Source organism: Acomys russatus, chromosome 6 (assembly GCF_903995435.1).
Source record: "Acomys russatus chromosome 6, mAcoRus1.1, whole genome shotgun sequence".
In the NCBI taxonomy this organism is placed as follows: Eukaryota; Metazoa; Chordata; class Mammalia; order Rodentia; family Muridae; genus Acomys; species Acomys russatus.
The window spans coordinates 78,974,646-79,263,003 of NC_067142.1; the positions used below are offsets into that span (position 1 = coordinate 78,974,646).

Genomic DNA, 288,358 nt, shown 5'->3' on the forward strand with positions numbered 1-288,358 from the left:
GGAAAAAAAGATGAATAATCTGTATGAAGCACCTGTCTCGGGCACCAGAACACAGCGTTGCTGAATATGTTCATTTCTTGAGCTGGCAGCAGCTCTGCTAGACCACATGGGCTCACTCTGGTGATTACTGCTGAGTCATTTCCTTTATGTTGAAAGTAGCGTTGGTGCTTATTAGGTACACTTTTAAATTTTTTATTCTTTTAGAATTTCAAACATGTAATCAGTGAAATGCAACCATATCCACTACCCAGTTTCCTCTTTAGCTCCCCCAGACCCACATAAGCCACCCCTCTCTCAATTTTCTGCCTCCTGAATAGTCCAATGACTGTTGTCCACAATTGTATGGCTATAGGTTTACCCACAGAAGCATAGGCAACTTATTAATGGCCACACCCCGCAAAGAACATGGTTCTCCTTCCGCAGCAGCTATCAGCTATCAATAGCTCCCCACTTAAAGGTGGGGCCTCGTGAGATCTTCCTCCATCCATTAGGGAACTTTGGGTGGCTTGATTCTGTCCGGGACCTGCTTAGATAACCACAGTTACTGTAGGTTCATGGATGCGACAGCCAGGTCATGCCTAGAGGACAGAATTTCACAGCACGGCTCCCCATTCTCCAGCACAATTTACATCCTTCCTGCTTGCTCTTCTATGACATTCCCTGAATGTTGTCAGAGAGTGGGGGGTTCATAAAGATCTCCCATTTGGGGCCAATCACTCAGCGTTGCCAATTATCGGTATTTTGACCAGATCCGAGTCTCTGCGTTGACTGCTGCCCGCTAAAAAAAAGGGGGGGGGGCTTTCTCTGATCAAGATTAAGAGCAGCCCAGATCGATGGGTCTGTGGTGTTCATATGAGAACGCCCCCACGGGCTCGTGTACGTGAATGTGTGAATGCGTGGTCCCCAGTTGGCAGAACTGCTGTGGGCGGAAGTGCATCACTGGAGGGGGTGGGGTCTGAGGTTTCAAAAGCCCATGCCATTCACGGTTAGCTCTCTCTGTCTGTCTCATGCTTATGGATCAAGATGTAAGCTCTCCTGTCTTGGCAGAGTTTGGCCATCGACCTCTGCGTGCATCCAAGCTTGCTCTTTTTTAGGCAGAATTCTGTCTGTGATAGAAACTAGGACATTTTGCCCAATGGCTTGTTTGCCATATTTGAAGCCATATCCATAAGGAAGGTCTTCAATGCTCATCATCCTCTTGAAGTAGGTTGAGTATTGCCAGGAATTAACCTGTTTCATTGTTCTGCCTCACAAATACGTCTGTCAGATATATTGGGCCAGAAGGTTGGAGATGATGGTCCAACATTATAGAGGGTTTTGGGTGACAGCTCAGGTAGCAAACTGTCTCTGTCATCTTCTCATTTAGAAAGCTACTAACCTGCACTCCCAGTATACTCAGGTAATCAAATTTATTCCTTTTCAAGTCTCTGATGGGGTTGAAGACCAGTTGGTTTAGTTTTACAATTAAGCTTAGTTGTTTAGGGGTTAAGATGTTTTTAGGTCTAGATAGATGTTTTAAGTTGATAACGATGAGATATGATAGATATTGATTTACATTCAGAGTTTTAGACGCACCAAGATAGGAAAGATGTTTTCTTCAAAGCTGCCAAATAGCCAAACACTAAGAATGCAACATTTATATAATTCCTGATTGTGTCATGGTTCTTTTTGCTATAGGTAGTTTATTGTATATATGTGTAATAATATAAATATATATGTAAAAAATTTTTAAATTAAAAAATGGTGTAAGATCTCTCAACAGAGCCAACTAACCAGGGCCCAGAGGAGTTTGTGGAGACTGAAGCACCAACCAAGGACCATGCATGCACTGGACTTAGGCCCCCTACACAGATGTAGCCAATGGGCACCTCAGGCTTCGTATGGGTCCCCTCGTAATGGGAGCAGGGGCTGCCTCTGACATGGACTCGGCTGCCTGCTTTTTGATCACTTCCCTCTGGTGGGATTGTCTCACTGGGCCACAGGGGAAGAGGATGTGTTCAGTCTTGACATGACTTGATGAGCTGGGGAAGGTGGACTCCCCTTTTCTGAGGAATAGGGAAGGAGGACTGGGAAAAGAGGGAGGGAGGAGAGGAAAAGGGGGCTATGAGCCAGACAGAGGTGGCACACGCCTTTAAACCCAGCACTTGGGAGGCAAAGGCAGGTGGGTCTCTGTGAGTTCGAGGCTAGCCTGGTCTACAAAGTGAGTCCAGGACAGCCAAGGCTACACAGAAAAACAAAAACAAAAAACAAACAAAAACAAAAAACAAAAAACAAAAAACAAAAAACAAAAAAGGAAGAAAAAGAAAAAAAGAAGAGAGGGCTATGAAAAGTGAATTAATTAATTAAAATGAAAGATGTAAGCTCTCAGCTACTGTCTTAGTGTCATGCCTGCCTGCCCACTGCCATGCTCTTCACTGTGAGAGTCATGGACTTTAACCCTCTAGAACCCTAAACCACAAATTAAACACTTTTTTTTAAAAAAATAAGTTGCTTTGGTCATGATGTTTTATCATGGCAATAGAAAAGTAACAAAAACAGGGCCTAAGCACAAAACAACATGACCATTAGCAAAATAATAATGGTAGCTTCCGTGTAAGACCCTATGCTCTTTTGACAAGTACAGCAGGTCTGGTAAAAGCTAAATGAAAAACAAGGAACACGGAGCGAAGCACTGCTGTCTGCCTGGTGTGCTGTATATCAGCTTGGACTCTTACTATCCCTCCACTCCTAGTTCTCAAATGGACTCTTGACACTTTCCTCTCTTTCCTCTCTGTGTCTTATAGATTTGGACTGGATTCTCTGGTCTGCACTGCTCGTATCCTCAGATTCTGATGGCGCAAGGAGTCACACACAGTCCTGTCTCAGTCTGTGTCTTGCGTTCAGAGGGCAGGCGCCACGGCTGCTTAAGGTCTACCGTCTTCCCAGGGCCCCACCCAATTCCCTTCCACGTCGTGAATAGTCAAGAACTGAACTGCCTGAAGTCTGAATTGAGGAATCAGTAGCGCACACAACCCAAGAACTGGCAGTGACTCTGTGGGAGTGTTGGGTCCTTTCTCTTTGGCAGGTCAATTCAACCCACACCAGTGTGTGTCAGGCATGTTAGAAATACCACTACATTAGGTCCAACGATCAACTGGGCATTTATACTCTAGAAACACATACAGCTTTGGTGTTAAAACCAGGAGACAAAAGATAGATTCCTACCTTTAGGGAGTTTCACATCATGGGGGAACTCTCTTCCTGGTCGGGAAGTCCTTGTTGGTCTAGTGTCACCTCCCCCTGCCTCAGCTCTACTCACACCTTCTCTCCTGCCCTTGGGACATAGAAAACTCCCCAGGGACAGCTGCCTGCCATCCTCAGCCACACGACCCTCACATTTTGAAGGCCCATTAGTGTCACCCTCAGCCCTCGCCCTCACTTAAGCTCTGTCTCTAAAGCAGGGATATTGATGGTAATGGGACTTCTCGGGTGACTGTGAACAATAATTCATTGACATGGTGGCCCAGAGCAACGGGAGGGCTGGGAGACAGGGCCATGCAGCATTCCTGGCACTCCATTCATTTTCAAGGGAAAACAATTCCGATCAGAGCTATAAAAAGAACGTTGTAGGATAAAGCAGGCCTGTCTCCCAATTCAGGCTATTTGCTTTCAATGAAGGCCCGGGCACTTGCCTGACTCCTCCCAAGCTTTATCACAGCACATTTCTCATCTGTTCTTTTGTTCATGCTGGGTCATTTTCATTGTCTCCTGCTCAGAAATGTATGATAAAGATCTAGCTTCGTGGTATTAGGAAAATCCACTATTCAATCAAGGAACCTGCCATTGTGCCCAAGCACTTCAAAGCCCTCCCAGTATCTTATTTTTGTTGTTTCTTTTCTTTTTCTTTCCTTCCCCACCCTACCCCCAACAGGACGAACAATATGGTTTGCATCCCAGACTTTCTGTGGGAAAATATACTTCTTATTGCTTGGATCCTGAGCTGCTGACTACTGACAAAAAGATACAGTGATTCATGCTAAGCTTTGTAGAAATGCTTTAAATTCTTTTTACTTCTAGATGGAATACAGTAGCAGCTGACGGAGATCGCAAGGCAGGCATTAGTACTAAGAGTCAAGATGCTTCAACTGGATTATTATTCTTCATCTCAGCATATCTATTGATTATTATAAAGCTTATTTGCAGAAATATTATAAACTAGGCATGAAAAATGCTTACATCCTCATAAGAAAAGCTTGGTGGGTCCACCGGATAAAACAGGAAAGGACGATATGGATGAGGAATGTATTGAAATGAAGGTACATACAAGACTGAGGCTTTACGATCAGAACAAGTTTTACCTACAGAGAAAGAGAGAGAGAGAGAGAGAGAGAGAGAGAGAGAGAGAGAGAGAGAGAGAGAGAGAGAACACATATTGCAGTGATCAGGAATTAAAAGGAATCTTGCAAGGAATTATAACTTTAGGGGAAATGGTCCAGTGGTGTCCTGTGATCCACTCATATAAGAAAAATAGTGGTCCTGGCAAAAGCGGATCTCCTGAGCTTTCTCCAACCCCATCACAAGGCACAGATGTCTCCAGTAACGCATGTGTGCTCACTCACTCAGGTCAGCTTGCTAGACTACCGAGCAAGTACAGGAAATGTTTCCAGAGTACTCATCTTGCTTACCCGCCTTCCCCCTACCCCATCTAATAAGATGACCACTAGCATTTTATAAATAAATTGAGAAATAAAAAAATAATTATACCTACCCAGATCTAGCCAATGGACAGAACATTCTCCACAGTTGAGTGGAGAGTGGGATATGACTTTCACACGAACTCTGGTGCCTCATATTTGACCATGTTCCCTGGAGGGGGAGACCTGGTGGCACTCAGAGGAAGGACAGCAGGTTACCAAGAAGAGACTTGATACCCTATGAGCATATACAGGGGGAGGAAATCCCCCTCAGGAACAGTCATAGTGGAGGGGAATAAGTGGGCAATAGGAGGGAGGAAAGAATGGGAGGATACGAGGGATGGGATAACCATTGAGATGTAACAAGAATAAATTAATAAAAAATTTTTAAAAAATAATTATAGACTCCCTCCTTGGATACCAGTGGCAACTAGCTACATTAATCACACTGCCCTGTCCATATTACATAAGCCTCTATGTTTTTAAATGTTATTATAACTTCATTTTTAATTTCAATTCTATATTAACTGGTATGTAGAATATAAAATATAGCTCCAGTATTGAGGTACCAGGTGATATTTCCATATATGCCATATCTATTTTCTCCATTACTCTAGAACAGTTCCTCAGCCTTTCCTTCTATTTTCACACTTTTGAAGAATGTACACTAGTTGCTTGTAGATTGATCTTCAATATGGATTTAGCCAACTTTTTAATGGTCCCTGTTGTTTTTAATCATATGCTCATATGTGAGTCTGTACGTGGGTATATACACATGCCTGTGGAGGCCAGAGGGCCCAGCTCCCTGGGGGGCTGGAGTTATAGATGGTTATGAGCCACCCAGGACAGGTCCTCTGGAAAAGCAGCCAGTGCTCTTCACCACTGAGTCATTCTCCAGCCTCATTGTCACTTTATTATTATTATTACTAACGTGATTATAAAGTGAAAACTATATCGACGCTAAAGTGACTATCATTAACCTATGTAAAATGATAGCCATTTTAGCTTCAGCATAGTTTTCACCTATCTCCATTGCAGGTGGAACATTGCCTGAGCTCCTGTTGCACCAGGATGCTCTAGATTCACCTTGATTTCTTTCCCCATCCTGCAATCAGTCTTTGCTCTGGAGCTCTAATCCACCTAATGGAAGGTGACCCATTATATGCCATTTCTAGGTCTATCACACCAATGTTGTGTGTATACATATGTGTGTATATATTAATATATATTACTGGAAGGTGACCCATTATACATCACAATTTCTAGCTCCTCTGAGAACTCAGAATACATACACATATATGGGTGTGTCCATGATCACGCTGATGTTGCATATGTGTATAGCATTATGTATAATATATATTAATGCGTGTGTGTTTTTCAGGCTGTCATGATCACAGTATATGTACGAAATATTTTATATGTATATAGTTATAGCTATCATATTGATGTTCATAAAGATATCTCTAATATCAGTTTAATAACACAGGGTGCACCCTATATTTTCTTTTTGCTGCATTTGTAACTCCAACAATGGGAAATCTCTTATTACCCTCGATCAAGTCACTTATATGCTAGCCCATACCTCTTTAAGTAAGCAAATTTAATTCATGTTTGTTTCTAGTTCTTTTTCTATAAGCTTTCCAGAAGTAAATACATAAATCTTAAGTGTACAATCCCACCGACAGTGGCAAGCTCTTAGCACTCATCTCTCTCACACAACTCCCAGGATAGGCAACATTCCCACTGTCCCAAAATGGCCACTAGCCAACCACCTCCCTACTATGGCAGCCATTTTAAATCATTCACTGTTGATTCATGTCTCTTTGCCTGCCCTTGAGCGCGTATAAATGAATCATTCAGGGTCTTCTCCTTTCTGCTTGGTTTCTGTTCCTCAGCAAGATGGAGAGCTTGGCCCAGGCGCTTGTGTGTTGATACGTCTTCCCTTTTTTATTGTATCGCATGCTGTTGTAGGACACGCCACATGTGCCTTATCTGTAACATGTGGGTTGTTTTCAGCTGCTTTGTCTTATGAATAGCGTTCTCACAAACACACTTGCGAGACTCCTTGTGGGCATGCTTCCCCTCATTAATCTCTTAGAATCATTTCTTTTGTTTTCTTACTGGCCTCTAATGTTGTTTCCATGCCGGTGATTTCTTTTCCTATCTCCACAATTTCTTCCTAGTATTTACTATGGGCTTAATTTCTCTTCTCCTTCTAGTTTCATAAAGTGAAAACTTAGACTTCATAGGACCTTCCCCGATATGCACATTATAACTATAAATATCCATATAATTGTATGTACTCACATATATCTTTATAGTCTATTAATAATGGTTTCTAATCTAATTTTGTTACAGAAAAGAGGTTTCAATCTTTTGAAATGGATTCAGACTTTTCATGTAATCTCATATGTGAAAATCTCAGCAAATGTTCCAGATGTATCCTGGATTTGGCTTTTGTTTTGAGATCGGTTTCCTATAGCCCAGGCCTCAAATATGCTATGTAGCTGAGGATGCCCCTTTCTTCATGTTGTTATCATCATCGTCATCATCCTCGTTCTCCTCTTCCTCCTCCTCTATCATCTTCTTCTTCAGATAGAGGTTTTTATGCCAGGGGCACATGTATAAGGTTGGGGGAGGGAATGTGGGACCAACTCCAAAGCCTGGGGATGAAGAAGTTACTAGAGCACAGAGGGGCACAAGTGGGTTGAAGGCTCTCCCCTGCCTGGAATATCCCTCACCCACTGCCCCACTTGGGTCCCAGGTCTCCTGGAGAAGCTCGGAATGGACTTTCCCCACTTCCTCTGCTTTCTTCCGTTTTCAAGCCTGTGTAGTCATCTGCTTCTTAGCCCCACCCATAAGTGCCAGCAGTGGGTCTAGCACCCTGAGATTTGTCATGGGCCTCTCTCTAGTGGGGACCGACAAGGAGGAGAACACAGGCTACGTCTTAGCTCAGTTTCCACTCAGCCTAACCCCTTCTCCATGCCTCAGAAAGATGGATCCCAACCAAGGCCTCAACACCTTTCAGATGTGGTGGTTCCACGTCAGTAACTAACTCAGACTGCTCTTCATGATCTGGAGAGTGACAGAGAAACCAAACCCAACTCTGTCACCTTTACATCTTGGTTTATAAGGTCCCAAGCTGGAGGTGAGGTGCAAACTAAGGAATGCTGAGCCTAAAGGGTGGATGTCTTGTTTCTGCCTCCCAAAGTGCTGGGATTACAAGTGTGTGCCACCACACTGACATATGCAGTACTGTGAATCGAACCCAGGACATTCTGCATGCTAGGAAGGCAGTCTCCCAACTGAGCTATACCCCCAGTTCTACATATGTACTAGGAAAAGAGTGTGTAATCTCTAGGTGTTGGTTATAAGACTATAAATATCATTTAGATCAAGATAGGCTAATCTGTTGTCTAGATTTTCTGTAGTTTTACTGTTTTATTTTGAGTTTTGTCTAGTTGTTTTAATTTCTGAGAGAAAGGTAAAAAAGAAAATGTGTCCAATTCTAATTGTGGAGTTGGCTCTTTCTGTTCCCATTAATTCTGCCAACTTTGCTTTGTGTGCTTTGTAGTTATTATTACACACGCAGATGCTTAGTCGAGTTACTGTGTTTTCCTGACAAATTCACGCTTTATCATTGTGCAACTTCCTTTCTCTGGCACTATGTCTAACCCTGAGGTACCTTTTGTCTGATGTTAGTGTATTAATCACTTATGGTTAATAAAGCTTTCCTATGCCTCTGGCTTATCATTGTAGCTTGTTTCCTTTCGATTTGTGTCTTACTCTTTAAAGCTTCCATCTTGTAGGCAGTAGACAGTTTGCTCTGAACAGTCATATATTTTAAAGAAATTAAGAAAGGCATAAAAGACCTTTCCAACCCAGCTGGGGAGTTCTTTATTTCTTATATATTTTTCACATCCAGAATTTCCATTTGGCTCAAAGTCATAAGTTATTCCCTGTGTCATGTTTCCAATATCCTTTATTCGGGCTTTGAACCGATTTATTAAGTTTAATTTACATTCCTGCTCTTTTTGGACCATTAATTCTGCTTCCTCTGGTTTTTGGCCTTTCTCTCCTGATTCTTCTGTACTTTGTGTTCTTCGTTTTGTTTCTTCTGAGCTCATATCCCCTGGAGACTATTAGCTACCTTCACCGCACTGGTGGTGCATACCTTGGCAGAGGGTCAAGAACCTCTACTCTCCACTTTATGGCCTCTGAGAGAGTTGGGGAAGCGGGCGTGTCTCAAGGTGCTACAAGGTGATGTAATTCTGCTTTAAGCACACCTATGTGAGTGTGGTCCTCTGGGCACTGTCCAGAACCTCCACCTCAGCACAGCTCATTTCCAGAGGCGACCTTTCCCTGTGATGGCTGCCAAGACCTAAACACTGCAGGGTGGAGGAGACCGGCCAGCTAGCCTCTTGCTTTCCACCCCAGCCAGGGTCTAGCATTTTACTCTGATGACTCTGAGCGCACAACTAATTCCCTGCTCTCTAGACTAGGAGCAATGGAGAGATGTCTACCCACGTGAAAGAAATTTAATGAGGGAACGCCCCTGTAAGAGGTTTATTCATCTGAGGTAATTGTTGTCTGGGAGGCTTACTGCCTCGTCTGCTAACCTAGGCCTAGTCCTTCAAGCTAATAGCCTCTGTACAATCTAATCCAGGCCTAGAATGCTTTCAGTCTCTGAGACTCACTGCTGAACAAGCTCACCCTTTCTAGCTTTCTGAACTCTGGCTGACTGCTTCAACTCAGCTGTTCTGGCTCAAACGCCTCTCCAAGCTGACTGATTCAATCTGGCTTCTCTCAGTTTCTCACTGAATTGCTCCACTTGGCCTCAAACTAACTCTGGCCGCCTGTTGTAATCATCTGGCTCCTTTTCCTTCTCTGGCTCATTCTGTCTTCACCTGTGTCTAGCTTGTTCTCTCTTCAACTTGTCTCTGTAAAACTCTCCCTGTAAAAAGTACTTCAGAATTCCATGAACTGAACTACCACAACACACCTCCACTGCACTGCCTCTCAACTGACTGAACAGAACTCAGAGATCTGCATGCCTCTGTCTCCTGAGTGCTGGGATTGAAGGCCTGTGCCACCACACCTGGACCTCAGCTTTTCTTTACCTAAGACTTTGCTCTATGCTCTATACCAGCCTGGCCTTGAACTCAAAGATCTGTTTGCCTCTGTCTCCTGGATTAAAAGCATGTCTGTATCCCAGCTGGATCACATAGACCTAGAAGGTCTTAGGATGTGATCACTTGCCAGAGCAGCCATGTTCTGAATTAAAATTCCTTCCCACACCAAGCTTTGTTGGTTGGTTTTGGTTGGGGTGTGTTCCCTTTAAATAAATGAGTTGTAGCTGAAATTTGATATGCTATTTATAGGAGAAATATAACAAGCCATGAGAAGTCGACTGTAACAAGTCAAAATTTTAAATAAGTCGATTAATGAGACTCACTGAGTGATTAAAAAAAAAAAATAGTATATCAAGCAAGCATTTAATCCCAGAGGAAATTGATTTTATAGACTTAATGGTATCGATGGTGCCAGATTTCTGGTCCCTGAGGGAGTATTTCCCAGCCCTAGTCCAAGCCTCCCTCCTCAACCCTTCCAGTTGGAGAATGCCGCAGCGACTGAACTGGACCTAAAAGGACTGAACAGCAGATAGATAGTCAAAGTGTTGTGGAGAGCTGGCTGGCACTGGTGTGGTCTGTGTTCAGAAGGAAGGAGATGTCCAACTGTGAAGCTTTTTACTCACTCGCTTATACACTGGGCAGAGCTTGGGCTGCTCTTAAGAGAGGCACACTCAGGTTTGCTCATGTTTTTGACTGTGTGTTTTTTTTTACTTCCTGACCACTTTGTTGCTGGGAAGCAGGGCCTGTGAAAGCCAGAGGGAACTGTGGAGATAGTCTACCCGCCTCTCATTTTCCAGTAGGGGAAACTGAGGCCTGGGTGGAGTGGATGGTTAGCTCAAGATCTCACTGTCTGTGGCAACTGTGGGCCAGCGGCCAGTCAATCTGATTCTTAATCTGATGAATAGTCCAGGCATGGTGGCACATGCCTTTAACCCCAGCGCTAGGGAGACAAGGAAGGTCAATCCACGTGAGTTCAAGGTGAGCCTGCTTTACACAGTGAGTTTCAGACCAGCCTGCTCTACACAGTGAACTCTTGACCAGCCAGGGACGGACAGTGAGACCTTGTCCCAAAAAGTGTATAATAAATCATGACTACCTGTCCGGAGTGCGTGGTGGAGTTTTATCTGGGCTGTGGGTGAACAAAGGTCAGTGAGCAGTGACCACAGCACGCTGCTGGTCCTTCTATACAAGTGTCAGGTCCCAGTCACCTATTCTCCCTGGCACACCACGATGTGCCCTTGTGGATGGTGACAAATAAAATATTAATGAGTGGATGCAGAGCCAAGCATGATGGGTTTTGTAAATACAGCATAGAATAGTTAAAAGACTGGATTCTGTGTCCTCAGAGACAGGCTGACAGCAGCTACAGGATAAATCTAACCCATGTACTTCTGTTTTTGCCCTAGGTCATGCTTTTTCTTATTGGTTTGGAGATAAGTTCATTTTAAATGCATTTATTTGTTTATTTTATTTATGCATCATGTGTGTGTTTGCACATATGCCACGGTGCACATGTGGCAGTCAGAGGACAACTTTGGAGTAGGTTCTCCCCTTCCACCTTTTCATGGGCTCCAGGGGATTGAACTCGGGCCGCCAGGCTTGCACAGCAAACACATGCACCCACCAAGCCAACCCAGGAGCCCATGTTGTGTTTGTTTTGGTTTGGTTTTGGTTTTTTAAAAATATTTTTCAATTTAAATTATTCAGATTACAACTCAATTGTTTTCCCCTCACTTGTATCCTCCTGCTCCTCTCTCCTTCTTTCACCCTGCCCTAGGTCTGTGACTGAAGGGGACCTCCTCCCCCACCATATGGTCACAGCCTATCAAGTCTCATCTTGGTAGCCTGCTTACCCTTTCTCTGAGTGCCAACAGGCCTCCCCAGCAAGGGGAAGTGGTCAAATATGGGGCACCAGAGTTCATGTCAGAGTCAGTTCCCGCTCTCTACACAACTGTGGAGAACGTCCTGTCCATTGGCTAGATCTGAGTAGGAGTTTAATGTTTACTGCATGTACTGTCCTTGGTTGGTACAGTGGTTTGAGCTGACTCCCCTGGGTCCAGATCTGCCCATCACGATGCTCTTCTTGTAGGTTTCTAGGACCCTTTGCATCCTTCTATTTGCCTATTCTCCCACACTTCTCTCACCTAGAGTCCCAATAGTAGGTCCTCGAATCTATCCCAAACTCGTGGTAAGTGAAGGCTTTCATGGGATATCTCTTTTAGTTAACCCAGACACAGAAAGACTCACACAGTATATACTCACTTATAATTGTTTTTGTTTTTTTTAAGTTGAACTACATCTAACTTAATAATGTTGATGTTCAGCATCTCTTGTGGGGGAAGAGTAATTGGCAACACTGCCCCACCTATTCTAGAGTGACTCTGGCTGGGATTTAACAGACATCACACTCAGAGGTTAGTAACTATTTTTGTTGACTTGACTGGTCTCAGGGATGGCCAGACAACCTTGAGAACATTATTTCTAGGTGTTTCTATCTGTAAAGGAGTTTCTAGAAGAGTTGTCACATGAGTTAGTGGATGATAAAGATCCATCCTCACCCAGGAAGGCAACACTGTCCCATCTACCCAGAGCTTGCCTGGAATAGAAAGGAAGGGGAAATTCTGTAATTTGTGGGGTTGGTTGGTTTTTTTTTTTTTTTTTTTTTTTTTTTTTTTTTAAAGCTCAGCTATTCATCTTCCCATCTTCTCTATCTTCTGCCTCAGATGTCAACCTGTTTCTTAGGCCTTTAGACCCAGACTGTATTAAAACGTTCGCTGTCTCGGTTCTTGAGCTTGCAGTGAGCAGACAGTGGACCTTGCAGGTCTCCATATTTGCTTGAGTCAATTTCCATATCAGGTCTCCTAGATGCACCCTATCAGCTCTTTCTCTGGAGATCCTGACTCACACCAACTCCCTTAGGTCATACATGAACTTCAAGCTGGCCATGGTCCCCTGCGTCTCTTAGGGCTTTCCCAAGACCTCTTCTCTGGCTTATGTTATGGATCGTGGAGATTAAAATCTTGGTCAGGACATTCTTCACAATCCTTGTAGGGAACACAAGGTTCGTCTGGTAAACTACGGAGGACCCTTGGTTTTAAGGGCTTATGGAAAGAGACACAAGGTAGGTAAAGTTTGATGGAGCCTGCTGGGAATGGGGCGGGGCCAGACAGAAATAGATCCATTACCAGTGTCTGCTTTGGGTCAGCCTAAGTTATCCAGCCTCATCCTGTGATTTCAAACAACCGTGGCTTCTCAATAGGACTCAGAATCTTTGCCTCTTGGCTGAGTCTTGTCCATGAGAACCATGGGTGTTAAAGCTACAAGGAAGCTCACTCTGTGATCTAGTCTCTACTTCCATTTGAAGAGGCTGGGTCTAAAGAGGAGGAAGATGTTAATTACCAATATCTCTTCACCTGGAGCATCCAAACCAAGTGGTCAGCATATGTACCCAGGAGCAATACTAAATGGACTCATTGTAGACATAGGTGTGTGTACCTATATGTGCATATATGCAATAATAATTACATGAAAGAAGAGGCCATGAGTTTGAGAGGGAGTGGGGGGGGAGGTAAATGGAAATAACGTAAACACAGTTCTCATGTATGAAATTCTCCAAAAAAAATCATCTTAGTGAAAGGGCAAGATCAAGATGCCAAATGACAACCAGCTTCTTGTCTACTTGGCCACTGCTGCACCAGGGAAGGAAGTAATGAAAAGGGAGTGAAGCAGGAGGCAGGTGGGGTGACACAGTGAGGTGTGGGGACAGAATGAGGCATGGGGACAGGGTGACGTGTGGGGATAGGGTGAGGCATGGGGACAGGGTGACGTGTGGGGACAGGGTGAGGTGGGGGGACACAGTGAGGCATGGGGACAGGGTGAGGTGTGGGGACACAGTGAGGCATGGGGCAGCCTTTGCTACTGAAATCCCCAGAACCTGGGATTTAGAGATTTCTTCTGTCCAGAGGAAATGTGTTTTTATAATCCTCCTTCTGTGGCTGGTGGGAAAAGAATCCTTCAAATCCCCAAGGAATCTTACGAAAACTCCATCAAATTCTAGCCTTCAGCATGTCTGAGTCATAGTAACTATAATAAATTCAGAGTATGTGTTTTCTTAGCATTTCTCTCTTTGGGTGGGAAGGGGGCGGTGGTTTACAAGTGTACTAAGAAAGTGTGCACACTGGGATGGCCTCATCTTAGACATGATCCAGCCACATCTGGAGAGCCAGTCAAGGAAATGTTCACAGGAATCCAGAAGGTGTTGGAATGAGGGAGCAGGGCTAATTGAGTATAAGTGGACCCTAGATGGCCTCATGACCCTTTCTGTGGAGGGCACACATAGACTTGGTTTGCAACACTCTCCTCCGTTTCTGACTCCAACAACTACCACACCTTCACCAGGCTGAGGATGTTCTCTTCCAGGCCCAGCTGAAATGTCTTCCTGGCACCCCGTGCTTCAGGGAGCTAGCTGGTAGTTAACTATATATGCATTTCATCGCTTACACACTCGCTCTCTTGGTCTCTTATGTGTCTGCTTTGCCCATAACTAGCACAGAGCATAGTTGACGACCGATGAAAATTTAACAAAAGTCTCTAAGGTGTTATCCCTGCACAGTCCTTATGGAGACCAATAAGAAAGCAGATAAACAGGACCTGGAGAGAGAACAAAAATCGGTGGGGGAGCATCACTGGGACAGAGAGGGCCCCTGGGAGGCTATGGGGGTGACCCTAGCTGAGATTCCTAACAGCAGGAGACATGGAGCCTGAAGTCATCACCTCTTGTAGCCAGGTGGGACTTCCGGCGGAGGGAGGGGGACACCAACCCACCCACAAAACCTTCAACCTCAAATTCATCTTGCTTACAAGAAGAGTAGGGAGGGCTGGAGCAATGGCTCAGAGGTTGGGAACACTGGTTCTTCTTCCAAAGGTCCTGAGTTCAATTCCCAGCAACCACATGGTGGCTCACAACCATCTATAATGAGATCTGGTGTCCTCTTCTGGCCTACTAGCACACAACACATGCAGGCAGAATACTGCATAAATAATAAATAAAAAAAAATTTTTAAAGAGAGAGAAAGAATAGGGATAAAGATGGAGTAGAAATTGAGGGAACGGCCAACCAATGAGTGGCCCAACTTGAGACCCACCCCACGGGAGAAAGCCAACCCCTGACTATTAATGACACTGCTTCTGAGAGGTTTCATCCAGCAGTTGATGGAAACAGATGCAGAGACCCACAGACAAACTAGGCCAAGCTCAGGGAGTTTTGTAGAAGAGTGGAAAGATTGAAAGAGTCGAGGGTTCAAGGACACCACAAGAAGACCTACAGAGTAAACTCACCTGGGCCCAATGGGGGTTCACAGGAACTGAACCACCAGCCAAAGAGCTTACATGGGCTGGACCTAGACCCCCCCTACACATATGTAGCAGATATGTAGCTTGGTCATCATGTGGGTCCCCTAGCAATGGGAGTAGGGGCTGTCTCTGGCTCCGTGGCCTGCCTTTGAATTCTTTCCCCTAGCTGGGCTGCCTTGTCTGGCCTCCATAGAAGATATGTTTTGTCCTGCTGTGACTTAAGGTGCCAGGGTGAGTTGGTACCCTTTAGGGGCCTCCCCTTCTCTGTGAAGAAGGAGAGGGTAGGATAGTGGGGGGGCGGCTTAGCCTTTGAGAGGGCTGGCTGTTCTTCCAAAGGACCCAAGTTCAATTCCCAGCACCCACGTGACAGCTCACAACTGTCTTGTAATTCTACTGCCAGGGGATCTGACATCATCACACAGACACATATGAAGGCAGAACACCAGTGTACATAACATAAATAAGTTGTTAAAGACTTCCCTAGCATCTGACTGAAGAGGCGAGGCCAGGGTGCTGTCCCGTCATTCCTGGGGACACAAGGTTGAGAAACACCCATATGTCCCTGGATGCAATAGAGTTCTCAGACGGGAGCTGCAGAGTCATAATTCAGACACAGGAGCCCAGCCTTGGGTGGCTTGGCTTTCCAGACCTCCACCCCCCACCCCCGCCATTCCCTTCTTGGGTGAGCATGGGCGAGATGGTGGTGCGAGGGTTAATTGATTTCTTCCAAGTAACAATTTCCCATGGTTTTCAAAGTCAAAGTAAGCCATTCACAATCATGAGTTCTCTCAGTCTTGGGTGGGAACCCATCCCTCCACATCCTGTCATATGTAGGCTAGCGGCCCCTGACAAATCACTAGCGTTTAAGTGCTCTGCATACTCTAAATACAGTGCTTCGCGGATAGTGAGCTTCCTGCAGCACTGCGGGGAGGTTTGACCATCTCACTTGTTTACAGATGCCCAAAGGGACCCAGAAAGATTAGGACACAGTGAGGTAGTGGAGTTGGGGCATGGCCAGGCTGCCCTCCTTGCCACCTTCCAGCCCTCCACCCCACCCTGCCTCAGAGAGCCTCGGGTTTTCCAGCTGAATCTGATATGTTGCTATTGGAAAGTGGGGCTTTTTCTAGCAGGCAGTTGCTCTCTGCTCCACCCTCACCCCACCCCCCCCCCCCCCCCCCCCCACCAGTCCATCAGTGTTGGGCCACCCCATCCTTGCTCTCCACATGGCAACATTGCGTTTGGCTGTCCTTTGATTCTGTGGCTCCGGTGCTGGAGAGGGAACTTGGAGCCCTGGCCATGTCACATCCCTAGCCCCCAACACTATTATTAAGCTCTATTGACCCCCCCCCCCAATGGCAAGGACCCAACATTTGGTGCCCGGTGTGTGTGTGTGTGTGTGTGTGTGTGTGTGTGTGTGTGTGTGTCTGTCGTGCGTGAGGGCACTAGCCTCAGCTTGGAGAGACTGCCCACTGGCTGCTTAAGACTCACGGTCAGCCGCTTACTAGGCTTACTATGTACATGAAGTCTCTCACAGGCGGTGGCGGGTGGTCAGGTAGGCTGGGGACAGATCAGGGAAGCCTGCTTTTCAGTCAGGCCCCAGGCTATTGTCCCCAGAAGAGAACTCAGAAACAACAAAGAACTGCATACAAAACAAAAGCGCAACACGGGAAGAAGCTAAGGAAGCAGCTTATCTCATTTATTTATTCTTCCTCCCTCATTTCCTCTTATGCTCTGTCAGCCCACCCTCACCCCCACCCCCACCCTCCCGCGCATCTCCCCAGCCCCAGGCTCTGGTTTCCTGGCCCACCATCTAGCCAATAACCTCCCACACTTGCCTAAGCAGCTCCTAGCTGCTCCCATAATCTTTTCTCCAGGCTCTGCTGAGGGCCATATTTACCACCACACAGGATTTCCGTCGGTGATAACAGCAGGGCCTGGTCATTCCAGAACTGCCCCATCTCCTTCTGGGTGTCTATTTACAGCAAGGCAGGAATCTTAATTTCTCCTAAGAATGCGACATTCCTTAGGTGTCTAACCTATACCGGACCACCAAGTGAGCTTCTCAGTAAGCAATACTTCACAGCGCTCTGAATCAAAACTTAAAAGAAAAAGTCGGCTCTGTCTGGGTCTCTCTGTGTGCAGATGCCTCAAGTGGAGACATAAGTTACTCAGGAGGCTTGTCCAAGGAGGGTCACTTACCCACAAATCTCTGCTGAAGACTGGAGGTCCGCCTCTCCAAGAACCCTGAGGAGGGCACACAGGAAAGGTCTACAGCGCACCCTTGTGGTCATTCCTCTCGTCAACACCAGGGCTTTTCAACAAAACAAAACACACAGGCAAGGTGTTTAATTTCTTGTCGATGTATAGCATGCATCCAGAAAAGTGTATCCGCCTCACACGTTCAAAACAGTCCCTGAGGGGCTGGAGAGATGGTTCAGAGGTTAAGAGCACGGACTGCTCTTACAGAGGTCCTGAGTTCAATTCTCAGCAACCGCATAGTGGCCCACAGCCATCTATAATGAGATCTGGTGCCCTCTTCTGGCCTGCAGGCAGAGCGCTGTATACATAATAATAAATAAATCTTAAAAATAAAAATTTCCTGAAAATGGACACACTGAGGTAAGCCTGAAGAGTATTTCCTGCCCTGAAGCCCTTTCCCACTCTCTCTCAGCCACCCCACCCCAGGCTTCCACCCCAGGCCCCCACACACACCCCGGCCACCACCCAGGGTAACTGTCCTATCGACACATCAGTTTTGCCTTCTGGGGGTTACCTTAAGAAGCAGAATTCCACAAAAACCAACTTGCCTCACTCTTCAGTACCGGAAAGCCAAGTGCCTTAAGCCTGACTAGGGTATTTTACCTGGTTTTGACCGTCCGTCAAGATCACTGATGTCTTAATGCTATTAAAAAAAAAAAAAAAAAAAACAGCAAGGACTTTTAAGGAAAGGATCACCTGAGTGAGAAGCAGCTGTGGGCCGACTGCCTGCCAAGTGTGCAGGTGAACTGAGAGGAACAAATGAAGGCGCTGGGAGGAGCCTGGAGCCTGAGAGGCTGGGCCTCCAGCAAAGCACGCAGCCCTCGGGCAACTGAAACACGGGTTAGCATTTCTCACAAGGGAGGGGAAAGAGTTCAAACTGCCCTGTCATCATCAGCCCAATCTGTACCTTTCCACTCCCTCCCCCATCTCTAGAGCACTGTGTTCACACGAAGCCACACCCCCTACCTCTACACAAGGACTGCACATCAGAAGTACGTGTGACACATGTCTGTTGGTGTGATCTTTTAAGCCAAAAAATATGGCTCAGCAAGGAAGGATGCCTATTGCCACACCTGAAAACGTAGGTTTAACTGATCCCTGGATCCCAGGCGTAAGAAAGATCACACTCCCAAGATGGCCTCCAACTCCGCAGTCATGTCATGGCAAGCATGTGCTCACCAATAAATACACACTACACACATGATAAGTCAACAACTCTAAAGTTAAAAAAAAAAAAAAGTTACCATGAAGGGCACTTACTACAGTCAGAATACCATAGCAAACCAATATCATTGCTTAGCCCCAGAAGGTATTAGCATCCCAGAGAAACCCTGTGCTCACGGCCTGCATAATTCCACCCTCAAAGCCAAGGCCTTACCAAGAGCTGGGTTCCACACGCTCAAGGGCCTCTCTGTCCTTGACAAGGGGAGGGCTGCTAACACTCCTTTCATAGCACCGGCAAATGCGGCTGACATAGTAGCCACCACATCAAAAGGGGAAAATTAACTCTAATGACTAGATTGAATTAATTCTAATAAGTTATTCTAACTCCACACATTCTCGTTAATGGCATTTCACCGCACAATAGTAATAAAAATAATTACAGCGACGTTTTTACACTTCATTGGAATGAAGCCTTTGAAATCCGCCATATAATTATATCTACAGCACATCTCAATGTGAACGAGGCACATTTCAAGTGGTCAGTGACCACAGAGCTGGGCTTTCTGCCTCTGAACGATGTGTGGAATGCCATCGGCATTCTGAATCATCACTTCATGAAAGAGGTAATTAGAACCGGTGAGGTAGTTTCGCCAGTAAAATTACTTGCCGTGTAAGCCTAATGACATGTATTCAAACCCCAGAGCCACAGTAGAAGGAGAGAAGCAACTCCTAAAAAGTGGCCTCTGATCACTAACACACAAGGTACGCATGCGCACACGTGAGCAGGCGCGTGCACGAGCACACACTCACACCACACCGCACCGCACACTGAGTATGAACAAAGCCCTGGGTTTAAGCCTCAGCACCAAATAAGTGGAGTGATCTCAGCACGCAGGAGGTAGAGACAGGAAAATCCGGAGTTGAGAGTCAGCCTTAGCTACATAGTGAGTTCAAGACCAGGCTGGGCTACATGAGAGTCTGTTTGAAAAAGTAAGCATAGGTGGAAGCTATACACATAACAAACGATGAGTGAGCAGCAACGCAAAGAGAATTATGATCGTGTTCGGCTCTCGAGGTGTGAGCTGTGTCGCTCTTCTCACCCTTGTGTGCCTCCTCTTTGTGTTATAAAACTGAAGCACAGCAAGGCTACTCATCCACACATGGAAGGCACGGCACACCCCATATGGGGGATTCTTAGGACAGTTGTGGGTCCAACCTGTGCCTCAGAAGCTCTCCTGCTTGTCAGCATTTTTTTTTCCAAGCAAAGTGGAGTAGGGGTGAGGGGGTGGCTCAGCCAAACCCAAGAACACAAGCTCACAGACTGATGGTAGTTTGGGAGACCACAGTGGAGCCAGAGATTTCTGGAAGATAAATATAGAATGTTCTATATTCCTGGGCACTGTCCTGACTCTGGTTTGATGGGTGCACACCTGCTGCTCCTCTGGTATATACCAAACTCTTTCTCTTGAAGTCTTGAAAAGGAGAAAATATCACTTCCTTAGTGACTCATTTAGAGGGCTGGAGAGATGACGGCTCAGCAGTTGAGAGCACTCGCTGCTCTTCCAGAGGAACTGGGTTCAATTCCACTGCCCACATGGCAGCTCACACCCCTAACTCCAAGATCTGATACCCTCATACAGACAGCGGGCAGGCAAAATCACCAATGCACATAAAATAAAAATACATAAATTACATTTTAAAGGGCTCGTTTAGAAAGAAGGTGAAAGTGTCAGAGGGACTCACTGCCCCTTAAACATCTTTCTTACCATGAGATCTGCATGAGTTGGCTTTGTCCCTGGGACAAGGTACCTGAGCTAAATGAGCCTGAGAGAGAGAGAAAATGTTTATTTGGTCTCACGGTTTTAGAGGTTTCAACCCATGTGAGTGATCCCATTGTCTGGGCCCTGATGACCAAGGACAGAGCATGGTGGGGCCAGATAGTGAAGGAAGCCGCTCCCCTCCTCACAGCCAAGACACAGAGTGAAGAATGAGCAAGGGTCCCAGTGGGCCTTGCAAGGCCACCAACAACATCCAACATGCTCCCAAAGGCCCCACTCACTGCCTCCTAGCAGCACCAAGGCTGAGGGCCAAGCCTTCAGCAAGGCTCACTTTGGGGGACACTCAAGATGTAAATCATAGCCAGAGCCTCTCTCAGCGACATTAGAGCCTAGGTTTGAAATCAGAATGCAGAGCCAGGTGTGGGTGGGCTCGGGGTGGGGTGGGAGTGGGGTGGGGTAGGGTAAGGTATGGATGTGGGTGGAGGTGGGGTGTAGGTGTGGGTGGGGTGTGGGTGTGGCTCAGCAGATAAAGAGCTTGCCTACCTTTGCATTGGGACCCCAGTGCATTCACATAAAAAAGTAAGATGTGTTGGCTACACATTTGTATCCCCCGCAGCACTGGGGAGGTAAAGACAGGTAGATTCTGGGGGTCACTGGATAACCGTACTAGCAGAACTAATGAGGCCCCAGGTCAAGTGAGAGACCTTGTCTCAAAAACACAAGGAGAGGTAATTCAGTAATTAAGAGCACACAGAGTTCTTGCAGAGGTACTTGGGTCAATTCCCAGCTCCCACCTTATAGAGCAGTTCACAACCACCTGAAACTCCAGCTGCAGAGTGTGTGTGTGTGTGTGTGTGTGTGTGTGTGTGTGTGTGTGTGTGTGTGTGCGCTCGCGTGTGCACGCATGTGTGTATGTGTGTGCTCCTGTGGCATCTCTGGCCTCCAGAGGCACTCATATGCACAGACACATGGTTCTTTTAAAGTGTGGAGAGTACCTGAGGATGACACTGGAGGTTGGATGGCCACCACACTCACTAAGCACACATACATGTGTTCATTTGTGTACACACACACACACACATACACACACACACACACACAAGAGTACATAAAGGAATAAGGACTCCTCTGTTCAGCCTGGCTGGACAGAAGCAGGGTTATTCAGCACCCGTGTTCAGAAAGAAGAAAACCTAGGAGGAGTAAGTGTTGAGGATACAAAAAACAGTTTTCAGAAGCTCCATGCCACAGTGCCTGGAGTGGGAGGGAGAGGAGCTGCCTCGTGGTCACAGCAGCATCTGGCTAATTGTCATGCTGTCCTGCCATCTCAAACCAGGGCAGATACCTGCAGGTGTATTGCACCCTTTTATTGTTCAGACTTAAGTAGTCACAGGCCATAGTGATAGCTCAGCTGATGCACAGCATCAGGGGCAGGGGCGGGGGCGAGGGGCAGCTTTATTATTCTCTAGGACCTCAGATTCCTGAGAGACAGGTTATTTTCTAGAAGGATTTAAAGTTTCTGTGGAGCATGGTGGAGACAGGGGGAGGAAAACCAGGACTTGCTCTGCACTTCCTCTTCCCTCCCCCCTTGCTGGCAGGGACCCTGCCAGCCTTTAGCAGCATTCCCAACGCTGGCTTTGTCTTAAGGCAAGCAACAGAGAAAAAATAAAAATAAAAAAAGCAAGGCCTTGCTGCTGGCCCCAGTGCTGCTGAAATCGTCCGTGATGGATTCTGAACTCCCTTCTATTTACTGACTAATCAAAAATGGAATAGTTGACTTTTTTAAAGCAAGCATCCTCTTTTTCAATTTTTTTATTTTTTATCATACTTCTTTTTTAACATATGCATAAATAAAGTAAACTACATACAGCAAGAAGAACCATGAAACAATCAGGAATTATATAAATGTTACATTCATAGTGATTTGGCTATTTGTATTTGGCAGCCTTGAAGAAAACATCTTTCCTATCTTGGTGAGTCTAAATTTCTGAATGTAAATCAATATCTATCATGTCTCATTCTATCAACTTAAAACATCTACCTAGACCTAAAAACACCTTAACCCCTAAACAACTAAGCTTAATTGTAAGACTAAACTGTCTGTTCTTCAACCCCATCAGAGACTTGAGAAGGAATAAAATTAATTACCTGAGTAACATGGAAGTGCAGTTGAGCAGCTCCCAAAATGAAAAAAGACAGCAACAGTTTGCTGCCTCAACAGTCACCCAAAACTCTCTATAGCGCTGGAGCATTTTCTTCAGCCTTCTGGCCCAATATATCTGACATACATATTGATAAGGCAGGAACTACTAAGGACCTGCTTACCCTGTCTTGGCAGAGTTTTGCCGTCAACTCTGCCTGCATCCAAGCTTGCCCATTTTTAGGCAGAATTCTGTCTGTGTCAGAAAAGAGGATATTTTGCCCAGTGGCTAGTTTTCCCCATTTGAAGCCATCTCCATAAGGAGGTTGCGTTTTTTAAGAAACATTCTTATGAAAGTGTCTTTTCTTGTTTACTCTCCCACACAAAGGTGCACACATATGGGCACATGTTACACAGTTTGTGCATGCTAGTTAAGCCCAAACCTTCGTGATTAGGGTTAAGCCAGTACTTTGGGTGAAGACCCTGTGGGAGCCTTGTGCCTCTAGAGTGCTGCCAGGCACAGGAGGTGGGGGTGGGGGGGCTCCACGGGGTAGGGGTGGGGGGCTCCAGGGGGCAGGGGTGGGGGCTTCCAGGGCATCTCAAAGTGAGGGCTGTGGGAGGTGTTTGAATCCCTGTGACTGCATCACCCAAAGTGGGCACATCCCTTCCTAGCCATGATGCCTTCTAGATGGTTCCAGTTTTCACAGAACTAGAATTTATCAGCCCGGTTAACTTCTTCTTCTTTTTTTTTTTTTAATGGAGGATCTTGACATTAATGTCAGTTGAGTACAGGAGAGCAGGAGAGCTGGAGCTTGCCTACAGAGAAGGGGTGAGAATTTAACAAGTCTGGGGTCCGAGGATTCCTAAGACCCACGAGCTGCGACCGGCTTGGAGCTGTACACATGAATAACCGCTGTAAACAAGAGCTCCGGATGACCCAAACACACGAGACACTTCCTGCACCAAGCGCTGGCATCTACCACTAAACTGCAAGCAAATATTTAAAAGCAAGAATGTCAGTGGGGCTAAAGATGGGGCTTAGAAACTTTAAAACAAGGGGATTTCTGATACCAAATACAGTATGGGCTCTATCTTGCCAACCTCAGGCAACACTAGAGAACTGCAGTCTCCTTTCAGTGGGGATGCTGTCTTCTCAGGCAAGGTCACCAGAGTCCCCAGTTACCTAGGAGGTGGGCGGAGCCAGGAACAATGAGGAGGAGAAAGAGAAGACCCTGGTTTAGCCACTCCCAACTTTACCAATCACTTTTTATGAATTAGAATGAAAGGTCACACCGAGGGACCAAGACCCCAGTACCACAGGAACAAATATGATGATCCTGATGCCAGTTGGAGACTGGTACCACCCCCTGCTCCAAATCCCTCAGTTTTGGGGGCCAGAGAGATGTCTCAGTGGGCAAAGGTCCTTGCTGTGTGTGCTAGTTTTTTGTTTGTTTGGGTTATGTCAATTTGACACATTAGAGTTGTCTAGGAAGAGGGTGCCTCAACTGAAGGAGTGCCTCCTTGATATGGGTCTGCAGGCCATCTGTGGAGTATTGTCTTGATTGGTGATTGATGTGGGAGGGCCCGACCCACTGTGGGCAGTGCCATCCCTAGGCAGGGGTCCTGAGCTGTATGAAGAAAAGACTGAGCAAGCCGTGGGGTTGTTCCCCCGCCTGCTAGCCTTGCTGTTCCAAGGCTTCTGCTTCAAGTCCTGCCTCCAGGTCCCCACATTGGCTGCCCTTGACGACTTGAACTGTGACCAATAAGGCAAACAACCCTTTTCCTCCCCAGCTGCTGCTTTTCATCAGAGTGTTGTATCACAGCAACAGAGATGCAGACTAAGACACTGTGCGAGCCCGACCGAGCCGGAGCTCCATCCTCAGAGCCTGTGTCAAAGTGAAAAGAGAGAAACAACTCCACAAGACGGAGGAGGACAGTTCTCCAGGGCAAGAAGGCTTCCTCTGTCTCCCATCTCAGCTTATCTCCATCCGCGTCGACCAGCACAACCCACTAGGGTTCAATAAGGTAATCAAATGGTATCATAAATGTGGCCCAAGAATAAAATGCCAAAAAAAGAAAAAGGAATGGGCTCTCTAGACTGGAATATGAGCCCTACCACCATTAGTGCAGAGGAGTCTCATGTCCATCTGAACCATGGTTCTGAGGACAGAACTGAAGAGCTTTGGTTAATTACCTCAGTCTCAATGGAGGCGTCACTCAAGGACATTAACTCTCAGCTTTTTTTTTTTTTTTCTGCTTTAGTCTTAAATCTCTAAAATACTCCTCCATGGTCCTGGAGAGGGTAGGACTCTTCCAGTGGTTGGAGTGTGCAGTGTATCTCCAGGACAGCCTTGGAGTTTAAATTCACCTGCATGCAAGCTGCTTGGGTCTTGACTCTTCTCCTCCTCTTCTCCCTCCTCCTCTTCCTCTCCCTCCTCCTCCTCTTCCTCTCCCTCCTTCTCCTCTTTCTCTTCTCCCTCATCCCATTCCTCCTTCTCCCTCTCCTCGCCCTCCTCCTCCTCTTCCTTCCCCTCCTCTCCCTCCTCCCCCCCTCCTCCTCTTCCTCTTCTCCCCCTCCTCCTCTTGCATGTCTAAATCTCAGCAAAGTGCACAGAGCACCATGTTTGCCACAGGAACCACTCCTCATTCCTGCACCATGAGTCACTGAATCACCTTTCAACTTGTAAGGCTGGAGCCCCAAACCCATTTGATAGTATGGTGCCCTAGTCACCACACCCTGCTCTCTCCAGTTGCTCAAAGCTTCCCTTCTCTGTGTGTGTCTGAGTTTGACTACTCGGTACCCAGGCAGGTGGAACCGTGTGATATTTATTATGTGTGGCCAGGTTCTTTCTGGTTGTGTGATGTCCGTCAGGCTCATCTACATGAAGCACGTGCAGGGGTGTTGGCCAGGCTGGCCTCGAATTCACATCAATCCACCTGCCTCTGGGGGCTGCTAGGGGTGGCTAGATTTTAAGGCTGGATAACATCCTATTGAGTACCCATGCTGGCCTGTCCATCTGTCCCTGGATACTTGAGTTGTCTTTGCCTCTCGCATATTATGAAACACACTGCTAAGGAAAGACTGTGTAGGCCTCACTTTCTAAACCTTCAAAAGGTTGGAAGAGGTCATTACAGCACAAGGCTAGAAAATGTAGAGCCTGGTCCCAGAGAACTTATCTCAGGCAAGATCAAACCCTAAAGCCCAATGTGTGGTGCTGTTAGCAACAACAACATAGCAGATTCAGTCGAGGAAATTCATTCCAGAGGATTGCTCTAAGGGGAAAAAGAGCCAACATCTTTCACTGGGGCATCCATCCATCACTCAGTGTTAGGTGACCACAGAGAAGCTAATGATGGCACCAAGCTGATCATATCAGAGGGAGACAGGCTCATCCTATAAACAGTCTTGTGAGACATCCCTGCCCTCAGCATTTCTCACAGTTCAAACCGAAATACCATTAAAACGCTGTTTGTTTTCTACCTAAGAAGCTCAGAGTAGACACCGCTAATACAGTCCAGCACTTGTGAGTGTGATGTGACAAAGAGAAAAACAGAGCATCCCTCCCATCCTGCCCAGAACACTATCTGCCGACATGTGGCTTACCAACCAGTGTGAGGTAAGATGTCAGGCACACATCCACAGCAGAAGGTCCTCTCTCACAGGAAAGAAGACGCTGGAGGGCGGGTAGGATAATATCATTAAAAGGCTGGGATACAATATAACTCAGAGACATGTCAGTTGGGTAGCCCGCTGCCAGGACTTGAGACCTTTTCTTTTTCCTCTAAAAGCTCTGTGAGCAGAGCTTGGAGACAGCTTTAAGAACTAAGATTCACCCCACCAGGCATTAACGGTGTCCAGAAACTATGTGAGCAATCTCGCTTGACATCCTTAAGACATTTATATCTGTCTGGTGCAGAACCAGAGAGGGAAACATGTTAATTTTCTCAGCCTGCAGATAACACGTATACAGAACCTCGCAGCCCCACACACACACACAAAAAGAGCTCCACGTACTCTCCAGGGCTTCCACTGCCTTAAAATATAGGCTTGCATTTATCTTGGCCACATTAACGAGGTCTGTTTGACCAATACATTTATATTTATGATGACTGAGGGCAGATTATGGTTGTTAAAACTTGTCCTTGGGACATGAAAACACTCCTCTGTCATTAATACATTTGTTAATATAAACTATGATGTCAGGTCAACGTAAAGGGTAAAAATGTTTCTAAAGTACGCGCACATCATTTTTTAAAGCAATTGAGCCTAATGGAATAGCAAAGGTCATCATAACAAACCATTACAGTCTTCGTCTTGGCTACGCTGGCCACAGAAGAACCTCCAAGAAACTGCCATCATTCCTCCAGTGTTATGGCATCCAGACTACGGGGATGGCTCGCAAATGAGTCATCCGGGCTCAGATCCGCGGTAGCTATGTGAGTGCAGCACAATCAATTATTCATGTGTTTACAGAGAGCTTTCCTGGTTGATGTTAACCAGAGCTGCTTGCAAAGGACAGCTCTCCAGCTGCCCTCAGCCATTCCGGGCCTCCAGTTAACAAGTCACTTTAATTGCTGGAGAAGCCATCTGGAAGATGAGCCTCCCCAGCCCAGACCCTGGGACTTTATTAGGTGCAAAAATATTAATCAGGGATAATTATGACACTACCTTATATACAGGACTCTCAGAAAGACCCTAAAGAGGGTGAGAGAAGGTAGGCTTGACCTGGAACCCATTAGGCTCAGTGGGGATTGGACTATTGAGGACCCAGGTCAGGGACGCATGGAGAGCAGAAGAGAGTGAAGGGAAGGAATGGGACGCTGTGAGTCCCTGTTCAGACTGCTCCGAGAAGGGAAAAGCCCATGGCTGAGGACCACCAAGGGTGAATGCTTTAGATTGGTCAATAGCCACATTGACCCAGCCATCAAAATGGCCTCAGGAGAAGGTGGACAGGAAACAGAACCCACAGGCTATCCAAGAAGACTAATGCTGTGAGCAAGGGCAGCTCCTGTCTCTGAGCTGGGACACAGGGTGGAAGCTGATGGCTCCACTGGGCTGGCCAGAGGTGTGTTTGGGTTGTAGTCAAAGCTGTGGTCCCACTTCTTAGGAGTGTGTGGTCAGGGGCAATGGGGCAATGGGGCACGGGGGCACAGCAGGCACATTTTTATGAGATAGACTTCAAGAACTTGGTGGTACTGAGAAATTTCTTTTCTCCTTTTTGTTTGAAGTTAAGTAATTTCCAGTGTTGTAATAATGTGGGGCTGGGGAATACAGCATGGTTGGTAGAGTGCTTGCCTGGCACGCATGAAGCCCTGGGTTTGGTTCTCAACACTGCATACAGCTGGGTGTGGTGGTGCATGCCTGTAATTCCAGTCGTCCTTGGCTAGGTAGCAAGTTTGAAGTCAGTGTAGGCTACATGAGACCCTGCCTCAAAGATAGATAGATAGATAGATAGATAGATAGATAGATAGATAGATAGATCTGGCATAATTCAGTGGGCCATATTTTAAAAGCAGCAAAAGTAAACTGTATGTTCTTGCTAACATGAGCACAGCTCAAAATGCATATAGAGGTGGTATGGTCACACACATCTCTCAGACCAACACAAGTGCGCCTCAAGCAGAAGGATTATGATTTAAGGCCATCCTGGGATATGTATATATAAATGTACATATATGCATTTATATATACACATACACACATCAATATAACTAGATAGATGAGAGAGAGAAAGAGAGTTAAGAAAGCCTACAGTAGAAAGATGAAGCTAGCAGTGGAGAGAGGGCCACCCTCCTTGGTGCACAAAGCATCCTGGGGGCACTTCTACTATCGGGCATTGTCATGAGGCCAGGCCTGCAGAGGGTTTGTGGTGGGTTCACTTTATCTCCTCTAAGTTGCTTTTGATCATGGTACTTTTATCACAGCACCGTAAGCAAAACTAAGACAGGGATTGAACTCGCTATGTAGCCCCACGTGGTCTTGAACTTGCTATGTAGCCCAGTGTGGTCTTGAACTCGCTATGTAGCCCCACGTGGTCTTGAACTCGCTATGTAGCCCCATGTGGTCTTGAACTTGCTATGTAGCCCAGTGTGGTCTTGAACTCGCTATGTAGCCCCATGTGGTCTTGAACTCGCTATGTAGCCCCGTGTGGTCTTGAACTTGCTATGTAGCCCAGTGTGGTCTTGAACTTGTGATGAGTCCCCTGGCTCAGTCCTTCAAGAGCTGGGATTATAGGTCCATGCCACAACCTTCAGCTTCATCCTGTTTTCTTTCAGTTCTTGTGTGCTTAAGTTGCTATTTCACTGACTCATGGCAAGTTTCCAGCATTTTCTGTGGAACACCAAGACAGCCAGCCTTTACGGTCGCCCACAGGAGCCATTCCACATCCCTATTCCTGCCCCGCAGCCCTGGGTTTCTCCTCCCCAGCATGATTGCCCCATAAAGTCACCATGCATAAAACATCCACAAAATGCAGATATTTGGGGCTGGCCTCACGTGTTCACCACTGGGTGCCATGAGTTCTTTCTGAGAATTTGTGACGGTAATGGTCCTGATGCAATATTTCAAATGGACCCGTGTGCATGGGAGTAGTATCCAAAGCAAACAAGACATCATTTATCATTTTTTTTCCTTTAGTACTAACCCACCCACTAAATATAAAATAAAAACAAGTAAAGGGCCTTTAAGTCTTACTGACAGTGAGCTTGAGAGATGCTCGGAGCTTTTGGAGGTCGCTGTGTTCTCTGACATCCAATGGGCAGAAGAAGGCAAGCATTAAGTGAGAAAGGTGTCTGGGTACCGTCCTCCATTTGGGGGCAACTTCACAGGAGGCTCTGCCCAGAGATAGTGAGGGGTTCACCTGAAGTGATAAGCCATGGGAAGTGGATGTTGCCTTTACAAGGTGTTAGGAATGTGGATCTAGGGCCAGTGAGGGTAAAGGTGACCTGAATTGGATGCCAGGATAGGAGACAGTTGACTTGTGCAAATTGTCCTCTGACCTCTGCTAATATACCATGGCACTTGTGTGCATGTTCACGTGCTAGAGTGCACATGAGTACACACACACACACACACACACACACACACACACACAAAAGAAAGTCACTTTCCTGAATCAGAGAAACACAGGGCACTTAGGGGCTCCTCCACTTCTGTCAGATGGACTATTTCTAGTACAGAAAACTAGACCCAGGCACAAGATTGGGTTTTTGTTTTGTTTTGTTTTGTTTGCTTTTGTTGTTGTTGTTTGTTTATTTTGTTTTTCCCTCGTTTTAATTTTCTTTTTTCTCAAGGAGGGCTGAGCTGCCATTCACCGCCACTAGGTGGCGCCATATCTTCTCAAGGCCATTTCATTTAGTTCAGATTAAGAAGAGAGCCATCATTTCCTTGGGCAAGATCAAATCTCATCTCAGACACCCAGGGAAAGGTATCTCCCTCTCTGATGTCACTGTTCGCCCTACATGCTAGAGAGGATTTTGAATCCTTCGGGGTAGGGTGCACCAACGCTTTGCCTTGCTAGTCGCAGAGCTGAGACCCAGTCTGGATGCTGGCTTTGTACTCTGACATTTCAGAGGTGCTCCTTGGGTTATAGGACCCATCAGATCTTCACAGACGCTGTCTAGGAAGCAACAGCATCAGATGCAGGACGATCTGAGGGAAATAAATGTCTTCAATGCTTACGCTTTAAGCCCTTTCCAACGCTAGCTCTGGGCTTGAAACGTTATCATTCCAACTTTACATGGGAGCATATTTAATTTCCATTGTCTGCATCATTTCCAGGGGTAGCAAACATTCTGGAACATTCTTCTGTCATACACAGTCTTCCTCCTCCTTCTCCTCCTCTTCCTCCTCTTCCTCTTCCTCCTCCTCCTTCTTCTTTTTCTTTCTCTCTCTCTCCTCTCTCTCTCTCTCTCTCTCTCTCTCTCTCTCTCTCTCTCTCTCTCTCTCTCTCTCTCTCTCCCAAAAGGAGATGATGGACATCTGCTGTCTTGGCAAATGAATGCAGAAGTAGAAGAATTACTCCATAATTATAAACAGGGCATTTTGATAAGCCCTCCATTCTTCAAGAAACTTAATGGGGACCTGCTAAACTTGCAAGGCTGTATTTCTCTGCTTTGTGTGCTGGGTCCAGGAAATGTTGAAACAGAAGGAAATCTGATAGAAGAAGAACTTGGAAACTGCAGATCCAAAGAAAAGGCTGAAGAACCATTTCATGTGATGTCAGTATTAAAAATACATTTTTAAGAGACATCTGCTATTCTGGAACGTGCAGCTCCCATCACTGGCTCAGAAGGTACACAGGGTCTCCCACTTTGACTGTCCCTGGGTTTTCCAGAGAAAAATACTGTCCAAAGAGTGGTAACTTCCCATATAATGTTTGCTCCGAAGGGTCACACAGGCGGTAACTGCAACAGGAAAAGACCTTGATGAGTCACAAGGGGCAGGAAGAACTTGGACCCCATGTGGCTTTGTCGAGGCTGAAGCAGGTGTCACAGCCTGTGCCTAGACTCAGGGTCCAGTCAAATCTAACAGACCAGCAACCCCTGGGGAGAGGCAGAGAGTTTACAGGCCAGTTGGAAATACCAGGAATGGCCAAAAGCTACATCCTTGCGGCTTTTCCCATAGTGACATTTCCTTCTCCCAGCATTAAGAAATTAGATGCTTGAGGCTGGAGAGATGGCTCAGTGGTTAAGAGCACTGGATGCTCTTCCAGAGGATCAGGGTTGGGTCTCCAGCGCCCACACCAGGAGGCTCATAACTGCCTGTACAGTTGGATTATATCAGCTCTATATGATCCCATTCCTTCTTCTGGCTCTGCCAGCACTGCACACATGTGGCACACCAACATAGAAGCAGGCACAACACCCATGCACATTAAATAAATAAATAAATAAATAAATAGCTTAAATTTTTAAGGAAGATTTAAAATTTAAAAAAAAAGATACCCTATCTGCTTGGACATGCCTATAATTTTTCTTTTCTCTTACAACTCCTCCACATATGTCACCTGTTCCAAGGTCATGGCCAGACTGTCACCCCTGCTGCTACATCTTTCCTTCCTAGTGCATGGTTGCCCAGACCAGAGGTCCCTTGAGAACATCATTTGATTTTGCTCCCCTTTTCTCACCCCCACTGTCGGGATGCTGGCCGCCAGCGTGCCTGAGCGAGGTTGGCAGTTGAGTGTGATAACCTCCTGGCCGGCCCTCCTCACTCCCCCATCAGCTTAGTGTGGAGGCTGTTCTGTGACTTTTTACGAGAAGGATTTGTTGGCTTTCATCTAAGTGTGTGAGTGTTTCTCTGCATGGTATATACAGCATCACGTATGTGTAGTGCCAGAGGATGCCCAAAAAAAGGGCACTGTTTCTCCTGAAGCTGGAGTTACAGGCAGTTCTGTGTGCCCAAAATAGGTGTCGGCAACCAAACCCTGGCCCTATGGGAGAGCAGCTAGTGCTTTTATCCACCGAGCCGGCTCTCCAGCCCAATACTGTTTTAATTTCATTCTGATCTCATTACCCCTCAACTGGGAAACCCTCTCTGGCTCCCCAGTGCCTAAAGAATAATTGCAGAAATCCTGCCTGATGCACAGAGCCCTCTACCTGCCCCCTCCCCCCCACAGCTAAGCCTTTCTCTCCTGCTACTTACTACACCCGAGCAATCCCCAATCCCTCAGGACTCCCCGCTGTGCGTCACCTGGCTAGCTGACCCTTACAAACATCCATCCCTCCTCCCTTCCCCAAGCAGCAGAACTGCACCCTTCCCTTCGAGCCCTGCTCAAGTGTCCCCTGTCCTGGGGAAGAAGCTCAGAGTCCCATAAGCCAGCTGCAATTCCCCATTTCTTAATTTCTCTGCTCTTGCCATGTTTTGTTCTATGTTCAGGTCACACATATGTCTGTTGCATGGGACAGAATGAGCTGGGAAAGCCAAAGGGCATCCAGTTCCCTTTATGCACTTACACTCAGTTCTGGGCCTTGTCAGTCACCCCTGGCCCACGACGCTTGCTGAATGGATGAGAGTGTTGGTAAGTGACACTCTTAAAGACAGCGTGAGTTGGATGTGGCTATCCTAGCACTCAGGAGACCGAGGCAGGGGGAGGATAGCATGTTCAAGGTCAACCTGGCTACATAGTAAGACCCGGGGGGAGTGGGGAAAGGTTGGGGGGAACATATACACCTTTGTCATACAGAAAACTCAAGAAGCCATAGAGAATCCGCATGAGCAATGTGGGCATATCATGGTAAGGCCGCCCTCAGCACCTCTCCACCAAAAACCTGGTACTAACTACTCTTCAAAACAGAAATGGGCTGTGAGAACAGACTCCGACGAGATCCCAGACATTCAGGGTTATACGACCATAGACAAAAGGTCCAGCCTGGGCTAGCCTTGATCTCATGGCCTTCCTACCTCTTCCTCTTCAGCATCTCTTTCTGGTTGTGCTCCCACAACCAACAGAGCTCTAAAATCCCTGTTGAGGAAGTAGAGCTCATGTGGTCTAGGTGTGCCGGGGGCTGGCTGAGGCTGCAATGACTTGGGACTCCAAATCTCTGCTGCTAGGACAATGGGCCTGGGTAACACTGCCCTGGCTATGGAGGAGCTGGGGAAATCACACGTAGGTCTTTTTGGTGTGCTAGGCTAGCACTCAATCCCTCGAGCTATAGAACCAGAATGTATTACATAAATGTGTGAGGATTTCAAATAACCATTTAAAGATAATAATTAATAAAGAATGAAGAGCTGAGTCTGTCTCCTCCGGAGTCCCCAATCCTTCCCCAGTTTCTGGGATAACGATATGCCTGTCCACTTGCTACTATAGCCCTTAGACCTGCCATATAACCTGGTACATAAGCCATTTAACAAAGGAGTGGATGGATGGATGGAGAGTAACAGATGGGTGGGTGAATAAAGCTGCTTATCTGGGCTATCTCAGTTTGCCTAGAGTGCCCCCTAGTGGCATCACCTGCAGTAGTAGCCTTAGACCCATGAATTCACACATCTTTTATTACTTGTCTTTCCATTGGTCACCATGTGATGGAAGAGGCATTTGGATACACGGGAGTGGAAAGACAGCATTTATGTGGCTTGGCATATCTTATTCCCGTGTTCTGTACTGGGGGACTGTGGGATCTACCCATCTCCAGGAATTCCTACACCTCTTACATACCTGCACATGCATCAAGCACTTCCCACATTGCTGCAAATCTATAAAAAGCCTTAATAGGGATGTGTGACACCCTTGCTCTACAGTGAGTCTCAGAGGCAAAACCCACGTGCTGCAAATCCTGTATCTAAATGCTAGTCTGGTACCAAACCCCAGCAGGAGGATCAGGAGTTCAAAATTACTTCATCCTACAGCAAGGATGCTGCCATTCCTCCCCAGGCCTGGTAAGAATCTAGAGTCAACCAATCACACATCTGTCTTTAGCCTGGACAGTTCCTGAATCAGGTGAGAAACCAAGTGAGGTCAACAGTGGCCCCTGGTGGACATCATTAGGTATTGCAAGATGGTGAACCAAGCCTTTTTCATCACTCTTGTCTGATAAATGGATCTTCTCTGACTTTATCTATATATAACTACATCTGCTTCCCTATATATCTACATAGCTATATCTATATAAGTCTATTAATCAATATAGATGTAAAAAATACATACTAAATCTCTGTTGGGATTATCAAATTACATTTTTAGATAGGGCCTTACTTTGTATCTCAGAATGACCTGGGACTTACTATGTAGACCAGCTTAGCCCATGTCAAGCCTTCTGCCTCAACCTCCAAAGTACTGAGACTACTAATAGCCACAATACTGAGCAATAAATTATATTTCAAAGAAAATCCCCCATGAGTCAGGTGTGGTGATGCACACATTTAATCCCAGCACTTGGGGAGGCAGAGACAAAAGGATCACTGTGGGTTTAAGGCCAACCTGGTCTACAAAGTAAGTCCAGGACATCCAAGGCTATGCAGAGAAACCCAGTCTTGAAAAACCAAAAAAGAAAAAAAAAAGGGGGGGGGAAAGAAAAAAGAAAGAAAGAGGAAACTGGAGCCCGAGAGATGGCTCAGTGGTTAGGAAAACTGGCTCTTAATTTCCAGCACCCACATGGCAGCTCATAACTGTCTGTAACTCCAGTTACAGGAGACCCATGGCACCAGGCATGCATGTGGTGCTCATATATATGCATGCAAGAAATACCCATACACAGGTAAAATAAACAGGCAAATAAACCTTTAAAGAAAAAAGAAGCTCAGACTTCAAGATCCTAAGCATGCTGGGATGGAACTCGGTGACAGAGTGCTTGCCTGCTGTACAAAAGAACCTGGGTTCCACCCTTAGCACTGAGAAGGAAAGAAAGAAAGAAAGAAAGAAAGAAAGAAAGAAAGAAAGAAAGAAAGAAAGAAAGAAAGAAAGCTAGCAGAGTGGTAGCATCCTCCTACTCTCCCAGGGGCTGACAAGGAGCCTCCCCATGCTTAGCCTAAGCAGACTGTGCTAGACTGATTCTCTGCTGTCTTCCTTTGTCCTGCTGGCCTCTGGCCAAACAGTCAGCAGGCAAGCCCAGGCAGGTGGGTGAGAGGTCACCTCCTTGCCCTGCATGTTCAGTGCAACGCAGCGCTGACCCCCGGGCACCAGCGATACCCAGCGATGCTGTTGAAGGGGCCGTGTGCTCGCCTGTGATTTACAGACCGCAGCGAGGCCTCTCCCTGCCCGATTTATGACCACCTGTCCCAGCAAGAGCATAAATCACTAGATCGCTGGCACTTTAAATCTCAGGGAGAGATAGGAGAAGACACCTAGGCTGCCTGCACTGTCTCCCCGGGTATTAGAAGCAATTAGGGCTGGATGGCTGGGCTGTAAGAAGCCTGCAGGCAATCAGGAGGCGAGTACGAGCTCTGTGATTCCCTCCTTCCTGCCCTGACTCCATATTTTGGATCCATTATTCTTTCTACAAACACAGCCTCCCAAGCTATGGGCTCTGACAGTGCAAAAAACCAGCCCTAGTACCCGGAGATGGTTCTGCAAGCACGTTAGCTTTTCCAAGCCAGAGGGGAATGAAGTCTGAGACCAAGCAGTGTAAGAGGGAGGAGGTACAGAGATAAAATGGTGACAACCAGCTCCGGGGTCATTTATTTAATCTACACGTAGACTCATCCAGTCCGTCCTGTCCCCTCCACCCCCATCTCTTTTATTTTATGGAAATTGGAGCCATGCCTGGTAGGTCAATCCTGTAGTCCAAGCTACTCAGGAGACAGAAGAATCACAAGTTCAAGGCTTACCAAGGCTATACAGTGTGTTCAAAACCAACCTGGATGACTCAGGGAGACCCTGCCTCAAAATAAAAAGTAATGGCTGCTTAAGATCACTTGTTGCTCTTGCGCAGAGTCCAAGTTCAGTTCCCAGCACAAACATGGTGGCTCACAGATGTCTACAACCAGAGTTCCAGGGGAAATGACACCACCAGGGGACAGGTGGTCATACATCGGGCAGGGAGAGGCCCTACTGCGGTCTGTAAATCACAGGCGCGCACACGGCCTCTTCAACAGCATCTCTGGGTATCGCTGGTGCCCGGGGGTACACACACATGCTGTGCACAACAAATACATATAGGCAAACAACACCCATACGTCGTCGTCGTCGTCGTCATCGTAGCAATGTAGTAAGAAATTTAAAAGGTAGCTGGGGACAGAGCTCAGTGTAGAAGAGCTTGCCTACTATTCACAAGGGCCCGGATCCAATCCCTAGAGGCCTAAAACAGAAGGGCCTGGCCTAAGGAGACTGGCTGACAGTCACAGCACTGCAGTACTCAGGCCTCTTTCCAGGGCCTAGCCAGTCTTTCCCTGTGCTGTATCTCCTCTGTTAGTGGAAAATCAGACAAGATCCTCCATTGCTCTGATGGCAGATAGATACAAACAAGAGTGGCAGTGTATTGCTATCTCTCTAAGGCAGCTCCTCTGAGGACTCCTGTCTTACATAGTAACATTCTCTAGAGTGCCTTATGGGAGCCCCTCACTGCACCCCGTTACTCTCTGGAGATTCTCTCCAAATCCTCCAGTGGGACAGCCAACCACAGGGAGAATGGAAGGCCCGACATGCTGCCTTTCTGCTGTACATGCCAGCTACCTAGCAGCCAGGACTCCCTAAAGCATCCACTCTACTAGATGTGCTGTCTCCACAAATACTAGTAAACACAGCTCCTCAGACACCTAGACCCCGGGAGGAGACCCGGTGCACCTAGTCTTACCTCTTCAGTGTTTCCAGAGGTTCCTTCCTGTCCATGATGCCCGTGTCCGGATCCACCGTGGTTAAAAGGCACCTGGACACACATAGAGAGCATCACACAAGGACAAAGCAGAGAGGCCTTGCCCCTCCCCCTCACAGGGCTAGGAAAGGCTCTTACCGGGTGCAAGCCATCACTCTCTTCAGTTCCACATCCCCGATGAGAAGCTCATTCCAAGAATCCTAGAAAGGAAAGGACAAATCCCCATGAGCTCCTCTGGACCCCCACCTATGCAAGGGACTTGTGGGGCATCAGACTTGATGACGTCACTACGTCAGAAGGGGGCGGGCTTCTCCTCAGTCCAGAGCAGCCAACAGACACCACACACCTTTGAGTCTCCTTATTTCCTAAGGAATGTCAGCCCTCACTCCCCTTTGAAAGCTTGCCCACACATGATGCCCTAGGCTGGATCCCCAGCACTGAGCACAGGGTCGCACACCTTTAATCCTAGCACTTAGAAGGCAGAGACATGAGGATCAAAAGCTCTAGGCCAGCGTTGCTACATAGCAAGTCTGCTCCAGCACAGCCAGGGCTGTTACACAGAGAAACTCTGCCTCAAAAAGCAAACAAAGCCTTGCGGAGGACCAGCATTCAGTTCTCAGCACCCATGTCAGGCAGCTCACAAGCACCATGACGCCAGCCCTAGGCAACTGGACTCCCTATTGTGACCTCTAAAGGCAACTGCATTTGTATGCATATGCACTCCCCCCCCCACACACACACACATAACTAAAATTAAATCTTGTTATTTAACAGAAGATCACCCAGTATGGTGGTGCACTCCTTTTATTCCAGCATTCAGGAGGCAGCAACAGGTAGATCTCTCCGAGTTTGCGACTGTCATTCGTGGTCTACGTAGTGAGACTCTTATCTCAAAAAAGAGTTATAAGTGAGTTGGAGGCCAGCCTGGTGTACAATGCGAGTCTAGGACAGCCAGGGCTACACACAGAGAAACCCAGTCTTGAAAAAAAAAAAAAAGTTATATCAAGGTAAAAATTCTACCACCTAGAAAGCACCTGTGCAGCTAAAGGAAGGAAGAAGAGAAAATTATTATTATTATTATTATTATTATTATTATTATTATTATTATTATTATTATTATTATTATTATTATTATTGACTTCACACCAGGCCATGCTAGCTGGAGGTAAGTTGTCACGTTTGTGTGCAGTAAGTGTCTTTATGTGCTGAGCTCGTTTACAGGCTTAGTATGGACATTTGGCTATTGAGTAAGGCAGTCCCACTGAAAAGCGTAAGAGCTCTCACAGAGGCCCTGGGGGCTTGTCCTTGCCTCTCTAGGGTTCAAGAGACAACAACTCTGTGGTGCAGACATGATGATGTATCAAAGTCTGACCTATCATGTGGCCAAGAACTGAAAAATCACAAGGCAAGGGCACTTGACTGAACCTGGGAGAGGCAAGGCAGAGGGAAGAGCCAGAGACAAATTTCCAGAGCCAAATTCGGTTTTCACTGATGTTGGAAAGTGAAAAGGACTCTGGGTAGGAGAGTAGCCTGAGTACAGCCTGGGAGCATGGACTTTTTTTTAAAATCAATAGAACCAAGCCCTTAAGAGGGAGTCCAGGGCTGTTACCAAGGAGTAACCAGTGGTAAGTGACACTGTAGAACTGCAGAGAGAGAGAGAGAGAGAGAGAGAGAGAGAGAGAGAGAGAGAGAGAGAGAGAGAGAGAGAGAGTCAGTCAATGGCTCACTGAGCCACAGCAGGCATAGGAGGATTGTCACTGAGACAATCACAAATGCCAGTTGTTCCCTTTTGTTAAGCTGACTGATGACTGACATAGCCTGAACATATGGCTTGTTGTCACAAAGGAACCCAGACAATGGCAGGAGTACGGCATAAGGATGCACTCAGTAGCTGGGTGTGGTGGTGCACGCCTTTAATCCCAGCACTCGGGAGGCAGAGGCAGGCGGATCTCTGTGAGTTCGAGGCCAGCCTGTTCTACAAAGCAAGTCTAGGACAGCTAAGGCTACACAGAGAGACCCTGTCTTGAAAAAAAAAAATTAATTCAGTTCACTCACTGACATCTGGCCATCTCCAGAAGAATTTGCATGGTTGAATCTGATAATAGGCAAGGAATGTTTTATATAAAACATCAAAAGTGAGCTGGCAAGGTAGCTCACTGGTAAAGATACTTGCCACCAAGTCTAAAGGCCTGAATTCAAACCCTGGGATTCACATAGCTGAAGGAGAGAACCACTTTCTACAAGTTGTCTTGTAGAAATTCATGCATTCACTGTGGCATGTATACACACTAGTTACTTAGTTAGTCAGTCAGTCAGTCAGTCAGTCAGTTAGTTAAAGTACCATTTTAAAAATCATGGATGCATTTGTGAGGATGGAATTCCTAGATTGCTCTTTTCCCAGCATTCCTAGCTCACCTCCCACAGCAAAGCTGAGAGACAGAAGTAGCTCTCCCAGTGTCAGGGGTTAGAACTCAATCGCTTGGCCTGTATCACTCCCTGGAATCCAAGGGAGTTGTCAGAGGCAAGGGCCTCTCTCTAGTCTCTTTTGCTTCTCCATAAAAGGCATGACCAGAAGGAAATCCTACTTGAAGGCTGACATCCCCGCTGGGTACCCACAGCTGGCCTCCACCACCAGCTCCCTGCCAGGGCTTCCTGAATGTCCTCCCATTCTCAGCCACCTTTCACCTGAGAAATCCTCGTGTGATTCCCCAGATATACACACCAGGCACGGGAACCAAACATGTGCTGATAATAAGTCATAAAAACTACTTTAAAGCAATTCTTCAGAGTATCTACCACTTATCAAAGGCTAAAGTGAATCCGTATGGAAAGAAGATGAACGTGTTTGTCGGAAAAAATATAATCCAAGGAAATTCTAACTGGATATGTGCTAATGAACGAAGGTAGGAAAATATTGCCTTTGTTTTCTGTCATGAGACCATTATGCATCTACGAGAGCAAACCCTTGTGTGCACAATAAAACCACCTTCATAACAGATGGAAGTCTCGAATCTCAGCCACGCTATTACTTGTGTTGTGTGGTGTGGCAGTATGCACAGTGCAAAGTGCATGTCATCTGTCCAGAATCAAGGCTGCAGCGAAGTCACATGATAACGAGATGGGTAAAGCCTGCCAGGAACACATCAGACTCCTTCTGTGTTTTTGAGTTGTTGCACATTCATTACTGTATTTGTTACTTTTCTGTTGCTGTGATAAAATACTATGACTGAGTCAGCTTATAGAAGAAAGGGTTTGTTTGGGCTTTTTCCAGCTCGACTCTGGGCTGGCAGAGCAAAAGCATGGATGTCATCGGGAGCAGAAAGCTAAAGGCTCACATCTTGAACCACAAGTACAAGCAGAGAGCAAACTGCGAATGCTGTAAGGCCACACCTCCTAAACCTCCCCAAACTGCTCCACCAGCTGAGGACCAACTATTCAAATGCCCGAGTCTATGGAGGACATCTCATTCAAGCCATCACTGTTACTATTGCTTCAAATGCCTGAGTCTATGGAGGACATCTCATTCAAGCCATCACTGTTACTGTTGCTTCAAATGCCCAAGTCTATGGAGGACATCTCATTCAAGCCATCACTGTTACTGTTGCCATTCTTTGTGATTGCCACATTCAGTTCTATCATGGCCCAGCATCTGCCTTCATGACAGATCAGGCAGAGTCCAAGTCAGCATCCAAAGGCTATGACAAGGAGAAGTCATCTGCTAGGACCACGCAGGACACTAGAAACCAGCCTCATAGTTCTCCATGCTGAAGAACAATGTGGGACACCTAAGGGCCCAAAGAGCGGAGCCTTGGGAGTGGTTGGTGTCGGATAAGCACCCCTTCCAGCAGCCATGCTACAAATGCTGGTCTTCCTTGGGGGAGTCACCAGCCAGCTCAGAAGAAACCAGGTGGAGTGGCAAGACAAAACAAGTACCTCGTTGGTTGCCTGAGTGACACGGACCATGTAGTCCACGCTGAGTAAATGTAGCCCAATAGTTAATCTGCCTACACAGGATTCTCCCTATAACCCTTAGACCTCACACAGCAGTATCTCTGCCCTCACTTATGTGCATCTTCCATACATAAGCTTTCACTTCTTAGGGGCTCAACAAAGCAAAAAAATAGAATCATTGTGTGACATAGAGACAATTCCTTACAATTGTCTAATCCAAGGTTAACAGCTGTTACGCTTTGGTGTTGGTATTTTGAGACAGGGTCTTATGTAGCTCAAGCTGACCTTGAACTCATATAGCTGAGGTTGGCTCCAGATCTGTCCTGCCTCTACCTTCGTGGCTTTGATTACAGTTATGGGCTTCCTGGCAATACCTATTGCATCTTTCACAAAATAAAAAGAAAGAGGCTATGCCGGCCAAATACTACCTCTGCATAAACACCACACCCGGAAATGACTATGTTGGGCCTGAAGTTTGATGCTCTCACTCTCTTCTCCATCCTGGAGTTGAGATCTTCCAACGATGCCTCAGAAAGGACCAGGAACGGGCTTGCATCTGAGTAGGCCACCTGACAAGGAAACAGACATTGGGATACAATGTGGCCTAGAAATGCCTCATAGGGGACATCCTGGGTCTAGCCCATGACAATTCAGCCCCCACTCCCAACACACACATTTTTGTAACTAGTTTTCTAGTGTTCTTTTTTTTCTCATAGAAATGTCCCAGCAATGCAAATCCTTAACTGTCCTTGCAGAACTGCATGGCATAAAGGGGCTGGGGATAAGGCTCAGCAGGTAGGAGCACTGGCCAATCTTGCAGAGCCAGGGTTCAATTCCCAACACCTACACGGCTGCCCACATCCACCTGTAACTCCAGTTCTAGGGCATTTGATGTCCTTTTCTGGCCTTCATAGGCACTGCCCATATGTGGCACATAGACATTTATTCAGGCAAAACCCATACATATACAATTTTATTTTTATTTTCTTTTTTTTTTTTTTTATGAACGCAACATGACCTCAGAGTCCTACTGCTGTCACTAGACATGTTCCCTTAAAGACGTCACTTCGCCTTCCTAAGCATCCATATCTTTGGCATTTAATAAGGTGGTCAAGTTTGGTGGTTTCATTATTGTCAGAAAATGCTCATTAACATCCAAATCTATATGAAGTATGAACATTGGCTCTCTCTCTTTTTAAACATTAAAGTTGTCTGCAGTGCCACCACCCTACACCATGAGCCTCTGCAGCCTGCCATGTGAAGTCTCGGGCTCCCACACCTGAACTGACATGCACTTATAGCCTGACACACAGTTGTAAAAATCTAGAACATCTCAACCACACCCTTGCTGAATTGACTACAATCGTACCACTGAACAATACATACTATTGGACCTCTTCTGGCACCAGAATGCTTACACAAATAGGGGAGTGCAAGGCTCCCTCGAAATCAAGAAAGCAGGAACCCCACTTGCATACACATCCTGCCAGGAACCAGCATATTCTTGGAAGACACTTGTGGCCCTCCCTTTGGCTATGAGAACTATAGACACAACGGATCCCAAGAAACTGGAATTATAAGTCTTGGGTGAGGGCAAAAGAGGCCATGATGTCAGCCCTGGGGAGGGGCTTGTCTCTAAGGAAGAGATTTCACTCATTCTGACAACTTTCAGGGCAAACTAGAGCCTAGATAATGGTGAAAGGCTAGTTAAAAGCCTGGCTCATGAGGACTGTCAGGGCTCAGGCTGTGAGCGTAGCAAGTGCTTTATTGCTTGGAGTCCCTGAAGCCCGGAGGCTGCCACAAAAACCACAGCCTTTAGCATAACAGGGATGTGTCACATATGGGGAAACACAAGACAACTTTTCTCCACTTTTGGACCACACCAAACCTCTCAGCACAAGCCTCTTACCTGGTCTGTGGGCCGGAACACAGGCCTCATTTGCTGAGAACTTCTGGGGTGCATATGGGGCTCAAAGTGCACCAGGCGGCAGGGCTGCGTCTTCAGGAAACTGGTGATCCACTTGGCCGCTGCCTCTCCGCAGTCCCTGCCCTGCACCTCCATACCATGCACTCTGCAGTGGGGACAGGGCGACAGGGCAACAGGCAAGGACAATTTGGAGGCTCTGAGTACAGTAATACTGTATTCCTGGATGGATCAGGAAAGCTGCAACAGGGCCAACTGTGACGCGGCCGACTCTCATTCATCGCCAGAGGATTTCACTTTCAGTTCACTCCTGCCTCAGAGCCACTATGCAGACTCCAGTGAAAGCGAGAGTGCTGTTTGAAGCCTTGCTTTTCCCATTTGTAAAAGCAAGTGATGCCTACACCTGTGCCTCCCTGTCTGAAAGGCACGTGTGGAGGATGAAGGGAGGTAATAAGTTTGAGATGAGAGGGCTGGGAAACCGGCTCAGTTACAAGCATGAGGACCCCCAGAACACAACGGAGAATCACCTGAGTGCCTCGATTGGTGACTTGCCTAAATCAAGTTGTCTGTTGACTGTTAACTGACGTAGGAAGAGCCAGCCCACTGGAGTACGAGGGAGAGGCAGAGACAGAGACAGAGAGACACAGAGAAAGAGACAGAGAGAACAAAGCAGCATGCACGCTAAGCAAACACTGTACCACTAGGCCACATTTCCGTTCTTCTTTTTAACCTTTCTTCATTTTTTTTTTTTCCAGAAAGGATCCCACTGAGTTGCCCAGCCTGCCTTTGAACTTCTGCCTCAGCCTCCCTCCTGCTGGGATTACATACCTGACTGAAATGAACAGACTGTGGGCTTCTTTAAACATCCATGGGTTTTTGGTTGGTGGTTGGTTGGTTTGGTTTTGGTTTGGTTTGGTTTTTTGAGACAGGGTTGCTCTGTGTAGTCCTAGCTGTCCTGGAACTCAATCTATAGACCAGGCTGGCCTTGAATTCAAAGATGGGCCTGCCTCTGTCTCCTGAGTGCTGAGACTAAATATGTGTGCCACCAAGGCCGACTCATGTTGCATATTAATTAAAAATGCAAAAATTGAGCTGGGCGTAGTGGAATATGATATGAAATATTGAGATGATTCTTTGGGGGTGGGGGAAGGGACAGTGGAGGGGTAGCAGGACAAGAGAACATGGGGCTTAATGTAAACAAGGTACAGTATGTGTGTGTAAAGATGCCATAATGAAATCCATCTATTATTTTTTAAGCTAACTGAAAATTTAAACAAGTAAAGGATAAAGTAAAAAAAAAAAAAAAAAAAAAAAAACATGCATGCGTATTTGGTCCCACAGGCCAGAGACCTGCACAACTCACCTGCACTGGAGTACTGGGTTTGTGGTAGGTGGGGTGATGGGCAGCAGCAGGTCCTTTGTGTAGGCTGCACTGAGAGTCAGGGTGTCGTTATCACAGGTCAGGGAGATGAGGACCAAGCGAGGTTCCTGCCGGGCAGTGACCATGTTCCCCTCTTCATTGATTACAAGCCAAAACCTGAAGTTGTCAAAACACAAGCTACATGGGAACCAGCCAAGGCAGCCTCAGCCTTCACCAGTGTTGTAGTTTCTCAGCTCTGACTTCCTCCTTGTAAGCTTGGAGTGTGTGTGTGTGTGTGTGTGTGTGTGTGTGTGTGAGAGAGAGAGAGAGGGAGAGAGAGAGAGAGAGAGAGAGAAGAGCCAGAGGGTCACAAGGAGCCAGTGAGCTTTCAGGGATGGAAAAATGAGGCCGTTCCTCAAGGAGTTTGCCACCCTGGAATACAGTCGAGCAACAGATGGTGCCAATTCCATGCGCTACTTTTGTTTTTAAATCTTATGTGTATGGGTGTTTGCCTTCATTCGTGTATGTGCACCACATACATGCAGTGCCTGCAAAGGCCAGAAGAGGGTGTAAGATATCCTGGAAGTGGAGTTACAAGTGGTTGTCAGCCTCTGTCAATGCTCCCCTGCACCCCCCAACCCCTCACCCCCACCCCCATTCACCTGCAAGAGCAGCAAGTGCTCTTAACTGCTGAGCTATCGCTCCAGCCCTCCCCACCAAATGTTTAAATACTGACTGTGATGAAGTCTGCAATTTGCTAAAAGGGTCTAGACCCATCTCTACACTGCTTTTCTAGTCCACTATTCCCCAGGTTTAGAGATACTTATTTCCCTAGAAAATGATAACTAGAGACAGAAGAGCAACAGACAGAACTGGTTTTAGAGGAAGAACAGTGCAGTGCATCCCCTCCCCGCTGCCAGGGGAGTAAAGGCTCAGAGCAGAGGCCACAGAACAGTGCTGTTTACTGGCTCGCTCCTCATGGTTTGCTCCCCCTGCCTTCTTCAATAACCTGGGACCACCAGCCCTGGGTTGGTGCTCCACCCCCCACCCCCCCCCCCAGGCCTGGGCAGCTCCACAGCAGTCATTAATCAAGAAAATGCTCCCACAGACTTGTCTACAGGCAATCTCATGGAGGCATGTTCTCAACTGAGGTTCCTCTTCCCACTAAAGTCTAAACTGTATCAAGCTGAAAAATAAATAAATAAAAACCAACAACAAACAAACATCTAACCAGCATGCCCCTTTTTACCACTTGATGCCTGTGACTAATTGGGCATTCATATGACTGAAATTAAATGCATTATGGAAAGGAACGTGTGCAGTAAAAAAGCTAGTATATAATCTAATATATCAACCAAAGCCACCCTCATTATGCCCCACAGTAACTAGGTCCTCATCCTCCCCCCCCCTTTTTTTTTTCTCAAGGACAAATATCTCTGTGTAGCCTTGGCTGTGCTGGACTCACTTAGACCAGGCTGGCCTCAATCTCGTTGCCTGCCTTTGCCTCCCAAGTGCTGGGAGCCAACACGCCTGCCTGCCCGCCCCGTTGGTCCTCATCCTCTTAATCTCTGGCCTGGAATACTAGCCAGGGCCCTTGAGCACTCTCCCTCACGTGGCCTCTCTCAGCCTTGATTCTGGCTGGAGTCTAGAACTTGCACTGTTGCTTTGCTTCAGATAAAGTCACCAGCTTCTTAGGTGAGTCTGTGTGAGCCCTGATTTTCAGTTTTCTGGAGAAGAGGCCAAAAAGTGAGCAAAGACCCAGCCCAGACACCGAGCATAACCCACATGAAGTATCTGAGCCATGGCAGTGTGTGTACTCTGTTGTGCAACCTTCACTGCTGTTTCCAAGACTTTTCGTCTTTCCAAACAGAAACTGCACCCGTTAAGCAATACCTTGCCACTCGTGTCCCTCCAGCCCCAGAACCTCTTCTCCACTTCCTGTCTATGAATTTGGAGTCAGGCAGTTGGAACTGAAATCATGTACAACTCGTCCCTGCGCCCTGCTCATTCAAATTAGCCTAGTCTTTCTATTGCCCACCCGTGTCCCCACAGGCACTAGTAGGTCCTTTCCAAGGCTGGGTGGTGATCTGTCATCTGTATAAGCCATGTTTGACTTATTCATCTCATCCATTGATGCACATTGGGACCAATTTCCACTTTTCACCTGCCGTTGTGTACAGTCAAGTTTCAGTATGGCAAAGGCGTTCCTTAAACTCAAGGCCCTGCTCCATCTTCAGCTCCTTCTGGTAGGCACATCAGACCCTGCCAGCCGTTGATCCCAGTGTCTCTGCCTGGTTCTCTAAAATGTTCTCTCAGTTTACTCACCTGCAAAGTGCCTGGCCATTTTCAAGTCTTCAGTATACGCTGTTGACTTCCTTTTCTAAATCCTGCCTCCTCCCACCGCCCCCCCCCCTCCCCCACCCCCAGCCTCCAGGACCCTTCCTCTTTGCTCCCTGACACTTGTCACAGTCCCTACAGTGAAACGGGTGCTCATTTTTTGTTGTTGTTGTTTTGTTCTTGTTTGTCTGTTTGTATTTGTTGTTTATTTATTTGTTTACTATTTACATTTCCCAGGAGCTTGTGACACAAATGAAGAATTTGCCGCCACAGCTGTGGCGCGAGTTCAGAACACGTTTTCTGGAATGGATATATATGGCAGTAAAGTGCCAATGCCCTTTGCCTCGGAGGCTGATAGAAACAATCTAAATACAATGGGCTACTGTATGTGATACCCCACTGCACATAGCAGGCAACAGTTAGGCTTCTTTTTTTTTTTTTTTTAACAGTTAGGCTTCTTGGCTGCCTGAAGCAGAGGTGACCAGCTGACCTTTGAACTTTGTCCCCAACTGCTGTGTCTTGGTGAAAGGAGCATTGGTGTATTTTCAAGTGAGGGGGAGGAGTGCGAGGAGTCTGGCAATGAGCCAGACAGCCTTGGCCCAGCCTCCACCAGCTTCTAATGACCTTTGGTTCCGGAGACATGAAGAACTGCAAAGCAGAAGGTGACGAGGGTCACGCATGACAAGGTCCACACTGTGAGGAGGGACCCACTGGTCTGTAACAGCCCACCAACCTTGCAAAGCCCACCCCTAAATCAGCTATGGCACAAGAAGGGCTTCCTGACCAGCCAGCGTCAGCATGTCCCGGCAGAGGCTAGAGAGCCCTTCCTGGAAGCCCAAGAGTCCACACAGGTCACTCCTCAGCCGGACCCGGACCCGTAATCGCAGTTTACGATATAAATCCCAGGTTCAGCCTCACGCAGAGCCTTTCAGCCTTTCTTTATCTGACAAAAGCCTTGGGGGAAATAACACTCGCAGGTTATTTTTTAAGCTGCAGGTAAGCGATCAAACTGCCGCGGTAAGGAACAGCCATGCCCAGACACCTCTGCGCTCTGGAATCTACTGTCACTAGTTCCTCTAAGTTTACGACTATCTGAAAGTAAGATGATCACGGGCCAGTCCCTTCCGGGTCCCTAAGTGGATGGTTATTGAAGTTTCTGCTTGCGGATTGGTTGGGGAGAATATCTCATGGGCAACACAAGATCCGAAACAGCAAGGGGAGGATGGACTGAAAAAGGTCCATCTCCGGGGAGCAGGAAACCCCGAATTGGCTGGCAGAGGGGGAGGGTCAGTCACTTTTTCCCAGTCCTCCCCGCTCCCCTCCGTTTCCCAGCACCCCTTCCCAAGCTCCTGGTCCCTCGGCTGGGAAGAAAGGGACCTGAGAGTGGACCTCCTCACACCCACACAGCCTAGGTCAGCCTGGTGCTGGCCTGGGCTCTGCATACCTGTCGCGCAGGTGGCCGCAGCGCAGCCCCATGTCCGTGCACTCCGCCTCGCTCACTGACACACCCTTGCAGGACTTGATCGGGTAGATCCAGAGCTGTGCCACGGTCCCTACCTGCTGCAGCCGCCGGCGCCGTCGGAGATGAGAGTGACGCCAGGCCACAGTCCCCAGCGCCACCGCAACAAGTCCCAAGGCGGCGATGCCAACCCAGGTGGACCGCGGCTGCCGGGCGACCCCGGACGCGGAGAAACTGAGGAGGGCCAGAGCCCAGGAGCCTGAGGCATCCATGGCCGGAGCGCGCGGGGCGGGAGCTGATACTCCTCTGTAGCCGCAGAACCAAGCGCGACTGTCGCCAGCGCCCAAGGCCTGGGCCTGAGCCCAAAGGCCAGAAGCTCCTGACCCTTCCCCGCCAATCCCAGTTGAGCATCTTCACTAAGCCTGGGCGGGAGGCGGTGGCTCAGCTGTAGTGGTTCTCACTCGTTGTCCCCACTTCCTGCCCTCCCTCCTTCACTCATTCACGCACTCTCTGACCCCCCCCCCCCCACATCAGTCGATGCAGAACTAATTTACTGTTTATAGGGTTGTTTATTTGACCTAAAACACACGTTTGCAGAGCATGGTGTGATTTTGAAATTAGAAAGCAGGCTGCGGGCAGCTTCCTCTCTGGGGACTGTGTGGAGCAGTTTGACAGGGGTCAGGAGTTTCTAGCCAGCTGGGATCTGAAGTGAAAAGATCATATGGGCCCTGAGGATCTATGTGGCTGAGACAAGACCATTTCTCCTTTCCGATGCCTGGGAACTATCTCAGACAAGGCCCCAGGCTCTTTTCCCTGTGGACTGGCTCTGCCGAGGTGGATTCCTGTATCTTGTCACTTCCAAAGCCACCAAATTTTAAAGAGCAAAGCCAAGACTGCAAGGTGCCTTAGGCGCCTTAGGCACCTGTCTGATGTGTCAAGCTGTTAAAATGAAGTCTTTATTCAAGACTGTTCTAACAAGGAGAACTCTGTTTCTCTACTACAATAGGGCAGAGAGATAGGACTTTGCACTAAAAACAAAGGCTGGGGATTTTACAGGCAAGGGGCGGGGACTGGAGAGAGGTGGAGAGATGGCTCAGTGGTTAAGAGCACTGTCTGCTCTTTCAGAAGCCATGAGTTCAATTCCCAGTAACCACATAGTGGCTCACAACCGTCTATGATCTGATGCCCTCTTCTGGCCTGCAAGTGCATGCAGAGAGAGTACTTGTACATTAAATAAACAAATCTTTAAAACAGCCAAGGGGCAACCAGCAAGGCAGAAATAAAGATTTCTCTGAAGAGAAGCTTGTGTCTCTTCCTCTGGCCATCAGACTACTGAAACCAAGAACTCCAAGAAACTGGAAAGCCCCTTTCCCCATGCCACCCCAAGTCTCAGACTGGAGGGGGAGCTTGTCTCCCAGGAAGAGTCCACATAGTTCTGACTAGTCAAGACCCAGGAAGTTGCAGTTGACAAATTGGAGGGCATGTGCTGATGATGGGCAAGATCACACCTTGACCAGATGGCCCTGCTGATGGGCAGCATCCTGAAGCAGAGAAGGCACTGTCCCCAGAAATGGACAGCCATGTGACACTGGCATGAAAGATGTGAGAATGAGGGTGTCAGTGGAGGGCGGCTGAGGCTAGGCAATGCTGCAGAGTTGGAGTCCTTATGTAGATACCCCGAGAGGCCACTGTGTGAAGAGTGGAGAATGCAGGACGCTAGCATGCATGCGTTCACTGGTCACCTTGCTTCCCTGGGTTTGGGCTGCCTTCTGTGGTTGAACACTGAACTGTCACCCTCTAGCTCGCATGGCACTATTTGGAGACACAGTGGTGATAGGTACCTCAGGGGACCCCGAGGCTCCGCATGAATCCTCTACAGAAAGGCATCTTGGCTGTGTAAGTTAATGGTTGACTTTAACCTGAGAATGACTTAAAAAAAAATTATATATATAATTTCCAAAATGTACTCCGGATACAGCTTGCCTGTCACTTTTATCTCCTAGCCTGCTGGAGGTGAGGGGTAGAACTCAGGCCCAGAACCCAGCAAGGGAAAGGGAGGAAGGAAGCAACAGCTCTTCCCTATTGAGTATGAGTTGTCTCTTGACGTCATCGGCTATAATGCCTTTGACGAGAGAGGTTCTCAGCCTTCCTAATGCAATGACCCACCACCTCATGTTGTGGTGACCCCAAATATAAAATTGCTTTTGTTGCTACTTCGTAACTGTAATTTCGCTACCATTATGAATCTTAATGTAAACATCTGATATGCAGGAGATCTGTTATGCAAGCCCTATGAAAGGCGGTGACCCACAGGCTGAGAACCACTGGCTTAGATAGCTATGTGCGTGCAGGGCAGCATGCCTTGTACACACAAGAGGTAACGCCTGGAACCCAGGGAAGACACATGACTGATTTTGTGAAATGAGAAAGAAGCAAATATCCCAGATGAAATAGGAAAAGATTCACACTTATTAATGACGAAGAAACCACACACTGTAAGTGGGATAACTCCTTTATATGTTACATCAGTGGGTATTTTTACTGTTACAGCAAGCTGGCTCATCTTTCTTTGTTATGAAAAATAGACGTGAACCTTTAAAACGGTGTTCGTAACTTCTCCTGTTCATTCCTATTTCTAAGGATTCCATTCTTTTCAACTCCGTTCTCTTGTAGAATTGGAGGAACTGGTAATTACAGATACAATTTATGTCTTAATAGAATCAGAATGAAATATAGACACAGTCTATTAAACAAAATAAGCCCACGATTATGAAATCATTTCTATATTTAAGCATAACCCTGGCTCTATAATGGTAAGGCAAAGTCAGTAGTAAGCCTAACCTCAGCAGGGCTCAAGAGCCAGGCCAAGACCAACTAGCAGGATTTTATGAGCATGTTAGCACGTAAAAGATATTCAGGACATGACAGCAAAAAGTATAGTCATTTTTCCAAAAATTGGCAGCTTTTAAGTTGTCTCTTTAAACTTTCTTTACTTAGCAATATTAAAGGCAGGGACTAGAAAAATGACATCGCGGGAGTAACATTCAGAGCAATTGGACACACAGTTCCATTTTTTTTTTAAATTTCATTATCTAAAATTTATACACCCTCTTTCACATTCCCAAGACACCTCTGGTACTTGTCTTGAATTAACTCAGGGCATACCCAGCTGTGAGAGAAAAGCAGCGACCCGTTCCCAGGAAGATGGCTGTGGCTGGCAGTAAAGACTCGCAGATGTATCTCCCAGGACCTGTAAGCTGAACACACGATAACAGTCTCTATCACTTTGTTCCTCAGACTATTGGTTATAAATAATTCAGACTTAAACAAACAGCCACTCACTCACGGAAGGTGAAAAGCAGAGAATGCAAACTACGGACTGCAAAAAGCACCATCGTAGAAACCAGCTGCTCATGCAGATGGATTTCCCACCAGAGTCCTGAGAAGGGCTCTCTCTCGGTGCTGGCCGTGGTAGGGGCTGTGTCCACTACACTCATGGGTATGAGAAGGGGTGTGACCCCTAAGAGGACGCTTATGCATGCTTCCCCATACACCAAAGTCCAGCAGGACGCTGGGGAGGACTCTGCCCTGCCAACCAGGGTGCGGTGTGTCTGTGTTCTTTGTCCTTAAAAACTCCTTGTAATATGCATTCAGGACTGCTTGATGCCCCATCTCACTCAAACTTCGTTAGTGCTGAATGGACTTTGGGATTCTACCCCATAAAAGAAGCCAAAAGATGTTGATTTCCTTTTTCTCACTTTCCATCTCACATTTATAGCACAATAGCCCCTAAGGCTGTGCCACAGTTCAGAAGGGCAATAAAAAAAAATCATAACTAATATGTACTGAGTACCCTTATGCTTCTGAGATAAGGAATTAATACCAAAATAACTTTTTATTAACTGTTTTAATAAGGACAGCCTTATTTCTTATTTGTAATTCATAGAGACTTGTAGCTAAACATGAACCCCAATGTGTCTGTGGTCACCCCTCTGCCACAGGAACCTCTATGGCACTTTGTCCTTTGGATGGTCAGTCACATGGGCAGGTGGCAAAGCTACAGAGAGGTGACCATATGTGAGAATCCCAGGGAAGAATTACAGAGAGAAGTCTTGATAAAGGTTTGGGCCATGTGATGGCTTTATAAACCAGGAAACAGGAAATGAAGATGTGGCTCGGGGCGGGGGGGGGGTTAAGAGCACTGGCTGCTCTTACAGAGGGTGCAGGTTTGGCTCCCAGAGCCCACGTGGCAGCTCACAGTGGTCTGTAGCTTCAGTTCTGTGTGCTCCAGCGCCCTCTCCTGGTCTCTGTAAATACTACATGCAAGACACTCACATAAAATAGAAACTAAACCTTTAAAAGAAGAAAAGCACAGGGCAGTGGTGGCACACACCTTTAATCTCAGCACTCAGGAGGCAGAGGCAGGTGGATTTCTGAGTTTGATGCCAACCTGGTCTACAGAACAAGTTCCAGGACAGCCAGGGCATGGAGAACCCCTGTCTCAAAAAAAAAAAGAAAAGAAAATAAGAAAGACAGGAAAGAAGGAAGGGAGGGAAGGAGGAAGGGAGAGGGCAGAAGGAAGGGAGGGAGAGAAGGAGAATTTCTATTATTATTCTGGGGTGGATAGTACATTTTGCAGGAGGAGCTGTTTCGAATCTGCAAAGGAAGGTCTTCCGATGACTCTGCACCTTGAGGGTGCAGCTTGTGCCTGCAGGATTCAGGGTTCGAGCTGACCTGACGCAGTCAGCTAGTCAGCCTGATACACTGATACTGTTTAACTTTAATCTATATTTAAGAGGTGTCTGATAGGTAATTTGCTTTCAATATTTCCCACTTCTCTCAGGTAGAAAACAGATAAACGAAAAACCAAACTAGAAAACACACACCTAACTCTAGAGGACCATTTGCCTTCATTATTCCTCTTTTGTTGCTGATGATATTTTGGTTGCTCGAGACAAGGTTTCTCTGTGATGCCTTTCTTTGTGAGTCGTCCTGGACTCACTTTGTAAACCAGGCTGGCCTCAAACTCAGAGATCTGCCTGCCTCTGCCTCAGATACTGGGATCAAAGGCATGCGCCACTACACCTGGCTACTTATTTCCTTAGTGATGGTCCCCAGGGGACCAGGAGCATGGCCAGCTTGGCAGGGCATCCCCTGTCTGTATTTTATGACCAAATGGGAGGCCGGGATAGGGAAATACTGGGTAGAAGTATACAGATTATTGAGGGAATAGGGGTGGGGGGGGTGCGTTTCTCTGATTCCCAAACTGCTCATTCTCCCAAGAGTTAAAAACAGCTTAAGGTTTTAAAGACAGCATCTGCCTGAGCTGTCTCAGCGGTTAAGAGCACTGGCTGCTCTTCCAGAAGACACAGGTTTGATATTCCGGCAGCTCACGACATCTGTAACTCCACTTCCAGGAGACCTGGGGCCCTCTTCTGGTTTCCTCGGGCTCTGTGTACATGTGGGACACAGACATACATGCAAGCGAAACATCCATACATGGAAAATAATAAAATAGTTTTTTTTTTAATTTTTTTACAGCGTCTGAAAACAAGAAACTGTGGTCATGATGCCAAGTGAAGTTGTTACCGTGTCACCCCACTGGGTCTGCTAATCCAACATCCGGTACACAGGGTCACCGACTCTCAGACTTCCAATTTTTTCCACTGAGAAATACATCCCAAAAAGTGGGGACGACTGGTATAAACTCTTCACAGAAGGATCACACAGGCGGTAGCTGAAAGGAGTCAAAACTCATCATCAGCCCCCAAAAGGAAACGGGAATCCAGTGTTATCCACAGAACCCGGAAGGTTGCTCCTTACGGAAATGTGGGCTAACAACAAGCACTGTCTAAAGGTGGAGAGGAATGGCTGTGAAGTAGCCAATAACTATGGGTTTTCTAAAGCCAGGTATGGTAGCACACACCTTTAATCCCAGCACTAAGGAGGCAAAATCAGGTGGACCTCTGAGTTCAAGGCCTGCCTGGCCTACAGAGTGAGTTCCAGGGCAGCCAGGGCTACACACAGAAACCCTCTCTAAATAATAATAATAATAATAATAATAATAATAATAATAATAATAATAATAATAATAATAATAATAACAACAACAACAACAACAACAACAACAACAACAACAACAACAACAATAATAATAATAGGCTGGAGAGGTGGTTCAGCTGTTAAGAGCACTAACTACTCTTCCAGAAGTTCTGAGTTCAATTCCTAGCAACCACATGGTGGCTCACAACCATCTATCCTGAGATCTAATGCCCTCTTCTGGCACACAAGTGTAAATGCAGATAGAGCGCTCATATGTAAAATAAATAAATCTTAAAATAATAATGATAATAATGTAGGTTTGTGTTAGCGTTGTATTGTATTTATTACTCAGGTACCTTGGACTCACAACTCATGGGAAAAAGTGCTCATGAAATCTCAAAATGGAACCACCCCTCACCCACTGTGATGTCAGCTTTCTTTGTCACGACCTAGAACCACCCAGGGACCAAATCTCAATAAGAGATTGCCTGCACTGGGTTGGCCTGTGGGCGTTGTCTTAATTAAGTCGGCTGATGTGGGAAGATCCAGGCCAGTGACGGTCCTGAACTACCCAAGAGCAGAGAACTCAAGCTGAGCGCAGCGAGCAAGCATGTGCGCATGCGTTTCCCTGTTTGTGACTCTGGATGCGATGCAGTTAGCCTTAACTTCCCCACAGTGATACACTGCAGCCTGGACTTGTGAGCTGAAGTCAACCTCTTTCTCTCTTAAGTTGCTTTCATCGGGGTATCTGCCCACAGCAACGAGACTAGGACCCTTGCAGAGCTCTGGTTCTGTGCCCTGTGCTTTTAACCTCTCCAACATTAAGGCTCAAAACTGGAGTTCCTGGGCCAACAGAACTGAAGGCCAAGAGCCTCTGCTGATGAAGTCCAAGGCCTAGCTGAAGACAATGACCTTCAGGGTGTTTTAAAAAGCAGAGAACAAGAATGGAACTGTAAACCTCATGAAATAACCTCTAAACCTGTTAGAAACACACGATGAAACAGAGGAAAAGCAAACAAAACACAGCCTCCCCTACAAATGCTCACTTGTCCTTGAACATTTTTTGCCATGTTTGCGACGGAACCCCAGGGCCTTTTGAATGATTAGAAAATTGGTGAGAGGGGCTGGCGATGTGTCAGTGGGTAAAATGCCTGCTGTGCAGGAACAAGGACACCTGGGTTCAGCTCTCCAGCAGCCAGGAAAAGCAGAGTGGCACCCACCTATAATCCCAGCAGGCACTGGGGAGGCAGGGACAGATGACCCCTGGAGCTCACTGGCAAGTGCCAGGCCAATGAGAGACCTTCTTTCGAACATAACATGGTGCATTCTGGGTTGGAATAACCACAGCAGGTGTGTGTGTCTTCGCCTCCTTGCTGAGTCTGCTTCCAAGCTGGCCCTGGCCCAGCCACTCAGCATCACTTTGTGCCTCTGCAAGAAGAGGCTTGCACAGCCAGTCTCTGGCACTTGCGCAGGTGTCACCGAGGGTCACGCATTTTTTTACTGTCAGTATGACATGCCTCTTTGATATTAGAGGGAACGAAAGCCAAGTTCTGTATGTCTTGAAACTCTAAGACTGGCCCAGGAAGCTCCTAGTCAGCCTGCATTTTCTGAAGACTTGGGCTTAAGACACTTTGGACCAAGCAGAGACTATTATGGCTGTGGAATCTAGGTTAGACATTTCTGATATGGATGCAGAGAAGTTAGTGTGTCCATCAGAAATGGTGTGTGACACTTCAGATAAGGAGGCTGCACAGAAATGGAGCGTGGGAGACCTCTTCCTCTCTGAGGGGCCGAGAGAACACTGCTGAGTGTCTGGAAGGCAGAAGACAGTGGCATCGCCCATGACAGCAGCGCTCAACTGTCTAGGAGTTCCACCCTTTGAAAATAAACCCAAGAGCTGCAGAGATAGCTCGGCAGTTAAGAGCACTGGCTGTTCCCTCAGAAGACCCAGGTTCAATTCCTAGCACCTACATGGCAGCTCACAATGTCTGCGACTCCACCTCCAGGGGATCCAACACCCTCACACAGACACACATGCAGACAAAGCAGCAAAGCACATAAAATACAGAGATAGATGATAGATAGATAGATAGATAGATAGATAGATAGATAGACAGACAGACAGACAGACAGACAGACAAACAGACAGATCTACTACACAACAAACCCAAAAAGGGTGAGAAGTGTCTGATGTCATCCTCTGTCATCCAGTGTCATCTTCTGGCCTGTACACACACACACACACACACACACACACACACACGCACATGCACACGCACACACACACACACACACACACGCACACAAGTTGATGAGAGACTAGAGTTTCAAAATAGAAATCGTACAACTAAAAATGTACCAGAGCAGAGGATCCATCTAGAGAATTAAAGAAATAAAAAGAGGAAGAAACAAGAACTCACACGCCTTGAGGGACAGATGCAAACCAAAGGAAGAGGGTCCTGGGGGTTAGGACACAAGCGCCTAGTGCATGATAGGTAGTTATGGGCACGGCTAATATCCACAGCACACAGTATGCGCTGGAGTCCTACCTCTTCAGAGTTTCCAGCGGCTCCTTTCTGTCTATGACTCCAGTGTCTGGGTCCACTGTGGTCAAAATGCACCTGTCAAAGGCCCAAGAGAAGATGATGGATACAAACCAACGTGCTTGCACACCCCAGAGGCCATGTCTAAGCCCACTCTTTACCTGGGGCAGCTCAACACCTTTTTCATCTCCACATCACCAATTAGGAGCTCATCCCAGGTATCCTAGGAGAAAAGGTAGAGGTGTCTTTTAGAGTCAGGCTCCCTCCATGTTGGTCAGGAACCAAGTATGGCTTCAGCAGAAGGAGAGAGCACAAAAGGACACAAGGAACTCTGGAAGTGCCCGAGAAAGGCAGTATGCAGTCAAGCTCATGATGCATGATTTACCTTAAAAAAATATTTATAGCGTTGAGTATGGGACCCAGCTCCTGTGTACAGGGGGCCACACACTCACCTCCCAGCCCCAGGCATCTATCTCTTGATATAATCCCAATCACTGATTCCATCAAGGCAGCAAGAGCAGACCTTCACAAGTGCAGAGTCTGCAGTAGATTCATCAGACTGCTTTGCTGACACAGAGTGAGAAACCGGCAGCTTCTGAAACAAGTCTACCCTGCCTATGGTTTAGCTCAGCAGTTCTCAACCTGTGGGTTGCCACCCCTTTGGCAAAACCTCAACCTCCAAAAATATTTACATTACAATTAATAACAGTAGTAAGATTATAATTATAAAGTAGCAACAAAAATAATTTTGCGGTTGGGGAGTCACTGCAGTCAGGAACTGTACTAAAGGGTCACAGCACTAGGAAGGTCGCGAAGCACTGGTTTTAGCTGTAGCAGGGGCCAGTCTGAGGGCTGAGACATCACCTGAGTGTAGTCAGCCATGAGTCCCCCACTTGTCATTCCCACAGAACACAGTGTGAAAGTGGGACGGGCATTCCATGGCCACGGAACACTCTTGAACACTGATCTTCCATGAGTCCTCATGACTTGAAGGGAGGAGCTATTACGATTCCCGTCTCCCCCAAGAGACAGACGTGCAGAACACTGCAGAACACTCCTAAGTCACACCAGGAGGAAGCAGGGCAGCTAGGCAAAGCTTTCAATCCCCCTCATACGCTTTTAATCCACCCACATATATAAGATATACATATAAACATACAGCTCTGTGTACACACACACGTATACACTCATACACATTAACATATATACAAATAAACATATGTACACACAGGTACATACACACTTATACATACATACACACCAACACACATATACATATGGGCACTACACACAACTGTGCCAACACATAAATGCAAATACAGATACACGTACCTGTAAATGCCTGCACTTAAATACACACATGTACAAACATTATACACACATCTATACAGGAGAACACATGCACTGGGGCTTGAGAGATGGCTCAGTGGTTAGGAGCACTGGCTGCTTTTGCGGAGGACCTGGGTTCACTACCCAGCACCCACATGGCAGCTCACTACTCCAGTTCCATGGGATTTGATGCCCCCTTCTGGCCTCCACAGGCACTGCACACACACAGTGCACATACACTCACACAGGCTCACACATATACAAAGTAAAAATAGCTTTTTAAAAAAGAAACACACTTGGGGCTGGAGAGATGGCTTGGTGGTTAAGAGTACTGGCTGCTTTTCCAGAGGACCTGAGTTCAATTCCCAGCAACCACATGGCAGATCACAACTGTCTATAACTCCAGTTCCAGGGGATCTGACACCCTTACACAGACATACGCAGGCAAAATACCAATGCATATAAAATAAAAAAGAATAAATTATACATACATATGTATGTATATATATGTGTGTATATATATATGAGAGAGACACTCTCACAGACACATGCACAAAACATAAACACACGTATATGTATGCCCACATAAAACACACTGCATCATAACATTTAATATAGCTTACATACACACAGTTACTTGTATACATTTAAGTGTCCCCTGGTGTCCAACAAAGGGATCGCTTCCAGCACCCCTTCAGAATCCCAAATTCTCAAATACTTATCTCTTCTATGAAATGGCCTTGGTCTGGTACTGTTTCTTAATCTATGCATACATTCTCAGCAACTTTAAATCATTATTTGTGATAGATATAAAATGGAATATAAATGACAAGGCACATTGTTTCATTCAGGAAATAATGAGCAAAAGCTGTATTGTTCTGTACTGATGTCTCAGCCCAGTATTTTAAAGCGTTCTTTAAAAACAAAAAAAGACTTATTTTGTTTGTATGCGCATGTGTAAGTGTTATGAACACTCGGGGGGGGGGGGGCCAGTACCTGCACCTGTTTGCATGCAGAGGCCAAAAGGGGCTTCAGAGCCCTCAGAGTTGCATTTCCTGTGTGTGTGACATCCTGGCTTGTTACATGGATGCCAGCATCCAAACTCTGTTCCTTACAATTAGTCTCCCCTTCTGCAACTGGCTATGACATCATGGTCCACTCTGTATTCAAAGGCAAGCTAGCTCTTCCCTCGAGCCTTTAGCAATTATTTAGGAAAGCACAGTTGGTGTGCAGTACCAACTGGGTCTTCAAACTCAGACATCTCCCGCCAGTATGACCACAGTGACAATACAAGGGTCTCCATAGATACCCTGTGCCCCCCAGTCATCCTCCAGGAAACTGCTCGTGGTAGAAATAAACTCCAAGTTCCAAGCCACCAGTTGGCCCAGGAGCTGTGTAAAGCTTTGTAAAAGCCAAGGACACACCGTGCCACAAATGGAGCTGCGACTTACAACAAACCCTGCTCAAACAGTGGAACTGCAAGGGAAGCATATGGCAAACCACCCCTAGGTGACTGGTACAGTGCCTGCCTGGGCAGGGCAAAGGGCCCAGGGTTGTGTGGAACCAAGTTTTCTGGGCTCCTTTCACCACACGAGGGCGCTGCAGCCACGGGTACGTGAGCCGCCCGGCTGCTTGAGAGTCCGCGGCCTCTCCAACCTTCTTGTATCCAATTCCCCTTTTCCAAGTGACAATGAGTTTAACATTCCAAGCTATGTGTCTGTGGAATTCTGCACTGTGGCTGTAACAGAAAACCAGGGGCCTTGAAATGTTCAGTTAGGGTCTTAGCTCAACAAGACAGATTTAGGCCGCCTGTTCCATCACAGGGTCAACTGCAGGGCTCATTAGCAATTTGTCTGGTTTCCTAAGATCCTAAAGTTAACTGTCTTGACACTGTTAACTTTACCAGGCACTCATCCTCACCTGGTCATTGTCCACTTGGTTCAAAAACACTAACTGCTTTGAAAAAGACTACACTCAAGTTTAAATACAATGGTTAACTCAGTTCCTAAAAACAATATGTTATAAATAACTGAAAACTTAAATTTTCAATGGATGAATTTAATATTCACTAGACATATCCAACGCAAAGAAATGCTCCACCCAACAAGATTCCAGGGACTTCCTGAAACATGGAAAACATTAGAAGAGGTTAGTGCGCCCTCTACTGGTTGAAAAGCCTGTCTGCACTCTAATAAAATCAGGGCGAGAAGGAATTTGCGAGTTGAAAGAAATGAGAAGAAAAGGAAGAGAGATGGTCAAGGGGAAAATGGTCTAAAAACGGGTTCCATCCTATGGATTTAACACTGAGACTTATTATTATGGTTATGATTATGATTATTTTACTCTGTACAGGTGTTTTGCATCTGTGTCTGTGCACATGTGTGCAGTGCCTGAGAAAGCCCAAAGACAGCACTGGATCCCCAGGATCTGGAGTTGTAGATAGCTGTGAGCCATGATGTGCGGGCTGGGAACCAAACGTGGGTCCTCTGCAAAAGCAGCCAGCGCTCTTAACTGCTGAGCCACCTCTCCAGCCCATCCTGGACGTGTTCGTTCGATCAGGCTGTGCACGGTTTGCAAATAGGAAACTAAGACTACATGAGGCTTTCCATCAAAAGCAAGATCCTGAGAAAGAGGCAAAATAAGAGACTGACGCAAGAAGGGGAGCCACACACAAACAGCACAGGTAAGGGTTTTTTTGTTTGTTTGTTTGTTTGTTTTTTTGAGGTGTTTCTAGGTATTTGCTTTAAATGTATGAAACTTAGCTGGGTGTGGTGGCACACTTGGAAAGCAGAGGCAGGTAGATCTCTGAGTTCGAGGCCAGCCTGGCCTACAAAGCGAGTTCCAGGACAGCCAGGGCTGTCAAAAACAATGAAAACAAAAACAAAAAACGTATGAAGTTTAAAATAGAACCTAGACTCTTTCTCCTTTCTTATTTCTCTCTAAGAGTAGATGGTAATGTCTATATATACATCTCTCCATATAAACTAGATCATACATATGCATGGCCATAATATGCATATGCATAAGGCCAGAGAGAAAGTGTACATCATGTGACAACCGAAGCCAAAGTGGCATCTTGAATTCCAGTGGTTGGTATTTAAGAATACCACAGAGAACAGGGAAACACCTGCACAAGAGATGCGATGACAGTTGGGACAAGCTGAGTGCCTAGGTTGGCAATGAGCCATGGACCGTGGAACCAATTCAGGTTTCCCAGTATGCAACAGGGCAGGCACTCTACTAAGAAGTTACACCCCCAGCCAGGGTGTGGTACTTCCAAATTTCTTCTGGAACAGAAGTTTTTTAAGGGGGTGGGGGATGGAGAGATGGCACAGTGGTTAAGGGGAGTGCCTGCTCTTGCAGAGGACCCAGGTTCAGTTCCCAGCACCCACATGATGGTTTACATGCCTCTCTAACTCCAGTACCAAGGATCTGACACTGTTTCCTGGCTTCCTGCGTACTGCATGCATTTGATACACACACATGCATGTAGCCAAATCACTCATACACATAAGATAAAAATAAATACATATAGGTTTTTAAAAAGAAAAAAAAACTCCTTTTCCTAACTCAGGCCATCAGACAAAGGTCTAAACATGAGGATTTACCCAAAAGTTGCTTTTCACCTGCTAGAATGGGCAGGCCTGGAAAGGTCAAGGCCACGCCAGCAGTGAGTGGTGGGGCTGGACTCAACGTACAACTGGCTGGCTTCAGGACCCTCTCCCATGCAAGCTCTCGTCAGGGCTGACCCTGTTTAGCGTCTCTGATCAGATGAGACTGGGCACTGAGGCTGTACCCAGGTGGTAGAACACCTGCTCAGGATGCGCCCAGCCAGGGTTTGATTGCCAGCACCTCCCAAACAGCGTGCCTGGAGCTGGAACAAGACTAGTTCAAGGTTATCCTCACCTACATGGGGAGTTCGAGGCCCAACAAACAAACAAAAATACCTCCCTCTCTATCAACAGCCCTTCCCACGTGACAGAATACACTGTGGTTTTCTGCCATTTTTCTCCCCCAGCTCTTTCAAATTGTAGAGTAAGGACTTACACAAAGATGCCCCCAGTTCAGCTCGGGACGAGTCCAGGGAACACTGAGTCCCGCGGTTGCCAGTGACAGAGATAAAGCAGCAAAGGTCAGCCTCATTTTTAAACTGTCTCGCTCTGTCTTCCAGAAATCAAACACACCGCACTGGCCCAAGCCTTTCACAATCGGCTTCATCCTCTAACTCCTCAGGGGAAGAGCCCACAGCACTTTGCACCACAAGCTGCAAATGTCCCACAATGCATCCTCCTACTGCCCCGCATTTACAATAGACAGTGGGAATTTTGCATCATACTTACATTTGTTGTGGGGTTGTTTGTTTGTTTGCTAGCTAAAGATTAAGTGTATGGGGCTGGAGTGATAGCTCAGAGGTTAAGAGCACTGGCTGCTCTTCTAAAGATCCTGAGTTCAATTCCCACATGGTGGCCCACAGACATCTATAATGTGATCTGGTGCCCTCTTCTGGCCTTCAGGTGTACATGCAGGCAAAGCTCTGTATACATAACAGTAAATCTTTTAAGTGTATGTGCTCACTCATGCAGCATTAACATTTGAAAGGGTGATGGTAGCGTGAGGCAGACAGGTCAGTGCACAAGCATGAGAATGTGAACAGCGCCCCCTGGAGGCCAGGAGGCCATTAGCGGCCATAGAGACCATAGTCCAGGAAAAGTAGTTGGCCCACCACCAGCCTTGGGGGAGCTGGGTGGATGTAGCTCAGATTTACTGGCTCTGAGTGCAGCACATATAAGCCTGATACCCGCATCAGTGGCTCCTTACCTCCTCAAAAGCCTCGCAGCCTGACACCATGATGTTTGGCCTGAAATGTTCCATCTTCACTTTCTTCTTCAGCCTGGTGTTGAGATCGACTAAGGAGGCTTCAGAAATCATGTGGATGGGGCTGCAGTCTGGGTAGGCTACCTGTCACGGAGAATGGCACTGTCAGGCCTCCCACCCAGCGGTACTGCCCTTCCTCCGAAGCTCAGCAGATAGAAAACCTCTCAAGTGCGGAAGGGGAGAGCTGTGTGTGGGAGAGGGAGTCCGGGGGCATGCAGACCGGATGTGAGCACTGAAGACATGGCTTCCACGCACACTGTATTTATTTGAGAAAGGGACTCACTACGTAGGCCTGGATGTGCCTCAGTGTGCGCCACCACACCTGCTGCTATTCTCACACCTGCTTATTTCCTCGTCACACAGGGAGGCGTCTGCTGCCAATCAAGTACATTCTAGTAAGAATTTCACCAACCAACCCCATCCATTCACTCAAACATCTACTGATCACCAGTAGACACCTGACACTGTTCTAGATTGGGAACATTAGTAACAAAGAAAATAAATAATAATATCGTTAATAATATTATTAATAACAAATAAACCTGCCTTGGCTTTGCAGGGGAATCCTTGAGGTACTTGCAGCTTAAGTGTGGCACATTATTGTTTTCCCTAGCAGGAAGTGCCTTCCTAGACTGTGAAATAGCTCACACACACACACACACACACACACACACACACACACACACACACACACACGGGGAGTAAAGGTAAGCTGTGGAAAGGCTGCACCAGGAAAGGCACTTTTAGCCCTAGCATTCCACCCTCACTTAGCAGCCAGATTTCTTTTCTTTCATCTTCTCTTTCTTCTCTGGCACACGGTCAGTCTCACCTTTAGCCCAGACTGGCCTTGCGCTCACAACAATCCTCCTGTTTTAAGCATCCTGAGTGCTGGGATTACGGGCCTGAGCCACCACATTCTGCTTCCAGCCAGCTGACTCCCGAGTCCCCATCTCCCCAGAAGTCACCCAGCTCCTCCCTCCACACATCTTCCAGACCCAGCTCTCTACACATCTCCCTCGGAAGTCCCAGCATCGAGACATCCCTCATCCCTACTTCCCTCTCCATCCTTAAAGTGTGGGCTGTGCCCTGGACCACCCTCCTGGACCACTGCCAGGGTTTTCCAGCTGAAGTCTCCGGAGGGGCTCCCATGAACAGAGAAGGGAGCACCGCTGACTGCGGGAAGACTGTGTGGCTCACCTCATAATTCTGAAGGTAGCTTTCAGACGGGTAAAGCTTCTTTGTTGTCCTTCCTTTCATTTTGGTATCAAACTGAACGAGCCGGTAGGCTTGTGTCTTCAGGTAGTTGGTGAACCACTGGGCCACCTCGTCACCACAATCTCTGCCTTTAATGTCGAGACCAAATAGCCTGGAAGGGTTATAAGAGAAGCCCGGGTCACTTCTGTGGACACGTGGCGTGGTGGTAGCCTGAATGGACCAGAAGGCTGCTAAGCGGTCTTCAGAGAGAAACCAGAAATGAGCAAAAAAGGGTCCAGCACATGCTCTGGGGAACATCTCCCCGGCTCTTAGGCCTCCAAATCGCTTAGACGCTTGTTCAGATACGGACCCTGGCTCAGTGGGTTGGACTCTGGAACTCTGACACGTTTCTGACACACTTCCAGCCACCTAAATGCCTGGTCCCTGGACCGGTAGGAATATGGAAGATTCAGGTTTCTTCTGGAAAAGAGGGGCTGCCTGAAATGGGCAAACCTTTGCTGGGACTCCTCCAACAAGGTTCAGATTGGAATCAGTCATTCCCTTGGTCTGCTGATTCCAGACCAGAAATGAACTTCATATTTCTGCCCGTATTTCTGCTCGCGCTATAAATTGGAGATACAAACATTATACCTGCCTCCTGGGAAGGAGGTGAGCACAGGTTAGGCCACACTGATCTCTGCTGTGTTCATCGTTTGGTTTAACTTGACTTCCTTCACATTAGTTGCTAAAAGCCGTGGGTCCTTCACAGAGCTTATAAATTGATATGCAAATATTTCAATTTAACTTTAACTTCTGAAAGATGTAATTTCTCTAAATTACAAACACTGACCTTTAAGATGAGACTATTTTCATTTTATCAATGAGATCTAAATGCTATCAGTTTGATATCCACCACTATCCATTTTTACAATACACAAATGGGACTTTCTTTAAATAGACCAACTACTGTTCTTATTGTTTTTGAGATACAGTCTCTGCTAGCCCAGGCTGGCCTTGAACTTGCTTTGTAGTAGAGGTTATCCTTGACCCTCCTGCCTCCCACAGTGCTGGGAGAGAGGCGCGTCCCACCACGGCTGAAAGACTGTCCAAAGTTTTGTATAGTCCCCTTCTTTACTCTTGGACACTATGTACATCCAACTTTTCTCACCTAATTTTATACTGATCTGTGTTTATGGCTATTGATCTCTTAAAATAGTTCCTTTGAACCAACAAAATTTTGTTTAAGGATCCCTATGTGAAGAAATCTCAAAGAGATGAAACTATCTTTATAATTTTGATTTGTAATTGATCATAATAAGATAGGTATGTTGTAAATTTTGAGGACCTTTAAACATAAGAAGCTGATTTAGCTGAAATTCATTTTAGGTGAACCCTAAGAAGATCCATGAATCTTACTTAATTCTAGACAAGGTTTAGTATGGATTTTATTTCTTTTCCCCCCCTAAGCCAAGTGGTGAGGATTCCACGATGTAGCCCCACTGGGCCCCAAGTTCGCAACCCTCCTGCTTCCAGCTCCAGTGCTGGGGTCTCAGGTGTGAGCCACCAGGGTAGGTCCCTTCCTTTCCTTAATAAGCCCTGAGAAGCAGCAGCTGGGAACGAGGGCACACACCTCCAATTCCAGAGCTCCAGGGGCTGCAGCGGGAGCATACTGAGTTCAAGGACAGCCTGAACTATAAAGCAAAGCCCCATTTATTGATATTTTGAGGGAAGAGGATTGAGACAGGGTCTCATTATGTATCCTTGGCTGGCCAGGAACTCCCTATGTAGACCCAGGTGGTCTCCAACTCACAGAGATCCACTTGCTTTTCCCTCCCGAGGGCTGAGGTTAAAGGCATGTGCCACCATACCCAACTATATCTTTTACTTTAATGTTTACTTATTCTTACATTAATTTAATTGTTTTGAGAAAAATATGGAACACTTAGCAAATGTGTGTGTCATCCTGGCACAGGAACAGGCTAATTGACTCTATATCATTCCAATTTTAGTATATGCACAATAAAGTTCTATTTTTAAAAAACCAACAAGACAAACAAAGAAACAAGGCTTGGCTAGCACAGTGGTAGATTACTTAACATATGCAAGGCCCTGGGTTCCATCACCAGCACTACAGTGGGGCGGGGAGGGGTGGGGTAGGTACAAACTATGGATCTGAGAATCTGGAGATTGATTTCTTGAAAGTTTCCGGTACACCATAGAGAAGAAGTACACACACACACACACACACACACACACACACACACACACGCCATGAGAAGCACACACACACATACACCATGAAAAGTACACATGCACACACACATACCATGAGAAGTACACAACACACACTATGAGAAGTGCACACACAACAGGAAAAGCGTACACACATAGACACCATGAAAAGTGTACACACGCACATATACCATGAGAAGTGCACACATACCATGAAAAGTACACAAATACCATGAGACGTGCACACACACATACACATACACACACAGCCTGTGTGAATGCTGTGCCTGTGCCAGTGTGAAGATGCCTAGGGTGACATGAGCAAAGGAGTTCAACATAAGGTCCCAGAATACTTATTAATAGTTGAACTTCTGAGCTCTAGAAGTTCAAAATCCTCCACCCTCAGAGCTGGGATTACAAGCATGCACTACCACATCCCATTGCCAAATCTTTTTTGTTGTTGTTGTTGTTGTTTTTTGTTGTTGGTGGGTTTTTGTTTGTTTGTTTTTGTTTTTTTTGAGGCAAGGTTTCTCTGTGTATCCTTGGCTGTCCTAGACTTGCTTTGTAGACCAGGATGGCCTCAAACTCACAGCAATCCGTCTGCCTCTGCCTCCCAAGTGCTGGGATTAAAGGCGTGCGCCACCACACCTGGCCCCATTGTCAAATCTTAATACCTTTTGTTAAGGCTTTTAGGGCCCCCTCCTTCCATCTGAAACCCTTTGGTAGCACTGTTTGGCCTCAGTGATACCTGAAATGGCCTTCAGGCATCCTTCTAAAACCATGACCAACCTTTCAACTACTCAAAACAAAGTGTATCCATGGTTGAACAGCACCAAGGATGTCCTGTAGCTCCTTCAGAACACCGCCCACATGTAAATGCACACACTTCCACTCGAAAGTGTCCACCCACACACGGGAGTTTGGCACTGGCCCTTGGAAAAGCAGAAAGTACCCAACAGGGCAAGATGGTGCCAACCAACCAGTGCCATTCCAAATGATGACAGGCATGCCTCTACCAGACCTGTGCCAGCTGGAAAAAAAAATGGCACACTTGTTTTAGAAAACGGTTTGGCATTTTCTAGTGCTCATGTGTTTTGATACTACCTGTGGTCCTAGCACTGGGGGCTTAGAGGCAGGAAGTTTAAGAGTTTGGGCCGGTCTGGGCAACATAGAGAATTCTATGCCAGTTTGAACTATACCACGAGACTCTGTCTCTAAACAAACAAACAAGTAAATCAATAAATGCCATATGACTACTGATCCAGGAAGCCTACACTTAACATCCATTGCAGCTGGCAAAATGGCTCGGCAGGAAAAGGGATTTACTGCAAGTTTCACAGCCTGACTTCCATCCCTGGGATTGATCCCACATGATAGAGTAAGAACACTGACCTCGCCTGAGTTGTCTTCCGACCTCCACACTTTGCATGTGTGCTCTCAGAAGACACACATAAGAACGTTCATAACGGGGCTGGGGATGACTGAGTGGTTAAGAAGGCTTGCTGCTCTTCTGGGGGACCAGAGTTTGATTCCCAGAAACCTTGACAGTCGACTCACAATAGCCTAAGACTCCGGCTCCAGAGAATCTGATATCTATGTCTATATCCTCTGAAGGCACACGCATATATGCCTCCACACAGAAACACACAGGTACATGATCAAAACTAATAAACATAAACCTTAAAGAATTCCCATAGAACAGTGTTCATATTATAGAAAAACACTAAACAGTTTAAGAGCCTGAACAAAAAGATGAAGAAGCAGGGTTGCCACAGACTCACAGTGGAAGCCACACCGTGTTAGGAAAACAGTCCACACAGTGACATGTGACAAGTGGCAAAGGAGGAGTCTTCCAAAAGTGTTGAGAAAGTAGGGCACTGGAGGGCAGTTGTGTGCCACAGCGATCACTGACGCCTGTGGTCTCCTAAGCTGCCTGAAGATGGGAAACAGGTTGCCAGGGGAACCAACCCCAAGACCAGAGGGCTGGACTTTAGTGCCACAGCCCTGAACTCCAAGGAAGGGGCAGAGGCTAAAGGTTGAGTTGGTAGGTGGCTGATTATTTCATCAATCACACCGTGTAAGGAGGCTCCCTCAGAAGCCCAAATGTCAAGGTTCAGAGAGTTTCCCAACTGTTGAACACCTAGAGGTGTGTAGAGGGAGGCACACCCAGAAAGCACCCAGGGGCTCATCCCCTCTACCTGTCCCATCCACCCTTAACCTTCATAAGTATCCGGCATGCACGATTTCTGTGAGGAACTCTAGCAAATGAACAGAGACCAGGGAGGAGGTGGTAAGTCAGAGGCTCGGGCTGCCACCTTCATTGGCCTCTGAAGCCAGGAAGAGTCACATAGGACCAAGGCCTTAGCTTGTGAGATCTGATGCTATCTCCATGCAGATGGGGCCAGGGTGGACTGTTGGTGCTAGCTGTTGTGTGCTGGAGAAGGTTTGCTGGTAGAGGGAAACATACTCACTGAGGACCCAGAGGCAACATACTCTGGTAAGGAATGAAAAGCCTGCCTCTTGCCTTCTGCGGTGGTTTGAATAAGAACAGTCTCCATAGGCTCATATATCTGCTTACATGGTTCCCAGTTGGGGGAACAGTTTGGGAAGGATTAAGAGGTGTGGCCTTGCTGGAACAGGTATATCAATGGGGATGTGGGTTTTAAGGTTTCAAAAGCCCAGATAATTCTCATTTGGCATTCTCTGCTCCCTCCCTCCCTCCTTCCCTCCCTCCTTCCCTCCCCCCTCTCTCTGTCATGCCCTCACCATGATGGATTCACCCTCTGAAACTGTAAGCCCCCAATTAAATACTTTCTTTTATAAGTTGCTTTGGTCATGATGTCTCTTCATAGCAACAGAAAAATAACTAAGATGTCTTCCTATCTCACTGGTTTTCAAAATTACAAAGAAATAAAACTTCAGTTGGACTGTACAAATTTCTTCTTTCCTCCGTCTTTAAAATGTAAGCTCAGGACCAGCAACATGGCTCAAACAGTGAAGATGTTTGCTACCATGCCTGAAACCCTGAGTTCAGTTCCCAGCCCCCACATGGTAGATGAACCAACTCCCTGAGGAGCTGATTGCCAGGGAATCCCACTCCAAGATCAGAGGGTCTGGACTTTCCTACCACACACACACCCCAACCTCCAAGGAAGGGACAGGGGCTGCAGGCTGAGTCGATCAATAGCTAATTACTTTATTATGAATCACACTCATATGTAATAAAAGCCCAAAGATCAGTTCAAAGAGCATCCAGATTGCTTAGCACACAGTGTCTGAGGTCACGGACAAGCTGGCTCTGGAAGCTGGCTGGGCCTCCTCATCCATTTCAGACCAAAGCACGTGTGAGTTCAAGGCCTTGGGATGGCCTTCCCCTTTACTCTATGGCAGCAATGATAAAACAGCCCAAGAGTGCAAACCCTGTGTCCTCAAAACAGCTTAAGGTAAACCACCTCCAACAGTTTAACACAACAGATAAACATCTCCTACTGTTTCTCTCATAATATATAAGTGCAACCAATGGAAAAGAGAAGGCTGGAGGTCAGCCATGGAGAGCATGCTCAGCTGGGAACTCAGGCCGACAGACTTAGCTTCCCCAGAGTTCTCAAATGTCGTGAGACCCAATTTGATGACATCATCTGTATGCTGCCATTTGGTCTTTTGCTTAGAAACTTCACCTGGGGTGCACACTGTTCTGCCCGGGACTCTATTGGGAACTCCAGCTGGCTGTCTTGAAGGGCCTTCCAGTTGATTCCTTCTGGATGACCTCCTTCTGGATCTGATGATATCTTGCTATTGTCTATCTCTTGCTCCTTATTCATTTACTGCAACCTGGCATATACTTAGTAAAGTCCCCAATTCAAACCCCAAAGTATGGCTATCATAGCGCATTCTCTGGCTGGTACAGAATGCAGTATCTAGAGGGTGGCACATCAGAAAGCACAACAGGGGTTCACCTACCCACACCCTGTCTATTCTCCTCATCTGCCCCTCCTTGGCCCTGGAGTACCCTTTGTAAGTAACTGGCAGACATGTCCTGAAATCTGTGAGGATCTCTAAGGAAGGGAAGCCAAGAAGGAGGCCGTGGACATCAAGTCACAGTTGGTGGGTCAGAGGTTCAGGCTGCGGCCTTCACTAGTATCTGAAGGGGAGGCAGTCTCAAGAGACTAGTCCTCACCTCGTGGCATCTGAGGCTATCTCCAGGCAGATGGTGTTAGACTTGGATTGTGGGACCCCAGCTGGTGTGTGCTGGAGAGTTGACTGTTGGGGGAGAAAACACGCCAACAGTGTGGAAGTTCACGGCCTGTGATGCAAACGCCAACTTTCCCTTCTGTCTCGTGGGCCCAGGCTTTCCTTTTCCTTTTCAGTTATAAAGAAATAAAACTTGGATTGGACTGTCTGGGGTCAATGTCATTTTTCTTTCTTCTTTATTTTTAGAAAAAAAAATTAACTTTAAATATGCTTAAGAAGACAACCAATACTTGTATACCTGACTTAGTTCTATTTAAATTTCAAGTTAAAATAAAAGGTAGCTCAGCTAGTCTTTGAAGCTAGACCCTACAGGCTATTTGCTAAATCTGAAGTCTTTCCTTCTTCATATATGTGTGTGTGTGTGTATGTGTGTATGTGTGTATGTGTATATATATGTATGTGTGTATGTATGTATATATGTGTGTGTATGTATATGTGTGTGTGTGTGTGTGTGTGTGTATCACACACACACCAGTCTCATCATGTAGGCCAAGCTGGTCTTGAACTCATAGTCTCTCTGTCCTCATCTCCCAGTTGCTGGATAAGGTGCTGTGGATGACAAGTGAATCCCCAAGGGAGCAAACCCACCATCGCTCCCACAAAAAAAGCACACAAGCTTCCGGCTGCAATACAAGAAGCATGGGTTTTTCTCTTCAAACCTGTCATTTGTGGAAACTTTCCCCTCCTTGCACACAGGCAATAGAAGAAGCCTAGGAAGTGAATGGGCTCCAGTTCACCCTCCCTCCCTCCCTCCCTCCCTCCCTCCCTCCCTCCCTCCCTCCTTCTCCTACTCCATTTTCCTGTCTCCACTCCCCTCACCTCTCTGTGGAGCGGAGCAGGGGATCAAAGCCTGTTTTCCTTCTATGTAAAATGAAACTAGTGATGTTCACTCACAGGCTTACTAGGACAGCATTCGGCAAGGTACTGCTTTGGAATTTGGGGAATTAGGAAGCATGGCTGAAGGATTTCAGCTCAAATACATTGAGCAAACATAAGACTCTGCTATGAGCCCAGGCACCGTTGGATAGTACCTGTTTCTACAAAGCTGAATAGCTAGGCTGAGTCGTGGTATTGCACACCTTTAATCCTAGCACCCAGGAGGTGGAGGCAGGCGTGAGTCTGAAGCCAGCATGGTCTACAGAGTTCCAAGCCAGCCAGAGATACACAGTGAGACACGAAACATGACTCAGGGATGGGGTGAGCGGGGAGGTGAGACCTTGTTTGATGGCAGAGTGCACAGCTCAAGGGGAGAGTGCTTACTATGCCCAAGGTGCTGGTTCTAATTCCAGCACTTCAACACAAAAGCCTCCCTGGTTACCAAGGGATCCACAACACTGCACCATCCCACAACAAACACCTAGGTTTCTGTGACCTCCTAACATCAAAGAGCTAATCCTCAGCAGCAAAAAAGAAAAGAAAGAAATTCAGGCTATGGGTCATGGAAAGAGGACCTACATGCAAGCAGATGCCAAGACCTGGGGCCTCACCCCTACACAGACACACAGACACACACACACACACACTGCCTCACCCCTGCACACACACACACACACAGCCTCACCCCTACACACACACACACAGCCTCACCCCTACACACACACACACACACACACACACACTCCTGCTCTCACTGGCACACTTTAGGGACTGGAAAGTTCTGGGGTTCTCACTGTCCAGCTCTGAGATCAACTAGTAATTTCTCCCGTCTGGATGGCAGGCTAAGAACTCTAAACAATGTGTCTCCATGGGCCAGTGAGCTGGCTCAGTGGGCAGGGCAGCTGCTGTCAAACCTGAAGATCTCACTATGATCCCCAGAGCCACAACTGACTCTTGCAAGTTGTCCTCTGACCTCCACGCCCACACTGTTGCATGTGTGCACCTCACCCCTGCTGCACACCCACACACATAGCCACACTGTTGCATGTGTGCACCTCACCCCTGCTGCACACCCACACACCCACACACATAGCCACACTGTTGCATGTGTGCACCTCACCCCTGCTGCACACCCACACACCCACACACATAGCCACACTGTTGCATGTGTGCACCTCACCCCTGCTGCACACCCACACACCCACACACATAGCCACACTGTTGCATGTGTGCACCTCACCCCTGCTGCACACCCACACACCCACACACATAGCCACACTGTTGCATGTGTGCACCTCACCCCTGTTGCACACCCACACACCCACACACATACCCACACTGTTGCATGTGTGCACCTCACCCCTGCTGTACACCCACACACCCACACACATAGCCACACTGTTGCATGTGTGCACCTTACCCCACTGCACATGTACACACACAAACACTCACACTGTTGCATGTGTGCACCTTACTCCCACTGCACACTCACACACCCACACACCCACACACATACCCACACTGTTGCATGTATGCACCTTACCCCCACTGCACATGTACACACACAAACACTCACACTGTTGCATGTGTGCACCTTACTCCCACTGCATGCACACACACACACACACACACACACATTCTTAAGACCTTTCTAATTTGAATGGATGGTGACATTCCCTAAGCATAGGAACTTGCACCTGCTTTACACTTGTGCTAACTATGTTTTTGCTTCACTATCTTGGGACCTTGGAGAAGGGATAGCCCCTCCCTGTGGCCAGCTACTTCCTAGAGACAATAATAGTCTTTGTCACATACAAGCATGACTTGCAAACTCTCCTTTATTGAGTCGGTTTTTGAGTCTTTATTGAGGGAGCAGGTGTCAGGACTATAAGACACACAGCTCTTTGTCTTGGGGCCCATTGAAGTCTTTCTAACAGGCCAACCTAATCCTCCCTTTCTTTTCTCTTCACTGCAGAAACCCAAGGGAAGGCTTTGGGCATCGGTCTCTCCTTCCTCACATTGCCTCTGGCTAGCCGTGAGGCTTCCCTGTGTAGTTCCACCTACTTCTAAGAACCCATCAATGTAAGAGATAGTTTTTCCTTTATGACAGTCATTTTGTCATCTGCAATTCTTTTCATTTGTTTGTTTGCTCATTTTTAGAGACAGGGTTTCTCTGTGTAATAGCCCTGGCTGTCCTGGACTTATTTGTTGACCAGGCTGGTCTCGAACTCAGAGATCCACCTGCCTCTGCCTTCCGAGTGCTGGGATTAAAGCGGTGCCCCAACACGCCTGGCCTATCTGCAACTCTTAGTTATCCCTGTTTAAAACTAATCCTGAAGCTGAGGCTCGGTTAGAAAGTGAATGCCTAGACGCACAAAGCTTAGGGCTCGACCCCCCAGCATCATACACACTGAGCATGTCCCTACAGGCCTGTCGTCCCAGCACACAGGAGGTGAAGCCATGCTGGTGAGAAGTTCAAAGTCATCCTTGGTTCCATAACAAATTGGAGGTCAACCTGGGATGTCAGACTCCATCTCAGAAGTAAAATAAAATAAAAATAAGAACTAATGACCAGCCTGGTCAACAAAGTGAGTCCAGGACAGCCAAGGCTACACAGAGAAACCCTGTCTCATAAAACAAAAATTAAAGCTAGTCCTGAGTACCCTTAACAATCACCCATACTTGAGCCCCACCTTAGACTAACCCCTTTCCACTACTTTCTCCTGCACCAATTTCATCTATGGTGCTGATATAATCTGTAACAAATGCAAGGAAAAGCAGTTCTGTTGTGGTTTCCCCGCCCCCGCTGTTATGGCTCCCCCACCCCCCCCCTGCTGTTGCGGTCCGCACCCCTAGCCCCCCCCCCGCCCCACTGCTGCGGTTCCCCGCTGTTGTGGTCATTCCCCGCCCCCCCCCCCCCCCCCCCCGCTGTTATGGTTCCCCCCACCCCACCCCCCACTCCCGCCCCCGCTACTGCGGTTCCCCACTGTTGCGGTTCCACCCACCCACCCCCACTGCCCCCCCCCGCACCCCCCCACCCCCCACCCCCCCCCCCCGCTGCTGCCCCCAGCTGAGCACCTGCAATCGTAAATCTTATTTGAAGAAGGCAGCTTGATAGGCAAAACCACAGGGTCCATGCCTGGAGCCTCGAGGGTCAGGTAATTATTCTCTAGGGTGATGGAGACCAGCACAAGGCGAGGTTCCTGACGGGCGGTGATCATGTGTCCATCTTCCTTAATCACCATCCAAAACCTGCAGAGAGGCAGACAGGCGCACGCTCAGAGTCTTCCTCGATTAAAATCTTTTAGCTCTCCCTCACCTCAGAACCACCCACCCATCACCATCAGTGAAAGCTGATGGTGTATCATGCAGGTCCGGCCAGATCCTTTTGGTCCTAAAAGCTGTGCCCAAAAGGAACTCTCTCTTGCACTCGTGTGTTGCCCTGTGCCACCTTAAGACACGGCAAGAAGCCGTCATCAGACGCCAGCGCATGTTCCTAGACTTCCTGGCCTCATGTGCTACTGGATCTCAATACAGCCAAAATAAATAAATAAATAAATAAAAGACTAAGATACCTGTTCTGATTAAAACATCATCCAAGCCTAAACTCCCAGCATGCCCTATCTCCAGACAAGACTTGGTTTGTACCAACCAGACACATCATCTCTCTGGTTATCTGTCCTCTGAGCTGAATCTTTGTGAATACCAAAAAAAAAAAAAAAGAAGAAGAAGAAGAAGAAGAAGAAGAAGAAGAAGAAGAAGAAGAAGAAGAAGAAGAAGAAGAACAAAAAGAAAGGATATGACTGTTCCTATGTATGGTAGATAGGAAGGTTTATTGTAGATTTAAAAAAAAAAAAGGAGACATATTCTGAGCCAGGAACAGCTGAGAAAGTGTCCAGACTGGACATGACTGTGACTTGGCTGAACCACATGGGGAGATGGACAGGGGAAGACAGACAGAGGGCAAAGCAGAGAAGCAGGTGTCGCACCCAGGAGGCCCAAAGAAAGTAGAGCCAAAAATGGATAACTATATAGGGCAGGGCAGCTGGGGAAGGGTGGTCTATCTCCTGGGCAGGAAAAGTTTGGGGTGGGGGGTCACTGAGCAGGAGGACCCTGTAACAGGTAGGGACTGAGGGTCAGGGAGAACCTAGGCCCCAAGAGTCTGCACCAGCCGGGCACCTTAGCAAATTGTCCCAGGTTTGAAATCTAACACCCCCCAGCTCCTGTCCACCCAAACAGTCCCTCTGCACTAGCCTGGGCCACTGTGTACCGACCTGGGGACTAAGCGCTGAGGTGAAAAGCGAGAGGGGACGCTAAGCAGCTCCCTGATAGTTGTTGCAACTGACGAGGCAAAGGGCGACTGCAAGAGAATTCAACCTTGGGACTGCACAAAAACTGATAAGGGGCTCACCAGCTCCTGCAACGTTTGCCAGCCAACAGGGCCTTGACTAGGCTCCAAAAACTCACCCTAAATATGGGTGGCACCGTCCCATGGGCTGGGGATCCAAACTGAATACAAAGGACGCCACTCGCTGAGCACCAGCTCTGCTTCCTGACTATGTATGTCACGTGACCAGCTCCCTCACAATCCTGCCATGACCCTTCTCTCCTTACTTTGCTTCTTGCCAGGTATTCATCTCAACAATAAAAACAATTAACTAAGACAGCTACCATATATGTATATACACATATATACACACACACATATATATATATATATATATTATATTGTGCACATAAAAAAAAAATACCCCATGAAAAATGATCCACTGTGTTCTGCCAAGTCCGAGAGAAAGGATGATCCTAGACAGTGGGTTTTCACAATCAAGTTACTTCAATTTGAGCTGCAGTAAGAATCAGCACCCTCAGTTTAGATTAAAGTACAAGCAGGTGGCAGATGGGCCAGTGTCAGAATCCCCACAGTAAACAACAGGGCCCTGAAATGACCAATGTAACAGTGAGGCGGTGCCCAGGGCAAATGAAAAAAACCTTGTTCAAGTTAAAAACTAGCCAGAAGAGTTGGGGTGAGGGGAGGACGGAAACAGGAAGGACTAAGCCTGAAAGATGAGGTGGGAAAGGAAATGTGGGACATGGGAATAATCGTGAGGCGGGGTGGGTCCCCTTATCAAGAGATGATAAGTTTGTGCAGAAGAAATAGTTGGCTTCGGAGAAAGGTGTGGACAGACAAGGCGATCAGTTGGGGTTGGGTGCCTCTGGACATTTGCACAAGGTCAAGGAAGGGAGCCACCTCCAGTGTGACAGTCTATGTTACCGTCTTCTGGGAGGACCTTAAACACTTCACAGCTCAGGGAGCTGGGCCAAGGTCAAGCTCAAATGACCCTGAGAACACTGGCACAGCATCTCCAGCAGTTGGAGGACCGCGCCACACAGACAAAGGAGCTCTTTCCCTGACCCCCAGAAATACTGACTCAAAGACAGAAAACAACAGCCGTTAAGCAGTCCCCGTGACGAGCCTGCTTCTGAATATTAATTAAATTAATTAAAGCAACGAAACTGAGGCCAGGAGAGGTTGGCTGCCTCTGCTCAAGGTCTCCTGCTTCTGGGCGGTTCTTACATTCCTGTCTCACACACTGGTTTCACAAAAAGAGTGAGAGCTGTAGTCACCTAGATCTGAATTCAAACCCCTCAACAGGCCAGGTTTGTGACCCCAGGTGACATCTTCATCCTGTTCAATACATCTTCTTAGGTCCTTGGGATGGAGACATTCATAGCCCACAGAACCAACTTTAGATGGGCTAACTTACAGGACAGGATGGTAAGACAGCCCACTGTCTACCGTACATTGGTTTCACTGCTTTCCCTCCACCCCAGACCACATCATCTTACGAGTGTATTGCTCATGCTGACCAAGGTTGTGAAAGCCTGTAATCCCAGCACTTGGGGAGCAGAGGCAGGTGGATCTCTGTGAGTTCAAGGCCAACCTTGTCTACACAGTAAATTCAGGCCAGCAAGAGCTACATAGTGAGATCCTCTATTTAAAAAAAAAAAAAAAAAAAAGACAGACAGACAGACAGAAAGAAAGAAAGAAAGAAAGAAAGGCCAGGTGTGGTGGCACATACCTTTAATCCCAGCACTTGGGAGGCAGAAGCAGGCAGGTCACTGTGAGTTCGAGGCCAGCCTGGTCTACAAAGCGAGTCCAGGACAGCCAAGGCTAACACAGAGAGACCCTGTCTCGAAAAGAAGAAGAAGATACGGTCAAGTTCTTAGATGGGAGGGAAGGCAACGTGTGTCTGCCTCTTCGGGTCAGCTTTGGCGTCTCCCATGTGTTGATAATATCCAGTGCCCGGTACCCAAGGTCTTTCCAGCCTCACACAGGAGTTCTTATCCTTCATACATTAATAAGCTCTAAGCAACTTCCTTGCAATGGTCTCCTATAAAACCCTTTATTTCCAGCAGAACAGTCAGCCACCGGGGGAAGACTTCAACATGCTACAAAAGTCGCCTTCATCCTTGCTGATTTGAGTTCATTTGGACAGATATGGGACTCTCAAGAAATGGTAGTATTTTACTTTATTATTTCAGTATACAGGCAAGTTTTCATATAGCCCAGGCTGGCCTTGAACTCTGCATCTACAGCCCACCTGGGAATGACCTTGAATTTCGGATCCTCCTGTGTGGAGATTCCTGGCAAGTGCCTCACTAAAGTATTGGAAGGAACATGCCCCAGTAGCCAAGCGTTCTCTTGCCAACTGAGCTACATGCCCAGTCTCTCAGTAAAAGATAATTTAAAACAAGCAAACCTTCCCCACCATCAGAAGCCTGGGGTGAGAGCTGAGGAATTGAAAATACCATGAGCTGCAAAGCCACATGCAAAACCCTTAAAATTACATTTTCCAATGCATCAGGAGCCCACATTTCTTTAGGAGAGCAGTCTTCAAGGCTCAGCGCACACACACACACACACACACACACACACACACACGTGTGTGTGTCCAGATATAAACACTAGGCAGTAGATGCTCTCTACTGTAAGGTTCATTGGATGATCAATTTGCAAACTCCCTCCTCTGTCCAGACACGAGAGCACAATTACCGTGTCCTAAGAATGAAAATTGTGTGTTCGGCTAGGTAAGGGCCATCCACCTGTAAGAAGGGTACAGGCATTCCCCTTGATAACATAAAAATCAAACTAGCTGTGGGGTGACGCCAGGTACACTGCCACCAAGGCTCATGGGACGCTGGATCTTCCTCAGAGAACAACCTTCCTAATGCTGACAACACATTTCAAGGTTTGAGAACTACCCCTGTGCTCAGCTTTGCCTCTTGACCTAGGCCCACCCTTAGTCACAGTAACAGCTGGACTTGACGCAGGCCCAGGCTCGCTCTGTCTCACCCAGTCGGGCTGAGCCTGCTTCCTGATCTATAAATGTGTTCTGTACCGGAACACAGCCGTCTCCCCCCGCCCCCCCCCCGTTTTTTTTTCCTATTCTAACCTCCATTATTATCACTTTACACTCCAGTTTGTGACTAGCTCCCTGCTCCCCCCCTCCCATATACTACTGCCCCCTCCCCCCCTCCCGGCAAACCATGTGATTCTGCTCTTTACTCATTATAAAGTAGCCAGCCAGAACTAGAGGAAAAGGACCCCATGTTCTTGAAAACATTCAGCCAATTGCCTTTTGTTTTCCTAGCTAGGAGAGCTGCGCAGACAACAGAGTTGGTCCGTTGACGGGGAAGTCCAGGGGTCCAGGTTTACCCCAATCCACTTTTCCAAAACTACTTTAGCCAGAAGCATACGCTTCGCTTCACAGCTAAAGGATCAAAGGTTCAGAACCCAGGGAACTCAGGCAACAAACCTCAGTTCTCTGTTAGCTGAGCAATCACCTCCGTTGAAAGGAGTATGAGCCATTTTTTTTTTTTCAAACTACAATTTCAACTTGAGCATGCTTACAAATGTGCATGGTGTTACAATACGTGTGTGCGTGTTTCCCAGATGCAACAAACCCTTGCTTTCTTGGTTTGGGGAGAACACAGTTCGCAGGGCAGACAGAACTTCTCTCCAGGACTTCCACCAGGCACGGACTCATAAAGTTTGCACAGCGAGGGGTACCCGGTTCCAGGTCTTACACTTCCTACCTGGGATCGGCAAGGCCCCACCTCCCTCGCCCTTGCCCACCTGCACCTGGCTCAGCGTACCTGTCGCGCACTTTGCCACAGCGCAGCCCCATGTCAGTGCACTCGGTCTCGCACACCGACACCCCTTTGCAGGACTTGATGGGGTAGATCCAAACCTTTGACACCGTGCCCACCTGCTGCAACCGCCTGCGCCGCCGGGGACGCACGCGACGCCAGGCCACAGTCCCCAGCGCCACTGCCAGTCCTAGCGCGGCGATGCCGAGCCAGGTGGACCGCGGCTGGCCGGGGAGACCAAGGCGAGCCAGAGCCGTGGAGCTGGAGGCACCCATGTTAAACTACCTTGTGCAGGCCTGCACTTCCAGGCTGAGAGGGCGAGGCGGGGCTTTAGGCTCCGGGCGCGTGGGAGGAGCCAGAGTTGGCGCAGCCGCACCGCCTGTCAAACTTTTGCAGCTGAGACTGCTGTGAGTGGCTGCCTTGAAATGGTCACTTTCATTTTACTTTGCCTTTGTCCCCCTTTAACTCGACCCCTTCCCCGCGCCACGTGACCTTTAGCCAGCTACACCCGTTTACCCAATTGTTTCTAAAAGGAGCGCACTCAGTTGCGCGAGAAGTTGCACTGAAAATGCAGCTGGATGGTGGAAAGGAAGGTTTCCTGGGAACATCTTTGGGACAGGCCCAGAACTCTCTGGAACACTCGGCTTAAACCTCTGCAGGTAGAGACAAGATGACTGGAGAGGCTTATAGTAGCGTGACCTGGGATTTTAGGCACACAAGCCAATGAAGACAGCCTGAAAGAGAGAAAGACAGAATTTACAGCTTCCTGTGGCTGAGACCATAACAGAGGACCCTGGTCAACTTTTTTTTAGATATCTCTCTTCTCTCTTCTCTCTTCTCTCTCTCTTCTCTCTTCTCTCTTCTCTCTTCTCTCTTCTCTCCTCTCTCCTCTCTCCTCTCTCCTCTCCCCTCTCCCCTCTCCCCTCTCCCCTCTCCCCGCTCCCTCCCTCTCTCTCTCTCTCTCTCTCTCTCTCTCTCTCTCTCTCTCTCTCTCTCTCTCTCTCTCTCTCTCTCTCTCTCTCTCTCTCTCTCTCTCTCTCCTCTGTGTGTGTGTGTGTGTGTGTTGTTTGGGGTTTTTTGTTGTTCTTGTTTTTGAGACAAGGTTTCTCTGTGTAGCCTTGGCTGGCCTCGAACTCACAGAAACCTGCCTGCCTCTGCCTCCCAGAGTGCTGTGATTACAGGTGTTGGTATGACAACTTTCATTAACCTTTAATGCTTGTGATTGTTTTTGTTGTGTTTGGTTTTTTGAGACAGGGCTTCTCTGTGCAGCCCTGGCTGGAGCTGGCTCTGTAGACCAGGCTGACCTCGAAATCACAGAGATCCTCCTGCCTCTGCCTCTGTAGTGCTAGGATGAAAGGCATGTGCCACCACCACCAGGCTTTTTAGACAACTTTCTACACAGGATTTAAAAGTCAGGCTATGGCAAGGAGATCATAGTGAACTATGATTGCCAGGCCCTGTCTCGGAAACATCAACGATTAACTCATCAGGTGAAAAGGGCTCAACAGGTAAAGGTCCTGGCTGCCAACACTGAAGACTTAAGTTCAGTCCCTGGGACCCATTTTCCAGTTCCAGGTTATCCAACACCCTCTTCTGGCCCCTGCAGGCAAAACACTCATACAGTTAAAATAAAAATAAATAATTGTGAAATCTGAGGACTTAGGATTTTGAACTATTCTTCTGTGGCTTGGCCTGCCATCAGAGACTATAAGCCTATGCCCCGAGGTCAGGCAGGACAGAGCCCCAACCTCCGTAACTGGCAGCCAGCAGGATGAGTGTGTTTGAACTGAGCACTCCTCTGACATCTGTTGCTCGTGCTTTTGATAGGCGACACTAGGCATTTTGTATGTGTGACACTAAGAGCCTACACTACCTAGCACTCGCCCCCCTCCTCTGCCAAAGTCAGAAGGGAGCTCAGCTTGTTGCCCCTGCTAGCAGTTACTTGATGAATTAAAGCCATGCCTCATGGTTTAACTAATGTCTGCCTTTATTTATTATTTTTTTATTTAAATTTGTTCTTTAAGCCATGGTTTCTCTGTGTAGCCTTGGCTTACCTGGAACTCAGAGATCTGCCTGCCTCTGCCTCCCAAGTGCTGAGATTAAAGGTGTGTGCCGCCATCACCTCCACCACCACCACCACCACTGCCTGTCTTATCTGCTGTTGTTTTTAAAAAGCTTCATTCAAGTAAAGTACTGAGACAGTAATAGACTTTCCTAGATAAGATGGGAGTTTGTTTATTTTTCAAACAATGATCCCTTACATTGTGACACAGTCCGATCAAGGCCCCTTGGGGAGGCCTTCCTGTAGCCCCCCCCCCCCGCCCCCAAGTACAGCTATGCCATCTGCTGGACCAGGCTCACCCTATGGCTTGGGAGGAAACTGAGAGGGGAGCAAAGGCAGTAGATGGCTTCCTTGTGCTATTTTCTCTTCTTTTAAAAGATGTTGTTTAAATGTATGTGCATGTCTGAGTCTGTATGTGTCACATTTGTGCCTGTAGCCTTGAAGGCCGGAAGAGGGTGTCAGATCTCCTGGATGGGAGTGACAGGCCATTGTGAGGCACCCAACATGATTTCTAGGGAAACTGAGCTTCGGTCTTCTGAATGAGCAGTATTCATCCTTACTTGCTAAGCCATCTACACACACACATACACAAATACAGTCACACACATATACACACACATATACACATATACAGTCACACACATATATACAGTCACATAATATACATATATACACACATGTACACAAATACACACATACATGCACACATACAGATATACACATACATGCACACACATATGCACATACATGCACACATATATACATATAAACACAAGCACACGCATGCACACACACACCAACACACCACTTGTTTTTTTGAGACAGGGTCTCAGGATAACCTGAGATTTGTCCTCTCAAGTGCTGGGCTTACTGGTGTGTACCACCACATCCTGCTCCCCTTTGCTATTTCTTGAAAAGGAAACAAGCTGAACCTGGGTCCCCCCGAAACTGCCACCACCACCATCTACTGTGGAAACACCCAGTCTCAATTCTAAGCATCAGAATTGGCCTCCTCAGTCCTCACATCTCATCGTGCTCACTGGCAAACACTTCTGCGTTTCATTTTAAACAATGTGTGTGTGTGTGTGTGTGTGTGTGTGTGTGTGTGTGTGTGTGTGTGATGTTGGCTGATAGCTGGCTGTGTGTGCATCTCTCTCTCTCTCTCTCTCTCTCTCTCTGGGTTCAAAGAGTTGGACAGAGATACTTCTGTAACGGTTTTTTTTTTCACCATGACAGAATTTTTAATCACAATTTGGGTGATCTCAATGAAGAATTAGCTGGATTAGGTTCAATTGTGGGAATATATGTGAGGGATTTTCTTAGTTGTATTTGCTGAGGTAGGAAGACCAAATGTGTGTCATCATTTCATGGGACAGACCCCCAGTTACACAAGAGTAGAGGAAGTAAGTAAGCTGAACAGCAAGCACCATGCGTCCATTCTCCTGACTGTGGATGTGATGTGAGTCCCTGCTGCCCTGGTGTGTTTCCTCCAGTGTCCCATACCAGCATCACCCTTTAGAAGTATCTGTACCTAGAAACTAGTACACACTAGAACAAAGGGTGCTAATGCAGGGCATGATGCAAGTCATCTCAGCTAGGTATAAAAGTTTTATCTCTGTCCCCTCATCTCACTGTGTCATTTTAAGTATTTACAGCCCTCACACCTGGTTGGTTCTTAGCATATTTTATACTTGATTTGAAAGAAATTTCCTGGCATTACTAAGATACATGGGACCAGAGACCCAGAATACATTCTTCTAAAGTTGGGAGGTATCAGGGGCCTAGCTATACAGAAGGATATTTGTATTCTGTCATGGCCACTTAAAGCTGTGTGGATAAGAAAATCAATATATAAAACAATTTGTGGCCAAAATTGTCACAATTCTGTCAAATGGAAAAACTAAATATCTTATGGACTGTGAACTCAGGCTAAGGTAAGAATTGACTTGAGACCTGACACTAAGTGTAGATTTTAGATGTAAAGAGAGTGATTTATACCTCTGGATATATTCAAGTATTGCTTAATAACTAAAGAATGTTCAGAAAAGTCATGCTTGGATTTTTCATTTCCATGCTCAGTGTATTTTTAAATTGCACATTTGTTATGTGTTCTATTTAAATTTGTCTTGAGAATTTCATAAATAAATACTTTTGCTAAAATCACACACACACACACACACACACACACACAGATGTTGGAAGAGGGTCTTGTGCTGTGTGTGTTCTTTCATAGGCTGATTTCAGTGCCCTGGGATCTGGTTACAGCCCTGCCAGGGCATTTTACGTATGTTGAACTATCTCTTGTATCCATGTGATGTACGGAATGCTCCCCAATTATCTCCAATTGCTTAATAAAGTTGCTGACATCCTGGCAGAAGAGAGGTAGGTGGAGTGAAGGTTCCCAGGTTTGGTGTCTCAGGAGGTCCACAAGGAAAGGAGGATGGAAACATAGAGACAGGAGGTCGCCATGGGTAACCAGGAGCACGTGGCCAAGAGCAGCTTGGTCTGAGGACTGGCCTGATGGAGCAGAAGCAGCCCAAATGGAACATGGATTTTGAATGGGAACAAAGAAGATTTCTTAGAGGGTTGGTATCTGCCCAGCTCTAGTGCTTTAAGGCATTTTAAATCTAACAAGTTTCTGTGTCTTTTATTTGGAAAATATCTGGTTTATGAATATCTGCTGCCATAATGATGTCCTGTATTAATTGATATATACAGAATAAGTAATTTCTTTTACACCCAACCATAACATTATTTCATTGCAACTTCATAACCATAATTTTGCTACTGTTATGAACTGTAAATATATGATATGCAGGATATCTGACTTGCAACCCCTGTGAAAGGGTCTTTTGACCTCTAAAGGGGTATCATGCACAGGTTAAGAACCACTGCTTGTGAGAGTGGAATTAGTGGGTTTAGCTGGAGGGGGAAGGCCATTCCAGTTTCTTCCTTGCCAATTTGCTGTTTTCATTTGCTAAATCATGAGGTTTTCCACAGGGCCTTCCAGGCTCACCGCTCTACTCTCAAGCATCCTGTGTCCCAGTCCTGAAGAGGGTCAAACCCCTTCCTGCCCAAAAGCTTCTGTCAGAGCTCCATGTTTACAAAGTCATGGTCCACACTAGAGATGGGCCTCCTGACAGGGAAATGTTTCTTTACTTCAAACAAACAAACAAAATTGAGATAGGTCTCGCTGTATAGCTCTGGCTGACCTGGAATACACTAGGTAGACCAAACTGATCTCAAGTTTACAGAGACCCGCCTGCCTCTGCCTTCCAAATGCCAAAATTAAAGCTGTAAACTTATTTTATCTTATGTGTATGCGTGTTTGTATGTATGTATGTATGTGTACCACATGTATACTTGGTTCCTGAAGAGGCCAGAAGAGGCCACCAGTCCCCTGGAACTAAAGTTAAAACTGGTTGTAAGCCACCATGTGGATACTGGAGACTGAACCTTAGGTCCTCTGTAAGAAGAGCCAGTGCTCTTAATCACTGAGCCATCCAAGCCAGCCCTGTTTCTCTTTAACTTATCTGTTCAATATATGCCTTGACCACTCACCAGGCTTTCTTGTAATGCTTAAAGTTTAGATGAAGCTCCTGTCCATCTGAGTGACTGACAGCTCACCTGCAAGTCCATGGGAGAGTGACAGACAGAAAGCCTAGTCAAGACTTGGAGCAGGCTCCTGTTCTCTCTGTCTCTCTCTCTGTGTCTCTTTCTCTGCCCCACTGGGGTTCCCTTTTCCCATTTTCTCCTCTCATGTGTTTCTACAATAAATCTTACACCATGAAAAAAAAAAGCAAAAACAAAAACAAAACAGACTTGGAGCAGATAAATCCAAGCTGTCTACATTCTTATAAAATACTGGGTGTGTGTGTGTGTGTGTGTGTGTGTGTGTGTGTGTGTGTGTGTGTGTGTGTGTGCGCGCGCGCGCGCGCGCGCATGCGCATACACTACAGTATGAGTGATCCATGAAGGTCCAAGGACAACCTCAACTACCCATCCTTCCTTCCACCTTGAGACAGGGTCCTTGTTCATCACTATGTGGACCCGGCTAACTGGCCCTGGAGTCTCAGTGAGTCTCTTCCCTGCACCTTACAGTGAGATCACTGCAGCGGCCTGGTATTGCAGACGCATGCCACCACACCTGGCTTTATGTGGATTCCAAGTTTGAATTTGAAACTTTAGTAAATACAATCCTCATTTGGGAGACGAAAGTGAGGAGAGCCACCAAGCAGACAGAGAACTCACCTCGGTCCGGAGTCTGCGCCTGCCTTTGACCCTTCCAGGGTGGAAAGTCTACCTTTGCAATGCCAGCAGTGGACTGGCCCTCAAGACACTAACCTTTGCTGACTTGGCTCCCTCGCCCTGGCCGTTCTCAGAAAAACAGCTGTATGGCCCAGGGCCGAGCAGCTCTTTGGTCACGTGTGTGTGAGTCTTCCTTCTGCAAGGAGGAGAGCACATGGCTATTCTGTGAGACTTGGGTTTGGGGTGAGGACACAGCTGGGAGGTGGCAAAGAGCTCTCAGCTCCGGGAGCAGCTCTCCATGCAACTCTGCTGTGTGCAGAAGGACACGGCACTTTAGGCTGTTGCAGTGATGGTGTCTTAATTTAGCTTCTGTGACTGTGATAAAATTCCCTGAGCAAAGGTAACCCGGGGCAGAAACGTGTTATTTTAGATCACAATTCCGAGTCACAGTCTGTCTTAGTCAAGGTTGTTACTGCTGTGAGGAAATACCATGACCAAAAGCAAGTTGCGGAGGAGAGGGCTTATTGGGCTTACATTTCTATATCACTGCTTATCACTGAAGGGAGTCAGGACAGGAACTCAAACAGGGCAGGAACCTGGACGCAGGAACTGAAGCAGAGGCCACAGAGGAGTGCTGCTCCCTGGCTTGCTCCTCATGGCTTCCTCAGCCTGCTTACCACCAGGCCAGGGATGGCACCGCCCACTGTGGGATGGGCCCTCCCCCATTAGCACTAATTAAGAAAATGCCCTTCAAGCCTGCCTTATGCCCTAAAGCCCCATCCTATGGAAGCATTTCTCTAACAGAGGTTCCCTTTTCTCTGATGACTTACCCTGTGTCAATATGACATCTATCCAGCGCGCAGTCCATCACTTCAGAGAAGTTAAACAGGAACTTAAAACAGCTGATCACATCCACAGTCAAGACCACCAGAGAAACAAATGACCTCATGCATACCAAACCACTGATTTTCTCAACTCAGACAGTCCAGACCCAAACCTAGGGAATGACGTCATCATCCACGGAGGGCTGAGCCCTTTCACTCATTGGTACAACCCCCTCAGACATGCACACAGACTAGTCTAATCCAGGCAATCCTAGATGACCCTCTTCCCAGGTAGACTTTTTTTTTTTCTATTTTTCTTTTTCGAGAGGGTCTCTCTGTGTAGCCTTGGCTGTCCTGGACTCACTTTGTAGACCAGGCTGGCCTCAAACTCACAGTGATCCACCTGTCTCTGCCTCCCGAGTGCTGGGATTAAAGGCGCGTGCCACCATGCCCAGTTCCCAGCTCGACTTTTAGGTTGTGTCAAGTCTACAATTCAAACTAACCTCTGAGAACCGGAAGACAACACAGGGTCCTGCCTGCCAGTTTTGTCTCATTGATAAGAGAATTTTAAAGCAGAAGGAAAAACCAGAGACAATTTCACTAGAGTCTGCCAGAAAGAAAAGAAGAAACCAAAAAACCAGAGTGGATGTCAGTGGCATCCAGGAAGAGATGGAAAAGTGAAAAACAGAAAGTTAGAGGCCGGGGTGGGGGTGGAGGGTGGGGTGGGGTGGGGCACAAAGCAGACATGTGCGGGGAGGAGGGCGACCTTGGTGTGGGAGGGGGGCTTAGAGTTTGGGTTGGAGCTGTAAAGAGGGAGATACAAACGGTTCCATTTTCTGGGTTAGAATTTAGAAAGCAGACAGGCTTAGCAACGAAGGTCAGGGAGCAACTGCATGGAAGGCAGGGGGCAGGGCTCCTGGGGCCTCTGACTGCAGACCTCACCAGGGGACAGTTAGCCTGCCCTCCTGGCCTGCCTTAGCATGTGTCATGTTCCGTTGCACCATTGACTCAGTAGTCCTCTCGAGGTTGTAAAGATTTTTCTCCTTCCAGCAGGTCTTGTGCCTGGCCGCCTTCTTCAGAGGACGTCATCGACCGCTGATCAAGCTATTTGCAAGAAGGTCGCTATCCATTCACCGTGCTGTTTGTGTCAGAGGATGTCACGAGGATGGCATTCGCGTCTCAGGGGGTCTGCTGACGTGGAGGCACCCGCCATCTGCATCGGGAAGGTCTTATCGGCCAGCAGCCATGCCATTTCACCAGAGAGGAAAAGCAAAGCCCACATTGTGTTGCCGCGGGGCCTTGGAAGAAGCTGGTTGAAAATGGCCCTTCATGCTCTGGTTTCTCCTCCTCGGCTTCCACTTTGTGTCTCACCTCCATGTGCTAAAGACTGCAAGTCCACACACAGGCAACGAGCCTGGGGAAGAGGACAGAGCCGAACAGGCCTGCTTCCCGGCTCAGAAGGAGTGCTGAGCCCTCTGCTGGAGAGAGGAGGAAAGGCAGGAGAAAGGAAAGGACGGGTAAACAAGTGTGGGCAGAGCCACACCTGCAGGAGAATGTGGACTTTACCCAGCTGATAGGAAAACAGGAGTAACCTTAGTTGCTACAAGAGAAAGCCAAGCAGGTGACTGGAGGCTTGGGAGTGAGGAGAACTTCACTTCCACAGACAAATGCGATCTGAACTCTGAATCACGATATCATTGGCCCAAGCGGTCAGAAATAAAAGTTATTTTTAAATATTTCTCAAAACCTACCTACCTTAAGTTGGGCAGGCACTGGATCTGGAGAGCAGAACAGGGGGGTGGACCGCTCTATAGGCCCCCATCTAGAAGGTGTCCTAGAAGTTCTATAGCCGACAACTCAGGTAAATTCCCCATGTCCAAAAATATGGATTGTGCTAGAGAGCCTGCTTAGTGGTTAACAGCGCTTACCCTGCTCTTCCAGAGGTTGCGGGTTCAATTCCCAACATCACACGGTGGTCCACAACACCAGTAACTCCAGTTCCAGGGATCCACTCCATCTTACGGCTTCTGTGGACACCAGGCACACACGTGGTGCACATATAAACACACGCGTAAGCAAAAACGCTCATACACATTTAAGTAAATAAAATTTAAAACAAATAAATAACTACAATATGTGTGCTATAATAGCTGTTTTTCTAGAAATTGGGCATTAGGGTGTACAGGGAGGGTTGAGTAGCTTAGGCAGCCTGAAGACCTTAGGGAGGGAGCATGTAAATGGGGTTTTGAAGACTAAATAGAAGTTTCAAAAATAAAAAGCAGAGGCAGCACAGCCTATGAAAGTAAAGCAGCTTTCTGGAAAGATCGGAAGTGACTTTCTGGAGGAAAGCAGTTCTGTTGTGACCTGGAAAGTGTGGGGGAGGGGAGGGCGGCCTGGCAGGGCCCATTGTTCAGGTTTTACCTGATGCCTGGGGTGGGGGTGGGGGAATATAACTTTCTAGAATGTTCAGATATTGGTATGCTGGAAGTTAGTGTATATATATATTAAAAAGTTGTTTTTGCCCCAAATAGCAGGGAAAAAAAATAGCTTAACAAAAATAGTTTTATTTCCTTTATTATCTTTTCTTTGAGATGTGGGTCCCCTATATAGTCCAGGATGGTCTGAAACTCATGTTAATCCTCCTGCTTCAGCGTCCAGTGTGCTGGGATTACAGGCCCTGAGTAGAAATTATGTTTTCAATTGTGTGTACGCACATGTGAGCACAGGTGCCTACAGAACCCTTGGACACCCCTGGAGCTGGATTTACAGGCAGTCAGATGTGGTGCTGGGAATTGGCCCCGGGTTCTCTGGGAAAGCAAGGAATGCTTGCAACCACTGAGCCATTTTTTCCAGCCCCGTACATTTGTTTTCATTGGGAGTGTCTAGCTTGTCTTAAAAACTCACAGTATCTGGTTATACTGAGTTCTGGCTATCACCTGTCTGCCCCACCTCCCACAGTTAGGTTCTAGCTCCAGCTCTCTCCCAGTTTAACCTGACTTCCCTGGGCCTTTGGGAGTCGGGATTTTCGGCTGGGTTTTCCCAGGCTGTTGTACGTGCTTCCACCAGGGAGCACTGTGACCAGGCTTTGTAGGGAAGGGTGGGGAGGAAGCGCTGAGAGCTTGTTCCAGGGGGAAGTGAAGGAATGTTTCCTTCCTTCCTGGCTGGTGAGTCCTAAGGAGCAATTTCAGCTCAGTGAAGAGCCAGGCATAAGAGACTCTTGTAGGATAAGTGTTTTCAAAGAGTCCGAGGAGAAGTGAGGCTACAGGCCAAATTGCCAAAGCTCCTGACACATTAGTGACAGTCTGCAGTCTGTGATGCTCAGGCATGGGAGCCGGCTGGTAGCTCCTTTAGGTAGTTTTCAGGTCAAAAAGGGAACAGACACAGCAGACAGTGTTGCTGGCTCCCTCGGCAGCCCAGTCCCACAGCAGCTCAGACACTAAGAGTTCCAAGTGACAGGTGCCTTTTTTACTGACACTCTCCATCTAGGAGAAGGGGGGCTGGGGCTGGATAGAAGTCATGATCAGACTGTCCTGAATGTGTGGCCCAAGAAAGGGAGCGAGGAATGAGCCAGCCAGTGAGTTAGCAAGGGGCATACCTCCTGTCATCTGTCTGCCCACCTCGGCACAGTAAAATTTCAATTTGTTTGTTAAATAAATGACCCAGGAGTTTGCTGGGTCTCCTCTACCTGTGTACAGGAAGGCCTTTGCTTTTCACTTCATATCCAGCTGGGAGCTGTGGGACTTGGACTGATGGAGGCCAGGGACCTCTTGACCTCCAGCCAACCTGCTCTGGTGTCCCCTGACCTCCTTCACCATTGTGGTGGCCTCTGTGGCTCTGATTGGAAGAGTGTTATCTGTCAGGGTTCAGAAGCCTGCTTCCTCCCTGGTCTGTGGCTGCTTTTTCCTGGCTTTGTTTTCCTTGGCGGCGGCTGCGAGGTTTGCTGCGAAATGTTTTTTGTCTCAGAGAGAAGGAAGGAGGCAAGGGTAGGATGTCTGTGGAGGGGGGAAAATCCTTGTGTGTGTGTGTGTGTGTGTTGGGGGGTGCCCTTCCCAAAGCATGTCTATACATTGGTGCCTCCTGGTAATGTGTGTGTGTGTGTGTGTGTGTGTGTGTGTGCACGAAATGTTTTTTGTCTCAGAGAGAAGGAAGGAGGCAAGGGTAGGATGTCTGTGGAGGGGGGAAAATCCTTGTGTGTGTGTGTGTGTGTGTTGGGGGGTGCCCTTCCCAAAGCATAGTGTCTATACGCTGGTGCCTCCTGGTAATTCCCTCCAACTTCTGCCTTTCCATCTTTACTCACAAGGAGGGGAAACATGCAAAGTGTTAATATAACCTAAAATTTTAAATTATACAAAGAATTAGATGGTAAATCACAGCACAACTCCTGTTTCCCAGGCTCTCATTCATTCATTCGTTCATTCTTTCATTCATTCATTTGTCTTTCCCCTGTGAGCAGCTTCATTTAGCAAGACCAGAGAATAACACAGGTACAACCCACCCCACAGCACTCGGTAATAAGTGTTGGCATCATCTTAATAGTTCTAATATTGTTGGGTTTTTGTTTGTTTAGGGCTTTTTGAGACTTGTGTTTCTTTTAACTGTGTGGCTGTTGCCTGCCTACATGTGTGTACACCATAAGAATATCATGCCCTTGGAAGGTATTGAATCTCCTGGGACTAGAATTACAAATGGTTGTAAGCTGCCGTGGGGATGCTGGGAACTGAACCCAGTTCCTCTGGAAGAGCAGCCAGTGCTCTTAACCACTGAGCCATGCTTCTCCTGACATCATGAACTCCCCCTCTGAAACTATAAGCCGAAATGAACCTTCATCCTTCTGTAAGTCGCTCTGGGTCATAGCATTTTGTCATAGTAACAGAAAAGCAGCCAATACAGCGCCCTAAGTCCTAAGCCTGCAACGTCTCTGGTAAAACAGGCTTACCCAAGATGTTAAAGCTAAACAGCCAGATTCGGGGAGGATTCTGCTTTATTCAAGTGCCCCAGCATACTGGCAAGGGTTCCCATAAAGGAAAGAGGGGAGAAAAGAGTAAGAGCAGACACAATGACAGCAGGGCACACAGGACTAAACTCCAGGCTTTGAAAACATGGAGGGCTGTGAGTGCCTTTTTTTCAACTATTTTAGTGGAGGTTTCAAATGCCTCTACCTCCCTTCCACCAACCTCGCCCCCCAACACTAGGTAGGAGAGAAGGAAGGTTAGTGGGGAGAGTGGGTATAGTTCCCTTATGTGCTTCCTGGTGGTGAGGGCCCTTGGGTTCCTTGGGCCAAGTCCACTCTTCAGTTCAGAATATCTTCAACTTCTTCTTGTTGCCAAACTGCCACAACAGCAACTAGGAGCAGCACTGGGGAGCAGCAGCCATTTAGCAGGTCCCCACCAATATTTTTTAGTTTCCTCCGTTTTTTTTTTTTTTTTTTTCCTTTAATATCTGTGACCAAATGTTCAAAGAAAACCTTTATTGTTCATAAAACAAAACAACTCAAGGTGTGTGTGTGTGTGTGTGTGTGTGTGTGTGTGTGTGTGTGTGAAACGATATTGTATATATTTTGATGTTATTTACATATCATTGAAAAGGGGGATCTAAATTGAGAAAATGCCTCTATAAGATCTGGCTGAAGGAGCTGGGTGGTGGTGGTGCCCTCCTTTAATCCCAACACTCAGAGGCAGAGGCAGGTGGATCCCTGTGAGTTGAATGCACCTGCTGAGTAAGTGTACTGCTACTTAGCTGTATCCCAAGGTCCTTTCAGGATATTAAATCCAGGCTACTCAACCCCCACAGGAAAGTCTGAGAGTACCACTCAGTCTCCTGGGTTCAGGGATGGATGGAGACATTTGTAACTCAGTCCTGACCACTTGAACTCTTTATTTCTCTAGGTGTGGCTCTCTCTTTCCTTGCATCCCTTGTTGGGATGGTTGGCTTTTAACTGTCAAGTTGATATAACCTAGAATTTCTTGAGAAGACGGTCTTAGTAAGGGACCATCTAGCTCGAGGTTGACCAGTTGGACATGGACATGTCTCTTGGGAGAGTGTCCTCATAGCCTTAGTTGATGTGGCTTCAAAGATACAGCAGCCATTGATTAGAAGAGAAGGAGGTTTGGTTGCCTGTACTTCACACACTCCCCCAGGGAATGGCGGCCTCTGGGAAGCCTCCTTGCTGTGTAGACTATGAAAGCAACAAAAGAGTTGCCTTTTTTTTTTTCCTTCCCTCCTCCTCTCCTTCTTTGTCTCCTCTTTTCTTTCATTTTGGTTTGGTTTTTGAAGGAAGGTCTAACAACGCTCAGGCTGGCCTTGACAATGTGGCTAAGGATAGTCTTGAAACCCTATCTTTCTGCCTCTATCTCCCAAGTGCTGGGATTGCAGACATGCACCCCTAAATCCAGTTACACAATAACTTTCCCAGAAACTTTGGAGAAACCAGCGTGGTGGACCCCTGGTCTCTCATGGGAAGCACCAAGCTGCTTGGGAACACCAGTGCTAAGTCATTTGGACAACCCTCATAGTGCAGGGCAGGGGATGGAGGGGCAGATAGCAGAGGGTAGCCATGTTGACACTGAGGAGCCAGAGTGCCTGAGGACCAGAGCGGAGAAAGCCTTTCAGGTTCCACCTAGGAGGAAGGTGTGGCCCAGGAGGCAAGATGGAAACTACCTGAGCTTTACCTGGACAGAGTCTTATGCACCTTTGCCCACTCAGTCCCTCCTTTAAATACTAAGAGAGTCTTATTTGTGTCCATGAGCTGTCGTGAGAGTGAGGAGAAGTCACCGTGCACTAAAAGGACTCTGGGTTGTGCTGAAGGATGCCCATTCCACAACACACAAAACCCTCCCACCCCAGGCACTGGAGTCTCCATAGGAGGAGACTGAGCCCACTGCCAAGAAACATCAGAAGGGAGAGTGTGCACAATATGCCTCTGCCTCCTTTAGAGAGGCTAAGGTCAGGGTTTGGCCAGTCACTTGACCATCTCCAAGGTAAGGATGACAACAAGCAGCCGGAAACACTGCAGCTGTTGCAGAAAGCCCTGGGCCTCCCCCGCCCCCTTTGTGTTTCTGGCACAGCCCAGAGGCATTGTGCACATTAAACAAATAAACAGCAGGCATGGGCCTCAGCTCAAAGACTTTTCACCCCTGTTCCTCCCTGTTCCAGCCCTGTTCCTGCCTTCCCCACTATCCAGGATGTAGGCCAGCCATTCTTCAAACCCTCCCTCTCTGCCAACCCAATGCTCTCTCTACCCCTACCCTCTTCAAGGCTGGCCTGTACCCATGCCACCAGGTGGGTCTACTCAGACCATGTGCTGGATCCCAGGGCTACCCCTCCTCCAATTTAGACCCAATCAAGTGTTCCCCAGCCTGCTAACTGGCTTCCGAGCGGAATCTCAGTTTCCACCTGCATTGTGCCTCAGGCACTCTGGCTTCTCAATCTCAACATGGCTGCCCTCTGCCTTCTGTCCTCTGTCCTCTGCCCTCCTGAAGCTTGTCTTCTTCTTTCCTTGCCTGAGTACCTCCCCGTTGCTCTCCTATCCACTTTCAGACTTTCCTGCTCTGTGCCAGAGGCTGGAGTCATCTCTTTTGCTTTGTCCATGGTGGCTGTCAGCTCTTCTGTCATCTGTCTTTGACATGCCTGTACTAGGAAGCAAGGGAGTCCACACCCTGACCTAGGCTACTATGAGGTCATCCCTACATGTGGCTGGTTGTAGGGGTGTGTTGCCTATTTTCCAAGATACAGTGTCACTGGGGTTCAGCGGGGGCCCCTAGCAGACACTCATATATAGGACATTGGGTCAGCTTAGATTCCCGAAAATTCTCAGAGGACTTTGAGTATCTATGGTGGCAGCCCTTCCTCCCAGGACTGTCTCAATCTTTGTTGAAGGGGTAAGAACAAGCAAATGTGTTTCCTTTTCTCTTGCTCTTATCACTTGCCACTTTCGATAGCAGATGTGTGCAAACGTTCTCCAGGTGACACCAATAGGTAAAGTTGTGTGACTCAATTCCTTTTTGGAACAAGCTCCCTCAGGCTCACGTGTCTGGAGTCTGCCTCAGACCTCAGCCCCCACTGTAAGTAGTGTGTGGTCTGTCAGCTGTACTTGCGATTAACTGGATGTAATTCAGGGTTCTCATGACCCAGTGAGTCTGAGGCACTTGTCTGCAGACTTGGGAAACACTCTGAAACACTTTAGTGTGTGGATCATTATCTTAATAAGTGGTGTGAGTCACCAGCTCGATGCCCAGGATAAGGTTGAAGTATCAGCGTAGGAACTTCTGTCCCTGTGGAGTTAGAAGACACCACCCTTTCAACACATGGCTGTGCTCCTTCCCCAAGTCCCACTGTCCAGGGATTTTTCTAGATGGCTTGTTTGATGATTAACTCAATCTGCAATGACTCTTCCCTCCCCAGAGAACATGGGTTGACATTGACTGGTCCACATTCCTGTTCGAGGTTTGTCCTTTTTAGGACCAGCCCCCACCCAGGGGCCCACCCAGAATCACCTCAGTACAATGTCAGCCACTCCAGGAGGCAGAATGCAGTGTCAGACACTCAAGTCACCCTGGAGGTCACAAAGGTCTCAGGTGCCCGCACTGGGAATCAGGATCAAAAGTCAATTATGAGAACTGAAGATGTGCTTAGCTCTGTCTACAGCTCAGGAAATAGCCCAGAGTTTCAGGAGCCTGAGTCAGGAACTGAAAGCAGAGACCAAATTTATATTTTCACATCTGTCATTGCTATAGGGTAAATGTGTCCTCCCTACAATTCCGATGGATGGCGCCCTTAAGAGGTAGGTGGTTAAGCCGGGGCGTGGTGGCGCACGCCTTTAATCCCAGCACTCGGGAGGCAGAGGCAGGCGGATCTCTGTGAGTTCGAGGCCAGCCTGGTCTACAAAGTGAGTCCAGGATGGCCAAGGCTACACAGAGAAACCCTGTCTCAAAAAACCAAAAAAAAAAAAAAGTGTCCCCTTCCTCTCAAGGATGACAGCAGCAGGTGCCATTTGAGGTTTCCTCCCCTTGGGGCCCTGGATGAGGTGGACAAGCTTGGCCCTTGTTTATTTATCTGCAGGCAGGCCTCTTCCAATGCTGGGTCCACAGGGCCTGCCCAACTGCCCTTTCCTGATCCCATGACCCTCAGCCCCAGCTCCCTGGTTCTCAGTCCCTACACACCTGGGGGGCATCTTGCTGTTGCTGCCGGGGTCTGGCCAGCTATCACACAGGACGAATCTTCTAAGTTCTCACCATCAAGGCAAAGAATGCAAAACACAATTCCCACTTCAAAAGGAGTAGGAGGGTTTATTCACATCAAAGTGTCCATGGGGGTGGAGTGGGGACTCTGTGCTATGGGAGTCAGAGTGGGATCCCTGCTCTAGGCTTCAGATATTATCGGATGACGTTAAGTTTTCAGATAGGTGGAAGCTAGTGGTAAGCCTGGTTAAAATCCATTCCAGCGGTCCACCTGCTAGTCAAAGGGACCTTAGGTCTGATATAAACTTGAGTGATGAATCTGTATTGAAGGAACTGGATTGACCAAGAAAGTGTTGGCTTTGGAGCCACAACATTCCCATGCCCGACAATCAGTGTGCAGAGGCTTCTCCAGGGCCCTTCAGTCCATTTGGGCATACCTAGGACAGTCTACGAACAAGCCCTTGAGGGGTAACCGAGGGTCCTGCTCTCTATCCCCTATACACTGTCATACACCCCCCAGGAGCTCCTGGGGGCAGTGTCACAGTCACTCAGAATAACTTCTTCAGTGGTATTAGTGATGACACAGGGGACCGTGCTGGGAGCTAGCTGATGCTCCTGAGGAGGGCTGCCTAGTGGAAATGCCTAGGGCCCAACCTGCTCTCCACAGTGAACAAAAGTGAGGGCATGGCGGCTTCAAGGTACGGTTGAGGAGACAGTTTCTATTGTAGATACAAAGGACAGCTGCAGGCAGAGGCATCTGGAATTGTCCAGAGCAGAGAGAGAAAGCAGTAGACTGGACATGGCTAGGTGACTGAACCTGGTCGTGAGAACGGGGCGGGGGGTGGGGGGGGGCAAAAGAGGGAGCAGATGTGACTGAGAGAGGAGAGAGCAGAGAGAGAGGGGGGGGGACTCAAGAGAGTGTGTGTCAGATGGTAGGGGAGCAGGGCTCCCCCTTTCTCAGGACTAGGGGAGGGGGGTAGGAGAGAAGGGGGAAGGGTGGAACCCAGAGGAGATGAGCTGCATCTGGATGTAAAGTGAATATTTTTTTTTAAAGATAAATTAAGAGAGAGGGAGGGAGACAGAGACAGGGAGAGAGACAGAGACAGGCAAAAATGGTAGGGTTATATGGGAATAAAAAAACGGGGAAATGGAAGTGAAGAAATTTAGGGTGAGGGGTGGAGTAGCAAGAGCTAAGTGGAGCCACAGGTACTGAGTGAGCCAGGGAGCCAGAGTAAGCTCTGGTGTATGCTCATAAGCACCTCCATTAGCAATTTGTTTCAGTTTCCTTTGGACCTGACACACCGATTTGCATTTTATATTAGGTTTGACAGTGAAGGAAAGCCCAAACCAAACTTGGTGCTGGCTGTGCCACCAAGCTTCCTTTAAACTAAGCCTAATGCATGGAGCTTGGTGGCACACAACTGCAGCCCCAGCTCTGAAAAGCCAGAAGGATCAGGAGGCAAGATCATCGTTGGCTACACAGGGAGTTTGAGGCCAGCCTTGGCTATATAGGTCTATATATCAAAAGAAAAACCAAGCAAAAGAGAAGAGTTCCGTTGTTAATTTTCTTTCTTCCTTTCCTCTCCCCAGGCCCCCCAGCTACACAGGAAGACCTCACACTGAGACAGGATGGAGAGTAACACCCGTTAATGGAGAGGCTAGTATGAGGACCACACAAGAGCTGCTCTGGGGTTGTGGGAGAAGCCCTGCTGAGCAACAGAAGTGGATGAGGCTCAAGGGAGGCAGCCTTCCTGACTGGGAAGTGAGGATGCAGTGCGGGTTGGGGAAACAACAGGCCCAGAAACACAATGCAGACGCCACCGTCCTCCCCCCCCACCCCCCCATGACGGGCACAGGCTGCCAGGGCCCCACTGCTATTGTTCTGCTTCCTCCCTGGGGCCCAGTTGAGAGTAAGCCACAGGCTTGCTGATTGTCACTGTGGCCTTGAGAGCATCTTAAGAAGTCAAGGAGTGGGGGGGGGGGGGGCAGAATAGGAAGTGACCATATAGAAGAGACAGCAGAGAAGCGAGGGTCAAAGGAAACAAGGCGTGACTTTCTTTGTAGAGGAGACCTGCAGAGCAGCAGGGAGGACAGTGTGTTTCACTTCAGCCCTCGTTGTTGAACCAGACAGGGTACCAAGCCCAGAGACGAACATTGCAGTCAAAATCACATGGCCAGTCCTGTCCCCTGACTTCCTTCACAATGCTCAGGTTACTGATTCCTGGAGCTGAGACCAGGTGGAAGTGGGGCTTCTCTGTGAGGACAGTTTATTCAAAGTTCCCAGTCGCATAGGACAGCAAGTGCCCTCGACGACACCATTGGCCTACGTCATAGGCTTTTATTTCACCAGTCCCTGCCTTCTAAGGCCAGGGTTTTGGAACGACACTTTCCTATCCTCCAACTGCAAGGGTTCAAGGCTTGGAGACAGCTAGGAGAGCACACGCACCTGGTCGAAATTACCCCCCATTGCCAAGGTCAGTACAGGATCCTGAAAGGGCCTGTTGTCCTCTACCAGTCCCTGGACACCTAGTCCAGCCAAAAACATTTCTTCTGCATGTGACTCCATTGACTAGAATGTCCCTTCCCCCTCTACCTGATCAGCCCACAGAGGGATAGGGGCCTCTCCTGAGGACTCACGATCCTCAAAGGTGCACAGTCCTCACCCTGGACTGTAACTGCCTATAACTGTTATACCAAATGTGAGGGGCTTTGCTCCTGAGCTTCACTGATGATGCCAAGATGTGTCACAACCCCATTTGTCAAGTAGGCAAATTGATTCAGAGAAGCTGAGTCTCTTAACCAATCCCCCCACAGAGAGGAGATGGAGTTGCATGCCAGGGCCACTATGGAGTACAGGACAGAGCCACCCTCGTGTCCTCATGAGGAAGCAGGAGACACTATTCAGTGAGGACCTGTTTTAAGCATCATTTCAGAGCCTCCTCTGAAGGTGCACGTCCTTGCCAGGGCAGCTCAGGCATGAAGAGGCCAGAGTAGGCATGTCCAACACATCCCGAAGGCCAGGCAACTTCAGGGCTTCCTGTGTGGTGGGCTGAGATCTGGGCAGGTGGGCACAACAGTCCAGCTCCTTTCCTGGCCCAGTCCTGCTTGCTTCTCCTCAAGGCGGTTCCTTACATGCCTCTGTGCTGGATAACTTTATGTCAACTGGACACAAACTAAAGTCATTAGAGAGGAGTAAATCTCAGTTAAGAAAATGTCCCCATTGCTGAGCAGTGGTGGCATGTGTCGTTGGTCTCAGCACTTGGGAGGCAGAGGCAGACAGATCTCTAAGTTCAAGGCCAGCCTGTTCTACAGAGTGAATTCCAGGATAGCCAGGCAACACAAACTCTGTCGAGCCCCCCTGCTCCCCAAGTTTCCATAAGATAGGGTTACAGGCAAGCCTGTAGAGTGTTTTCTTAATTAGTGATTGACGGGGGGGGGGGGGGGCCCAGGCCATTACAGATGGTGCCACCCCTTGGTTGGTGGTCCTGGGTCCTATAAGGAAGCAGGCTGAGCAAAGCAAGCTATGAGGAGCAAGCCAGTAAGCATCACCCCTCCATGGCCTCCTGCATCAGCTCCTGCCTCCAGCTTCCTGCCCTGTTTGAGCTCCTGTTCTAGTTTCCTTCAATGATGGACTAAATAAACCCTTTCCTCCCCAGCTTGCTTTTTGGTCACAGTGTTTTCTTGTGGCAATAGAAACCCTAACTTAGTTCTCCAAGTGTCATCATCCAGTACATGAAACCCCGGAGGGTGACAGCAGTGGTCACGTCCGATGCCAGGACACACAACCACACACCTGCACAGCATCATCAGGTGCTCAGTACTGATCTGTTACATAATAAGCACACAACGGGTGGGAGATATGGCTTAGTAGCTAAAAGCACTTGTCACCAAGCTCTGCATCCTAAAGATGGTCTCTGAGACCCACATAGTAGAAGAAGAGAACTGGCTCCCACAAGCTGTCCTCTGACCTCTACAAGCACGTCATGGTGTACGTGCATGCATGTACACACATCAAATAAGCAAAAATGAACCCAAGAAATTTAAAATACACACACATTTCAAAGAGGCTGTAGGTTGTTGTTTTAAAACAAAATCCCAATTGTTCAATTTTACCAATGAAGACTCAGGAACCAGATGCTGGGGTGAAAACTTGATGGTTCAGAGAGGCAGAGAAAGCACCCAACTGACTTTCCTACTCCACCAATGTACCAGAAGGAAAAAGCACTTCCTTCTCCAATCTATCTTAAATACCCTTCAACTCAATGTCTCTCCTTCCTGCGCTTTTTATGTTCATTCCCTGTCAACTGGTTCCTGGCTCCACCTCTTGACCCATGATTGACTTTAGCTCTTGTTTACAGAAAGCCCTTGGGTTAAAGGTGTGTGCTAGAGCTGAGCCACACCACAACAAGAAACAGGGTTTTCCAGTTCACCCTGCAACAGGGGGTGGCTAAGGAAAGTGTGCTTTTACACTGTTTTATTCTATGGCTGAGTCCGTAGACTGTGGTCCTGCTTGTCATGAGCAGTGATCCCTGGACCCCTCCTGAGCTCCCAGAGCCTAAGAAACCATCCTTGGGTTCTCTCCAGCACAGCCTCTTCTTCTCTTGATGCAGTTAAGCCAGGTTTGAGTGTCCAGGAGAAATGCAGTCAGGGACAAATGGGAAGAAGTTTGGGGTGAGGTCCTTCTCTTTCTGGGTGCCCGGTTGAGACCCAAAGCTTCAAGCAAACCTTCTTGAGGAAATTTGAACCCATGTCCTATTGCTCCAAACGCCCCACTGACCGCAGCCCACCTCCTGCTGTTCTAGCCTCCTTGTTCTCAAGCCAAAAGTCATCTGGGTCTCTCCTGCACCAGGCAGGGAGTTTGGTCTACTCCTCCTTCCTCCTCCCCCCAACAGCACTCACCCCCCAGCTTGAGATCTCAGCTCATGCCTTCCTCCCACAGTACAGCGAGGGGGCAAGGGAAGAGAGAACTTGGCTTGGAGGGGCTGCTAAAGGAAAGCACACTACAGTGAATGTATGTTGTAGCCCACATACCAGCTGTTGTGTGTGCGTGGGAGTGGTGCCTGTGTCCCTGTGTGTGTGTTATGCGTATATGTGAGAACAGGTGTCTATGCCTGTGTATGCATGTGTGAGTGTGTTATGCACAGATGTAGGGGCAGGTGCTTGTGCCTGTGTGTGGGCACATGTGTATGTGTTATGCACATATGTGGGGTAGGTGCCTGTGCTGTGTGTGCACATGTGGATGTCAGAGGAAGATATCACATGTCTTTGTTCTGTCATGTTCCCTCTTAGTCATTTGTGATAGGATCTTTCACTGGGCTAGGCTGGTAGCCAACAAGCTGCAGTAATGAATCCTCCTGTCGCAGGCCACCACAGTGCTGGGTGACACACAGGCTCCCATGCAGCATCACTCAGCTTTTTACATAGGGCCTGAGCTCAGGTTTTCATTCACACACAGCAGGCTCTTACCCACTGAGCCTTCTCGCCAGCTCCTTGGTTTGTTGGTTTGGCTTGGTTTTCGGTAGTGAGGAGTGGATCCCGGGGTCCTGTGGGGCGACGCAGTTCTCCCTTCAGTGCCAGTAGAAGGTTCCTAATACACTTCATATTTACCTTCCCCAGTAAGCCTTGGAAGTAGATACTGTTTGCTCTCCTTTGCAAAGGAGACAAAACAAACCCTGAAAGTCAAGGAAGTTAAAAGAGTGTAGGTCACTGCTTAGATGATTGGAAGGCAAGTTTGTCGGATGCCAGCGCCTTCTGGTTACATAGGTGTCTACCTGCAGCCCATGTAGCCCCTGAGATGAAAAAAGGGAGCAAAATGACCAGCCACAGAGCATCAGTGAAGCCAGTTGAACAGTCGGTGTCACACATCCCTTCCTTGGCCTAGATTTGTGTCTCACTCTGTGCCCTGCAGTGGATCAGTGGGTGAACATGTGCAGGCTCTCAGATGACAGAGTATGACAGACTGGTTAGCACATCAAGTCTCTCCTGGAGTCATCCTAACTGCCTGAGCAACAGTAACATGACAAGCCATTTGTGGGCAGTGTGACAGTCTCCAAAGCTCCTCTCTATCTGGGTGTGCTGGCTCACGTCTGTTAATCCCAGCACCAGGAGGTGAAGGCAGGAGCATTACCACAAGTTTGAGGCCCGTGAGGCCTCCACAGTGAGTTTCAGACCAGCATGGCTAGTGTGAGACTCTGTCTCAGAACAAGAAATGAGGAAAATGAAGAGGCTTCTCTTCCTCACGGTCTCTGGGGGTGCCAGGAGCCTCAGAGGAAATGCAAACCAGAGGCAGCTGAGCCTTGCTCAGTCCTGGCTGCAGCCTCTGCTGGTGTTTGTTTGCACGTGTGTCCTCCCAAAGGGGACAGCTCCCAGTACAGGGGTGGACTCTGGGGACTATAATCAGGATGGACCAATGAGGACTGACATTATGGCTGGGTTGAACCACAGTGGATACAGTTGGACAATATTATTGGAGATGCTGGGGACCCATCAGTAGGTGCCTGGAAGGGTGTAACTTGACCCTGCCCGGCCTCTTCTCTCAGCATTTTGGCTACCACTGAGCTAAGTGGTTTTTCTCAGCCATGGGCTTCCATGTTTTTACCTTGCCACAGACCTAAAACTCAGAGCCATGGACAGAGAACTCCGAAACCAGGAGCCAAAGCCAACCTTGACTCCTGTGACTTGTTTTTTTAGACGTTTTGTTACAACACCAACATTGAGCAAGACCCCTGGATGCGGCGTCCAAGGGGTCCTCCATAACATCTCAGTTTCTCCTTTTCTCATCTATCAACCTCAGATAAGATTATTGAGAATGAAACTGGGAGCCGAGTGAATGATAAAACACCCAGCATGGTCTCGGCACCTCATTTCTGAACTAGAGGTTGTGCACAGCTTAGCTCTTTCCCTCTGATCCCTGTGTGCAGAACTGGAGATGGCAGAAGGGCTCCTGGTCTCCGTGAATGGTTCATAGACCCAGTTAAATAAAAACACTGGGAGACACATTCAAGCCTGATTTCTTTTAAAAGAGTAAGAGTTATGGAGAAAGTTTTCAATGAACTTATATGCCCCTTTCTCCTCACTAAGCCATTAAAGAAGATAAATTTGTAAGCATGTTTCTTTAATAGGTTATTTCCTTTTTAAAATAAAGAAATAAATAGTAAATGAGGTAATCTCACCACTGGATTATTTTTTAATTACGTTGGTAATTTCATACATGAACATAGTGGTTTCTTACTTCTTTTTTCAGACAGGGTTTCTCTATGCAGACCTGGCTGTCCTGGAACTCATTATTTCGACCAGGCTGGCCTCAAACTGACAGAGAGCCTCTTACCCCTGCCTCCCAAGTGTCGGGATGAAAACCTGGCTTGTGTTGCTTTCTGATCCCTTCCACTCTTGTCCTCTTATTTCCTCCCCCCCTGACCCCCCCTCCCCCGTTACCCTCCCACATTCTGCCTTTGCAACAACTCTGAACATCAAAACCAAAAACAAGTTGTTTATTTCAATTATGAGCGAAGATAGTTAAGTGCCAGGTGGAAAGTACCCTGGCTTTGAAGAGTTAGCCAGTGAAGGAAGCGTGGCCCTGCAACTCAATTTCTGTCCAGTCTTTTGGTTCTAACTAACAATCTATTTACCTGTTTATTTACTTATCGTAGTCCTGGGGACAGAACCCAAGGCCTTGCACATACCAGGCAAGCCCTCTAATGCTGATCAACTCCCCACCCAAGGCGTGGCTTTGACTTCTGTCTGCTTTGAACTGGGTGCATCTATTTTGAGCCTGGTTACCAGGGGCAGAAGAGGAAATCACCTGAAAACCCTGTTTTTAAAAGCAAAGTGAGTCCTCCAGGTGCCGAACAGGCTCCCTCTGGAGCTGGAGGTGAAGGTTGGAGCTTGAAGCCCCCCAGGGGCACGGGTTTGGCTCAGGCCCTGCCAACAAGCCTTTGTTCTCTTGCCCTGCCCCCCCCCCCCTCCCCTGCATGGCTGCTGTTCCTGCCAGGTTTTGGCCCTGGGCCCTGTGGGAGAGCTTCAGATCTGCTTTTCCTTTTGCTGAGATGTGCAACCAGTGATTTGGCTCAAAAACAATTTTTTGCCTCCAAATTTAAAAACAAAACCTGATATTTATTTCTCCACATTTTTCTTTAAAAAAAAAAAATTAAGGGAGCTAGAGACTTAAAAAAAAAAAAAAAGAAAGAAAGAAAGAAAGAAAGAAAAAGCTCAGGAACCATTTGGCTTTCGGGCAAACCATGGAGCCCCTGAAATACAGGAATATTGAGGTCCTTGGACCTGACCTGTACCTACATTTTATCATTTACCAGGAAGCTCTATTCGAGCTCCAGATACTGTGAAGCCCTCAGTTCCCTCCTCTCCCGCAGAGGCAGAAGCAGAAAAGTTAATCTAAATACTAACGCTGAACTGCGACTGCCTAATGCAGAGGTTCTCAACCTGTCCGTCAAGGCCCTTTTGGGGGTCAAGGGACCCTTTCATGGGGTGGCCTAAGACCATTGGCAAGCATAGATATTTACATTACATTAAGATTCATAGCAGTAACAAAATTGCAGTTATGAAGTAGCGACCAAAATAGTTTTATGAGCCGGGTGTGGTGGTGCACGCTTTTAATCGCAGCGCTTGGGAGGCAGAGGCAGGTGGATCTCTGTGAGTTCAAGGCCAGCCTGGTGTACAGAGTGAGTTCCAGGACAGCCAAGGCTACACAGAGACATCCTATCTTGAAAAATAATTTTATGCTTGGGGGTCACTACAAAATGAGGGACAGGAAGGATGAGAACCACTGGCCTAATGGAAGGTTCCATGGCCATAGTGATGCGTGAAAGCCAAGGCCTGAGTTCTAGTCCTGCTTCTTGGTCACAGATACCATCTGGTAGTTCCGACCAGACACAGGTGCTGGGCAGGGAGACCGGGTGCAGGGGTGGGGGTGGGGCATTCCAGGGCGGCAGAAGACTCATTGCATATCTCTGCAGTGCTCGGATAAGAGATGTCTGCTGCCACACCCAAGTCCAATGGTTGCACTTCACCTCCCCTGCTTGAGGTGTGAGTCATGATCTGAATTCTTTTTTTCCCCTGGAGATGGACCCTAGCGTTCCCATGATAAGAACTCTGTCACCGATCTACTCCATCCCCAACATGTAGGGACTTGTCCCCATGAACTTGCCTTGCTGGGTAATCTGATGGCTACCCAGGACCACTTGCTTATCATCTGCTTAACCTCTACCTGTGGAAGGAATGTGACTGGGCTCCAGGTGAAAGCAATCTTGGGTGGCTTGACCCCATGGAGACACCACTGATGCCCCACTGAGAGAAGCATCTGTGACAGACTGAGCAGAGACCCAGATAAATGGTTCCTGCCTGACAGCGGGCGGGGGGGGGGGGGCGAAGGAGAGGAAGGAAGAAGCAAGTGATGGGGAGAGGAGGTGGCTGGAGTTCGGACTACAGGACCACGAGCAGTGAGGCTTGTTTCTGTCAGGTAGATCTGCAAACGTTTCCGGAGAGTTACACCAAGGGATTCGCCCCATGGAACGGATACCCTGAAGGTTTCATTCTTGTTCTTCTTAATCTCCTTTCCCTCCTGTTTAGGACAGTGGGGTTGTAAGGAAGATACCTTCCTTTAAGAAATTCATAATGAAGTCTAATTTTTTTTTTTTTTTTTTTTTTTAGACAGGGTTTCTCTGTCCTGGACTCCCTTTGTAGACCAAGCTGGCCTCGAACTCACAGCGATCCGCCTGCCTCTGCCTCCTGAATGCTGGGATTAAAGGTGTGTGCCACCACGCCCGGCTATGAAGTCTAATTGTTAAGGAACTAGAGCCAACATCCACTCTCTGTGAGGATTCAGTGAGCAGGAGTGTGTGGCAACATGCCAGCGTGACTGACACCCAGGGCCCACTCTACTGGCCCGGCACTCTCCCTGGAGGCCTATTAGCAACGGCATTTCCCAAGCAAGGCAGAGACCAGAGGCTTCTTAGCTTGTGGGGAAATGCAGACTCCTGGCTCCAAGGTTTCTGGAAAACTTTCATTTGTAACAGATGGTAAGACTGTGGCTCCTCACCCTGGAGCCTGTTTTGAGAGATTCTGGGCAATGTAGCCTTTAACCCTGCAGGTGTGTGTGGGGTGTGTATGGTCCAGGATCCACCATGGCATTCCCAGGACCTGCTGGAGCCGCAGCAGTATCTCCCTCAGGACAGAGAACAAGGGAAGGCACAGCCCCTGATACATAGGAAAACTCGACATGCTGGGACTTTATTTACACAAGGCAAGAGAGGGATACAGAGGAAGGGTTTGGAAGCCAGTGATAGGAAAGCTAAGCTCTTAACCTCAGTTGCAATAGGGTGTGGGCCCCGTTGCCGGACACAGAGAACAACCAGAAAAGCAAAACAGCAGTCTGCACATGAACCAACTTTTCCAGCCGTAAAACTGAGCCCACAGAACCAAGAGTCCCACGCAGCCCACGGGACTGCACGGCATGCTCCAGAGGCTGAAGTCCACCTTGCAGCAAACCTGGCCGAGTCCTAGGACACCCCCTTTGAGCTTTTGACTTTGGCCATTTCTGAGTTAATTCTTAGCCAGACTTTGAGAGAGGCACAGGGCCAGAAGCGCATTGCTTTGTTGATTTTCCAATTTGGGAGGTGGGGAGGAAGAGACTCCCAAGGAGAGAACCCAACTTGGCTGATCATCCCTTGCCTGGCTCACACTCCTCCCTACCTGGCAGGATGTTGTGGGCTCCCTAGGGCTCAGCGGCATCAGGAGGGTGGCAGGGTGGGCATCCTGCAAGCCTCGCATTTCTTCCTATATCCAGCTAAACTGCATGTGTGGCTTTTCCTATTTCCCTTTCTATGTCCCATCCTAGGGCTACCCAGCAAGCATTGCTCTGTCACATAACCAGTTTGCACTACTGGGGCTAAAGCAAGACCATTTATTTCCCAGCTCCAGGGCTGGGAATCTTCCACAGGAGTCTCCAGAGGGGAAACTGAATCTAAGTGGCAACTGCCACCATCTCCTCCACTTGTTCCTGTTCTGTCCCTCTGTCTGTCTTCCCATCCTCTCCACCCACCAGTGCCAGATGGTTGGGCCCATTGGTAAGGTATGAATATCATGACTTTCTTTGTGTGCCCCAGGGAGCCTCGGACCAACAGGCTGACACTGATCTTGCAGAGTGGTCTCTGACCTGCTCTGGATCTTGAATAGTCTCGAAGCAAAGTTGGAATCCTGGCCTGCTGTTGGGGTTGGCTAAGGGTCATGGAGAGAGGAACTTGTAAGCTACATTTAAAACAGTTGTGACACACACTAGCACAATTCCCCAAACTTCTCAGCCTTTGAAGTTCCTTCCCCACTTCTCCCAGCATTCAGTGGTCGTCTATGAACTACGCTCGGCGAGTGTCAAACCTGAGACTCTTGCCTAGACTAATCTTTGAATTCAAGTGAGATGCAGGCTGAAGAGGTGTGAACTCAACCCACCACGGTGCCCATGGTCCCCCAGCTTCCTCTGGCCCCACATCCAACCAGTCTAGCCCATACCCCGTTCCCCCGCAAGAAAATCTACATCACACCCATGGGTCCCTAGCTCCCAACTTCCATTGCTTCTCCAATGTCATTCTAGGCTTTTTCTTCCTCATATCTCTTACGTACTCATTCCTCCTCTAAATATACATGTCAATTCCCTCTGTCTGTCTGTCTGTCTGTCTGTCTGTCTGTCTGTCTGTCTCTCTCTCTCTCTCTCTCCCTCCCTCCCTCCCTCAACCAAATGGGGGAGTTAGGCACCTGCCACTGTGAACTGCTGTGGCCAGCCACATCTGCAGGTGTCCTACCAGCTCCAAACACAGCAGCTGGCTCAGTCCATGCTGGCCCAGGTTCGGGTTTGGAAGAACCTGTTGCAGTCTTCCAGCTTCTGAACTTGCTCTCCTCCCTGCCCCCCCCCCCCCCCACCCCCCCCCACCCCCCCACCCCGGCCGCCTGCTGCATACTTAATGTGTGTGAAAACGACACACTTTGATCTACGTTCAACAGCTCCCACACAGCTGTGAACATGGGTTTCAAAGCACCGTGGTCTTTAAAGATGGTTTCCTTCCTTCTTTCTTTCTTCTCCAACCTGTAATTAAACTCCCAATGCCAGTCTTAGTGGGGAAAAGAGATGGGGCAGAGAGAAAGACTTCAGAAACAAACAGCTCCCTCGCTGTACTCAGTGAGAGCCCCATGGTAGGCCAAGGCTAGTGCCCGTCGCCACCAGCAACCATTTCATTAGAGACCTGCATCCTCAAAATCACCTACTCACTACTCATGTGGCTCAGACCCCAGACCTGCTGTGGGCCCACCTGCATGTACCCCAGGACGGCTCTAATCAGCACAGGCAGCAAACTAACCTAACCCCAACCTGACCTTGGCCTAATTCTCTGCAGGACTGACCACTCATGTCCAAGAACGGCAAGGATGGCTCCTGCCTAACACTCAACCAGTTCAGCAGTGTAGCACGAAGCAGCGTTCCTCTTCCGAGTTCCTGTGAGTCCCAGTCTGAAGTGCTGGATTCACACACTGTCCCCAGGGCAGAAGCATTCTGGTGCCGCCTGCCCTGTAGCTCTCTGATTAACGCACGAAGGATACCACGCTGGTGGCCACTCCAAATGGGGCGGAGTAAGCTGCAGCAAATCCTTGCAGGCCAATGACAATGTATCGGCATCCTTTGCTGATGGCCTTGCCGAAATTCTATTTTTAGGAAGAGAAAAAAACCGAAATTAGGTGAGGCAACCTGTTGATTCTTTCATGGGTCACTGTAACACACAGAGAATCGTTAGCCATCATGTAGCCAGCAAACTATCAAGGCCCCTAGCTGGGTTTGATGGCGCATGCCTTTAATCCTGGCACTTGGGAGGCAGAGGAAGGAGGATTGCTGTGAATTCAAGGCCAGCCCGGTCTACAAGTGAGTCCAGGACAGCCAGGGCTAATAGAGAAACCCTGTTTCGAAAAAAACAAAACCAAAAAACTACGGAGGCCCCATGCTGTCTTCACATCTGTAGTGCTCCAGGTCCCCACCCCTGCTCAAAACAGGCATTCCCCTTGCACAGTGTGTGCATGCACAGTACATTTCCAGATAATTCGCAAGCCTTATTAAAAACAGCATGAAAGCTGCCAGCTCTAAAACTAAATGCCTTTGTTGTCTTAAACTGAGACTCACCCCATTTCCCCAGCTGAAAGTGTCAGGGCCGCCACAGGCAGGGCCAAATTTTTCTTCAGGCATCTTGTCAGACAGCCCAGCAAGTCCTTGCTATGCTCCTACTCCCTCCTTTGGTCTGACCCACACTTGTGACCCGGAAGTTTTTGCCACTCTCCAAGTGCTAGCCTTAGAACAATCTGACATTTGTTGAGGGTCAGGAACAGGCAGTGCTTTTTGGATGCCGCCTTCTTGCTCCTCGTTGGTGACGGTGGTGCCAGAAGAGAGGGTATCCCAGGAACTCAAATGGAATTACGTCAAAACTTTAAGACTACTAATGGCTAACTTCTAACTGCACCGTGGTCCCTGGTAATCCTCTTGCCACCCCCAAATTCTGTGGTCATTCTTGGTGACTTTGGCCTTTGTGTAGCTGGCCTCTCACACCCCTAGGCTTTCAGCCCTGTGATTTCTCTCACTACAAAATACACAGCCTGGTTGCGCTGTGACAAGACTCACAACGATACCCACCACTGGCTGTAGAGCCAGCCCATCTGCCCAGGTGAGCTGACCTCTCACTTTCTGATAGAGCCCCAACCTTTCCTCTCCCAACCCCACACATCTCTATGCATTAGCGAAGACGATGTCTTTCACTGCTTGAGTCACGGGATTCGCTAGTCTCCCCTCACCGTCTCCAAGTTCAGCACTCTGGCTCCTGGCTTCTCCCACCCTGCCAGTGGAAGCATGGAGAACCCGCCCTGTTTCTCAAGTCCCCTCCACTCTTGTTCTTTCCCAGCATTCATTAGTTTCTCTTCTCCAGCATCTTTCTCTTCCTCTCTGTCAGCCCCTTCTCCTTAGCTTATACCATGCCAGGGGTCACACCTTGACACTTACTTCCTGCTCAGTCTCTCTGCTCTCCAAGTGAAAAAGCCTCTGACACTGACCGCACCCACACGTCTTCCTTCTCATACTGACTGCTGCCCACGCCCGTCCTGGGACTGCCTGGTCAAGGATGCCTACAACCTCCATGTTGCCTGCCCCGTGCAGGGTTCTGTCTTCTCTCTCCCTGAGCTCCCAGCAGACCCATCTCTCTGTGATCATGTAGGCCCCTCTTCTCCTGGCCCTCCCCTACTCCGCAGGGCACTCCTCCCCCCAAATGTTCTCTGTTCATTTTATCTTCTTACTGAGTTTGAACCACCGAGGCCTCTGTCCCTCCACCCTGGGCCCTCTTCCGCTCTCTGCCTAGAACCTCTCAGACTTTCAACATTCCTTAGATGTTGGCAACTCTGCAGATCAGATTCATGCATTCAGCTTTCTATTTGGGGTGTCCATGTACTGGTATCCAACAGTTCTTTCCTTGCACAGAGCAAAGCTGGGTCTGACTCAGGTGACTGGTACGTCCTTGATGGCCCTTGGCTTAAGGGATCAGCAAGAAGAAAACACAGGGAAGTTTCATGTCTTTGAGACCATACAGCCTTTGTGGGGCAGAGCTGAGTCCTCCCCAGAGAAAGATAACTTCAGGGTCCAAGGCCTTCAGCCCATGTTACACTTCTCTGTGTAAGGAAGGTAGTCTGTGAGTGACCTTGCACTCACAGCCAGCAGTGAATTCCAGCCCCAAATCTTCCTTAACGTTCCTTGGCCTCAGTTCCCTTGTCTGTATAATGGGGATGTGTAGTAGGCCTTCTGTGTGGTAACGAGGATTGAGGTTATTCAGGGAAGCACTAGAAACAGTACCTGGCAGTGCTGCAGGCAGGGTCAGTGCCCACACTGTCAGCCCCCCAAAGAACACAGACTTCTTTTTTTTGTTTGTTTGTTTTGTTTTTCAAGACAGGGTCTCTCTGTGTTAGCCTTGGCTGTCCTGGACTCACTTTGTAGACCAGGCTGTCCTCGAGCTCACAGTGATCCATCTGCCTCCACCTCTGCCTCCTGAGTGCTGGGATTAAAGGCATGTGCCACCACACACCACCCTGTTTACAGACTTCTTTCTGATACAGAGTAACTTAGCCTTGTGGTGGCAATACACCAGCCTGAGATGTTTCTTATTTCTCAGCGAAGCTTTATTTCTTATTTCGAGGAAGGATCTCACTCAGTAGCTGAGCTGGCATGCAATATACCGTGATGGTGTACACTACTGGCTTTGAAAGGGAGGAAGATGGCCTCTGGAGCTCCCAAGAGCCAGGAAAGAGCAGGCTGATGATGTTAGCTCAGGCAACCCCCGGTGGTGCTGGGGACTCCACGTCCCTCCGATTTAGAAGGCATCTCTCCACAGATATCATTGATCCCAAAGTCAAGTCTACTGTTGAGTTGCTCTCGGGCAGCCAACCTGAGGTGGGTGTTCAGCTGTAGATTTGAATGAATGAGAACTCACCCTTCAAAGGGCCACAGCCCACAGCTCCACAGCCCAAGCCACATGGATTAATTTATTGGCTACGAATATGACCTGCTTTGTGTGTCAGGAAGGCTATCAATGTCCATTGACTTCCTAAATTACTCTCGGCCTTAATTATTTAGAGACGCAATCTCCCACTCTGAATTCACAGGTTCTTCTATACTGGCTGCCGTCCTGTCTCTGCCTCCCAGCACTGGGGTTATAAGTATGTGCCACTGTGCCAAGCTTTTTACTGGTTCTGGGGCTGAAATCTGGATTCTCGTCCTTACTTGGTACATACTTTTCCCAGCCCAGTCCTCTTGTTTGTTTACTTTTGGAGACAGCGTCGCCCAGCGGTTCTGGGAACTCACCCTGTAGATCAGGTTGGCCTTGAACTCAGAGATCAGCCTGCTGCCGCCTCCTGGGTGCTGGAATTAAAGGCATGCACCACCGCCACTCAGCCCTCATTATTATCAGGTGGTACAGAGGTACAGTGGAGGCAGTGAGGAGAAGGCAAGCCCAAGGTCATAGGCCATTGGACAGCCATGTAGCTCTCAATCTGGTAGACTGCCTCTTGGCCCCTACTTCAAACATGAGGACAATTCTTCTACTTTTCTTTTTGTGTGTGTCGTTTTGTTGTTGTTGTTGTTGCTGCTGCTGTTGTTTTATGTTTGTTTGTGACAGGGTCTCACTCACTATGTAGCCCAGGTTGGCCAAGAATTCCTGACCTTCCTACCTCAGTTTCCAGAGTGCTGGGGTTACAAGCCTGCAATACCGCACCTGAGTTACCTGATACTTTCTTTTGTTTTTTTCCGAGACAGAGTTTCTCTGTGTAGCCTTGACTGTCCTGGACTCACTTTGTAGACCAGGATGTCCTCAAACTCATAGCAATCCTCCTGCCTCTGCCTCCTGAGTGCTGGGATTAAAGGTGTGCGCCACTGGCTTACCTGACACTTTCTGTTTTACCCTCCAACCCTTTCCCAGCTTCCTGATTAACACAAGTCTTTGTGGTTTTTTTTCCCCCCGAGGCAGGGTTTCTCTGTGTAGCCTTGGCCATCCTGGACTCACTTTGTAGACCAGGCTGGCCTCGAACTCACAGTGATCTACCTGCCTCTGCCTCCCGAGTGCTGGGATTAAAGGCATGTGCCACCACTCCCGGCTTTAACACAACTCTTTTTCTTACCACACTTCTCCACATGCCTCTCAAGAGCGCCTGCAAGGGCGGCCTGTTATTTTCAGCTGAGTTCTGAGGCATGCATGATCCGTACTTCTCGCCCACCACAGATATGTAGAGGAGGGGGCCAGGCCAGCCTCCCTCCCAGCTCTTCCGCTGTCTGACTCTTCACTTCCAACCCTAGCTTCCCAAGGTTGCCGAGGGGACTCAGCACCGGACATAACAAAGGGAACAGATATCCACCTCCTAGCGGAACACTGCCAGCCAATTCCTTCCCTGCCCCAGTGCCCTGCAGACGGTACTTTAATGGTAATAAGTGCACAGTAGGAATGCAATTATTCCTTTAAAGTCAACTGGGAACATTGGTCTCTACAAGAGGTCCAGGCACAAAGGCTTCCCGAAGGCTGGCCCAACACAGTGGAGGGTTGGCCCCTGGATGGGACCACACTGGTGGAGGTGGGTGGGCAGCAGGGGACTGAGCCTGCTCTTTCATGTCTCACAAAGGCCAACAGCTTTCCTTAAATAGAAGCAGGAAGGGGCTCATGTGAAGGATCTGAGAAGTTAACAGGAATGGGAACTAAAAGAAAACACATTTCGTAATAACCAATAATTGGAGCTATTCATTTTTAAAAGAAAGCTTCTGGCCTGGCACCTGAGGCTAGGACAGATCACCTCCCGTTCTCTGCAGGAGCCGTGGCTGTTCTTGTGGCTTTGCAGAAAAGGGGAGCGGCTCCTTGGTTTTCTTCCTTCTTGTTGGAGCCTGGAACTCTCTTAGCTGGCCTGAGAAAAGTGGAATCCAAGATGACTCTTTTGACCCCTCACTTGGGGCTATAATCTTATTTGGACTTTTTGCGTCCACTGAGCTAGTGTATTTCTTCTCTCTTTGTTCTGGTCGAAAAACCAAACCCCTTTCCATGTCACTGTCTGTCTGTCTGTCTGTCTGTCTCTCTGTCTCACACACACAGACACACACTTACAGATTCATGTAATATAAAACCAACCAGTTTAAAGTGAAAAAGTTGGGGCTGGAGAGATGGCTCAGCAGTTAAGAGCTTTGTCTACTCTTCTAGAGGGCCTGGTTTCAGTTCCCAGCACCCACAACATGGCTCACAACCATATGTATCTCCAGTTCCAGGGGAATCGATGCTCTCCTCTGGCCTCTGTGGGCATGAGGCAAGTGGCACAGACATACATGTAGGCAAAAACATATGTACATAATAAATGATTTTACAAAGTGAAAATGTTAGTGGCACTGAATGCCTTTATGACATGTAACATTATAAAGTCCTGTCCACTTCTAGAACATTCTCATCTCAGAAGGAAAGCTACACACACAGCAGGTATCTCTATGTCTCTGCCCAGTCCCTTAAAATCAACATCTATGTTCTGTCTGGACTTACCTATCTGGACATTTCATATGAAGAAAACCATGGAGATATGTACCTGTGGGTCTGGTTTTCTTAACATCATGTTGAGCCACGTGGCAGCTGATTTGTGCTTTGTTCCTTCTTATGGCTGTTGAATAATAGTCCAGTGTCTAGCGCACATTTTGTTCATCCACTCTTAAGTACTTGGATTGTTTTTACCTTTTGGCCATTGGTAAGTGATATTTCTGTGAACTTGTGTGTGAAATTATTTGCCCCATAAACATTTATGAAGGAAAAACAGTCATACACATGAAAATTTGAAATAAAACAATTGCTTGAGTAGCTGTTTCCAGTTTTCTGGGGTTTGTTTGTTTGTTTGTTTGTTTGTTTTGTTTTTAAAGCTAGGAACTCTCTAGGGTAACCAAAAATTATTTTGGACTATTTTTCCAAATTTTTGTTTGCTTTTAAGACAGGATTTTTCTGTATAGCTCTGGCTGTCCTGGAACTCTCTGTAGACCAGGCTGGCCTCAAGCTCAGAGATCAGCCTGCCTCTGCCTCCCCAGTGCTAGGATTAAAGGTGTGCACCACAACTACCTGGCTGACTTTGTCTTTTTTAAGAATAGCCATCCTAATAAGTGGGGCCTGGTGCCTCTTTGTTGATAAGATCTTGTCATATAGCGCAGCCTAGCCCTGTACTGTCAATCATCCTGTTCTGACCTCCAGAGTGCCTAGGATTACAGATGTGGGTTCCCTTGCGTTGGCTTCGTGTTAAAGCCTTATCTTTTCTCCTTCTGCCCAGTGTCCATGTCAGGGTGATTTGAAGGCATCCGAGATTTTACTAGCCTCACTGTGACTGCTAAATTCTCAGCTCTGCCACATCTCCCTGGTGAGCTGTGGGCTTTCCCCACCAGCTGTTAGGATTCATTTTTGCATTTATAGTGTATGCACAATGCCTGGCACAGAGTGGCCACCCTCAAAACCTCTCCAAATGCCAGCCTCCAACTGAGGAACCAGTGTCATCAATTCACTTTCAGATGACTTCTTTCTCTCAAAAGTCTCTCTTCAACAATGTATTTCACCACTGCCTGCTTGGGAGGGAGTGCGGCCATATTATTCAGTATGATAAACTAAATAGGCAAGGTACCGAATGCCTCCGTATCATACAGGTCACTTATCAAAGGCTACTGATAAACGGACAGTAAATTAGACGAGGCCCGGAGGACTTTGGCCAGGACACAATCAATGAGTTTTGTGATTCCCCGCCACTCTCCCTAGCCTTGTCCAGGCCAAGAGGGCAATCCTACTCTCCCCTCAGGCAGGGGCACTAGAAACCAGAACTATTTACCCTGAAAGTCCTCATCCATCTTTCCTCTTGCTCTCTCACGTCTCCTCCCATTAAAGCAAAAGGCAGGCAGAACATCTGAATTCCTGAGTGCAGAGATAGTTGATTAGAGGGGAAAGGGAGAATCCACAGGTGCTAGGTATGTGCTGGGTTAGGGAGCAGGAAAGCTAACGTTCTCACGTGGCGGGGCGGCCAGGAGAGGGTAGTAGACCTGTACTGCAACTTCCCACTGGTCATGCGGCTCCAAGCCACCCACCCTAACCTTACCATGGCTTCACCAATCCCACCAGCTACAACTGGGAACAGAGGCCTGCCTGCCTAAGCCTTGCGCGCTCAGCGCTACCCTCCAAAGTCACTGTCCCTGCTGCAGAGAACGCGGGCAAAACTCTCCACCCAGAGCAGCTCCGGGTTCTGTCTCGACCAGGGCGGCCAGGTCGTGAGAACCTACCTTGCCGTACTTCTTCAGTTTTCGCCGGTACTTCTTCTTGGGCTTGGCGCCTGGCCCGGGCTCCTCCAGGGGCTCGTAGCGCTCAGGCAGCACAGCAAGGTGCACCCTGCGCGCGCTCGGGATCCCCGCACGCCGCCCGTCCTCCTCGCGCTCACAGCCCTGGCTCGCCGGGTCTTCGTCCTCGCCCTCCAGGTGCTCTACGATGGCATCCGTCTCCTCGTCGCCGGCGCAGCGCGATCGCCCCAGGGGCCCTCGGCGCGCGAAGCTGCTGGCCGCCTTGCTTCGGAGACGGGCGCCAACCGTCATGATGCCGCCGAGTTGCAGAGAAGGCTCTGGGCTAAGAGGCAACCTTTGCTCCGTACCCCGCCCCACTACTGCCCCCGCGGACCGCCCGGGCCTGGTGCGCGCCTGGGACCTGAGGTCGCAGCGCACCCTCGCGGTGGGGCCCAGGATTTCGGCCGCTGAGCCCTGAGCGTGTTAGCTAGGCTTGCCAGAGAACCCCTGACCCAGAAGTCAGAGAGCCCAGGTCAGGCATGTTCGGCTGTACTGGAAACAGAAACAAGACTCCAAACAACAGGTAGAATTGGCCGAGTATGGTGGCACCCGCCTTTAATCCCAGCAGAAGCAGGTGGATCACTGAGTTCAAGGCTATCCTGATCTACGGAGCATGTTCTAGGACAGCCAGGGCTACAAAACAAACAAAAAATTGGCAGCGATTGGTATTAATCGTGTTGATGACTCAGTGCTGGCGAGCATGTGGTGAAATAGTACTGCAAATATGAAATTTGGGGCTTGGGATGTAGCTCAGTTGGGAGAACACTTGCTCAACATGCACGACGTCCTGGGCTCCGTCCACAGCGCCACACAACCCCCAGCAAGGTGGCACATGTTCATATTCTCAATTTAGGAAATGGAAGCAGGATTAGGACTTCAAAGTAATTCTTGGCTATAGTGAGTTTGAGGCCAGCCTGAGCTACACGATGGCCTGCCTCAAACACATGAAATGCAGTTTTAAAAGAATGCGAAAAGCTGGGCTGTGGTGCACACCTTTAATACTAGCACCTGAGAGGCAGAGGCAGGCGGATCTGAGGCCAGCCTGGTCTACAGAGCGAGCTGCAGGACAGGCGAGGCTACACAGAGAAACTGTCTTGAAAAACAAACACAAACAAACAAAAGGTAAAATACTACGTTTATTCCACACATGCATTTCCGTCTTCCCAACGTTTTCATGACTGACCATCAGGATTTCTAGGTCCTTTCATAACATTCCATACATTCTTTCAACGAAGCAAAGGGTGGAATCCAGCCTTGAAAGCTGAAGAGGCGTTTAGACAGCACATTCTTGGCAGGAGAACCTGCAAAACATCGATCAAACACAGTGGGGAAAGTTCACACTTTGCATTATGGGAAGGACAGCTGGGAATCAACTGCTACAGAAATGAACTGCTTTGTTTCTTACATTAAATAGCTTCTTTAACATTTTAGAGGCATGACAGTGCTTTGTTTTTAAAAGCTTATTATTAGAGCCGGGGGTGGTGACACACATCTTTAATCCCAACACTAGGGAGGCAAGGCTGGAGGATCACTGTGAGTTCAAGGCCAGCCTGGCCTACAAAGAGAGTCCAGGACAGCCAAGGCTGCACAGAGAAATCCTGTCTTGAAAAACAAAACAAAACAATCCCCCCCCCAAAAAAAGATAAAAACAAAAAACAAAAAACAAAAAAAAAAAAACCCAACCAAACAAAAAAAAACCTGACTTGTAAGTGTGCGCCGAGGCTCTGGCCTGGAGCAAGAGTTAGTTACAAACACCTGATTTGGTTGCTAGGCATCTGCCTTGGTCCTCTGGAGGAACAATATATGTTAACCCCTGAGCCATCTCTCCAGCCCCCAATTTTAGACTGTTCAAACCATTTTCTTAAACAGACTTCCTCCACAGCCAGAGATCTCCAATAGCCTCCTCCTGCTCTGTTACCTGGAAGCAATTCCTCACACAGTTAGTGAGTGTGGCTTCCACTTAGGGAAGAGAAACTCCCTTGTCTGTACGTGTTTGCATGTTTGCCTTAATGTCTTCTATAGAACTAGGTCCTTTTGGTGTCGTAGGAGTTTTTTTTTAAGCACCGTTGACCTTTTGATCGTGTGTTGATGGTTTTGAAGTCCTTTCCATTCTGTCTGGTTCCTGTATATCTTTTGCTGGAGTATCTCATACAGATTTCTTTCCTTTTTTGGCTGTCCTGGACTCACTTTATAGACCAGGCTGGCCTCAAACTCACAGCAATCCACCTGCTTCTGCCTCCCAAGTGCTGGGATTAAAGGTGTGCACCACCACGCCCGGCTCATACAGATTTCTTTACGAGCTTTCCCTTCAGCTTGCTTCCTCTTCATCAAAATCATCACCACCACCACCATCATCATCTTTATCAAAAATTACTTTTTTTCGGTGGAAACTTGTTACTGCCTCCAGTGGCGATGGCTTCCCAGAAATACTTAAGACTTTTATATTTTTGTTATTTCATCTTCTGTTTGTATGTCCTCCATAGCTACTGAGTGCTGTCCACTTATATGTCTAATAAAACAAAAATAATAAACAAACAAACAAATAAGTGCAGTGGGTTTATTGTTGTTGTTTAGTTTTGTTTTCCTTTTTGTCTTTAATGACAGTTTCTCTGTGTATACCCAGTATCCTGGAACCTACTCTGTAGATCAGGCTGGGGGTCAAACCCAGAGATCTGTCTGCCTCTGATATTAAAGGCTTGTGCCACCATGCCCAGCTTTGTTTATGTTTTGTTGTTGTTTGTTTGTTTGTTCGAGGCAAGGTTTCTCTGTGTACCTCTTAGTGCTGATTGTCCTGGAACTTACTTTGTAGACCAGGCTGGCTTTAAACTTACAGCGATCTACCTGCCTCTGTCTCTCGAGTGCTGGAATTAAAGACGTGTGCCACCAGCTCTAGCTGCTTTTGCTTTTTGTTTTTTTGTTTTGCTTTGTTTTTGAGACAGGGTCTCATTATGTAGCTCTGACTGTCCTAGAACTTACTATGTAGACCAGACTGGCCTGTAATACAGGGATAGATTCACAGAGATGGATCTACTCACCTCTGGCCTCCTAAGTGCTGGGATTAAAGACATAAAGCACCACACCTAGCTGGGTTAAGATTTTGGGGAAGAAAAAAAAAAATACTTTAATCATTATAGGTTTGGTGGCACACACCTTTAATTCACATCACTGGAGATGCAGAGGCAGGTGGATCTGTGAGTTGGAGGCCAGCCTGATCTACACTGGGAAGGGAAGCATCCCTATGGGGACAGGAAAGCTGGTCTCCGGATCATACATATGACATCATGTAGGACAATCCCAACAGCCAGGATTTGTACCCTAGATTCATTGACGAGACAGGTTAACTCCTGGCAACACCCAGCCTACCTCAAAAAGGATGATGAACATCAAAGAACCTCCTTATGGAGATGGCTTCAAATGTGGCAAACAAGCTGCTGGGAAAAAATGTCCTCATTTCTACCACAAACAGAACTCTGCCTAAAAAAGAACAAGCTTGGATGCAGGCAGAGTTGACAGCCAAATTCTGCCAAGAGAGGGTAAGCAAGTCCTCAATAATTCCTGCCTCACAAATATGTCTGTCAGATATATTAGGCCAGAAGGCTAAAGATGATGCTCCAATGTTATAGAGAGTTTTGGGTGACTGTTCAGGTAGCAAACTCTCTGTCATCTTCTCATTTGGGAAACTGCTTATCTGCACTTCCTGTCTATTCAGGTAATTAATTTTATTCCTTCTCAAGTCTCTGGTTGAAGACCAGATAGTTTAGTTTTACCATTAAGCTTAGGAGTTAAGATGTTTTTTGGTCTAGAGAGGTGTTTTAAGTTGATAATGATGAGATATGATAGATATTGATTTAGAGCCAGCATTTTAGATGCATCAAGATAGGAAAGATGTTTTCTTCAAGGCTGGCAAATACAAATAGCCAAAACACTAAGAATGTACCATTTATATAATTCCTGATTGTTTCATGGTTCTTCTTGCTATAGGTAGTTTATTGTATACACATGTAAGAAATATAAATGTATATGTAAAAAAAAAAAAACAGAAGTACCAGAGAAAGCATATTTAGGTTCTCACCAGCGCATGAAATAAAGATATAAAGAAGAAAAGAACACAGAAGGGCAGGGAGACCTCACAGAGCCACAGGGAAGTTCACAGAGACTTTTACAGAGGGTGAGGTTTAAGGGGAAGAAAGTGTATTGTCTGACTAAGGGAAAATTATTCTTCCCAGCTCGGTAGTAAGGTGACCTGGCCTGCTGGGGTTCGACTAATGCTCGGGAGGAGAATTCTCCTGTATAGGGACAGAACACAAGACACGAAGAAGAAGAGCAAGCCTTTGATCAAGCTCTCAAACTTTATTGTTCAGGTAGAAGGTTTTATAAGGCAAGGGGGGCAGGGAAGTGTATTGCTATGGCAACCCAGCTGCAGGCTATCTCAACATGCGAGGAATTCCAAACAGGTCACAACATTCTGCTACACCAAATATTTTGCTATCTTTATCTAATCTAACTGCTAACAACAGGGTGGCTCCGTCTAAATCTTATCTTTAGTCTAACTGCCAAACCACGACAGGGTCAGCTGGTGTTTGGCAAATGACAGACTACTGGAGAAATAGGAGCCTAGGCTCTGACAAGATGGCTAAACATTGGCCATATGGCCTACCGTCCCCAACAGTAAGGTGGCTATATTGAGGGATTGTCCCCTGGCCAGAGGATTAACTCTTACATTTTGGGTAGCCTGGAATGTTAGCTGTCCACCCAAGGCCAGAGGTAGGCTCCACTCTTTTGTCAGGAGGAGAGAGGAGATAGCTTTTCCTTCACGAGGCTCACTGGGCCTCAGCCACGGATACTGTAACCCTAACATTTAGGAAATGAGATGAAACTGAGGAATGAAAACTAACCCATGGCCACCAGGAAAATCCAGAGTCAACGTCCAATGCCATTTACCAGAACGAATTAGTGTCTGGACTGGAGTTCGGTCCCACCCTCCCTTCAGCTTTCAAGCAGGCCAATTGATTAGGAGATAAGAAACCAGGACTCACTGGACGGTGGTGGCGCACACCTTTAATCACAGCACTTGGAAGGCAGAGGCAGGCAGATCGCTGTGAGTTCAAAGCCAGCCTGGACTACAAAGCGAGTCCAGGACAGTCAAGGCTACACAGAGAAACCCTGTCTCAAAAAACCAAAAAAAGAAGCCAGGACTCCCTCTGGCATTCCTGCCCAGAGAAGGAACCGGACCGCCAGTCTCTGCCAGTGTCAGCAGGTTTGGGCTCCCCTCAATCTTCTTGCCCTTGGCTTGCAGATTGCTGGCGGCTTTCTGTGTCCACATGTGGCCTGTTCGTGGTGCCTCTTCCTCTTACAGGGGCCCTCACTTGGTTGCTTCTGTGCCCTGGCCTGGTGCTCTGTCTACTCTTAACTATCTCTCTGTAAAAGCAGTTCCTGCCTTTGAACATAATTACATTCTTAGGGACTGAGGGTTCTGGCTTTTGTACATGAACCTGGAGGGAGTGAGGTTGACTTCGTGATCACCTTGGGCCAACACTGGCAAAACCTAGGCAAAACTGTCTGCCCTGCCTTGATATCCTTGACACTGGAGACCAGAGGCCATTGACATTGCAGCATGGAAGAGCCTGGGAGACATACGTGCTAGCAGAAGTATGGCTGCTGTCTGCTCTGCCTTCCACATCTTAGGAAAACTCCAGGCCTACTGAAGTTAACCTGCTCAAGGGGCCTGGTACATGCTGCCCACCCCTCTTGGCCTCTCATGTTAGACAGGCAACAAGGACACTTAGGGCAACTCACAATGCCCACCATCCTGGCAATCTTTCTTCATTACAAATATGGAAACTGTCCTTCAAAGGAGCCAGGGCAGTGAGCAGGTAAGACTCATGGAATGTACCATTTATGTCTGAACCAGAAAGGATATGGGAGACCTCAGAGACTTAACAATAGCTGCTTACTTGGAATAGTTTGCAAAGAAATAGTTAGGAACAATTTTCTATTTATAGACATGTAAAGACTTACAAAGAAAGAGTTAGGAACAATTTTCTATTTATAGACATGTAAAGACTTTATGTTCTAATCTCTTTTGTAATAAAGGTGTAGATTTTGAAGGAGAAAGATAATAGAGGCTTGAAACTACTTTTTTTTTTATTTTTATAGGATAGAGTCAAGAAGAAATACATCTATGGAGCTGATAAAAGAAGGCTATAAACCATAGAAGGCACAAGATAATGAATTTAATTTAGCAAAGACTGCAACTGAAGGCACACACACACACACACACACACACACACACACACACACATACTCACACACACACTTTGGAGGCTGAGGTAGGTGGATCTCTGAGTTTGAGGCCAGTCTGGTCTACAGAGTTACACAGAGAAACCCTGTCTCAAAAAAACAAAACAACAACAAAAGAAACCAAAAACAAAAAACATTAATAATTTAAATTAGTTATAAAATTACTTTAACATTCATTATTAATTATTATTATGTGTATGCATGATGGGGGTGTTTTAATTGCCAATTAAAGTGTCTTTTAGATAAGTCATGATTAAAATATAACTACAAAGAGTGAAGCCAAATTCTGCTAATGAAAACTCACAGTTCATCACAGTATTCTGAAGAAAACGTGCCACAGGGGCCGGGAGAGCCTCAGTTGGTAGAGTGTTTGCCTGCCAGGCATTAGGACCTTGGTTCAGTCCCGATGAAAATAGTTGGGCTAAGCCAGGTATGGTGGCACATGCCCTTAATCCGAGCACTCAGGAGGCAGAGGCAGGTGGATCATTGTGAGTTCGAGGCCGGCCTAGTCTACAAAGCGAGTCGAGGACAGCCAAGGCTACACAGAGAAACCCTGTCTCAAAAAACAACCCCCCCCAAAAAAAAACCCAGAAAACGACGACAACAACAACAACAAAAACCAAAACCAAAAACAGAAAACAAAACAAAACAAAAACAGCTGGGCATGGTGGAATGCACTTATGCATTTATTTATTTATTTATTTATTTATTTATTTTATTTAATCCCATAGCTGGGCCAGTAGAGACAAGTAAACACCTGGGGCTGGCTGATCACCCAGCCTAGCTGAGTGGTAAGTCCCAGGTCCCATTGAGAGACCTTGTCTAGGGGCTAGAGCAATGGCTTAGAGGTTGTTCTTCCTGGTGTCCTGAGTTCAATTCCATCTATAATGAGATCTGGTGCCCTCTTCTGGCATGTAGGCATACATGCAGGCAAGATACTGTATAAATATTGAATAAATCCAGAGCGAGAGATTTCTGCCAAGGTTCCTAGAAAAGCAGGTTGACAGCTAAGGAAGGAGAAGGGGCCTAAACAGTCGTTCATTAGGCTTCTCCGATGGTGCCATGCTTTAAGCAGGCTCAAGGCTGAGGGACTCCTTCCCTTTCTCCTCATAATAGTCCTTGTCTTTCTTCCCACTTCAGGCTACAGACTCTCCTCGGCTGCTGTTCCAGCAGGGTCCTTCCCACAGAGCACGCTCTTTGATTGACAGATGAGTTGTTACCTGCACGTAGTTGGATGGAACAAGCCTTGTGGAGACTGGGGTCACAAGAGTGAAATCTGTTGGGTGGTGGTTGAAGATACCAGAAAGAGGCAGCAGCATTGTAAATTGGAATTCTGTAACCACAGTTAAGACTGTGGTGACCAAGACTTTGGTCCAATCTGTTTATATTATCCTTGAATCCACTTTCTCTGAGACAGGTTTTGAATGAAACGGTGGGTGTCTCAGGCCTCTGTCAAAATACCCTGAGAACAGAAAACCTTATCTTTTCTTTACATTTCTCTTTATATTTCTTCCCACAGTTTGATCCTTGGACAAACAGGACCACTTTTTGAAAGAATCGGCTAAAGAGACACAGCAGCTCAAGTTTTATGGCACATTTTTCATTTGCTTGTTTGAGACAGGGCTTCTCTGTGTGTAGCCCTGGCTGTCCTGAAATCACTCTGTAGACCAGATTGGCGAACTCACAGAGATCTGCCTGCCTCTGCCTCCCAAGAGCTGGGATTAAAGTCGTGCGCCGCCGCTGCCGCCACCACCACCCAGCTCCCATTTTGTTCTTTTTTTTTTTTTAATATTTTATTTAATTTTAATTTATGTGCATTGGTGTGAGGGTTTCAGATCTTGGAGTTACAGACAGTTGTGAGCTGCCATATGGATGCTGGGAATTGAACCTGGGTCCTTTGGAAGAGCAGGCAGTGCTCTTAACCACTGAGCCATCTCTCCAGCCCCTCCAATTTTGTTCTTAACAGCAGAAGCAAAAGTACACAGATTAGTTCTAGACTCTGCAAGCAGACAAGGAGGGAAAAAATGGGGCCAGAGAGATGGCTCAGTGATTAAGGGCACTGGCTGCTCTTTCAGGGGACCTGGGGTCTTTTCCTAGCACCTGTATAGCAACTCCCAACCAAATGTAACTCCAGGGCCAGGGGGTCTGACGCCCTCTTCTGGCACCAGGCACACACATGATGCTCAGACACACATACAGGTAAAACACATACATAAAGCATTTCTAGAAGATGTGTATACTGTTCCTACCTTGAAGCCATCTAAAATTCAAATAACAGCACTGACAGGGTCACAGTTAGCTGAGCTGCCTGGGCAGCCAGAGGACAGTCTCTGTTCCCAGTGACAATTTCTTCTTTGATTCTGGGGATACACATGCTAGCCTATACCCTACACTGGACTCTCTCCCCTCTCCCCACCCTTTTGAGGCATGGACTCCGGGTGCAGCTGAGGCTGTGTGGGACTCTGTAAACTCTCCTCAGCCTCTAGAGTAGCTGGGATTACAGACCGTTAGCACCAGGCACAGCCTTTTCTGATACCCTACCTCCCCCTCCCCCCTGTCCTGTTTATCCTGTCTGGTCTGGAGTGAAAGGATGGTTGGTCTTTCCTGAGGAAGGCTAGATCCATGACTCACCTTCTCAGGTGCTCTGGATGCTCCTGGTGTGTCCCCAGAGGGCCCAAGAGGCCAGTGCTTCTTGGCAGTGCACCAGGGCTCCTGAGTTCAAGGGTTCAAGGACCATCTGGAGTCCACAAAGCCAGAGGGAGGGGACTCCTGTTTCTGACGTTCCGATATAATGACTCTGGACCCCACTTCTGAAAGGGCAGGGAGGACTATGTGTTCTGTACAATGTGCCCTATGACCTGAGGGTTCCTTGTGAGTTTCACAAACGGCACAGCTGGCAAGTGAGCAGGCGTAGTTGCACTAGAGTGAGATGTGCCAAGTTGTCAGTTCTCTCTAGGTGCAGAAGTCTGCCCAGTTATCAGCAAACCCGTGCTCATGCACTGAGAATTTAGGGCAAAGAGAAGCAATCGGATTGATTTTTATAAGCAGCACAGTTCAGACAAAGCATACACACATGTCTGAGATACTGGCCATGTGGAAGAACATAGGAGAGGCCATTGCGTAGTGTGTGGAGGCCACCTGCCTCCTGCCCACAGTTTTACTCTTGCTTCCCTGGAGGAGGCTGACAGCAGAGAACCACTCTTATACCTAGGCACATTTATTTGTGTGGCCCTGCTTGCCTTTGGCCTGTGACACTCCTAGAAATCTGTGTCGCTTTCCTCACCGCAATGACGGTGGAACACAGCTGCAGTGGATGAGGAAAAAAGAGTGCATTTTATGATTTAAAACATCAATTTAGCCGGGCGTGGTGGCACATGCCTTTAATCCCAGCACTTGGGAGGCAGAAGCAGGTGGATTGCTGTGAGTTCAAGGCCAGCCTGGTCTACAAACTGAGTCCAGGATAGCCAAGGTTATACAGAGAATCCCTGTCTTGAAAAACCAACCAACAAACAAAAAATCCCATCAATTTAACTCCTCTGGAAATGGACAAACCTTGGTGGTGGTGGTGTTCCATCAGCCAGGGGCAGAGCAGATGACAGTCCTTTGTTCATTCTAGCTTAATGCCTGGCTTGGTGGCCAAAGTTGTTTTATGCCTAAACCGTTTTATGCCTAGGACAGATAAAGATCAAATCAAGTCAAATACAGGCAGCAGAGCGGGGAGCAGTGCTCTTAACCAGCCCTCAATCTAATTTCTTTCTTTCTCTTTTCCTCTCCTTCCTCCTCTCTCTTTTTCTTTCTTTTTTTTGGGGGGGGGCTGGGGACATGTGGGTGGGGTGGGGGGTGGGGCAGGGTCTCACTAGCTGCCCTAGTTTCTTCGAACTTACAGAGATCTGCCTGCCTCTGCTTTTGCAAATATTTTTTATTTAGTAGAAGGCTATCATTTAATAGAGAGAAATTTTGCAAGACTGTGCAGAGAGAGAGAGAGAGAGAGAGAGAGAGAGAGAGAGAGAGAGAGAGAGAGAGAGAGTGTGTGTGTGTGTGTGTGTGTACGGGGGCAACAGCCTCTTTAGGTAGAACAGATACCATATCGACACAGGTGACACACCACCCAGGAATGGCCGAGTTCGTCAAGCATTTCTCCGCAGGATAGTGAGATGTAAAATTACACAGATGCGCAGGTGAAGAACAGACAATCTGCGGGGGCTTGATTCTCCCAACATGCAGTTCCCTGGGATTGAACTCAAGCCATTGAGCTTGGCAGGAAGTACTTTCCTCCGCTGAGCCATCTTGCTGGCCCCATTTTCACGTTAGAAACTTACGGAAATCAAGGGTATCCCCTATGTTGTTTACTTCTGTGCCACAGCCTAGGACTCTAATTAAAGGGGGCAGGAGCCAAACTCAAAATCCTTAGGCACCCAACTGCTTTAGTGCACTTAGTCCAAACAAGCACACCCAAATGTACATAGTTCATACCTGTCTGCTTGCTCTGCATAATTTGTAGAATTACCCAACATCTTCTAGCACAACTAAGCCAACCTGACTTTGAAGGACCCCACACGGGTGCTGCCCTTTGGAGCTCTCATCCAGTCTGTCCACTGAGGCCCCTTCTCCCATTTTCTATAGGCAGAGCAATGTCCTGCTCTTTCTCCCTTCTGGTTGGGGGTTCTGAGCGGTCTCTGGAAGGCCTGCCACTGTGGGGGCTCTCTTCTGAAGCACCTCAAACTGCATCCAAATACTACTTTCTGCATGGTGTTCTACTGCCACCTCATGGTCGTGCCTTTTCTCTGATCAGTCCCCACCCCTCAGACTCAAAACTAACATACAAAACTTTCCACAGAAAAATGTCAAAACAGTGGCTTCTGGGTAGTGAGATGCTTGAGATATATATAATTTTTTTTAAATCATAGTTTTTATCTGTTTGTCCCTCTGTGTGTTTGTATCTGTCACAGCATTCATGTGGAGGCCAGAGGACAACTTGTAGGAGTCAGTTCTCTCTTCTATCCCGTGGGGTCTGAAGAGGGGACTTGGGCCCTCAGCTTTGGCAGCGAGTGCCCTCACTCACCGAGCCCTCCTGCCAGCCCTGTGGTACTTAGGTTTTAGTTTCTCATTTGGCTCCCCTCAGTTGATATGGGCAGGTTTTTCTTATTCCGTAGGGCAGAGTTCTACTCCATTCTATACATGAGCTGCCTTTCCTGCATCTCCTCATGCCGAGGGATGCTTAGGCCAATTGGCTATTGTGAATTATTACACTTCAGTTGGATTCAGAATGCAGGTTTCATCTCAATATACCGATTTCCTATCACTTGGCCAGATACCCACTAGTGGGCTCACTGGAGTGTATGCTAGTCTTTCCAACATCTAAAGAGGTTCATGCTGTTTTCCAAACCTCCTGCACTAATTTCCAGACCCCACTAACGGTGTGCAAGAGTTCTCTTTTCTACAATCTTGCCCACACTCACTCACTATCTTTCGTCTTTTGGGCGATGCACAGATAGGACCCCCTCTAGCTTTCACTTTCCTGGTTTTGGGATTGCAGGAATTCTCCATCACTCCCACTGGACAGTGTGGTTTTACAGTGCATTTCTGAAAAAAAAAAAATAAATAAATGAAGTGCATTTCTGACCTGTGATTTTTGAGCATTTCCCCCCACGCATTGGTCATTTGGGAATCTTTTGAGCAGCTGTTTACTTGGGTCCCTTGCACATCTGTAATCTCAGCTTTCTTGGTATTGAGTTGTCTGAGTTCTTGTATATTTTAGATATTAGCTATCAGATACATAATTCACGCTGTATGCCTTCATTCTGCCAATTGCTGCTTATCTGTCCACCAGCTTCTTACATTAATACTTGGAGCAGTCTTTTTTAAAACATTCCGTTCCACGCCTTGCTGGCTCACCAGCGGTAACTGGTGCATTTAGTGGTTGTGCTAAATGTATAGTCTACCTCTAACTTACCATAATCCATTTTAAAGTGACAGGAAAACCACACATGCAATGTAAGCACTCTGCCAAGAACCTCCAGGCTTGTGAGCTGTGTCACCATTATGTTTTGCTTTTGTGTGTCATAGGCTGTGATGATGATCTTATCAGCTTGACACACCTGGAAAAAGTGAACCTCAATGGAGGAGTTGCTTCTATCAGGTTAGCCTAGGGCCATGCCTATGGGGCTCCCCCTCCCCCCATTGCTCACTGATGTAGGAGAGGTCAGCCACCTGTGGGCGGTGTCATCCCTAGGCAGGAGGGTTTGGACTGTATGGGCAAGGTAACCGAATGTTGAGATCAGGCCAGTAAGCAGGTGCTCCTCTGTGGTCTCTGCTTCAGTTCTTGCCTCAGTTTCTCTTCCATGATGAACTTTAACCTGTAAGCCAAATAAACCCATTCCTTTCCCAGGCTGCTTTGCGTCAGTGTTTTGTCATAGCAACAGAGCGCAAGCTAGAGCAGTGGCCTTCACCCAGTTGTTACTGACTTTGAACATGGTTTTATTTTATGCTCTCTCGATTCCCTTAGGTAGTTGCAGAGGGCCATCTTGTACGTGTTCCCTTTTGTCCCAAAACTTCTCTTGCATGTTTCTTGTGAATCTGTAAGTGTTGCAAACCACTCTCGTCACCTGTGTCAGTCATCTTTACTTCACCTTTGTTTTGAAAAGCCAATTTATCTGGGTATAGAATCCTTGGTTGGGTTGATCATTTTATTATATTTTTCTCAGTATTTCTGACAAGAAACTTGTCAATACTTTTATTTTTATAACATCTTTTCCATCGTATGGCTGGTTTTAAGTGCTGTTTTGAGTAAGTTATGGTATGAAAATCAGACGCAGTTTTCTTTGGTATTTGTTAACCAACATTGGCTTCATGAGTTTATGATTTTGAGCAAAATTTTTGAAGACTTCTGGCCATTCTGTCTTCAAATGTCGTTTACTCCCTGCCCTCCTTCCCCGGGGGCTCCTCCCGACGAGCTAATTATCTTGTTTCAGCTGGATTTGTTGTTGTTGTTCATTTAAAATGGTTTCTACTGTCATCTTCAACTCCCCTGTCTTTTCTCTGGTGTCTAATCCGCCAAACGCACCCAGCACATTCTTCCCAGATACTGAAAAGCATGTAACCCTGGCGGGCACCTGCGCTGTCTGCACTTGCCGCCTCTCCAGTTCACACACTCTTTGCCCTTTTTGAACACAGTGTTTTGATGCCCTCATCTAATAATCTGAACAACAGACATTCGTGAGTTAGTCCTGCCCTGCTTTTGTTTGTTTTTCGAGACAGGGGTTCTTTGTGTAGCCCCGGGTGTCCTGGAACTCACTCAGTAGGCCAGGCTGGCCTCACACTCAGAGAAATGCCTGCCTACGCAGGCTGGAATTAAAGGTGTGTGTCACCCCTACTTTTGTTCTGAGGTATGTGTTTCTCTGCACGGCAGCACAGCCCCAATAAGTCCAGGGCTAAGGGGCAAACCCTTCTATGCCTGGCAGGAGGATAGAGCGCTCTTGCCAGGAGTTTGATGGTTCTTGAGCTATTTTGGGTGCTCCCTGAACTGCCTGTAGTTTTTTCCCACAGGTCTATGCTGATCAATCTCTGTCCCTGGAGCTCTTCTCTCCTCTCTAGTTTTTGCTTTGTAGACCCAGCCTTGTCTTGGCCTCCTAGTCTCCCACCTAGTGAGTGCACATATACATATGGAGGTCAGAGGTCAATCTCAGGTGTCATTCCTTAGCAGTCGCTCACCTTGTTTTCTCAGATGGGGTCTCTCATAGGGATCTGGGGGTCCCCAATCAGACTAGTTGGTAGTAAGCCCCAGGGCCCCACCTCTGTGTCTCTTCGGTACTGGGATTACAAGCATATGCTACCATAGCTGGTTTTGTTTTTCTATTTCTTTCCTTTTACAATTTTATTTATTTGCTTTACATCTTGGTCATAGCCCCCTTCCCTCTCTCCTCTCAGTCCCACCCTTCCTCTCCCACCCCTATTCCTCACCAAAGGGGAGTCCCCCTACCCACCTACCCCAGCTCATCAGGTCACATCAGGACTGAGCTCATCCTCTTCCTCTGTGGCCTGGCAAGGCCGCCCTGCCAGGGGGAAGTGATCAAAAAGCAGGCAACAGAGTCCATGTCAGAAACAGCCCCCCTTAGAGTACCCACATGAAGCCTGAGCTGCCCATTGGCTATGTCTATGTAGAGGGCCTAGGTCCAGTCCATGCATGGTCCTTGGTTGGTGCTTCATTCTCCACAAGCCCCTCTGGACCATGGTTAGCCGGCTCTGTTGGTCTTGCAGAGCCCTTGTCATCTCTAGGGCCTTTTATCTTTCCCCTCACTTTTCCACTAGACCCCCTCTGCTTCACCCAATGTTTGGTTGTGTTTTGAGTCTCATTACCTGTTTTGAAACTGCTGCTGGGTGGAGCCTCTCAGAGGACCAGTCTGCTGGGCTTTTGTCTGCAAGCGTAGCACAGTTTCATCAATAGTGTCAGGGGCTGGCTCTTTCCCATTGGGTGGGTCTTGTATTGGGGATCAAACTCAGGTCCTTATGCTTACATGGAAAGCACCTTGCCAATTGCGCTATCCATCACAGCGCTGATTTCTTTAAACATTATTTTTTGCATGTTTGTATGTGTACTATGTATGTGCTTGGTGGTCGGTCACACAGGCCAGAAGAGGCCATCAGGTGACCTGGAACTGGAGTTACAGATGAGTCCAGGACAGCTAGGGCTATCATACAGAAAAAAAAAAAAAATCCTATCTCTTAATAAAAAAAAAAAAAAAAAAAGAAAGAAAGAAAAGAAAAGAGGCCTCCTGGCTCCATTCTCTAAATCTTTCTATATATTTTTATTAGATATAGGCCCCCTTTTTTTTAAACTGTTGTTTCCCTAGAAGCCAGAGCATGATGCATCCTCACACTCAATGCATTTGCTGAATTAATGAGCAAACAGATTAAGTGCAAGTTGAGGTCACCAATACATTCTGTGTGTAGTTTTGTTTGTTTGCTGGGAGAAACCATATCATGTGGCACTGCTAGCCTGGAACTTGCAGCAATCTACCTGCCTGTTTCCTTTCAGCTCTGTCTACCTTCTCTTCTCGCATAGGCTCCTCCCCCAGAGACCCTCCCCATTCTGACTTTCTTGGCTATCCTTGTTAGTATCACCCAGAACTCACTCTATCCTGCGTTTCTGGGTCATTTATTATCTTCTTCCTTTCTACTTATTTATTATTATTATTTTTTGTTGTTGTTATTTTGTTTTTTTGAGACAGAGTTTCTCTGTGTAGTCTTGGCTGTCCTGGACTCAGTTTGTAGACCAGGTTGGCCGCAAGCTCACAGAGAGCTGCCTGCCTCTGCCTCCCCTAGTGCTGGGGTTAAAGGTGTGTGCCACCTGTGTCCAGACTTTTGTCACGTTCAATGCTACCTGTTTGTCTTTTTTGACGGTGTACATGTTTCCCATCAGCTTCCCAAATGAACTGTAGTCCTGGAGAGGTGGAAACTGTATAGTCACTTTATACATCTTAAGAGTCACTGTTCCCACCACAGGCATCGTAAAAACAAGGCAGAGAGCATCTTAACTCCAGCAGGCCAAGAGCATCATTTACTCACAAGAAGCTGGGCCTGGGCCAGGTGGTGGCAGCGGCACACACCTTTAATCCCAGCACTCTGGGAGGCAGAGACACATCTCTGTAAGTTCGAGGGAATCTGGTCTACAAAGCCAGTCCAGGACAGCCAAGGCTACATGGAGAATCTCGAAAAACAAAACAAAACAAACAAATAAAAAAAAAACAAACAAAAATAAGCTGGGCCTGGAACAACACTTTCAGTGGCAGTCACTCACCCACCCACAATAAGATCTTTGTGTTTAAAGTCACACTGCACTCCACAGAACATTATTGGGCCAAGGTTCTGAAGTGGATTTCATCTTTATTTTGCTATTAAATTTTTTTTTTTTTGCTGTTGTTAAATAAAATACTTTGTCCTATTTTCTAAGAAATGATACAAATTAGTACTTCCACGGAGCCAAAGAAATCCCACTATCATATACCCAGGTATTTATCTATGTAAATATATTAAAATCACTCCGAGTCTTCAAAATAATGTTATCATGAACATATAAAACAGAATATAAAGTAAACGCTAAGTCTCATTTTTAGTTCATAAAACATAAAGAAATAAAATATCCTTCCATAAAACACAGGGGTTCGATGGAGTGAGGAAACACAGGTGCCCCTTGCCTCTGCCTTGGAAGATGTCTGGGGCGTCTGTTCTGAAAAGTATTTCAGTGACTGGAATTCCTGTAAAAAGATGAACCTTTCTTGCCATATGACACCTTAAGAACTTGCAAAGCTCACCGCTTGCTTGCCGAGTGAACTCAGAGTTCAGGAAAGAACACAGAGGGCTTTCTGAGTAGAAAACAGGCAAGTCACAACCCGAGAAAGAGCAAAAGACAAATGCTTTATTATGAGATCTGTTCAAGTAAGATTTCAGTGTGCACCGTGAGAGTGAATGTGGAACTGCATCGAATGTTTTGAATGAACACCAGGTTAAAAAGGGGCTACACATTCTCATTTGTTGTTTCCCCCCCAACACCGCCCTTCTCTAAGGCTCAGGAACACACACCATTTGGAACAGACTTACAGAAGAAAGCTACATCACAGTACAGTACAGAAGATAAAACCATCTTCAACCGGAAGCCATTGTGGTGGAACAGCCCATCACCTGCACTGGTGGCTTTCCAGCAGCGTAGTTTCCAATGACAAGCATTGATCTGTAGGTCCCAATGACAGCATTGATCACAGCATTACTTTCCTCTCAACAGATAAGCTCTGAGTACATTTCCTACTTCTCAGGAGTGTGCAGATGGAGCCCGTATGCTGATCTTACAGTAATTACAACATTAAATAACATTGCACAGTCAACCTCCAAGGCTATTCAGTAGAAAATAATGAGTATTAAAAAATGTACCTTTACTAGTGGCTTTACGTCGTCGCCTATGTCACTAATTATGAAAGAAGGCAAATGACCACTTACAAAGCTGCACTTTACAGGCATAATGATGTGGAAGAAACGTGGGGACTTAGGCAAAATAGTGAAAACAAATGAGTTCTGAGGGAGTGGAGTGAACCATCAGGCTAGCAGACATCCTAATGAGCAGGTGTGGTGAGCGCGCCCTGCTCACAGGTCTCTGAGTACAAGATACTTCAGTGGAAAAGGGTGGATGGAGGCTGGGAAGACACTGGGGCAAATGCTCCCAATGCCAGTCAATTCCTGAGGCGGCATCATGTCTTAGTCAATGCATTCGTCAACACTATACAGAGGAGCTTGTGCTATGAGATGCCCCAACACGCTTGTGTTTCCACAGTCACCCTGCGTGTCCCGAAGGCAGCTAACCTAAGTAAGTGCTGGCTTATTTCGGAACAGGCAGGCGAACCACGGATTCCATCCCTCTCTGCTTCTAGTTAGCAGGTCAGAAAACAAAGGGCAAAATTAGCTTGGCAAAGATTTAATTTCTTCCCTCAGAACTTCTGAGTTAGCTCAAGGCAAAGCTATGGTTTATTTTCTTTTTGTTTAGAAGAGTCCGGTGCCGACACTGTAAACATCTTGTGTCTCCTAACTACACCTTGTCTGACACAAGCTGGAAGTGGGAAAAGCAGGAGAACTGAATGACACCGATCCACTGTCAACTGCTGGTTTAAATTAAATATGATTTTAAAATAATTTTTTATAAAGTTCATGCTACAATTTTAAAGACTATCTCTGTGCGCTTTTAATCCTGGACACAATTTTCAAAATAGCATGATGGAGGTAAGAATTTTAAAAACCCACCAAAATGTAAGTAACAGGGAGAACCATTTTCAACTCAAAGCATTAAACGTACACGTCCGTGTGGAGATCTAGACAATATACAGGTTTTAAAGCAATCGTATTTTATTATACATCTCTATGAACAGAAAAACACAATATACTTACCTGTACATGTGAACCTACTTTTTAAGCTACAGATTCTTATGATAGCTCAACTGACTTTAATTTTACAGTTCACAACTATGTATAACCTTATTGCAGTAAGGACAAACTCTACATGGGGGATTCACAGGTGGACCACAGTAGGCATCACCAGTACATTCAAGACTGTACCTGGATGTGGGTGCATCTACCCCGACCTTGAAGCTGACACTTCTTTACAGCTTAAGCTCATTTGCTATTTTGGATGCAATGTTCTTAAAGGCAATAGATGTCCCAGATATTCGCTTGAAGCGGACCCCATTCAGTGAGAGCCGAGGCAGCTTGCAGACTTCCATCTCCCACTGTACGAGGCTGTCCTGCCTGGCATCTCCATGGACACAGAAAAGCAGGAACCGCTCCTTCTGTTCATAGTCACAGTTGTTGGCATCTAATACCTTTCGGATTTCTCTCATCATGTCATTGGGGTCCATTGAGCTCGTGGTCTTCATGCTCCACGTGAACCGCAGAGAGCGCGGCTTGGCGTCTTTTCCCTCTTCCTTGTCTCGTTCTTTTGGCTCCCCTGATGCACTTCTAGAAGAAGAGGGCAAAGCGGAAAGAAATGAAAACAAAAGTCCTACTTAGCAAAGGCACCTCAACTATAAAATGTGAATGATAATTCCATGCCTAAGGAACTATCCAGTTTGCAGTCAGTCCTAGAGGGACCAGAGACGCATGCTATCGCCACGTTGTAGCAGACCCAGGCACCATCTACTGTGGGGATTAGCGTCTTCAGTCTAAAGCAGCAAACTTCCTTAAGTACGTTTGTTCCTGGGAAGAAATTTGCAGCCGAAAGCGAATATTTAACAGTTTCCCCTATATTTTTGGTGTCAACTCTACAAAACAGATTCTATACTTTCTACATATCCACACACAGATATGCACACTACAAAGACAGCCATACCACGCCCACATTCACACACACACAGACACACACAGACACACACCTATACACAGATACACACAGACACATGCCAGGCACCACTAGGATTCCCCTTATAAATCACAGTATTGAAGTGTAAACACATTTTTCTTTCCCTGTCCTTTGTGTAGGAGCACTGTAATAACGGCTACAGAAGGAGCGAGGTTTCAACTCAAGAGACAGGGGGCGTGCCGTCACTGTGTCAGGTTATCTCAGCATCCTTGCTCTGGTTTTTGTTATTTCTCTCTGCACGCTGGCTTAGAAGGCAGCCTGTGGCCTCCACCTTTGTCTATCACTTCCCTTTCTGCTCTTGACTGCTGGGGCGTGCTGGCTTCCATGCTCTTCCTCTCCAAGTTCCTGCACATGCCAGGATATTTCCCTTGGCTACATGGACAACCTCTTGTTTTTCCAGTCTTTGTTTATTTTCTCTACCATAGTCCCTAGTTACCCCGACTCCTGACCCAGCATGACCACTCTTCTTATTCTGCTCTCTCTTTCCTGCTCGTGCCAGTCAAATACACTAACGACCATTTACCCGGCTTCTTACTTATCCCGTGACTACTCTTGGACTGTAAGCTCCAGGACATCTGCCTGCTTCATTTCTGACATACTCCAGGCATCCAGAACTACACTGGGCACAAGAGATGACCGAGACATCAAGCTTTGCTGTGAAGGTATCTCACAAATAACACTGAGCCAGAAAACCATCTCAAGTAACCACAGGAAGATGAATGTAATGGATTTCCATGATACAGAGTTCACTGTATCAAAATTGTCCAAATATATTGTCCAAATATAGATAAGCTGCAATTTTTGCTTATATATATTTCTCACTCATTTGTGATTTAAGGAAGAAATTATATCTTTGAAAGACATTTATGTCTCACCTATAAATATGTACATATACATTTACATATAACATAAAAACATATATTATAAAATATAAAAAGGAACACAAAAAGACTGTTTCTTTCATTCCCAATACCTGAGTCCCCAAAGTGCTAAAAGCTGTAATCTTAAAAAAATAAGTCAAGAAAATATATGCTAAAGACTATTAAATTGACATAGTAAGTATTTCTTCTCATTTTTCTCTGGTGAAAACCCAGAAAGCATGTCAGCGTAAAGTTTTAGAGTGTGGTCCAAGATTGAATGCCCACCTGAGTACATTACTATAGTCAAGTCCTCTGCATATTTGGTTTCCTCGGGACTCTGCACTATTCCATGCAGGCTATTCTTAGCAACACCACGTTACAGACAGAGGGCAGGGCACTCTCAGCTGTTAATCCCTTGCTCTGACTTACTTTTCTGACAGAACAAAAAGTCCAATTCTTTACCAAGTATGCAATTCAAGTGTCTGAGTTACAAACGTAAGGCTGATAGACTTGAACTTCGTTACATGCTGGGGGCGACGTATAAAGATTCAAAGTGCAGATGCTATCAAATCATCCCCTTGCCCACCGTCACCAGGTGTGGGAGGACCAGGCACCCGTGGCTCACCTGGCTGTGTCGGTTCTGCCACTGGCTTCCCCTTCACTTGGATCCCTTAAAAATAAAGAGATGGTTGAGATTTAACAATTTTTAAGCCGAAAGAACATCAAGAAAATCTATAATGAAAATGACACTGAAGTTAGCTTGCTCCCTATGGCTGGGTCTGAATCCTCCTTCACACTTTCACCATAACACGTGCTACTGCCATTTCTTGAGCATCTACTAGATACTGTCGACAGGAGGTATCAGGTGAAAAATTAGCTGTTTTTATAAACACACTCCTCCAATTCCAAGCTACAACCATAATTTAATAATTTATCTTTAGGTTAGTTTAGTAAAATCTATGGTTGGATAGGGTTTAACGACTACCAGCATCAATTTTAAACTTCACATTATTACATGCACTTCTAGAGGGTATTGCTTAGTTGAGCAAATGTGCAGCTAATCACAGAGTTTGGGCTGAGCAGCTATGGCTGTGCTTAGGAGACAGTGGGCTGAGAAGACAGGTCAGGGCAAAGCCCTGTACAAGCATGAGGACCAGACTCATGGAAAGCAGGGCACATCTCCTGGGGGATATCCTGGGGGTAAGGGGGGCTAGAGAGGAGGGGGGGGGTGGAGGAAGGAAGGAAGGAGTGAGAACGATATAGTTTTCTAAAAGTAAATACTAATTCTTTTTTTTGGTAAATACTAATTCTTTTTTTTTTTTTTTTTGGTTTTTCGAGACAGGGTTTCTCTGTGTAGCCTTGGCCATCCTAGACTCGCTTTGTAGACCAGGCTGGCCTCGAACTCACAGCGATCCGCCTGCCTCTGCCTCCCGAGTGCTGGGATTAAAGGCGTGCGCCACCACGCCCGGCCCGGTAAATACTAATTCTTAAGCAGACAATTTTTTATAAGTTATGCTAAGAATCTATGCATTGTAAGTCATGAATGTTGATGCTTGTGTGAGAAGGTGAGTCTAAAAACACAGACTGAATTATAAACAGAACAATCATCTTACCTAGATATCTATCTGTGAAATGAAATTTTAAAAATTGCTAATTGTCTTTACATTGAAGGCAATTAATATTTTAAAGTCTTCTAAAATTCTAACTACATTGATATTTCAGAGGTAATTGAAACTGAATCAAGTTACAATTTAATATGCAAATCTTGTTTGTTTGTTTGGAGACAGGGTTTCTCTGTGTAGCACTGGCTGTCCTGTACTCCCTTTGTAGACCAGGCTGGCCTTGAATTCACAGAGAACTGCTTGCCTCTGCCTCCCTAACTGCTAGGATCAAAGGTGTGCACCACCCTGGCTGGCTTAATATGCAAATCTTAAGAGGTGGCTTATGATAGAACAAAAATACTTTGAGAAGCTAAGAAATCACCATCTCTAATGCTTAAGTGTTTTAAAAAATGTTTTAGCCTTTCTGCATTTACAGTTCTATGTAAAATACACACTGCAGATCTAAAACCAGCACCGCCCTCCTCTCATCTACCACATTAGCTCAGAGCGGCTGCACACCAAGCTCAGTCTGGGCACAAGCACTCCAAGCCTGCAGGCTCTAACTATATACCCTTTTCCATAGATACATTGTGCAAAAAACATATTTCAGAAGCAAAAAGAATAACAAAATGTATTTGCATTCTTTTTTTTTTTTTTTTTTTTTTTTTTTTTTTTTTTTTTCGAGACAGGGTTTCTCTGTGTAGCCTTGGCCATCCTGGACTCACTTTGTAGACCAGGCTGGCCTCGAACTCACAGTGATCCGCCTGCCTCTGCCTCCCTAGTGCTGGGATTAAAGGCGTGCGCCACCACGCCCGGCTTGTATTTGCATTCTTAAATAGGGCTTCTTAAATTTCTGTTTTTTAATAATTGCCATTTTCACTAGGCAGACATTAATACTCAGTGCCATCTGTAAAAAAATTTTTATTATAGCAATCTGATGTAAACATATTTCTAAGTGTGTTCACAATGCAGTGCTGTTTCAGCTGTGTGTAGATGCTGTGACACACTGCATGGAAGGGCAGCGCTATACCTCAACAACAAACATAGTCACATCGTTGACCCCTACAGCAAAGATGAAAGAGTTGTATTTGGAAGCAACACAAGTCTTCTAGGATTTTTCTGTCCTATGCGTGGAGACAGAGTACACTGCAGGTGAGTTCAAGTTCTAAGCATCAAGAGTGGAATCTCCCTTACACCTCACTTTCTCTGCTGTAAGAGTTGAAATCCACTCCCATGCTGGTCCAGCCTACGTGGGAGGGGCCGCAGTGTCAAACAACCAGCGAGACCGCCCAAAGTGAGGCAAACAGGGGAACAGAAGCACAGCTGGCTGCAACAGCTCATGCAGCTAAGCATAGCTCTGTGATACAAAATCAAATACTATATAGACAGCAATTTGTACTCAGCTGAACACACAAGCTATTCCTTTCACTTAGGAAGACATCAGGCCTGGTGTTAGAAGAAGCAGCAAGTACTTGGCAGGCATTTGAAGCACAAGATTTCAAGGAGGATGGACATGGGTACAAACTCCTACAGATGTGCAGAGGTGTGTATGCGGTAGGAAGAATGGGAAGAGTGGGACAGGAGGAGAAGGCATTCGATGTAAGCCTTGTATGCATCTAAATTCCCAGCAAGATGAGAGCTAATTAAGAGGCCACTTTTCCTGTTTGTTTTCCTTTTTATAGTGTCTGGGGATCAAACTGGAGGCTTTGTGATGTTAGGCGAGTACGCTCTCAGCCCTAATGGACAGCTTTAAATAAGGAGTGGCAGCAGAACTACACTGCCAAAAAATATGTATGTGGATGAAGTGACCTGGTAGGAGGTGAAAACTGACAGTGGTTTTGACTGTGAGGCAGTGGCAGCGAAGACAGAAGCAGCCACCCTGGCAGTTCTGAGAAGGGCGGAGGTGGGAAGGAGCTGATCCAGAGATGACTGGGGGGGACAGTGCTACTCCCTTGTGCTGATTGGCAGGTGTGCAGAGAAAGACACAAGTCCGCCCACAGTCAGCAAGGAGTCAGAGAGTGGTGTGGCAGCTGTTTGCACAGTGCCAGTGTGACTGTCGGTTACTGGTGCGGTAGCTAAAGCAGGGTTATTTGTTGTGTCTTTCAAGGTTGAGCCATGCCCCTCTCTTAGCTGGGTTTTCCTGTCTCACAAACCAGCTGCCCCTGCTCCTTGGCTGGTATGTCCCAGGTTCCTTGCCTTCCTGTGACTTCTAAATAACAGAGTGCACAGGGCAGAGTTCGGACTGTCTCTCTGCCAGTTGTCTGTCTTCTCTTGGTGATCTAGAGATGCGACAGAAGGTGCCTACTCAATTAAAGCGCCTCAGTCTTGAACCCAGATCTCCCAGGGCTCTAGCCTCATGGAGCCAGTGCCTGCAAGCTCCGCCTCTACATGCACAGACAGTTTCAGCTTTGGTCCTGGCTCACCCTCAGTCTTTTCTATCCTCCCAGTAGCCTTGGGATTGATTCCTTCCCACCTTTACAAATGGTCTTCTCAGAACAGTCAGGTGGTCTGCTTCCACTTTTGCCAAGTGTCTCAGCTAAGACCCTTGCATTTGAGATTTAGGGTTTGAACTCAGCTGTGTGGTCCTACACACAGAGAGGGAGGAGGCTGCTGCTCTTCTCTACCCACCCGTGCTTTGTTTGCTTGTGTGGGTTGCTATTTTGGAAGAGCAGTCCACCTTCCTTCTGAGTGCTGGCATTAAAGCCATGAGCCATCATGCCCAGCTTATTCATTCACTGAAAAACCAGGAACACCACAGACACTGCAAGTAAATACCAGTGTTTATACAAGTATAATTTCCTCTCCATTCATGATTCAAGGCTTAGCTCATACGAATACATGGTATAAATCCTTAGAAACAATCAAGCTTTGCCTTTGACTCATCCTAACATTTTCCTTGTTAGCTGCATTCTGCTTCAGCCCACTGCTTATTGCTTACAGATTTGCTTCTTCTATGACTCCAAGACTTTGGTGGGCACAAATAACACCCTCTTCATCTCTATGTGTTGTTGTTTTTTAATGTAGCAGGGCTCAAGTAGTGCTTATTTCTTTTTATTTTGTGTGCACTGGTGTTCTGTCTGCTTGTATGTCCACGTGAGGGTGGCAGATCCTCTAGAAGGAGAGTTACAGACAGTTGTTAGGTGCCATGTGGGGGCCGGGAACTGAACCCGTGTCCTCTGGAAGAACAGCCAGTGCTCTTAACCGCTAAGCCATCTCTCCAGCACATGCAGTGATATTAATGGGTCAAATTTACATCAGTCTGCATTTGCTCAGTAACCCATAAAATCTATGTGCACTGTGCCCTGCACAAGCACAACTTTGTATGAAGTACAGTTGTACTGTTTCACTAGATTATAAATTTATTAAACACATATCCATCTTGTCTTTATTTTGATGTTTAGGCTTTTTAAATTTTCTTATTTTTATGTGCATTAGTGTTTTGCCTGCATGTATGTCTGTATGATTATGTCAGATTCCCTGGAACTGGAGTTACAGACAATTGTGAGCTGTCATGTAGGTGCTGAGAACAGAGCCCAGGCCCTCTGAAAGAGCAGCCAGTGCTCCCAACTGCTGAGCCGTCTCTCCAGTTTCTGATGTTCAGTTTTTAAGTAATCTATGTGACCTTAAACCTTTATACAAAGACAAAATGTTAAGTGATAAATGCGATGTGAAAGAATTTTAAACACACACACACACACACACACACACACACACACACACACACTATAATACATATAGCCTAGTGGGTACTGGCCCTTGCCACCACACCTGATGCTCCGATGCTGCGAGCTCGATCGCTGGAGGCCACATGGTGGAAGGAGAGAACTGACTCTTACACAGGTGCTTTGATCCCTCTTTCCACATGCAGGTACTCCCCCTCCCACCTCAATAAACAAATTATGTAAAACAATGCAAACTAATTATTTTTGAAGGAATATAGTAAACTTATATTTAATTCTTTTTCCTAAATAAAAACATTAAAAATCTTAGCTAATCTCCCCCCCCCCCTTTTTGAGACAGGGTCTCTCTCTATAGTCTTGGCGGTCCTGAGACTTGCTATGTGGACCTGATTTTCCCTGAACTCACAGAGATATGTCTGCTTCTGTTTCCTGAGTGTTGGGAGCAAAGGTGTGCACCACCATGCCTGGCAAAACAGTTTTATGTGAAGGGTTTGCTTTGCTCTACCAAAGCTTCAGGTTTTCTTTTGAGACAGAGCCGTCTGCATCTCAGGTGGGCTCAGACCCACTGCACAGCTGAAGATGGTCCTGAACTTCTGCTCTTCTTGCCATCACTTCCTGAGGGATGGGCCTCACAGTGCTGGAACTGAACTCTGGGCTCCATGCATCCACAGCAATACTCCACCAGCTGAGCTACATCTCCAGCCCTTAAATTCTTATTTTTAATTTATTTCTCTTTAGGAAAAAGACTATTGTTTTATTCCTAGTGTTTAATTCTTAGTTCCTGTCAAAATTAGTGAGATGCCATGTAGTCCTTCTAGAAAAATCATAGTAGATGTGACAGGAAAGAAAAAGTACTGACCTGCGTACAAACTTGGAAGTGATTTTGCTTATGATCCCAGTTGACGCTCCCCTTCTGGAGTGTGCAAATGTGCCCGTTTCGTGGGATGGGGAGGCAGGTGGCCCATTATAAGCTGCACTGCGCCGCTCTCGGAGCTGTTCCCCATGGAAAGTGCTTCTGCTGGAGCTCCCTCGGGGAAAGCGGGTCCTGTCTGGAGTGCTGGCACTAATACTGTGAGCAGACGGGGAAGCTGCAGGCACTCTCTGAGTTGCACTGCTGGGAGAAATTAAGACGTATCATTCACAATAACAACGAGAGCAGCTTTCATTCAGCTAAAAACTGGGGGGGCAGGGGAGCGTGGCTATTTCTGTTGCCCCAATGACTTTTATTCACATCAGAAATGAGGTGCAAGGGACAATTAATTTACTTGTAATCAGTATACAAGGATGAGATGTCAGTTTAAAACTATACTTTTATTGTATCTTAATTTGGTAGTTAAAGATCAAGCAGTTACTGACGTAAAGACAAACACTGTCAGAATCTGGAATGCCCAGCCTGATGCTGCGTATGTAGTTTTTATTATGGAATCTGCATATCTGAAATTCCAAATGCTTCAAAATCTAAAAAAAAATTTAAGAACTGATATGACACTACACATGATAAATTCCATGTATGACATCATGTGAAGTTTACTGAAAACACACTATGAGATGGTATTTATGCTGTGCATGTGAGGTATGCCAGGATTCTAAGTGCAGTCCCTGTCTAAATCCATGTCCTATTCAATCTCTCTTATGTTTGTCAAAAAAAAAACCTTTTCACAACATTACCATGTTTCTACTTTAGACCTAAGGATACAATGCTACATGGTGCTATCAACATGACTAACGAAACCTAATTATTGAAGCAATAACATGTTAAGATGCCCCGAGTTTTAGAACTCCTCCAAGAGGTAAAACTTAAAACATGAATTGAGTTTTATATCTGAGCAGCTGAGCCTGCCCCACTAATAATGGAACTGCTGGAACCCAAGGCTGGGATCCCGAGCAGGGGTTGTTTTTGTTTGTCTCATTTTTTTCAGGGGTTGGGGGCAGTTTAAGACAGGGTCCCTCACTTTGCAGACCAGGCTGGCCTCGAATTCACAGCGATCCTTCTGCCTCTGTCTCCCGAATGCTAAAGGTGTGTGCTACCACGCCCAGTTTAGGCAGCAATGTTTTATGGGTGGGTTAAAAAGATCTAGCCAATGGTCAGAATATCCTCCACAGTTGAGTGAAGAGTGTGATATGACTTTCTCACGTACTCTGGTGCCTCACATTTGACCATGTCCCCTGGAGGGGGAGACCTGGTGGCACTCAGAGGAAGGACAGCAGGTTGCCAAGAAGTGACTTGATACCCTATGAGAATATACAGGGTGAGGTAATCCCACTCAGGAACAGTCATAGGGGAGGGGAATAATGGGAAAATGGGGGGGGGAGGAATGGGAGGATACAAGGGATGGGATAAACATTGAGATGTAACAAGAATAAATTAGTAAAAAAAATAATCCTTTAAGAAGGTTCTTGAAAATGATTTCAAGTAGTTTAGATAACTCTTAAAGCACATAAGTGCATATAACAATTAAAATGTTCCTGTTACCACATCTTTGCAGAGAGCTCTTGAGGAGACAGTGACTACAGAGATGCAATATAAGTGGGACTCACCCAGGCCGGTAAGCTTCAGAGCCATCTTTAATGGTTGGCAGTGTAACTTTAATAGGGTGGCCAGAGGTCGACATAGACTTCTGGTGGCGGGGACGTGCTGAGGGGCCAGCAGATGCCACAGTGGAACCTGCAGAGGACATGCTGCTGGCAGACATCTCTGTAAGACTTGACATAAAAGAAGAAAAAGTACCATTACTAAGCCAGAGAAAGATTCCCTGAATCCCAATCAACTGACATTTTGATGACTGCAATGCTTAAAAGAACCAAGCACATTCTCAGTGATTAACAGAACAGCCTCAGAGTTTTGTTCTGTGAGTCTGAGGAGGAGGAGGAGGAGGGCGAGGGCACAGTTGTGCATGTGACATCTACAAACCAAGTGACAACTGCTGGAGGCTCTCTTCACTTGTGCTGGACTAGTTCTGTGTGACGTGGTGCTGTCACTCTCCCTACACTGTTTAAGCATTAGGAACTCATATGAAAACACCATTTCTGCAGACAGCACCTCCCTCAGCTTACATCACCGTGTCAGTTCACCCATGAGCAACAGGCTAGCCACTATATCAGAGAAATAGTACATTAGAATCAATTTCCAACCATCAAGCCTGCAGGCTGTCACATCGCAGGGAGCCACACTTGTCGTTCCGTGTGTTCTCACAGCCTACAACTGAGAAGAGCTAACATGAGAACGGGCTGTCCTGCTGGACAGCTAGATCTGAGAACAGGGTGTCATCGCAACAGAGCCTTCATCCTTTTGAGGTACCCAACAGGTAGTTTTTCCAACTGCAATACAACTAAGAAGTCTGTGGTTCTACATTCAGTTGAGATGGCCAGACTTCAGAGGAAGGGGAGGCAGCCGTTAGGAGTGGGGGATGACGCAGTTGGTTGAAGGGTAAGGGGCGGAGGGGCGACAGGCAGGGCACACTTGGAGAGAAGACTCAGGCTCAAGGGTCAGACTGGGCTGTACACGTTGCTTTGGTACTGAGGAATGTTCTCGTTCATATCTTATTCAGAAACTTGAGTGTTACGAAGTTACTTCTTACCTTCCTAAATACGTTTCCACCCTCCCATTCTGGTGCCCAGGGCCACACTCCAGCGAGAACAGCCACGGCAGCTTTCTGCCCTAACATCCCTTCCTGTGACCCATACACCACAGACATTTCCACAAAGCTAGTCTGCAGCAATGGCAGACACTGCTGCTGGGTAGTGACCTTCACCTGCTGTCTCTTCCATTTTGCAGTGCTGTGTACCGGTCCGTGGTCCTTTCACACACGTACGTATTCCTCCTTGCCATGCTACCTCCAGAATATACGTTATTCTTTAAGAAGAAAAAAAAAGTCAATTTAAAAATCATAACCATATTAGTGTGAAATCAAAGAAATGTATTTAAAATTGTTAACATTAGAAAGCCTTTACAGCATACTTTTAATTGATTAGAATCTCACATAAGCAAGATCTATTTTTTCTTCTTTCTCATATTTAGATTTTAGGAATAAAAAGTAGAGCAAAAACAAACAAATGAACACAAGCCACACCCACTACTGTTTTAGTTTAAAATTCCAACCAGCACTGAGAAGCTACAGAAAAGCGGCTCTCATTTACTTTTCCCTAGGGAGTGGCTGGTTGAGTAAGCGCAGAGCACAGAGTGGCTCTGCCCTCAGTCTCAGCATGGACAGGGCACTACAGATGGTGTTCTTTCCAGAAGCCTCTACAGACCACGAACAGGGTGAGGCCTAAAGCACTTGGGTCAGCGCATGCCTACCTGGGGGTTGATGGAGGGCTGTGCACTGCAAGCTAAGGATATTGCCCGCAGTGCCACATGTGAGTCAGGAGACAGGCCACATGCCAACAAGGGAACAGAGCAGGGAAAAGGGTAGCTAGATGGTTAGTCTCCTTACCACACAGGAGACTCTGACCATGTCACCTATGCCAGCATGCATGCCAAACCTTGACTATTTGTTACCAGTAATAAAATGGAGAGGGGTGGTTTTCTGCTTTTGTGGTTTTCTTTCGTTGCTGTTTACAGTGCTGGGAATCCAACGCTGGGTCTTGCACATGCAAACCCAGCACTTTACTCCTGGGCTGCACCCCAAACTCTGCAGGAATGACTTTCACAAGGGCCAGAAACACTCTTTTGTTTCAGTCTCCAGTGGCAAATAGGTTCCTATGGGATCTAGCTTTTATAGGTTTTTAAAATACAGCTAATCTAACATTTTGCTTAGAACGAGCACTAGAAAGTTAATAGCGATTTCCTCAAATCAGACACAGAAGGGGAAAAAATCATAAACAAGTCTGTGCAAGGGCAGCTTTAAAAATTTTTAACTATGCTGAAGAGATATCTCAGCACCCTCTGCCAGAGGGCCTGAGTCTCATTCCTAGCGCACATGTCAGGGGTTCACAACTTCTTTTAATTCCAGCTCCTGGAAATCCAATGACCTCTTCTGGCCTGTGAGGGCACCTGCATGTGTGCACGTGTGCACGCATGCACACACACACAAATAAAAATAATGAATCTTAAAAAGTGGAGGAATAATAGAATTGTAGGAGGATGCACACCATCTCAAAAGAAAGGCTGAATAAATCACAACACACGTGTCATTGATACTGATGAAACCACGCAGCTATAACAAAGATCTCCATGCTCCTATCTAGAGGGACCCCTCACCACCCTAAAAACAAAATAGATACTGTATTGACCTACCATCAAAAGAATGACCTAGCTGTATTATGTTCATTTTTGTTTTCTCCACCTAAGAAATCTACAGAAGGATCCACACCAAGTAATTAGCATGAGTTATTTTACAAGTTCAGAATGGAAAGTAAGACACAGCAAAGAGAAAACTATATATTTTGGCAGAACTTTTGGGCTCATTGTTTTTAAAAATGTTATTAAATAAGGTAGCATAGTTAATTGGAATTTAAGCTGATATACTATTAAATGGTCTAAGCACTCTCTATTATAAACACAGTTTGAAGACTCATTGGTCACCTCAGCACTGTAGATTCCGAGGAAGTCTCTGTGTCAATACACAGGCAAGCATGGGGAGACAGTAAGCAAACAGAACCGCAACTGGCTAAGAACTGAGTGAGACACAGCTATGGGCAGGCTGGGGAGATGTGGACTAGTCATTACAGGAGGTTCCACCAGGGACACAGGACGTGCATGATTTGTGGCAGTGGGATTAGGATGCAGTAGTGCACAAGGACAGACACAGAGAGGGCAAAGCTGAGTTGACCATGCAAAGAAGGTCCAATCTGACGGGATGACAGGAGAGCAGCAGAAAACACAGGAAGTGTTTATTTTTACTGCTATGTGAGGTGTCGACCTTTGAAACAGTCCTTCAGGTGACAAGGAAATAACCAAAAAAATTAAGCCTTTGTACCCTTTCCAAGTAGATCAGGTAGAGGAGGTAAGCAGCTATACCACCATTATTTACTTTATGTGTATGAGTGTTTTGCCTGCACACATGTAAGCGTATCATGTGGAAGGCAGAGGAGGGCACTGAATCACCTGGAGCTGGAGGTACGGACAGTTGTGATTCACCACATGGGCCCTGAGAACCAAAGCTGGTTCTCTGTAAGAGCAAGTGCTCTTGATGGCTGAGCCATCCCTCCAGACTTAATGCCACCCATTCTTTTTTTTTTTTTTTTAAATAAAAAATATGGAACGCTTCACGAATTTGCGTGTCATCCTTGTGCAGGGGCCATGCTAATCTTCTCTGTATCATTCCAATTTTAGTATATGTGCTGCTGAAGCGAGCACTGTCACCCATTCTTAAAGTGGCATGTCCATCTACTTCTCAGACCAGGAAGTGCTAAGCTAATTGCACATCTGAAAACGTATGGTTTCAACCACCACACAGAATACTGACATCAGAAAGCTGAGCCTACTTGTGATGCAGCTGTGTTGGTTTTGCCTTTGGTGTATTACTGCCTATTTTCTATTTAAAGTACTCCCCCTCTCAGCATGCTAGATGAAGGCTTCCTCTTCCTTGCGTTGACTTAGAAGCTATTATTCTAGTCCATTTGTATACAGTCCACTCTTCCTTATGTTCCTGAGTTAATGTCTGCTCCACAATATTGGTTTCTTAGCCTCATTCCCAGTATCTGCCCCAAAAGACAAGCATTTATGTTTAGTCTCTGGGCATCGCTCAGAACTTTCAGTGTGTGCATGCCTGTGTCTATGTCCGCGCACGCGTGCACGTGCACTTGTGTGTGTTTTCCCTCTTCCCACTCTGGGGTTCTGGATGAAGTCGGAGTTACCAGGCATGGTCCAAGCACCTACTGAGCCATCTCACCGGCCCTTGCTGAGCTTTCTGATTACTTTGAGCTCATGTATTTTACAGCAACATGCTATGTTCTTTCTCTTCCTGTAAGAAAACCTTCTTAAGCAGTACAGTGTTTTAAAATAGTCACGGTGAAGCCAAACAGCTGACACAGTTTATGCCTGAGAATATGGTTATCATGTTTTATATTTAAGTGGCAGTTTGGATAGATAGAACACTCTAGGCCTAAAGTGTTTTTTTCTCCTTCCTCTCCAATAGTTGAAAAATGCCATTGCGCCTTTTAGTATCCACCCTATTGATGAAAAATCTGAAAGCAATTTAACTTTGCTCCTTTTATGGTCATCAGCTCTCCCACTGAAACCACTAAACATTTCTATTTCTCGCCTTGCTTTTTGTATGTCCACATAACCTGCTTCCACCAGTCCAGGAGCACACTTTCCTCTGGCTTCTCTTTGTCATTCTGGGTCTTCTGTTCTTACTGTTACCACTCTTTCAAACACCTGCTCCTCTCACGCGCCCCACACACCTGTTCTCTAGATGTTACCGACGCTATCCTCACCCTTCCGTCTTTATTTTCTTTCTGTCTCTATTCTTCCTGCTGTCTTACAGACAGTACTGTGGCCTCCTTTCTAGCTCCCGATTTAATTTCTCGAGTGTGGCATTTTAAGACTTCACAGGAGGTAAGCTGACAAATTATTAATGAGTCTGCTCTCAGAGAGCAGTATACCTGCAAACTTAAGATTAAATGCATCAATGTAACATCAAATAAATACCACAAAAGCGGGACTAACAGAGTAGGGGGCTTAAGATGCCACTCTGAAGCGAGGCTTTGCATTACTGTAAGAACTTCAACTGGCATAGAGCCTCTTGACTATAATCCCAACACTCAACATGGGAGGACTTGTGAGTTCTGGGTTAGCCTGGGCTACTGAGTGAAACTGTCTCAAAGCAACAATGACAACAACAAAGAATTCTCTGCACTGTTTCTTCTATTACACTCACAAGAAGCTTGGTTGCCTTTTTCATGGCATTTAAATTATGATTCTTGTTGAAACATTTAAAAAGATAAGATTTTACGAAAAAAACCTGTTACACATAAGTTCAAGTTGTGATACAGGAGAGCCCTGACTCACACTTGGGCCAGCCGAAGACTTCTTCCTGTCTGGACCCACCAGGGGGCTGGCTGTTACTTCACTCTTCGAACCCACCATGGTGCTGCCAAGCCTGCGAGCTGTGTCTTTGTCCCACTCCTCTTTCTGCTCACTTTCCACACTGTTGGCCTGAGGCCTTTTGGTGTATGATACAGCAGGGGGAATGGAGGGGCCGGCTGCAAGGTGTAGAAACAGCAAGGTTAGCTGGAAAACAACTGATATAATGCCTGCAAACAAACACTTCCTATCTTCAAAATATCCAAATTTGCCTGTTTTACACACTCAGCTAAGATTAAACTGATTACAAACTCAGTTCAGGTCCCCACAAAATAGATCCTATTGATCACCCAATGATGCGCAGTTAAGACGGTGCCAGGGATGAAAAGAAACGGAAGTGTGTGTTGCGCAACACACACTGGGGCATAGCCAGCCTTGCTCCCCACCATGGTCACTGAAGCGCCGCTGCTTCTGGTTGGCTGAGATGCTTCGCTGGACCTTCAGGTGCGCAGGGGACTGAATAGTGCTGTTGTTCAGGTCACTGCTTGGCCGTGATCGCTGACACAAGTTTCCACTTGACAGTGACTCACCACCACCTTCGAACTATGAGAAGAGAGGTCACCCAGACTTTAAAACTGGAAGGTTTATAAACAAAACGACTGGAAGCTATATGAGAAGCAATCAGAACTAAAAAAACAGGCTTCAAACTGGTAAGAAAGCAGGGAGGGAAATGGATTTTAGGGTGTTCCCACTAGCACTGCAATCTGCTACTGTGCACAATTCCTCAGTTAGTTAAGGCATGAAGTAAGCCTTCCATGGTGCCCGCACAGCAGACATGGTCCTATAACACATGTTATTTGTTTAATCATTGCTGCAAACCTGTGATGCATTAACCTGCACTTTCCATGTGAAAAAGCAAAACAAGTTCAAGGAATCCCTGGGATTAAAGCAGAATAAAATCTAAAACTTTACATAAACACATACGTATCTACATATACATGTATGTATGTACACACAGACACTAATAAAATTGGTATCACCTTACACTCTCAATTAAAATTAAACTGTTTTGTTGCTTTTCTACATTTATAAAACAAAATTTGTTTAGCTGGTTTTGGTCAGAAAATGGCTTCCCGTAGCCCTGACCATTGTAAACTGGGGGGGTTGGCACACAACCTCATTCTGTAATTTGAAAGCTGTGTGTTACCAGCAGAGCTCTGAGCCAAGCCCTGGCATTGTGGAAGCTAAGTAGCAGCACCAATGTTGCTGATCACAGCAGCAGGGCAGTGGAGCAGGGGTCCACTAGCGGCTACCCTAAGAGTGTGTCCAGGGAGGGCTAACTTACTCAGCCTTTCAATGACCCTAAGAGCTAATTATTGTTGCCCAACTTTCCAGGTAAGCAAACTGAAGCACAGGAAAGCAGGCACACTGGTGGCGGGCACCTTCCCTGGAGGGCAGGGAGCCCGGCTCTGTCCACCCATGGCAGCCTCGGCACTTCCTTTCAATACAACTTGATTTTAACATGGGCCTGACTTTGCATTTGAGCTAATAAGAAAGTTAAAGTGCCCAGAGGTCACTTCAAGTCCAAGTAGAGCCAATCAGAAAAGGCTACAAATACCTACTGTGCATTCCCACGGACCTCTCTTGACTAGGCCTCTGTGATTCCGCACACCACCCCAGCTGTTGGCGCCTCAAGACTCCCTGCTCCCGGCTGCCATTATGCCTGCTCAGTAGGTTTGTTGAGAGGGTCAGATGAGTTAACACTCGTGACATCCTTAGAATAGTTCTTACACAGTCCCCTGGCAACACCTCCCAAACCTTAATCAAATCCTCTTCCAAATCCAGATCTTTATATCTAATAACCAACAGGAATCTCCTTCTACTGACTTCTCATCTGCCCCTGAGACGCTCGCGCCCTGCTGACAGGTCACCAAGTGCCATCAGCTTTATGTGTTCCTGCCACAGGAACCACCATGGTGGACTTCACCCTAGCTTGTTGTAGGTGCCAGCTCTCTCATACAGTCCCAAAGGGTCTGCAGCACACCCCATAATGAACAGCGTTGCTTGCTGCTCATCTCTGCACCAGGAGCTGCTGGACAGGAAAGACTCCCGGCCGTTCCCTCATGGTGTTAGCACAGTTTCTGAAAGAAGGCAGGCTCAAGGCAGGCTGGGTGTATGATTTTGTTCTTAGTTACTATTTGTTTATGAATAATTATAGCCTTTTTTTCCTTTTACAGAAAAGTCTCTCACAGATGCCTAATTTTCAACTTTCAATACTCTGGCCTCTGCTCCTATTTTAACTTATCCCTCTATAGCTGCTTTCCCAAAGGATAATTTACTTGTACGGTTCACCACTTGCATACAGTTTTTCCTGCATCTGTCTTCTTACCATGGACCTCTGCTGGCCATGAGCATTCTCAACTGAATGCACAAAAGCCACTCAACTCAAGCTGATACTAGAAGCATCTTCCTCTTAGGTCTCATACCTGCTTCTTTTTGTTTCTGTACATTCATGATAATCACACTGCCCCTGGCTGCACAGTGTGCCCCATACAACTCATGGACACTGCCCTTAAAGTCCAGATGGTGGGTGGAGCTGCTGGGGACAAGCAGGGTAGTGGGCCTGCTGCCCCTAATGAGATCTATAAACAATGTAGCCCCTTGATTTCTGATCTCTAGCAAGACTGTTAGGACCACTGCCTTATTTTTAGTCACACAAAGAATCAAATACATTTAGTAACATATCTTTATCCATTTAATTAAAAATTAATTTTAAAAGACAAAAACCAACTTACTTCAGGTGGTTTTCTACCTAGAAGAATGTAAGTAGCCATCACTTCATCGTATTTCTGACTTACTAAGGCATCATTGATTTCATCTCGTGCAAACCCCATAGTGACCATAATGTCTAGAGAGAGAGAGACAGAGAGAGACAGACAGAGAGAGAGAGAGAGAGAGAGAGAGAGAGAGAGAGAGAGAGAGAGAGAGAGAATTTTTTCTTAAAATATAAAAAATATAGGTTTGTCAATATTGTTAAGGAAAACTAGTTTTTAAAATATTCAAAGTGAGTTTTAACTACGAAATCCTGTGTATTGTTAACCTCCAGGGAGAGCATATTCAGATACTATACACGTATCACTTTTTAAGATTTATTTACTTTAATTAAGTGTTTAATTAAGTGTATATGCACTACATGCCTGCTTGGTACCTGTGGATGTGAGAACAGGGCATCAGTTCCTTGGATGGGAGTTACAAATGGTTGTTAGCCACAATCTGAATACTGGGAATTGAACCTGGGTGTTCTACAAGAGCAACAAATGCTCTTAACTGCTGAGCTTTCTCTCCAGTACCCATTTCTAATTTGTTTTTGTGCAGAATTATTTGTTATGAATTTAATATATCCCCATAATTTCTCATATCCTGGGATATTTCTGAGCTGACTTCATTGGCCCAGGCCCGGGCGTCACTCAATGCCTCCTGCCTCTGTTGTCTCTTTCAGCACATCCTCAGCTACTCATGAAGAGGCCGACATCTCAATGCCAGAACCTCTGCTTCCTTTCACCTCATGTTCAGATTTTCTTTCAAGGCTTGACTCCCACAATGCTACCATCAAGTTCTTAGTGAGGAATGGGGAGGGAGAGTGGGCTCTGCTGAGGGGTGGAGAGCAGAAAGGGAGTGGCGACGCGCCCAAGCTTAGGACTCAGTGTCCGGAACTTTGCTCTATGGCTCAGTCTGCTCAGGGCCGACAGTTACACTGCCCATTCTTCCACGGGACAGTGAGAAAGGAAGAACTATGCTCACCTAATTTACTTTAATTTTTGTTACAGTTGCCAACAACTGAACAGGACCACAGATACACACATGAGAACAAACCAAGGAACTTGAGTATTTTAATGTCTAGTGTTGCCATTAGGGCGATAACACAGGTGTGTTAAAATACGGAAGTCCCAGATACACACTAAGGGCTAACGGACGCTCACTTGTAGTCTATGGCAGCGCTTCTCACAGAGTTTCAATACTTACCTATTCTTTTTGCATCACTGAGATCGAGCTCAGGCTCAGAATATGGCTTTAGCTCTTCTTCTTCGTGACCAACATTCATCCATCGGTCCTTCATGATTTGCTAGGAGATAAACTCTAAGTCATGTCTGGTAAATTACAACATTCAACCCACTCTTCAAACGTGAAGTTTATTGCTTCACTCAACAGGAATCATGTAATACTTTCAGATAACGTTACGCTATGTACTTTAATTATGGTCCAACAGGAGGTGTGGGTCTCTAGGAACCCAGCCTCTCATCACAACTATGTTACCCTCTCCTCACCAAAGGCACTGCACAAAAAATACTCCTTCCACACTCCTTTAAAAGGAGTATTTCCAAATTGTAGAGTTTTAACATGAGAACCCGACTTTAACTTTTGCTTCATGTTTTTATATATAAGATTAATAAAAAGATTTGTTTACCTTGTCTTTTACCAAATTCATGCATTTATTTTAAAAATCTCACTCCTCAGAAAGGAGCTGTTGGGAATGGAAATCTAGGCGAGTCAGTCCAGGTAATTGAAAGAATATGGGAACGAATGGTAGTAAACATTAAAGTCCAGAATCAAAACTTAGGTAACAATCAAGGTGAAACAAGTATTAATGTAAATTACCACAACCAAATAACTTGATACTGTGAACGTCAACCCTGGGCTGTTAAAGATAATCTGGAGGGGACTGTCCATAGAGTGGGGAAAAGTAGTTATGGCTAGGTAAAGAGCTAGTACTCAGAATATGTAAAGAAGACCTATAAAAAGTATGCAGCAAAACTTTTGTTTTGCTCTGTTTTGTTTTGTTTTCAAGACACAGTTTCTGTTACGCAGAGCCCTGGCTGAACTATACTCTCTTGGTAGACCAGGCTGGCTCACAGAGATCCGCCTGACTCTGCCTCCCAAGTGCTGAGGTTACAGGTGTGCGCTGCCATGCCCTGCTGCAGCAAAACTTCTACTACTGGATAAAAAGCTATGTCTATACAAAGAAAGCTGTTTTGAAATAGTGGTTTTAAAAAACAGTTTATAGATCCCCCCACAACATACACACAATTCAAAGCTTACTAACGGTAACTGGTACAAAGGGCTGGAGAGATGCCTCAGTGGTTAAGAGCCCTACCTGTTCTTCCAGAAGAATTAGTTTGATTCCCAGTACCCACAAGTGGCTTACAACCATCTGTAACTACTACAGCTCTCGGGGATCCAATGCTGGCGACCATAGACACCGGGCATGTACATGATGTACAGACACCCATGCAGGCAAAACAGTCACACACATAAAAAATTTTTTTACAAAGTTATAAAAAATTGAAGTTGCAGCCACATCTGCTGCCATCTGGGCTCAGCCACCAGGGTTCCCAGTCTCCCAGGGCACTTCAGAGGGAGGATGGGTGTGTGCACAGGCTGAGGTAGCCTGCTCTCAGTCACTACCTTGTCTTCTTGGGCTGGCGTGAATAGGAACGGCCTTCAGAGACTCATGTGTATGACTGCTTGGCCCACAGAGAGTGGCACGACAAGGTGTGGCCTTGTTGGAAGAAGTGAGTCACTGTGGAGGCGGGCTTTGAGGTCATATATGCTCAAGCTACACCTAGTGTGTTACAGTTCCCTTCTGCTGCCTGTGGGTCAAGATGTAGAACTCTCAGCTCCTTCTCGGCCTGCACCCTACATGCTCCCCGCCATGACGGTTATGGACTAAACCCCTGACACTGTACGCCAGCCCCAATTAAATGTTTTTCTTTATAAGAGTTGTCATGGTCATGGTGTCTCTTCACAGCAATGGAACCCAAATTAAGACACCTCCAAAACCCCATTGTCCATGTCTATGACCCTCTGCTACCCCTTGGCCGTGGGCCTCAACAAGGGCCACAAAGTGACAAAGAGAGAGAGGAGCTGAGCAATTTGCTAGTGGCCATGAGGAAGGCCGAGAAGAAAGGGGCCTCACCCCTCTTTCCCAATAAATGTTTATGCTGAATAATAACAACAGCAACAAATGAAGATCATGTAAGACAATTCCTGAGGTCACTGACACTTCAAGGGGACTCTTTAAAGGTTTGCTGTAACAAATCATTCCTCTCAAACATGGACAAGACACACTAGTGCAACAGTGGTACAGTGTTATAGGAGTAACCAACCATTTTTTTGACTGGATGTAAGGCCTACTCCATGAGATGATACCCACACTTGACACTTCTAAAGTAGCCAAGAACCTGAGACTAGATAAGTCATGGGCTTAGGGGAAAGCCTACTATTATTGTTCTGCCAAAGAAATATAGCAATAAAATGATTACTAATGACATATTACTATAAATCAGTGTATCCCTCAACCCTCACAGAGAAGTGTCTTCTTGCAGTAGGTAGTAACTAACACAGAGTAATTAGCACAACTGGGCAATGCGCAGAGTGTGAGCCTTTGGAATACTCAGTGCTAAAAGGGACATCTTTATCAGACTCCTGCTCTCAAGGCTCAGGGATCTGTGCAGAAGAAGAGGTGGAAAGACTGTAAGAGCCAGAGGTAATGAACGACTAAAAGGAAACTGTCCTCTAGATACAACATGGTTGATGCACATGAATTCACAAAGAACGACAGCATGTACAAGACCTGCACTGGTTCAAACTTAACAAAATCCAGCATGGAGAGGGGCAAGCCAAGAAGCTACCTGCAGGTGATGGCTGCTGGGAAGGGGAAAGGCAGTCATCTCCAATGGAGCATCATGGGCTTGTGCCCAGGGGTTGGCCAACACATAATGTACTCCACGTTTTTTTGTGTGTTGTTTATTTTGTTCTGGTCTTACTATTTTTGTTTGCTTTGACTTTTGTGCTTATTGTTATTTGTGTGTGTGTGTGTGTGTGTGTGTGTGTGTGTGTGTGTGTGAGACAGAAAGAGAAGGGGGAAGGAAAGAGTGAGGAAGGGGCAGGGAGGAAGGGGAGGAGGGAGAGGGGGGAGGGAAAGAGAGGAGGGGAAGGGAGAGAGAGGAGATTAGGAGAGGCAGAGACAAAGAATATAACATTGAGTGGGTAGGGAGGTGAGGCTCTGGGAGGAGTTTCAGGTAGAAGAGCGTATGATCAAACTATATTACATGAAAAACATTTAAATTAAAAAGTGGTATCCAGTTTCTCTGGTTGTCATTTTGGGGAACTGTGACTAACCTGTGTGCAGTATTATATTTCTAACATGAGCTCACCATGGCTTTGACACAGACCATGCTCAAGTATGTCATCTGAAACTTCTGAAGACCAAGCAGTTTACAAAAGCTGGAGAAATGGCTCAGCAGGCAGAAGCACTGGCTGTATCTCTAGAGGGCCCAGGTTCAATTCGCAACACCCACACGGCAGCACAGAACTGTCCATAACGCCAGTTCCAGGGGATCCATGGCACCAGGCATGCATATGGTGTGTGTGTATGTATGTATGTATGTATGTATGTATGTATGTATGTACGTACGTATGTATGTACGTACGTGTGTGTGTATGTGTGTGTGTGTACGTACCTACGTACGTACGTGTGCGCGCGCCCATCAGGCAAGATACTCATACACATAAAATAAAAAATTCTAATCATTAGCAGTAGCATAGATTAAATTATACAAAATAATGGGATTCTTTGTGGTAAGATCACATTTTTGAATAATAATTTAGTTTTAAAATTCAACTCCATGCACCCTAGCACTTTAATATTCAGTGCTTCACACTGCTGGGGCTTGTACCTATGGCTGTGCACGTGCCAGGCAAAGGCTCCACAACTCATCTGCAGGGACTCAGCTGCTCAGGCTGCCCTTGTTCTTCATCCTTTCCTTAGTAGCTGGGCTTATAAGCCTCCAGCGCGAGGTCTGGATAATTTTCAGCCTTTTAATGTTAACAACCGAAGAGTAAAACATTTGGCTATTCTGGCCAAAATTTAATGAGTAAATTAGTCACCTTTGAGGGAAGCACATTTATTTTTACGAGAAGGCCACAGAGATTTGTAAACACTGTTTCCCCAGGTGACTTTCTGTGCGCCTTCTCTTCTGCGTGTCTGTGAGCTGCTGCTTTACCTCTAGGAATGTTACTGACATGCAGGCCAGGAGGGGGTTCCTGAGTAAAAGTGGGTCCCCTGAGCCCTCTGGGCTCCTCCAGCACGGGCACTCATTCACACCCATGTGCATATACATGATTTAAGGCAATCTTTAAAAAAAAAAAAGTGGCCCCCAGAGCTGGAACAGGAGAGGCTGATGTTCTCAGAAGCTGCAGCGCTTAGAACTAGTAAGTCAGTGGTTTTCTGTTCTGAGCAATAACACACTTTTCTATGAGTGGCTGGAAGTAGGCTGAGAAAAGCAGAAATACAGAAATGAGCCTTTCACTGTAGACGGCAATACTAACTTGTGTTTTCAGCCTCCAAAGGAAAAACACAAAAACCTTGAGCTAGGTGCTAGCCACACTTAAACAAACAACACAGTAAAAAACCAGTTGATACAATACCAGTTGATGGACTCATATAAAGTACTGAGACAGTGCCGAGGTCTTTAGCTTCCACCAGACACACTATGCCTTTAAGAAAAAGTGTGTGTGGAAATAAAATTATGAAGTGAGTTGAGCTGTGTGCAGGGCTGCGTCTACCTCTTGGTGTGTGTGCCAGAAAGCCCACACTGAAACTGCACTGCACAGGAGCACCACAGAGTTCACTGTCCTTCCAGTGATGGTAAGAAGGCTTTAAATGACCAAGTGAGCAACGGGTACTAGTCTCAAAAATTTTCTTAGTTCAGGCCAAAATATTCCTGAAGATGTGAAGGGGCTAAAGGGATGGCCTGGAGACTTACAGGGATGGCCTGGAGACTTACAGGGATGGCCTGCAGACTTACAGGGATGGCCTGCAGACTTACAGGGATGGCCTGGAGACTTACAGGGATGGCCTGCAGACTTACAGGGATGGCCTGGAGACTTAAAGCATTCTTCCAAAGTTTGGTTCGCAGACCCACATGGCAGCTCACAACCTTTGTAACTCCAGTGCTAGCGCTTTACCGCCCTCTTCTGGGCTCTAAGGGCATTGCAGGTATGCAATTCACATACATACAGGTAAACACTCAAACATTTAAAACAACAACAAAAAACCCTAGGAAAACGCAGATGGGAGAAATGCTTAAAATCATGAGTTATTTTAATACAACGCAAGAAGGAAGAGGCTGGTCATCTGGGTTACAAGCCCCTCTGCTGGTCCTGACGCACAGTTATGACATGTCAAGTGGGGCTGCCCAGAATGCGCATGGGCAACAGCAGTGTTCTAAGTGAAAGGCGCCTGTCCCATGTGCTCTACTCATGTGTCTGCCCACTTTCTGAAGTTTCTGGTACAGATTTTGTTTCCCAAGATTTCTGATAGTGAAGAATCACCTGTGTTAGAATTTTGAGTCATTGTTCAACCTTCAAATACCTGGTCAATCTTACCTAACACAAAGGGTTTTGTTTTGGACCAGGTAGTTTCTGACAAAAGCTAGGTCTATCCTCTTCAAAAGTCAACTTTGTCTCCACTGTGTCAGCTTTAACAACTCACCAAAGAACCAAGAAGAAGTAAGCCCTTGGAGAGATCTACTGTGGTTTCTGAATAAAGAACCATCACTTTTCCTGATGCTGAAAAGGCCAATTAGATGAAGGGCAAACACAGGGGACAGTGCTCTGCAGAGACACAGGAACCGCGCACCCGCAGCGCTTAGGCTGCCTTTTGGAGACACAGCGAGCTCACCTCCAAGCTGCCCCTCTTTATGGGGTTCAGCACTAGGAGTTTCTTCAAGAGATTCTCACAGTCCGTGGACATGTAGAAGGGAATGCGATACTTCCCCCGAAGGACTCGCTCTCGCAGTTCCTTTGACAAAGAAGGAAATTGTTGTAAGTAGCGGCTGACATTACAGCTCCTGGGGATAAGGGCAGCAGCAAACAGGTAGATACCTTCAGATTCTGGCCGTCAAAAGGCAGGGAGCCACTGACCAGTGTGTAGAGAATGACGCCCAGACTCCACACATCCACTTCCGGCCCATCGTACTTCTTGCCTTGGAAAAGCTCGGGGGCAGCGTAAGGCGGGCTTCCACAGAATGTGTCCAATTTGTTCCCCACTGTGAATTCATTGCTAAAACCAAAGTCAGCAATTTTAATATTCATATCAGCATCAAGGAGAAGGTTTTCAGCCTAAGAGGAAAATAATAAAAAGGACAATGTAAAAAGCGCACATAAAGTAAAAGTGTCTGCTCCACTTGTTTCTGACCCTATGCTCCCTAGTGCACGCCTCTCATTTAGACATACAGCTTCAAATTCTGCAGTGCGTAACCACGTCTGTGGGAGACTGATTTTTAACACCTGAAAAGGAATCTCATAGAAACTATAAACCCATTTCCTCCAAAAGTTCATTTTAAACATTTTTAACTTCATGGTAAGCAGCATCTTAGACTTGCACCTTAACAGGACCTTATCTACAGAACACCTACTAAAATCACTGCTTCGCTTCAGACTGAAGCCAAGATAAGCCAGCGAGTGCCATTCAGCAGGTAGGTGATGCTAGGTTCGAGGACGTGTCTAAAGTGACTGCCCGCCAGGGCTCTGTGGCTCCCTCACTCAGCTCTCTGTCCTCCTTAGAGAATGCGTCCTCAACAAAGTACCGTTTAGCCAAGGAAGCAAACCAGAACAATTTGGCTCTCAGACTTTATTTTCAGTAATGCTTGCTGGCCTAAAAGCAGACACTTGACCAGAGTCACGTTCTATAGGGCACAAGGTCTCCCACATTTGAGAGGCTCTTCCTAAAATTCTGAACCAATCACCCACAGATAAAAACAGAAATGTCTTTTATAAACACAAGCAACTTAATTAAGGCTTGCTTTGTGCATACCTTGTTTCAAATTCTATTTTCAACTGATGAATAAATAGACCAATAAAGCTACAGGTTAGTTTATAGTTGTGCTTGGTTGGAGTCTAAAAAGGAGTAAAACTGACCAAGATGAAAATCAGAAGACCTTGGGCTTTGCTGAAGGGCCCATCACGTGTCTCTCCCTCCTCCAAGTTCCCCCTCTTTTCTTTGTCCCTTTATGGTGTTACAGCTTACCTCATATTTGTGAAAGTGTAACTACAATAGTGATGGCTAGTGTTAACGGTCCACTTGACCAGGTCTAGAGGCACCTAGACTGGGAAAGCCTGTGGGGACGCTGACCCAGGCCGTGCACATGCCTATAATCTCAGCCTGGGGAAGCTGAAGCAGGAGATCTGAAGTTCTAGGACAGCCTGGGCTAACTACACGGTGAAATCCTGTCTCAAAAAACTCAAACCCAAGCCAATGCCCCTCAGCTCCCCCCTCCAAACAACCCCAAAGAAACCAAAAGCCCAACCAACTAATAAACAAATAAAAGTGGACACAGATCTATGAATGAGCAAATCTGGGAAAGCCACATTAAATCAACATTTATGGGCTGAGCAGTAGCAGCAGCAGCAGCAGCAACAACAAAATGCCTTCCTGCTGGAAGGGCCTAACTCCCCTTGGCCATCTGTAGTCAGGTAGACTTTCCCAGTTTCTCCAGCACAGTCTATATCAGTGGTTTTCAACCTGAGACCCATTAATACAGTCCATGTTGTAGTGATCCCTAATCATCAAAACAACTTCATAACTTTAATTTTGCTACTGTTATTAATTGTAATATAAATATCTGATATGCAGGATATCTAACATATGACCCCTATGAAAGGGGTCATGCTGCCCAGGTTGAGACGTGTTCCTCTAGATGGAAATCTAAGTCAGCACATTGCCTCCAAAGAGACAAGCATGTAGTGCTGGGGCCTCTGTGCAGGCATATGTGGGAACCCTCTCTCCACTGGATTGAACTGAACACACAGTTGTTGAATATGATTTTTTAAATGCAAAACGAGGTGTTAAGCTATAAATCAAACAAAGAAATAGGGTAACCACCCAGCCTTTTTCTTTGTAGAAATGATTTCCTCTTAGCCTACCCTGCCCCAGAAGAGCTGATACAGGAACATCTGAAGCAGTGGGCAGGTCAGAAGAATGGAACCGAAACATAGGATTAGACTCCTGACAACTGCGTAAGGCAGTATATTTAAACAGAACCCAAAACTGATGCCAGGAATGGATAAAAGCAATGGCAAAGGTAAAAAATAAATGTAGAGTGTTAGAGAATGAAAGAAGAAGACAAAAAGAAAGAAAGAAAAAGAAAGAAAGAAAGAACAACTTAAGCCCAAGCTTTTGAGGCTTGTTCGACCATAACCATTTCTACCATACACATTATTCCAAAGTGTACTCGGCTATTCTCATCCCAAACATACATTTTCTATTGCTGTGATAAACACCATGAACAAAACAACCCTGGGAGGAAAGGTTTGTTTAGCTTCCCTATCCCCAGGCACAGTCCACTGAGTCAGGGCAGGAACTCAAATCAGGCACCTGGAGGCAGGAACTGAGGCGGAGGGCATGGAGGGTGCTGCTCCCTGTCTTGCTCCTCATAGCTCACCCAGTTTGCTTCTTTATACAACCTAGGACCACTTGGCCAGGAGTGGCCCTGCCCACAGCGGGCTAGGACCTCCCACATAATCATTCATCCAGAAAATGCCCCACAGGCTTGCCTGCAAGCCAGTCTGATGAAGGCATTTTCTCAGTTGACAGCCCCTCTTCCCCATAGACTCTAGCTGGTGTCATGTTGACAGAAAACTAACCAACACATAAACATACTGAGCCCTCTTCTCATGTTGAACTTTGGTGCTGAGAAAGAGCCCCGGTTCTTACATGTATTTGTTGGGCTCTGACATTATTTCTGTCTAGATGGGACCATGAGCGTTTTCAGGTGAGGAGAGCTCCATACTCATCTATCTGAAACATGCGAGTTAATAGGTAATCAAGACCTCTAACTCTGACGCTAGACAACGTCATGTCCACATTTTCACATACTAGACGAATACAGGGCCTTTCATAACCTATGGTGACAACTCTATAAATAACACCCCATCCTGTGCCTAAAATGCTGGGTAATTGGAGAGGCAATCCTAATTTTATTATGACAAAATTTAAGTGTGTGCATGACGATATGGGTGCAGATGTGTGCACCTGTGTGGAGCCCAGAGGAGGACACCCAGTGTCCTGCTGTATCACCCTCTGATTCATCATCCCCTTAAGACAGAATCACTCACTGATCCTGGCACTGGCTGTTGCAGCTAGGCTGGCTGGCCAGTGAGCTCCTAGGATCTACCAGTTTCTGCTCCCAAATGCTAGCATTATAGGCATGCATAGCCCTACCAGGTTTTCATTAGGTGTGTGCTGGGGATTTGAACTCTGGTCTGCATGCTTGCAAAGCAAGTGCTCTTATTCATAGAGCCTTTTTACCCACCCCCTTATTATTAAATATTTTCATAATTACAATTTAACTTTAAAAGCAGTAGCTTACCTTAAGATCACGGTGAACAATGCATTTTTGATGACAATATTGAACAGCAGACACTATCTGAAATAAATATTTGGATAAAAGGTAAAAATTATTTTATAGTTAGATACTTAATTTTCATAATTATCATTTTTCTTCTTTCTTTCTTTTTTTTGTTTTTTTGAGACAGGGTTTCTCTGTGTAACAGAGCCCTGGATATCTGGACTCTCTTTGTAGACTAGGCTGGCCTTGAACTCCCAGAAATCTGCTTGCCTCAGCCTCCCAAGTGTTTGGGATTAAAAGCATGCTCCACCACTGCCTGGCTCATAATTATCATTTTTAATTTAGATAAAGTACTAACTTGGATTTAAAAAATAATAGCAATTTCATGGTTTCTTTAGTTTAGAAAGCTATGCTTGTTAAAGAGATGAAACTTTTAAATGTGGGAAATATATTCTTTTGGGAAAATATACTATCTTGGTTTTGGTCAATATCGATGGAAATTCTCTAAACAAATTGAATTTCTGTTTTCATGAGTCAAAGTATAAAATCTGTGGTTTAGAACAAGGGTTTACTAGTGTCGAGTGAGTGCTGCACATATAAACTAGCATTCAAAATAGCTGACTGGAGCTAAAGCTACGTTATTTGGGATCACATCACATTTGCTCAAGGCATATTGCCTTAATTTATCAAGAGTTAATCAATAAAGTAGTCAACAACATCTTATTATTTTCTGCTCAAGTATAAGGAAATAGGAAAAAACCCTAACCCTCAGAAATAAAACAAACAATCAAGAAATGACCTACAAGTTAATCTCACACTTGCCCCTAATTCAGCGGGACAAAGTACTGTGCAGTGTGCACACATTCTGCAGCTGTAGCCTGTCGCCAGTGTGTAGGGCTCTGGGGACAAGGGCCAGACAGGGAAGTACCTAGCAGTGTAAAGGCCTCAAATACAACCAAGAAACAGGTCATACGCTTTTTTGGTGACAGTTCTTTAAAAGAGCCTGGTAGCAATCGATAGAGCTACCTTATATGCGTAATTCTATCTGGTGTCTAAAGGGAAGGTCGTTTACTGCAGAGCTGCGGGGCCAGTGACTGTAAACCCAGTGTGGGTGCTGCTCAACCATTCACAAACGGTGAGAGGAAAAAGCTTTCTGACCATCTAAAGGTGCATGAAGCACGCTGGTAGCAGGGATGGAGGGAGACTGTTCAGACTAGAGCGAAAATGGCATTTCAGGGGTAGAAGAGGATTCAAATGTATGTTAAAATAGTTCAAAGACAAGGCATGAACTTGAAAAAACAAAACCACAAACACATGCTGAATAAATAATTCAATTAAATTCATTTGATTCAAGTCAGCTTTTTGAGTACCTGCTATGTGCTTGTTCCTGGGGGGAGTACAAAACTGAACACTACATGAGCCCTGCCCTATGGAGCTTACAGTTTCACTAAGAAGGGAGGGTGAGTAACTGTAATACAAGGTAGACTCATAGAATAGAGGTATAAAGAAGGTGCCACTGGCTGAGGGTGTCCTTGAAGGTCAGGAACCATTGAGACTTTTGGCATGGGAGCATAAGGGTGAAGTGATGAGATGTGTTAATGACATTCATAAAGCTGATGGGATCAAGCTTTGAGAGGCAGAGTGGTAAAAGCCTCTGGATTGCACAGCAAGCAAGCACGGACCAGCCACTGAACGTTTGGGGCAAGATGGCAGCGCTATGAGCACCTTCAGGCATGAGTCCCCACACACAGCAGAACAGAAGAGCCATCTGTAAGGTTCTGCAGCATCCAGCTTCAAAGTTCTAACTCTTCACTAAATTATACATATTAGACACATGATATATTTGCAGGTATACTTTCTGGATGTACTATATATATACAGGTAACTGTTCAGAGGACAAGGCTACTTTCTTATGCTGGGTGGCTGAAACTTGCTGGTAATAGTGCTGTCTTGTACAGGTCACATGCTTGTACAATACAGTGACAATGTTCTACAGTGATCCGGCTACCAAGCATGACCAGAAGCTATGAGTTCACTGACAGGACGGTCTCTACACAGCCAGTTCATAGACATTTCTGGAATAAGACTCTTCCTAAGCTCCAAAGCCTTGACAATGGACACTAACATGAGAGAATGCTGCATGAAGCATGTATTCTTCCCACAGAAAATGACCTCTGAGCCAATGTTCAACCGGGACATTTACAGTGTCACCACACTCGCCATACAAGGGGCCATGCTGATATGAAGGACACTTTGGCTTCTGCCTCAGCACACGAACCACCACCCATAAACCCATGTGTCATCACATTGGCCTACAGCAGACTCTGCCACCTGAGAACATCCCACAAGCAGGATGCAGGGCCTTCTCTAAGACCCTTCCATTGTGGACCTTGAAAACAGGATTTACAAGCAAGCCTGTAGCTGACCTTCCGGCTCCACGTGTACTGGGGGAGGGGCGGGGGAAGGTAAGCTCTGCAATGACATATAAGTGGGTCAGGGATTCCTATTCTCTATGTGATAGCCTTAAACTTGGAACCAATACTATAATTTAAAACATAAGACTTACTTTCACTTACATAAATAAGTGTTCTGGCTCTCTGTGTGTCTGTGTGCCACATGTGTGCAATGCTCACAGAGGCCAGAAAAGGTATGGGATCCCCTAGAACTGGAGATTCAGATGGTTGTAAGCTACCATGTGGGCATTGGGAAGTGAATTGGGTCCACTGGAAGAGCTGGAAGCACACTTAACTGCTGAGCCACCTCTCCAGAGCAAAACTATTATTTATATATATATATATATATATATATATATATATATATATATATATATATAAATGTTTGCATACTTTCATAGCTTGCAGAAGCATTGTACTGGCAGTGGTTGCTAAGTTGATTTTAACTGTGTGCTGTCTTTAGCATACCAAATACTAGGGTCAAGGGCATGAATCTATATATCCTTGCTAATGGAGTACATTCTTTAACTGTTTATATAAAAATCATAAATACAAGTAAATATGCATTTGTGTTTATGGGGGGCTAGAGCTCCAGAAAACCTAAACCCTACTCTGCTTCCAGTCACCACCATGGCTGACTGCACACTTTTACAACACAAAGGCTTTTCACCCAGTACACCTTTCTATACAGGCTAAAAAGAAAAAGGGTCGGTGGAAACCATCTTTAAAATGTACATGAAGGTCCAAGAGGGGAATATGCATCAGTAACTGGAATTTTCCTGCTCATCTGCTACTAACAATGATTGACAAGAAGGAAGATAACTGGAGTGCTTGGCCAGAGAGCAAGAAATTCCACCCAGGCTCTTACTATTGCTTTTCTCATTACCAGCTGTTTCCACAGGCACTGTTTATTTTGTTTTTTAAAGGGCAAGTAACCAAAGCTTATTGAATAGAGTAACAGCTCCCTGCAGCAGGGAGGTTTTGAAAATTAAATACCCTAGACCTACAATTTTGTGTGTGTGCATTTAGCATACAAGCTCACAGCAAGCGCCTGACTGTGACATGTGTGTCGACGTCAAAGGACAACTTTCAGGAGTCACTTCTGTCCTTCCTCCATACAGGTCCCGGGATCTGAACTCAGGTTGTCCATCGTGGTAGCAAGTGCCTTTGCTCCCTGAGCCTCGGATCCCCCACCCACTATTATGAGTAACTATAGGAATCTACCTGAATAACAGAGACTTATAAAACAAATCACTACATAATCACTTTGGAAGGTCGGGTTGATGATGAGGACTGTTTAACGAGCTAGCCTCCATGGAAAGTTATTATGGAGAAAGACCTTATGGAAATATTCATTGCCCAAACAAACTGATTACGGAATGTTTTTAATTGCAGAATCCTTGTAATGTTCACAGATGAAGAGCTAAGTTACTTTAAAATAAAAATTCTTACTCTACTAAGGGCAAGTCCAGGAGATAGAACACACTGAAGCCTTGCTTCAGTACATTTTAGGATAATTCACTTGTCATTTCTGTAGTAATTTATAAAGTATACTTAATTTTTTCAACCTAGTTTTCCAAGAACAAATGAATGGTTAATGAAAACTTGGCATACATTAAAAGTTGGAATACTATTCAGCTCTAAAGAAAAATGTAAAAAACAACAAAATTTACAGGAAAATGAAGGTACTTAGAGTGTATGAAATTAACTGAGGTCACACACTCTAAGAAAACCCTGCATGTTCTCCCTGGTATCCGGAATCTAGCCAGTAGTCTATGTGTAGATGCAACAAATGTTCATGTGAGAACGCAAAGAAAGGAGAACAAGAAAGGCTAACTGTGAGGAAGGAGGAAGGACTGAGTGAGTGCAGCTGAAGGACACGGGTCATGAAAGGGGGTACAAAGATAATCGCTCTTCTAGGCCTAACTCTGCCGGGACTTTTCATTTTTGGTGGTCGATACATACATAAAATATACCCAACAGTGAAGGTGTGAACTCCAGTGTGAAATGCACAGCTTCAGTTCTGAAGGGCTCCTCTAACTGTACACAGGTTCAATGGGACGCATAAACTTTAGGGCTAGTTAATTTTGGTATGCTATTTTTTATATGCAAGTTTTTTGTAATAAAGTTTGTAAAAATTAAACTACACTTAAGGCAGTTGCAAAAATTAAAATTAAAAGTCTAAATGTGTTTTTAAAGCATCACCTTTCCCTCCTTTGTCCTTTCACGAGTAAGCCATGGTGATGTTGAAATGTGGCACCGTCTCCTGTCACACTTGCACTTATCTCACAACATGCATAAATAAAACTGTCCATATTCTTTGTCTGAAGGGAATTTTAAAACTAGTATATATTTAATTATAGAAGAAAATAATACAACAGCTTCTTTGACCAGCACACATATGCCACGCACACGCAAAGCTACTTGGACTTGTTCAGTTTCTGGCTGTATCAAAGGTCTGAGTCTCCTTCTCCACCTCAGTCTGGTCTGAGTTTGAGACTCAAAGGGAAACCCGGAGTCTAACTCATAAAATGTCACTGTTCATGACCATCTCAAAACAACCACATGTAACTACTGGTTTAAGGTGAATTCAGGAAAAATGGGTTTCTGTTCTAGAACTTTCCTTTAAAAAGACCCCACCCATGTCCAGTCACTTGTGACACTACCAGTTGCACACCACTGAAAATATCAGCAAAACAAAGTTGAAAACCACTTTCCATACCTGCCTAAATTTTGCACGGGCCTCTTTCTCTTTCATTCTTCCGTGGGCAACTAAGTAATCAAATACTTCACCTGAATCAGAAAGGCAAAACAGGCAGTAAACACACATTGATTTTGGTTAACAACACACCAATGCCAAGTTTTGGCCTTACTTTTCAAGAACCATTTTCTGCTGTTTATACATGTCAAGAACTGACACAGAAATAGGAAAAGAATTACATGTGAAATTGAGAAGATGTGGCAGTTTATGATTTATGAAAACTCTTAAATAACCAAAAAAATGTGTCTTCTACTTCCACAAGTTATGTGAAGTGCAGTCAAATCTTTTATTACCTATTCTAATGAAGGAAACCCACAGGGCAGTCCAAAGTCACACTGGGCTTGGGTGTTGCAGTCACAGTACTTTCTCTTAAATTCCATCACACAGTCTGGTCCAACTCCACCACTCTTCCATGTACTATTCGCTGGCTATGCTTACGCTCATATCCCCAATACATCTTGGCAGTTACCCACAAGTGACACAGAAGCCCGTGACCCTCATCTGCACTCATGCCCCAAATGACCTGATGGCTGCCCCAGTCTCTTCACAGCTGTACCATACATACACCTTGATTTCCGTGATAGAACAGAGAGTAGACAGACCACAAATACGTGCTGAACTCATTAAAAGTGAACAGATGGTGTTGAAATTTTCTAGTGAATCTATGTATCTATATCTCTATATAAGTTTAAAATTTTTGTCTAGTCCCTAATGGTTAAAAGATTAATCTGAAATAAAATCTTGATACTACCAGAGTAAGGGAGATGTATTTCCTGTGTCCCCGTCAGCTGCACAATACAGATGTACATGTAGATTAACAACTCCCAGCCTCGGCTTCAGGACCCGACCACTGCGTGTGCATCCTGGGGCCGCCCGTATTTAGTAGAGACTCAATGCCAGGGCACACTAGCTGGACTCCTTAACCCCACACGGAGTGTTTCTAACCAGAGTCTCCTCACTTGCTGTGAGGATTACAGGAAACAGTGCATGTGCTTGGCACAGTGGCACAGTGAGTACTCAGTAAATGACACTTGTGTGGTGGTAAGAATACCGAGTGAGTGGGCGCTGCAGCTGCCTCCTCAGGGTGGGCGCTTCGGGATGCCTGTCCCCAGCTGTTATTTCCAGCTAACCCATCACAGTACCAACTCTAGACCCACGAGCGTCCAAACAGCAAACATCTGGGTCTCCTCTTAGACTGCGCACAGGTACCTTTCAGCCTGATGCTGCATGACTCAGCCTTTCACTTAACACTGTTGCCAACACTTCACTTCACCAATGACAGTGTGATCTTGAGGGCTCTGTCTTTGCTCAGCTGCATACTGTCAACACTAGAAAACCACCCTGTAAACATTTATAAGTATTGTTTGCATGAACAAGAGGAAGACTACATACTGTGCTAGAGGAGCCTGACATATACTTTAACAGGCTTCTTTCAATTAACCATGATTCAAAAGGCCATAGAGGAGGCCCTAGCCTTCGGGTCACTGAAGATCATCACTCTACCATTACTCAACCAGGGCCCCTGACTGACTGGCAGCGTCTGACTCAGATGCTCACTAGTGTGCAGCCCACATTCAATCTCAGGGTGTACGGAGATTTCAGAGGGAAGACTCAGTGCTTTGCTTCCCCGGCTTGCCTCGCCAGCATCGATTTTAGAAGTTGAAGGAAAGAGTCTAGATGCGCGGCCAAAGAACCACGGCTATTCTTGTTAACAAAACCACTGCTTGGTGAAACTCAAAGAAAACCCACCATCTTCCATTTTCCTGGAGTCATAACAGAATCAAGGTCCAACAGGTTTGGGCTAGTTTTTATTCTCTGTCTCTCTCGGCTTCTCTCTCTCAAGACATAAACCTGGAACCTTTCTAGCCACACTGCTCCTCACTGCCCCTCCATATGCTGCAGCCTTCCTCAACACCAACAGACTGACTGCACAACAGTGGAATCAGCTCCACATGCACACTCTTGCGGAGGACCCTGTATAAAAGCAGAAAGGTACCCACTGGCTTTTGGAGACCTATCATTTCTTAGATCAAAGCACGTCTAACCTCCTTCTCTAAATTTTAGATCGCTGCAATGTAGAAAAAAAAATATGAGTTTACGGACCTGAAAGTAATATCCAAAGCTCAGATATTATGGAACTGTATGGAACTATAACTTAAAGACACAAAACCAAGTCTTATGTAGCATCCCAGTGCATCAACCCTATACCGATGGGCCAGGATGCAGCTCTGTGGCAGAGCACCTACCCAGCACAGGGCCCTGTGCTCAGTCCCTAGCACCACAAAAGACAAACAAAGGAACAAATCAAGAAACAAATTTTAAAAACCTACACTGAAATATTTTCAGGGCAAAAAAAAAAAAAAGTTTTGGAGAAAGCAAATTTACTAAAACATTTAATATGCAAAAACAACTTAAGAGCAATTACATATGTTCAGTATTGAAAATAAAAAGTTTAAAAATCAGAGAAGCCACACTATATAAATGAATAAAACAATTCTAGTCCTCTCAGTTTTCAAATGCTAGTTCTCTGTCTTTTTTAAATCATGCCTTTAACTATTTTGGTTTTACTTTCTCAATGATGTAACTCTATAAAATACAAACACCTTTTTAAGAAGTCCTAATGGAATCATACTTTGAGTCAAGTGTCTCTAATTTAAAGGAAAGTAAAGGAGATAAAAGCGACTTTCTATTATTTAATCAACACATCGCGCACGCGCGCGCGGACACACACACACACACACACACACACACACACACACACTCCTCCTGTGACCCTGTAATTGTCAAAGCATATGTTGTATTCTATATTGCACATGGACTCTGCTACTCTCCATTAACTCAACCCTAACTTACAGGACATATAGATCAACAGTTGCTGAAATACAACTCTCATAAATTGCCTTAGCAACGTATATATGCTGAAGATCTGTCATATATAAGCAGTCAGTTAAATAAATATCCGACCTAGAGGCATGCATTCACTATAGATTTTATTAAATACGTTATGCATTTGGGATTTCTGCTTATAGTCAAGGGCTATACATAAAATGTTACTTTAATATTTAAGTAAGCAAATTAAAACATTGAAAATTTGACAAACCAAAATTTAAAAGACCCTAAGTAATTTTTAAATAAGCCAAAAGTTCTGTTTATATTGTAGTCTTAGCAGGTCTTGAAAGCAAACACTGAATTTTCATCAAGAGGCAATTAAAGGGTATGTTAGCAAAACTACAGATTATGATGAAGGCATAGATGTTGCGATGAGCTGTTAAGTACCATTAATTCCACGCTCATCAAACATGACGTGTTTTCTGAGCCCACTCATTCTTACCCCCACTTGCGTATTCCATGACTAAGTAAAGTGTCTTCTCTGTTTCAATAACTTCAAACAGTTTCACTGAAAAAAGAAGAAGTATAGCTCTATAACTGACAGCATAACATGGGTACTTTTTCTGTAAACCTCAGGCAACAGTAAGTAGAATATTAGAATGCTTTCTAAACTGAATAATTCTAATTTTACAATAAAAAAGCAACTCAAGAGTCATTCCTCCGGGCTGGAGAGATGGCTCGGAGGCTAAGAGCACTGGCTGCCCTTCCAGGGGTCCTGATTCAAGTCCCAGCAACAATATGGTGGCTCCCGGCCATCTGTAATGAGATCTGGTGCCCTCTTCTGGAGTGCAGGCACATGTGTAGGCAGAACATTGTACACATAATAAATAAATAAATCTTAAAAAAATAAAAAAGTTATGACTCCTCTGCAACGAAACTACTTACACCTTGCCCCTGAACGACCTGAAGCCAACATATGAGTTACACAGGGTTTGGGGTGAAAAGCCATAAGCTTTTCTAGTTAGAATAAGATAATAAAAAGAGAAATATTTTTAACATATGCCCTTTAATCCCAGCACTTGGGAGGCAGAGGCAGGTGGATTTCTTTGAATTCCAGGCCGGCCAGGATTACAGAGAGACCTTGTTTCAAAAACAAAAACAAAAACAAAATGGCAACAAGAGAGATGGGGATAGGAGAGGAAAGACAGGAGGACAGGGGGGGAGGAGACCTTAAAAACAGGAAGACAGAATTTTAATGAAAGCTTAGAGATAGTGCAGCAATAAAATAATCATAAAGTGTTAGCGTTTGGTATAAAAACAAAACTTACATTTATGTGATACTAAAAAACTTATAGTAAAAATAGAAATAGACTTACACAAGAACTGCTCACTAAGAATAATCACATTAATGACTACATACAGAGAAAATCTTTAAAAATGCAAGATATAATGTAAAAATAAAAAAGTAGATTAAAAACAATCTTTTCTTTACTACTTAGAATCAAGTGATATTATATAACATATATCTGATCAGTAAATTTATTTGTAAAGGGGAGCAAAATCTAAACCTACTAAAACAATTCACTAAAATTGAAATTAACATCAAGCTTACCTCAAAATGCATTATTCTGCTTTTCAAAACTACATTAAGCTCAAATGTTTATTAGTAAGATATATGTAATTCTTCTCTATTACTAGCTGACGGCGCACAGTCTCTGATTTAACAAGGAGAGTCTGTGTGCATCAGTTACACTGAAGTGTGGTGAGTGTGTGGTCCAGCAGGAGACACAGGAGCAGCCGAGGAGAGCTGCCAGACCTCCAGGGCTGCGTCACCTCACCACGTCTCACCTGCCCCAAGCTTTCACTTCTCTTCTCTTTCTAGGGAGCAACAGTAAAATCCTACACATTCAAAGGCCTTTCAATGAAAAGAAACATTTGTCATAAATTGTATGTTTAGATTTCATACCTACCTATGTTAGGATGGTTCAGTATCTTCATTATTCGTACTTCTCTAAACAACTGTTAAAAAAGATAAGACATACTCCTGTTTAAAGAGCAGAAAAACTCAAGCAGAAGCCAACTTAACTTCCATTTGAAACCCTCACTCGCTCACAACTGTCCATTCTGGCAGAGAAGCTAAGCAGACAGACATCTGCTTCTTGGTCCCACCCTTGCATAATGAGCAAAGCAACTCAGCTCTCTGCATTGACTGGAGAGGTTCATCTCTGTTTGGTACGTGGGAATTATCCCCTAGTGGCAGGAACTCCAAGGCCTGGACATCCTGGTCACAGACATTGACATCCTCACCCATTCCCACCAGGTGGGATGCCCCATCCAGGTACGTCCCAGATGTAGCTGGCCCATTATAGCTTCCATGGCCTAGGACACACCCATGCTGGGTCCCCAGGCTCTGGGGGGGCAGCCACCACCTTGGCTACTTTCCAGCATGCCTTATCCTAGGACTCTTCCAATGGACACCTCCGACCCAGAGCCTCTTTTTGGCTCTCCCATGGGTCACCCAGGTCCCACACCTCCAAATGATGGCCTTCTCTTTTGATGCCTGCCCCCCATGGATATACTGGTCCTCCAAGATCCCCTTCCCTATGGCTACCAGCAGGGGCTCCTCCCTTCCCCCAGACCTACTCCACAGCCCTCAGTTCCACCTCATGGTCCACTTCGGGGCCCACTTCCTCAGTAAATTGACCTCCTTTGTCTCCATCTTATAGCTTTGCAGTATCTTCATTTCTTGGACCAATCAGAGTCGCTATAGTTCATCAGAGCTAACGTACTGACCCCTTTCAACAACTCTGTCCCATTTCAACGCCATTTTTCCACAGGGGATTTTTCTTCATTTTCGTTTTAAAGTGTTGGTCCTAATTATTTTACACATGTATAGAGAAAACAAAGCTATTCTTCTTGTTTTAAAAAGATATGCTTTCTCAGAATAAAATCTAAAATTGTGTAACCACAAGTTATGTTTCTCTAATGATTTACTAACAGACTAAGAGAGAATGAAAAAATACTCAACATAATTAGCCATTAGGGGAATAAAACTCAAACCTGAAGTCAGAGCACCTGACACTCATTAGCACGAGTGCTGTCTGTAAAACAGGACACAAGAGAGCAAACTGCAAGAATGAGAGAGAACGTGGAAGTCTCTGGAATAGCTGATGGGAATGCCAGGCTAGAGGATACCATGGGAAACAATATTTATAAAGGAATTTAAAAATCACCATATAATCTATAGACCACACACTTGAGAGAATTGAAAATGAGGGTTCAAACAGGTGAGGGAGCAGGGCGGAGAGCCAGGGAGCTGAGCATCTTTTAACAGAGAGCATCTCAGGAGCAAGATATTAATCTTCCCAGCACCTGCCTTCTTGTAGGGACGGGGAGAGGAGCAAAGGTTTTAGGTAGCAGTAAGACTTTACCCTGAGGGACAGCTATTGCCAACATTGCCCCTTGTGCACACATCATTTGTCTGGGGACAAGTAAGGAAAGTGTGTTCACAAGGATTTCAGCTCTATGCTGGTTTTTACTTCTTTCTTGTATTTAAGCCAGGACACTGATGTTTCCAGCACATGTGAATTAGTGAGAGAACGCAGAGCTAAGTCCATTCAGGCTTCATGTTTCAGGTCGGCTGTGAGCTGGATGGTAAAGTCAATATTTGTTACAACTGTGCTAAGTGAACTAGAGGAAGCCTTGGCTATAAACAGAGCCTTTATTTACTGTGTGGACTCAGACAGCTACTCTAATTGTTCAGGGCCTTTGTTACTTCCTTCTGAATTCCTGGCTTTGCTCCAGGTAGCTGAAGTCACCAAATGATCCCTTTGGATACTGTTCCATTCATTCCTTCCAGGTCAGGGCCAAGGTCAGGATTAGTGAAGCTTCACAGTGTCAGTCAATACTTTCCTCAGTTAGGAGAATTTTCTCCTCTTTCTTCTCAACTAATTTCTGTTCCTTCCAATCCCTTCTATTTCTTCTTGCTATTATTCTTTTGTGTGGCGGGGAAAATCTGCTGTACGGAAACTATGGACTGGACATGGCCTCATCACTTATCATCCTAATTCCACTGAAACGCCTGTAGTTGAGGGTCAGCCAGAATGTGTCTTATTCTGCAGTGCTGCCTGTGACCTCCTCGTGTCACCGCACTTCTCTGTGGCTCCCTTATCTTAAAGACAGAGGACGATTCTGTGGTCACAGGTAATTTGCTTTTTCTAGGCTGACTTGAGTTATAGTAAGCAAGGCTTGGCAAGGAGGGGCCGTGGGCTGGTGTCTTTCAGCACAGCCTTCTTAGCTTTTCAAGTACTTCATTTGGACATGAGTTTAGGAGGGACAAGAAGCTTTCTCTGCTACCACTGCAATTTGTGATAATCATGTCTGCATCCTTGGTAGAATTTTTGGCCCATTAATGAGTTGAGGTGTTGGCTCCTTTACTCTGCAGCAGACATTCAGTCCCTAGACTTACTCAGAAGCCTCATTCACTGAGAAATTATACATACGCTGTGCCTACATTAACAGAACGCTGTTGATTAAATGCTCGGCACCATAATTTATGGATTGATTATATCACTCCGTATTTTAGCATTCAGATATCTTACTGGGACTTCAATCAGATATTTTATGAAACTACTACTCTAAGATTTAAGTTACCTTCTTTCTGTTTGTTTATTTTCTGCTTTGCCTTGGTTTTTAGAGAAGGGTTACATGTAGTCCACGGTGGTGTACAACTCACTAGATAGCTCAGGCTAGTCTAGAACATCTATGCAGAGCAATGGCCTATCAGCAGCTCAGAGAAGCCAGCTACAAAGGAGAGCAACTGCCGAAAGGGTAGAAGAAGCAGAGCCCATATTATGAGCAGGAGAGAGGTCCTGGAGGATGGCGGAACTCTATCCAAGGCACTGGGCAGGCCTATGGCAAGGAAAGAGGGAGCTCGCTAGAGGCATGGGGGAGTTGAGTACAAACCTAGCAGGCCTCTGAGGTGGGAAGGAAGAAGCAGACTTAGCTGGTTGGATGTGGGAAGGCGAAAGACTCTTAAAGTAACTAAATGGGCTATAACTTTTAAAGCAGCCAAAGTAAAGTTTATAAGTAATGTCAAGATTCTTACCCTCTTCCACTTCCCTCAAGAGAAAACTCTTTATAGTAGAAACGAATACATATTTCTTAGTTAATAAAGGCCCAGAAACTAGAAGTTTTACAGTTCACAGAATATTGGCACACAAACAAAGAAACTACTGCCAAAGAACCAAGTGATTCCTTAGTTACCAATGCTCGATCCTCATACAGTGAGGGGATTGGAAACTGTCATGGTGGACCAGAAAGATTTCTCTAAGGAAGTGACTCAGACTGAACAAAGTGAAAAGGGGAGTTAGTGTCACACAATGGAAGCAAAGAAGAGCTGCAAATGCCAGGCAGCTAAAAGAAACAGCATGGACAGGATCGGATGGCAACTGAAGAGGAGGAATGGGGCATTAGCAAGAAAGGAAGATTTGTGGTCCCTGAGGTGGTACAGAGGAAGGTAGAGCCATGGGTAACATGCTAATGAGTCTGATTTTTAGGCTACCAAAAACGGAACTCCTCAAAGTGTAGGCAAAGCCAGCACGTTAAATATGTGTCTACAAGAAGACAAGCAGGACAGAACAGGTCACATGGAAGAGAGCGTCCTCAGGTGAGCATAAAGACCAAGGAGCAGTTGGTGCTGCAGAGGTTTGCTGCTTACATGATTTGCCCCATGCTCCTGTTCACAGAGAGGTCGCAGGATGATGGGGTGAGCGCGGCATGAGGTAGGTAGGGAGAGGTCATGAGTTCAACTCTGTATTTGGGTGTCTTGCAGAGAAGATTACAAGGAGATTTTAGGGTAGCCTGAGGTAAAGGGATAAACTCAGAGTTCACCAATAGGTAAAGACTGATACCCGGTTAACTTTGATTAGCCTAAGAAGAGAGTACAGAAGAAGTCCTATAGGTAAGCTCTGCAGAGCTTCACATGTAACAGCCAGCAACAGGACAATGACCTCATTAAGAAACAAAACAAAACAAACAAACAAAAACAGGAAGGGGGAAGTCTAAAAGAACAGAAGAAAACATATGGAGAAACAAAATCTTTGAATAAGTATTTGTTAAGTCAAGAAATAATTACTGAGCATGCGTTTCTGGCTCAGTGACATTTAGTTTGAACTATAGGACAGTTTCACTTCTAATTACTGCCTTTCTTCTTCATTTTATTCTACTATTTCTATCAAATGAGAAATTCATAATCATAGATCACCAGAGGACAGAGCAAGCATCAGGTGATGTGCCAGATAACCCTGGAGACAGGTAGGCTAAATCTTTTTTTTTTTTTTCCCTAGACAGGGTTTCTCAGTGTAGCTTTGGATGTCCTGGACTCACTTTGTAGACCAGGCTGGCCTTAAACTCATGGAGACCCACTTGCCTCTACTTCCCAGAGTGCTAGGATTACACGCATGTGCCACCACACCCAGCCGGCTAAGTGAAATCTTATAGAAACAACTTCTCCCTGAAGACTTCTGACAGCTGCCAGGCACACCCTAGCACACTGAGCTTATCACACTCAGACATTCAGATATAGAATGGCTGGAGTCCTTAAAAAACAGTTTTTGGTTTTTTGAGACAGGGTTTCTTTACATAGTTCTGTCTGTCCGGGAGCTCATTATGTATGTATACCAGGCTGACCTGAACTCACAGATATTTGCCGCTTCTGGATTCTGAGTGCTGTGACTAAAGGTGCTCACCACTATGCCTGTCTGAAAGACTGGAGTCTTTTTTTTTTTTTTTTTTTTTTTTACTTTTATCTGCATTTATTTTATGCAGAATTTATTCCCATGCCATCAGTTTTTGTTTCTTCAGTTTCTTCTGGGATATCTTCTTCCTCTGTGCCACCTCCTGCTCTGGCTTTGGAACAGTCTGCTCCTTTTCAGTGAGGATCATCTCGATGTGGCAGGGGAGCTCATGTGCGGGTTAATCCGGCCATGGGCTCTGTAAGTTCGTCGGCGCATCTTAGGTGCCTTGTTCACCTGGATATGTTCAATGACCAGGGAATCTACATCTAAACTCTTAAGTTCAGCATTACTCTCTGCATTTTTCAGCATGTGCAGCAAAAATTCAGCACTCTTTTTTGGCCACCGACCCTGAGTCCAGTCCCACTGCTTGGCCTGGGCGCACCTCCCAACCCCACCATTACACAGCCGGAATGGCACACACTGCTTCTTTAAAGTGACATCTTTCAGACACTTGGTGGCTTTTTGGATATGCACATCCTTGATGGCCTGGGCAGTTTCCCGGTGTTCTTAAAGTGAACACGAAGATTTGAACCTTTTGATTTGCATGATTTTGTAGCATTTTCTGGGTCAAGTGAGTAGTGAACCATCTTCGCAGGTCACCTCTGGCCGCTTACAGGAGCAAGACTGGAGTCTTAATCCAGAGACACAAACAGATTCGCAGTACACACTCATTAGACACATTTACTTTAGATGTATTTTTATAACCGCATGCAGCAGGCATATCATTAAATGTGTCAAAACTATGTCATTGCCCACTCTCCTTGACATTTAAGAGGATATCCTAAACTTGAAACACAGTTTGACTTCCGAGAGCCCATCCTTACCGCGAACACACAGTTCACACTAATGACAGATGTTGTAATTTTATTGGTATCACTTTTTAGAACACCGGAACACTTTCCCCTCAAAACACATTGCACTTTAGTTCAAGACACACTTCCTCCCAATCTTTATACTGTGTGTGAAAGACAAATAACTCCCAGTTAAAACCTCATGATCATCATTATTTTCAGTACTCTGTCCAGAACTAAATTCAGGTCAGAGCCGTGTTGCTGCTTCTAGCTTCATGGAGAATGGGGCATCAGGGATCATCTTGCTAACGCATGTGGCGGCAGCAGTATCTTGCAGAACGCCAAAAGAAAGAAGGCAGGGTGTGCGTGGAAGGATGAGGGAGAGATACGAAGGGAGGGCAAAGAGATCGCCCATCTTCTCTGATTTAAAAACAGCTTTTGCAGTCTACAACCCAGCTCACAAAAACCTAATACTTTATCACTTCAGTTTCATTGACCCAAATCAGACTTGGACAACAGGTTCCCTTCAGTCTACACACATGTAAAAGAGCTCTATGCATGAATACCCAGCACACACATGATTCACTCAGCTATAAAGTGAAGGATATGAGGAAGCATGAACACACCAGAGTAACTGACATTTATTTCCACACGTCTGACAGGCAGGCTTGCGAATAAACACTATGAAGAACTTGTGTTTTAACCCTGACTGAACTGTCTTCCCACAGCCCTGTGGTTTGTTCTATAGTCACAGTGATCACATACTTCAGCGTGGCAATGACTATTTCACAGAAGCTGTGGAGCAATTACTCAGCCTACCAGAGAGGGCTGTGCATTACTGGAGAAATCTCATTTATTTAAGTGACTCAGATCACCAGATACTGGCAGAAAATGGATGAGCCACTGGATAGATTATTATCAAGATTCCAGTTACTGAAATTTCTACACATCTGCTTATCCAAAATCTCTTATGTCCTAGCATAGAGATTCATATTCTACATAAATTTAATGCAACCTGTTATTTTAAAACATAATTCTGAGTTATGGTATTCTTGCTTTTACTCTAATTAATTAATTAATAGTTGTTAATTATGTGGACTTACTGTGTTGCCCAGGCTGGGCTCAAATTCATGATCTTCCTTCCTGCATTAGCCCCATTGGTAGCTGAAATTACAGGCAAGTGCTGCATGTCTGATTCTTGGTGTGTGTGTGTGTGTGTGTGTGTGTGTGTGTGTGTGTGTGTGTGTGTGTGTGTGTGTGTGTGTGTGTGTTGTTCTTCTTCTTGTTGTTTTTCTTCTTGTTGTTTTTCTTCTTCTTCTTCTTCTTCTTCTTCTTCTTCTTCTTCTTCTTCTTCTTCTTTCTTTCTTTTCTTCTTCTTCTTTCTCTTCTTCTTCTTCTTCTTCTTCTTCTTCTTCTTCTTCTTCTTCTTCTTCTTCTTCTTCTTCTTCTTCTTCTGCCTCCTCCTCCTCCTCCTCTTCCTCCTCTTCTTCAGATTTTGACAGTCAGGAAATCATTCTGACACAAAGAGCCATTTTTGTGATGCGTAATATAATTTTAAAAAATGAAAATAGGGGGCTAAAGAGGCAGCTCAGTGGTTAAAAGCACTAGTTGCTCTCCTAGATGATCTGGGTTTGACTCCTGGCATCCACATGGCAGGTCCCAACCATCTGTAACTCCTACTCCAGGGGATCCAGTGCCCTCTTCTGGACTCTGTGAACTGTATCCATGTGGCATACAGGCATATATGCAGGCAAACACACCCATACACATAAAATAATCAATTAAAAAATAAAAATTCACAAGCAATATGTAGAGATATAAGGATGTCAGCAGAGATGAACGTTTGCTGGTGACTAAAGGTGAAGAATCCTTCCTGTTCTGAAAACCTACTGTGCCCACTTCCAGAAAAGACGACATTCCCTGGAAATGACAATTCTGCAGTTAAAGCCTGTCAGTTATGAACAAAAACATCTCTTTGGTTTGCTCTTCACTCAGCACTACAGAATGCTTAAAAGAGCCGCAGAGAACACGAATGTGGTCACAGAACATACTCCAACCCCATGTGCATATGCAGCGATTCCTGGCCGCACAGAGGAAGGGAGTCACTTTTTAAACTATGAATTACATCAGACTGGACTCCAGAGGGTTAAAACAACTGACTAGGGCGGAGTAGAAACACTGAAAACACATTTCCAAAGACCCAACTATTTTTAAGAACTTTGTATTTGAGAGAATTTAAACAGTTGGTGCCTCAGATGCAGATTTGTTTATCTATGGGGATGCTGAAAAAGGAAGGAACTATTTCCTACAGACATAGGACAGGATGAACAGGGAGAAATCGGCTTACAGTTAGATGAAACCAGAGTAAGATTTGGTCAGATACTTCTAACAATGAGGCCGGGATGAGTCTGCATCCTGTCTCTACTTTCTGTTTAACAGATTGTCCATCTCATGGAGTCACATTGGGTATTCTTGCTGGCAGGACTGGGGACACGAAGGGGAAGCAGACAACTTGCTCTCTGCACTCTGATTCTGGGATATGACCGACTGAGAGACGCTGCTGATGTGATAGGCAAGGACAAGTCTAAGTGTTCTATAAACAGAGGCAGACAAACCGTGGACTTTTCACAGAGAGAGGCTTAGCAGATACAACCTGCATCATCTGTGTGTGTCTGGAAAAGCAACCACGCTCTTCACAGACATTTCCATCGGCAGCCAGATCAAATGAGCAATGATCACCTTCATGGTCACATGTTCTAATGCTCTAACCAGCAAAATTAATGTTTTTTGACCTCTTCTGGGAAAGACCAGGGAGGGAGCCACATTCTTGGGTATCTTGGCAGGAATTCCAAATGTCACTTGAAATCACTGCACCTACCAGAGTAATCCATAGGGTGACTCAGAAAAAGTATAAACCATGTAGTGGGAGGTGGGCAAGGCCCAGAGTGCAGTTTGACAATGGTGTTCTTAAGAGGCCCTGGCACAAAGGCATCTTCAGGTAATTCATCAGCCCCGAGAGGGAATCTTTTGTCCTTCACACAGTTGATCCAGGTTGGATGAAAGCTGGTGCTATGAGAAGACAGGTTCCTGAGAGACTACCACATGTCAGTTCTGTACTAGCTACATTCCCAGAAAAAGAGCCCAGCAAAGCCAAGTCCTCACAGAGACTATAACATGTCAGTACTGAGCCACCTCATATCTCAGCAAAGAGCCCAGCAAACCCAAGTGCTCACTAAGCAGACGCATCTGTGCTTTGCAGTTTCACTGGTTTCAAATGTAAAAGGAATCCATGAAACCCGGAGACAGATCTCTACAGAGAAATGCATAAGAGTTCAGAGCTACCTGGCACTGGCCAATGGAAAGAAGGTTCTGACTGACAAATGCAAAATTCCAGTCTTATCCGAGAATCATGGAAATTGCGGGTAAACATAGCATAAGAATTGCTTTTGGGATTCTCTCTTGCTACTGAAATCACAATGAATATAATTTCACCAAACAGCACACATAGCTCCTACACTACAACAGTTGCTTCGCTCTTAAAACACTAAGTGCGTATCTGAGAAGGTTTCCCGCTGAAGTACAAATGAAGTCGACAGCCCTGGCTACTGAAACAAGGCCCGTCCTAACTACTTTCTCGTCCTCCCTTCCCGCTTTGCTTTCTTCCTTTGCTGGAGCACTGTCTACTGTGATTTACCATCTAAGACGAATCTGCATAAAAGAAGAGCCAAATGCAGCGATGAAAGGAGATGTGCCTACAGGAAATATTACACCTAAGTAGGTTTTTACCTAAGAAGAATTCTACATACATCAAAACTTGGGGCTCAGAGGCTAGCGGCAGCTGCTGTTCACAGAGTGGTTATAGCTCAGGGTCTGGCGCCAGCACCCACATAGCATCCTGCAAACAGCTCTGACCCCAGCACGAGGGCTCTGGCATCTCAGAAGGGCTCCATGTCCACACTCAGGCATGTACAGCCCACATACACGGACACACACATATAAGAAAAACACTACACAGTGTTTGGTACAAAGTCGAGTCTTACATATCAACGGCGATTCATATGGCACACACATCTTGCTAAAGTCTATGCAAATATTCCCAAATCTGAAGCTCAGCGAATCCCAAACACTTCTCTCTAAGTATTTGGAGTACATGATTTTCAACCCGCATTAGACACATTTCAGACAACGTTATAACCAGCCATAATTATTACATCTTAGATCCTGTCTTTTCTTCATATACTGACAAAATATGCTGTACCTAACAAAAGATTTTATAGACTTTATAGACAATTATATATTAACAAACTTTCACATTAGTTATTAAATTAATTAAATACCTTTTGTAGACTGGTAGGGTTCAGCTGAGTTTTGTCTATTATTTTCACAGCTACCTAAAAGAGAGAATCATTAAACCACATTTGAAATATGTAATTCAGTGCATAAACTCTGCAAAGAAAATAGTTTTGTTTCACTCTTAACTACACACCATTTACTTCTATGTGGATGCTCACACAATTGGAAGGCGTGGTCCTAATAGCTTGGCAGCCTTACAGCATAATTTATCAACTTGTCATCCAACTCCCAATTCCACATCAATGGAATTAAGCTTTTGCTGTTTCTTCTATTTTTCTCCTTTTAAAATTGTAAAATTCATCTTCTATCTTAGTATTTTTCTTAAAATCTTGATAGGCAACATTATAGGAAGAGTGGCTTTTAAACTTATATTTTTGGCAAATGAAACTATTGTGCAGGCAAAGAAACTGGATACACAGACTTTCTTTCTTCTCTCTTTTCCTTTTTTGGTTTTTTGAGACTAGCTGTCCTGGACTTGCTTTGCAGACCAGGCTGGCTTTGAACCCTGCTTTCTGAGTGCTGCCAGACTTTCTAATAGCAAACTAAAACCACCAAGTACAGCCAGTGTCTGAAGAGCTCCTAGGGTAGAACGGACAAGAAGGAAGGTACTCAATGGGATCACCATGGCATTATGTGCACAGGAACTGAAAGCTTTCTAACACTTTGTGGAAGAAAGCAATCCAATCCTAATTCAAAACTTTGAGTATTTACTGAAATAGTCTGTACTAAATAGTGTAGTTTACTGTATACACTATAAATTTAGAGTACACATACATGTAAATATATACATTTTTACTGTTCCACAATAATGTCAAATGCATGAGATTAGTGGGACGGGTTTCTGCAAGCCAATATTCTTAGCACTTAGAAAGTGGAAGCAGAAAGATCCAGATTTCAAAGTCAGTTTCAGCTGGGTAGCAAGTTCAAAGCCAGCCTGGGCTACAAGAGACCCTGTCTAACCCCTCACCAATTAAACAAGCAAGCACATTTTAGAAGTGCGTTCTCTTGTCATCTGAAAAAATTATCTGTATAGTAGTAATATTAGCTCGATGTTATCTCCAAACAGATAAAAGTTAGTGTGTGATTTTTCTACACATTTACACCTATCTTAGCCTAAGTAGTAATTCATAAAAACTTATCCCAGCCTTATTTCAAAGGCAGAGTAGCAACAGTACCCAGGGGTGTTCACATGATAGGTAAGTTGAGGACAGCTAATCTGTAGCACACCTGTCCTATCAGCGATGCTACAAGGTAGGGGGAGCCTTTCCTTAGTGTTAAAAGGTCAGCAGTTCTGCCACAAAATGGACCTGTCTGCAAATGCTCTGTGCACATATATCCCAGTATGTATTAGGCCACAGGTGCCATTTATTCCCCAACACCAACCATGAGAAAGCTTCTTAACAAGACCCAGGCAAATATCAAAAGGCATTATGCAAACTTACCTCTCTACCTGTTAGAACATGTCTTGCCAATTTCACTTTGGCAAAATTTCCCTTCCCTATTGTCTTCTGTAAGCGGTAATTTCCAATATGAGGCTGTTCATCTGTTGCTGACGTAATGGAGTTTCTACACCGGGGAATGTTCTGTCTGCTACTTGATTTGGTCGGCGGGATGTGTGCTTCAGTATATCCATCCACAGATGTATGCTAGGAAAAAGCACGAGAGCTCATGGTCACTTAGACAATTATAAAAGGATAATCAAAAGACAACAAATAGCCAGGTGATGGTGCATGCCTTTAATCCCAGCACTTAGGAGTCAGAGGCAGGCAGATCTCTGTGAGTTTGAGGCCAGCCTGGTCTATAGTGAATCCAGGACAGCTAGGGATACACAGAGAAACCCTGTCTTGAAAACAAACAAAGATTACAAATAATTTTCATTAACAGTTCAACTTCAATGGAATTACACCATACTACACAATTTTAAAATGTGAACGCACTGTTCATTATATTTTCCTGACCAGTAGGTACCAACAAAAATTTCCACACATCTTTACGTCTGTATTTTGGTTTTCAAAATAGTTAGATGGATTGCTGGGTACCTCATAGACCACTGTTTCTGTAAAGGCGTTTCCATTTTAGGTTGAGTGACACTGCCCACGCTCATCTCATTTGAAGGGCACCATTTTTCCTACCATGACAAACACCCTCACAAATGTGGTTAGCTCTCTAATCCAGGCTTCTTAATCTTGTCTACTTGTTGACTTTAATCTTTTTTTTTTTTTTCTTCTTTTTCTTCTTTTTGAGACAAGGCCTCATGTATACTGGCCTGACATCAAACTATGTAGGATATTTTATGATTGTGAACTTCTGATCCTCTAGTCTCCACCCCCTAATGTTGAGGCTGCAGGAGTGTCCCCCCATACATGATGTACGCAGTGCTGGGAATCAATTTGACAGGATCTAGGAGACAAGTCTTCTGGCACACCTTTGAGGAGTTATCTAAATGAGATTAATAAAGGTGGGAAAATCCACCTTAACATGGGTGCCATCACTCTAAGGGCTGAGGTTCTGGCCTGAATAAAAAGGAGGAAGTGGGCTGAACTCTGACTTCCTTCTCTCTCTGCTTCCTGACCCTGGATACAGTGTGCCCAGCGGCTTCACGCTCCTACTAACACGCCTTCCTTGCCATGATGGGCGGTGTTCCTTGAACTGTGAGCCAAAATAAAACACATCATTCTTCTCCCGGGTGACTTCCTGCCAGGAGTCTTGTCATAGCAACAAGAAGAATAACTAGTTTACTCTCTAACCCAGGAAAGTCCAAATATTTATCTACGTGCAATCATGCTGAGACACGATGCCAGGCAAACTCTTAAAGTGCTTGTTTTTGAGACAGGGTTTCTCTGTGTAGCCTTGGCTGTCCTGGAACTCTCTCTGTAATCCAGGCTGGTTCCAAACTCACAGAGATCTGCCTGCCTCTGCCTCCTAAGTGCTTGGATTAGAGGCATGAACCAAGTCTTTATTTTCCATAATTAAAACCGTATTTCTATAAGAGAAGAAACCCTTGTGTGTACAATAAAACACTGTAGCTTGTAACATACAACAGTGAACTCTGAGCCAGTGTTTCAGGCGTATTTGTTGGCGCTGTGTGATGTGGCGGTGCACAGTGTAACCTGTGGGTGTTGTGTGTTCAAACCCCAAGGCTGCAGGAAGCCACACTTGTGAAGTATGGCAGTGCTGCCAGAGACCCCTTAGATTCACTGTGTGTTTGGTTTTAAACTAATACTTAGTCACTGAGCTACAATATAAATTCTATTGATAAATTATCATGTGCCGTTTGTACTTGATGATGGTGGACTCTGGGGACCCAGGTGGGCTCCTTTGTCTCAGATGCAAGCATATCTATCAAGAGTCCTCTGAGACTCCTTGTTCTGGGGCAGGCTGGCTCCCTGCCCCTCTAAATAGGGAAGGAGGAAAATAGTAAACAAATAACTTATTATAGTCACTGTGTGCAGGCTGGAGAGAATGGCTCAGTGCTTAAGAATGTGTACTGCTTTTGATGAAGACCCAAGTTTGGCTTCCAGGACCCTTATCCAGTGGCTTACAACTGCCTGTACCTCTAGCTCCAGGGGATCTGATGCTCTCTTCAGACTTCCACAGGCCCTGCACTAACATGTACATACCTACATACAGACACAGAACTAATAAGTAAGAATGAGCTCTTTAAAACAATGCTGTGGGTGTTCGCAGCCGTCGCCGTGCCGCCGCCGCTCTCTAACGCCAGCGCCGCCTCTCGCTTGCCGAGCTCCAGTCGAGGGAGAAGGGGGGTAAGTAAAGAGGTGCCCTTACCATGGCTCGTACAAAGCAGACTGCCCGCAAATCCACCGGTGGCAAAGCACCCAGGAAACAACTGGCTACAAAAGCCGCTCGCAAGAGTGCGCCCTCTACTGGAGGGGTGAAGAAACCTCATCGTTACAGGCCTGGTACTGTGGCACTCCGTGAAATCAGACGCTATCAGAAGTCCACTGAACTTCTCATTCGCAAGCTCCCCTTCCAGCGTCTGGTGCGAGAAATTGCTCAGGACTTCAAAACAGATCTGCGCTTCCAGAGTGCAGCTATTGGTGCTTTGCAGGAGGCAAGTGAGGCCTATCTGGTTGGCCTTTTTGAAGACACCAACCTGTGTGCTATCCATGCCAAACGTGTAACAATTATGCCAAAAGATATCCAGCTAGCACGCCGCATACGCGGAGAGCGTGCTTAAGAGTCCACTATGAGGGGAAACATTTCATTCTCAAAAAAATTTTTTTTTTCCTCTTCCTGTTATCAGTAGTTCTGAATGTGAGATATTTTTTCCATGGGGTCAAAAGGTACCTAAGTATATGATTGTGAGTGGAAAAATAGGGGACAGAAATCAGGTATTGGCAGTTTTCCATTTTCATTTGTGTGTGAATTTTTAATATAAATGCAAGATGTAAAGCATTAATGCAAGCAAAATGTTTCAGTGAACACATTTCAACAGTTCAACTTTATAACAATTATAAATAAACCTGTTAAAATTAAAAAAAAAAAAAAATAAAACAATGCTGTGTCCTTGAGAACCGCTAGAAGGCAAACCATTTCTAAAAGGAGTTAGTACTTTTTTGTTTGTTGTTTTGCTATCTGCTACTTGCTATTTGTTCTTCAGTTATTGTAGATCATTCCATGGTGCAGATAACATAAGAAGAAGGTAAATACAACCTTGCTGATGGACTCTCCAAGACACGGTCACACACGTGAGGCACACATATGCACGCAGGCAAAACATACATATAAAATAAAGTAAATTGAATCTAAAAACTTAAGGTGGGATTGATTACCCTGTGAATACAAGAAAAAGGAGAACTGTGTTGGATGTTTCACTGGGTAAGAGATGTTTCATTGCTTGAACTATTTCTGACTTGGTACTGAAATCAGAAGGCAGCCTGGCAAGTTCTGGACAACTATGTGCCGTTTGTAAATACCAGGGAAAAGTCAGAGACCTTCCAGGCAATAGAGGATTACGTTTTCACAATTTTTCTCAGTGTAGTTACACCATACATAAATATATCTCAAGATTAGACCCCAATTTCAATGGCTAAATTCAAATCCTCCCACAAGGGTGTGTCATGTTTGTTTTCTGTTCTAGGCAAGGAATATTTTCTTGTATGTGGCGCCTCCCTTCACTAGCTGGCCTACGGTTTCTTTTCATTATTCTTTTTCTTTGCCCAACTGTGTCAAGCCTGATATCAAAGGAGCAAGTGCCCCATCTTCCCACTTGCACAGAAGGAAACAGATGAGTGGGGAGAGCTCGTCCATTCGGTTCTCACAATGGAGGCAAAGACCCAAGTCAACAGCAAGTCATTTCCGAGTCGCTCCCACCCCACTAGTCAATGATTCATTTACTCCATCAGCAAGACTTTATTTTGACCTATTATGTACACAATACTGTCCTAAATGAGAGGTAAGAGGAAACGAAACAGACAAAATATCTGTCCTCAAGCAATTTCTGCTTCAGCAGAGGGAAACAGAGAGAAAGGGATAAGTATGTGAGCCAAGAAAGCACTGGTGTGAGACACAGTGAAGCAGAGCAGGGACTGCAAAGCAAGGGCTGCCACGCAAGGGCTGGCACCTGGGAAGGGGCTAGAGTGAAGTGGAGGGCTAGGGTTAGAGAGGAGAGATGGGGAGACATCACCTTGTAAAGAATTCCTTGATAAAACAAATACTTCATTATTTCCTCCTGAAACACTGAAGTAAAACTCCCCCTTCTCACACCCTCTGCTCATGTGTGTCACACATGCCCAAACCGGCATGCTTTGCTCCTTCTCATGACATGTCAAAGTTGATGGTGCTCCATGTCTAATCAAGAAGGAACCAAACACCTATCCGGGGACAAGGAGCCTGTTTACTCTTCCAGGAGACTTCTCCCTTGTGAGATCCTGGCAGTAGCTGAGGAAATGAGACTGCTATGAGATACTACAGTGAAAAAGAGCACACGCTCCAAATTACCCCAGAGTGAGCAGAAGGCCCAGGACTCTCTACAGAACTGCAGTGATACCAACGACCAAAGCTGTGTCAGTGGTTAAAACTCAGTCTCATATCTAGTGAGTACCGTGGTGTTTTCTCACAGATACAAGCCTTGCTTAGTGACTGGATATTCACCCATCCTGAGAAGTGAGGCCTACAGTATCAGAATGCAAGGTAGGGCTACCACAGCTCTGCCCCAGACTCCACAATATGCTACTTTCAAAGCAAATTACATCAACCCAAATATAGGTCCTGGCTACTTACAACTAATAACCACGCATGCATTTTACCAAGTCATGGTAGTAAAAGAGTCTGGAAAATATGCTTTCAACAGAGTTAAAGCTTCTATTGAGCAAGCCTGCCAGCAGATTAGAATATATAGGTTTCTGGACAAAACATTAAAGGCAATCCTTAGCTTAGAAAAGATAGATGCAGAAAGCATGCAAAATTGAGAAAGAAGCTCTTGATTAATTAAAATTGTCCCCCACCCCCACCCCAAAAGAGGGTCTCTCAGGACCAGCACTCAGAATACAGAGGTGGTTGGATTGCTGTGAGTTTGAAGCCAGCCGGGTCTATATAGTGAGTTTCAGGACAGCCAGAGCTATGATATAGAGACCATCATGATAAACCAAGAAGAAAAGGGAGAAGGTCTATACTGTATCTAACTGACACTAGCACTATTTCATGATCTTCTGCCTCGGCTTCCTGAGTGCTGGGATGACAGGTGTATTACCAGGCCAGGGGAAATGACCCCATCCCCCACACACCCACACGCAGTTTCCATCTGGAAACAAACCCTAGTTCATTAAGTTCCAGGCAAATGTAAATTCAAGTGGGAAACAAGTTCTACTAGCTATAAGACTGTGTGGATGCAGCTGGTGCTAACAAAAATGGCTATAAAGTAAGAGAAAAATCTTAAGAAAAACAAAGTCATGGAGGACTAAGGAAATTTTCTATCAATTACAAGAACTTTTCTAAATATGAGCAAGAGTATCTTCAAGAAGCATGTTAGAGGTTGTGGGCAGAAGCCAGGGGGAAGTAGTGAGGATCTGGTCTGTTGCATGCTGCCAGGAATTTGCACTTTGAGAAAAAAGTTTGAAAAAACAAATGTACTCCAAAGTCTTTATCCAATGAAACTGTTCTTTCCAGGCAAGACAGAGATGTTTCAGAGTGAGGAATAAGAGCTGAAAGAATGTGTTAACTCAGACACACTAATGCTTTGGTATGAGCTGTTAAAGTAGTGGTCGCGGAGACCAAGTGCATCTACACAGCGGAATAAAGAATATGTGTGTGTTGATATGGCTAAGTACACACTTGCTACTTCTCAATGTCTTTAAAGGACATAGGGCCACTTAAGGCAAACTATTATAATGTTATCATTAACCATAAGACATGGAAGTAAGCGTGTGTTAGTGGCCGAGCCTTTGCAGGCTGCAACAAACTATGATGCATAGTTTACCGTTCGGTTCAGAAGTGCATCTGAAATCACAACACAGCAGTAAGAAGCCAACAGAGAAATTAAAGTGGTATACTAGGAAAGATTTTATTAGCTTAGAAGTAGATGAGAAAGGGAAAATACAAGTAACACCAGAAAATGATATGCAAAGTAAGCCAAAAAAGCAACATCTCAACTTACAACCAAACCAATTATAAATCACAGTTAATGTGAACTGAAAGTTCAATACATACTGTTAAATGAATTCTTAACACAAAAACCTAGATGCTGTCTTCAAGAATGCACTTTCAATACCAAGACATAGACGGGGTGAAAATAAAATGATGGGAAAAATAGTAGCCAATACAGTATGTGAACACAAGACAGCTAGAGACACTATAAGCATAGCAGACAGAACAGGCTCCAACACAGCGTAACGAGAAAGGTAAGAGTTATTTTCAACAGACCAAGCTTACCAGGGAGTTATAAAGATCCTAAATATATATGTGCCTAATGACTAACAGAGCAAAAATTCAACAAAGGCAAACCCACAACAACCATGAATGAAGATTCCCATATCTCTTAGCAGCTGAGGAGGACACTGTGTGAGAACAGAAAAACAATTCGGTGCTGAGCACGTGGACAGGAATGAAGCCCACAGCTTACCAGAACCTGTGAATCTGAGTCTCTGTGCCGAGGGCCCTTCCCCAGCAGGCACCAGGCTCGTTCTTTTCGGCAAATCACTTCAGCTTGTTATCTTGGACACAGAGGCATGGCCGAGGACCTTGCCTGTGGTCCTCAGGACGGAGTGCATCAAGGTCAGTCCGCCCCATCAGAAGCTCCCCCTCATTGGGTGTGCTTCCTTTGTTACACACAGGATCGCCCACTATCCTCCACTGTACTGTTTCAGATGGAAACCGTACAACAGTGTGTGGTGCCTCTGAAAACAGCAGCTTCGTGAACATAAATGTATTTAAACCACTGAAGAGAGGCCTGTTCATTGAGAAGGGAAGACCTATGACTCCCCTCCGTGCTGCTCCAGCACTCAGGATGTCTTTTAAACGGCACCTAAAGCTTTCCAATGTGAGTGCCATCTACTAATGTATGTTCTTAAGGGGCTGAGAACGGTCTCTGTCATTCAATATAGCAATGTCACTGAATAGACCCAGTCAGCACGGTATGCTTTATTTTAAGTACCCCACGTAAGTCCTTTTGGAAGTAACCAATAATTATTTTATCTATCTTTAAAGTCAGCAAAATTGAGCGAGTCCTGTAGCACAGTGTCTGGTGCTTGCCTAGCATGAGAAGAGCTCAAGGGTCACTCCTCAGCACTACAGAACAAAACAACACAACCAGAAAAAAAAAAAAATCAACGAAACTAAAACTCTTCAACCTAATATAACAAACAGAAGAATGATTTTATTTTATACTTCATAGATGTGATGGTATTCAGATTCCCATTTCCAGAAGCATAAGACATAAAAACTTAAGTTTAGCTATTTAAAAAAGCTGGCTCTTAAACGGCTACAAAAGCCTGACAGCTCCAATGCTAAACACTGCAGACCCCAAGACGCCCTACAGGTGGCGATGTGCTGTCCTCCAGAGCAGACGCACGATTTTACAAGCCTTTCCTGTTAAAGGTAGTCTTTTCCAAGATGTAGTCTGAGGAACCAGAATGGCTTGTTAAAAACAACCTAAACAGTATATTGAGTTTTTAAAAAGTGGCTAATGTGGCTTATTAACAGACCCAATGCACCTAGGGAAAAATCTTAGCCGATATTAGTTAATAGCACATTAATGACTTGTCATTATAATTGGGTAAATGTTCAGGAGGTGAAGTTAACTCTACTTGAGAAAAACATCACAATTTACTACCTCTGTTTGGAGACCAGGAAGTAAAAATGAGTGACAACCCCTAAGCATGTCCCATCAACTGTCCCATACAACATAGCAGGAGCGCTGACGATCTGCAATACATTTGAATAAAGAAGGATATGTATGGGGAAAATTCTTTTTGTATCTAGGATAACTATAAAACCAGAAAATATAAGTAAATCAGTAAAATATTTTTATGGAAATGCTACTTGAGTTCAATAAAGTTGCTAGAGAGAGGAAACATTCTCAGTTACATTCTGAGAAAAATCACTAAGTCAACTCTTAAGAATACCTCATGTTCGGCTTACACATAAGTACCAGGGGGAGCCTGTCATCTGGCCAGAGCACCTGCCCTTCCTTTAACTACACCAGGCTCAGTGAACAGTTCTTATCATCCTATTGCTATTTTTAACAAAGCACTGCCCCAGTCCTTAAATTCAACATTGTGGCAACGGTGTATACATATAGTTAAAACTGTAAATTGACTTTTACAGACTTAACAAACAGAATCAGCCCTTCAAATTTCAATGCTAAGACAGGCGGTGGTGGTGCGCTTGGGAGGCAGAGGCAGGCGGATTACTGTGAGTTTGAGGCCAGCCTGGTCTACAATTCTAGTCCAGGAATAGTCAGGGCCACACAGAGAAACCCTGTCTTGAAAAACAAAACAACCCCCGCCCCCAAAAAACAAAAAAATCAATCCCAGACCCCAGAAACTTCCCCTTATGTTTTCCTTGCAACATTTGCTTAGCTGCCCAGCTGCCCAGCCTTACACTTTCTCTGAATGCTCTACTATGTCTGGAGACTTGGAGCAGCTACAGCAGATGAGCAGTTGGCTTTGAGGATGCAATGATAAGGTATCCAGGAAAAACAGGTCCACAGGTGAAGGAGGTGACTGCTCCTTTGCTTTTTTTTTTTTTTTTTTAAGGCGAGAACTGACTGTATTTAATGCCAATGAAAGGATAATGTAGGGAAAGAATTTGAAGAGAACAGAAACAAGAAGGAAGGTGAGTTCCTAGGAGGGTGGAAGGCAAGAGGAACCAGAGCCTTGATGGAGAGGTTGTCTGGCAGCTAGGAGAGAAAATCTCTTCTCCTGTAGCGAGCAGAAAGGAAGAGAGACCAGGTCTAGATGTAGAAGACGTGTCTGCTGGACAGTGGGAGGCTGGATGAGTCCTGGTCTGATGGTTCTTGGTTTCCCTGGATGTTGGCTAAAGTATCTTCCAAGAGTGAAGATGGGACAGAGAGGATTTCAGACAGCAGAAATTTCTTAAAATAACCTCTATTATTCACAGGAAAGACAAGTTCACCAAAGGCATCGAGGAAGGTGCTGGGTAGTGCTGCCAGTCCGGCTGAGTTTGGAGTTACAGATTTAGTGTGGCTGTGATAGGTCTGGCAGTGCTAATATCCTCAGCAATGCTCAGATGTTCAGAGGCAGGTTATTAAGAAAACAGAGACTGATTTTAACATGGAGCTTGTCAAACAGGTACCAACAAAATATCAAGGTAAAATTATTGGAATGGCTAGTAGTAGAGTCTACTGGTTAGGGGACTATCTGCCAACAAGCCTGACAACGTGACAGCCTGAGTTTGGTCCTCAGGACCCACATGGTGAAGGAGAGAACCAACTGCTAGACGCTGTTCTCTGGTCTCCACATGTGCAACATTGTGCAGGTATGTGCACACACAAACACATAAATCAAATCCAACTGGCCAGGAAAGGAAGATTTAAAAAGACAAAGACTAAGTATCTAGTAAGATCTGAGAATCCTTTTTAACAAGACTAGCTGAGAAAACAGCTCAAAGAGCAAGTGACTGGGGCTGAGGGGGGTCAGTGAGTGGATTTGGTGACAATGGAGGTACAGCAAGTAAGAGGTCTACCAGTACAGAAGAGAAAATGTTCTAGTAAAGTCACCAAGAATGGTTTGGGACTTCTGAAGACTTTTAAAACATATGTCCATTCATTTCACAAATATCTTAACTCACAGTAATTTTATGTGAACTGCTCCTAAGTGTGCCGGTTATCACTTGTTACATCATCACTGCAATCCTGCAAGCCTGCTTCCCTTCTTAGAGTCAAGTTTTCATTCATCCCCGGTAGCTCAGTGGGTAGATCATGTATTTCCTGAATCTTAGCAGCTACTTGTTTTCCTCACTTTAATGCCAGACACACACAACGCAACTGGATACAGACCACATGCAGTCTCCTGGATTCATTCTAGAGGGCTGAACTTTGATTTCCTAAATATATATGTATATTGTGTGTGGGTGTGGTTATGTGTACATGTATGTAAGTGCTTACAGAGGCCAGAACGGCATCAGATGCCCTGACGGCTGGAGTTACAGGTGGTTGCCAGCTGCCTGACACGGGTGCTGGGAATCGAAATCAGGTCCTCGGCAACAGTAGTAAATACTCATAAACACTGAGTTATCTCTCCAGCGCCAGTGACTTTTCTAAAAACCAGAAAACCACCACAGTTAAATGTGTCTAGACATGACAAAGCAATGAGAGAAGCAACTTCACAGAGTTTCAAAGAGTGAGAACTACAGAAGTATGGGTAGCAGACTCGAACATAAAGGAAAACGCCGGAAACAAAAGTAAAAATGTGTAATTCAAATTAATAGAAAAATAATATTATAACTAGAAAAGATAAATTTAGGTCTCTCAATGTAGAGTACCACTCTATACCCCAAGATAAATTTTCAGTAGGCTAGAGACGAATGGACAGATAGACAGGCAGGCAGGCAGACATGTGCACTAAGAAGCCTTAAAAGAACTTGAGGACACAAAAAGCAAGCATATAACTGGTTTTTCTGTTTCTGTGTTTGTGTGATTTTCCCTCATTTGAAATATCTAAGTATGACAGAAAGCAGAATCCATTTTTAAAAACATAAAATTTAATACCACTAACTTTAAAACACTGAGTGGATGGTGTTTTTGTATCTGAGACAAAGTCTTGCTGTATGCAGCTCTGTGTCCCTCTTACACCATGTTGGAAGTAAAGGCAGCACAGTGCCCAGCGCTGATTTATGAAACACAACAAAAACTCTATAGAAAAAGTACAACTTAATAAGACGAGAAAAGCAAATTTAAGATACTGGGCAGATGGTGGATTTTCTAATACTAAAGCCTCACTGAATCTATCAAAACACTCAGTGGCAGAGGACATGCATAGACAGATTTAAAAAGTATGTGCTCGACTTTTAGACTTACGAGGCCAGGTACAACAAGGATAACTATACACTACAAGTGGAGTGACTAATGTTCCATTGTTAGGTTAATGATGACTAAGTTTAGAGAGTGCTAGCTGGTAGAGGTACTCTACAATTAGGGACACTCTTATTTATTGGACAACAGGAAGACTGATATAAATTTTATATGAAAGAAGTAGTAAACCCTTATCAATCTATGAAAAAGCACACTCAGTAAGAACAAGCTGGGTTCAATCCCCAGCGCCTCCTCTTCCAACTAATCCCTTTGATCTTTAGATTACTAATCTTACTTCTAATTATTTAATCACAGGCACACCCAAAGAAGAACGCTACAAAGATGCATACTGCAGCACTGTCTCAGCAAAAGGCAGAAGCAGCATAAATGTCCATCAGCAGGAACTGGTTCTATGTGGGTGGTGTGTCCTTGTATGTGTGCGGGTGCGTGAGCGTCCATCAGCAGGAACTGGTTCTGTGTGGGTGGCGTGTCCTTGTATGTGTGCGGGTGCGTGAGCGTCCATCAGCAGGAACTGGTTCTGTGTGGGTGGCGTGTCCTTGCATGTGTGCGGGTGCGTGAGCGTCCATCAGCAGGAACTGGTTCTGTGTGGGTGGCGTGTCCTTGCATGTGTGCGGGTGTGTGAGCGTCCATCAGCAGGAACTGGTTCTGTGTGGGTGGCGTGCCCTTGTATGTGTGCAGGTGCATGAGCAAACATCAGTGCATATGCTTCAGTAAGCACAGGTCCCTCCAGACAGTTCCACAGAGACGAAATGTGAGTCATGACCTCTAGGGAGAGAAGCTAGGAGTCATAGAAACACTGGCGTGCACAAACACTTTATTTTCCTATTGTATATTTCAAATACATACAATGTTATTCTAACTGAACATATATTAACTAAAAGGTGATTATAAAACTGTGTGTAAGCTGGGGTGGCCAGAAGACAGCCGCCTAGATGCCCACACTGGCTTGCCACTGGCCCTACTACAATGACTGAATTTATGATGGAGAGACAGGAAAGATGGAGTACTCAGTGGGGAGATAGGAGAGAAAGTGAAGCCAAGGGGTTCAAACACTGTAAAGAAAGGTGGAAATGGAGACTGGACAGTGGTGAGGAAAAGGCAGGTCTGAGCAGCCTGTCTGAGGCTGTGGTGATGGCCTGGCCTGGGCTACTGCCAAGGGCCGTGTCTGCGTTCATGGTCCTGATGCAGCTGGACGTGTGTAGACATCTGTGTCCCAAGTTACCATTAAAGGCCATGCGGGTGTCCATGGGGCAGACTGCCACCTGAACCCATGTGAGTATCTGAGGGCAGTGCTACCACAGGGGAACATGCTGATTTGAGTGGCCTGGGTTGCCACCTGAGGCCATAGTGACATTCAGGCCCATGCTGTTGCTGGAGGCCATGTCTGGGTCCTTTGTGCTATTGCTTTAAGTTCCATCTCCAACTATCTCTCTTGAATTTTAGACTTATGTCCACCTGTCACCATGACCTGTCCACTTGTATGCTTGTCAGCAACTGATCTTCAACCACACTAACCTCAGCAACTCTCAACGTGATCTCTATTCCAAGCTCTTCCATTCTTTCACCTCTGTCAGGAAATCTAGTTTTTAACCTCGTAAATAAATAACAGCTCTAGTCTGAGTTGTTACCAGGCATAAACTTCTAGCCCTCAACTTCGCCACTTCCCTCTTCTCTGTTTAGTCTAAATACAGCGAATACAGTATTTCCTTTAAAACAAGTCATTAGCCTCCACCTGCACTCTAGCTTTATAACCTCATACACACAGGCTAGTGCAGCTTTCGGCCCTCATAAGAGAAGCTCCTTTACACAGTGGGCTGCAGCTTATGCTGAAACCCACAACTGCTCATAGTTCACAGAGTGCATGTGGAAGGCTCAGCCACAAAGGGGACATCTGCACTATACTCCTTATCCCCCAGTGATTAGGCGCACTGAGGAAGAGCGGACAGAGAGACGATCAGGGCCAACGGTCCGGGAGGACCTTCTTCTTGGTGGGACAGGACACTGCACTCAGGAACTCCCAAGCAGCCGTGGTTGCCTGGACAAGATCAAGCCAGGCAAGATTCCAGCATGGTGTGTGTGTGGGGGGGGGGGGTTCAGGAATGCCCCTCCTAACTGAGAATTTACTGACAATTGAGGGCTGCTTCAGGAGGAACTGTCAGTTTTCTTTAAGGGTGTGGACCCTGGTAGGTTAACCTCACGCTAGAAAAAAAAAAAAAAAAAGGAAGGAAGGAAGACACACACACACACACACACACACACACACACACACACACACACACAGAGAGAGAGAGAGAGAGAGAGAGAGAGGGGGTGGAAATAGTAACCAGCTGTAGTCCCAATATCAGAACCTGCGGTGACTGTCCTTGTTATATGTCAAAATGGATCAAGTGTCATTTACTATTTCTGATATCAGGAAGACAGTGTAATCACAGTTGTTTGAAAGTAAAGCAGAAGTTCTAGCTTTCAGAAGTTACCCAGACATCTTATCTTTTCTTTCTTTTTAAAAATTTACTTATCTATTTTATGTATACAGTGCTCTGCCTGCCACGGTTCCTGCTGGCAATAGTACTGAAAGCGCCTCCATCAGCAGCTTTTGATGCTCAGGCTCACCACGTAGCTGACAGGGGTCATACAGTTTTCCTTTCCTCGGAGGCAAAACAAAAACTATGTCCCATCAGAGCCTTCCTGGGTGTTTGCTCTATGAGCCTCATCTAAAAATGTTGTCTTTAACAAAACTCCCACACCTACAAGTGTGAAGTGACCTATATATAAGTCAAACTTGCTCACTTCAACACAATATTTAATATTACAGAGATGGGGCTGAGGAGATGGCTCAGCGGTTAAGAGTACTGGTTGTTCTTGTAGAGGATTCGAGTTCAATTTCCAGCACCCCGATGGTGGCTCACAACCATCTGTAACTTTGGTTCTTCTTCTGACTTTCATGGTCATGTGGCACACATGCATACACACAGGCAAGGCATTTATACACGTAAGATAAAATAAGTAAATCTTGCTGGGTGGTGGTGGTACACACCTTTAACCCCAGCACTAGGGAGGCAGAGGCAGAGGCAGGCAGATCTTTGAGTTTGGAGCCATCCTAGTCTACAGAATAAGTTGTAGGATAGCCAAGGTTACAAAGAGAAACCCTGTTTCAAAAAACCAAAATAAAATAAATATTTTTTAAAAAATCAATAAAATTATGAATGGTGAGAATGACCTCGAGTTCTGAGGAAGAAGCTTAGTTAAATACACCCAGAAATTAGAGTACTGAGCAATTTAAAAAATAAGATGTCCACATATGTAGTGATATGGCATAAACTCTAAGATATACTCAGAAAATGAAAATTAGAATATGAAGAATCATACGCTACCCTTTGTCTCAGGAGGCTCTGTATCAGTTTATACCATCACCCGTTGGTTTCTACAGGGAAAGATTCCAGGAACTATTTCACCCATCATCAAAGACACAAAAAACTCCAGATTCCCAAGTTCTTTACGTGGTGTCATGTTTGCACATAACTTACCCCCACATCCCTACATCCTTCCAATAACCTCTAGGTTGTTTACAGTACCTAACAATGTAAGTGCTCTGCAAACAGTTCCTACACTACCCTGGCCAGGGAGCAGTAAAAAGGGAAAGTTTGCAGGCATTCAGTACAGATGCAATTACTGCTTTGGGGTTTGTTTGTTTGTTTGTTTGTTTTTGAGACAGGGTTTCTCTGTGTGGTCTTGGCTATCCTAGAGCTCACTCTGTAGACCAGGTTGGCCTCGAACTCACAGAGATTTGCCTGCCTCTGCCTTCCTAAGAGCTGGGATTTAAGGCATGCACCACCATGCCTGGTGCAATTACTGTTTTTAAAGATTATTTTTAGAACATTCTTGGTTATATCCAAGAAGACATGACCACAGATGCAGATAGCCAACTGTTCATGTACAGAATCCTTCCTCACCCAGTCTAGATTGGAGAGAAGAGTTTATTGTTGGGAACCCTTGGACATTAAAACTTCTCCTCTGTTTGATTCTATCACCTGTCATCAAAAATACTTAAACTATCACAGGCTTCTTTCTATCTACTAAGAACTGAATTCTTGGCAAATGAGCAGATTGTGCCTGAATTCACTCACCAAATGCTAGCGGAATACTTCTATGTGCTCACACTAGTCATCTTTGGTTTCATGATTTGTTAAGGAACTTCAAACCCATTCAAATCACATTTACTGGGCCTGGTATCTTTCATGTTCCTTCCTTAAAAACAAACAAACAAACAAACAAACAACCCTTCCCTGGCAATGGTTTCTTTCACCTACTTGACCACTAATAGTGGCTTGGAACACAACTGTCTTCCAGTCTGTAGATGGAGAAAATCTGTGGTTGGAGGTACAGTGAAGCCGTATGACTCAGTACCAGCCACTGCTGGACCACTAGAGAGAGAGAGAACCAGGTTATCTCTTCAACAGTGATTCCTTCATCTGGCTGCTCCTCCAGTCTGTGTGAACTCGCACCAGGAAGAGAGCATGCTTGCAACTAGGCATAATCCCTCAGAACAGGAATGCTACTGCTAGTCCAAGAATAATAACAAGAATGATCGCTTGAGAAAACTGACAGTGTCTTCTGTGTTGAGTGCCTGTGTAAACATACTTTTATTTAATCCTCCTAAACTTGAGAAGCTGATAACATTATCCAATTCAAATAGGAGATAGCAAAAGCTTAGCAAGTAAAAACAAGCTAGCAGAGGGCAGATCTGCAGCGACACTCAGATGAGTCTTACCACAAAGACCTTCACTAACCGACTACGCTGCTCCTCAAACCTTGCTCCTGCCTCAGCATTAGCAGTCTCTACACATGCAAAAGGGAGTCTTAGGGCTCCTTCAGAGCTGAGCATCTACAGAGAGCCTGCCTTACCAGCCCTCAGTCATGTTTATCTTCACAGAGGCCTTGCCAAGAGACCAACGACCTGAGCAGAGTTCTTCAGAATGTATAGTCTGGTCTAGAATGTCCTCTACAGGCTGGGTGTTGAGGGGTCTGTCCCCAGAAGATGGCACTAATGGGAGGTGAGAGAAACCAGGAGGTAGAATCTAGTTGTAAGAGAAAGGCCAACAGGGCAAGCCTGTGGGCAAGACTGTGGCGCACACCTTTACTCCTAGCACTGGGCAGAGGCAGATGGATCTCTATGAGTTCAAGGTCATCCTGGTCTACAGAGTGAGTTCCACGACAGCCAGAGCTACACAGAGAAACCCTGTCTTGAAAAACAACAACAACAACAACAACAAAAGTGTATTGAGACGCTGGCCCCTTCCATTTTCCATTTTCTCTATCTTTTTTTTTTTTTTTAAACCAGCTATACTAGGTGAGGAACTCTGCTCCACCATATCCTCTCTACTGTGGTGTTCTGCCTCACCAAAAGTCTGCAGACCATGAAGCCAAATGACTACAGAGACTGAAACTGAGCCAAAGCATAACTTTTTTCTTTCAAGTTGACTTCCTTAGGTATTTTGTCACATCGATAAAGGGCTAACTAACAGAAGAATACAAGGAAAAAAAATAGCATATCACACATGGCCTCCATACATGGTCAGTTTCTTCTGGCTGCATCTACAGCGAGAACATTGGGCTGGAGGACTTTGTCTCTCTCCATCCCCTGTTACTGCATGTTGTCCTAAGCATCTCCCTTTGAGATGTACTAGATCTCAATATACTAAGCATCAAAATTCAGTGTGACAGGGCCACTCAGCCAGCTTGGTGGATGAAGGGGCTTACCAGCAAGCCTGATGACCTGAGTTCAAATCCCAGGAACCACATGGCAGAAAGAGAGAGCCAACTCCTACAGGTTGGCCTCTGATCTCCACACATGTGCCATGATGTGCGTACACATGTGTGTACACTCTAAATGTAATGTTAATATTTTAATAGTCATTAAGAGTTTATGCACTCAGCCATATTTAAGCATTTTGTTTGCTCCTTATAAACTTATAAACAAATGGAAGCTGTGACTCAGGCTGCCAAACAGCTAAAGGAGTTCTGTGAAAACGACCGTAGAGATGCCATGGACCTCATGAAGACTTGATACCATAGTTTGTTCTAAAGCAGGCTGTTGACTGACCAAGTGACAGTCGAGGCTGAGAAACCTGGAGCACCCGTGCTACAGCTTACATTTAAGCTGTGAGAAAGAAATGGACAAACATCAAGGTATCATTAAAATGGAATTACTTTCCTCTTAAGATCTACTCATTTTTCACATGTGACATTCTATTTTTAATGAAAAGGCTGTGGCCAACAGTGCTCACTGAAGCAAAGACTGGGAGTGCTGCACGGGTTTTAAACCCTTCCACATAAAAGACATAGCTTTGCGCTGTCTGCAGTGACAAGCAGGACATTGCTCTTCTCAGACAAACAGAATGGGGGGAAACTACAAAGACAATTTCTAAAGAAAAGAATGAGAATAAAAGAAATAAAGCTAGAGATATACTGGAGGTTTTCTTCTTTAGCATTTGAATACATGTTCTTAAGGACAAAAAGTAGTACTATAAGGAATTATTTCAAGAATAAGATAAAGCTTATAAACTTCAAAACCACACTAACTTAAGAAATACCAAAGCTGCTGAAGAGATGCACATGGTTATATGTAATGGTCTGAAACAATGGAGGACAACGGAAAAAAACTAGTATGTCTCTACATGACCTGGTAACAATCTGTGTGTGTATACACAGTACTGTGGTCTCTGCAGCCAGCATTGCTTCCTGATATTAAAGAGCCATGCTCAGGCCAACTGGACTGCAGGTCAAAAGGCCTTACCCCTACACAATGATGGGCTTGTCCAGATGGCATACTTAAAAAACAATGCAATTTCTCAACATTTAGAAACTGGACCACAAATGCTATTCCTAGCTTGTTTAACCATTTCCCCCCATTTTATTTGGGCCCCTACAAAGGTATTATTCATCCCAAATCAGCCAGAAGAAACCTTAAGAGAACAACACCCTATTTCCCTTAAGAGGGGTTCGGTAGGTTTTTGGTTGTTTTCTTGGGCTATAGATGTTTATTTTCATTGGAAGTTGGTTATAAGTTATTATTAGTCTGATTCAGACACAAAACAAGGTTAGACTCAGGGATGTCTCTCTTTTCTTTATCTTTGTTTCTTAGGTTTAGAGATAGGGGTTGAAAAGAAAGAAGGGGAGATATAGAAATATACAAGGATGATAGGAAAAAAAGTAGATCATGTCAATTACTAATCTATTTTTTATCACAAGAATATGCATCTTAGGTTTAACAGATATGATTCTATAGATAGATAAGGTAAAATAGCTAGATAAGGTCTTCAAAAACCTCAGAGACCTAAAGAATATGGCATTTAAAAATGTTTTTATTATTTTAAAGATTCACTGACAGTAAGACTGGTAACGCCAGCCTACCTCAAAGAAGATGATGAGCATCAAAGAACCTCCTTATGGAGACAGCTTCAAATGTGGCAAACCAGACACTGGGCAAAATAATCTCATTTGGGCCACAGACAGAATTCTACCTAAAAATGGACAAGCTTGGATGCAGGCAAAGTCGATGGCAAAACTCTGCCTCACAAACATGTCTGTCAGATATATACTGGACCAGAAGGCTGAAGATGATGCTCCAACATTATAGAGAGTTTTGAGTGACTGTTCAGGCAGCAAACTGTCTCTGTCATTTTTTTCACTTTAGAAGCTGCTAACCTGCACTTCCTGTTTACTCAGGTAATTAATTTTATTCCTTCTCAAGTCTCTGATGGGATTGAACACCAGATAGTTTAGTTTTATGGGCTAAGCTAAGTTGTTTTTAGGTCTTGATAGATGTTTTAAGTTGATAGAGATGAGATATGATAGATATTGATTTTCATTCAGAATTTAAGACTCACCAAGATAGTAAAAATGTTTTTGTCAAGGTTGTCAAATACAAACAGCCAAAACACTATTAACGTAACATTTATCTAATTCCTTATTGTTTCATGGTTCTTCTTGCTGTATGTAGTTTATTATATATGTGTGTGTGTGATAATATAAATGTATATGTAAAAAAAATAAAAAATAGAAATAATATAAATGTATATGTAAAAAATAAAAATAAAAAAATAGACAATGTGTATACACATCTGGATTGACAGCTGTTTTGAGTATCACTATAGCTAAAATATTAGTCATGTATGACTAGTGCTGACAAGCTTTTCCCACATCAAAAAGTGCTTTGACATAAAACTGTCAGCCACAGGGTGTCTTTATTTTCTGTAGATTTATTTTTATTCTCTTTAAAATTGTATACATGTATGTGTGTGTGCAGGCACAGATGCCCTGGAGCTGGAGTTACAGATGGTTGTAAGCTGCCTGTATGAGTTCTGGGAATTGAATTAAGATCCCTTGGAGGAGTAGCAGGCGCGCACATGCACGTGTGCACACACACACACACACACACACACACGCACGCACGCACGCACGCACGCACAAAGTCTTTTTTCCTCCGTCTTTACTATGTATCCCTTGTATCCCTGGCTATCTTGGAATTAAGTGCGTCAGGTTGGCCTTAAACTCACAGAGACTTGCCATCAACTGCTGGGATTGAAGACACGCCACCACAGCCAGCCAGGATGCACTTTTAATCACTGAGCCATCCTGTAACCGCTCCCACAGGTTCTTAGGGAATGAACAACAGAATACCCAAAACTCGGCTCTTGTCACCATTAACACCCACACAGCAAGCAAACATAAAACACTCTCAATTATTTGTATTAAACGAAAGTACAAAGAACAGAGAAAAATTAAATCTGTGGGCTATTTAAAAGCCATTTAATGCAATGGTTTTTTGTTCCAACTCTTACCAACTAAAGTTTCACTGAACAAGCATGCACACTTTAGCTTGGCAAGCACCTGCTTTTCTACTGCCCTCCTCTAATAGAAGTGCTGACTTACAATCAAATGCATCAAGTGAAGACGACGTATGGACAGGAGGCACACTCTGGGTATAAATAAGGTTATCAGGTTTTTGAGGAAAACATGGGGAGCAAAATGTTCCTATTAAAATATGTTTTGACTGTTCATTTCCATACACAACTATACTGTGGTTAAAGAACAGGATCTGGAATTTGGCTTCATGGCTTGGATTTTCTTGAACAGTCCAGCATATGTCCTTTAAGGTAGGTTCTCCTAGGTAACTACAGCGGGGAAACGAACACTAAGTAATACCAACTTCACTTGCAAGGAAGAAGCAGACGGACTGCAGTAATTCAAGGCCAATCTAATTCACACAGAAAGTGCCAAGAAAGCCAGGGTTAGCTATTGCCTGTGCATGTGTGCCTTCTTTCTCTCTCTCTCTCTCTCTCTCTCTCTCTCTCTCTCTCTCTCTCTCTCTCTCTCTCTCTCTCTCTCTCTCTCTCTCTCTCTCTCTCTCTCTCTCTCTCTCTCTCTCTCTCTCTCTCTCATATTCTCTCCCCCTGCCCCCAGATTTCAGAGTTTATGTTAAACTCTCACCCAGCTGCAAACGTCCTCTCTGACCATCTTTCTGAGCTTCCCCAGCAGCTTCTGTGCATCGTCTGACTGGTCTCATAACTTATCACACCCACCATGCCTACTTATCTATGTGTGCTGCTAGATATCCTTGCATTTATCAGACTTCTCCTATAAGAATAGGAAACTTGACTGATTTATTATGTATTCTTGATGCCTAGGAACAATGTCCAATATGCACAAGTAGGAACTCAAACATTTACTGAGAACACAGGCAATACAGTAATGGGTACTTTTAAACAGTTGGTAGTTGTTAGATGCCATTATTCAGGCATTCATTTCTAATAGTTTTCTTCATTATCTTTGTAGGTTTTTTTTTTCCCACATCATTCAAGGAATGCACGGACCTTTGTTTCACTGTTAGGCACTGCCACTGGTATAGATGAGTTCACTAAAAAGTTTATCACAGACATTTCATTTGTTGCATTTTGGTTTTCCTTTTTTGAGACCATGCTGACCTGACCTCCCCATGTAGACCAAGCTGGCCTCAAGCTCACAGAAATCTGCCTCAGCTTCCCAAGTGTTAGGATTCCAGGAGTGTGCCACCCGCACAGCTATTTATTGAAGATTATGTTAGGAACTGCAGTCTGCTGATACAGCAATGAGAGGCAGTCTTCACCAGGCAGGAACTATCTGATCAGTGTGTGTGTCTGGCCAAGTCACCTCTCCAATACAGTATGAGGAAGGTGGAATAGGTGCATAATGTTACAGGGTTGGGGAGAAAGGGGTCTGCAAAGGGTATTGGGTACTTACTGGAAACTTCAGTAATTATATATTTCGTTGTGGACCTTTAAATTTCTTAATTAATTATGGTTAAAGTTCTATAGTAACTATTTTTTTTTTTTTGCTGGTAATAATAATATCCACACAGACAAACTAGATTACTATGAAGCTTTCACAAAGGCAAGTCAGATGTTTCCAAAACAGTCCCAGGCAATGGAGGTTTACACAGATCCTCAGCAAAAAAAGGGGGAAACAGATACATGTGCATGTAAGCACACACATACACAATGCTAGTTAAAGATGGCAGCGTGTTCTCTTGTAAAAGGACTGTTCTTTATTTGTAGACCATGTCCTCCTATCAGATTGCTATCTGGTAAATACATCGATAGCTCATAGTGAGCTCCCCCTACCTGTCAACATTTGAGGAACCATTGGCAATGCTGTTCCATAGGCAAAAGGCTTTTGTTTTTATTTTTTGCAAGTCATATCTGTCCATGAGATTTTGAAATCCAGGACACTCAGACTAGAAAAATGCAGTGGCCACCTGGCCAGACTCCACATGCAAAGGAAGGAGTTACTCTTTCCTCATTAACAACTGTCTGTCTCTTCATTTAATGAAGCCAAATTTTCTTTAAACTACTGGACCAACAGTTGTAGTGCAAACAGCATTAATAAAAGTTTTCTGTGTGTTTGAAAATGGTATAGGCCTTAACTCAAGAAGTCCTTTAATCTTGTCACATCCACTATTATGAAACTGTACTTGAATGTGTTGGGATTTTTTTTTTTTTTTTTTGCTTCATTTGTCATAGATAAACTGAAAGCATTCAGATCACGTATTTGATGTGTTTAACTCTCACTGTACCTTACACTAGGACATTCAAAGCTGTCTTCAATTCCCAAATCTCTAATCCACTGAGTCTTCCCCATCTCACTAGCACTCACCCGCCATGGCTTGCCTACCTATCTCCTTACCAAAGTTAGATGGATACTAGGATCCTACACCATCAATCCATTCCTGCAGGAACACCTCTCCAGCTCTTGCCCCATACTTTCTCTCCAGTACTTATTTGGCCATCACCACCTCCCTGCTACTGTTCTACACAGATGCAAATAGACTATGTGCCTCTGCTTTTCATTTTTACTGTAAATTCCAAATGAGGCCTTACTATCACCTGATAATCCTCTGTATTTGAAATGTACTTGCTTCAACCATCTCTAAAACCTCCATCCCATGCTCTCTTGTACATCCCCACTTGACAGGTAATGTCTTTGCTCCACACAGTTCATTAATAATACAGAAAACACTAGAGGACCATTCAATCACTCATCTACATCACAGCATCAGCACCTCACTCCTAACGTCCAGAGTCTGCCACCATGAAATGACTCTGCTGGTATCAACATCCAGAGACTGTGATGGATGCTGCAGAAAACAAAAGAATAAAGAAAAGGTCACCCACGTTGCACAGAACTGCTGAACTTGTTGGCATTTTTAGCTGGTGACGTTGACAAGCCTAACAGCAGTGTAATAGTGCAGATGGCCTGGTTGGAATAGGTTGAATCAGAGTCTGGGGAGGAACGATAGGAACTTGCTAACAGCTACAGGAACTTCTTTTAAGACCGTTGTAGACACAGGCAAGCTGACAACTAGCACTGTGGCTGGAAGGGAACAGGTGGTCTAACACTAGATACAGTGGCAGGTTCTTGTGATTCTTGAATGAGAAATGTTCTCCACATGTTCATGTGTGTGAATTCTTGGTCCCCAGCTGCGGGCTGTTTGGAAAGGTTGTGGAATCTTGAGACGGTAAAATCCTGCCAGAGAAAGTGTGTCACCAAAAGTGAGCCTGGGGCTTCTTGTCCATTCTGCTTCCTGACTGTGGATGCAATGTGACAGCCGCCTCCCTTCCCTTGCCAGCACTCTTTCTCTACTTGTTGCCATGTTTCCCCTGCACTGGATCCCTCTGCAACCATATGGCAAAACGAACACTGAGACTGAGAGGACTCAGCAGACGGAATGTAACAACAAAGCAGACACTGAAAAAACATGCCCAGTGATCCTTAATATGTGTGGAATATTCTATATTCCATGGAATTAAGATCTATAGCGACAGTCTGAATTTCTTTAGTTTGCTTTTACATTCTTATGTGTCTGGGAATTTTTCCTGTATGCATGTCTGCTCATCACATGTGTGCCTCCCTGGTCCCTACAAAGGCCAGAAGAAGGTGTCAGAAGGACTGGAGGTGCAGATGGCTGTTATCAACCATGTAGATGCTGAGAACCTCAACTGAGTCCTCTGGAAAAGCAGCCAGTGTTGTTCACTGCTGAGCCACCTCTCCAGCCCCTGTATGACCTGTTTTTAAGAGGAAGGTAATGCATATCCAGATGCATTTCATTTGAGCAAATTATTTTAATAGTGTCTATTTACAGAGAATAAATCCTGATGTGTTTTCTTCCTTCATTCCTCCTTCCCCACCCCTTTGGTTTTTCAACATATGGTTTCTTTGTGTAAGAAAGCCCTGACTGTTCTGGAACTCACTTTGTAGACCAGGCTGGCCTCAAACTCACAGAGATCCACCTGTCCCTGCCTCCCAAGTGCTAGGATTAAAGAAAGGGATGCACCACCATGCCTAGCCCCTGTGTGCTTTCAATAACGCTTGTTTGGTATGATTTTCAGTGTGAGTAGTTAGATTAGAAACACAGCCTCGGCCAAACAACTCTAGGACTTGAATTACTTCAAAGATTGGGGTCCTTCAAATAAGGGGAGTCAAAGAAGGATTCTGATACACACCACAAAATATAAACTGTAAATCTTCTTCCTAGCTTTCCCCAGAGAGAAGTGTGACAACTTCCTGGGGAAATTATGCATGGGGATGTAGTGGGAAATCCTAATTGTATCTGAATTAACAATTCCCGAGATCCTAAACTCCACTGCATTCTCCCAGGTGGATCAGAAGCTTTTGGAAGTCAGGTGGCTCGAGGGTTTGTAGCCCAGGTCTAGGTCACAGTGAAATGAGCTGGTCCCCAAGCCCAGCCTGTGGTTACTTCTCCAGTTCCAAACTCCATAGACTCAGAGCCTGCCGGACTCAGTCATTCTCTGGACTATGTGCGAAGGGTTACTATGCTAGGAAAGAGCACGCAGAAGTGATCAGAACAAGTGTGGCTTACTCAAACAGGAAGCTATAAGCAATACTGCTCTCAGGACAGGGCTGCAGATTACTGTCACTGGAAGAATTTGGAGTTTAGCTCAGTGGAAAAATAATTCTCTCGCAAGCTCAAGATCCTGGATTTAGTCCCTAGGGCCAGAGAGGGGAAAGATATGGAAGGATGGCAAACCCATCCCATCTCCATGCAATCTCCTATTTGGCCTGTGAAGGACACAGATAAATCTGAGATAATATGTTTTCAAAGCGTAAGCTGTTTATAATTCCACTTGCAGCTGCTTTTCTGCATGTGGTTTTCTTCATGCATCAAATCACACACCACGGCACTCTGCGTGCAGCTGCTGCCCTGTGGGGGCTTTCCTTCTGTGCATGTTAGTAAGGACACGTGACCCTGTGGTTTTGTTCATCAGCTCCCTCAGGACCACTTCACACCTCCAGCCTATGTCACCACCATCTCCGCCGGGGTTATTCAACCTTGGCACTGCAGAGGTGTCAAAACAGATGATTCTTATAGGAAACTCCCCCCTGCCTTTAGAATAGCCTTTACAGGACATTTGGCTACTCCACTAGATGCCAGTAGTTTCCCACTCCTACTTGTAATAACCAAAAATGTCTCCAAATATTAGCAAACATCCTTTAGGAGGCAAAATTTCCCCCAACTGAGCACCACTAATCCCTTTTCATAAGATATCACGCTGGTCCATTTGGCCGTGCTGACTGGATCTGGTAAACAGGACATAACAACTCAAGACACATTGGTAAGAAACACACCAGAGGGTGGAAGCACACCCACAGAAACCCTGGGGCCTGCCTGTGTCTGCACGTGGGCTGCCTGCCCTAAGCGGGCGTCATCTGTGCTGTGCTAAGATGATGTGCACTTGCGGTGTAGGCAACCCTAAGCCTGCCTGCCAGTCTTAACAGGAGGCCGGAACAGCGGCGCTCTGTGACAGGCCTGGGCTGTCATGGAGAAGCTGCTGAACTTGAAGGCTGGGTGGGGCTTTCAGCAAAAAGTCAGGTTCCTTCAGTGAGTGAAAGCACAGCCTGCAGGCTTTTGGAGTAAGGGTCCACTACGTTTAGTTCTTGTTAGCAGATGGCACCGAGGTGTGTGTCTCCCAAACACAACCCTGCATGCCATAACACAGAATGCTGAAATCCTGAAAGATCAAAATTGCTAAAGTCTAAATTCTCAAAATATCAAAATGTAGTAATATGATTCTGGGGGAAAGTTTTTTTTTTTTCTTAAAAAAAAAAAAAAAGACCAAACACTTCTTTACAATGAAAGGTGATTAATGTGAGAAATATTTTTAAAAGACTACACTGGACTGAAGAGAGGACTTAGTGTGTAAAGTGTTAAGGGTTAAGTACAGAGGCCCTGAGGTCAGATCCCCACGTGCACCTGCAATGCCAGCACTGGGACCTGCAGACAGGCAGACCCTAGCAGCTCACTGGCCGGCCAGCCTAACCCATCAGCAAGTGCTGGTTTCAGTGAGAAGCTGTCTCAAAAGATACAGTAGGAAACAAGAGAGGAGGGTGCCGACTTCAAAGTCTGGCCTCTACATGCACACTCATACTAGGGCATGGAAGCACACACACCACACACACACACACACAGAGTTTCATAGACCACGCTGTACAAGCAAGAGGCAGTATCAGCACGCATAGTTTAGTGCATAAATACTCAAGTACACTGGTGAGTCGCATAAGCACACCACTACCACTGGTAATTGCGTACACCAGTTTTATAACTAGATCTACTTGACACATTGTGACTGATTTTTTATGACATCCAACAAAACCCACAATGGGCTCAAAACATCCAGATCTCAAGATGTTTCTTTCACAAAAGCAGTTGTACAAAAAAGACGCCTTTCATTTGCTGAGGTTTCTGTATTTTTAATACAAACAACACTTACCCATCGAGTCACATGAAAATGTACTTTCAAGACATCAAATTTGCAAAACAAAAGTATTAGGGAAAAATACAAATTAGAATTCTACAAATAACTTCACACAATTTGTATCACAAGCAGTAGAAATGATGTGAAGATGAAATACACAGTACTGCAAGTTTTAAAAACACCATGCCAACAGAGCAAAAACTACAGTGAGCAAGTCCAAGTTAAGGAAGCCCTGACACGCAAAGCGTGTGACAGCTGAGCACACACCACCACTGCATAGATGGCAGCAGTGGCTGAAGCTCACCGTCGGTCACTTCACCTAGAGGTGCCACTCCTGATGGACAGCAGCTCCTTCTAGGAGCATGGTGTCCCCTCAGAACCTATACTTTCATTCCTTTCCTACGTGTATCCCACATGGACTCGGTTAGGGACAGATCACACATTTGATGGACACAATGCTGGTAACACACAGGAATGCTGTGTGTCTTCCTTTCTCACCGGCCTGAAAGTGTTTTCTAACCAGTCAGTCTGTAACTATGCTAGCCTCGTCAAGCTGTATGCAGCTTTAATTCACTAAGATTTCCTGGAGACACGTCACCTAGGCCAGGCTCATCTTACCCACCACACTGCAGCTTTCCTACATATACCCAATCTCAAAACTCATGCCTAGATTTGTTATTTCTACTTCTTTTGTTGACAAGATTCCCCAATAGAAAAATGTAGTTTTGGGATTTCAAGCTTTTAGGATTTCAACACTCAGCATTCTAACCTTTGAGGAGTGTACTTTGGGGGGTTTAAACTTTAGGGATGTCATTATCTAGGATGATGGCATTCCTGGAGTGTCTTTCATGATTATGACTGGCAGTGTTCCTGGTTTGCTACTAGAGAGCAGTGGAGACTGACCTGCTGACCACAGGTCACCTCTGTATATTCACTGTAGGCTTCCCATTGAGCCCGGGGGCGCATCTGACGATCCAGACAAACAATGGGGCACCCCCAGCAATGTTTCATGTCAAATGGACAGGGAGTGTATTGGGGCTTCAGAAGGTTCTGAAGGCACAAGATGCCCAGACCTGCTGCTCTGTCTTGTTCCTTGTTGGGTCAAAATCCACATGTCCAGCTTCATGGAGAAGTTCTCTATGACCAAGTGATAACATAAGAAGAAAATTAAGCCTTGTTTATAGCTGGTTTCACACACTATACTGATACCTCCCCGACCCCAGATGTACACAATTGGGGCACTGCAGCCACATACTAAGGAGCCATTGTAGGAGAAACCATGGAGGCAAAATTGCCCAGTGAGCAGAACTTAGAACATCACACTTGCTTGGTTGTTTTTCCTATAAACAAATAGAATGCTTAGTTTAGTATGACTCTCTAGAGAGTCAGAGACCGGTACTAATGGCTTTGTTTAACAACCACAGGTTTTAAAGGTAAAAATTATTTTAAAATTAACAAAAAGTAATTATATGAATAAATGTCTATGAAGGAGCAGAGCATGTGGACATAACAGTGTCCCACTGGTCTTCAAAAACACTTCACACACATCAGTCCTCCTCTTTCTCTAGCCACCCATCCTGACCAGTAGCAGAGATGAAGACTGTGTGGGCCTAGCGATACAGGCTAATGGTCACCCAAGCCGAGCTGTCAACGGCACAGATCAACAGTGGGCTCCCCAGGCAGCACCATAGCCGTGGGGGTGGGAAACTGTATTCGTGTCTGACCTGCAGGCACACCATCATTATTGGGCCATGACAGACCTTCATCTATGCCCACCATTCTTACAGGAATAGATGAGGGCTTCCTTCCTTCCACAGCATTACTACAAATCCTCTGTCAGAAGACAGACAGAGTAACATTTCCTGTCGTGGTATGACTTCACTACCGCGGCGCTGCTTTTAAGAAGAAATGTGCTTTGCAGCGAGGAAGCATGGACATGAACTCATGCTTAGAAAATCACCAGTCTCATCACAGCCCCCAACCTGTAGCTCTGATGCTGCTGGCTTGATAGACACTGCGATGGCCTCCTGAAGACTGTTACAGCGCCAGCTCAGTGGCAAGCCTAGCGGAGCTGGAATAGCATCTCCAGGATGCAAAATGTACTCCAAGTCTGTAACCAACACATGGAGCCATGTGTCCTGTAGCAGCATCCACAGGCTCACAGTATTAGGAGTAACTCCTATATGCTTCCCTCACAGATCACTACCACTGTATAACGACAGCTGGAGCAGGGAGGATGCTTATATCAGATGCCAGGGCAAGTGTCCACGGAACTACAGTTGAGATTTCTCCATGATAGGGAGCCAACAGGCAAAGCAGGTTACTGCGCTAGCTCAAGGGGAAACTGAGCTGCTGTCACAGCACAGCTCACAGTGGAGCACATCTTACATGAAGGGCTCCACTGGCCCCTCTTCCTGCTCAGTCATGAACTGAGTGGATGGGCAATTATATCAAGCCAGAATAAGAAAGGCTTCTGATGGTGCAGACCCCTGAGGAATCAGTTTGCTTACTTCCGCAGACAAGAAACCATAACCAGTTGACTATCTGCTGAGTCAGCTGAAGGAAATCTGGTCTTAGTGACAGAAGGTTTCCGAATCTATCTATGACCTTATGACTGACATGGGACTCTAAGATTTAGAGTATTTCTTCCTTATTATGCTGTGAATATATCTGGATACATATTAGCAAATTGTTTTCTTTCTTTTTTAAAAATTCTCCTTCATGTTTCTCTATCATCCAAATTAAAGTGTTACCATTAGCACAAAAAGGACAAGGAGATTGAAGAGCAAACTGAACATCACCCAAAGATGGACGAAGGACTTCTCAGCTTCTTTTAGGGAAGAATTAGGATATCTTTTGTTATTGAGGACTGCTGCATTATGGCAGGCAAAAGAATAGTCTTGCTATGGTCTTTGTTTGCAAGTTAAATCTGATTTAGAGAAATACAGAGACATTCCGTACTTTCAAAAGATGGCCAAATTGACAAGGGATGGGCTGTTATGGTTTCTAGAGAGTTATTTCCTAGAATTCCCTCCTCCTTGTGGCTCTGGGTTAGAATTGGCCACAGGAGAAATCTGCACAAGATCTAGGAGAAAGAAATAAAAACAGTAGCATTCCTATGTGCTAATGGTCAGTGCAGAGCAGGCACAGCTGCAGTGGCCAGCACAGCTATGTGCAGGCTGGTCACACAGGCGCCACAGTGCCCAGCTCCCTCCATCACCTGCTCAGCGCATATCTTAGGATACAGAAAGCAATGGGCAGAGCTGTGTTCTGTGTGCCCCTGCACATCCCCAAGTGTACTTACTCCCTCACATCATTCATCTTTCCTTTCTGACTCCTGGTGCTGAGTTTTAGTCGTCTAATTCCTGAGTGTGAAGCAGCGATTATACACAGAATGCTTAACCACCTCCAACAACCATTTTTGTGAAATCCCACAGTGAAAACCTTATTTTTATCACTCATAGGATCCCACTTCCCTGAATTCTGAATTCCAATGTATTAATATATGATAAACTCCCACATGTCCACTTTGAGATGTTAGTTGAACGTGTGTGTGTGTGTGTGTGTGTGTGTGTGTGTGTGTGTGTGTGTGTGTGTGTCTCCCTGGCTGTCCTGGAACTCATTATGTCAACCAGGTGAGACTATATTTCTAATTTAAGTCACTATTATGCTATTATATAAGCTTGACTAAAATGAAATTAATCCTAATTAAAAAATTCATCAAACATTATTTTTAGAAAATAGAGGAGAAATATATTGCTTTAAGATGAAGCAATAAACATTTTCTCACAACAGGCCCAAAATCTTGCTCATCAAGATATTACCAATAATTCTTAAGGGGTAAAAATATAAACATGATGATTCAAAAAGCATAATAGGAGAAAAACATAGATTCCAGTACACATGTGACACTATCAAAACTAGCTACTAAGTTTCCTGTTTTTTACATCAGGGTCCAGTGAAATCAATGAAGTCTCAGGAGGGATCCTGCAAGCGTGTTTAATGCAGTAATCCAAATACATTTGTACTCAGCCCCAAAAACAGTATCTACATGAAGAACATGCAGAGAACGGAAGTGTGGAGAAAACAGGGGTTGGGGTATGCTCAGCAGCAAGTGTGTTTTCTTCACCTTGGCTCTGGCTCTGGTTCTGGTTTGTATTGAGTACTTACTTTGGAAAGTGTGTTAAACGGGCCTAACGACAGCCACCTAGTCAGATGTGCTTGCCCTCAGAGAAGGAAATATGCCCAAAGCTACACACCTTAGAGATGGATTTTAGATGGTGATAAACGCAGAGGTGTTGGTTCTACAGACTGTGGGCTCTCAAACATCACCACAGACGAACCCATTCCCACCAAGGGCGTCCTTGTCACTCGACAAGTCTCCTCCTCTGCAGAGTGCTTGAGGTCCCTGCCCAGCCACTTGCACATAACTGAACTCCAACTTTGGCTCTCTTATATTCAATGGAAGCATCAGCAAATCAGAAAGCTACCGTTCACATTATAAAGTTAATGCTTTTGGTATAAAAAGTAATATAAATTCAAGATGCAAAACAGTTTTTTAAAACTGAAGATCATGTATAATCTAGTAACCTAGAGATAGAGTGGAATGCTGACATATTTACATTTTCTAACCTTTATCTTGGTGTAGAAACTTAATGCAATCAGCAGCAGCCAGCAGCTTACACTGTCCAAAGAATAGCACATGTGATCAATCAGTCACAGCTCACAATACCTCAGGAGGTAGGCTCTGATTCCCCTTACACCTGTGGCCTAAAGAAGCGGCTTCACCAGGTTGCCGCTCACAAAAGGCAGAGCCGGGATCTGAACCAGTCTGGCTTTTACAGACCAAGCAATCACAAAAAGTCATTCACTCTCATCCTCCTAACACACCACCCTACAGGCGAACGGACCCAGGAGACACGGGGAGTAACTAAGGTGTGTTTTCATTTTAGAGGCTCTCCTCTCCCAGCTACTCCCCTACTTGCCAAGTCGTTCCTCGGGGAGGCCTCTGCTCACCACAGCCTGCCAGGAGACAGTGAAGTTTATACAACTGCGTCTCCAGAGATTAAATGAACACATCTGCCTAAATTAATTCTAAAAATATGGTGTTAAATTCCTTTGCAAACTTCCTCGTGGTTTTATTCCCACAGTACCAAAGTGTTACAGCAGACTCATGCCAGAAATTGTAAGGTGTTTTTTCTTTAAATCATTACATTTGGTTAACACTATAGCAGTCAAACCTTTATTCTAGGACCTTCAATACAGTTACATTAAGCAAATCTACAAAAGCCAGTAATTATTCAATGTGAACATGATTGTTGTTGTTATTGTTTTGGTTTTGGAGACCAGGTTTCTCTGTGTACCCTTGACTGTCCTGAACTCACTTTGTAGACCAGGTTGGCCTCGAACTCACAGAGAGAACGCCTGCCTCTGCCTCGAGTGCTGGGATTACAGGTGTGTGCCGCCGCACTCAGCATGAACATCATTTTTTAATGACCTGGAATTTTAGTTGGTGACTTTAACTATGTACATAAGCACAGTAAGAGAGGCCTTTATCCAGCATGCCTTTGAAGTTCACATACACACACGCGCGCGCGCACGCGCGTGTACATAGAACTTTAAAAGTAAGTACTGTGTCTCAGGCTATTGAGATGGCATAGCAGGCAAAAGCACCGCTGCCAAGCCTGATGACCTGAGTTTGGCCCCCAGGACCTAAATGGTGGAAGGAGAGAACCAACACCCCCAAGTTGAGTTCTCTGACCTCATTTGTGTGCTATAATACATGCAGTACGGCAGTAGTTGTCCTCCCCATATTAAAATTTTTAAAAATCTATGAGACACTACCTCAGATTTTAAAATCCTTCATTATTTCCAGAAAATGAGCAGATATTAACTGCATGCATTTCCTAAGCATTTCCAGCATAGCTATTCTGTACACAGCATACATGCATGTATGAAAAGGAGCAGGTATCTTCCTGATGGGCTCCGGTCATTTCTAGAGCAGCAGGGGCTGTGCTGTAAACTGCAGTCACCACTGCTTGGCTAACACGGCAATCTTAAGGTCTTGATCTCAAAGAGGACATCATGAGATGTAGAGCAGGCGCGCAAACATTGCAGCTGTGTTTGGAAGCCTCCCACAGATTACATCCACAGCGCAGAGGAGAACAGCCTCCGCGACATGTCCTCTCACCATCTGGAGTTTCCTCCTCTCCTAGAGAAGAGGGTACGTGGAAAAGTGAGCCAGTTTTCTGTATTCAGACATTCCTTCTTAGGATGTCTTTTGGGTACTGGTAATTCAGAATTTCTTAGAAGGCTATGGTGTAGCTAGCTCACTGACATAGCATGTCTGAGGCTCTGGGTTCATTGCCAACACTAATTCACCAGTTTAAATACGTAGCCACTGGAACATATATTTCTTTCTCATTTGTGATAGCCAAACAGTTATACACACAAATCTAGATGGACCAATGACATGAATCAGTACTGTTTTCAGTTATATATCATTTCTGTGAAGTGTGCAAGATAGTTTATAAGTACAAACCAAAATGAGAGGCACTAGTAAAAGCCTAAAGAGAAAAGCTTAAGAGACTTATTGGAGATAATTCATTTGCATCACAGCTTCCTGATTCTATTGCTAGGCTCCGTTACAAAAGACTAGGAAACTGTCCTTGAAAAGCAATGATGCCACTCTTACAAACACCAAAGGCAAGAGTTACAATTATAAACACAAATTCAACTCGGAAAAAAACATCAGGTAAATAATCTTCCTCCTTAGGTTGACTGTATGTAACACTGGCTGAAACCAGGGAGACCTACAATACACCACCGACGTCAGCACCTATTAACCCTTTGTTCAGCCCTGTGGTTCTCAGCCTTTGGGGGTCAAACGACCCTTTCACAGGGGTTGCCTAAGACCATTAGAAAACACAGACACTGCAATTCATAACAGTAGCAAAACTACATTTATAAGGTAGCAAAAGCAGAAGGCTGTTATTAGCTGGCAGTTCCATATCCCATGTCCCATGCTTGGAATTAAAACAAAAACAATTTTTACATAACTAAATTTTTTAAATTTTTTAAAATTTTTAAAAAAACCAAAACTTCCAGTGTTCCCCAAGGAAGAGCACAGCAATTGCTCATCCAATACCAAATGGCCATCCCTGAAAACATACACGGAGTGCCATTATGCAGGTTATAGTTAGGAATGTATATGCATACAACATTAATTAACAAAAAAGAGTCCACTGAAGTGAAAGAGAGCGGGGCTTGAAGGGAGGGCAGGGAAGGGAAATGTATTACAATCTTAAAAATAAGAGAAATAAAGTTTAAGAAAAAAAACACAGTGAGGAAGACTTTGTTCAAAGACAACAGTAATGCTACAATAGGGAAGAGAGGCCATGCTTAACAGGAGCATGATGGGCTGGGGGATGGAAGATCACTCAGAGGAGACAGCAAGGAGAGGACACACTTCTCCATCAGGTACCAAGGTCCTAGTGAGATCCTTTCCAAAGCTGACCAGCAAGTAGAGGGCAGGCACACAAGCCTAGCTCAAGTGGCTTCCAGAAGCCCAACTACAGTGGTCAAAGCTCTGCCACGGACACTGACTCTTCCCGGTGTGTCAAAAGGGTGTCTGTGAAAAAAGTTGATAGTAAAAGCTCTCCACGCATGGCAACAAAGCAGCATTCTTGATTTCAGATCTGGAGTTTTTATGAGGCACAGAGGCTCCAAGTCTGCAAGTCTAATCAAGCTGACCTTCGACTTAACCCCTCCCAGGGTTGGGGTTGCTCCTGGGGCCCAGCCTCTCCTCTCTCTAAATACACAAGGCTCTGCCTCTTGCCATCCGGCCTTCCCACCAGTGTGACTTCCACAGAACAGCTTAGCAAGGGAATACCCCTCCATCTTCTCCAGCAGCCTTTGTTTCCTGACCTCCTCTGTCAGATGACAGGGGGCTGTAACTTTCTACTGCACTTGTTTGTCAATGTGTCCCTCCTGCTCCCTTTGGGCCCTGAGTGCTCCAGAGCAGGGATCAGGTTTCATCACTTTTGTCTCCCCACCGGTTCCAATTATGATGAAGCAAATAGAAAAGGAAATAGAAGAAAACCTCTTGCAGGCAGTGAAAGCTGCACTTCTAACCCCAGGAGGAAGGCAGCCATGCTAACCCTGTCACCAGAGCCTTGACCAGCAGGTCATGAAGCTACTGGACAGTGGCCACGCCGATAAGACAGATGCCGGAAGTCTCACCGCGGCCACTGTGCGGCTCTCCTATTGTTGTCTTTCTCTGTCATCCTCGTGGCTAACCACTCAAAGCTGGAGAAGGGAGGGGAAACGTGGTTCTTTCTTCCTCAATCTCTTTGGTCTCAGAGCTCAGGTGCCTTATGTGTCTCTGGTGTCATCTCCAAACCAGACAGAACATCCCTGGTATTTCCTGTTGCTGCCACTGCTTAGGAAAGGACAGTCATCGACAGTACATGTGCAGTCTCCACTGGCACACACACTGGTGCTCTTCGAGTGGATGCCTGCAGCAGAGGTCTGAGGCAAATATCCCTGGGCCTTAGTCTAGAAAACCTCTAGAGACACACGACGGACGCTGAGAGATTAGGGATGAGAATTAGATATAATCTCCCCCTTATAAATTCATTATATTGATAATAATAAAAATGGGGCCAGGTGTGGCCTTTATTCCCAGCACTCGGGAGGCAGAGGCAGACAGATCACTGTGAGTTTGAGTCCAGGACAGCCAAGGCTACACAGAGAAACCCTGTCTCGAAAAACAAAACAAACAAACAAAAATGAGCTTTATTAAATCACTAATATAAAAATATAGAAAATACTAATGTAGGAAATACACAGCAGCAACACTGGTGTGCAGTGCTACTTTAATTAGGAAGAAAGAGTTTAACCACAGGCTAGTCTAGAGCGAGGACAAACTACGACAGTGGGTACAGCATAACCTCTAAACTTCAGCCCAAGGACATCTAAACTAAACGGATTGATTGATAATTTTATGAACCTAAAATGTGTCATTTCTGAGACTCTTCTACCTACATACTTAAAATGTATGCAGCTTTTGTTTCTAAGCCTTTTATTTCAGAATTTAAAATTACATTTGTTCTTTGGCAATCTCATACACGTATATAGTACATTCTGATTAGTCTCCCTTCCTGTCTTCTCTAATCCCCCTCCTACGCCCCCCCCGCCACCCCCCACATCAACTCTTCTCCCTACAAAACCCTTTCATAAAACACAGACTTACAAACTACATATGAAATACCTTACAGATCATGCACAATAAAAAACAGTACAGCAAAAGGAGGAGTAAAAACATCTGAATGTATTGACTTTTAATAGTGCAAGCTTTTCTGTGATTAGCAAACAACTGAGACCATACACAATGAAAATGACTCTTGATGTGGTCCAGGGTTAGCAACATGATACAGAAAGTGGAGGGCAGAAAGCTGTAAGCTCAGTTTACTGCAGTACCTCATTTCAGCGAGAAAGCACCTCACAAAAGTGGGTTTAGTAGGCCACCTTACTTAATTACAGTTGTTTCATTATTATTCAGATTTTAATCCATCTATCAATTGTAGTTGTCAGTGAAAATTCTGCTAGCAAACTTCTACCCTCCTGATGATGAGCAGCAGTTCTTGAAAGCCAATCATTTAGTAACTTCAACAAATGTTTTCCAAAAATCAATTTTGATTTTAGAAATGACATATCACCTGCACCTCTAAGGCACAGGAAAGACAGAGGAAGAAGATTCAGAAACCATTTAAGGACCAGAAGATAGAGGGAAGGGCTGTGAAAGGCCACGTTCTAGACACAGCCATTGCAATCACTGCAGCTGTGGGTAGCTGTGCAGAGCTGTACAAGGCTGGCCCTGCCATCACTCAGTTGTGGGTAGGGAATGTAAACCCACAGTCACAAGCACATCGGCCCTTGTTAAAAGTCAGTGAGTTGCCACACAAAATGACATGAATGAGGGAAAAGGTTTTGTAGGGAGAAGGGGAGTTGATGTGGGGGGTGGCGGGGGGGGGCGTAGGAGGGGGATTAGAGAAGACAGGAAGGGAGAGTAATCAGAATGTACTATATACGTGTATGAGATTGCCAAAGAACAAATGTAATTTTAAATTCTGAAATAAAAGGCTTAGAAACAAAAGCTGCATACATTTTAAATATGTAGGTAGAAGAGTCTCAGAAATGACACATTTTAGGTTCATAAAACTACATGAACCTTTTCCAAACCCCACTTCGGGCTTCTTCTCTGTAGAAGAGGGAAGATACAGTGAAGGCTCCTGAGGGAACAGGAAACACATACTTTTAAAGCATTGTGAAACTGGAAGAAAAACATCCAAAGGCAAAACAAAAACAAGCAAACATTTAAAAAAAGAAACCAAACCAAACCAAACTAAAAAAAAGACAGACTGGTAGAAAGTAACCAGAGAAGACAGAATTGCCTTAAGGTCAAATTCTAAGCCTTGTGCCCACCACAAGGTTAAGAGTTAAAGCCAGGATTCCCTGACTGAACAAGAGCGTCCCTGGCCAACAGGTTCCCACAGGAGCAGATACATCTAGGCCTCTCTGTAGGAAGTCATGCTCCAGCCCCCAAGTTTCACACAGATAATGTTAGGAAAACAGGAATTTGTCATTAAAAAAAAAAAAAGGAGATGGAAAACAACAACAACAACAGCAAAACACTAAGCAAAAAGAAAGCAGAAACAAAAATACCACAGTGACAGACATTCATGAGTACAAACAATAAATTAAATGTCCAGGAGCTTCAGGCAACAAGAATTTCCAGAAATAGAATGTAAAACCCTACATATTAAATGTTTAAGAAAATTAAATCATAAAAGTTAAGCAAGGACTAAGAGACTATTCTAAGACAGAGTACTTTAAGGAAAATACGAGATCTCTCAGAAATTACAAATAGAAGCGATGAGATTCAAACTAAGCAGATGAGGAAAGAGACGACTGGATGTGAGTCAATGCTCTGACGGGGACGCTGGAGCATGGGGCTCAGATGCTCACAGGATGTGCTATACTGTAGATGCCACTGTGACAGTTAGTGAAACATACAGGAGGAAAACAACAGGAAGAGGACAAACATCAGTCTTTATGACATCCTGTGAAGGATCAGATGCTTTAATAGAAGACAAAGATCCCACTAAGTGCTGTTGATGGGCCTGCTTTACATTGAAGGACACTTGTCGGATGAAAGTCGGAAGATAGAAGATGATATTCCATTTAAGCAGTAACTGAAAGAGAGCATGAATGGCCATATTTATATCAGATGAAAATAGATTTTAAATTAAAAAATACTGCCATAAAAGACAGAAAAGGACATCACACAATGACAAAACGATCAAATAAAGATGACATAACAACTGCAAATATATATGTATTCAACAGCAGAAGACCTAAATGTATAATGCAAACATTGACAGAGCCAGAGGCAAAAAGAGGCAGCAGCACAACAGTAACAGACTTCAGCGATCTACATGCAGGAATGGACACAACATCCAGACAGAAGATCAATAAGGAAAGGGGGACTTGGGCAGCATCACAGACCAAATGGACAAATCGAAAGCATTCCACACTGGTATGGTGGGACACACCCCTACCCCTAACTCTTGGGGGGCTAAGACTGGAGGCTGGCAAGTTTAAGACTAGCCTGGGTACATGGTGAGACACTCACTGCCTCAAAAGGCCAACAAGAAAAAAAAAAGGAAAGCACCCCACACACCCAACAGCAGCACACCATACATTCTCAGGCACACACAGAACATTTTCCATGAGAGGTAACATTTTAACACACACACACTAAAGCACACATTTAAGACTGATATCATACCATATATTTTTTCCAAATCTAACGGCATGAAATCAGAAATAAAGGACAGAAGGAGATTTGGAAAATACACGAATTTGTTGAAATTAAACACATTCCTCAGGAGAATTCTAATAAACCTACAAATACTCTATTATGAAGATATAGAAATCTAAACAGATCTACAACTCTGTTGTAAGAAGAGTGAATCAGCAATCAGAAACCTTCTAGCAGAGAAAGGCCAAGAGCAGACGGCTCCACTGCTGAAGGCGGCAAATGTTTAAACAAGAATTAGCACCTGCCTTTCCAAGCTCTCCCAAAACCGAAGGCGAGGAAGTACTTCCTAACTCATTCATGAATCTGACATTACACTGGTACAGACTGAAAAAGCCATTATCAGGCCAATGAGCCCAGTGAATATGAACAGAAGACACAAACATTTTCAAAACAAGAAAATCCAAATCAATAGCATGTGGAAAGGACCATCTACCATAGCTCACACATGAGATACATAATCAGTGTAATACACACCATTTCAACACAGGAGAAATGAAAATTCCACAGTAATTTCCATAGATATGGAGTTTATATGTAGGCATTGCACCAGGCAAGATGCAGTGCAACACTCAACACATGGGGACAAGGAATTACCTCAGTGTAATAAAGACTACTTAAGAAAAGCCCACAGCTCACATCATGGTTAGCAGAAAAACAGAACAAACGAAAATTTTCTTCCAGGATCACAAACAATGGCAAATAACCATCCTCATTATTTCTTGGCCAAAACAACCCAACAAGAAAAAATAAAAGGTGTCCAAATTAAGAAGGAAGAAGTAAAATATGTTTGTACATAAGACGATCTTACAGGCAACCCCACATATGTCCCAAAATAACCTGTTAGACTTAATATGCAAATCCAAAAGCCTTCCAGAATCCAAGATCAATACACACGCACATGCTCATGCACACAGATTCATGCACACACTAACAAGGAACTATCTGAAGGCAATTCAGAAAAGTAGACAATTTTTATAGTACCAAGAAGAATAAAATATTTTGGAATAAATTTAACCAAAGAAACAACATATTGCTGAAAGAAATTAAATACAAAAGAAAAGAAGACAAAAAGAAAGGAAGACAGAAAGGAAGGAAGAAAGGACAGACAGTCCATGTTCATAGATTAGAAAATTAATACTGTTGGCTGGGCATGGCGGTGCACACCTTTAATCCCAGCACTTGGGAGGCAGAGGCTGGTGGATCGCTGTGAGTTCAAGGTTAGCCTGGTCTACAAGGTGAGTCCAGGACACCCAAGGCTACACAGAGAGACCTTGTCTCAAAAAAAAAAAAAAAAAAAAACAGAAAAAAAATTAATAGTCAAAATGTCCATACTACCCAAATCAATCTATAAATCACCATAATACTTATCAAAATTCAACTGCATGTTTTTATAGAAACAGAAAAACATCCTAGGATTCATAAATAACTATGAAAGACTCTGAATATCTCAAACAATCAACAACAAAAGAAGGAGACTGGACTGTCATCCTACAAAACACATAAAAATAGGCTCAAAATAGATCAAGGTTTTAACTATAACATTCAAGTTACAGAACTCCTGAAAGAAAATGCCAGAAAAATGCTTGGGAATTATTTACTGGGTGTGACTCCAGCTCAGCCAAAGTAAAAGTAGATGAGGAAGACTAGAACAAAGACTGCAAGGAAAATAGAGGAAAGAAGACCTAGAGAATTGGGAAAATATCTGCAAGCCATGTATCTCATGTGGAGTTAATATCCAGACTATACTGGGAATTCCCTACATTTCAATAGCAAATATATAAATAACCTGATTTTCAAATATGCACAGGTCTTGAATAGACATTTTCCCAGAGACTACAAACAAAGGGCCAACAGGTGGAATATAAGAAGACAGGCACAACATTGCTAATCATGAAGAAAACACCAGAGCCACAACAAAGTACCACGTGTGAGGGAGGCTATTATTGAGCAGTGTTTTGTTTGTTTGTTTGTTTGTGGTTCTGAGAACTGAACCCAGGGACCCGCACATGCTAAGCAAGTGCCATTGAACCACACCCGTACTCAGGATTGTTACCGTCAAAACCAAAGTGACCAGAGTTGCCAGAGTTGAGTTGGAGTAGAGAAACCAGAGCCTGTGTGATCTTGTCGAAGACATAAAAGTTGGAGTGTCTATGAAAAACAATATGGAGGTTCCTGTGCAGATTAAGAACATAACAACATGTAGGCAATCAACTCCACTTCTGGTAATTAATTATGTAAGAGAACTGAAATTAGGATCTCCAAGAGATATTCTCAATCCAATGTTTCTTGAAACATTTACCTTAGAAGTAGAAACAAACTAAATAATCATCAACAGAGGACTGGGTAAATGGAATATGCTATATACTCACAACAGAATATTATTCATTTGTTTAAAAAAAACGAAAGACATTTTTCATATATTGAAACACAAATGAACCTTATGGACACTATGGAAAGTGAAATACAACAATCACAAAATGATAAATACTACTGACTCTTGACTCCATTTTTATGAGTAAAGTAGTTAAAAATCATCAAAGCAAGAATGGTATTTGCAGGGCCTAAAGGAAAGTGGGGAGAGCGTCACTGTTCAGTAGGTGCAGAGTTTCAGTCATGCAACACAAAAGTTCTAGGCATCTGCTCTCACACACTGTTTAGAGGTAGCAATGCTACACTACATACCTAAAGAGGCACAAAAGCAGATCACTCCCATGAAAGGTGTTTTTAAACACAATTTTTTAAAAAAATCAACAGATGGGTTGGGAGACATTTGAATATAATTGAAAGCAGACATAGCTAAACATTACACAGAGTAACTGCGTTGATTGTACTACAGACTGTACCACAAAGAAGCAGTGAGGTAGGAAAGAACACGAACCAGGGTTAAGGCACACGGAGGGCTGAATGAAAGCTTAGCATAGCCAACCTAGGATCAGAGACACCAGAGAGAAAAGAGCCAAGCCACGGTGCAAAGAAACCACGGTGAACACGTTTCTAAACTCATGAAAGTCGGGACTCTACAGAGGGCAGGGCTGGACAATTAATTACAGGGCTCATCACGAAGAACAATGAGCTAGTAAGAAAATGAAGATGTGAAAGCATCTAGGGGCGCCAAGGTCTAACACAAGCCAAGCTGAGTGTGAAAAGGAAGACATGGGGGTAGCAGAAGGAAGACAGTGACAAAAAATTTAACAGTTGAAAGGCACCCGGAAGTTATGAAAACATGAATTCATAGATACAAAGAACAAACACCTAAACACACTACAGTAAAACTCCAAAAAAGAGAGCCTTAAAGAGACAGGTACCAGGAGAAATGCTAATATGGAAGGGGGACTCTCACAAAGCTGTGACCCTAAGCAAAGAACTGCAGGCAACTAAGGAATGCCGAGAGAGGAAGAAACAGTCAGTCTGCCCCAGGGAAGAGCCTCCCCTACTCCTGGGTGGTATCCAATACCAAGGGGCCAGCCCTGAAGTCATATAGATACAAGTAACGCAAACAGACTGAGCATATTGTACTTCTATATTTGGGCACGCACATACATACACACACATGCACAGACAGAGAAAACACACAACACACACATACCTGTAACAATAGGCATGTGTCTATATGCACATAACAACAATCAAAAAGAGGCCATGACTTTGAGGAGGGTATGTGCACGGGAGGGGTTGAAGGGAGGAAAGGGAGCACAAGGGAAAAATTGTCTAATTATATTTTAATAAAAAATAGCTTGCCAGTTATCAGATGATTTCTACCAAAAACAGTGTGATTGGTATATAATGGGGTACTTTTTTATGATCCCTTTAAGAAATTAAACCAACCAATCTAGAGTTATAGACTGAGAAAAGCTGTCTTTCAATAATAAAGGCAAACTATTTTCAGATTAAAAAAAAATTACAAGCCAGGTGTGGTGGCACATGCCTTTAGTCCCAGCACTCATGAGACAGAGGCAGGTGGATCTCTGTGAGTTGGAGGCCAGCCTGGTCTACATAGTAATTTTCAGGACAGTGGGTCTACATAGTGAATCCCTGTCTTGATAAAACAAAACTACAAGTGGCTGTCGTAAACCAAAAGAATTTATTTTCTCCTTCTGAGACAGGGTTTTAATCTACAGCTAAGGCGAGGCTCAAATTTGGGATCTTCCTGCCTCAGCCTCCTGAGTGCTCAGATCACAAACACAGGCCACCATGCACAGTATCACCAAAAGAACTTCCACGGGTGCTCCTCAGGAAAAAAGGAAGTGAGCACCAAAGGAAAGCCTCAGATAGATGCATGTAACACAGATTGTTATTTGAAAAGTAGGGTGAATGAGTAATTCTGAACATTGTAGGCTTTCAAAAACCACAACAAGGCTAACGAGATGGCTCAGGGGCCTTAACAGACAGCATTTACCACCAAGACTGACAAGCTAATCTCTGGAACTCACACAGTGGAAGGACAGAATCAATTCCTGAAAGTTGTCCTCTGACCTCTACACACATGCATGGCACTCACCCACAAATACTCCAATAAATGCAAAAACAGAAACAAAAACTAACAAACAAAAAACCCAAAAACAAACAAAACTCAAGAAGACTGAATAATAGCATCAACATCGGAGAAATGATCATGTTAAAGGCATTTCCTTCCCCAGTGGACTGTCTGGACACCCACTCTGGACAGCAGGAGCCTGGACTTCATACATTCATCAGAGGTCAGCTACAAAGAGCAAGGATGGCTACAGGCAACTCGGGAGTCTTGTCAAGTGCTGCAAGCAAAGCCACAAAGGATTTGTAAGTGTTTGATAAGGGGGAAGGGCAGGGCAGTCCCCACAACTAAGCAGGAAAGGACCAGAAGTAGTTGAGAAAAGCATATCCTGTCCTTCCCTTGTTAAGATGCCTGTGTGTGTTCTCCTTAAATCTCTAAGGCCAAACCAAATAAGCCACGCCTAGAAGCCATAGCAGAGTAGAGCAACAGTCACAGAGGTCAGAAATCTAGTGTGACCTTGGGCAGGCCACTTGACTCTCTGAAGCCTTCAGCCTTGGGTGGTGTATGTAACGGTTAGCTGCACTTACATGGATAACACGTGTTCTGATGATAAGTGATCTGACTCAAAAGAAAATGTTAGAGCACTGATCTCTTACATACATTAGTCGCTGACAAAACCAGGCAGCAAGTGCACTGCTACAGGACAGGTCCTGGGACTCCAGCAGGGAGCAGAGCTGAGGGCAATGTGAACAGCGCAACCCACTTGTCTTTCCATCCGGCACCTAATGACAATGGTCACTGGCCTGGTCACTGGCCAACCTGCCTCGGCCACCTCAGTGACTGGAACAGCTTGTTAGAGTTGCCAGATGATTTTGAGTGTATCAAAAGACACACCAGTAAGAGGTCTGTTGAAAGCTCTGACTCTACCCACGTTTCTAACTCTAAGACATCCCAAGAAACAGTCACATTGACTTTCCTCATGCTCATCTCTAATAAGGAACGCAGTATTGCTCCCAGCACAGAAAATCAGCCAGGGCATTGCTGTCCCGCCAACAGGAGTGCCAGCAACGGTTTTCCAGAACACTTATACAATTGTTTCATTGAAGAAAGAAACACATTTAGCAGTATATTTTAGCATAGTTCCTATATCCATACTGGAATTATCCAAGAATGACCTGACAATAAAAAATAAGAAGAAAATAAAAACAAGTTTTTCAAATATGTTTTTATTTTCCTAGACCTACTCTTTACAACCTAAAGTCGAATACATGTTACGGAGATTCTGCGGTTTGCACTGTGAAGTGTTTACTGCCTTAAGAGCCAATCACCCCCTCCTGTCACATTCAGTCCAGTGAGGCCTGTCAACTAGTCAACTAGGCACACACGAACCTTCCCCCAAGAAGACTCCTGAAGATCACACCAAATGCTCTCAGAGAAAAATTCTTTCTCTACTGTGGTGGATGAGACAGCAGGGTCGCAGCATTCCTTCTTGGAATTTTAAATCTTGAACGTGCACCCATGACATTGGAAAAAATTAGATACTGTATGCTGACAGGGACACATAATCCAAATATGCCATAAGCATGATATATGTGTGTGTGTGTGTATGATTAAAAAATGTTTATATTATCTGCAAGTAACAATAGAATACTGATTTTTAAAAATATTATATTTATTTTAATTTCTAAGAGTAATAGTGGGTTTTGTCTTGTTTTTGTTTTTGCCACTGTCTTTACCAAAAAGACCTAGAAGTCATATGAAAGAGACATGTTTTCATAGATATTTTTTCAAATATGTCATGTGTGAATATACTTAAAATGTCATGTGTGAGTACAAGGGAATGCACGTTGTGGCCACCATGCTGGCATGGATACATGTACTGACAAGCAACTTTGTTACTCTACCTCTCTGACGGGAGCTAAGGAACCTGGACAACGCCATTCATGAGTCCAGTGGTCATTTAGCAGCCTCCAGAGTGGCCTCTTCCATAAACCCCTGGAGCACTTACAAGCCAGTTTAGCCCCAACTGCAGTCTTCTACTGTACACTATTTGGGACTGTATTTCTCTTTTCTGTCAGCTCTTAGTGGGGAGGGGCCTTGCCTTTCAGCCCTTCTGCCTTGCCTTTCAGTTCACGAACAGAGTTAAGAGCATATTCATTGATTAGTTAACAGCATCCTGGAGTAGATATTTTCCAAGCAATGAGGAGATAATTAGGGAGTAGATAAAGCAAGCCACACGGAGAGACGGTTGTATAGCAGGGTAGACACAAGCCGTGCAGGGGCCCTGAAAGAGCATGCTCAGAAACAAAGCAGCCGAGTTGCACAGCACAACCCTTCCCAGAAGGTACAACACAGTTCATAACGCTGCTATTGCTTTAAAACGCCCTTGCTGCTCTTTTGTTCTTACGTGTGAAGCCGCATGTGGTCCAATCCCTTGCTGCCTATTTCTTTAATGCCATCTCATGTTGTATAAAAGAGCCCTATCCACACAAGCCTGAAAAGAGGCGTAGTAGTCAAAACGCAAGACAAAACTAAACAACGTGCTCTTCCTAGGTTAACACACGCAGAATTCTGCTAATAAAAACAAAGGTCAATGTCTGTTTGACTTTTCATTCTCACTCTTGAGTGACATTTTTTTTTAATAATAATTTTTTGGCTTTAAAAATCTATTGCCACCAAATTCTTTATCTTTTCCTCCAACCTCCTTTAACCTCTCAATGAAAATTATGCAGCAATTCCATTTCTAAAACAGCAGTTATGATGCAAATTAAGCTATAAGGTATGGTGGTGACAGCCTTGGTGCCCTTATCATTTTAAATGTATGGCATAGAAGAAGACAAGGCACATCTTCCGAGTTCTTCTAACAATGGTCTTGGTGGAATTAATTTATTTTCCCTTCAAATACATATATTAAAATTCTGTAAGCTCCTACTCTCTAGATAAAACACCATGTTTGTGCCTCATTCGGTGCTTCAAAAAGTGAGCCTGCCTGTCTCCCCTCCCGTCTCTTTTGTCTCAGAACACCAAAGCACTTCAGTATTTTTACTTTACCACCCCTATGAAGTCACTGGTACATTAAGCACTGGAGGGCTGGTGAAATAAGAAGCCGAGCAGAGAGCGCTGGCCGGCCAACCAAAACCTAGTACCCGCTAGCTCCTCAAAACTTGTCAGCAATCAGACCAGACCCTCTGGAGCCTCCAGGCACCTTTACAGGTCGTGAGGATTTAAAAACTACAGTGACAGAAAGCCACCGTTGCTGAAAAGGAACAACTTGCACACACATGGACACAATTGTACTTTTCAGAAGGTGAATTACAACTGGCCTTGCTCTCTTAGTTTTTAAGAGTTCAAATACCCCGAGCATCTCAACAACAACAACAACAAAACTCCTGAGGGCAATTTGATCAGACACAGAAAGATCCTCCCTTCAAAGAAATGCACCTTGTGACACTCCAAGGAGGCGAGGTCCTTAAAACCTGTCCCTGAGTCACAAACACTGGATGGAGGTAGAGAAGCCAGTTGGCTTCCTGGGGCTTTAAAACATTTTCCTCTCTCACCCTGGGGCTACAGAAGCTGTAAATGAAATTCTTCCACTCTTCACTATTAAGAGTATTACAGTGACATAAAGTCAAACACACACACACACACACACACACACACACACACACACACACACACACACCCTCTACTTCATTGCCTTCTTTTTCCCTAAGGTGCCCATTCCATCCCCCCGCCCCCCCCCCAAGGTGGACCTGATTACAAAAAGCAAAGTCATGGGGCAATGCGGGGGACAGGGTAGGGTGGGGTGTTTGCAAAGGACTTGAAGATCCAGAAAAGCAAAGGGCTGAAAGATCCCAGGACAGCCGCGGTGTAAGAGGTTCAGCTGGGCTCGTGGGCTGTCGCCAAGCATCCGTTCACCCGGGTGTGGAGGGGGTCCAGAACGCTGGGGTGGTCACGAAGCCACCCTGGCTGCCCACCCTCTGCCCTCCATCATCTCCCCATCCCCTAGGCAGGGCCGCCTCTAAGCAGAGGGCAGCCCCGGCCTCCCCGCGTGGGGATGAGGAGAGGGACGGGGTGGGGGGTCAGGCCGGGCTCGTCCAGGTGGCCGCGCCGGAGGAGGCTGGAAGGGTGTGTGTGTCGGGGACGGGAGGGGAGGGGGACGACTCACGTTCTCCGTGTCCCGCTCGTTCACCGTGGGCAATGGCGTCCGCGCCGACATCTTGAGCGGGCGGCGGGGTCGGGCCGGGGGGTCCGGCGGGTCGCGGGCGGCGGAGGGCTTCGGCGAGGGCGGGCGCGCGCGAGCAGGCCGCGCCGGGGGAGCGCGCGGCTCCCGCAGGCCGCGGGGCGGGAAGGCGGGCGAGGACGCGGGGAGCCGGGCTGCGGGGACGCGGGGTCGTGCGCGGAGGGCCGCGGCGGCGGGCTGACTGGAGAGCCGGCGCCCGGGGAGCTAGCTGCCTCAGCGCGGCGCCCGGCGGCGGCGAGCGCGGCCCTGACAGCGCCTCCCGCGCGCCGCCTCAGGTGAGCGCCGCCGCTGCGGCTGCCGCAACCGCCGGGCCCCGCGGCCCCGAGCCCGCGCGCCGCTCCGCGCCGTCCCCGCTGCGCTCACCCGGAGCCCTCCGCGGCCCGAGCCGGTGCGCGCGGAGCGGCGGGCGCGGCACGCAGCGCCCCGAGGCTCTTGGCGGCCGCCGCCGGGTGGGCGGGCGCCAGCCGAGGGGCCTCTCCATTCATTCCCTCATTAGGGATGCGGGGCCGCCTCCGCCCGCCGGGCCGGATTTCATTAGTGGCTCAACCCCACCCGCGGATCTGGCTGTCCCCTCAGAACCTCCGCTGTCCTGCGATTTGATTTTTGATTCTCGAATGGCTTTTAAACCAGCACTAGAGACACAGGGGGTTCGTGCGAATAAGTAGCAATCCCCTCCTTCCCCCGTTTTTATGTATTTTATTTGTTTCGCTGGACCAACCATTGGGTACCACCCGACTCTGCACTTTGCCCACCTTTAAATTCTTTCCTCTCGTTTAATTCCTAGTTTCCCTTGAGCTTTCTTTCAGCCCCCTTCTGCCCTGAGGTGTTGTTCAGTGTCAAGGTTGGACAAAAGGCACAAAAGCCTCACGTAAGGAGCTGGCCCAGAAAGCGTGTGGAAGAGGGCTCCCCGCACCCCACAGCATCCCTGGAGTGGGTGAGACTTGGGAATCACGATGTCTACATTGGCTGATCGTCACTTCCTGGGATACAAGGAAGCGTCACTTAGGCCCAGCTTATTCAGGGAGAGTAGAAGGCTGTCTCTGTGCCCTTCCACCCACCTGCTACTCCTTTAGGTCCTGTGCACACCCCTGTGTCTTACACTTTGTCCCGACGCAATGCTTCTGTCCTTACTCTGGTGTTTTGCACACTTGGCCTGTAGGATAAAAACTTGACCATCTTCCCATTCCTTTTCTTTCCAGAATTTTTATCACACCCTACGGGGATGGGCAGGGAATACAAGGAGGGACACATAGGGCAAGATTGATGGATTTTTGTTGAGCAGCTTTCTTCAGCCTCCAATGGGAATCTTGGGATGATGGGAAATTCCTCCTCTTTCCTGAATGTGTCTACTTGAAGGAAGAATTCCTGCACCAGATGGTTTTTGTCCTGACTCATTAAACGTTGTTTCTGAAAACTTAACACTTGACCCTTAAAACATGGGCCAGAAGGGCCTAAAAATAGCAAACACATATCTTGAAGGAATATATATATATATATATATATTCTCACTCTGTGTGTACTCCCTTCTAACCAGCTGTGGATTTATTTCTCTAGCATCCTACGTTGTAAACATTTCTCAGTTCCACAAAGCAAATGAAAATCGCAAGTCCCCTTTGGTGGCCGTCTCTACTGCTCAACTAGCACTCACACTTTGGAACTAATTGCAAGGCCAAAGCCTGAATTATAGTGTGCATTTTTTTTTAATAGTGTGCATTTTTAAGGTCCTTCAGAAATCAAGGTTCACCAAGATACACTCAAGTGTGCTTTTTTCTTTTCTCATCAGATGAAGGTCCCACACAGCAGTCCCACTAACACAGAAGTCCCTCGCGTTAAAGCTGTATCTCCATTAAGGTAGGAGTAGGCAAGCTTCGCTGAGAAGATGCCCCGCCTCACTGGGCTGTCACTTCTTCCATCAGTACTTAGATCTATTCACATATTATCCTCTGTCCTCACCCTTGTGGTGACCCTGACAAGCATATTTGTTTCCATTTTACAAACTTTTGCTGAACTGACTTATTCCTTAGCTACACCAGACTACTGAGCCGCAGAAGAAGATGACTGGAATGTATGGGAGTGTTCAATCTTGCACCAGTCACAAGACCCATGAGCTCAACTGTGTAAGGGATGAGGCTAATTAGAGACAGAACTCAAGGAGAACCCAGGATCCCAGCCCGGTAGCTTCCACACACACAACGCTTTCAACTATACCTGCTACACTTGGCTCAAATGTTGAAACTGACCGACCGTTATTTAACAATACTAAAGGATATTTACCTTTTTTGGTTTTTTCGAGACAGGGTTTCTCTGTGCAGCCTTCGCTGTCCTGGACTCACTTTGTACACCAGGCTGGCCTCCAACTCACAGAGATCCACCTGCCTCTGCCTCCTGGAGTGCTGGAATTAAAAGTATGTGCCACCACACCCTGCTGCAGGACATTTACTTTTTTTTTTTTTTTTTTTTTGTCATCAGGACTACATTCAAAGGGAATCCGTTTTTTCTATCTAATAAGAAATAACTGCCCAGAAGCAGAAAGACTCAAATGGTATATACTCACTTATATCTGCATACTAGCCCAAGGGGCATGTCCCATGAAAGCCTTCACTTAACCAAGAAACGGGGACAGAGGGGAGGACATCCTATTGGGACTCTAGATGAGAGAAGCATGGGAGAATAGCAAAGTAGAAGGATCCAGAGGGTCCTAGAAACCTACAAGTAGAACTTTGTGATAGGTAGATTTGGGCCCAGGGGTCCCACTCAAACTAAGGCACCAGCCAAGGACAATACAGGCGGTAAACTTTAAACTCCTACCCAGATCTAGCCAATGGACAGAACATTCTCCACAGTTGAGTGGAGAGTGGGGTATGACTTTCACATGTGCTCTGGTGCCTCATATTTGACCATGTCTCCTGGAGGGGGAGACCTGGTGGCACTCAGAGGAAGAATAGCAGGTTACCAAGAAGAGACTTGATACCCTATGAGCATATACAGGGGGAGGAAATCCCCCTCAGGAACAGTCATATGGGAGGGGAATAATGGGAAAATGGGAGGGAGGGAAGAATGGGAGGATACAAGGGATGGGATAACCATTGAGATGTTACAAGAATAAATTAATAAAAAATTTAAAAAAAAAAAGAAATAACTATTTTTAAAGACCGACATTTAATTCCTTGTAATACCCGCAGTCCTGGGCTTGGCTTATAGTGAAGGTGCACTTTTCATAGGTTAGAAAAACCCCTCCATTAAAAAGAAAGAGAGAAATTGCATATTTGTCTGCTCTAAAGGGGCGTAAGGGGATACTGGGACGGCATCAAAACGGTTTAACCTTAGTATTTCATAATGAAAATGCCCACAAGCAAAGTTTTCCTACATGGCTTTTTACTGCGGACTACATGGAAACGGCAAAGGGACTTTTTAAGGCTTCTAGCAATTCTCTTTGAGACTATGAACAAAACGTGGCATGTGCAGTTTAGAAGCTTCTGAGGCTGGGTGGTTTAAAAGTTTCAGAAGAAAGCTGAAGTTCTGACAGAACAAGAGAAATGAGGATCTACAAAGTGCTGAGCGCACATGGGTGGTGGCTAAAGAGTGCCCTTGACCATCAGCCCCACGGAAGAAACTTTTTAACAACTCTATTGGCCAGTTCTAAGGGCACTGGCTACACTCGGCTGCCGGGCACTTGAGAAGTCATTTGCATTTTTATTGATTTCCTTATGATTTAAATTCAGAAACCAGTTTGGTTCAGTGTTTGGGTGTTCTTTATGTTATGTAGAAAGAACATCACTGTTGGAATCGACATTTTCAACTCCAAACTTTCTGAAACCTACGCAGGATCAAGCATTCTCATGAAGATGTATCACCTGAGGGCTGGAGAGGTGACTCAGCCTTGCTAGGGAAACACAAAGACCCGAGTTTGCATCCCCAGCATCATGTAAAACTCGGGTATGGCCACTCAGACTGTAACCTCTACTGTGGGGATTTTAGCTAAGCTAAACTTAGCTGGCTTAGCTCCAGGTTCATTGAGAGACACTGCCTCAATGGAATAAGACACACACATCACACACATGCACCACACACGTGTTCTCTCTCTTTTACACATTACACACGCACACTAATCCTCATTTAGGCTGGACTGTAAGTACCAAGTATATATGTTTTAAAGAGTAGAAGAAAATATGTAAAATCAGCAGACATAGATTAAAAATTAAAATGTAACTATTTTGATATATTAAGCTAACTAAAATATATTATTAAAATTAGTTTCAGCATGGCTTTGCATTCCCAGGTATAGATACTGAGGGATGTTCCCTTACATAAGGCGCTTACGTTACACATCTGCTACATAGACCTCCTCCATGAGTTCAAAATCGAGAATTAAGAGGTTCAAATGCTGAAGAGTCAAAGACCTTGACGAGAAGCTAATGATTTCTTCTGTGGGAGAGGGGCACCCAGCACACATTTAGTGAGCAGCACAGGCCCAGCAGACACTGTTCAAAGACACTGCCCTCTCCTAAAGGTTACCAGCAGTAAACAGCATCAGCTTCTTACCGATTGTAGTGAGACACATGTGGAAAGCACACACACAAATGCAAACAGATTATAGTCATCTGTAAACAAAGAATTAACCAAATGTGACAGACAGCAGCATTAATAGCAAATTCATAAAACTTCAGATTTACTATATCAGATGCATTAAAAATGCCCAAAGTCTAAGGCCCACTAATGGCTCAGTGGGTAAAGGCTGGCTAACCTAAACTCTATCCCCACAACCCATGTAAAAGTGAAAAGAGAGACCTGGCACCACAGCATTATCCTCTGCCCCCTACTTATGTGCTGTGATACATGTCCCCCCTCCCAACCATCCACACGCACAATATAAAAAAAATAAGTTAATTAAAACTTAGAATATATCTAATATCCAACAGACATGGCTGGAAAACAGTTATTTATTGAGGGCGTATTTTGTTTCAGATTCTTTTCTCTTGAAAAGATATATTGCACTTTAGAAACCGAATGGCTGACCTATGGAGGTTGTGGGGGAACAAAGTGGAATGACACCTGAAAATAACTTCTGGCCTTCATATGCTTGTGTGTGCGCGTGCGTGCACACACACACACACACACACACACACACACACACACACACACGTAAGCATACACATACAACACAAGCATGCATATACACATATAAATTAACATTAAAAAATCTCTAAGGCTGCGATTGGGAAGATGGTTCAGACAGCAAAATGCTGGCTATGCAAAACTGAAGACCAGAGCGCTCCTATATTTCCAGTGCTGGAGAGGTAATGACAGGATCTCCAGAGCTGGCCAGCTAGTCTAATCAATTGCTGAGCTGCAGGTTCAGTCAGACTCTGTCTTCAAAAAAAAAACAAAAAACCAAAAAAACTGAAGAAGCAATTGTAGACGATATTCCAACACACATATATGTGCACACACATGCAAGTTTACCCATAGGCCTGTGCACATAGACACAGAATTAAACTAAAAATTCAGCAGGAGAGGGCTCAGCAGTCAAGAGCACTGGCTGCTCTTCTAGAGGACCTGGGTTTGATTCACAGCACATACATGGCACCTCACAACGATCTGTAGGGATCCAACACTCTTCTGACCACGTTGGGCACTATACACACGGTATACATCCATGCAGGCAAAACATCCATACACGTAAAATTAAAAATAGAAACCTGGCGGACTGCCTCTTGTGGTGTGTACACGGTCATAGAAAGACTGCAAAGTCGTTTGACTATTTAAACAGCCCTTGCCCTCACAGTCATCAGGGCCATCACTGCCAGCCTCCACATTCAAAACCAGAAGCCACATCTAAGTGACTGAGGTCGCCTTCCGTTCCCCACAAACTCTCTCTGATCAGCAAAGTTGGACTGCTTGGGATTCCCCAGTGATACTGTACTGCTTGACTCCTCCTTGCCTTGTGTCACCTAGTCTCTCTTCCTGGAATGCCCCTCCATTTTTCTACCTGGCAGCCTTCGGTTGACCTTCCAAACCCTTTTGGAAACCGTCCCTGACACCCTACTCCTGCCTGCACCCACAGCTGACTAGCCACCGCACCCATGTTAGCTTTGTAAATTGGACATTCTTTCACTGTTGTTTCCCTGTGCTGTGTCTCTCGCTGATGCCTACCCAGCTGTGTGTTAAGTTAACACCGCCTTTTAAATTCTTTTTCCCTCCCCCAAAGCCTAGTATGGTGCTTGGAAATTGGCGTATGCCCAGTTTCCTAAATGCTCCATGTTTGCACAGCCTCCTCCATTTGCAGTTCTCTTGAGTTTTGAAGAAGCATCATAAAGGAATTGAAAACATGTTATAAAACAGTAACTAAAGATTACATGCAGGAGATAGGAGTAGATAAGACTTCACACACTCTACAGACTATCTCCCCAATAAATGCGATTGACTGGGTAGAAAACTAGCTCTGTCCTGTCTCCCATGGACAGGCAGCTTTAACATAATGCTGGAGGCTTTTCTGTTGTTTTCCTTTGCTCATTCTATCCATACTGAGGAATTGCTTGTCACTGACACTTTGGACAGAACACTCTTTCAAGCAAGCTCCTACATAAACCACACTACACTGATACCAAGCAGCTGGTCAGGAAATAGCCCTTCCAAGCAGGTTGTGCCAGTTAAACTGAAAATACACGACAAGGGTATGTTAAAAGCCGTGAAGCTGGCAGACCGAGCCCAGAGAACGGTCTTCAAAGCCTGAATGGCTCAGCGCTAAGCGTTTGTCTACATTCACACGGCCCTGGGTTCTATACTCAGCGCTGTGGATAAGATCGATACAATAAGAGTGTGTGGCCTCTCCTTAAAACTCACTCCACACCCTGCGCACCACAGAGCAGTGAACGCGTGGGACAGAGGAGACAGGACACGGTCTGTGGATGTGGCATTTGGCAGTGTTGGGAAACGCAGGCGAACGCTCAACATGAGTAGCATGGCCTTCAAATGAAAGGACAGCTGTTGCGTATAGACCATAACTGTACAGATGTGGAAGCACCCTCCGCGTGACAGCTTCCAAACTGTGACTTTGTGGTAGTATCACAGAGAAAGGGGGAAAATTCCCGGGCATGTCTCGTGGCAGCCACTCTAACGTAAGAAACTGGTTAAAACTGGTTACCTTTCACTTGGCATCCGTGACTACAAATGGAATGTAATGGAACATGATTTTCTTTTTAACAGCCTTGAAATTTCAATACTTGATTTCACAGACAACATACTAAGTGAACTATTCCCTTGTGTTTTATACTAATTTTGTTACTATAAAATATTAGCTTTGGGGGTTACAGAGATGGCTAAGTGGATAAGAACACTTGCTTAGCTGGCATGAGCACCAGAGTTCAGTAACTACACAACACACACACACACACACACACACACACACACACACACACACACACCCATGCCTGCAACCTCAGTGCTATGTGAGCTGAAGACAGGAGGATCGCTGGAGCTTGATGGTTGCTAGCCTGGCTTTTAGTTCATGGAAAGCCCTTGTCTCAGGAGAATAAGGAAGTGACAGAGAAGGACACATACCTCGTTCTCTGGCATTTGCACACACACAGATATCTGTACCCTCATATACATGTGCATACACACTACACATATACAAACACACACACAAGCTTTGTAGCTTCCTTCCATTAACTTAATTCAAATTTTTTATTATTATTATTATTATTATTATTATTATTATTATTATTATTATTTTATGTATTTTTAATGTTTTATCCTTACACTTACATTTTGGTGATATTTTTACTTTCCCATATATGAATATTGGCACCACTTGTCATTTTGTGTTTCATTATTCACTTAAAAATCGTAGGCCCTGCTAAGGCTTGGTGCTATTCAAAACACCCCTAAGAAAGCAATAGAGGACAGACAAAAATTTTCACCCCTATACAATATTACATTTTGATTGGCTTTTTCTGCACCCAGACAGTTCAATTTCTAAGGCTCCCATAACATTATTACCTGGTATGCCATGCTCATGCCCAGGTGATGGTTCTAAAAAAATATATGTGAATTGTATCAGCTAGATCTTTACCCCAATCTAGACGTACTTGTGGTTGCTTTGTCTCTTATTGTTCTGGCCTTTCTCCAATAAGCTTTTTATATAAACAGCTTTAACTGGTTCCTCCAGTAGCCTGGGCACTTTAAAACCATAATAAAGACGGCTTGCTGAACGGGTGGCTAGCACTTGATCTGCATTCTGTAATCTTACCCAGGCTTTATTATACCGGCAGCCGTACACGCCCCACATTTCGTTTCTTCCTTGTGAACTGTTTTATCATCAATCACAGGTGTTCCCCACATTTCTCTTCCTTCTAGATAAACTATTAAGATTCTACTAGTTTAGCAGGAATCATATGCCAAATAAGAAACTATGCTTTTGACTGTTTCAGCAGCACCTTCCCCCACCCCACCCCCACCCCACCCAGAAAAAGGGACAGTTTTGGGGAGGTCTCTCCAGTGGAAGTTGTCTCTTGTTATTGCATATAGCATATTATAGCACTACGTCATGAAATGATACACTCTTTGTCTGCAAAGCTACTGTGGTGATAGCTATTCTGGAGGCGCAGTGAACAGCTGGCCAGAGTTTAGCACAGTGTCCAGCATATGGGTGACCCTTGGTTTCTCGGCTAGAGAAAATAGTAGAAGTCGCTTATCTGAAGTTGAACATATGTTTTCAGGTCCTATGTTTCTAGCCATGACCTTAGGATGTGGTCATGTATATGTGAAGAACCTGTAAGCTTTACAGGCTAGCTCTCCACAGTCACTCCCTGGGTATCCATTGCTCAAGAGCTCACTGGCCAAGGTAGTCAGATGAACTTTTCCCACTATTTGCCAATGCCTTTCTTTTCTGTTCTAACATGTGTATCTGAAATGCTGAACGATAAAAGTCTCTTTTCTTTTGGAAGGCACTAGAATAGCAGAATGTGCATTCAGAAGATTGCCATGGCTAGAATCCAAGGTCACATGTGTGTGGGGTATCTCCTATATACTATTTTAACTACTCTTTTTCTACATAACCCATAACGATCTTAACACTAGGTAACAATTGCCTCCCATTGAACACCTACTACATTGACTGGTCCATGCTAGGAGGAGCTAGACACAACATGTGATGCTAACAAGCTGTAATTAATCTTTTTATAAATATCTTCAGACAACAAAAGTCAGGGTGGGTCTTTAAGGTGGTCCCTCTGAGCAGATATGTATTCAGTCCAGTGAAGATGCACCTTTAAGAACCTTCCTTTTTTAAGTATCTCGTGGCTTGTACCACAATCTGCTGTATATTCCAAGTGGCAGAAAAAGATCAACCTTTGATTTTTTGTTTTGTTTTGTTTTGTTTGGGTTTTTTGGGGGGTTGTTTTGTTTTTTGGAATAGCACATCATTCAGACACCTCTGCAATGAATAGCATGGATGCTTAAATTAGATAATTCCACAGTTCTTCAAACAGAATCAAAAGGGTACAAACAATATTTTCTTATGTTCCTGAAGCTGGGTGGTTTCCTCAAAGACGAATTTAAAGCACTGCAAGAAGGTTGGGCATAGTGGCTTACACCGTGCCGAGGCAGGAGAATTCCTGTCAATTCCAGGTCAGCTCGGGCTAGAGAGTGGAACATCGTCTCAATTAATTAAAATAAAATAGTGAAAGACACCCTCCTTTCAAACAGAATACCGTCAAAGGTGACTATTTGGAGAAATGAACTTACTGTTCTGTCACCACTTCTGCGTGCTGTCTTATGGTTCATCCAGCTTAGGGGTACTAAAATGAAAGGACAAATGTCAGTGTCAACTGCTGTGGGTGGACACATGGGAGCACCAAAGCACATCACCAGTTCTTTGTTGAGAGTTAATGTTTATGTAGGTTTTGTAAAAAACCTTTCAGAATGGTATATTCACTAATCCAGAAAAAAAAATCTTACAAAGAAATAGTCTTCCAACTCAGAGATCCACCTGCCTCCGCCTCCTGAGTGTTGGAATTAAAGACATGTGCCACTATGCCCAGTTCAAAGGAATATTCTTAGTTCATTCCTCAGAGAAAAAAAGAAAGGTTCAAAGGCGGAATGATTTGCCGAGTATCACATATAGCATGCCAAATTGACCTAGAAAGCTGAGGCCTCTTCCCCTTCACCACAGGTGTGCATGCAGGTGCCTGCATGACGATGGCTGACTCCCAAATTTGCATCCCACCCCTCTCTCTGGTCTTCCTACTTCATATAAAAACAGAAGTACAGCAGAAAGCACTAAGGCCTAAAAAAAATCACGAACGACTGAACTTATCCTGCTGTAAATGAAATAAAACCAACTCTGGCCCTAGGGGCAGGATCTAAGCCAAACTACATTATGTAGCTTGCTTGATATTTTTATGTGGATGAAATCAGATTAGAATCAAAACCATTAGCAAACAAGAATTAAGAGGGAAATAGCAAAACATGTAGTTTACAGCTTAGAGAGTTTATGTCAGAAGGAGAGTAAGAGGGGTGGGCATTACGTGGAGACATGGAAATGGCTTTCCTGATCTATGTCTAGGACACAGCTTGTGGGTCCATCATGCCGTGAAAGGCATCAGGCCTTTTGGTGGAGAGAGGTCCAGTTGCTTAAGCAACTGTCATTCTAGAAATGATGCTAAAGTGTACACAATTAGTGGACACCTAAGAATGGCCAGCTGTCACAGCAAAGGCACTGGGTCTGAACTGTCACCTAGATTTGCTTTGAAATTCAAGTGGGTGGTAGTTTCAGAAAATGGGAAAGCCAGTGCATGGGGAAAGAATGGCAAGTAGGCTGGGCTGACCCCCAGAAGATTTAGGAGCCAGTTCTCCACTTCCTGTTGCCATCGGAAGCCGAAAGAAACTGCCAAAGGAGTAGCCATCATCTCTTCACTGTGCGCTGAGCTGGCTCCGCAGGCCTGTGGCCTCGGGTGATGTAGCGCCTGTACACAGACCTAGTTTAACAGGTTGCTTCAGCTGGCTTAGAACTCCACATATTTCTTGAAGAAGAGGTTTGCTTTGGTCCCCGAATTTCTGTGAATTTTTGTGCTGATTGCAGAATTGTCCTGAAGTCAAGTAAAATACTATGCACAGGGCTGGTGGATGCCTCAGTGGGCGAGGGCACTTAACACCCAACCCGAGGACCTGAGTGCAGTTTCTATAATCCACATAGTGTAAGAAGGGAACTGACTCCCATAAGTTGCCCTCTGACTCCCACATGCACTCTGTGGTATGCTGTTACCACCACCACCCCTAAATACATAAATAAAGCCTTTTAAAAAATGAAAGAAAAAACAGTCTTAGTGTGGTGGCACCTGCGTATAAATCAGGAGGCAGAGGCAGGTCTCTGGGTTTGAAGCTAGCCTGGCCTACATAGTGAGTTCTGGGCCATCCAGGGCTATTCAGTGTAATCTTGCCTCAAAAACAAAACAAAACAAAACAAAAACAAAAACAAAAACAAAAAACAAAGTAGCCTCTATGGTTCCAGGCACAGTAGTTGGCGCTTGGCACCACTCGTTACCATCGCTGTGCTCTATTACTATTAATTACTATTATTGCTGTGGTGATAATGCCATGCCCATGAACAGAGCAATGTGGGGAGGCAGGATGACTGGGTCCATGCGGACTTCACTAATATCAGCACCATTAGCAACAAGGAGGATGAGAGTGAAAGGCAGGGTGTGTCCTAACTGCCGGTGTTGGCCTCAATGACCACCTATCTGTCTATCTCAGAAGAGTAATTGTAGGCCATTTCCCTCGAGTCACCACTACACCATGGCACCAGGGACCGCCAGCACCTAAAGCACTGTGCTAGAATCACACACAGAAATGAAGAGGTTTCTGCGCTGCAGAGATGCCCAACAGTTAAGAGCACGGGCTGTTCTTCTAGAAGATCCAGCTTGGATTCCCAGAACTCATATGACAGCTCACGGCTGCTTGTAACTTCAGTTCCAGTACCTTCTTCTGGTCTCCTCTGGCTCTAGGCAGGAAAGTGGTACACGTACAGCTATGTAGACAAAATGCCTATACAAGTAAAATTTAAAAACTTATTAAAAGGTTCCTGTGGTGAACACCTGCTAAGAGCTGTGCACTTCATATTTATCATTCTGTTTAATCCCCTCAGCTGTCCAGTGCGAGGTGCCCAGAGTCACACTTACATGTTCACCACACACTGATGCCACTAGGAGGAATTGTCTCTGCTTTCAGTGAGCTTGCAGCGTAGGGAGACTGGACTCTGATAAGCTGTGCTTCACAGCTTTACATAACCTGACTCCCATACATGCACACACACACACACACACACACACACACACACACACACACACACACACACCCCACATCACCAAGATCTTACCCCACACACATATGTCTGAATGTACATATACCTTATAAACTACACGCACATTGCACATACATGCACACACAGTATACATGGCATATATGCTCATGGACATTGCACATACATGCACACACAGTATACATGACATATATGCTCATGGACATTATACATATTTTACACTACACATGCACACAGACACCGCAGAGCTGGAAGCACTGACAAGCAAAATAGCTACGCAGAAATACATGGTGGAAACGTACAGACTAAGACACAGGGAGACACCTGAGTCAGAATTACATAGGGCCCACTGGGAAAGACTTTCTGGGTCAGCTGAAACTTACACTAAAGTTTAAGACAAAAGGGACTTGTCTCTTAAGTGGAGTGAATCTGTGTTTTCCGGTAAGACTGTGAGGAGCAAAGGCATGGAGGAGGACAAGAGCACACAGTGAGCAGTGCAGTTGTTATTAGCTGGAAGGGGGTTTCAAGCAGACCTGAAGATTACTCACACAAAGGCATTTAAAGACTCAACCATGTGTGTGTGAACATCGTATCTGTTCATCTGTGAACATCGTATTTCCTGAGTAGAGAGTGTCACCACTGGCTGTAGAACCATTGGTTTCTACCAAGATAATGCTAAAATGATGCTTGAAATCATCACTGGCGCTTTTCACTTCCTTCATCATTTTCTTCTAATGGGACCATGTAATCTTTGTCTTTAGGTGTCTCTGAATTTTAACAGTAACTTCTCGTGGGTATCTACAGCACCCTATAGTGGGCCTACAGAGCACCCTGGTACCTACAGGCTTGAAAAAATTACAATGGTCATCAACTGTCAAGTGCAGAATATGATCATTACTTGTAGTTGAAATGAGTTATTGTGCATTTTCTGCCATTCCTTTCCAACAAAAGACCACAAGTATTTGTAGGGAAAGACTATTTTGCAGCTTGACATGTCAAAACTTGCTTTTGTAAGATCTGCTAATGCATTTCCAAGGAAATATGTTTGCTTTTCTGCCTGCTATTTTTATAGCCCATTTATTTGTGAGACTAAGACTTTAAACAATAAAATATCATGGTCTCAGGCCCCCGGCATCTCCTCTGGGGAGGAAGCGGGGTCTAGAAGTGAAACCACACCAGATGATGGGAATGCTCTGTCTGACTCATGTCTCTCCCTCAGCCTTGGTTTCTTCACCCAGGATGTGGAGATAGCCACTGTTCCTAATCGGTAATGAAAGCCTGACTGCTCGCTGCCCCCCACATGCCAAATCAGCCAAAGACAATTTTTTTAATAATATAAAATAACAGTGCATTCCTAGAAAAAAATTAATGTAAACATACAAAACAAAATAAAATGTATTATATTCAACAGACAAAAGGGAAGGGGTCTTTCTGGGTGGTAGTATGTTTGCAAAACATATTCAGGGCCCTAGGTTGCAGCTCCAGCACGGTAAGGAAAAAAGTGATGAGGGAGACAAAAAACAAACAAACAAATAAAAGCCACACACTGTCAAATTCATAGGTTTCCAGATAGCGCAGGGGTCTCTGTGACCACCAAGGCCAGCAGGGTAGTGATCTGTAGGAGATGAGAAGGTAGTTTGGTTTAACACAGATCAGTAGCCAGCGCTGGTTCAAGGAGCATCTGACTGAGTAATTTATTGTAAGTATGGTTCAGAGAAAAAAGTTTCTGGCCATAAATGATTCAACCCTACGTGCACAATAAAACTTAAGACTACATTGAAACTCTTTGTAAAATACACGCAGTCTTTCATAAAGGTGGGATTCTATAGACTGGGAAAAACAAACTCATGATAAAGATCTGGGTGGGGGGGGGGTGCTCTGGTGTATCTCAGCCACACACATAGTGAGAAGCCACCACAGTTGTCCCCGGCCTTCTGGGTGGAAAGCAGGTTACACAGCTCTCCCTTTGAAGAGACAGCCCTGTGTGTTTAACATTCCTAGTTCGCTCAGTACTTATCTGTGAGCACAAGGACCTCTGTACCTCCCACAGGAAAGAATGTGTCGACTGATGACACTTTGGATAGCACTTCACGGGCCATTTTCTTCTTAGGCTTTCCCTCAAAATACCTTTGTATGGCTCTGCACAGGGGCATCTTTGGATTAGAAATCATTCTTTGTTCCTGGACATCTCGGAACCTTTCTCAGCTTTGTTTCTTAAGGTCAAAGATGAATCTGAATCATTCCTTGATTGCTGAAAATAGGCACTACCTCCTTGTAAGGACAGCCCCCTCTCCCACACCACCACCATGGATATCTCTAGAACTTTATACTGATCAGAAGTGGTGGCCTGCAGTAGAAGTCATGGGCATCAACCAGACACTAATGGGAAATACTTGTGCAATTATCCTTCTCTAACTTTCTCTCATTAAAGGATGGTATTCAACAAACCCCACCATATTAATTACTTTTCTATTGCTACAATAAAACACATGGCCCAGGCAACTTATAGAAGAAAAGAGCTCACTTGGGCATGGATGCAGAGGGTGAGAGTCCATGATGGGAGAGCTCACATCTTGAACCACAGATACAAGCAGAGAGAGCGAACTGGGACTGACATGTGGCTTTTAGACCTCCAGTTTTGCCTCCAGTGACATAATTCCTCCAGCAAGGCCCCACCTCCTAAACCTACCCAAGCACCAACAATTGGGGATCATACATTGAAGCTTCTGAGTTTATGGGGGTCATTTTATTCAAACCACCACACACATGACACTCAATGCTTTATTATGAAGTAGGTTTTGTATTAGACAATTTTACACAATTACAGGCTGATGGCAGCATTCTGGGCATGTATGAGGTAGACTAAGCTAAGCTATCATATTTGGGAAGCCAGGCACAGGTGACAATTGACTGTCGACTTGATCAGATTAGAATCACAGTGGAAACAAAATACTGTGCCTATCTGTGAAGGATTTAGATTAGGTTAATTAGGTGGGACAACCTAGTCTAAATGTGGGAGGTACTATTCCAGAGGCTGGGGCTGAATGAAGAGGCAAAATCGAGCTGAGTATCAACCTTCATTGCCCCCACTTCTCTCTCTCTGTCCCTCTCTTTCTCTCTCTCTGCTTGCTGACTGTAGATGCAGTGTGTGACCAGCTGCCTCATGGTCACACCACCACAACACACTGCACCCTCAAGCTGTGACACAAAATAAGCACGTCCTTTCTTAAGCTGTCCTGTCAGGTATTTTGTCACAGGGATAGTTAAGTAAAGTAGTTCAGGCATTTTTGATCTGAAGTAACTTTTGATGTGTGATGGGCTTATCAGGGTGCCTGCCATGTTGTAATAAGTCAGGAACGCTAGGTTTGCCTAAATAAGTCCCAAACGTCTGTCGCCCATGGGCTTTCCAGAGGAGATTACAGAGGCCTTCTGTAGCTGTTTCTAAGTTAGACTTAAACACTTGCAGGTAAAATGCCATGTCTCTAGTTTCTGGTCCAGAAAACAGGGACAAGAGAGTCATGGGTGACAGTGCATGCCTGTTCTCAGCATTACTCTTTCATCCCTGGGAAAGGATAACTGATAAAACAAATTAAAGAAGGAAAGATTTGCTTATGGTGGCAGAAGCCTTTAGTCATTGACGGCGGTATGTGCATATAGGCCATGGAGTTGTTCACCAGAGTAGTTCAGAAGGAATCGAGAGTGGCCCAAACTACTGCTGGGTTATAAGCTCCAAAGGCCCACTTCTAGTAGCCCATTTCTACCAGCTGGGTCCCACCTCCTAAGGGTCTACAACCTCCTAAAATATGGCTACCAGCTGGGGGGAAATGTGTTCAACACCTAAGCCTGTGGGAGACATTTCCGATTCAACTCATAACATCCTCCTTCCAGCCCTTGCTTTCAGTGACCCCTGCTCCCTCCATCAGTGGCATCTGTCTCCTCAAGATTATCCCCAAGCAGCCACCCTTCCTTATTATATGGAAAGGTTTTTCTAGAATGACCTCATGCCTGTGACATCAGAGAAAGCAGAAAACGGCCAATGGGTATCCTGCCTCATCGTCTCTAAGGCTAGGAAGTCCAAGGCTGAGAAGAAGAAACATCTTAAACTTCAGCAGTATGTATACTCCTGTGCCCCTCTGCCCTGACCCCACGAGGTAGTGAGGTGACCCACTCATGACTCTTGCTCCTACACACAGCATAATGACTATTTAACCAGAGTCTAAAACACAGAAAAATTTAACAAGAGAGATCCAGAAAATCCTTGAAAAGGGAGAACAAACGATGGATATGTGATTTTTTTTTTCTGTAAAGCAAAGCCCCAGTTGTAGTCACAGTTTTAGAAGAATCCATTTTTTAGAAAGTTTAAAACATCTCTGTTAAAATGGGGGAAGTAGCTCTCTGTATCTTCAACCTTAGTTCCCTACTGTATGAGATTCAAGCCTTGTTAGTAGTTTTTTTTCATACAGACAGTTTCTCAAGTCACATTTGTGGTCCATGCCATAAATCACAGCATTAAAAATGAATTAGAGTAGAAAAAAAAACAATCACTAATGTTTCATTATAGTAAATGTGGGCACTATTTCTGGTGGCGGTGGCAGGGTATGTACTGGGTCTCTCTATAAGATAAATGTCTTACCTGGGCCGTGTCCAAAATGGACTGCCATCCATGAATGCTGAGCTTTAGCTTGCAGACATGAGTGTGTGCAGCAATGACCCAGCAGTGAGTTAAAATACAGTTCCCAGGCTTTGCCTACTCAAAAGCTGCACATGTCCATGTGACACAGGAAGTCTTTGAGCACATGGGACAGACACTCACCTGGCAATACTGACTCCACTCAGTGTGTTAGCATCAGTTTAGCTTCCCCCACTCTGGCTCTCTGCATGCTTGGCTCGCCGAGTGCAGCTCCAGTTATCTAGTGACTGCAATAGCAAATGTCCCCTGGTACTTGGGATTGCAATAACTATGACAATGTGTAATTCTTGTGTTCCTGGGGGTATTGCTCAGTGCTAGAGTATTTGCTTAGCATGCATGAGGCCCTGAGGTTCATTCCCAGCACAGGAAGGAAGGGGGGCGGGGAGAGAAAGGGAGTAGAAAGAAAGGGTTAGGGAGAGAGAGAGAAGAAAGGAAAAAAGTAGGAGCTGGAAAAGGGCTTGGGCATACAGAACTTTAATGTCTCTACAAGATAATAAATTAATACTTAAAGTACTAGTTTATATTTGTGTGCGTGCATGTGTATGTGTGTGTGCATATATGTGTGTGTGTGTGTGTGTGTGTGCGCACACACACACACACACGGAAGACTTTGAATACCTTCCTTAATGGCTTTCTATCTCTCCAGCCCCAAAGTTAGTTTTCCTGACTTGGCCATCTAATTACCCTCAATACTCAGCTCCTTCACAAAACCGTCTTGGGCTATTATTCTAGCTCATTTCATTGGCTTCCTTCTCCCAAAGAATATAGATCATTATGAGGCAACACAACGTGAACTGATCTAACCACGACGTTATTTGTGGTTAAGTTATTTCCCTAAGCTTGTAATTTGGTTGAAACAAATATAAATCCATTCTCAAGCCTATCCTGAGAGATGAGAAAAGGCAGGCATGATACAGGGCATGCCACCCTACTTCTAGACAAATGCCAAAGCATGACAGCCATGCTCAGTCGCTGCCAGCATTTTCACTCTTCTCTCTGGCACCTCATAAGCAGGATGTCAGTACCACCCTGGGTAACCTCAGGAAGAACGTGCACTGGAACACAGTAAGGGAGAAGGCAGGGAGAGCCATGTAGATCCACTTTGCAGGTGCCTCTGAGATGCAATGTCACCATCTACAGAGTTCGCTCCCAAGAAGGTTTCATTGTTCACAGCAGGGCCACCACAAAGCGTGAGAGGAGCCAGGCCTTTTTTGCTAATGAAATTTATTTTTTACCCTTTCCTCAAGACTTCCTGGTGACTCCAGTGATAATACATATGATTCAAGTGTAAGCAGAACTGTAGGTAAGGATGGGATAAAGGGAGGAATTTATAAGGAGGATAGGTAGCTTTTAGCAGATAGTAGGTAGATGAATAAAAAGACAGATAGATTATAGATAGATAGACAGATACATACATACATACATACATACATACATACATACATACATACATAATATATATATAGATAGATGATAGCTCAATATGTATAGAGATATATGGTGGATTATAGATGATAGAGGAACAGGTAGCTGATAGAGAAAATAAATTATAAGCATTGACTTTACGCAAGGTTCTGTACTAAATGCATTTCTAAGATTACCCCACAAAATAGATAGACTATTATTCTATACTTTGTGGCTTTGTTTATTTGCTTGCTTTTTGGTTTTGCATGTTTGTATTTGGTCTTTCGAGAGAGCATCTCACGTAGCTCTAGCTGGCCTGAAATCCAGTATATAGCCCAGGCTGGTGTCAAGCTTTCTGTGTGGTAGATGATGACCTTAAACTCCGGGTCTTTCTGTCCCCAGTGTCCCAGTGCTGAGATTATAGTTCAAGACACCGTACCAGGTTGTACAGTGCTGGGGACACTGGCCCAGGGCTCTGTGCAAGCTCTGGCAACTGAGCACGCTACAACGGAGCCACGCCCCTAGTAGCAGACTATGTTTTAAAAAATGATGAAATTGAGGATAATCGGGATTATGTCATTTCTAGGTCACTACACAGAAAGTGACAGTGTCAGGATTTGATACCAGACAGCCTGACTCCAACACCCATGTTTTTCTCCTGAAAACTTTCCGTTCTCCTAAGCATAAAGAGGAAGGTCAAGCTGACCAGACTCCCTCTGCATGCTGTAGTTCAGCGGTTCTCAACCTTCCTGATGCTGCAAACCTTTAATACAGTCTATGCTGTGGTGATTCCTAACCCTAAACTTATCGGCACCGCTGCTTCATAAGTATAATTTGCTACTGTTACGAATTGTACAGTAAATATTTTGGGAGATAGAGGGCTGCCAAGGGGGTTGTGACCCCCGGCTTGAGAAATGCTGCTATAGCTGCATCTGTAATGTTCTGTGAAGGTTTGCTCTCTGGTGTGGTGCTCTCAGGAGGCAGCAGAGCCTTTAGCAGGTGGAATCCTGTGACTAGTGTTACATGTCCAGGCCTTCTAAGGGAACTGTGAGTCTTTGGTCTCCTCTGCCGCCTGACATGAGGTGGATGGTGTTGCTGTGAACACCACTTTGACATGCTACATCTCCCCAGGGCCCGAAGCAAAGAGGATGACCAGCCACAGTCTGAAACCTCCATAACCATGAGGCAAAGAAACCTTTTCTCTTTGCAAGTCAATGTAGCTTGGAGCATTTGTTGCAGTACTGGGAAGCTGGCTAACGCTGCCCTTTTTTTACTTGTGTTGTTTTGAGACAAGATCTTGCTTGGTATGTGGCCTGTGCTTGTCCCCAACTTGAGGTCCTACTTCTCAGCATCAGGTGGTGCATTATGGGTACACACCACCATGTATGGATGCACTTTGACTTTGTACTCAGTAAAATGTTTGAGGATGGCTGAAAAGTTCCTTCTCGAGGAGATGCTGGGAACTCTGAGTGCTGAAGAGGGCCATGATAAATGATGCCTAATGCGCCTACAATGTGACATCCTAAAGTCTCGCTGACCAAGGAAACCAGGCTTGTTAGTATTTAATGCTAAAGCTGAGATGGCTATAGGCATAACTTGGGATTTAGTTGTAGGATTTAAGCAATCTGAACTGTATTTAGAACATTTGATGAAAGAGCACCCCAGGACTCACATGTACATATTCATCCATTCCATTCTACCTCATTCAAAATTTCTGCTCGCTAATGTCCATTCCTTGGGCCTGGTGGCATAAACTTGTAATGGCAGCTGCTATAGAGGGTTGGGTAGGAGGATCAAAAGTTTAAGTCCTATGTAGGCTACAGGGAAAGTGTGAGGCTAGCCTGGACGACTTAATGAGACCTAGCTTCAAAATTAAAATAGAAAAAGAGCTCAGTGGTGGAACACTTGCCTACCATGTGCAAAGTAAAGTCCTATGTTTAATTCCTCATACCACCAAGAAATGAAAGTAACAAGTTAGTAAAGGAAGGAAGGAAGTAGAGAGAGTGAGGAGAGAGAGAGAGAGAGAGAGAGAGAGAGAGAGAGAGAGAGAGAGAGAGAGAGAGAGAGAGAGAGAGAGAGAGAGAGAGGACAGAGAGAAGAGAGAGAGGACAGAGAGGAGAGAAAGAAGAGAAGAGAGAGAGTGAGGAGAGAGGAGAGAAAGAAGAGAGGAGAGAGAGAGTTGTCTTCCTGGGCTGTGTCTCTCTGACCACTCTTTCCCAGGAGGTTTTGCACCATGACCCCCCTTTTTTTCTCTGCCTTCCCCACAGGGACTGCACCTGTCTTAGGAGTTGTGATCAGGCCATGTCATCTTTGTGTAGTAGCTTAGAGTCTGGCTCATGCCACTAAAGACACTTAAAGATTCAGTAATGAATTAATAAATAAATCATAGCAGCATGGAGCCTCTAAGTCTGAGGCAAGGACCTTCATCTTGCAGCTCATAACACGTTCACAAAGTGTAAATAAGCACTGTGTGTGCCAAGAGCCCAGAAACGTCAGCAGAGCCCTCGGGTTGCAGAGTGTTACGGTTCTTAGAGTGGAAGACCTTGGAGAACAATTGTTCTCACTTGTCACCGCAGATACACAAAAAGTGTCCCTGGGTTCCTGGGAGCAGCTGCTGCCGACAGACACTGCAGCAAGCAGGTCCTTTCTGAGTCTACCAGCCTGCTGGAGGGCTCAGGGACAGATGAGGTTGAGCCAGGAGCATAGCCTTGCTTTTCGCTGCGCTTTCAAATGTTGTCTTGATGTGTTTTGTATTTTTACACAGAGAGACTGTAGTCCAAGGTCACAGGTATAACTTTGCTGGCTGCAGAATGCAGCTTTTCTGCACCCCTGACAACTTCCTAGCTCTTTTTCCAAAATTATATGAAAGCAAATCTCTAAGAGACCGTCAGTGACCAATCAGCTTCAATTCTGTTGAAATGTCCCCCTCCATCCACTCACTGCTACACACTTATGTGTGCGCGCGCAAACACACACACACACACACACACACTTCAGTCTTGCGTCATTCTTGCATGTACCACCGTGGCCAGAGGAGTCCTGATAGAAACTTGTCTGTTTTCTGCCAGGCTAGGACTGTAGAGACACAGAACACTGTCTCTTACAGTAGAGAGGAGTTTTCAGCACAGCGTTACCATGTTAAGACAAAGACTGACAAATTCTGAGAGCTGGCCCAGCTCCAGAACTCTAAAATCTAATTTTATTTGATGTCATCTCCCTATAAACTCTATCCCCTGCTCAACTAACATAGGGGGAAATGGGGTTTTCCTGTGTTGGGCAGCCACCTGAATTCATTATGAACACTTCTGAAAATTTCTGGCCATTTGGAGTACTGAACCTCTGCAGACTCACAGTGCATCCAGCTAGCCCGGGATAAAGGCTCAGAGGGAGAAGATGCTGGAACCATTGTTATAGATTTTCCTGGCAGTGGCTTTCCACAGACTGGAATCGAAATGATAATTGGTGCCGACGTCTCAGAGGCCATTGGAGAGCAGGGAAAGCTCTCTGGCTTTCTATAATAGTGTCTCTTCCTGAACCGAGTAATGACCTTGACATAGCTTCAAGATGAATTCACACAGGGAAAGAGTCTAGGACCACCACCTCTAAATAGCAGCTGATTGCCTCATAGAAACAAGCACAGCGATGAGAGAGAACGATTTCTCTTTTAAAAAGAGTCTCCACTACCAACTCAGGTACCCATAGAACCATAGCTCTGTCTTGTCAGGAAGTAAACCTAAATGAGCAAATAAGCCAATGACACTGGAGGATGTTTTCAGTAATGAGCCTGTTTCTCGGTGCAGTGGAGAGAGGAGAGAAATGTTTGCTTGGCCTTTCTGGCTGCAGATGGCATTAAAACATACTGTTAAATAATAAATGTCCATTAACTAGTCTTGCAATAATTGCATCTTATGATCAGATAGAACCACATTTTACATCAAAGTGCAACCAGGTAAAAGGACCCCACCCCCATTGCGGATACGAGCCAATAACAGAGAGAGTTTTGTTAGAAGGATTAACTGTCAGAATGACGTGGGACCCCAGTGTCTCTCACGCGTATCTGCACTGGCTTATAGCACCAACATCTTCTTTCTCCATCAAGAAACGAACCAGGAACCAGGCATAAAGTTATAACATTCGTTTGCACTATTTCCCTTGAAAGGCAGGTGTGAACTGAGACTCAGTGGTGAAACATTTGGTTAGCATGAACAAAAGTTCTTGGGTTCAATTCCCGGTACTAAAAAGAAAAGGTCAGATGTGTGGCTTGACGCAGAAAGTGTTTTAGTCTGTGTCCTGTGGCTGTGGTATGTGGGAAGGATTGTAAGCTTTGTCACCAGTGAAAGCAGTCTTGGCTGTGCTTTGCCCTTGGACACACCATGGATACTCCCTGAGCTTAACCTTGAGATAGACTGAGTGGAGCCACCCTGGGCCTGGAATTCAGGAAGGGGACAGAGGGACTCCACCTGGACTATTGTGTTTCTAATCGACCCTCAATGGTAGGCGGAGACCGCCCCTTACACGTGAGAGACAGGCAAGCAGAGAGGAGAGAGGAGCAGCAGGTTCAGACCAGGCTTTAGGAAGAGGATCAGCGAACAGGCAGGACCAGTCCGCAGGCCAGAGACACCTAGGGATCCATCCTGTGCAATGGATACTGGAAGGTTCACTCTTGTTTCCCTTTAACCTTTTTTCCCTTTTGTGTAAGCTAGTTGGGTTGTATAATAAAGTTTAATTAAGACACAGAGCCAACAGTGGTAAATGTCATGATCGAAAACGACCTAGTGAGGAAAGGGACCCTTGGCTTATGATCTACACTCCATCATCAAGCAATGTCAGGACAGGAGCACAGGGAGGAACCTGGAAGCAAGAACTGGTGTGGAGACCTTGGAGGACTGCTGCTCACTGGCTTGCTCAGCTTGCTTTCTTATCCTACCCAAGACCACCTCTCATGGGTGGCACTGCCCATAGCGGGTAGGGACCTCTTGTACCAATCACTAATTTAAAAAAATGCCTCACAGAGAGCCCTACAGACAATATGGTGGAGGTACTCAGCGAATGTTCCCTCTGTCCGGATGACTCTAGCTTGTGCCAAGCTGACAGGAAACTAACCAACATAGAAAGATACTCTATGTAGGCTCTGTCACAAATTCAGGGTAAGTATTTTAACTATTTGCCATTTAGAACTATAGAGGAAACCTGCTAATATTCATCACCCTCTAAGGCAGTCAAGAATGTGAACAGAGAGATCAGGAGTGCCATTTTGTCATCAGTAGCCATTAGCATCTGTGCATACGATGAGACTCCCAAGATCATCAGCACTCTCTGATCTCCTACACTCATGGCAAGTTTCTGCTTACAGTGAGGGTGCTTCAAATGAAGAGCTGGATACAAAATCTGCTCTGCGCCCTCATTTCTAAACTCCAGGGAGGCAGAGAAAAAGAGGTCTTCTCAAAATAAAGGCTTTAGATTGCTAATAGTCATTTTTGTGTTCACATGTATGCAAGTATGAATGCATTAGAGATCAGAAGACAACCTTGGGTGTCATTTCCTCTTCAGATACCTCCTCAGATGTTTTTTGAGACAGGGTCTATCACTGAGACCTCCCACTTAGGAGCCAGAGGGATCTGCCTGTCTCCACCTCCTCAGGGCTGGGATTAAAGTGTGTACCGCCAGATCCAGCTTTTTACATGCCTGATGTGAATTAAACTCAAGTCCCCATACCAGCACAGCAAGCGCTCCGTGAAGTCAGCCATCTATCCAGATGCCTGTATTTCTAGTGTTCAATAGGAGACTTCGTATGCTTTTAGCAGAAACAGAGTGGGGCTGGCGGAAGGTCTTGGAGAAAAGCCTATTATTTCATGATCCTATAAAGAGCTCAAAGTGAAGAACTTAGGGCAGGGCAGCTAAACAAGGGCATAATCTAAATCTCTCAGTTGCTGGGATGTGCTGGCTCCTACCTTGTACTCCACCTTAATGGATCAGCATTAGGGTGGAGGTTCTCAGTGCATCCAGCTTTGGCATGTGAGATGAAGGTATATTAGATGCAATGAGCACAAATGATGTGCAAAAAAATGCTCTTACTTTGATGATTATGCGCTTCCCACCTTAGTCAATTATTCTGAGCCCCAGAGCAATCAGGAGAGGCCGGAGAAAGCCAGATCTGACAGTAGCTTCCTTGTATTTTCAGACTGCCCCTCACTCAGCCCATACACTTACAAATTGGATATTTCTATAATATACATTATATTTTATATTTATAATTATATCATTATAATTTAAGAAGGAAGCATCAACATCAACTGTACAATAGCATTAGGCTGATAAGCAATTGGACTACCTACCATTACTTATAAAGCAATCTATCAGTTGTTTCTGAGTGAACAGATACTCGACACGAGCAGCTAAAGGGAGGAAGAGGTTACCCTAACTCACAGTTCCAGGGGACACGGTCCATCATGGCAGGGAAAGTGTGATGCAGGAGTCTGAGACAAGGTGGCTGGTCACACTGTGCCACAGAAAGCAGAGATGGATGGTGGTGCTTGGTTCTGCTTCTCCTTTTATTCCATCTGGGGCTTCTGCCCATGTTGTGGGGGGGGAGGGGGGAGGAGTGCTGTTCACAATCAGAGTGGGTCTGCGCCCCTCTGGTAAGCATTTCCAGGTATATTCTCACAGACACACACTGTGGTGTGTTTCCACGGTGGTTCCAAATCCTGTCAGGTTGACAAGATCAATGGTCACAGGCAGAAACATAAACGACTGGGATTTAGGTCATATGTACATTAGGCCTAGGTTGAGGAGAAAAATGGATGCAAATATCTGCCCTCCATATTCTCCCCCCCCCACCCCCACCCATTGAATTAATCAGTCTCCTGTCACTGTAAATGAAATGCTTGAGATGATCAGCTTACAAATGAGTTGTTGGCTCATAGAGAGAGGTTCTGGTATATGACTGGATGGTAGATAAATGGTTGGCCCCATTGCTTTGGGCTCTTGTGAAGCTACACATCATGGTTGAGTGCATGACAAATCAGAACTGCTTACACCAACATCCATAGAACAAAAATGAGAAGAAAAGAATCAGAACCCCAAATCCCCGTCAAAGGCGTGTCCTGATGACTTAAGACTTCCCACAATGCCCCTCCTCTTAAAGGCTCCGCCTCCTCCCATTGACACTATACCAGGGACCAGTCCTTTAACAGATGGACATTTGGGAAACACTGGTCTAAGCCCAGTGCCCTTCAGTCTTCACTACCTACCATGTTGGATATAAAGAGAAGGGAAGGAGGACCCTCACTCTCTCAGAAGCATGCTGCACCCACATCAGAGAGGTCCATGCTGACATTAAATTATGTGAGGAGTGACTAAATGACCATATCCCCCCTACAGTGTGCTCTTCGGGTACAGGGACATAATTTGAGAAGGCTGATAATGTACTCTGTTCTCAGCTCATGAAGAGCAGCTGATACCCAGTGGTGGTTCCTGCATGAGGGCCAACCTGTACTTACATGCTCGACTTCTCACATCTTTCCCTCGAGACGTTCTCACAGTAGTAATTACTGTCCTGGGCCTCTTTGTTATATAGATTTGCTTCAGCGTGTTCAAAACTTAAGGGGTTGTAATATACATCCCAGGTCAGGAGAAATGAACCAAGTAGGAAGTGTTAATTGCCAGCGTGACAAAAATCTAGACTTAATCAGGAGATGAGCTTCTGCACATCCCTGGGAGGGGATTATCTTGGTTGTGTTAACTGACAGGAAAAGACCTGCCCACTGTGGGCAGCACCATTCCCCAGCTCAGAGTGGGTAAGTGGAGAAAAGGAGGAGAGCAGCAGCATGTGTTCCCCAGCGTCAGTTTCAGACGGCAAATGTCTCATGTCTTAAGCTTCTGTGGCTTTGACTTTCCCACCACGGTGGAGTGTATCCTGAACTGTGAGCTAAAACAAGCCATTTCTCCCTTACGTTTCTTTGTCAGATATTTTACCACAGCAAGAGGAAAGGAAACTAAAACAAGAAAGTATGATCAGGTCGTAGTAAGAAAAGACCCAGGACCTGGACACATTTCTTAGAGCCATGAGTGGGTCACTGTCTGTTAGAGATGCTGGGGTGGCCAGAGCGGTGAATGTGGCAAGCATGGGCAGCAACAGTTACGTATCCCTCTGTACCTCAGCCTTCCTCATGTCTGTACAACAGAGGTGGGAAGCCGGGCGTGGTGGCACACGCCTTTAATCCCAGCACTCAGGAGGCAGAGGCAGATGGATCCCTGTGAGTTGGAGGCCAGCCTGGTCTACAAAGTGAGTCCAGGATGGCCAAGGCTACACAGAGAAACCCTGTCTTGAAAACAAAACAAAACAAAACAAAAAACAAACAACAGAGGTGGAAATAGCAGCCGCTCACGAAATCGTTCTGACTGGCCACCCGGCATGTAACAGGGTGACTGGCACTTGTGTGCTCTTTATGAGAATTAACTGCTGCTGTGTTGTCTGTTAAAGCAGAATGTAGAGAGTGTGGTGAGGCTTGAGAAGGGGCTGGGAAAAGTACAAAAAAAAATGGAGTTATTCAGTCTTCTGAAAGGCCAGCGAAAAGCTGGATACTCTACTGTGGCCAGTCTGCTTTGCTTCCTGAGCGCAGAGGCAATGGGACCAGCCAGCCTGCCACCATGCCTCCCCTGGCTCTACCATGGCTTCTCACCATCATAGATGGTATCTAAGTCACCAGCCAAATGATCCTTTTCTCTTTTTAGATTGCCTCTGTCAGGATATTTTATCACAGTCACAGAAGGCGCTAACGAAGGTAATGCTTTTCATATGAGTGTTCACAGAAAGAAAAATGAGAAATAGGATTTTACATAATGGCCCCAAATATTAGGTGTCGCCATGCCACACTTAAGAAGGCTTTCCTTGAAGGCTGTTACCTGATACAAGACTATGAGTGCCCACCCTCCACAATGCTGCATAAGCAGCATTGATTTCAGGTTAATCCACGTCAGTTATTCAATGATTGCTGTATCTGTATGTTCTGCATCCTGACTTACAATCTCAACATAAATTAAAATTTAATGCCTCTTTTATATTAAATATTTATATGATACAAACTTATTCTCCACAGATCTGTGACTTTTTTTTTTTTTAAAGGATCATTTCCAATAAAGAAAAAAAAAAAAAAAGACTTGAGATTCTTAAACTGTGTCACAATCAAATAAGCAAAAGTTGCTCAAATAACCTTCCTGTGCATGAAGGTGAAAGCTCTTTCTCATAAAGACACCCTGGGGTTCTCTGTGCAAAGCCAAAGAAGGAATTACTCTGGAATAATTGAGGTCAAGAGCATGGAGACCTGGTGGCGCACACAATGGTGTGCTTCCTTTCCCCCCAAGCACATCTTATCAGTGTGGAAATTTTCATGCTGCTACTCAATGTAGGGCAATAAAGACTATATTTAAGGGACTGGAGAGCTGGTTCAGAGGTTATAAGCACTTACTGCTCTTAGAGAGAACCTGGCTTCAGTTCCCAGCTCCTACAAGAAGCTCATAACTACCAGTGGCCCTCTCTCTGTCTCTGTCTGTCTCTCTCTCTCTCTCTCTCAGAAATAAACTAACTTTTTAAATGAATATATTTAACACTTCATATTTTGATTTTGGCTCGATATCATTCCCCAAATTAATAGCTGTGAAAAGAACTCCAAAACTGTGGGGGGGTTTTATTGAAAAAATATGCATGTTTTTGATGTCCTACTTTATTTCTTCACTTATTTTGAAATACTGGGATCAAAGTCAGGGCATTGTTCATGCTAGGCAGGCCCTCTGCTGCTCAGCTATACCCCTGGGCTATCGATGCCGTGTTTATGTGATCATGTAAAACATCTCATTCTTTCTTTTAAAATATTCTATTCGTATCATTCTTTTTTTCAAGACAGGGTTTCTCTGTGTAGCCTTGGCCATCCTGGACTCACTTTGTAGACCATGCTGGCCTCGAACTCACAGCGATCCACCTGCCTCTGCCTCCCGAGTGCTGGGATTAAAGGCGTGTGCCACCACGCCCGGCCCATTCGTATCATTCTTGTTGTGACAACTTTATGAAGGGGGCAGCAGACATTGAGCCTATGTATTACATCTTTCTCCTTTCACATTTTAATCACTGTTCTCGGCATCACAGCCGTTTGCTTGTGTATCTGTTAATGGTACTGAGACAGTGCTTAGGCATTGGGAGAAAAGGAAAAGGCACGTGACCACGAAGGAAGGGGGACAGTAATTTGGAGGCAGAAAGGGAGGCCACTGGGGTTTAGAGGCAGTCCAGGGAAGGCCCCGTGCTTTGTAGTGAAAGCCCTCCTCTGTTGCTACCAGGAGGCATTCTGACACAGCGGGTTTTGAGGCTGCTGCTCCTTGTGGACGCATTTCTGTACTGAGGTGAGGTTTCCTGTGGTCACTCAGAGCACTGCCTGTCTGCAGCTTCCTTTGTAGTTGCTTGCTAACTCTGGCAGCTCTTCTAATTTCTACAACAGAAAACCCACTCCTGGGGTATCAGTGTGCAAGGCAGATTTTGCTGAGTTTCATGGTAGAGACAGAAGAGGCAATGGCTCCATATGGATCATTTCCGTTTCATGTCCCTTCCCTTCCTTCTTCCTTGGAGATGCCTTCCAGCCCTCCATGACCTTCCAAGTCTGACTATACCCAAGCCCAGCAGCTCCCTCAGCATCCATGTGGACTGTCCATTGTCCACTTTGCATCGCCATGACCAAAGCCCGCTACAGAAGCAAACCGAGAGAGGAGAGCTTTATTTTGACTCAGAGTTTCACAGAGTTGAGTCCACTATAAACAGAGTTGGTCTGTAGGTCATAAATAGAGAAATCAGAGAAAAGGGGATGCTAGCAATTGGCCTCAGTCTCCTGGGTGACCGTAAGCCTAGTCAGGCTGACGGTGAAAATTATGCATCTACAGACTACGTATGAGTGTTTTTTCACCAGTGTATAAAATTCAAAAAGGAAAATCAATCATGTTTTAATTATTTATGATTGCAATTGTGTAGTTAGTTCATTTTTCTGGCATGACTATGAACCAAATCCTCAATGTATCTCTGGACTGTCAGTGCTGTGTCAGTTCCTTCTAATTTTAAAGGGCTTTCATGTCAAAAAAAAGTTTGGCCATTTTTGCGGTAAGATGTACGGCTGGGCATGTCATCCCTAAACTCAACATCCAACTTGGATCACATGGCCAGTTCCAAATGGTTAGTTCTATGCAGGCAGAGAGGCTAAGAATTCATTCAGTGTTTGCTGTGCTTCCGCCTGGAGTCACACACAGAGAGTGATGCTGGGGTTAAACTGTGAAGTGAGATAGATAAGACCCCATTACTCTGGGAATCTGTGGTCTGATGGGGAGCTAGCAATCACACAAGCTCCAACAGGCTGCCCTTGTGTGGCAGGTGGATCGCAGCTGACGTAATAGTCCAGCGTTCCCCAGAGACTGCAGACAGGGAGGGGGATGGGAACAGAAGGTCTTTGGAGCAGAGGCAACAGGAAGTGTGTACACATGAGACACTAAAGGAAACAGGCAGTGTATGGGGTCAGGGGGTCAGTAAAGCTTCGGCCTGATATGTTGTCATATGCCTGCTATCTTAGCATTCAGGAAGAAGAGGCAGGAGGCTGTCTCAGATCACACAGAGAGACCCTGTCTCAAAGAGAGCAGGATAGAGGAAGGAAGGCAGAGAGGGGGAAAGAGAAAACCTTATTGGGGGCTGGGACACAATGTAGAGTGGCAGGGCAGGTGTGGCACCAGGAGGGGCTGGAGAAGACAGCCTCTGTGACCCCCACATTTTTTTTCACACAGGGTCTCTCTATACACCTCTGACTGTCCTAGAACTCACTATGTAGACTTTGCCATATAGACCAGACTGGCCTGAAACTCAAAGAGATCTGCCTGCCTCTGTCTCCCCAGCGCTGTGGTTAAAGGCATGCACCGTCTTTGGGGTTTTTAAACTCTCTGTGATGACTTCATTTGTCTGATTCTTCCTTATGCTCAGCTGAGACACAGCTCATGCCTGCATTTGAAGCACATCTCTGTCTTGCTAGAGATTCAGGTAGCTGGGCAGCATGGCGGCCACTCCCTCTGCACCTAACACAACTTTCCAACAGCGTGGAGCTAGAGCTTTATGTTATGTCCTCTGACTTTGTTATGCAACCAATCAGCGGGGAAATGAACAGAACACAATTTTTATTGCTATCAATAACCTTGCATGAAGAATTTTTTTTTTACTAATCTTCAAGATAACAGTAATATACTGATGTATTTTGGAGACAATGACAAAAAATAACTTTTAATTAATTAATTAACAGATTAGAAATAGCCAGATGCTAGAGTTGCCAAATAAGAAAACAGCACTCAGCAGGTGCCAAGGCCTCAGACACACATAAACACTGCATGTGTCCATGGTCATGACAGACATACATGTGTCATTGCAGCCCAGACCTGGAAGCAAGAATGGAAATGGTGAGGGGCTGACAAGTTCACCTAGGAGGTGACAGTGAGTATCAGGGAACGTTGTTTACATTTGTCCTTTCCCTCTTTGCTCCTTCTGCCTGATTGTTGGCATCCACCCAGGTTTTCTAAGCTGTGTCTCCAGTATCACACCAAGGCAGCAACCAGCTAAGGAGACTAAAAGGAAAGTGCTAGTCGCAGAAGGCTTGGGCTTACAAAAAGGGAACTTACTTACAGCGGGCTATAATGTCCTATGTTCAAGTCCTTCCTGCGGGAAAGCATTCCCCTGACCTGTTGGCCCATTTAGCCAAAGAGGTCTCCACTCATTAGTAGGTGATAAGGTGTTCTAGATACCCCAGCGTGCCCCACCCCAAATGTACAAATGGTCAGTAAACAAAGTAATTTAGAACAGAGTAAATTAGAAAAGATCTGAATGGAAGGCACGGCTGGAGAGGTGGCTCACTGGTAAAGAGCCCTTGCTGCCCTTACAAAGGACCCAAGCTCAGTTTCTAACATCCACATGGCAGCCCATGACCATGTGTAACTACAGTTCCAGGGGATTTAGTGCCCTCTTCTGGTCTCCAAGGGCACTGCATATAACTAGTACACATCCGCACATTGAGATAGACACCTCACACATGTAAAGTAAACATATATATATATTTTTTTTTTAACAGAAAAGACCCACAGAATGGTGAGAGGCAAAGACCGAGGGGTCTGCATCCAGGGAGAGGGAAGAGCAGCCATGGAGAGAAGATCACACACATCATAACAAAAGGCACTTCCATTTCAGCCATGTCCTGGATTGCTCCACTGCTTTTTCTTTTTCCCCTACAAACTTGAAATCCTAGCAGAAGTTAACAGTAAATGCTTGGTGGCTTTTTGAGGCTGAATCAAATGTTGCAATTTTCCCCCCATTCATCTTGTGGTCAGCACTCAAGAACCTACACTGAGAATAGGTAATGTCTGAACATGGAATAGCTATGTATGTATGTATTATCAGCAGTAGATATCTTTCCCCTTATTTGTCCCTGTATGAAACTTGGACCTCATATATTAAAGACAAGATCACTTTAATACCTAGAGCAACCGAGCACAGAATAGAGTGCAATAGAGAGACTGCGCATCATCAAGGGGTGGGACCGTACTTGTCCTTCAAAACTCCATCCCTAACACTGAACATGACACGTGACTTATAAATAGATGTGATGACTGGTGTGCATATTTTCAGGTGCACATTGGGCTATGATAGCAGGGAACTAGGACATACCATCAGACAGGGCTGGGGGTGAGGGATGCACAGCTGACCTTGGGGTCTAGGTTAGAATGTCGTCATTTTGGCTGATAATGCTGATGATATTTCTCAGCGGTACTCAACAGCTCTCCTAGGAAAAGAACCATTGGGCGATAAAAACGTAAGTTTCTGAAGACAGTAGGAATGCAAAAATAATGGAGAATGATTAAAATGATTAATCAAGGACAGGGAGGGGGGAAATGCTCACAGGGAACAAACAAGGGCATTCAAGGCACCAGGGTCTCAGTAATATTTAAAGACTGGAGAGTAGGGTGATAGTGAAGAAATAGGACCAGTGTTGATGCATATAGAGAGAAGAAGATGGTGTCTAAGATTACAGAGGTGGAGCTGCACTGGGCAATTCCCAAGTCCAGTGGGAACGCTGAGGTGGAGCTGCGACGTCAGAGCCATCTGTTGCTCTCTAGGGATGAGTGTGTCATCACTGCTGTGTAGGGCCGTGGCTGGAGCAGTACGAAGAAGGGGAGTCAGAAGCCAAAGACCCCAGTGGGACAGTGACAGGGACAGCACTACAGGAGGGTAAGACCCCAGACGATACTCCGGTAAGGCGAGTCTTCCACAGGACTCTCCCAGAAGCCAGAGGGTAAGCCGTTGCTCTACATTTGCTTAGTTAATTTTTGGAACAAGATCTCAGGGAATAGAAGTGGGAGAAGGGAGAGTGAATAGCAGAGAGTGAGATTGGCGGGGGGGGGGGGGGGCGGCAAGATACACACTTGAGTAATTACCACTAGGGGTGAATAAGATCTCTGTCCTGATTTCACAATCTTCCAAGAAGCCACATGGAATAAATCTCAGAATCAATCCACTTTCTTCTTCCTCTATTGGGGTTGCTTTGTAGGCATGGGAACCCCTGCCAGTAGCGTCATCAGGCAGGTTTCTTCAAGTCTATTTCTCTAAAGTTCTTGGAAATTCCAAATAGAAATTGAAAGGGCATGTTGAATCTGAGGCCACACGCTGCCAGGTTTCCACCTGTCTGGAGCTGTTTGTCATAGCAGTGTTTGGAGAAAAACTTGGGCAGAGAGAATGTAAGAGAAGGAAATGTCTGTCACAAAGTGCAAAGGCATCACTGTTAGTAAGCAAGAGGTAGGAAACAAACAAACAAAAAACAAAAACAAAAACAAAAACCCAGTGCAGGCAAAAACATCAAAGCTACTCCAGGTGGGTGGTGGACATTAGCGACCAAATGTTCAACTTCAGAGAACACAAAGAAAAGCCCTCTGGCAAGTGAGCAAGAATAGACTCCAGAGTTGAGGTCCAGATGGGAACCTGCCCATCTAGACCAAACAGGTTCGGCCAGATCTAGGGACCTAATCACAGCAAGGCTTCCCACGAAGCCAAGCTGTGGCCTAAGCAACGGGACATATCAAGAACAGTATTTGTGTTCACAGAAGTCTAGCTGGCTGTAAAATTTGAGATGTGTGAGCCTACACTTAAGGTTCTTCTAGAAAGACTCTAGAACAGTGTTTCTCAACCAGTGAGTCTAGGGGTGGAGTATAAACTCTCCTGCATATCAGGTAATTACCTTATAATTCATAACAGTAGCAGAATTAGAGCTATGAATTTGATGGGTGGGGGTCGCCAGGACTGATTGTATTCAAGGGCTGCAGCGTCAGCAAGGCTGAGAACTACAGCTTTAGAAGAAGCAAGGAAGGCAGCACAGAGATGCCATCTATCAGATCCACATGGCACGTTCATTTACCACGGTAAGCTAATAAATTAGCATTCTGATTTAGACAGTACTGTGTGGGTAGTTTGTTTAGCTACTTAAGCTCCTCAAGGCTACATCACTCTGGGCTTGATAATAAGTCAAATCTGTAGAACTTCAAACCCCAGGACGCCAGCTTGACCCAGCAATGAGTAGGTGCCCTGAGAGGCCACCCTTAGCTCTCTTCCTGATACTTTAAAACTCAACTTCTGATGCCAGCACGTTGCATCTGTGACATCTTGTCACAAAGAAATAAAAGTATGTTTATGTGTCTCTTGTCACCTTTTACTGTATGCTGGTCATTCTCACACTCAAGCCAACATGTGTGTGTGTGTGTGTGTGTGTGTGTGTGTGTGTATACACACACACATATTGCCCTAGTTTCCACATGTCAGGACTCCACCATGTTTTACTTGGTCCTCGTACCTCAGGGTCTTTAACAGACTGCAGTGCAGATGGCCACTACATTGCACACATCTGAAGGGTTGACTGGTCCAGGATCTCTTTCCACTTTCACACAGTGGTTGGAAACACTTAACTTTGTGTGGATTGTCTCTCGGGACACCCTCCTGAGGAGTCCATTTCTGGTCACTCCAGATAGAGTAATGTCAGAGCAAAGAAATGATGCAACAATCCAAGTCCAACTTGGAGAAACGAGTTTACTTGATGGAGCTTGAGTGAGGGTTGCGCACAGGTACATGACTGTTGGGGTAACCTTTTTTTTTTTAACATTGTATAAAGTTGTGTATCTGTATTTTCAGTTATTCACTCTATACTGGTAGAGAGCTAAATGCTGGCAGCATAGTAGTATTGTAATTTCTATGGCCCATCACTAGCCTTATACACCTGCTCAGATACGTGAAGGTTGGATGGCTCTCTATGTCTAGAGGCAATGTAGAATTGTATCAGAGATCGTTTTGCTGCTGATTGTTTATAATAAAGAGCTGATGGCCAATATCTGGGCAGGAAGTAGGGGGTAGAACTTCCAGCAGGGAGAATGACATGGGAGAAGAAAGCAGAAGCAGGATATTTAGAGAGAGGACCAGAGGGAAGAGGCTGGACCTCAGTGGAGCAGAGAGCTAGAGAGCTAGCCATGTGGCCACTCACAGCAAGACTGTTGGGTAAAAATTTACAGGCAGTTGGGAAATGGCCTAAGCAAAAGGCTTAAGCCTTAAACTTTACTAGAAGCCTCCATGTCATTATCATTATTTACATCACTGGAGGGTCCAAGAAAGTCCCGCTATACACGACTGACTCAAACAGCTGCAACACCGAGATGCTCACCCCAACGTGAGGGATTCATGAAAACTGTTGTTATCACTGGTCCTCTGAACATTTTCAGGCAACCACACCACTGAGGAGTTTCCTCATAAATCTGAGGCTAGCCTGGCTCTGCATAGTGAATTTCAGACCAACCTAGGGCTATACAGTGAGACCTTAAAAAAAAAAAAAAAAAAAGGCCTTAGACAGATTTCTTTTAACAGGGAGGTTTGCAGATAAACAGACTCTATTACAGTGACAAAGAATTGGTGCAAAGTTGAAGTTGTTGTTTTCAGATGATCCGGCATGTGCTTATTTGTCCCAGAGTCCCATAGTTATAATCACCAACCTGGCAAGATATGGTCACAGGTGCAGTGGTGGCATGAATGTCATGGGGACAACCAACAACCTTCTGATTCTATTAAAGGCCCATTGAGAAGAAGGAGGCTCACACCTTTACTGCAAATCTTGCCAAGAGCTAAGGAGATGTGGCTAAGGAGGTGATAGATCCTAGGGGAGAAATTGCTACTATTATGTTTCTATTATAACTGTGATGTTTATCGAGAAAATATTATACACCAAAAGACTGGGTGAGTAAAATAGATGAACAACTGTTTACTTGATTAAAACAATGTGAGCCTGTGTGATTTGTCTATAATTCTAACACTTGAGAAGTGGAGGCAGGAAGAGCAAGAATCCAACATCAACCCTTAGCTACATAGCGAATTCAAGGCCATCCTGGGCTAGATTAAGTCATGTCCTAAGACAGTAACAAACAGTAATCTATATACAATATATATGTATTTATATATATATAAAACAACAGACATGTATATGTTATTGTCCTAATTTGAGGGTCCACTCCAGTGTAATGTTCACATCCCAAACTGAAAGAAAATTTAATTGCAACTGTTATTAAATATTTATTAAATATATATATCTATTTGTTTGTTTGTTTGTTTGTTTTGAGACAGAGTTTTCTGTATATTCCTATCTGTCCTGGAACTCAATTTGTAGACCAGGCTGGCCTGGAACTCAGAGATCCACCTGCCTCTGTCTCCTAAGTGTTGGGATTAAAGGTGTGTGCCACCACAACCAGTCTAAATACTTAATTGTTAAAACCAAACTTCTAAAATAGATTATTGGATAATCACTAAGATAAACAAACTTTTCATTTTTATACACGTAATCACTAGTGAATCAAATCAAGATGGCCCCAAGTACATTTATTTTAAGAGATTAAGTTATTAAAAATTCTACATTCCCTCATTAACATGAAGCAGAGTCGTGATAGGTTATATTAGGAAGGTAGGTACTGATTAGGTATTGATTACCATGTGTGTGTCTGAAGGGCATTTCCAGCCTCTGGCAGTGGGCAAATCCCAGCTAACAGGAGCCTGGAACGAGTGAGGCCCAGTGGTTTTGGGTATTTTTAACATATGTGATGTCTTTCAGTCACACATTTAACAGTTTCTGTTTGAAGAAAGACACCAGGCTTCCTCCTATGTTGCAGTGGTTCTCAACTTGTGGGTCGAGACCCCTTTGGGGGTCAAATGACTCTTTCACAGGGGTCACATATCAGACATCCTGCATATCAGATATTTACAATTCGATTCATAACAGCAGCAAAATTTCAGTTAAGAAGCAGCAATGAAAGTAACTTTATGCATGTCCCCTTGGTGGGGAGGCCTGGTGGAACTCAGAGAAAGGATAAGCAGGCTATCAAGATGAGACTTGATAGTCTATGACCATATGGTGGGGGAGGAGGTCCCCTTCTGTCACAGACCTAGGGGAGGGGAATAGGGTGAAAGCGGGAGGGAGGAATGGGAGGATACAAGTGAGGGGAAAACAATTGAGATGTAATCTGAATAAATTAATTAAATAAAAAAAAAGGGGGGGGAGAAAATAACTTTATGGTTGGGGAACACCACAACAAGAGGAACCACAGTAGAGGGTCACAGCATTAGGCAGGCTGACAACCACTGCTATGTTGTATTATCTGAAGGTGCCAATTTAGGTAACTCTATCCCTAAGGCTTCTCAATGACTTCCCTCATCTTGGATCCTGTCAGCAGACATGCTGGCCAGGATGTGGCTGATGAGCAGATAGGATCGTTGGAAATTCGGGGCAGCTCTTTGGGCTGAACCTTCCAAGCCTTCCAAGCCCTTTTGTTCAAACAATCATAATCTGGTGACATTTTGCAAGAAGCATAAGAAAGCCAAATACATCTATGGCCTTTCACCTAGCTATTGATTGTTTATTTATAACTGCACTTCAGATACTTCTCCTGCTTGTCTCTTCTGATGCATCACACCATTATGACATGTTCTCCTGCTTCTACCCATGGATACTACATGAACTACATGAACTTTGAGAGTTCTTGAACATTCTTAGCATTTTTCCGAGGTCGTCCCTGCATTTCTAGACCCTTAGAGGAACATTCAACATTCACTAAGTTAAGGACAGTTCTTCCAGTGAGTGACACATGGTGAAATGCAACCTGAAGCCAGCAGAAGTAACAGGAATGGTCCTGTGTGGAGTACTGCCGTGTGTCAGGTGCTATGCTCAGTACCTGTGTGTAGACACATCATTTCACCTCCACCACAGCTCTACGAAGTACGCAGTGACATCATAGGCTTAAAATACAGATCCGTGCAGCAGTAAAGTACAGAACACCTGACATGTTTGAGGACAACCTCACATAAGAGTTGGGCTCCCGGATTGGATGGAAGAGGCTTGGATTACAAGGTGGAACGTTTTGTGGAAAGGATACTCATAGCTAAAAAAATGATAGATCTAGATTTGAACCCTTGCATCCTCATTCTCAAAGCCAGTGTTCCTGTTTCCAATCAGTGACTTATAATCTTCTGTTGTACCAGGGTCTCAGGTGACTTTTTCTTATATTGATGAGTAATAGCCACACTACAAGGAACATTTAAAACCAGGGCAAATTTGGGAGGTCTATCTTTAAGTTTAGGGGTCGGGCTTCATTCATTCTTCCATTCAAATAAAATGTATTTTCTGAGTTAGTGCTATGCATTAAAAGGCACAGTGCTAGCTAAATGCCTGGACCTCAAGGTTAAAAGACAAATCAGAGGTGATCACAAAGAGGAGCCCTTAGGCTGGAAATGTAAAGACGTGTTCATTTGCAGAAGAATCGTAGGGAAGGTACAGGTGTGGGAGAAGGAGGGCAAGAAGAGACATCAAGAGGTACTGCATGGCTTGGTGTTATAAAAGCGGGAAGAGTGGGCAGAGTGCGGGCACTTGCTGAGGCAGCTGCAATGTAAAGCACATGGGCAAGGGGTGGGGGGAGGAGGGAACAGAGTTGGGGGGAGTCTTGTATGCCAGCAACACAGATGATACGGCCAGGGACACAGAGCAGCTGTGATGCAGCCATTTCTGAAGGTCAAGAACTGTTCCTGTTACACCGGGGAAGGAGAGACGAGTTGGCACACCTCCTGTAAAGCTGTGGAACGATCTAGGTGACCAGATGACTTGTCCCAGACTAACACAGTGGCCACAGGATGAATTTCAGACGTACGTGTGGTGTGGGCAGTGGCTGGGAGAGGAAAGGCCCTGATGGCTTCCTGTGAGTGGTTGATGTCAGTCATGGTAATAACAGCCACAGTCTGGGAGCACAGCAAGAGAAACGAGTTTGGTAAGGGGAGCATCCGAGTCAAGATGCACACGCGTTGAAGATAAGGAGATGTCTCCATCGCCTGGAGACATCCCGACGGCAGTCCTTCCTCACCTCAAGCTGCTCAGATTTGTGGCGGCCTGTGGTGGGCTCAGGAAGGAAGGGCCTCCACTCCCATGTCCCTCTTTGCTCCGGAGGCCACTAAAACAGAGCTGCCTTGGCTCTGAGGTTCAGAATCTCATCAGTGTTAGGTTTTTCCATATCTGGCTCTTTCTAATCCCCTTTTGTTTCATGGTGCTTTTGATCCATACAGCAGAGTGTATCTCACGCCACATTCTCCATTACCCCATTTTTCCGGGTGCAATCCCCTCTCTTCGCCTTCATGCAGAGCACTCAGTCCTATGGCTCATGCGGCAAAACATCAATTCATGTCTGAAGGGTGAGAAGATGGTCAGTCACACACCTGGTCTCCATCCTGAGGTTGTCGTCCATGCTCTATGTGCAGAAGAATAAACGGATGCTTTTGTTTGTTCTGTGAAAGAGTTCTCACTGGAGAGCCAGCCCTGGATAGCTTGGACCTTGCTATGTAGATCAGGATATCCTTAAACTCACAGAGATCCACTTCCCTCTGCTTTCCAAATGCTAGGATAAAACTGCGTCCTTCCTGGAAGACTTTATTTTTTAAGATTTATTTATTTTTAATTTATGTGTGTGAGTGCTTTACCTGTGTGTGTGTGTGTGTGTGTGTGTGTGTGTGTGTGTGTGGCATCTGTCTGGTGTCCACAAGGGATACATAAGTAGACATCATACCTCCTGGAACCAGAGTTGCAGATGTTTGTGAAGTGCCATGAGGGTGCTGGGAAATGGAAGCTGTGGCCTCTTCTAAGAGTAGCAAGTACTTTACACTGCAAAGCTATCTCCTGAGTCCCTCCCACAAAAATTTAGTTAGTTGGGGGCGGGGTGGCAGTGGTTGTGGGGTGTGTGTGTGTGTGTGTGTGTGTGTGTGTGTGTGTGTGAAAGTCAGAGGAGAATCATTCTTTAGGCACAAGCCACCTTTTTTTTTTTTTCATTTTTGAAACGGGTTCTTTCATTGCTCCGGGGTTCTCCAAGTAAGCAAGGCTGGAGGGCCAGAGAGTCGCTGGAATCCACCTTCTTCTGCCTCCCGGGGCTAGAATGGTGAACACGCACCACCACGCTCAGCTCTTCTTACACGGTGACCGGAGACCAGACTCACACCCTTCTGCTCACAAAGAAGACAATTTACTCACCACACCATCTCCCGGGCCCACAATGGGGTTTTGCATTCTTTTTACTTGGCTTTATTTCAAACTTTTCCATGTGTGCCATAACAAAATTATAAAGATGACAAGTTGACTGTCTCCTTTCAGTTGACCTCAGGACTATGACTGAGGTTGTGTCCGTTGATAAATGAACTGAACACCTTTCAAAAACCTGAGTGCCTGGTTGCCAGTCGGCTCAGTGTTCTCTCTCTGTGGTCACCTGAAAGTCACATGTGCATGTGAAAGAGCCCCGGTGACAGTAAGCATTTGTGTTGCAGAGTGAAAAGACAAGTGTGGCAGGCTGTGAGCAGAAAAAGGAAGCTGTGTCCTGTCGGCACTGACATCACTGCACACCGATGGAAACCATGGCAATGAGAGCATAATGGGAAATCCGAGACACTTGAGTGCAACCACTGAGAGAGGGCGGGACAATGGAGAGGCACTTGGAAGGAATGGTGCCACCGGGAACCACATGGAACAGTGGCTCTGGTGTAATTAAACCTGGGCCTTGAGGCGGGCATGGCCGAGGATCTCAATGGTGCTGGCACCCAGGGCATTGCTCACACGGTGCTCATCAGGTGACACTTTAGCCTACTATCGGCTGACACCATAAAAGCACTGTTCCTCTGATCTAGCCTTCACAACACGGCTGTTAAAAATTAACCAGGGCATTGACAGTACACACCTCCGGACAAGGCCCTTAGCGGAGGAGGCCTAGTTCACCTTCTGGCCGCACCCTTCCCGGTAATTTTGTATTGTTGCACAGTGGAACATCAATTCTCTTTCTGAACTGGGACTTTCTAAGAGAAAGGTGTCCTAGGAAGGCCAAGGCTATTTTATATTCAGTGTCATGTGGTGGTGAGACAGCCCTGCGAAAGAGAAAATTATAAACTTGCCCTAAATGGGAAACTGCACCTTTGCTGGGACAGGAGTTACCGCTGTGTTATTGTTGTTGTTAGATACAGTGACCTTGAACTCAGTGTCCCATTTCTGTCTTTGAACTGGCACTCAGTCCCCTGCCTCTGCCTCCCTAGTGCTGGGGTCAGAGGTGCGCGCACTCCTATGCCTGGTTTACTGTTGCCCTTCTAATGAAGCTGGTTTGTTGGCTCTGTTAACAATTAGACTTTATTATACAACCCAGCTATCCTATACAAGAGGGGAAAAAGGTTAAAGGGAAATAAGAGTGAACCTTCCAGTAATTGTTCCACGGTGTCTCTTGCCCACACGCTGGTCCAGCCTGGACGCTGGTCGTCTCCTGAATTCCAGACCCAGGATGGTTCCTCTCAGTCTTCAATAATGTCCATCTCAGTAGGGTATCGGTGATGTTTCCAAGTAGAAGAGCCTGAGGCAAGACCCGCCTAGACTGCCTTCACCTGAGATACTGTCTACAATCCCTCCACACTGGTTACTTTATTAGAGCACACATCAGAATCCCCTGAGGATCTTAACATACTCAGGACCGGTCCTTGGGATGGGTTAATATGGGGTCTAGGCACATGTTCCAAAGAATTTCTCAGGTAACAGTGACATGTGCTTCCGGTTTCCTGCCACCAGGCCAAAGGCAGTCAGCCAGTATGGCCACCATACTGTATCTTCCTTCCCGAACATGGAGTTTCCACCTGAACAGAACTTAGAGTGTGATTGTTCTGACGCATTTAAACTAAGATGGAAAGGCCCTTCCTGCCCAGGCTTGCACATATCTTGTCTTGGGAGATAATAGCTCCCAGGGCCAGCTTCACTAAGTTTCCATTACCAGGCCCTAGAGCAGAGGCAATGTTACTTGAAAGACAGCTTCCACGCAGAACATAGCTAGAATCAGACCGATGAGATGAGCACAGGTGAGATAGATGAGCACAGATGAGCTAGATGAGCACAGGTGAGATAGATGAGCATAGATGAGATAGATGAGCACAGGTGAGATAGATGAGCATAGATGAGATAGCTGAGCACAGGTGAGATAGATGAGCACAGATGAGCTAGATGAGCACAGGTGAGATAGATGAGCATAGATGAGCTAGATGAGCACAGGTGAGATAGATGAGCACAGATGAGATAGATGAGCACAGGTGAGATGGATGAGCACAGATGAGCTAGATGAGCACTGGTGAGATAGATAGCACAGGTGAGATGGATGAGCACAGATGAGATAGATGAACACCGATGAGATGAGCACAGCTCCAAAGGCTCCCAGAAGCATTTCCATTGTGTCTGGATGCAGAATGGCAACACAAACCCACTTGCCCTTTAAAAAATATCTCCTTTCATCTACTTACTCCTTTGTTCCATCATGTTGGCCAACAGCCGTATTCACAACTTCCTGTAAAATCGCACCCTGTGTATTCGAGATAGCATACTACAAAAATAGCTTCCTGGAGAAGCTTGCAATCTATTAAAGGCACAAAACAGAATACAAAACCATATTAAGATGAAAACCAAACAGAATAAAAGAGAAACTACTTTGGACTCTATCCAGTAAGAAGATTGAGTCTTCCAAACTCCTTCTCTCGTCCAGGTCTTCGAACTCTACTCTGTGAGTGGCACAAGTGTCTGTGTTCTCTGTGATGTGAAATGGATATCTCTCAGGCGACTGCTCCGAAGGTGGCCTGGAGTCCTTGAACATTTAGTGCCTGTCACTACCATGCTGTCTCTGATGGAAGGTTTGCTTCTTGCAGGGTGGAGTTGGCACGGGGAGCACACGGTCCCACCACTTGTAGGGTGTGGACTTAACTGGTTCTGCTGTCCTGGACCCCAGGGCTGGTCTCCATTGTCCAGTGTGCTTGCCTGTCTACTTAAGCCTGCTTGCTTTGTTTTTTGCTTTGTTTTCTTCTATTCATTCATTCAACAAATACTAGGGGCATGTTCTGATCACGCACCCTCCTTAGCAGCCAGCTAGAGAGGAAGATAGAAGAGCGAGACCTTCCTTGTAAAGCCCACATCTACCTGGCCTTTGAAACCTGCCCTAAACCCATCTTTCTGCAGGGAAGAAAGAAACATAAGAAATGCCCGGAGCCCTGTGGCCAGGACCCATTGCAGCCTCTGTGAGTTGGCCTTTCCCTTTTCTTCCTCCTTCCTCCTCCCCTTCAACCCTGCCTGCTTCCCTCCTCTCCCCTACTCTCTTTTCTCATTTTCTCTTTCTCTCCCCAACACAGGCCTTCCCATCTCTTTATGGTCAGCTGACTTCTTCCCATTCTATGTTGTCTGATCCTGGCTTCCTCCATCAACTCACCCTTCTGCTCCTGAAATATCATGTGGGAGCCATTCCTATTGAGTAATGACAGACAGAGAATTGGGTCACCTGTGTTCCAGTCATTCATAATCAGGAACATTTTTATTCAACATCTTTTTTGTTTGTTTGTTTGTTTGTTTTTCAAGACAGGGTTTCTTTGTGTAGCCTTGACTGTCCTGGACTTGCTTTGTAGACCAGGCTGGCCTTGAACTCACAGAGATCCACCTGCCTCTGCCTCCTGAGTGCTGGGATTAAAGGCGTGCACCACCACCACCTGGCTGGCTATTCAACATATTCTTAAAGCATCTTGCTTTCGATGTGTCGCAGTTAAGCCCACAGAGCAGATGGCTGCATGGGGAATCTAACCGGGGAGCATTAATGGTGCTGAAGTGACAGCAGAGAGTTTCCTATCAGACTCTGACACTTAGAAGAATAATTTGCAAAAACTGAATGACGGGGAGTATTCTGCCAGGACACCTCAGTTTGCTCTTTCTGTGCAGACCTGTTGCCAGTGAGAGAGACGACACTGACAGGAAGAGCCAGCTTTCCTTGGAAACATCAACTCCAGGGCTCAGTTATCTGTTCCTCTGCTTCTCCTCCTCTGCCAGTCCCACTGCAGTAAGAATTTAATACGTAGCACATATGCGCACCTCCCTTTGGCTGGGGTTGAGCTCTGGAACCCATAAGGCTGCTGTGCAAACATAAGGGCTGGTCCTCCTCCAGCCTCCTCTAAACCCAGAAACCTCTACAGCAGGGAGACAGAAGGCGACAAAGGCTCATGCCAGGACATGGGATGTTTATCCAGAACTGCTGTGGCCCAGCCTCCACCACAGTCAGTGAAAGGTCAGGCCCAGTTTTCTTTAAGAAAGAAGACTTCGAAGTTGCTATTTCCCAACCCGGGAGAATTCCAGAGGAAAGCTGCAATGGAAACTGCTGTGACCAACACACTGAGCTATAAATAACAGTTCAAAGTCATCCAGCATGTCGTCACCTGCTCAAGCATGGGTCATCTCTTTGGATCCCTGTGTCCTCATTCCCTGCCCCTGTTGTAGAAGCACAGGCCCTGAGCTGATCACCAAATTCCCCTCTTGCTCCTGAAGGCTCCAGCAAAGGTACTAACATTGTTAGTGAGGCTCCTGGCTCCCAAATTCCTGCTTCAGAGTCTCACAGAGAGATGAAAGTAAGCTAGAACCATAGCCAAACGGCCATCTTCAAAGGGCCCTGGACCACTCTCCTCTCTTCCTCACCATTGACAAGCCAGGATGTCTTCTCCTGGCTGTCACATGGGTTAAGATTTGAGAAATGCATGAGTATCCACAGGTGGGTAGAGCTAGCACCAGAAGAGTCCTCCTTTGGACTGGCTGTCACCAGCACTTTGGCATCAGGAGGCGCTAACTTCAGCTGTGTGGTGTAACTGGATGTCATCTCCAAATGCCCAACAAAGAAATTACATGCCATAGAAGCTGAGGATTTGCCTCAGGTTACACAGGCCATAATCTGGGCAGGGATCCTAACTCAGGAATCTTGTGACTCCAGAGGCTAACAGATAAAATAGTTGAGTTGTTCTTTAAATCTGGATATGTATTTCTATAAATCCATTTAGTCAATCAATAATATTTAGTACCTTTGTGTCAGGTGTTTACAATAGTTCAGTTAAAATTTCTTAGTCTTGTAATGTTTAGACCCTACAGAAGGGTGGAGCAAAGTTATTCCAGAGTTTTAAAAGTGAGTGTGTGTGTGTGTGTGTGTGTGTGTGTGTGTGTGTGTGTGTGTGTGTGTGTATGCCGCAGCATGTATGTGGAGGTCAGAGGACAACTATGAGGGGTCAGCTCTCTCATCCCCAACACATGAGTCCCAGGAATCGAACTCAGGTCCTCAGGCTTAGCTACAAGCTCCCTTACCCACCACCCCAACAGCCTCAGAGTTTCTGCTGCTGTTTATACCCACACTGTGGGCTGTGCTACACAAAAGAAGCTGAATCAATACAGTGATGAAAGCCAGGAAATTCATCCAGCAGGAAATCATATTAGCAGGCAGAGAAGTGGCCGTCCATTCCAGCAGTGGACACCGACACCGACACCGACGGTTGCTGGGCTCCTGTGCCATCAGTCACTGTGCTGAGCATCTTGAAACACTAGAGGGATTGCATGACTGTGGGTTGGTGTGTGTGTGTGTGTGTGTGTGTGTGTGTGTGTGTGTGTGTGTGTGTGTATGACAGGCAATAGACTGTGTTTAAATGCACCGCACAGACAAGGAAACTAACTTTCCAGGGAGTGAACTGCCTAGCCATTCCAAGGTCATTACTGCAGGGGCTAAGTGCAGCCTTGAGTGGACAATGAAGGGACGTGGGAAGTGCAGTGAGGGCCGCAAGTCAAGCCTGTGCCTTTCTATACTTCAAGAAGCAAAAGCTGCCAGCAGATATGTCAAAGTCAGACTTCTCTTTTTATTTTCCGTTAAATTTTGTAATTAATTTTAAATTACCATGCATTTATTGTGCAAACAGATGGGTTTCACTATGACATGTTTATATACATATATCAAATATTAGCTTCTTTGCCCATATCCAGTTCCTCCTACCCTCCCTTACCTGTTGTGACTGCCTCTCTATGGTCAACTCTTCCCTCCCATAGTGCTCCTGCTATATTCATCTCTGTCTGTCTGTCTGTCTGTCTGTCTGTCTCTGTCTGTATCTCTCTGTCTGTCTCTGTGTCTCTGTCTCTCTGTGTGTTTGTGTGTGTGTGTGTGTGTGTGTGTGTGTGTGTGTGTTTTAAATATAGGGTCCACATATGCAGTAAAACATGCACTATTTGTCTTCCTCTATCTGGCTTACTTCACTTAACAGGAAGATACTAGCCCCATCCATTTTCAAATGGTTTTTGTTTGGTTGGTTGGTTATTTTGGTTTGGGTCGTTTTTTTGTTTGTTTGTTTTGCTTTTGTTTTTGTTTTTTTAGACAGGGTTTCTTTGTGTAGCAGCCATGGCCGTTCCGGAATTCATTTTGTAGACCGGGCTAGCCTTGAACTCACAGAGATCCTCCTGAGTGCTGGGATTAAGAGCGTGCACCACCATGCCTGGTCTAGCCCTATCCATCTTCCTACAAAGGCTATCACTTTGCTTTTCTTTAAGCTGAATAACACTTCACTGTTGGACTTCTTCACCCAATCATTTGTTGGTTGACATCTAGGCAGGGTCCGCAACCTGGATATGCAGAAGCTGTTTAATTTAATACAACTACATGGCTCAATTCCTGCTATTATTTTCATTGTTTCTTTTAGAATTTTTTTCAGGAAGTCCTGGCCTATGCCTGAACTTTGAAGTGTTTTACTGTTTTCTTCTAGGAACTTCAGTTTTCAGGTGCTGGAGCCGTGACCGTCATTTACCTTTCTGACATTTTCAGCCATCTTGTCACCTTTTGAAACTTCCAGTGCTCCCCCGCCCCACACCACCACCGCCACCATAGTCTATTTTTTGTTATTCTGTTTTTTCATTCAGTGTCACAAGGAGAAAGCTTGTGTGGCACTTGTGTGGCACTATGACTGGGAGACATGAACAAATATCTATTCACAACCCGTATGAGGAATCGACAATGGTCTCATTTGATAACAATGCCATCAAAGTCCAACTTGTGAACCAATAAGTTTATGGGGGTTACCCGCAGGGATACGGATGAGCGGTTATTTACAGGAGCAGGCATGACTCAAAAGCAGCTGCATCACTCAAAGTCCACCTTGGCATGGGTCATGACTCATGAGATCTGGAACCCTAGACAGCTTGTAGGCAGCTCAACAGGTTTCAGAGTCTCTTCTTAGTAGTTCTTATATATCCTTGGTAGAAGGGGGGAAGGTTCTGTACATCTGGTAACTGTCAGGGACTTCCTGGGACTTGTGAGTTGTTTACTTCCTGTATCTTAATGAGACTTCCTTCAGAACTTATGGAGTCTTAAATATCTTCCCTTAGAAATAGAATGTTTCCATTTAGAGGGAATTGTTACATGACACCATATTACCCTGGAAGTCTCCAGATTTCCCCCTTAAACCTTTAGCTTTCCTTCAAAAGAATAGTTCTAAGAACAGATGCCCAGAAGGTGAGCCTACCTCGGATTTCCATATGACTCAGCCCAGAAAAGGAAAACAACTCAGCGCCTAGAAAATGAAGTTATGCTCAAGGACATGGGTGCAATGAAGTATTAGCTCGTCACTTGGGTATCAATTTATCAGAGCATGTTAACTCACAGAGTGATCAGTGACGGTTTTGATGAGACTTCACCATGGCTGTTGAAATGAATGTTGACAGCAAATAGTAGTAATAATGGGTCAATCCTGCCTCCCTCACTTGCCAGCTGCACCATTTTAGATTTTCTTATTTAACCTCTGTGCTTTCCTGCTTCTAACAGAAGGTAAAATAGAACCTACCTCCTGGGTCATTGTGAGAGCTCTCTGCGTTGGGGCCGTGAGGGCAGGGAGTTGGTTAATTTCTGGCTCCAGAGAAAATAATGAAAGGTATTTATTTAGTTAGGACTGTGCGTCTATGGTGGGTTCCCACCTTTAATTGAAATAGATTAGCAATTTGATATAATTCAATAGCATTTGAGAGTTCCGGGTTTTTTTGTTGTTGTTGTTGTTGTTGTTTGGTTGGTTAGTTGGTTTTTTTTTAAGATGGTTGAGACGCTGTAGAAGTGAGTCCCTGCCGTATAGAAAGGTCATGGCTAACTGACAAAGGGCTTTTCTGTTTCTTAACAACAACGACAGCTGATTTTATTTTGTTTTTCTTTGCAACACTAGGGATTGAACCCAGATCCTTGTATGTGTTGGGCAAGCTGGGCAGAACTACATCCCAAAGACGATGTGAATCAGAGCTGGGTGTGCTGGTATGCTCCTGAAATCCCAGCACTCAGGAGGCTGAGGGAGGAAGAGCCACAATTTAGAGCAGGCTAGCATAACAGTGAGTTCCAGGCAAGCCTGGGCGACATACTAGAGCTCTTTCTTTAAAAAATAAACTAAGTCCCGATGCCATGCCAGCATGAAAGTAACTGCTAGAAAATTGTTTCCACTAATATCTGGGCTAACATTTAGAGGTGGAGTTAGGAAAAGATATTACACCACACTCGTGCTCCAGCCTTTCAGTTTTAGGAAGCGAGCAGCCATGTGAAATATGTGTTTCCTCGCGGGAGAGCATCATCTCTGGCAGCTTTCTGAGTGATTTGTCAAAATGGAATACAACCCAAAAGCCGAATCCTCTGGGATTTCAGAGTTATTATAAATGGGACAAGATGTGCCCTGAGAGGCCTCCTGCCTCTTTTCACATGTACCCAGGCAGTAGTGTGTGCCCTTCAGGCTAAAAGGGAAACAGTGATGATGCTGAAGGAAATGTCTGTCCTTCTCATGACACAGCCTGGGTTCCAAATATTGCTCACCTGCCACAAAGACAAAAACAGTCCTTGACCTTCCTCACCTCAGCGCTGGGACCAAACTTCCATGTGACTCTGACAAAGACTTTATCAGGCTGGAAAACTGTGTGGACAGCTAGTGGATCAAGAGGCTTTTTTTTTTTTTTTTTTTTTTTTTTTTTTTTGGTGGGGTTAAAAGAGAAGCCAGAGGCACTAGGAAGAGTAGGTGGCTGTCTCTTGGCCTCCACTAGGAAAAGAGAAGGATCAGTGTTTTGAGTCATTCCTCGACGTAATGACAGCCGGTATTTTATTGTGAAACTGGCAGACTAAATGACCAGCAGTAAATCGAGCAGACGGCAAAAGGCAGTGTCCATGCTGTTAAATGTGCCAAGAATTAAGATGACCAGGGAGATGGCTCAGTCTTCAAAGCACTTACATCACAAGCAGGAGGACGTGAGCTTAGCCCCCCAGCACCCACATAAAAAGCCAGGTGTAGCGCTGTGCGTCCATAATCACAGTAGAGACAACCTGACCTGCGTACACCACCCAGTTAACAGAGCCAAGCTGGTGAGCTCCAGGTTCGGTGAGAGACGGTTTCAAAACCTAAGGTGAGGAAGACAACCTCTGTTGACCTCTGACCTCCACACGCACATGGTCTCATATGGGCATTTACACATACAGACCTTTGCTAAGTAAATAAATTTAATACTGAAATATTAACCTCTTAAATTCAGCAGAAGAAATATATTTCATGAGGGACTTGAATATTTTAGTTCAAAATAGTTTGTGGCCTGAATCCCAATCATGTATCTTGAGCTAGCATCTACAGTCATCTGAAAAAGAGCCTCGACTCAAGGTGTATGAAAAGCTTACTGGACTGTTCTCAATTTTCTTCTGTATATTTGCTTGTAGTTTGCTTTGATGCTAGGGCAAAGAAATTTAAACATTTCTTGAGCCTTTGGATTAATTTTGTTTTGTTTTGTATTTTTGTTTTTCGAGAAAGGGTTTCTTTGTGTAACAAGAGCTCTGACTGTCCTGGACTTGCTTTGTAGACCAGGCAGCCTGGGACTCACAAAGATCTGCCTGCTCCTGCCCCTGTCCCTGTCCCTGCTCCTGCTCCTACCCCTATTCCTGCCCCTGCCCCTGCTCCTGCCCCTGCCCCTGCTGAGTGCTGAGATTAAAGGCATGCGGCACCATACCTGGTTCAGTCTGTGGATTAATTTAAAAATCATAATTTAGATATTGTATTTAAGTATAGGATGGAATAGTGTTTGATTACATTTTTAAAATACAAATACTCTTAATATAATGACTCAAAGTATTATAGGTACTACTGATCTTGCTATTAATATAAAAAGCATATTTATTTAACCAAATATATCTTTCAGAAGTAACATCTCCATTGTAAAAATAATATTTTTCTTGAATGACATGATGCTGTAAGTCATGAGTGGAGTTCACCTCCTTGCAGTCAACTTCCTGTTACTATGACAAGGGCCCAGATGGACAACTCATGAAGGAAAAAGAGTTTATGTTGGATTATAGCCTTGGTAGCTTCAATCCAAGATCCATTGACCCTGTTGCTTTGGGCCTATGGTAAGGCAGTGTACCATGGCATATGGTGCAGAGGGGCAAAATCCCTAAATTCATGGCCAGGAAGAAAAGGAAAAGGAAGAAGAAAACAGGTTCCCAAAATTCCCTATGTGACTACATTACCAAAGACCTAAGGATACCTCATTAGGCCCCAACTCTCAAAGGTCTCATCACCTCCCAATAGCCACCAAGTTGCACATCAAGTGTTTTCCATATGAGCCTTTAGGGACGTGCAACTGAGATGTTGGCAGGACTAAGTCTGGGAGAATCACCCAGAAAAGTAGTGCACAGGGAATCTGGGACAAAAGGATACCATGAGAGGGTATAAGGAAAGATGAGCCAACTCAGGAATGGAAAGGAGTCCCCAGAACGGGCCCAGCCTTCCCCAAGGGCTTTGCAGGACACAGATGGTGGATGTCTTGCTAGCGCAGGTATGCTCTTCAGATGCTGAGACTCAGGGGTGAGAAGGGGGAGTGAGGCTTAAACTAACCATTGCTGACTCCAGAAGTGACATTTTGTAGCCAGGATGCTGTGTCAGGTGAGTTAACTTCAACAAATAACCACTTAGGCTGACCAAAAAAACCAAACCAAAACAAAACAAAACCAACCAAGTGAATTGCTTGAAATTCATAAATCAGCTCATTCCAAGAGAATGGAGCTATAACCTGTGTAATACTTACAAATACATCAAGGCCCAGTAATAGGGTAAAAGACCTGTAGGCTCTGTATGAAAAGTGTCAAGGCATAGTGTAGCCTATTGGTATGATGCCACTGTCTCCCTGTATTCCGTTATTGGATCTGTTTATCGTTAGAATCACACTTCTAGTGTGAACATGATAGAATCACACTTCTAGTGTGAACATGAAAGCTAAATTGTTATAGTCTAGAAAATGTACATCTTGGGACTCACACCAAGTTGTTTTAGCATGCAAATAAAAGTGTATTAATTGCCCTTGTTGGCAGTCATAGATTTCTTACAATTATAAAAAAAAAACTGAATCCAAACTAATTGTCCTTGAATCTGTTCTAGCAGCATTTTAATTATTCACTAGTTAACAATTCTCAAAAGCAACTTTAACATTATAATGTTTCTAGGAGCGCGCCTTTTCAATCCTATATAATAATTTTATACTAAAAAGATAATAATTTTATACTATATTCATATCAGCCCAAATTTTCTCTGAGGTCTTTACAAATGTATATAATGTGCTTTTGCATTCAGAAAATAGCCTTACAATTCTATGAATATGCAGAATATCATTTGCATGATAAATATCCACATTCTCCAAACACTTTGGTTTTTTTCACTATAGTTTCAGTTTATCTAATGTTAGTTTTCAAAAATCAACATTGTGTGTGCATGAATACATATATGTACACACATATACAGATGCATGTGACCATGTGGATCTGTGTCAGTCATTCCACATGTAGAAGTTTATTATGAAGAACACGAACAAGTCTGAGAACTGCACTGTTCTCAGCTCATGTTGCCATGGGAACATTTACCACAACAAACAATCAAACACAGGAAGACAATTACAAGTAAGAGAAAATGTAAATAGCACCAGACAATAGCCGAATATGTTTCAACATTAGAGTGAGCTTCCTTGATGAGAGTTTGGGTGCAAATGTTTTAGGGGAACAAAGATGGAGCAAGGAAGGGGGATCTCATAGAGGGTCACTTTGGCTGGGTTTTGAGGAGAATTTTAGAGGTCGTATCCTGATCAAGGCTACGGCTCTGGAGTATGTACCCTTCACCCATGTTTGTAGGTTATGAGTATGTCAGCTGGGAGGTAGAAGATGACATCTAGAAACTTCCAAGCATCTTGTCATCTTTGTTGACAGATGAGGCAGGTGGTGGCTGCTGGAGAGTGCCTTCGACAGTGATGTGTGTGTTGACCTTGTTGTTGGGAGTACTCAGTGTGGTCAGTGTGCCTGGAAATGTCTCTATCACTCAGATAGGAGGGGAAGGCTGGCAGCATCTGGTCACCTGTGCTGTGGTGGCCCTGGGTTGGATACGACTGTTGAGTTAATCATGCCCTTGCAGACCAGGGAGGGAATAGGTCCTCTGTCCACGGAGCTTCTACTCAGGGACACACTGGCCTCAGCACAATGTCACCTCTGACTAGGTAAGTCCATCTGCTGGTTCTGCACAAGGAAGTCACTTGTTTGGAGATAGAAAACACACTCTATAGCACCACATTATAGTGACAAAGGCGGCATGTTCACTCCAGTTTTAGGCATTTAATCTCTTAATTCAGCACCGGGGTGAGGAAATGAGGTGTTAGCTATCAGGCTTTCTTAAGCAGCAATAAATAATAACAACATTTATTGAGCACTATAGACTAGGGAAGAGTCTGGGAATAACAGAAATGATTTTTACAACACCCTTTCTTCTTTTTTAAAGTTATTTTCAAAGAAAATGTACAGATACTTGGACTTGGATTTTTTTTTAAAAGAGTACATAAGGTTGGAAAGGGCATTTGGGAAGAGTTGGATGGAGGAGCAAGAGGAAATTTGATTTAAAATTTCAAAGAATAGAGAAATAATCATATAAAAAACAGGCTTCCTGCCAGATCCACAGGAGGAAATCCATGCTGGTACTGTAGGTCTGGCCAGTTCAGGACTGTGGAGCTTGTGGGCCCTAGGGCTGAAGCCATTACTGTTACTTTACTAAGTGACCACAGTGTCAACTGCTCTCTATGTATGAAGACTGGCGCAGCTCTCAGTCCTTTTCAAAGAAGAGTCTCTGTGTGGTGGACAGTGGTCAATGCAGAGACCACTGTATTGTTCAGTCAGATGGCAAAAAACAAAACAAAACAAAAAAATGACTATGGAGTGCTCAGACATAAATGGGACACACACTCTGGGTGGTCTGAATCTGTTTACATACCTCTATTTTTTTTAATATAATTTTTGAGGGTGCAGGGTGCATGTGTGTGTGTGTGTGTGTGTGTGTGTGTGTGTGTGTGTACTCCTATATGGGTGCACATGTAGAGGCCAGAGGTCAGTGGTAGGTGTCTTCCTTTATTGCTGTCCATTTTATTATTTTATTTTAAGACAGAATCTCTCACTGAGCCTGGGGATTCATGTCTCAGCTACACCGGATGGCCATCAAGTCCCCAGGAACATCCTGTCTGCAACTGTGCCTGAATTTTACGTGGGTGGTAGGGATCCAGATTAGTTCCTCATGACTGCACAGTGAGCGTCGAGCCCAGTGAACATCTTCTGCAGCAGGAGCCACTTCCGTATTTCAGTGAGATGCTTTGTAGTACAGTTCAGGTGTTAAAAAAAAAAAAAAGAAACAGATGTGTTTACATCCTCTCTGCCTGTCTGCAGTGTGTGTGTGTGTGTGTGTGTGTGTGTGTGTGTGTGTAAATGCACACTAATTAACTCTCTGAGTCTGGTGTTGTAAGTGTACAGTGGTTGCACTTTCCCAGCGTACTGTGGAGGTATAAATATGCATTTTCGCAGACTTTCTGGGTCACCATTCTAGCTATTAGGGCCGTGTGGATCAAGTGCAGTTGCTAATTATGGGGGTTGCAGATGATTTCAGACAATCTGTTCTTCCCTTCCCCACATTTACCTCAGGCTCCAGCTACTTGCACAGAACTGGAGGCCGGGGGGGGGGGGGGGTGGGGGGGAGGGAGTCTGGGAGCCAACTGCTCAGAAGTCGGTGGAGGATGGCCATCCCATTTTAGCTGCAGAAAGGAACTAGCCTAGATAAGTGTTCATGAATCCATTCGTTTGGGATGTAATGGATTGTCATAGGAGACAGGTATGGAGGTACTAGGTTCCAGGCGTGTTTATAGCTTCTGTGGAGGACAGTGACAGTGACACTGAAAATGGATTGGAAAAAAAAAAGACCAGGAGAGTTAAGAGAAATAGAGTTCATGAATGCAGCCACAGAGGCCTCTCATGGCTGCCAGTCAAAAATAAGAGGTGTATGACATCAGGTATATGACATGAGAAAAGGCCACAGGGCACTCTAAGACTCTGATGTCAGAACCAAACCGAAACCTCTGCCCTCGTGACCGTGACAGATACCTGCGACCTTCCCAGGTGGACTTCTTGTTAAAACAAGAAAGTGCATGAGCTGGGCCAAACATAGAAATAAGGAAAGTTCTTGTTAAAAACACTTGAGAAAAACATCAGCCTGTGTTTGCTGGTCCAAGCATGACCTTGGGTTACCAAGGGTGTTCTCTGTAAGACTAGTGAGCTCTGAGGCTTGACCTGGGTACCAGCCTCCGGAAACTGGGCCCCAGGCACAAGACACTGAGCTGATCCACCTGATTGGCCTGAGGTCAAAAGAATGGACTAGCCAGGCACCACGATGCACGTTTCTCACCAGCATTTTGGAAACTGATAAAAAGAGAATCCTAACTTTGAGGCCAGCCTGGGGCTGCGGAGGAGAGACCCTGGGGATGGGGGCACTTACTGGCAAGGATGGAGCGTGGCCATCAAGGAGCTAGAGAACGGCCACAGAGATGGCTCCATCAGTAAAGCGTTTGACTCCAAGCTTGATCTACAGCACCCACATAAACAAGACAGGCGACGGACAAATTTACATGGTTATTCATAGCATTTTTTTTTTTTTTTTTTTTTTTTTTTTTTTGCTAATAGCTGGGGTCAAAATCTTCTCTTTGCATTTTATTTGTTCAATGGTTATTTATGTATTTATGAAACTTAGGCCAGTTACTGTTTTAGAGAATGGGTGTTCCAGCACCAGACACAACAGATAACCTTGTGGTTATGAAGTCAAATAGGTGATGAAGAGTGCAGTAAATAATCCACACTCATGGTGAGCTTAGACATGACAAGCGTTGTGAAAAAGAAACCCGATAAAGCACTTCGGAAATAAGATACAGGCAAATGCGGACTCTAAAACAAGAACACCGCAGGGCCAGGAAACACACCTTTCAACCAGAACCACGGAGCTGGCATTAATAAGTGTCTTCACGCCTGAGCTGCAGGGTATGCAGACATAAAAGAGAATGAGCGAGGACCAAGAGAGAAACTCGGAGAGACCTGCTCTGTCTCAGCCGTCTTCAGAGCCCCAAACATGCTCACCAGCACCCTGAAGGCAGCATTTGGATACCACTCCTGGGACACGGCTCGACCACTGACTACAGTTACAGTCCTTCAGACGAACATGTACGTCTGTTTCTCTTCAAATGAAAGCCACACATCTGTAACCAGATCTTGAGTTTAAATTCCAGGCTCCTCTATCAAACTCAGAAAAAGCTTGAATCAATTGTTGGCAAAATCGGTGTTGACAAACACGGACAGGCAAGCCCACTTTCCCACCCTACCTCCTTACTGTTTGCTCAGGGTCCCTAGTGACCCTGGCAACCACCATTCATTCCAAGGTCCCATTTTATGACCCCCTCAGCTAGCTCTGCTTCAAAGGCAGAGACTATTCTTTAGTTTTTGAAGTCTTGGAATCCAGCTTTAGGGGCTACGAGGTGGTTTGCAGGTAAAAATGCCCCTTACAGGCACATGCATTTGGTTCCTAGCTGGGGGCACTGTTTTGGGGGAGGTTGTGGAATCCATCTGGAAGAAGAAGGCCTTGTGGAAAGTGAACCCAGATTCCACCTAGGTCCCCTCTAACTGCTGGTGCAATGTAGCCAGCTACTGCCACACTCTGTCATGCCTTCAGTCACATCTGCCATGCGCTCCTCACCATGATCAACAGACAGTACCTTCTCAAACCAAACTGTGAACCCAATTACTTGTTCTCCCTTTAAGGTTTTTTTTTTGAGGGATCTATGCATTTTTGTCACAACAAGTAAGGAAGTTTCTTGCACAAGGTGCCGTATTATAAATTAATTTGAAAACATCTAACAAATGAGTCAATGAACGTGATGAGGTGTTGCTGCAGTGACAGTCACTGCTATAGGATTCAAGGGTACTCATAAGGAGTTTGATGTTCCCAGTTAAGCCGGAATGTACAAACCATTTAGGTGGCTGTGCATCAGCTCTCTAAAACTCAGCCTTTTGAGGGTAGCGTTTCCCTGCATGGTATCTGTGTCTGCTTTGTCCTTCAGGTTTTGCTATGAGCAGGAGAGACCCTCCCTCTCCTCATCTTACCCTGCCTTGTTCCAGGCTGAGTCCTCACTCATGCTGGAATCTCATGCCTGTCATCCTACCTGTTGATGTGTTGAAGTGAGCCAAAGTGAGTGTAGTGATCTCATGAAGGGATGATGTCAGATTCCACTGTGTGCTTCCATCTGAGATGATCAAAGTGAACCAAGGTATCATGTGCCTTGTTTCTGTAGCAGACTCCTGCCTTTCAATCTCTAAGAGATGCTGTGGTACCACTCAAGAGTCGCCCTTAACCAAAGACAGTAGCCTTGTACAAGACCATGTTCAAGGGATGATCAATGTAGGGCCAAAAGGTATAGCTTCTTCATGCCATCGGTCTGTCTTTGAATGGCCATCGAAATTCCAGAACTACCAATGAGAATGATAAACAGTTGTGCGCTCTCTCTCTCTCTCTCTCGCTCTCTCTCTCTCTCTCTCTCTCTCTCTCTCTCTCTGTGTGTGTGTGTGTGTGTGTGTGTGCGTGTATGTGTTTGTGTGTTTGATCAAATCTTGTTCTGAAGCTCAGGCTGGCCTCAAACTCACGAAAGCTGGACTATAGGCATGCTCCACCATATCAGCTGTATATTACAATGTTTTAAACTTCTCTGAGAATGGCATTGAGACTTCTTGGTCTGCTAAGCTGTGGTTCCCTGATATCCCCACAGATGTTGTTTGAAAAAAACAAACCTTCCAATAATGTCTTACATACAAGTCTGTACTTCATGAAATAATGCTATCGACACTTCAGGGCCGCTCCTATGTCTAGATCTGGCTTCAAGTTTTAGCCACTTTGGTATTGTCAGGTCTTTGTTAAGACTGTCCCCGAGCCCCCTACCAAGAGCTGGACCCTAACTTTAAGCAGCTAGACCAACAGAACACCTTTATATGACATCATCACCTCTAGTTTTGAAATTTCCATTCGCCTGAAAACTTCTCCAGTTCACACCATTTAGTAATAGACCAGGACAATCAAGTGCTTTGGGCACAAATTCAATCAACTGGCTCTGGGCCAGGGGCTTTATCAGCTTTCAGGTGTAACATATGTTCTAATCGATGATAATGGCTTGTTGGTTCACTCCAAGACTTGTTTCCTCCTCTTCTAACGGCCGTCTTGGTTGGCTGACCCTGCTGGGTGATGACCCCAACCCTCTCTATACATTGCATCTATGTGTATTCATAGGGCAGGGTGGAGTGGCATAACACGGTGTCTCTAATCTCTTCATAGAATATTTCCCCACAAGTTATCTGGATAGTCTCTGTGATTTAGGATATGAAGTACATATTTTGGCATATATAAGCACATAAGATTAAGAATTCTGAGGTAGCAAAGTTTTCCCATCCATAAATTGTGTTTGAAAAATAAAATATCAGGATAAATTCTTTGGCTGATTTCAATTTTAGAAACTTATGAGA

General features: G+C 45.4%; 5 protein-coding genes, 1 non-coding gene and 2 pseudogenes across 8 annotated transcripts; 1 reads left to right on the forward strand and 7 right to left on the reverse strand.

Moving 5' to 3' along the window:
- Nucleotides 1-30,396: 30,396 nt before the first annotated feature.
- LOC127190823 (mitochondrial amidoxime-reducing component 1-like) lies at nt 30,397-48,175 on the reverse strand. 2 transcript variants are annotated; one of them, XM_051148082.1, is made up of 6 exons: nt 47,875-48,175; nt 43,984-44,157; nt 42,606-42,768; nt 41,125-41,265; nt 36,728-36,945; nt 30,397-30,901 (listed from the first exon to the last, which is right to left on the reverse strand). In XM_051148082.1, the coding sequence occupies exons 1-5, from the start codon at nt 48,042-48,044 to the stop codon at nt 36,880-36,882; spliced, it is 714 nt and encodes a 237-aa protein (XP_051004039.1). In that variant the 5' UTR covers nt 48,045-48,175; the 3' UTR covers nt 30,397-30,901; nt 36,728-36,879. The 2 variants fall into 2 exon arrangements, with proteins under 2 accessions (XP_051004039.1, XP_051004038.1); XM_051148081.1 differs by having other exon boundaries at nt 47,762-48,170.
- Nucleotides 48,176-50,733: 2,558 nt separating this feature from the next.
- Nucleotides 50,734-79,678, reverse strand: LOC127190828 (mitochondrial amidoxime reducing component 2). Its single transcript, XM_051148086.1, has 8 exons — nt 79,276-79,678; nt 74,197-74,370; nt 63,763-63,931; nt 62,509-62,649; nt 56,523-56,584; nt 56,368-56,439; nt 53,366-53,513; nt 50,734-51,033 (listed from the first exon to the last, which is right to left on the reverse strand). Exons 1-7 carry the CDS (start codon nt 79,542-79,544, stop codon nt 53,387-53,389), a joined length of 1,014 nt encoding a protein of 337 aa, XP_051004043.1. The 5' UTR covers nt 79,545-79,678; the 3' UTR covers nt 50,734-51,033; nt 53,366-53,386.
- Nucleotides 65,687-65,787, reverse strand: LOC127191277 (uncharacterized; annotated as a pseudogene).
- A 28,308-nt stretch (nt 79,679-107,986) lies between the features above and the next one.
- On the reverse strand, nt 107,987-115,806 carry C6H1orf115 (chromosome 6 C1orf115 homolog). Its single transcript, XM_051148084.1, has 2 exons — nt 115,420-115,806; nt 107,987-108,278 (listed from the first exon to the last, which is right to left on the reverse strand). Exons 1-2 carry the CDS (start codon nt 115,723-115,725, stop codon nt 108,159-108,161), a joined length of 426 nt encoding a protein of 141 aa, XP_051004041.1. The 5' UTR covers nt 115,726-115,806; the 3' UTR covers nt 107,987-108,158.
- Nucleotides 115,807-132,313: 16,507 nt separating this feature from the next.
- Nucleotides 132,314-230,632, reverse strand: Mark1 (microtubule affinity regulating kinase 1). Of its 2 annotated transcripts, none has more exons than XM_051148079.1 (18): nt 230,514-230,632; nt 183,614-183,817; nt 182,156-182,209; nt 172,201-172,249; nt 170,733-170,798; nt 167,363-167,433; nt 162,209-162,265; nt 158,724-158,960; nt 158,521-158,640; nt 152,802-152,901; nt 151,574-151,686; nt 149,225-149,381; nt 148,764-148,957; nt 144,562-144,662; nt 143,348-143,512; nt 141,669-141,920; nt 136,154-136,198; nt 132,314-134,268 (listed from the first exon to the last, which is right to left on the reverse strand). In XM_051148079.1, exons 1-18 carry the CDS (start codon nt 230,562-230,564, stop codon nt 133,914-133,916), a joined length of 2,391 nt encoding a protein of 796 aa, XP_051004036.1. In that variant the 5' UTR covers nt 230,565-230,632; the 3' UTR covers nt 132,314-133,913. The 2 variants fall into 2 exon arrangements, with proteins under 2 accessions (XP_051004036.1, XP_051004035.1); XM_051148078.1 differs by having other exon boundaries at nt 141,669-141,923.
- Nucleotides 147,001-147,107, reverse strand: LOC127191248 (U6 spliceosomal RNA). The gene has a single exon (XR_007830864.1). It is a non-coding gene; the product is annotated as a U6 spliceosomal RNA (small nuclear RNA).
- Nucleotides 177,016-177,614, reverse strand: LOC127190824 (60S ribosomal protein L17-like; annotated as a pseudogene).
- On the forward strand, nt 185,855-186,412 carry LOC127190827 (histone H3.3A). Its single transcript, XM_051148085.1, has one exon. It carries the CDS (start codon nt 185,959-185,961, stop codon nt 186,367-186,369), a length of 411 nt encoding a protein of 136 aa, XP_051004042.1. The 5' UTR covers nt 185,855-185,958; the 3' UTR covers nt 186,370-186,412.
- Nucleotides 230,633-288,358: the final 57,726 nt, after the last annotated feature.

Excerpts from the sequence above, each read along its gene's own strand:
- LOC127190823 (XM_051148081.1), bottom strand. The coding sequence starts at position 48,048 with ATGGATGCCTCAGGCTCCTGGGCTCTGGCCCTCCTCAGTTTCTCCGCG. Across the intron at positions 44,158-47,761 it reads TGCGGCCACCTGCGCGACAG|GTTTTGGCTTGTAATCAATG; the intron begins GTATGCAGAGCC and ends TGACAACTTCAG. Across the intron at positions 41,266-42,605 it reads TGTTCCGGCCCACAGACCAG|GTGGCCTACTCAGATGCAAG; the intron begins GTAAGAGGCTTG and ends TTTCCTTGTCAG.
- LOC127190828 (XM_051148086.1), bottom strand. The coding sequence starts at position 79,544 with ATGGGTGCCTCCAGCTCCACGGCTCTGGCTCGCCTTGGTCTCCCCGGC. Across the intron at positions 74,371-79,275 it reads TGTGGCAAAGTGCGCGACAG|GTTTTGGATGGTGATTAAGG; the intron begins GTACGCTGAGCC and ends GCCTCTCTGCAG. Across the intron at positions 63,932-74,196 it reads AATAAGATTTACGATTGCAG|GCTATTTGGTCTCGACATTA; the intron begins GTGCTCAGCTGG and ends TAACCCTTCCAG.
- C6H1orf115 (XM_051148084.1), bottom strand. The coding sequence starts at position 115,725 with ATGACGGTTGGCGCCCGTCTCCGAAGCAAGGCGGCCAGCAGCTTCGCG. Across the intron at positions 108,279-115,419 it reads AACTGAAGAAGTACGGCAAG|AATTTCGGCAAGGCCATCAG; the intron begins GTAGGTTCTCAC and ends TCCTAAAAATAG.
- LOC127190827 (XM_051148085.1), top strand. The coding sequence starts at position 185,959 with ATGGCTCGTACAAAGCAGACTGCCCGCAAATCCACCGGTGGCAAAGCA.
- Mark1 (XM_051148078.1), bottom strand. The coding sequence starts at position 230,564 with ATGTCGGCGCGGACGCCATTGCCCACGGTGAACGAGCGGGACACGGAG. Across the intron at positions 148,958-149,224 it reads GCGGCGCTTCAGTGACCATG|CCGGCCCCTCCATTCCCCCT; the intron begins GTGGGGAGCAAG and ends TACACCTTGCAG. Across the intron at positions 144,663-148,763 it reads AGTCTTCGGCTGGCCCAAGT|AATAACGTATATTCTGGAGG; the intron begins GTGAGTCAGGGC and ends TTCTTCTTAAAG.